The sequence below is a fragment of the Rana temporaria genome, chromosome 4 (genome assembly GCF_905171775.1).
Source record: "Rana temporaria chromosome 4, aRanTem1.1, whole genome shotgun sequence".
NCBI classification, from domain to species: Eukaryota; Metazoa; Chordata; class Amphibia; order Anura; family Ranidae; genus Rana; species Rana temporaria.
Genome location: NC_053492.1, coordinates 230,778,659 through 231,067,016, shown reverse-complemented (window position 1 = coordinate 231,067,016; position 288,358 = coordinate 230,778,659). Strand labels below are relative to the sequence as shown.

At 44.2% G+C, this 288,358-nt stretch overlaps 2 protein-coding genes across 13 annotated transcripts in view; both read right to left on the bottom strand.

Moving 5' to 3' along the window:
- Positions 1 to 37,579, bottom strand: part of MYO6 (myosin VI) — a 344,822-nt gene extending 307,243 nt beyond the window's left edge. For 5 of the 8 annotated variants that reach the window (XM_040349985.1, XM_040349987.1, XM_040349982.1 and 2 more), the window contains exon 1: positions 37,424 to 37,578. The gene's annotated coding sequence lies outside the window, so the exon portion shown is untranslated. Of the gene's footprint in view, positions 1 to 37,423 lie in introns of all 8 variants that reach the window. The other 3 variants (XM_040349981.1, XM_040349983.1, XM_040349984.1) reach the window with 1 other exon arrangement.
- Positions 37,580 to 105,675: 68,096 nt separating this feature from the next.
- Positions 105,676 to 253,459, bottom strand: SENP6 (SUMO specific peptidase 6). 5 transcript variants are annotated; one of them, XM_040349975.1, is made up of 24 exons: positions 253,256 to 253,459; positions 231,777 to 231,867; positions 225,015 to 225,078; positions 219,231 to 219,373; positions 216,645 to 216,749; positions 209,800 to 209,820; positions 209,529 to 209,593; positions 202,567 to 202,703; positions 197,537 to 197,909; positions 191,670 to 191,890; positions 188,898 to 189,065; positions 186,625 to 186,658; positions 169,663 to 169,860; positions 163,029 to 163,255; positions 162,752 to 162,864; positions 152,815 to 152,931; positions 143,723 to 143,842; positions 138,197 to 138,289; positions 130,021 to 130,442; positions 119,771 to 119,871; positions 115,497 to 115,585; positions 108,843 to 108,911; positions 108,598 to 108,748; positions 105,676 to 106,842 (listed from the first exon to the last, which is right to left on the bottom strand). In XM_040349975.1, the coding sequence occupies exons 1-24, from the start codon at positions 253,287 to 253,289 to the stop codon at positions 106,648 to 106,650; spliced, it is 3,351 nt and encodes a 1,116-aa protein (XP_040205909.1). In that variant the 5' UTR covers positions 253,290 to 253,459; the 3' UTR covers positions 105,676 to 106,647. The 5 variants fall into 5 exon arrangements, with proteins under 5 accessions (XP_040205909.1, XP_040205911.1, XP_040205910.1 ...); XM_040349977.1 differs by having other exon boundaries at positions 169,663 to 169,857; XM_040349976.1 differs by having other exon boundaries at positions 209,800 to 209,817.
- Positions 253,460 to 288,358: the final 34,899 nt, after the last annotated feature.

The following is a 288,358-nucleotide window of genomic DNA, read 5'->3' as shown; positions in this document are numbered from 1 at the left end:
CAAACAGCAGAAGAGCAAAACAAATGTCTTGTTTACTGTAATGTACTGTTTAAAGGCTACAAACTGTGAATCATAATACCTGCATAAAGTTGAGTTATTAGTACTAACAATAGGAACAGTCACACCCAAGCAAGACAACAATTAAAAACAAGGTGTAACCAGCATTTCAAAACCGGTCATATTATAGCATTTCCCAAAGTGACTTCCTAGTACTTTGCTATGCAAGCTAAAACTTTTACCCACCCACCTCTAACCTATCCTACTATGCATGTTTTCCTCCTTCCTTTGCGAAGCCAGAAATGCTCACCTAAAAGTCCCCTCCCAGCCACTGGTTATTAGTGGGGGGGACTGCCCTTTCCGAGATCGCCGGTCCCCTGCGATGACATGTTCTTCTAGGTCCCAAGAACCCCACTGCTGGACAGCCAATATGAGGTGTCAATGCAGGCACTGACATCATAGACACCTGAAGGACCAAGCCAGAAGTTATATGATTGCACCCAAGGGTCCTTTCACACGGAGCGGACCGTTTGTGTCCGCTCCGTGTGTCAGCCAAAGCTCAGCGGGGATCCTCCGTCATCCCCGCTGAGCTGTCGGCGGATACGGCGGTCCCCGCACACAGTGCAGAGACCGCCCTGTCTCTGCTCCGCTCTCCCCTATGGGGAACCTGATGCAGACGGACCGTCTGTCCGTCTGCATCCGATCCGTTCCGCCGAACGGAAGAAAAATAGGGTTTCTTCCGTTCGCAAAAGCGGATCCCGACGGACGCGGACGTTAGCGGATGCTCCATCCGCTAACGGACGCGATCCCATAGGGATTCATTACCAGTCCGTTAACGGACTGGTAATGAACGGACGAACGGTCCGCTAGTGTGAAAGGACCCTTAAAAAGGCAAAAGTTCACCTTTATGAAAAACAAATAAATGCACATGTTATCCACAGGAGCCTTGCATCCACTATCAGCTTGGTTGTGGGTACAATGTTAGGCTTCTGAAGACTATTTCTGTGGGTGGCTCCTGACCATATGGTCGTGATCTTTCCCAAGCCTGGACCGGCTCTCTGACATCAGCCAACAGCGAGTTGAAGCCCGCTGTCTGCTGAAAACAGGCGACAGGAGTGCATTCCTGTGATCCGCAGGAGAAGTACAGCCAAACAAGCTTTGTACTCCTTAACAAAGGCTTACACTTGTTATGTGTTAATTAGGAGTGATCTGCTCAGTTTTTTTTGTTGCGTTTGCTTTACAATCAGAATACAGAGCAAGACTGTTATGCCTGCCCACCCCTCTGCTCAGCTGAGAGTATAAAGGACGTTGAAAAATAACAGACTTACTAGCTGGATCACCAGGGGAAGGTAAAAAAATGTATGCGACCACATCAAAAAATTGCTAAGCTGCAATAGAACACATTTTTGCTTCTGGATTTAGTACTGCTTTAAATATCAAGATTCCTGGGCTTTTACTCTCGCTAACAGAGATGCTAGCTTCTCTTTTTTATATTAATAATGAATTCTTTTGTCAGGCACATTTCAGAAACATTGTGTTACCAATAGCTCAAGTGTCTTTGTTCCTTATCCTTTTCACAGGATGCATTAACCGAAAATAGTCATTTTCTTTTCTCGTCATCTCTTTTATACAGTTCACTAAATTAGTGTTTCATTCATTCGCTAGGTACATATTAATTGCTACTCCTATTTAAAGAATAAGCCCATTATTCTTTATCAGCTTTGGGTAGAACCCAGTGGGCAATTCAACTGGCAGGTTCTTTTATCTCTATCAGAGTCTGAAGCTGCCCATATTCATACTGATAGCCTATGGGCTGAACAAGATAAATCAAATAGGTTCCTCCATGCACTACAGAAGGGATGGACAAATCTCTTGCAGCAGTTTATTGTATTCTGACAGCTGGTACTTTTGGCTGTGAGAACACCCCAACAGTGCCTGAAGGCATGCAGGTGTTCGACCGAAAATTTTCCACCCAACTTCAACAGAGCAACATATGGAGTGCAGGTGCGTGTATGGCCAGCCAGTGATACCCAAACAGGTGTTATCAACCACCGCAAACCATACGTTTACAGTGCAATCGGTTGCATGATACTGGGATTCTTCACAGGTTGTCACTCCATCCTTTAAAACAGGAGTCTCTAAAAAACTTTCCTAAAAGACCAGTGCAAATTTCCTTCAGACTTTATTGGGGGCGGACTGTGGCCATTGGGAATAGAACATGCCCAGCATCAGTGGGGATAAACAATACCTCAAGTATGAAGGTTAGTGGAAGTTAAATAAAATAAAAAAACAGAATACACAAGAATAGTTCCCCATCGTTGGCGTCACTGGAAGAAATAGTGTCCCGTTGCTGGTGTCACTGGAAGGAATGGTGCTTCTGGGCCAGATAAAAGCAATCAAAGGGCCGCCGTTTGGAGGCAACTGCTCCAATGCTGGCCATACACTATACGAAAAATCGTCCGAACGAACTTTCGAAAAACGAACGTTCGGCCGTGAGCGCAAACAGTGCCATCATGTAATGACCGATAAATCGTTCAGTGGACATAAAAATATATATATTTGTTTCGTTCTTTTTACATATACCTAGTGCAGAAAGTTCGGATGGGAAACACATTAATTTCAATTTATCGTTCGTTAGAAAATTTCCAAACTTGTCCTTAGTATTTTCGGCTCAAAAACGTCCCAACGATTAACGATTTTTTGCCCATTAACTGTTTGAAAAATGAACAAACTGTCTGAACAACCGATTTTTCATATAGTGTATGGCCATCATTAGACTTTGGTAAAGTAAAAAAACTTTACACATTTGTGTGTATGTGTTTTACAGAATGAGGTGATTCTAAAAAAATCCATTGGAGAAATATGCCCATTAGGCTCATTTAGAGAAATAAGGAGTCGGGTAGCGATTCAACCCACTGCATTCACACCCGAGTGTATCGTTTTCATGCGGAAAGGCACGCTATTTTACCGCGATTTTTGCCAAGATTTTGTACAGGTCAAAAAGGTCACCAAAGTAAAAAGCAGAAAAATTCCTGTAATCTGCCTAAAAAGAAGCTTGTATACTTTTGTGAGCTTCAGACATTTTGCTTCAGGCGTAAGAACGCTCAGATGTAAACAGGGGCCATTAAAATGAATGTGATTTTGCTTGTTGGGCATTTTAGAACTTTACGAGCTGAAAATGTTTAAAGTGTGAATACAGCTTTATTCCGCGTACACACGACCGTTTTTTTGGATGTTTTCATTAAAAACGATTGTGTGTGGGTGCCAGAGCATTCTTCGCGACATAAAAAAATGGGCATTAAAAATTTAGAACATGCTCTAAATTTTCACGTCGTTTTTAACATCGTAAAAAATGGTCGTGTGTGGGCTTTAATGATGTGAAAAAAACACGCATACTCAGAAGCAAGTTATGAGACGGGGGCGCTCATTCTGGTAAAACTAGCGCTCGTAATGGAGATAGCACATTCATCACGCTGTAACAAGCACATTCATCACGCTGTAACAAACTGAAAAGTGCGAATCGTCTTTTACCAACACAAAATCAGCAAAAGCAGCCCCCAAGGGTGGCGCCATCCGAATGGAACTTCCCCTTTAATGTGCCGTCGTACGTGGGTTTTTTTCACGATCGTGTGTAGGCAATGCCAGTTTAACAATAATCGGGTTGAAAAACACATAGTTTTTTTTCTAGACCAGGGGTCTCCAAACTACGGCCCGCGGGCCACATCCGGCCCGCCAGGCCATTTCTTCCGGCCCGCAGCGTGACTCCTTAGTCCACCTGTTAGTTGTGGAATCTGCGCTGCATATTCGCCCCAGGCAATATGCAGCGCAGGTCCCGCAATCCCTCCCGGCATCTCACTGTGTGTGTTGGCTGCTGGGACCACGGCATCCCAGCAGCCAATAAGGTGTTTAGGGCAGACCGGTTGCCGCCTCCCTGCTCCCGCCTCCCGCCTCGCTGTTAACCAGTAACGAGTGTGCAATACCAGCGGGGCGGGAGTCGGGAGATGCAGCAGGTCTGCACAGCCAGTGACGGAGAGTGGAGACGCGCTGGACACATGCAAGGAGGGGGGCTGATACACTGGAGTGGGGGTGGGTTGAATGGCGCTGATGGGGCACAAACATCTGGGGGCTGATGACTCTGATGGGGACACACGTGGAGGGGGTTTTTCAGACCGATTTGGACACAAATTTTGGGGGGCTGATGACTCTGCTGGGGACACACGTGGAGGGGGGGTTGTAGACTGATGGGGACACACATTTTGGGGGGCTTATGACTCTGATGGGGACATACATGTGGGGGGGGGGGGGGCTGATGACTGATGGGGACATAAATGTGGGGGGGGGGGGGGCTGATGACTGATGGGACATAAATATATATATATGGGGGGGGGGGTGATGACTCTGATGGGGACACAAATATCTGTGGGGTCTGATGGGGACACAAATGTGGGGAGCTGATGATTCTGATGGGGACACAAATATCTGTGGGGTTTGATGGGGACACAAATGTGGGGGTGCTGGTGGCTCTTATGGGGACACAAACATGTGAGGAGGGGGGCTGATGGCTCTAATGGTGACACAAATATGCAGGCGGGGTTGGGCTGTGATGGGGACACAAATGTGCAGGGAGACTCGGATAAATGATGGGGGGGGCTCTAATGGGGACACCAATTTGTGGGGATAGCCTGATGAGTGATGGGGACACAGAAGAATGGGGACACAGATGAATGGGGAGACTGATGGGGACACAGATGAATGGGGACACAGATGAATGGGAAGACTGATGGGGACACAGATGAATGCGGAGACTGATGGGGACACAGATGAATGGGGACACAGATGAATGGGGAGACTGATGGGGACACAGATGATGGGGAGACTGATGGGGACACAGATGAATGCGGAGACTGATGGGGACACAGATGAATGGGGACACAGATGAATGGGGAGACTGATGGGGACACAGATGAATGGGGAGACTGATGGGGACACAGATGAATGCGGAGACTGATGGGGACACAGATGAATGGGGACACAGATGAATGGGGACACAGATGAATGGGAAGACTGATGGGGACACAGATGGATGGGGACACAGATGAATGGGGACACAGATGGATGGGGACACAGATAAATGGGGACACAGATAAATGGGGACACAGATGGATGGGGACACAGATGGATGGGGACACAGATGAATAGGGACACAGATGAATGGGGACACAGATGATGGGGACACAGATGAATGGGGACGCAGGTGGATGGGGAAACTGATGGGGACACAGATGAATGGGGACACAGATGGATGGGGACACAGATGAATGGGGACACAGATGGATGGGGACACAGATGAATGGGGACACAGATGGATGGGGACACAGATAAATGGGGACACAGATGGATGGGGACACAGATAAATGGGGACACAGATAAATGGGGACACAGATGGATGGGGACACAGATGGATGGGGACACAGATGGATGGGGACACAGATGGATGGGGACACAGATGAATGGGGACACAGATGGATGGGGACACAGATAAATGGGGACACAGATAAATGGGGACACAGATGGATGGGGACACAGATGGATGGGGACACAGATGAATAGGGACACAGATGAATGGGGACACAGATGATGGGGACACAGATGAATGGGGACGCAGGTGGATGGGGAAACTGATGGGGACACAGATGAATGGGGACACAGATGGATGGGGACACAGATGGATGGGGAGACTGATGGGGACACAGATGAATGGGGAGACTGATGGGGACACAGATGGATGGGGAGACAGATGGATGGGGAGACTGATGGGGACACAGATGGATGGGGACACAAATGAATGGGAAGACTGATGGGGACACAGATGAATGGGGACACAGATGAATGGGGAGACTGATGGGGACACAGATGATGGTGACACAGATGGATGGGGAGACTGATGGGGACACAGATGATGGGGACACAGATGATGGGGACACAGGTGGATGGGGAGACTGATGGGGACACAGATGATGGGGACACAGATGATGGGGACACAGATGATGGGGACACAGGTGGATGGGGACACAGGTGGATGGGGACACTGATGGGGACACAGATGAATGGGGACACAGATGGATGGGGACACAGATGAATGGGGAGACTGATGGGGACACAGGTGGATGGGGACACAGGTGGATGGGGACACAGATGGATGGGGAGACTGATGGGGACACAGATGATGGGGACACAGATAAATGGGGACACAGATGAATGGGAAGACTGATGGGGACACAGATGATGGTGACACGGATGTAAAGCCTCATGCACGCTGGAAGTTTAGCCCCGCTGCATGATGCTCCAGCGTTTAGGTGCCAGCAAAGAATATAGGAGCACCATCCAATCCTGCTGTCAGCAGTAAGTCAAATTCTATTCTATTCTTCTTCTGTGGATTTATTTATAAATTATGTTTCCGGCCCGCGAATGTGTGTAAAATATAGAATGTGGCCCTCGAAGTAAAAAGTTTGGAGACCCCTGTTCTAGACCATTAAAAATGGTCGTGTGTACGCGGCATTAGTGTCTAGTCTACCCACAAGGATTACTACAATTATGTTCATTTCGCCTTCTGAACTAAAGCACAGCAGCTGTTTTAGTTTCCTAAAGGAACGTGGAAAAGTCTCCACCTCATGTATCCACCTTTTTCCGTAGCACCAACTCCTGTTATATCCTCTGGAGGAACCAAATATCAATCACACGTCAGGATACACTTCTCCCTAAATCGGGGACTTTTAATTGGGTTGGGTTTGATAATATGATAAATAGGTCAGCTGCTGTGTATTTGGTTATACAATCCAATAAAAACCTGCTACAATTAAAGTTGCATTGCAGACTCTTTCTGGAAATCGCAGAAAAAACACACTTGCAACAAGTTCAGCCATTCAAAAAAACAAAAATTAAACTGGAGTGAAAGCCAATTCAAACACCTTGCCAAGCAGAACAATGAGGAGCTCAATATTGGAAGTTCAAAATATAATTATGATCATATCTGACAGAAATTCATACTTTAGGATTCTTGAATGCCATCTACCAAATTAGGTATAACCTTATAAAGAAAAAGTTTGGTATTTTAAAGTCTAATTTTAGACATCATCGACCATAAGCATGCATCCAGAAAAGTCCTCGTGCTTGTTATACATCAGTGAATCACTAGGCAGCGAATCCTGCATTAGGATGAGAGCGCTGGAGCCTATCCCTTTAACTTTTCCACTGTCAGAGCTCAAGTTGTTTTTCCACTTATTTTGCAGGCATTTAAAAAATAGTTTTAGGCCTGAACAGCCCCAAAAATATTATTTTCTAAAAGGTGAGACCCTGGAGAATAAAACGGTAGTGGTTCCAACGTCACATTAGTGCACGGGTTTATAAAGCACATTGCAGTAAAAAATACACAAACGTTAATTTGAGGGCACACAAACACCATATATTAATTTTTGGGTAAAATAGGTGACTTTGCACCTAGGAAAAAGATACCAAATATATCAAGCCTAAAAATAGTATGCATCCGTGAAATGGTGACAAACTTTGGTACCCTACATTTTCCATAGGGGATGCTTAAAAAGGCCTCAACAGGTCATCAGTTTAGTTAAAATTATTGCATTCACTTCAGTGTGCGCTGCGATATGCAATATGAGTTTTGTGTGTATCCGTGGAGAGGACTTTTATAAGTGTTTGGCTGTACCTGTTTTTTTACACCAAACCTTTTTATCACATAGGTCATAGGGGACACGAAGTCCCCTATATGATATCATTTTAGTTCTTTTTATTAATGAGATAACAACCGTTTTTTAGACCCCTCGTGTCTCCCCCTGTCCTCCATTGAATCTAATTTACCACAGATTACGCTCCAATAGCCTCTTACCTGGTCACAACGACTAGGGAATGTGACAGTTAAAACCAGAAGGGACATTTTACATGTTCACTGGTTTCTCTACTCTCTACGCAGTGGCACCCAGTGGCAGGGAGGCTCACTGCAAGGCAGGACTTGAAGGCCCTTTGCACACTGCCACAATGTTTTTAGGCTTTTTTTTTTTTTTGTACTGTAAATAAAGACCAATATTTTTATTGTGCCTATACACACACAAACATGTGCTGCATATAGATCAGTAAAAAAAAAAATATAATAATATATACACCGTATATACTCGAGTAAAAGCCGAGTTTTTCAGCACATTTTTTTGTGCTGAAAATGCCCCCCTAGGCTTATTCTCGATTAACCTTTTTGCGCCTGATCTCCCGGACTTTGGGGACCCGGTTTAGGCCGGCTGTAGGTCCCCTGGACCCCAAACTTGGCACACACGTAGCCCCACTCTCTCTCTCTAAAAGTGTGCAAAGTTTGTTGTCCGGGGGACCTACGGCCGGGGAGCACCGGGCACCCCTTCCATAGACTCCCATGTTAAACATCAGTCTAGTCATGGACAAACTGAGGCATGGGCACAGTGAGGCATGCAGATGGACACCCCAGGCTTATACTCAAGTCAATACGTTTTCCCATTTTTTTGTGGTAAAATTAGGTGCCTCAGCTTATACTTGAGTATATACGGTGCAATATAATAAATAGAGAGAGTATATATATATATATATATATATATATATATATATATATATATATATATATATATATATATATATATATATATATATATATATATATATATATATATATATACACATACACATATATATACACATATATACACACATACATACACACACACACACACACACACACAAACACAAACACACACACACAGAAATCTGAGCTGCTAGTCAGTATTTTTGCGTTTTATATATTCAAATACACACACATGTGCACAAATAACGTGTATAGGCCACACCTATTTATAGCTACAAGAATTGTTATGCCTGTAAGTACATAATCGCAAATAAGCGCAAAAGATATTCAGCTCAATATCAAGTTTTTCCTGCCAGGAATGATGCTCATACATCAGTACAGCGTGCAAGAGGCCTTCGTGTTCCCAGAGTTGAGCTTTAAAACAATTTTAATTATATTTAGATTAGATCGTTTTTTCAGAATGAAATCTGGGTGTCACTATAAAATCTTAAACAGCAGGGATGCACTTGCTCTGACATCTCCAAGTGGCACTAGGCCTACTAGAATTCTATAGGCTTTGCTTGCTAGACTTGTAGAGATGAACAAAACACTGCACCATGTGACAATGAGCCTGACAGGATTTGTGTGTGTGTGGGGGGGGGGGGGGGGGGGGGGCTTGAAATCAATGCAAATTGCAAACAAAGTCTCTCCAGCGACAGAAAAACAGGGCTGAGTGGGGAGTGTGTCTGGGCCTAGCATTCTGTACATTCCTACATTCAGGAAAATATCAGCACATCATTTCACAGTCTAAAAGAACAAGAAGGCTGCTACTACAGAGCAAAAAAGTTGACAGTTACGTTTATGGTGCAGAATTGTATTCAGATTATATCCGTTTACTAGAGGATTTGTTTCTAGCCTCACTTATAATGCTTACTACTTCCAATAACTGGTAATATATCAAGTGACAGGCAAAAGTCTATGCAACTTGCTTTCTCTGGGTTGTACAAACACATACAAAAAAAATAAAAAAATTATAGAAAAAAAAGAAAAGAAAAATGTAAAAAAGTTTTCATACTCTTTTCCAAGGTAGGGTGACCTAGCTCATTCCCACCACAACACATTCATGCATGCATGTTCCGATGTGTTGCATTTTTTTTGTAATGTGTTGGCGTGCCTTTTACATGTATTTGTTTTTTTGGCAGGTTTTTTGCCTCGAATTGCCTTGCAGTGCATTGTGTTTATGCGCATTTGTGCCTGTTTGCATGCATTTTCACTGCATTGCGCTGCACAGAAACAAAGTAGTGCATTCTGGATTTTTTTCAGCACTGGGCAAATGCAATACGCTGGTGGAAACTGCATTCTTAGGGAACCATTATTTTTTGGTTGCCATGCGTTAGAAATGCGCTCACAAACCCTAAACCGGTTTTAAAAACAGGAATTAAATTTGACAGGCTCACAGGGCCGGATTTTCCACAAGGCACATTAGACACATGCCTAAGGGGGCCTTCCTTTTTTTTTTTTTTTTTTTTTTTTTCTTTTCCTTGAAGGTCAGTATGAGTGTTTTTTTTTTTTGTTTTTTTTAACCACCCTTTTATTTACCTTTTTGCTGCCATGTTCATACGTCATGTGCACCTAACACCAGGTGTTTCCCACACAATCCAATGGCTGCAGCCACCGGGATTGTGTGTAAAACGGACAGGCAGACTCCCGTCTGTCAGGTGGAAGCATTCAAGCTGCTCTGTTGCCCGATTGCCTCCACACACACCCAGTACTGGCACCCTGCATGTCTCATTAAAGAGAACCTGTCACTTAAAAATCATTACATAGGACAGTGGTCATCAACCCTGTCCTCAGGGCCCACTAACAGGCCAGGTTTGATTGCGATACACTTTACATATCGCCATGCACGCCAGAATGACAGCAATGATTCTAGCACAAGACCTCCTCCGTAACACTAAACCGATGACCTATAGGGGGCTTTTAAAGTAATGCCTATAGAAGATTTAGGGTGCTAAAGTAGAGTATGTTGCCCAGGGGTCGTCAAACTACGGCCCTCCAGGTGTTCAGGAACTACAATTCCTATCATGCCTAGTCATGTCTGCGAATGTCAGAGTTTTACAGTTCTATGTGTAGTTCCGCAACAGCTGGAGGGCCGTAGTTTGAGGATCCCTGATGTTGCCATTTCACGGATGTACACAAAATTAAGGTTTAACATGTTAGGTATCCATTTACTCAGTGCAACCTTGTCTATTATATTTTTCCCAAAAAGTAGGTAGTTTATTGTGTTTGGTTGCTCTAAAATTTACTTTAGTGTATTCTTTACTGAAATGTTGCATTTCCTAGACATTTGCGGCAATTTATCAAGAAAAACATTGATCTTACTGGGGAGGGGTGTGCTTCAGAATTCTCTGCCTATGGGCTCCTGAGATGTAAATCTGGCCCTGCAGGTGCACACCTCTTAAAACAAGATGTGTGACTGTGCCATTCCAGCCACCGCTTCACCTTTCAGGTTACTACAGCCACATAAACAAATGGCACATTCGCATTTTATGGGCTTCAGCAACCATGTGAATGAGGCCCACAAGCGAATAAGGCTTTAAGGTTGTTTCTAAACCCAATCCTTAACCACTTCCCATCCCGCCCAGTGTCAAATGACATCGGCAGAAGGGCTCTCCCATCCTGGGTGGTCATCATATGACATCCTGGGCTTCCCCGCTGTCTAGGTGGAGCACACGCCGCGTCGCTCAGGAGCCGATGCGCATTGCCCAGTTCAGATTGAACTTAAACTCATGCACAGTTGCAACTATAGTATATAAAATATGGTTTTGCATATTAGTTGGGTAAAGATTTAGTATGACTTTTTTTTTTTTTTTTAACCAGGCCTATGCTGTCCTTCCACTATACAAAATGTTTAAAAAGAATGTTTCCTTAGATGACTGGCAAGCGCCATCACTGCCGATTCCTCTACAGACCCTAGGTGTGCGCAGCCTATTGCATTAAAGTGTGCACCCCAAAGATCAAACACGTCACCAATCAATCACGATGAAAGGGAAGGGGCCGTTAAGTTGCATATTTACCGCCCCCTTTTCCCACTTAACCTAAAACATCCCCACAGCAACATCTGGAGGGAGAGGAAAGTAGGGAAGCCGTAAGCACTGCGGGGGGAAGGAGGGAGGAACCAGGGCAGTAGGGGGGAATCTGTGTTGCACAAGGTGATTACGGTGTGCCTGGGCACACCTGGCACACCCTGTGTGCACGCCTATGGTACAGACGTTTATATGGAGAAAAGTCTTCTAGCCTAAAAGTCTTCAATGCTTTCCCACACCCAGGTAGATGTAGATGGGCACATACATCCATCAATACAAATAAAAGCCTGTAAAAGGCCATACTCTTATGAAAACGTAGATCCCTTCTGCACGTACAGAGATTTTCCCCACATGCACCACGTTTCCCTCCCAAGAGCCGCATATAGTCACCAATACAAGCGAATTGCAATACATGGCACCTGCATGTGGCCCAATAGGCATAGGCTTTAGTTAGGTATAGAAAAGGATCCACAACAGAGACAGGTTGATATAGGTTAAATATGAGACAGCACTAAAAATCATTAAAAATAGAAACTTAAATACTACTTGGTACTTACTGTACATGCAACTTAGAGGGGGTTGAACAGGAGTAGCATGAGGACAAGTCGATGTCAGGATGAGTTGAGGGTCAATGTATAGTATAGGTGGGCAGGAAAAGCAGGTTGGGGGGTTTGCAGGAAGGAAGACCCCCACCCCACAGTATAGTATTACCGATATACGCTAATAAGCGAATACTGCTCCTGAATGTTGAGGGACAAAAAAAAAAGGAGGAAACTACAGAGAATGGCCATGATTACTCACAGCGAAAATTGAAAACCATTACAATTCAGGCAGTAACAAACACGTTTACTTCCTATACATTTCCCAGATAACAATAAACCTCTTTTAGCTGCTTGTAATTACAGTCTTAACTGCTTGGCTTTGGCCAACAGTGCTGTGTTTTACTGTCATTGCCACTCACTCTGTAATTACAAGACAAGTAAAAAGCTTTGCGGAGATTGGAAATGTACTTGAGAAAAAAAATTACAGGGGAAGCTTTGTATCTGCATGCGTGTATCTGCAGAGCGCCCTTCTTATACTGTCCTCTGGTGTAGGCTACACACCCAGACAGCCATTTATCAAAGGGTATGTAAACCCTCACAATAAAACTTCTTATTCACTCCCTTTTGCTCTAATATTAATTGCACGTGATTGTTTTTTTTAGATCTGTTTGACAAGTGCAAAATATAAACTGTTGCTTATGTCAGAAATGCAGAGCTGCCCTGTGTCCTCTGCACACTGCCTGTGCTTATTAACCCTCCTGATTATTATCTTGGACTATAGAATGATCCATCATTTTTTTTTTGGAGATCTGAGAGTGGGAGTGGTGGTGTAGTACAGCAAAAAAACTGAGGGCTGACAAAGCGCAGTGCGCAAACATGCTGTGTTGTCAGCCCACAAAAAGGCTTGAGAGCCGAGTACATTTCCTGCAGATTGACAGAGGCAAGTTTCTGTACTTGTAGGGTCTTTTTAGCAATACAAAACAGAAAATGTAATTTCTTGCAAAGGTGTATCGCATTTTTGTTTTTGTTATTATTATTTAGTATTGACATATACTTTAAAAGACTATCCCTGACTATTAAGAACACCTTTGGCACATGAGAGGCCATCTAGCTTAATTGCACACAAAAAGGACAGGTGCAACATCCAGCCCCGCTATACAAAGCCTTTCAGTCTATGGCACGCTATGACTGGACAGAGTTGAACGCTGTACCAAGAGGTACCCGTGTTTAGAACCCTGTGCATACGGGACGAGGTTCAGGAACATACAATTCCTGCACTTGTCCCTCCCAGGTGCGCCAAAATGCCTGGAGGGACACACTGCAGCTGGATGGCCCTGTGTTCAAGGGGGCCGAAAATGCTGCAGGTTTATATGCAAGTCCACTCACACTGATAAGGCATAAAAAAAAAAAAAAAAAAAAAAATCTAAACATTTTAAAAGTTTGCTTTTTAATTCATATGCTTACTGTTTTCATCAGGTAGATTCTGAAATATGAAAATAATGTAAAATATATATATATATATATATATATATATATATATATATATATATATATATATATATATATATATATATATATATATATATATATATATATATATATATATATAATTTAAAAGGGCAAATCCAAGTAGCATGTAAAACCTATGTTAGACTTACTGGTAACGGTATTTCTACGAATCTTCCAGGACGGCACGCCTGAGAGATGAGGGCTCCTCCCCATAGGAAACACAATCAATTGACAGTTTGTTATAAGTCCCCACCCTTCCCCTTGATCCCCAGTTTGTAATAAAGTATTCCTGACTGAACTGATTCACAAGGAGCATCACTCCACATAGGTACTTACCACCTAGCATTGGTAACGTGGGAAGTAGGCCTGCCGTCCTGGAAGGTTCGTAGAAATACCATTACCGGCAAGTCTAACACAGGTTATCTCCTATCACCTTCCAGGACTGCACACCTGAGAGGATAATAAAGGAACCACAGGCCTTCTTTAAGGTGGGACCCCTGCCTGCAAGGCCTTTCTGCTAAATGCCATATTTTGACTTGAATTTTTTACCTCCACTCCCTAGTGCGTGATGAAGGTATCCTAGCTGGATCATGTAACTGACTGACCTGCAGGTCTGCTCCACCTATGTCCCTGCCTCTGCTCCATGACACTCTCAACGCTGTCTCCCGGCATTTCCAGCACTTCCAGGTTGCGCTGCACCTCCGGCGCAGCCCACTTCCTGTGATAGGGCCGTGTCCAGAACGAGGCTTGGCTTGGAGTGCAGTGCTTCCTGCAATAGGAATAACAGAAGTGAAGAGAGCGGCTGGCGGCGGTGGTTCATGCAATACAGCGATGGCGCACACTCCCTGTGGCCAGAGCGCTGCTGCCAACTTCGGGGCGACCTGTGAGAAGGACAAGCCTACAGGTTAGTTCAGCCCTCCCTAGAACCTGTCTCAACAGGGGTACCATCAGACCCTCCCCGATCATTTGGTCTTTAAACAAAACAAACATGTCGCTGTGTTCGGGAGAAACACAATCAATACTGGGGATCAAGGAGAAGGGTGGGGACTTAGAATACGCTGTCAATTGATTGCGTTTCCTGTAGGGAGGAGCCCTCATCTTTCAGGTGTGCCATCCTGGAAGGCAATAGGAGAAAGTCTATTAACGTCTAATGTGATCCATAAAAAATGTGCTTAAATGGCCAGTTCATCAAGAATTATTGGGTTGTTTTTGACCTCTCACATCTCTCAGGGACTACCGTAGCGACATCTTTCCACTCCCATTCCTGGCTCTGTTCTCATTCATTCCTGTGTATTCCAGCTATTCCTATTGCATTCTCCAGACTATAAATGAAAATCCATCACAGACAGATGGAGCACTTTGTAATGGTTGCAGCAGACCTGAAAACTCGAGCACTGAAATTTCACTACCAGAGACCCCGAGAGCTATATGCAACAGATAAATGGATTAACTTTCTAGCTACCAACAAATTGCAATATCTAATTGTTGTGACTGTTGAACGTAGAAAAAAAAAATCTTCCAAGTCAACAGAGAACAGCAGAGCTGATGAAGAAACACAAGTCCCGCGGGCCAAATCCAGCCCTCCAGGCGATTTCATGTGGAACTCGCACCTCTCCTGCAGCTACGGCACCCCGCCTCGTCTCTGTCCCCATCTTGTCTCAGCAGTCAGCAGCAGAGAGGACGACAGAACTCTTCTGCCAGATTATCGGCTTCTCTGAGCAGCCGTAGAGAGGATCCTCTATGCCCCCAGTCTCAAATGACGTCCTTGGGCGGGAAGTGGTTAATGTTGCCAATGTCACTGTTGTGACACATTTTCTCGACTCGATGATGACCGTCTTCACCGTGTTCCTTGGTATATCTAATGCTTTGGAAATTCTTTTGTACCCTTCACCTGACCGATACCTTTTAACAATAAGATCCCTCTGATGCTTTGGAAGCTCTCTGCGGACCATGGCTTTTGCTGCATGATGTGACTATAGCCCCATACACACTATAGGATTTTCTGCTGATTTTTGTCTTCAAATTTACCAAAACCATATAATATGAGGACAGACAGGCCCTTGCACTACATCATTTTGGTAAATCTGAAGACAAAAATCAGCAGAAAATCCTACAGTGTGTATGGGGCTTAAGAAAATGTTAGGAAAGACCTAATAGAACAGCTGAACTTTATTTGTGGTTAAATCAGTTACTTTAACCACTTGCATACCATGTCTATTCTGGCACTTCTCTCCTTCATGCAAACATCATAATCTTTTTGTCTAGAAAATTACTCAGAACCCCCCAATCATTATATTTATTTTTTAGCAGATACCCTAGGGAATAAATTGGCTGTCATTGCAACTTATTATCTCGCACAGTATTTGCGAAATCATTTGGGGGAAAAAATGGTTTAATGAATTAAAAAATAACAAAACAGTAAAGTTGGCCCAATTTTTTTTTATAATGTGAAGATGATGTTACGCCGAGTAAATAGATACCCAACTTGTCACGCTTTAAAATTGCACACACACATGGAATGGTGCCAAACTTTGGTACTAAATATCTCCATAGGTGATGCTTTAAAAAGGTTTTACAGGTTACCACTTTAGAGTTACAGACGAGGTCTAGTGCTTGAATTATTGCTCTTGCTCTAACGCACGCGGTGATACCTCACATTTGGGTTTGAATGGCGTTTACATATGCGAGCATTACTTATGTGTGCGTTTGCGTCTGAGTGCGAGCTACTGGGGACAGGGGCGTTTAAATTTCTTAACATATATTTTATGTAATTTTTTTTTTTTATAATAATAATTTTGATCACTTTTATTTCTATTACAAGGAATGTAAACCTCCCTTGTAATAGGAATAGTGTGTGGTGGGTCCTCTTTATGGAGAGATGCGGGGTCAATAAGACCTCACATCTCTCCTCTAGGCTGGAAAGCATGAGATCGGGGAAAAAAATAATTCACTGATCTCATGCTTTCAGCCGCAATTGCAGCTTTGTTTACTTCTGGGTACCCGACAGTCATAGAGCTAACCAGAAATCTCTATGCTCTTCATTCGGCTGCTGCCAATTCGTTCTCCGGGCCTCCGATGGCACAGGAGAGCCCGGAGGAGCACCGGATGGCGGGGGGTGTCCCCTCCTGCCGCCTATAACGATCAAGCGGCGGAACCGCCGCTATGATCATTCTTATGGTGCGCAGAATCGCCGCCTGAAAAGGATATCTGAATGATGCCTGTAGCTGCATCATTCAGATATCCCCCACTAAAGTCCAGGACGTCATATGACATCCTACGGTACGAAGTGGTTAAATTATGGCAGGTGTGTACGGACTCCTGTTTAACATGAGTTTGAATGTGATTGCTTAAAGCAGGGGTTCACCCAAAAAAATAAATTTAACATTACATACAGCAGAGTTGTCAGAATGACAATCGGCTGTTTTTTTTGTTTATTTCATCCCCGTACATACCGTATTTTCACCACCAGCTTCCGGGTATGTCTTCTGCGGGACTAGGCGTTCCTAATTAATCGATAGGCTTCCGACCGTCGCATACAGCGCATCACGAGTTGCCGAAAGAAGCCGGACTGCGAGTCGGCTCTATACGGCGCCTGCGCACCGACGTTCGGCTTCTTTCGGCAAATCGTTGCGCGCAGTATGCGACGGTCTGAAGCCTGTCAATCAATTAGGAACTCCCAGTCCCGCAGAAGACATACCCGTGAAGCAGCGGTGAAAATACAGTATGTACGGGGATAAAATGAAAAAAAATAAAAACAGGCGATTGTCATTCTGACAACTCGGCTGAATGTAATGTTAAAAATGTATTTTTTGGGTGAACCTCCGCTTTAATTCTGAACACAGCTATATCCCCGGCAAACACATTTTTTTTGTTATTATTATTTATTTATTGAGTTGTACTGTTTATAGGTAACATTAAAAAGTTGGAAAAAGTTCTGAAATTATTTATCTTACTTTCATTTTTTTTTACATCACAATAACCTGACATTTTCTCAGGGGTGTGTTGACTTTTTATACCCACTGTAAAAGGCATGCAGTTATAAAGTTTTTGACAAACTAAAACCAGTATGATTCCTGTTGCACTCAGTGAAATACAATAGCAAAGAAAAAATAAGAAAGCAAACACAATTTATGGAAATAATGAATGCCTTTCAATGGACACTGTAAAAGTTTTTTCAGTAACAGTACTTCACTACCCTCCTCTGATCTAGTTTGACCTTTGTGTATTTGTTCTCTGTGCTGGTCTCCTTCAGTTTACAGAAGTGATTTTCAAAATGATTGTTTTAGAAATAAGACCAAAATTGTATAAGCCTTGAGGGCAGAATGGCATTGCTCTTCCTAAAAACAAAGAAGGGTCTGTAGTACAATGAGGCTGCACACTTTGGGATGTGTAATAAGCAATCCCATGCAGAGAAAACTCTCTAACGTAAGAATTACATAGATCGTTTGTCTGCCTCGTGCAATACACACGAGAACATCATCGCCCACATGACATTGCAAATGAACCTGCCAGATTACATGTTCTCATAACCACACAGTTACCAAAATTACCAGGAGCTGCATGAAAAACACTCACTTATGGCTAAAAATAGCTACAAACATCTGAAACGTGTTATATCGGAGAAACATTGCATCATTTCGTAGGCCTGCAAAATGACTAGACACTAGATTACCAAGCATGATTTGATTTGTATGCAAAGCTTATGGGACAATTACATCTACCATAAAAAATATGAACACAAAATATTTACAGCTGCCCGTCACTGTAGCAAAGCTGTTCCCTCTATAATCTCTATTACAAGACACTGCATTTGAAGGCTACTTAGAACATTAAAGTGGAGTTCCACCCTAAAAATGTACTTTCTATTAACAGCTTGCGTTCAATGTAAAAAAAAAAGAAAATGTTTTACTCACTTCTATCTGGCTTTTACTAGGCAGATTTCTTATTCTGCCTAGTTCCTGGCTCTAGGTGGTTCAACTTCCTGTCCTAAGATCCCAGTGCCTCCTGGGAAATGAGGACACTCATTTCCCAGGAGTCTCTGGGCATTACTGTGCCAAAAATCGCCCAGCATGTACCTCTCCCTGAAAACCAGGAAGAAAAAGGAACTGGGCTTCACATGCCCACACATATGATGGATACGGCCACAACATGAGCTGGAGGATATAAGCCAAGTGTTTGCAATGATTTCTGGAACGATTGGGGAGCTATTATGTTTTAGGGACTATTTAATGTTATTAATTTTAGCTTTCAGCGCTATCGCACTTTGAATGACAATTGCACAGTCATGCTACACTGTACCCAACATTTTTTTTATCATCATTTTGTTCCCACAAATAGAGATTTCTTTTGGTGGTATTTGATCACCTCTGCGATTTTTATTTTTTGCGCAACAACTAAAAAAAAAGACAGAAAATTTAGAAAAAAATAAAGTTTTTATTTTTGTTGTTATTTTTTTTGTGAATAAGTAAGTTTTCTGCTTCGATTACGGGCACTGATGGGCACCGGTGAGGCGGCACTGATGGACACTGATAGGCGGCGCTGGTATGCGGCACTGACGGGCACTCATAGGCGGCACTGACGGGCACTCATAGGCGGGCACTGGGCATGGATGGGCACTGATGGACACTGAGGGGTGGCACTGATGGCATTGCTGGGCATCACTTATGCCCATGTTGCCAGTCAGTGCCCATTTGTGGGCACTGATTGTCATCTTTCACATTTATTTTTATTTTTTCCTGCCCCTTCCCTGGTGGTCCAGTGTGGGCATCCGAGGGGGGGCTGCACTGATAAACAATCAGCGCGAACCCCCCCTGTCAGGAGAGCCGCCGATCGGCTCGCGTCTGTCAGACGCAAGTGAGGAAGAGCCATCAACGGCTCTTCAGGTTTACATTTTGATCAGCCGTGATTGGACACGGCTGATCACGTGGTAAAGAGCCTTCACCAGAGGCTCTTTACCAAGATCGGAGATGCAGAGCATCAGACTGACAACCTGCATCACCGATCGCCGCGCTGCGCGCCCCCACGGCATGAAATCCTGCATGACGTCAATAGACGTCCAGTCAGGATTTCACAACCACTTTCCGGACGTCAATTGTATATTGACCGGGCGGGAAGTGGTTAAAGTCAGATCAAAGTCGCACTTGAAATTGTGTGACTTCGGAGACGTGTTAATGTAAAAGGAGCCCAAGACAATTTTTCTGTGTAATGAATGACTGCAAAAAAAAAAAAAAAAACACAAACACACACACACACACACACACACACACACACACACACACACACACACACAGTGCTAAGATATAGCACAAATACATTTTGCTGGACCTGCTCATCCCACAATGAAGAATAATAATAATATCCGATTCAGAGTCTGTCTTTCGCCTTGAGTCAGACATGAAGAGATCACAGGAGTGTTTATGCTAGGTATGTTAACATGATCCCCAATTCTTCACGACACACAGGGCAGGTGAGGGATTGAATTGCAGGGGATGTGTTGGGTTTCAATCTTTTGTTAAGTGACATTTCAGGAAGTACATTACAAAAAACACACAATACCACGAGTACTACAACAATTGCAGTACCATCTGCTTAGAACAAAATGGATGAATGTATTCAGAGGGCTGTGTGGATACTGACTCCATACAAACAATGGAAGCTTTCTATGTTGGCTATATACTGGAGTAGCTTTTACCTTAAATGAGTAATCAAACAAAAACTATTGGTTCCTGCATGCAATCCTATTACTAGACGGGTCATAAAGCAGCGGGTTGCCCTACCACACAGAATCATAGATAAGTATCTTGACATGGCCAGAACAATAGAATCTACCTAACTTTGTGATAAAAGCTCCTTAAGCCTGCCCTTTGCACAGTGGAATGTATTATGTATAGACAACCATATGGGTGTGCCACAAGATTCTTCTGAAGAAGCAAATAATGAAAAAGGCATTTTTCATATTTAACTGGTTCCTGACCAAGAAACCATGGACATCCTCCCACATGCCTGCCTCCCACGCGCTCTGTGACCGCTGTGTCCTTTTGGTCAAAGGGCCAATCACAGAAGCCCTTTACCAAGGAGAGACGATAACCGGCAAATCTGACAGGGCACAGTGAGAATATTGTTTACAATAATAATCAAGGCACTTATCAGGGCAGACCTATTAATGCCCACCAGTGTATCAACTCCTGAAATTTGCGGTAAAATTTGCTGTAAATTCGCACCTCACACAGGACAAAAAAACTGAACAAATTCACAGCACAGCAGTGTGAACTGAGCCTTATGCCGCGTACACACGATCGGTCAATCCGATGAGAACAGTCTGGTGGACCGTTTTCATTAGACCAAACCGATCGTGTGTGGGCCCCATCGGTTATTTATCCATCGGTTAAAAAATTTGAAACTTGTTATAATGGATACCTAACCAATAGAAAAAAAAACGATCGTTTGTAGGCACGTCCATCGGTTAAAAATCCATGCATGCTCAGAATCAAATCGACGCATGCTCGGAAGCATTGAACTTCGTTTTTTTCAGCACGTCATTGTGTTTAACGTCACCACGTTCTGACACGATCGTTTTTTTAACTGATGGTGTGTAGGCACGACTGACCATCAGTCAGCTTCATCGGTTAACTGATGGAAAAATCCATCAGACCGTTCTCATCGGATTGACCGATCGTGTGTACAGGGCATTAGAGCGTTTTTACAGCTGAAAAACATCTTTCAGAACCCAATAGTTTTGGGGTTTTTTTACTGCTCAAAAACGCCACTGCCCAAAACTGCTGATAACAGTCTATGTGTGCATGGACACATAGGATAACATGATGGAGGGTTTAATGACTGTAGAAAAAAAAACATATACTGCCAAAAACAGCTGCCTGTAAAAATGTCAAAAAATGTCCAGTGTGCATGAGGCCTAAAAAGTTTTTTTTTGCCCTGCTCCCACTCCCCCTAATGCTCTCATACCTGTAACAGTGGGCGGGGTTCTTCACACACACACACACACACACACACACACACAGCTGCCTCATTCATTCATTCACAGAATGAATAAACTACAAGTACCATCTTCCACCGCAGCAGAAAGCCTTGCAATTTCACTGGGCTGCGGGGGTGCTGAGCCTTGCAATTTCACTGGGCTGCGGGGGTGCTGATGAGTGCCGTTGTAGTCCACTGGCATGTTCTCCGGCTTTCAAACAGAAAGCCTGTACAGAAGTACAGACTGAAGGCTGGAGGACATGTCTGCAAAAGCCCACATTGCTCCCCTTATATACTGATCAAGGGTACAATGCGTTGCAGGTTCCTACAGGGAAAAATAATAAATGCATGTTTTTTTCTGCAAAAAAATGTGCAATTATAATTGTTTTCTGTTAGGTCCCTTTCACACAAGCGGACCGATGGGTTTCACCTGTCAGTTTTTTTAGGCAGACCTGATCGGACCCTCCATTATCCTCTATGGAGCAGCAGGTGTCTGCGGACATATGTCCGTTTACAACCCCCCCCCCCCCCCCCCGAACCTTGGATCCCATAAAACCAGAAGTCTATTGGATCAGAGGACAGTCGAGTGTAAACAGACATAGCGGTCAGTTTATGTCCAACCAGAAGAGAGCGGGCTGTGTCTGCTCTGCATAACCATGGACCAGTCACCTGCCTGCTCAGTGGGGATCAGCAGATAGAGACGACTCCACCAGCTCTGAGGTAATCTATGTGGAAGGGGCCTAAGGATGAACCAAGCCCTTAAAACCTCATTACTATATATATATATATATATATATATATATATATATATATATATATATATATATATATATATATATATATATATATATATATATATATATATATATATATATATATATATATATATATAGTAATGAGGTTTTAAGGGCTTGGTTCATCCTTAGGCCCCTTCCACATAGATTACCTCAGAGCTGGTGGAGTATATATATATATATCTTTGTAAATGCAAGTAGTTTAGACAGAGAAATTAGTTTGGTATGGAGACTTTTGAGTGGAAAAAAAAAAACACACACACACACTACAAAAAGAGAAAGATCAGGTCCCGTCCTCTGCCAGATAGCACTGTGTTGTATGGCAAAGCTGTATAAATCTCTGAACTGCAAGGAGAGAAATTAAAATATTTAGCCAAGTAAACGTTTCTTTTTGTATTTCAACGGTTTATTTAGCGGTTGGCCTAAAGTTCAGGAAAGTTGAGGAAATGTTACTCAACTAATTATTATATTATAATATACAGTGTATGCTGTACAGATCATCATATATACTAAAACGATCACTATTATCCTGCTTGAACTTTGATTATCTGGATACATCCGACTTCTGCCCAGACATTTATAAATGTCGTAGTAGTTTAGTCATGTGTCTCATAAAGATCATTGCTTTTCATATTATTAATCATCAAGACACAATGCACACGTTCAAGAAAATCCTGGCCCCAGATAGCAGTGGTCCGTCCATACGGGGCTCAGGGGCGCCACATCCTAATCCATGCACCCGGCCCCTAATTTATATGCAGGGCACTGGACGCATTGATTCCAACGGGAAGTTTTTATAGAAGCAAATGATTAGGGCCGGATTGGCTTTAAAAAAGGGTGGGCTTGGGTGCAGAGCACTGCGCCCCGAGCCCACCCAGTTGTGTGACAATAGTGAATCAATATTCACTATGGTCTTCCTGATCCTCCTCCTGGCAAATCCCACCTCAGGAAGAGTGTCCTGTGACCCAATTGGCCAAGAGGACTCGAAGTGATTCTATTGGCCGCCATAAAGCAGAGGAAGGAGGAGATGCAGGGTAAAGCCGCCGCCCACCACCACCAGGAGGAAGCCCGAGACCTAGATGGGGTAAGTGCGGGGACCGAATCACTGTGCAATCGCCACTGGTTCCAGACATTATCATTACTGTTCTTGGGTTGTATGCTGTAGAATTACTTTTATACTGTATGCCGAAAGTCAACTTGCATAAATTTTAGGCAGGAATATTACGGGTATGTTATATTCAGTAAGTCCCCTACATATGACCGCTGAGAGAACGTTCATAAGTCCAATTTGTTTGCAAGTACAAGCCTTGCTAGGCTAGGTACCCAACCAACACAATCAGCCCAATAAATTACTGTATTAGGTTTAATTTTACATTTCACACAAATACATGGAAAAAATGGTTGAAATATAGACACAGTACTGTATACAGCACAATAAGTACAGAGAACCACAACCACCAGAAATGTGAATTAACTCACACAATTGAACGTGTAACGTATGTTCGTATATATAGAATGTTCACAACTCAAAGGTTCGTATGTAGGGGACCAACTGTATGAAGAGTTTTCTTACCAGGCCCTTTACTTCTCCCAAGTCACCAACCAACACAATACTTAACAAGCTGCAAAATTTGATTGGCCTTGCAAATTCCCAAGGTGAAATTCACTTTTAAACAAATACTGAATGATGTGTGCAGAAGTGTCATTCTTTAGAATATATATATATATATATATATATATATATATATATATATATATATATATATATATATATATATATATATATATATATATATATATATATATTACACACTAGTATAAACACTGTCACACATATGAAAAATTGGAGTATTTGTAAAATAAATGAATACAAAATGGTATATACGGGATGGTCTGGTTTGTAACCTGGTCATGATCTTTGTCCTTCAACTAGAGAGAGACACAGAGGGGGTACATTTGATGGACGGGACTTTAAGCTAGCTTATCAACAATGTTTGTGCCCTCAATGAAAGTGAACCAAGTTTGTTGTCTTCCTTCTGACAGCCTCAATACTTTGGGTCATTGTCCTAGAGCAGAGCTCTCCAAATTTCCATATAAAAAGGGCCAGTTTATGATACTTCAGGCTTTATAGGGGCCAGACTGTGCCCAGTGGGTGTAGAAATTGCCCCGGTGACAGTGGGAGTAGACAATGCATCAGGCTTAGTGGTCATTGAGACTAAAGAAACTACACAGCACAGTAGGAAGACTTGTGCCCCATCCTCATTGGCGTCAGTGAGAGGACTTGTGCCCCATCCTCACTGGCGTCAGTGAGAGGACTTGTGCCCCATCCTCACTGGCGTCAGTGAGAGGACTTGTGCCCCATCCTCACTGGCGTCAGTGAGAGGACTTGTGCCCCATCCTCACTGGCGTCAGTGAGAGGACTTGTGCCCCATCCTCACTGGCGTCAGTGAGAGGACTTGTGCCCCATCCTCACTGGCGTCAGTGAGAGGACTTGTGCCCCATCCTCACTGGCGTCAGTGAGAGGACTTGTGCCCCATCAAACAGGCATAGATTAAAACGCCAGTATTTTTTCCTTTTTTTTTTGCGGTTTCCCAGTTAGGTAAAATTCCCCCCCCCCCTCCTTCTTGTCTCAGTAACCATTAACATATAGCCAAAAAGTGATAGGAAATCCCAATATTTTAGAATCGTCACCAGAACCGATGATCTTCCACTCAGGACACCCAATACGTTAACAACGCTCACTTTGAGATTTTCTTCTCACATTCCATTGAATCTCTAAGGGAATCTCCCCAATGGGCAAATATAGCAACTTTCGTATTTTCTCACTACAGAGTTGTACTCTCCTTTGGGCTCCATTTGAATTAGCGTTTTACTACGCTGCACATCCCAGCCACAGAAATCTGATCCCTGAAGAAGTTCAGCCAAAAACTAAATCTACTCACAGCCACATTCTATACCTGTAAAGCAAAAATCGTTATACCTACCTCTTCTGAAGTCGATCCGGTGTCCAGCGGTGGACGCCGTGTGCAGGAGACAGCCGACAACGGCTGGGAAATGCCAGGAAAGCAACGTCACCCATAGAGTTACGATGGGGCTTCTGTTGCTGGCTGACTCTCCTGCACACGTCTACACAGAGAAGTCACCGCTGACAGCTCAGCATGGGACCGTGCATACCAATTTTTTCTTTACAGGGCTAGATAGATTTGTTTCAGAGTGTGGCTGCCAGTAGATTTAGTGTCATTTTTTTTTGGCTGAACTTCTACTTTAATGAAAGACTAATCTGAATTTCAGTGAAACCCTGTAATAAGAAAATACATAAAACTTATAAAGGGGGGAAAAAAAAAAAAGCAAACAAATGCAACCACCACATTTAAGGATCAGTAAATGCAAAAGTAATGCATGAACATTATCTGCTCAAGAATGTAGGAGGGAAGACAGTAGAGGACATCAATAAAGTTAATGACATCCAGATGGATGACACTGCAGCAAACAGAAAATAACTGGTGGGCAACTTAACGGCATGAAGCTTATGCGAGCCAACATATTGGATTACATCTCAGAAACACATTTCCATTGATCACTTCTCCATATGTACTGTCCAAGTGTAGAACGATCCAGATCCCCCGGTAATACGGAAGGCAGCACAAACTGTTTGAATTTGTCCAACAATTCGTACACTAGTTCTATAAAGGACACCAAGTACTGTGAGCACTAATGCAAGCCATCTGGATCCCCAAGGAGAAACATCTCCCTTTCCTTAAATGTTCCCATGCCTATGAAGTATCTAAACAAAGTAAAGTGACCAATGACCTTCTGGAATATTACTAACACACAGTATTGGTCTTCACTGGCTACGTCTCCAAGTATTCTTCACAATGCTGGATGTGGTCCCATGCCATGGCGTACTGTAGTCTGTATTAGGTTTCCCTTTGGTTTACTGAAGACAGGAAGCAATTCTCATCATTTTTCAAAGCAGGAAATGTTAAAGGAAAAGAAAAAGTATTTGCTAATCCCGGGGACGAGCAGGAAACTAGAAAATAAACAAAATAAACTGTCCATTCAATGCTGCCCAAAACCAGATACGCCAACAAGAGCAGACACACCATTGGGAGCAGATTAGTCTGTAAATGTATCATAAGACGATCTAAACAACATAGGCGGTTATGCCAAATGCAAGAACAATAGCAAAGGTAATAAATATCATGACTTTAGCATATTCACTAAAATACAGATATTAGGTTTCAGTAAAACCTTTGGCCCCAACCCATATTATGACACGCGACGGTAGGCGTCACACATTTGCACATTTGATCGTTCTGCTTGTTGTCATGCTACATGAACAGGGCGCCCATTCCTTTCAAGGTGCTGCCCCACCTGTGTAGCTCATGTAGCTTTCTCAGCATTGAGCTTCATGGGATTTTTTATCATGACCCATTTTTCGGAATGAAAAAAAAATGATGTGCGTCTGCTTGCCATATTTGAGGTACCATAAACAATGAATGGCATCACAAGTGTGACGCACATTTTTTTGTGCACAAAATTTTGCAATTGTTTTTGCATGCTTCCAAAAAAACATAGTGTAAGTGCCACCTCTCACTTTCAGCTGGTTTCCTTATACCCTACTACGCTCAACAATAAAAACCCCCACTCCTGATCACATTTGTATGCTCAGCCACCCTACGCTCTATGCCTGAAGCTCAAAAATACATTTTTAGCGTAGTCAGGCGTTTTTGGCACCATAGACGTCCATGGAATGCTTTTACCCATTTCTGTACCTGAAAGCTTCCTCTCCTCCCCTAGTCCAGCACAGGAAACAAATACCTGCAGCTTGATACAAGTGCAAAGGTAAAAAAAAAAAAAAAAAAAACACCACACACGCTTCAAAAACCACCAGGAATACGCTCTGCTCAGGTGTGAATGCAAGCTTGTGTGTTTAAATGCATTCTTGGTTTACAAATAAATCAACAGGTTTATTCATGCATTTAAACCAAAGAAAACTTTAACTACGTAGACGGCCTTTGCATATTTCAGATCTCCGGGAGGTAAGGCTGAGCTAACACTGCCAAGCTAAGGACACAAAATAGCACTAGAAAAGTGAGTTTGACATTTCAAAATACAATGAGATTTTCTGGACCAAATTTAGAAAGGTTACAACTTGAGTTCTGCATGAATGCAACATGATTGCTATTTTCTTAGATAAAAGAAATACTTCACTTGCTGAGCTTTTAGCTAATAGACTGAAGGCTCTTAGGGCCACTCAGCTCCAGTGGACCCCTCTTCTACTACCGTTCACCTGCAGAAGCACTAAACCTTTCCATTTTATAGAATTTGTACAACACTACACTATATAAAGAAGTTGTAAAGGCCATAACTTTTTTTTTTTTTTTTAAACCTTAATGCATTGCCTGCATTAAGGGGTTACTAAACCCATAACAGTAAAAATAGTCTACGCAGAAAAGCATGCACGTTATACTCACTGTGGAACCTAAGGGGATAATCCTCTGCATTGTGTACAAAGGTTGTTTGATCCTATCTCCTCTGATCCTCCCCTTCTTCCACAATCCCCAATCCATCCCCTGATAGAACAGTGCCTTGGGGGCAATCTGCACATGCTCAGTTTGGTGTGTATTGCTAGAGTGTTTATTTTTTTCTTGGGAGGGTGCATGTGATCAGCACAGGGCCAATCAACACTATCCAGACAGAGGGTCAGGGGTCCTGCAGTCTCAAAGGACAGTCAGAGTAGAAGGAAATCGCCACCTACAAGCTTTAACAAGATACTGATAGAAGTCACAAGACTGCTGATGAGAAAGGATACTTAGCAGTTTATATTTACTAAAATAATTGCATTTTCATGTACTGTGCAAGACCCGATATAGTGAATGCAGGGTCCTAGTTTTAGTAACACTTTAAGGTAAATAATGTTACAGCATTTATATTCACCCCCCCCCCCCCCCCCAATCAATCCAGCATTGTGCCCATCTGTATTTGTTCTCTCCTCTCTCCCCTTGCATTTTCAGGACAAAAGCAGCAGTATACCTGCTGCTGTCAATTAAACACTGTAAGAAGGAAGCAGGGGCAGGGCCGAGACTGTGGACTCGCTGGCTTAGGAGCGAGTCCACATGTGTGCCACCATAGGAATCCGCTTCCTATGGTGGAAAGGAAAAAAGGAGGGTCTGAGAGCACCAGAAGAGGCGGTTCAGGGCCACTCTGTGCAACACCATTGAACTAAGCAGGTAGGTGCCACGTTTATTTATTTTTATTTGACTTTAAAACCCCTTTAATGTTCAAGTATAGAAATGTGACCTTTGCACAGGGAAGTAAAAGAAGTGCAACAAGACATACTGATTTACTAACGCAAACTGCCTGCGTCCAGGGGGGAAAAAACAACCATCCCTGTATGCAAGCAAATGCTCTGATGTGTGGTCATTAGTGTACAGCTGGTCATAAATTTGTACAGGCGACTGTACACAAACACATGTCACTTTGGGCGCACAGTGTGAACGAGCCCATAATTAAAAGCAGAGGGATCCAAATGCGTAGTCAAAAATTAACGTAACCTGAAAAACACCAATTACTGAATCATCATGCGATTGCAAAATTTGTACCGAGAGAAGTTTCATCCAGTAGCTTAAGGCTGGATTCTCTCTGTTCCATGTGAACTGTATTGCATGTGATGATGCATACTCGTTGGTGTGAATGGGCCTGTATAGTTTCCATTTTCCACAATGCACATCATATCAGCATTATGGTGTGAACATAGAAAACAATTGCTTTCTATGTGCCTTAGCAGTGACCTGTGCTTATCCAAAGCAGGAAAACGCAAATCACTGTACATAGTGTAAACAAAGCCTTACACTAAACTGCATAGAATAGATAAGAATCACCCACATAGGAAAGAATAGGGTTTCTACTTATTATGCATTCTTCTAAATAGCAGAAGGTTGAATAGGCACTAAATATTTTTTGAATCAAACATTGCTTGTCCACATACTTGTTCTTTTTTGGGTAATGACGCAGCCAAGCAGATAGTGTTTCTAGGCGATCATCCAAGGCAGCCTCCATATTTCTCTTAGCAAAGAATTGAATGTGACCCTATCAGTACATACAATTATAGTAAATTAAGCCTATTTAAAAATACTTACCTATTTGATGGTCCCTGTTTTAAAAAACTCAGTTGTATTGGTGATCTCAAGCCTCCTTCGGACAGCCGACACTTTTGCCCATGGCAAAAAATGTGCTCATCCAACAAGAACTAGAGATCTAGTATGAACCGAGATCTAGCGATTTAGGACTTGGGCCACCATAAGGCCTCATACACACGATAGGTTAACCAGAGGACAACGGTCTGAAGGACCGTTGTCATAGGTTAACCTATGAAGCTAACTGATGGTCCGTCGTGCCTACACACCATCAGTTAAAAAAACAATCGTGTCAGAACGTGGTGACGTAAAACACAACGACGTGCTGAAAAAAACGAAGTTCAATGCTCCCAAGCATGCGTAGACTTGATTCTGAGAATGTGTGGATTTTTAACCGATGGACGTGCCTACTAACGATCATTTTTTTCCCCCAACGGTTAGGATTCCATAGGTCAGGGGTGTCAAAACTTTTTTCAAAGAGGGCCAGATTTGATTAAGTGAACATGCGCGAGGGCCGACTATTTTGCCCGACATTCTTTGAACCATTAAAATTCTGTCCAAAATTCTGTGTTCGTCTGAGCACTAATACATGGCCCAACAAGAATTCTCTTGCCTTTGTGGCTGTGTGTGGTGAAAAGATGAGCTTGGGCGTGTTATTTGGATAAACTATATACATTTTATTTGTGGCCCCAACGAATCCCAGAGCGCTGCTTAGGACTAAGGATGAGCTTGGGCGTGTTATTTGAATATACCGTATTTATTGGCGTATAACACACACAGGCTTACCATTGCCATGAATGCAGCTTTGCCATTAATGCAGCCTCACATGTGCCATAAATGCAGCCTCACATGTGCCATAAATACAGCCTCACATGTGCCATAAATGCAGCCTTACCATTGCCATCAGTGCAGCCTGAACGATGCCCATCTGCAGCCTCGGAGGGCAGAGGGAGGGGGCGGGACGAGTGCAGACAGATTACAAACAGGAGAATGTCTTGGTTGCCTTGTGGCCTCTTTAATACAAAGTCCTGCCTCTTATGATAGACAGAACAGTCCTCCAATGGCATCCCAGGAGACGGGACCTCCAATAGAGACGCTGCTGAGTAAACAGGAGATTCTCTTCATGTAATCTGGTGGCGCTCGTCCTGCCCCCTCTCTGTCCCCTCCAAGGCAGTGCCGATAAATATGGTATATATATTTTGTGGCCCTGAGGGCCATAAACAATATATATATTTAAATTCCCAAAGGGGGCATATTAAATCAACAGGGGGCCGCATTTGGCCCGCGGGCCAGACTTTGGACATGCCTGCCATAGGTTAATTTTAAAGCAAGTTGGCTTTTTTTTAACCTAAGGTTAAATAACCTATGGGGCCTACACACGATCGGTTTGGACCGATGAAAACGGTCCATCAGACCGTTGTCCTCTGTTTAACTTATCATGTGTACGAGGCCTAATGGCATAACATTACTATGCTTGTATGCCTACAAAGGGTTGCTTTAACAAAAAGGCTACAATTTTAGGAGGTGTGCTCAGCATACCTACTAGACTCACCCATCAAGTACAATCTAACAAAAAGACAAAGATTGATATCACACACACTGAGAATAATGAGCAGACACTTTAATGCTTTGTTACAGGCTTACTCCCGTATACTTCCTTGGAGAAGATAGACACGTTTATTTATGTTATTAAGGAGAGGTCACTAGGCGTGCTGAATCAGATGACCACGTTTCTAATTTTAAATTAGCCGTGAACCTAAAATACAGGTCTAGAAACTGGGTTTGGTTCTAATTTGCCTGTACAATAAGTAGAAAAGAATTCACTAGTCAGGTGTAGAGCTCACCTTAGAATGAGGGATCCAGCACAATGACAGGTGTGCCTTACCCACAGAACAGAAGAACGCTGCTGCAAAGTCAATGGCTCCTGCAGCACTTTGCATACTGAAAACACAGGTGACTTCAAGGTTCTAACACTTCCCGACATGCACTTCATTCAGGAAAATTTCACACAAGTTGACACAAAGGGGTTAGAATGGCTATTAAAAAAGGTAACCATCCTCACCAGTCACCTGTGATCCATTTGCTTGTAATTGGTGTGTGTGTGTGGGTCAGGCTGGGTTCACACTGGTCCGACAAACGCTCCGAGATTGACTGCTCATGACGTGTGAAAATCAATGTTTCCCTATGAGAGCGTCTTGTAGCGTCCTACACAAGTCGGTCCGACTTTGAAAATGCTCCCTGTACTACTTTGGTCCGACTTTGATCCTACTTCAGCCCATTAAATATCATTGAAGTCGGATCAAAGTAGGATCCTTGTCCTAACCATCCGTCTTGTGACATCCGACAAAGTGATTACAGCAGCAGTAAAAGGAATTTATATCACTCTGGGATTGTTTTGATTGGTCAAAGGACAAGTCAGACTATCACAAAGTTGGATCAAAGTAGTATCCTGTTCATGAAAGTCGGACTAATGTAGGACCGATGTAGGACCGATGTCGCAAAGCAAAGTAGGATGAAAGTCGGATGACCGTCGTGTCGTATCAGTGTGAACCCAGCCTAAAAGGTCAGTGAGTTTCTGGATTCCTTACAGACCCTTGCACCTTTCATCCAGTGCTGCACTGACGTTTCTGGATTCTGAGTCATGGGGAAAGGATCTGCAGGAAAAGGTAGTTGGACTGTAAAAAAAACAGGAAAGAGATATAAAAAGATATCCTAGGAATGGTAATGCCAATCAGCAGTGTTCAAAATCTACTCAAGAAGTGGAAAATGAGGGGTTCTGTTAAAACCAAACCACGGTCAGGTAGACCAACTAAAATTTCAGCCAAAACTGCTAGGAAAATTGTTTGGGATGCAAAGAAAAACCCACAAATAACTTCAGGTGAAATACAGGACTATGAAAACATGTGGTGTGGCTGTTTCAAGACAAAGAAAGATGGGCTGCATGGTAGAGTCACCAGAAGAAAGCCATTACTATACAAATGCCACAAAGTATCCCGCTTTGAGATAAGACAAGCCTCAAACCTTCTGTCACAAATTAATTTGGAGTGATGAGGCCAAAATTGTGCTTTTTGGTCACAACCATAAACTTTTCATTTGGAGAAGATTCAGCAAGGCCTATGATGAAAGGTACACTATTCCTACTGTGAAACACGGAGGTGGATCACTGATGTTTTGGGGATGTGTGAGCTACAAAGGCACAGGCAACAATTTGGTCAAAATTAATGGCAAGGTGAATGCAGCATGTTATCAAAAAATACTGGAGGAACATTTGCATTCATCAGCCAGGAAGCTGCGCATGAGACATTCCAAGATGATCCAAAACACAAGGCCATGTCAACCTGTCGTTGGCTACAGCAGAATAAAGTGAAGGCTTTATTGCCAAGAGGAATGGGCAGTTTTACCATCTGAGAAGATACAAAGCCTCATCTACAAATATACACAAAAGACTTCAAGCTGTCATTGATGTTAAAGGGGGCAATACACGGTATGAAGTACTGGGGTATGTAAACTTTTGATCAGGATCATTTGGGTAGTTTCTGTTGTCATTATGATTTAAAAAGAGTAAACACAGTTGATTGATAATAAATGGCTTGTAATACGTTCTCAACTGAAAGAAATGAAAATATATCAATGCATGCATTAAGCCACATATAATCTACTATTCATGCGTTTGACGCAGAAACAAAGCGCACTGGACTGCATGTGGTATGAACCGGTCCTTAGCCTGGGTTCACACTGCCCGTGACTACAGACTCAGACCCCAGTGCGGCTTTTTGCACAACTTTCATGCGACTTCTTTAACAGAAGTCAATGCAAGTCGGACCAAAAGTCATACTAATTAGAACGGGGTCCGTCCAATTAGTACGGTTCATACTAATTAGAATGGGGTCCGACTTCTGATGCGACAAGTGCTCCTATTTAAGAGTGATTGTCGCATCAGTGTGAACCGGGCCTGAAATGTGACCACACACACGCATGTATATGATCATTCATGCAATCATCTGATGAGACTTAAATAACTAAATAAAAATCATAAACCATAGTGCCTTCATTCAAAAGTAATTTGCCTTGAGCCCTATGTGTTCAGTTCACTGTAAAAAGTAGAATTTTCAGTTTTTTGGTGCAGCATGTTGTGACACAATCCAAGTGCTGAGGTGAATAAAGATGATTGAAATGGGACATTCTAATAAAGTTATACAAAGAAAAAGGTAAACAGTGTGATGAGGTGTAATCAGTGCACCACCCTAATCCCTTCACAGTGCACACCAGCGGCTGCATGTTGTAACACACTGCTGGTATGAAGGCCCCTTTCACACCTGTGCAACTTGTTCTGCAAATTGGGACTGCAAAGTCGCATGACAAGTCATACTCCACGATTTCCAATGACAACCATTCATATCTGTACGACTTCAAGTCGCACAGACTTCAAAGTAGTCCCGTACTACTTTGGTCCGACTTTGATGAGAGTTGAAGTCCAAAGACCTCAAGTTTACACAGGCATTCCCTGAAATTGTGTCAACAAAAACAATTGCCTCACAATCGCGGCTGCGTCAAAATTGCGCGACTTTCAAGTTGCGGAAGTATGAAAGGGGCCTTAGCAAGCTTTCACTTGGTTTTGGTGCTGGCGAATCAATCAGTTGTGGTGGAATTTTATTGATAATTTCTGATCAATCGAATATCTGGATGTCAGGTAAACAGACTGAAATTACAATTTACCAGAAAGAACGGACACTGTATATATTACATCACTCGATGATGAATTATTTACTTACAATAGCTCGTACCTAGACTAATCACCAATCAATACGTGTATGACCACCTTTAGGGGCCCCAATATACTAGATGTGTGGAAAGGCAATGGGACCCCTTTCCACTGTCACACTTTTATTTGCTTTACTTGGCTAGTAGTTGAATGAGGGGCCAAAATCGGCCCATGAGGATGACCAACGTTGTCCGTTGCTGACATTTATAAAAGATCCACTCCAATGCATTTATGATAATTTAGTAAAATAGCTGGGGGTAGAAATCAATGTCTGGACGGGGTATACACCAATAAACACGTGCATGCAGACAGACGTACAATCCTAGATGGAAACAGCCATTGATTGTTATGGGCAGCAGTACGGGACACTCAAATGGGGAAATAAACCTGAATTTCTCATTGTACAACCGCAGGCAGCCATGTGCAGGAAGTTATTACTTCCCAGATCACTTTTCCTGTGTTTAGGACAATATTCACACAATAGACCTCAATTACCCAACAGTGCGCAGACAGAGATGCTTTTCACATAATTGGAGTGAATGTTTATACAGTTTATGGGAACATACTCAACTCTTTTAGGCCTCTTTCACACAGGTGGTTAGAGGGGAAGTAAAAATCGGGTGGCTGAGCCGCATTTTTACTGCCACCCCCATCTAAAATACAGCGGGGAGGAGACTGTTTACATTTAAGGGCTCATTCAGATGGGCACTGAGACCTGTTCCCAGAGTCGCTGTGTGTGAATACTCCTCGGAGCTGAGTGGTGGCAGTCCAAAGCAATGGATGCAGATAATGCGGCTGTGTAGACAGTCATGTGCATGGATCTGAATGCAGACACTGTATACCCACTCCAGCACGCATGTATCTAAGTGTGTCTGCTTCTATGGGCTCAGAGGTGGATCACACACAGCAGACGGTGGCTTAGAACAGAGATAAAGTCTCATCGCCTGTATCAATGAGCCCTAAGGCAGTATCTCACAAGGTGGCACAGTGGGGTTGACTTACTAAAACTGGACAGTGTAAAATCTGGTGCAGCACTGCATAGAAACCAATCAGCTTCCAAGTTGTTGTTTTGTTTTTTTGTGTCAAAACTTAACTTTTTAGCGTTGTCGCCTCCCGGCCCTTTAAGAGGTTTATGACAGCGGGAGGTGGGGCTTAAGCACACGTGACCACCGTAATTGGCTGCCACAGTGGTCATGTGATCTGAAACCTCCTGATCGCAAGGAGCGATTGGAAGCTTTCGTTGGACGGTGTTGACCGTGCCAGGAGCATGCGCGCTCTCTGAGCGATCCTCGCGCAGAGAGGCCATATATTTGGGTATGCCAAGGGGTTAATTGAACAAGCTGAGGTTAGAAGCTGATTGGCTACCATGCACAGCTGCACCAGATTTTGCACGCTCCAGTTTAAGTTAGGCTGAGTTCACACCAATGCGAATTGGATGTGGAATTCTCTGCATCCAATTCGCGTAGCAGGAGCATTTGACCGGCTCTCTATGGAGCTGGTTCACACATCTCTGGGGTGGCTGCAGAGCGCACTGCACAGAAACGCGGTGTCTCTTTAGCTCCATTTCAGGGCCAAATGCAGGCAAAGATCCTGTCCTGAATTGGAGAATCACAGCGTTCCTGTGTGATCCGCAGCAGGTTCCAGTGTGGACCGAGCCTCGATCAACCCCTATCTGTCAAATTCAGCCATTTAAAGCGGAACTAAAATGTTGATGTCTTTCACTACAACCAGGTAGGATTTCCTTGCAGAAGAGACAGACAATATCTCTTTTTCAATAAAATTCACCTACCTTACAGTGGACGGTCTGATCTCTGCATTCCCAGGATGATTGCCTACTATGCGTGCACAGGAGTAACCTCATCCAAATGCCAGCCAATGAAGGTGGCTGAAAACTGGCACAAAGAAGAAGATGCTTGCACCAGTAAGAGAGACAGGGACTGTTGACAGAAAGGTGAGTATAGGGTATCTTTAGGCTAGGTTCGCACTATATGCGGATGCAGGACTGCGTATAACCGCACCCTCTCCTGCATCGCCATCAAAAACACGCTGGGAACTGCATAGCACTATGCACTTTGCCTGCGGTTGCAATTTTGGAAAAGGGGAGCGCATAAGCGCAAGCAGCCTGCTGCTTTGGGGTGCGCGCAGCCTGCCGCTTTGGGGTGCGCGCAGCCTGCCGCTTTGGGGTGAGCGCAGCCTGCCGCTTTGGGGTGAGCGCAGCCTGCCGCTTCGGGGTGCGCGCAGCCTGCTGCTTTGGGGTGCGCACCTCAAAGCTCAAACACGGTACTGATCTCTCACTGTGTTTGTTCATAAAGGGAAGGGGTGGGTAAGTGACATTACCCTATTCCCCCACTCATCCTAAAATATCATCTGTGTGCACCCACATTAGTAGCCAATGGGAGGGAAGAGCGTGGGAGAGGGTAGCAGGGGAAATCTCCACTGCAGGGGGCGATTATGGTGTGCCCGGGCACATGCCTATGGGTGAGAGGACCTTTGACCTAGCATTGTGTAAACCTAGACTTAATCAATGGGGTATCACTGCAGCCAGGAGCCAAGGCTTGCTTACAATACCATTATAAATTGCTGTTTGTCAAACAAAAAGTTTAGGAAGTATCAGGATCCCACTGTGGGTCCAGAGCAGATCACTTGTCAGAGTGATCAGAGACTTGGTAAAGCCTGGGATAGGGCACAGGGAGTGAGATCAGGAAGAGGTAAGTAGCTGATCAGTCATTGGTAGTAGATGACATGAGCTGTCACCCTTGTCCCCTGTGTAGTCAATCATCATGTTCCCATGTTTCTCTATGGAGATGAGGGAAGTTGTAGGATGTGATCACGTTGTAATCACACACAAGGACACAAGTTACCATACAAACTTCCAGCACACACACAGACAATGAATGATCTTCCAGGAGGAGTCCATAGCCAGGGATCAGGAAGAGGGATCCATCCGGGATCAGGGGAGGAGGAGAAGAGCGACCCCCTCTGTACGAGGGGTAGAGAACAGATCACACACACAGGCCGATCACTTACCGGATCCGGAGGGGTCTCGTCCACTCTCTGACCCCCACAATACAGTGCTCCGATCTGCCTCTCCTCCGGAGCACAGCCACCGCTGACGTCAGCAGCCAATGGCCGGGAGAGGAGGGCGGAGCACGTGGACAGCTCCCTGACCTCACCCAGCGTGTGTCACACCTTACCTCGTCTATGGAGACTCCCTCCTTTCCTCCCTCCCACACTGCAATGACATGGCACCTGTCTGCTGAGGGACCACTTACCTGTCTCACCTATTCTTCCAGGTACAGCTCTGTGCTCATTTCTACCCAACTTCTCATGTTATGTGGGGGTTCCCTCACACTCCTCAGTGTCTATTCACACCAATGTGTCTCTTGGACATTAGGGTCGTAACCTTTATTGGTTGTTTCTGTAAAACTTTCAATAAATGTATCTTTAAATAATAAATAATAATAAAAAAAAAAAAAGTTGCACATTGGTGTCGCATTAGGACGGGGCTTGACAAATAGGAACTAGCTAAAAAAGTTAGGCGCCCATTTGTACGTGTGCGTGGCGATATGTAACATGTGCATCAAATCATGCATAGAGCCCCAATACATATGTTAACGTTTGTATGTGGAGATGGAGGGGGCCCCAACATTTCATTGGTGGGGGGGATTTTATGAGCTTGGATGTACCTTTTAAAATAAAAAACGTATATATTTTATGTGCAACTTATGCGCCGTACACACAATCCGAAAATCGGACGAAAAATACAACTTTCGACCGATAATCGGATCGTTAGTACAGAGCTTTCGAGAGCCGATCACGACAATTCATCCGATTTTATTAGATCGGAAAGGCATGATAATTTTCCTCGTACGATACCAGATCGTTCGATTTACTTTAACCGCTGCACGACGATATACGTCGGCAGATTGGCATGGCTGCGCAAAGAGACATACCTGTACGTACTAATCGCGGCATAGGGGGGATATTTATTATAGCAAAAAGTTTTTTCAAAATTGGCACTTTTTTGTTTGTTTATAGCGCAAAAAATAAAAAACGCAGAGGTGATGAAATACCACCAAAATAAAACTCTATTTGTGGAAAAAAAAGGTCGTCGATTTTGTTTGGGTGCCACGTCGCACGGGCGCGCAATTGATAGTTAAATCGACACAGTGCCGAATCGCAAAAAGTGGCCCGGTCATTGGGCAGCCAAATCTTCCGGGGGTGAAGTGGTTAAATTCAGTATAGTTGCCGTGCGAAAATACAATACAAATACATTACAACACATGACATCACTTCTGATTGTATTTTTTTTTCTGACGGACGAGAATTTTCGTGACGGAATTTATTCAATTTCTACTTGCGACTATTCGTGTGTACGGCCCATAAGTTGCAGCGATTGGTCTGACGCTCATGCTACTCGAGGGCCATAGACTTCAATGTTAACCCTCAAAATGTTATACAATGCAACAGTTGTCCATTATCACTGGTCAAAGATAAAGTCGTATCCAAAGTCATGTCAAATCTGCACCAAAGGCAGCGCACCTTTTGGAGTCGTACAAGTGTGAATGAAGCCCTGGGCCCCTTTCACACTTGTGCGACTTTTCCTGCGACTTTGGACATTGGAGTCACATGACAAGTCGTACCCCATGATAACCATTCATATCTGTGCGACTTCAAAGTAGTCTCTGTACTACTTTGGTCTGACTTTGATGCGATAGACCTCAAGTTTATAGAGGCATTTCCTAAAATTGAGGCAAAATTGCGTGACTTTCAAGTCGCAGCAGTGTGAAAGGGGCTTTAAAGAGGAAGTAAACCCAGGTATAAAAAAAAAATAAAAAAAACACCACCTGCAAGACAAAGGCATAATTTGCATAGCATACTAGCTCATTATGTAATACTCGCCCCCGCTGCCGTCCTCTTCCAACGCTCGGGCACCTAACATCTTGACCTGGGGTTACTTCTGGGTATCAGTGCTCTGATTGGCCGGAGCTGCGATGACGTCACTGGGAGTCGCCAGTGACGGCACGGCCTCAATCAGGAACAGCACGCTACAGTGCGCCTGCGCCGCTGACATCGGCGCCCGTGATTCTTGTAAATATCTTCTAAACCGTGTAGGTCTGGGAGATATTTCAAGCACCTATAGGTAAGCCATAATCTAGGCTTACCTGTAGGTTAAAGTGGTCTGTAAGGGTTTACTACCACTTTAAGATCACATGACAATGAAAATCACATTGGCCCAGATTCAAGAAGCTATTGCGCCCGCGCAACCTTAGGTTGCGCGGCGCAATAGCTGTTTTGCTCCCGCGTAGCGAATGCCCCTGATTCAGGAACATCGCTACGCGGACTGCAGCCTAGGATATGACAGACATAAGCCTCCTTATGCCTTCATATCTCAGGCTGCATTCTTGCGTTGGCCGCTAGGGGGCGCGGCCATTGTGATCGGCGTATAGTATGCAAATTGCATACTACCACCGATTCACAAAAGTTGCGCGGGCCCTGCGCACGCAAGGTACGGAGTTTCCGTACGGCGACTTTAGCGCAAGGCTGCTCCTGCTAATAGTAGGAGCAGCCAATGCTAAAGTATAGCCGCCCTTCCCGCTCGTGAAATTTAAATTTCACGTCGTTTACGTAAGTGATTCGTGAATGGCGCTGGACGCCATTCACGTTCACTTAGAAGCAAATGACGTCCTTGCGACGTCATTTTCCGCAATGCACGTCGGGAAAGTTTCCCGACGGAGCATGCGCTGTTCGCTCGGCGCGGGAGCGCGCCTAATTTAAATGATTCCCGCCCCCGGCGGGATCATTTACATTAGGCGCCCTTACGCCGGGCTAATTAGCTCCGTGAATCGCGGGCAAATCGAAATATTTGCGTGGGCGCAGAGCAAAAATCGTTGCCCTTTGCCCACGCAAATATCGCGCGGATCTACCTGAATCTGGGCCATTGTTTTCAACGGTGCCCATTCTCATCAATGCCATGCTTTGCTGTACGATTTTGGAAAAAATGTGATACTTTGGTGCAATTTGGACCCATAGAATATACAAAATCCAACCAAAGTCGCATGACGTAATCGGATTGTAGATCACATCAAAATTATATTACAGTTACGTGAACCAAGCCTAATGCCTAGTACACACAATGAGAAAATCTGATGGAAAATACGCTTTCCGAAGCGATCGTACGAGAACCTGATTCTTAGCACACAACTTTTGAAAGCCGATCACGACAGTTCATGCAAAATTATCCAAAGGGACAACTATGAAAAATGTTCTCGTACGTTACCAGATTGTATGATTTTTGTTTAATCAGTACAGTATGCATCTGTAAAAAATCAAGTTGACGAGACCAAGCATGCGTGGAAATGAAAGAATACATTACACGTCATCATCGGGGAAGTTGTATTCTGTCTTCCGATTTTTTTGTTTTTGTAATTCTAGTAACCTATTCATTTTCGAAATAAGACTAACATGGAAAAAAAAAAAAAAAACTCACGATCATTCGTCCGATATTCTCATTGTGTGTACCAGGCATAAGGCTCAGTTCACACTGCTGCAACCTCATTGTCGTGCAATTTTAGTGCGACATTAGAGTCCATGGCACTTTAAGCCACATTGAAGTTGTATCAAAGTAGTGTAGGAACCTTTTTTTGAAGTCACTGGGACTTGCGTCGCATTGATTGCAAAAGCTGCAATTGAAATAAATGTTTTTTGACTTGTCATGCAACTTTATGCATCACAAGTCGCATGGCAAGTTGCAGCAGTGTGAACAAGGGCTTAATCCTGCCTTAAACCTACCTCCTGTTTTAGGATGACAACTGTACTGCTCAGTGTTGTCACCCCAGGACAGGGAGCAGATTAAGACTACATAACTCCTCCCTTCTCTATAACAGCAGATAGCAGATAACGAAGCTGACTGATAAGTTCCCGTGTTCTCCGCCTCTGGACTGTTATCAGCTCACAAGGGGCCGGATTCAGATACAATGGCGTATTTGTCCGGCCGGCGTAACGTATCTCCGATACGTTACGCCGCTCTAACTTTGGGCGCGAGTTCTTTATTCAGAAAGAACTTGCGCCCTTAGTTACGGCGGCGTAACCTATGTGTTGCAGCGTAAGGCCGCGTAATTCAAATGGGGATGTGTTTTATTCAAATTTGTGTTGATCCCGCGTTTTTTACGTTTTATTTGAACGGCGCATGCGCCGTTCCGTAAAATATCCCAGTGTGCATTGCTCTAAATGATGTCGCAAGGACGTCATTGCTTTCGACGCGAATGTAAATTACGTCCAGCCGTATTCGCGAACGACTTATGCAAACAACGTAAAATTTCAAAACTCGGCGCGGGAACGGCGGCCAAACTTAACATTATCTACCCCTCATATAGCAGGGGTAACTATACGCCGGAAAAAGTCGAACGCAAACGACGTAAAAAAAAAGCGCCGGGCGGTCGTTCGTTTCTGAAATCCTAATTTGCATATTCCTCACGTAAAATACTCCTCACGTAACTTACACCTGTCGGATCTTAGGGATATCTATGCGTAACTGATTCTCTGAATCAGTAGCATAGATTCGACCGGCGGAACTCAGAGATACGACGGCGTATCAGGAGATACGCCGTTGTATCTCTTTCTGAATCCGGCCCACGATGTCTGGCTGGATGAACCAATAATATTTGGGGACTTGTTGAAAATAATTAAAAAAATAAGATGTGTTTCCCACACCGTATTTAAACACTATGTCCTTGCGATCTGCATGCAGGTGCCAATAGATTGTTAACATAACGCAGATCACAAACATAGTGCATTTGCAGGCACCAAATCACATACAGCAGCACTATGCAATGTGGCGCAGTAAATTTTTTAAAGAAGTGCAAGCACTAGGTTTGTGTGGTCCACTGCATTTTGCAGCCTGTTCAAGTGAATGGGCTGTCAAAACACACTGTGCAGGAATCGCACAGGGACACGTTGCCCAGAGAGCATGTGAACCAGCCCTCAAGCTTTGTACAATCAACTTTAGATTTACCAAAACTATGTAATGTGAGGACCTTCCTCAACTATCCAATCACTTTGTATCTGCTTAGGCAGGCCCTTGCACCAAACAGTTGACAGATCTAATAAGGCTTCTTTCACATGGACGGCCTTGCAGCAATGAAGGTCCAGATTCTGCCAGGACACTACTTGCAGGGAGTTTGCATGCTCTCCCTATGCCTGCCTGGGGGTTTGCTAGTTTCCTCCCACACTCCAAAGGTATGCTGGTAGGTTAATTGACTCCTGTCTAAAGTGGCCTTAGTATGTGTGTGTGAGATACTTAGATTGTAAGCTCCTTTTCTGTAAATTGCAAGAAGAATTTTGTGAACACCCCCCCAGTGACAGCTGATGATGTGATGTAGCACAAGTTTAGGGATTATGCACACGGGCCAGGTGTACCATTTACTGCATTCATATCTGTGATTTATACAAATCTGAGCAGCAGTATTGTATGCTATGGACCCACTCACACTGCTCCATAGACCAAAGCTAGAAAAGTCAAAATTCTTCGCCCATGGTCACTTCCTGTCCCAGAGACTCAAAGAAATGTCTTAAAGGAGAAGTACAGCCAAAGCTTGTTTCCCTGTATTTCTACTGTGGCTCACAGGAGTAAAGTTTGTTCTGCACTCCTGTGACCTGTTTTCAGCAGACAGTGGGCTGAAGCAAGCCGTCGGCTGACATCACCGACCCAGTCCATATGGTCGGGATCCACCCAGATGCCTGGCCCGGCACCCAGCTCAGCCTCTCAACGAGCCTCTGAGAGCCTGAACCAGCTACTCCCACTCCCACCCCCTCCACAGCTCAGCGCTCCAGTGAGTGCGGGGGGCCTGGGTCAGAGCAGAGAGAGGAAGACTGACACTCACTAGCTCTCTGCTCACGGAGCTGTGATAACCGAGCGATCAGCGTTTTTTGATTGCTCAGTTCTCAGTCTAATGCCACGTACACACAATCGGAAATTCCGACAAGAAAGCTGTGGATTTTTTTCTGACGGAATGTTGGCTCAAACTTGTGGTGTTACACACATGGTCACACAAAATTCCGACCGTTAAGAACGTAATGACGTACAACAATACAACGAACCAAGAAAAATTAAGTCAAATTGATTCTGAGCATGCATGTTTTTTTTGCGCGTCGGAATTGCATACAGGCGATTGGAATTTTCAACAAGAATTTTCCTTGTCGGAAAAATTGAGAACCAGCTCTCAAATTTTTGCTGTTTGAAATTCCAACAGAAAAAGTCAGATGGAGCCTACACACGGTCAGAATTTTCGGACCAAAAGCTCACATCAAACTTTTCTTGTCGGAATTTCCGATCGTGTGTATGCGGCATTAGAGCCGGTGGGGGACAGATACAGCATTGGATCGATGCTGCATCCACCTAGGTAAGTATGACTTCTAAAAAAAAACAAAACTTAAACTTATTTTTTAAAAGCGAAATCCCCTTTAGTTTGTTGTCCTTGGAACAGGTGTCCCCATTAGAAGATTTCCCCTCACCTCTGTGCAGTGCTGAATTTATAAGGGGGCAAGGGGGAAAACTGCCATGGGCCCCCTTGACAGAAGGGGCCCCCCTCTATACAAAAACAATATAAAAAATATACAAATAAATCATCAAATATATAATAATAAAAAATGACTTTCTTAATAAATGGTAGCCATGCACAGCTGCACCAGACTTTGCCATCTCCAGTTTTAGTAAATCGACCCCACAGTTCTTACATAGGTGTCAGTTTATGAAGCAGTGGAAAATCATCCACAGCTGAGTTCTCCGGCATTCACAGAGGAGATCGTTCTCCTCTGAGGCCCCGTACACACGTCCGAGGAACTCGACGTGCCAAACACATCGAGTTCCTCGTCGAGTTCTGTGTTGAAGCCGCAGAGGATCTTGGCGAGCCAACTTTCCTCATTGAACAACGAGGAAATAGAGAACATGTTCTCTATTTGGCCCGACGAGTTCCTCGTTGGCTTCCTCGGTGAAAAGTGTACACACGACCGTGTTTCTCGGCAGAATCCAGCTCCGATCGAGTTTCTGGCTAAATTCTGTCGTGTGTACGGGGCCTCAGTGTCTGTTTATGAAGCGGTGTAGATCCCTTCTCCTTTTGAGGAGTGAAGCAATCTACAAACGCTTCGAACAGTGGAGAATGATGCCGGTTACTGTAATCTTGTGAGACATAATGACATTACAGTACCAGAAATTCACTAAAAAACTTGGCTCAATACACAGACATTCTCAGAGGAGGCCGCCCACCTCATGGTAATAAAATTATAACTCCCCTACACAAAAAAATATACATATATTTTATCCTCAAAAGCCCTAGGAGATAGAGAGTAAACTCTTGTTTGTATTGCTATTACAATGCTAATGTTCTAAAATTAAAGTGTATGCAGTGACCTAAAACTCCTTTAAGCACATTTTGACAGTAAAAAAAAACACACACACACACACACACTAAAGTTGTATTTTCAAAAATTCCATAGTTCTGTCGCTTAGAAAAGGATAGGAGACTTTCCTGCTTCCATGCCCATGCTAGTAGATTATGTTGTGAGAGGTAGCAATAGTAGTTATACAAACAATGATACTTATGGCAACACTGTTGCAATATGAAACTAGAAATGTTTCCCCTGGAAAGAAGTGGCAATATAGTACAGTGCCCAGAGAATCCTCTTCATCCTACATACTTTTGGTTGTGTTGGATCGTTCTTCTGGCCCCTATGTCACTGCAGGACACAGAAGCAACACAGAGGCCATGAAGGAAGGAATCACAAGTCATGTTTTTTTATTTTACAGGGGAATTTTTTTCTCCTATATTTTAATTTAGCAACAGTGTTGATTTAGGCCTCATGCACACTGGAGCTCAAAGAAGCTGCTTCTTTGAGCGTTGAGCCGCTTTGAGCATACATACATTTATATACACATTTCATTTTATATATATATATATATATATATATACAGTACAGACCAAAAGTTTGGACACACCTTCTCATTCAAAGAGTTTTCTTTATTTTCATGACTATGAAAATTGTAGATTCACACTGAAGGCATCAAAACTATGAATTAACACATGTGGAATTATACATAACAAAAAAGTGTGAAACAACTGAAAATATATTTCATATTCTAGGTTCTTCAAAGTAGCCACCTTTTTCAGCAGACACATCTCTAGAACTGTTAAGGAGACTGTGTGAATCAGGCCTTCATGGTAGAATATCTGCTAGGAAACCACTGCTAAGAGAGAGAGAGAGAGAGACTTGTAAAGCGCAACACATGCAAACTGAATCGCCTCTGGGCGCTGTATCCATTTCATGGGTAAGGAACCCCTTGACCTCAGAAGAGATGGGTTTTCATCTTTCTCCTGAAGGCCAAGTGGTCCGACTCCAGTCGGATGGTGGTTGGTAGTGCATTCCACAGGCGAGGTCCCTGGACTGCAAATCTTCGATCTCCTTTGGACTTGTATCTGGCCTTGGGTATCTGGAGGAGGTTTTGATTGGTGGATCGCAGAATGCGATTGGGGTTATGGGCTTTTATTTTTTCGCATTGATATTGGGGGGCGTTGCCTTGAATACACTTATGTATTAGGCAGAGTGCCTTGAAAGTGATTCTGTCTTTTACTGGCAACCAATGAAGGGATCTCAGTGAAGGTGAGATTGATTCCCATGGTTTTTTCCCAGTCACTAGTCGAGCGGCCGTATTTTGAACGACTTGCAGACGAGTGATTTGGTATTTGGGGAGTCCTAGATAGAGGGCATTTGCGTAGTCGAGTCTGGAATTGATGATTGTTCCCACCACGACTGCAATGTCCTCTTTCGGGATAAAGGGAGTGAGTCTGCGTAGTAGGCGCAGCAGATGGTGGGATCCGCTGACTACTGACCCTATTTGTGCATCCATTGTCATGTAGGTATCGAAAATGACTCCGAGACTTTTGACTCTGGTGCTAGGGGTGATAGTTTTACCCAGAATGGGTGGGGGAGTCCATGTTGACGCGGGGTGATTTTTCCGGTTAGTGTGAAACAGGAGAAGTTCTGTTTTCGAACCATTGAGTTTAAGATAACTGTTTGTCATCCAGTTATCTATTAGAGTGAGGCATTTCTCTAGTCCAAGAGAATGATCCTTTTTGTTGCAGATGCGGAAATACAGTTGTGTGTCGTCTGCATAGGAGTGGTAAAGTAACTTCTGGTTACTGATGATTTCAAAGAGAGGGCGAAGATAGATATTAAACAATACGGGCGATAAGGGAGATCCCTGAGGGACTCCGCATGACACCGTACGTTTTTCAGAAGTGAAAGACCCCAGTTTCACTATTTGTGATCGGTTTTCCAAGAAGGAGGAGAACCAGGGTAAAACACATTCAGCGACTCCGGCTACTTCAGCTAGCCTAGCCAGTAGTAGTCCGTGGTCTACAGTGTCAAAAGCCGCGCTTAGGTCCAGCAGTATCAGGAGATAAGATTCTCCTTTGTCTGCAGCCTCTAGAGCATCATCCCATATTTTGAGCAGCGCCGTTTCTGTTCCGTGACCCGGACGGAAGCCTGATTGAAACGGATCGAGTAATTTATGGGTGTCTAAATGCAGTTGCAGCAGTTGTGCAACTACGTTCTCCATTACCTTGGAGAAGACATTTAGAGCTGTTATGGGCCTCCGGTTGTTTGGGTCTTTGGGGTCGAGGGTAGTTTTTTTGGCCGTGAAGATTTCTTTGTGATATTTCTTTGTTATTATCGTGTAAATGGTGTGGTTTTTATCTGAAGAGCACCTTTTCCACGCAGCTTCTGCTCTTCTACGCTCTTGCTTTAGCAACGTCAGCTGGTCATTAAACCAGCTGGAGTTGTTTTTCCGGATGCAAGTTTTGCGTTTTGGTGCTACTAAGTCAGCTGACTGTAGTAGCGCCTTGTTGATGGCGTCAAGTGTTTCTGTGGCTGTTTGTTTTTGTTGGGTTGTTTTTATTTTGTTCCCTAGTGTTGTTTTGAAGAGTTCCGAGTGGAGCTTCTTCTGAGATCTAGTCCAGTGAGTTGTCACCGGTTTTGTCGTTTTTTTTTGGGCTGGCATTTTTGGTGATTGTGAATTTGATGGCATGGTGATCGGTCCATGGTTGCGGCTCATTTCCCAGGACGTCAATTTCCAAATCTTGTTTGAAAATGAGATTGAGCGTATGGCCTGAGGCATGAGTGGGGCATTGTATTAGTTGCTGCAGACCTAATCCTTCCAGATGGTCGATGCAGGCGTCGGCTACGGGGTCCAGCGAGGAGTTGGCCCAGAGGTTGAAATCCCCAAGCACCAAAAGGTGTTTGATGTTTAGGGTATATGTGGAGATGAATTCCGTCAATGACGTGAGAAGGTGCGTTTTTGGGCCTGGTGGTCTATAGCAAAGTAGCATATGGACCGTATCTTGGGGATTTGTTTGCAGCTGCAGAGTGAGGGTTTCCATAAATGGAAGCGAGTTTTGAAGGACTGGTTTGGTGATCGAGAGGTGAGTCTTGTGGATCACCGCCAGGCCCCCCTCTTTGCCCCACTCTGTTTTGCATTTGAATGCGATAATTTGCTGGCACCAATTCTGTTAGAATGGTGTTGCAGTCGGCTGTCAGCCAGCTTTCTGTGATGAAGAGGCAGTCTAGATCGTGTTGAAGGATGAAATCATAGATTTCTTGTCGGTGTTTTACTGCCGATCTTGTGTTGACCAAAGCGCATATTATGCGCTTGGGCTGGGGTACCTGCGCGTAGTTTTTGACTGTTGATCTTTGATTGATTCTCAACAGTCGCTCATTCCTTAGAGCTTTTTTGGTGACAACTGGGAGTATAGAGGCAAATGGTTTTAGTTCCCGGATGGTTTCTGCAGAGTATTTTAGGTAACCCATGGTCGCAGAAAAAAACGCAGGGAAGTAATGTTGATTGGGGGGGTCTTATATGGTGATGGGTGGAAGACTGTCCAAGTGAGCTGTCACTCGTTGAGTCTTCTCTCCCCGATTGGTCCAGAGGAAGGCGAAAAACTCCAGGCGTGCTGTGCCAATCTGCAGCGATCGGGGAAAAAAATTCCTTCCTGACCCCTTAACGGGCGATCGGTGCAACCCTGGATCAATTGCCTAGGGGGGTGTGGGGGGGTGGGAGTCCTGTTTTTTTGTGCTGTGTCTGCAGCAGCCGAGAGCTGGGAGGACCCTGCCTGGCTGCACTATCCCTGGGGAGAGCCGACTCGTTTGAGAGCATCCTGCTCTCACTATCCCTGGGGTGAGCAGACTAAGGTGAGAGCGTCTGCTGCACCGCTGAATCTATATATCAAGTGTTCCAACTTTATTAGCTGCAAGCTTGTTCTGGATCAGTGATTGAAAAAAAATAAAATAATGAAGACTCCTGTCTTACCCCCTGTTTCAAACTCCTGGTTTTTAACTCAGGCACTTTTGGTCAAAGAATGCTAAAGAAAGGCAACAAGCAGAAGAGACTTGTTTGGGCTAAAGAACACAAGGAATGGACATTAGATCAGTGGAAATCTGTGCTTTGGTCTGATGAGTCCAAACTTGAGATCTTTGATTCCAACCCCCGTGTCTTTGTGCGACGCAGAAAAGGTGAACGGATGGACTCTACATGCCTGGTGTGTGTGTGTGTGTATAGAAGGTCAATGAGTTTCTGGAATCCTGACAGAGCCTTGCATATTTCATCCAGTGCTGCACTGACGTTTCTGGATTCTGAGTCATGGGGAAAGCAAAAGAATTGTCAAAGGATCTATGGGAAAAGGTAGTTGAACTGTATAAAACAGGAAAGGGATATAAACACGGTCAGGTAGACCAACTAAAATTTCAGCCACAACTGCCAGGAAAATTGTTCGGGATGTAAAGAAAAACCCACAAATAACTTCAGCTGAAATACAGGACTCTGAAAACATGTGGTGTGTCTGTTTCAAGATGCACAATAAGGAGGCACTTGAAGAAAGATGGGCTGCATGGTTGAGTCACCAGAAAAAAGTCATTACTACGCAAATGCCCCAAAGTATCCTGCTTCCAATACGCCAAACTGCACAGAGACAAGGCACAAAGTCTTTTGGAGTGATGAGACCAAAATTTAGCTTTTTGGCCTTAAGCATAAACGCTACATTTAAAGAGGAGTCAACAAGGTCTATGATGAAAGGTACACCATTCCTACTGTGAAACGCGAAGGTGGATCGCTGATGTTTTGGGGATGTGTGAGCTACAAAGGCACAGGAAATTTGGGCAAAACTGGCAAGATAAATGCAGTATGTTATCAAAAAATACTGGAGGAACATTTGCATTCATCAGCCAGGAAGCTGCTCATAGGACGTACTTTGAGATTCCAACATGACAATTATCCAAAACACAAGGCCAAGTCAACCTGTCATTGGCTACAGCAGAATAAACTGAAGGTTCTGGAGTGGCCATCTCAGTCTCCTGACCTCAATATCATTGAGCCACTCTGAGGAGATCTCAAACGTGCCGTTCATGCAAGACAGCCCAAGAATTTACAGCAACTGGAGGCTTTTTTCCAAGAAGAATAGGCAGCTTTACCATCTGAGAAGATAAAGAACCTCATCGACAAATATACACAAAAGACTTCAAGCTCTCATTGATGTTAAAGGGGGCAATACACGGTATTAAGAACTGGGGTATGTAAACGTTTTATCAGGGTCATTATGGTAGTTTCTGTTGTGATTATGATTTAAAAAGAGTAAATACAGTTGATTGATAATAAATGGCTTCAGCAAAACACTAACCATGAGTGCAAGAAAAGTTTTTGTGTTATCATTTATATTCTCTGAAAAATGGCCAAGAAATCATAAATTCTGCCAAGGTATGTAAACTTATGAACACAACTGTATATACAGTATCTCACAAAAGTGAGTACACCCCTCACATTTTTGTAAATAATTAATTATATCTTTTCATGTGACAACATTGAAGGAATTACACTAAGTGAGTGTACAGCTTGTATAACAGTGTAAATTTGCTGTTCCCTCAAAATAACTCAACACACACCCATTAATGTCTAAACCTCTGGAAAAAAAGTGAGTACACCCCTAAGTGAAAATGTCCAAATTGGGCCCAAAGTGACAATATTTTGTGTGGTCACCATTATTTTCCAGAACTGCCTTAACCCTCTTGGGCATGGAGTTCACCAGAACTTCACAGGTTGCCACTGGAGTCCTTTTCCACTACTCCATGACTACATCACTGAGCTGGCGGATGTTGGAGACCTTGTGCTCCTCCACTTTTTGTTTGAGGATGCCCCACAGATTCTCAATAGGGTTTAGGTCTGGAGACATGCTTGGCTAGTCTATCACCTTTACCCTCAGCTTCCTTAGCAAGGCAATGGACATCTAGGAGTTGTGTTTGGGGTCATTATCATGTTGGAATACTGCCCTGCGGCCCAGTCTCCGAAGGGAGGGGATCATGCTCTGCTTCAGTATGTCACAGTACATATTGGCATTTATGGTTCCCTCAATGAACTGTAACTCCCCAGTGCCAGCAGCACTCATGCAGCCCCAGGCCATGACACTTCATGCTTGACTGTAGGCAAGACACACTTGTCCTTGTACTCCTCACCTGGTTGCCCCAACACACGCTTGATACCATCTGAACCAAATAAGTTTATCTTGGTCTCATCAGACCACAGGACATGGTTCCAGTAATCCATGTCCCTAGTCTGCTTGTCTTCAACAAACTGTTTGCGGGCTTTCTTGTGCATCATCTTTAAAAGAGACTTCCTTCTCAGACGACAAAGACTTCAAGCTGTCATTGATGTTAAAGGGGGCAATACACGGTATGAAGAACTGGGGTATGTAAACTTTTGATCAGGATTATTTGGGTAGTTTCTGTTGTCATTATGATTTAAAAAGAGTAAACACAGTTGATTGATAATAAATGGCCTGTAATACGTTCTAAACTGTTCCCACAAAGTTGGGAGCATGAAATTGTCCAAAATGTCTTGGCATGCTAACGTCTTATGAGTTCACTTCACTGGAACAAAGGGGCCAAGCCCAACCTCTGAAGAACAACCCCACATCATAATCCCCCCTCCACTAAATGATTTGGAGCAGTGCACAAAGCAGGGTCCATAAAGACATGGAAGAGAGAGTTTGAGGTGGAGGAACTTGACTGACCTGCCGATAGAACACCTTTGGACAGCCTTCCCAGAAGAGGGATGCCATTAAAGTTCATGTGCGTGTAAAGGCAGGTGTCCCAATACTTGTAATATAGTGTATGAATGTGTGTGTGTGTGTGTATGCATATGTATTTGGGAGTGAAAAATGAGCCGAGGGGTGATTATAAACACTAACGCTCATGAACGCGTGATACAAATGTTTAGTTTGAGTTTCTTCAAGCTTTTATTTCTGGCATTTTTAGGTTTCATAGTGTCCTTCCAGTGATTTGTTTACGAATCAAGAATTACCTAGTAGAAAATACTCTTTGAGATGATCATCTCTGCTTCATCACCAGGAGAAAGTCAATGTGAAATGTTCCTACAAGATGAGCGGGCTGTCCAAGATCTTACAACCCTGAGCTCATTCTCTTTCCTTGGAGACCAAAGTTTGGTATAGAAAGGCTGAGGTAAGATTTTTATGGCATACTATACGTATTTTGTATGTAAAATTAAGACTATACAAAGATTTATACATTTATCTAAATGAATCCTAAATTATGCTAGTCAGAATCACTAGTGATGAAAAGATCCAGTCTCTTTACCTGTATTCTTGAATATTTGGCCTAACTTGGTGACAGTGGACTGAGACTTATTGGGTGTGGAGATAGCTACTCATTGTTTGTAATGTAAGGACCTTCTACAGTTAATCATGCATCTCGCCTAATGAACTGGACCTGTGCCGAATGGATTTTCGATGCCATTGTACTGGTCACACAGAGAAGTATTGCATAGGTCACATAGTGATTTTCCAATTAGTTAGAAGAGCTCTATGAGCAAACAAGCATCCCTGACAGAAAAACTCATTATTGTCTCTTAGGAGTAAGCCTAGGTGACCCAGTTCTTGTTAAAGCACCATACCAGACATGGATAACCTAAAGGGCTTTGAAACCCAGATCCCGCTTTGAAATCAGCTGTGAAAGGATCAACAAAGGACACACCATAAAATAAGTTTGATCAAGTCTGTAGAGCATTTTGCTTTCATAGCCCTGAATATGTAAACATCATGTGATTGCCATAGCAGAAACATGTCTAAAATACATAATTTAATGTAGTCAATTAAATATTCCCTAAGGCCCCTTTCACACAGGCTTTTTCAGACCTGTCATCTACCTGCTCAGCGGGGATCGATGGAGCGATCCCTGCTGAGCAAAACAGAGCCCGTACACGGACACGTCCGTGTGAAAGGACCCTAAGAGTTTTAAGAGCAACTTTAGAAATGTCAGTTTTCAGGGCAATTCCAGTGTCTGAATTCCTTTGCTGTTGAGTAGGTGTCATGGATCTGCCACTTAAGGGTTAATGGTGCAGACTGAGTTCAGTGATTGACAACAGGCTGTCCTATTTAAACACTTCAGCAGCACAGTGTCTTCGCTGCCTGATCTGCAGTTCATACCTGTTCCCGTGACTTTCTGTGATCTGATCTGTTTCCTGTGTTTGACCCAGCTTGTTTGACTAAGATTAATCTCTGTTATCCTGATCCCGGCCTGCCTTGTGACCACGCTCAGCTCCACTCTGCTATCCTGTTGCCAAACTTTGCCTGTATCCTGACCATTCTCTGCCTGTCGTTTATACCTACATCTGATCGTCTGTTACCAAATCTGGCTTGTCTGACTACGTATTCAGTGTCTTTTTAGCCCTGCATCTACCATCCTGTTTCCTGCTGCACCAGCTGGACTGACAAGATCAAAGACAAACCAGGCACCCATACACCGCCAGGCTTTTGCGGCCACTGTTGCAACATCGGTGGCCCTTGAGACGGGGTTGTACGAGAAGGCCTTCCCACTGCACGTCAGGCTCATCCGGCAGGTACGCAACAGAAGGGTACCCAATACCCTAACCATACGGCCCTGATTTTCCACTTTAAAAAGAACCTCCAATGCCATGAAACATTCTATGAAGCTTTGACAGAAAGCAGCAAAGGTAGATGTCGCTATGATGCCAGATCTTGCCCACTACCAATAATCTCTTACTATGGACAGGACCACCATTTAACTAGTATAGGCATTACATCTGTAGGGGGCCTGAGCATACAGTATATTGGTCAGGATGCAAGCCATCCATCCAAAAATGTTATCACTTGTCAGACTGAGAAAGAGCTACTGATAAAACAAACTAGGAAAGTTTTCAGGCAGCAAATAGTGGGTCTTAGAATCACAATTTTATTAAGAAGTCTAAACTTCAAGAAATCTTTTAACTCAAAAAGAAGGTTTAACTTTTCACCGCTAAGAATCTTGTACCCAGGCATGAACTGGCCATCTGGACTACCAAGAGTTTCCTGGGGGGCTGATGGCTAAGTGGGCGGGTTTTAGTGACGGCATGTTAAAGTAATGGCCGGCTGGTATTGCAGAGACCTGTCATCCATACTGCCCATCACCTCACTTCATAGTGCGCAACCTGGCTCAGCCTCAGCGCCGCTGCATTGCTGAAGGGCAGCCAATGGCTGTGCAGCAATGCTGCTTTCTAAAATACCAGCCAATGAGGCTGTAGCAATGTTCCTGAATGACATTAGCCCTCCACTTCACGCAGTGATGTGAGAAGGAGGAGAAAAATACAGAGGAGAATAAGTGAAATTATAAAAGAGGTGGCAAAGTCGACTTGTACCTTTAGCAGAGAAACAGCCCCAAAGCATAATGTTTCAACCTCGGTGCTTGACTGTAAGGATGGTGCTCTTAAGGTCATAGTCAGCATTTTTCTACCTCCTAGCACAACGAGGACAAGGTGCTTTGGGGTGGGGGCGCAGGGCCCCCCCCTGCTCCAAAGCGCCTACCTCCCTATGTTGAGGGCATTCGGCCTGGTACGGTTCAGGAGGGGGGGGCGCTCGCTTGTCCCCACCCCCTTTCCTAACCGGCTTGGCTGCATGCTCAGATAAGGGCCTGGTATGGATTTTGGGTGGACCCCCATGCCGAAACAAATTTTTTTTCGGCATGGGGTTCCCCTTAAAATCTATACCAGACCGAAGGGGGGAACCCCATGCCAATTTTTTTGGGTGGGGTTCCCCTTTATCCTCAGCACAAGGTGCAACTTCGATTCAAATCAATGGGCTCCCATAGGTCGTTAACCCTCATTTAACACTTTTATCCGGCATTTGGCGTTTCCAGGACTGCTCTTGAACGAATTTTATGGCGTTCAGAAAACAGCCTATAAACTCCACTGCTGATAAACGTCCAAAAACTTCCATGTGTGTATAGGATAAAATAGAGTGGAGTTTATGGGGCTTTTAAAAAAAAAAACCAAACTCCAAAAACTGCCGTTTATGAGCTCCAGTATGCATGGAACCTTAGTGTCTTTTCTTGTTGTTTATGTAAAGGAGCTTACAGATAAAAGAAATTGACCCTGAGTTTTGTATGTCAAAATGCGTTTTGGGGTAGATTCAGCATAGCAGTCAGGCATATAGAAGTTTCCAAGGTCATAAATAGTAGTCTCCACATTTCTCTAATGATGGGTTCCCTTTAAGCTAGGTATTATTATTGCTAGCTATTTGAGTGATATTTTTCAACCTTAGGGGCTGATTTGCAATGCAGATACCTCACTCTACAGGTCATCACAATGATTACTCCACACTGCACCTGCATTCCATGTTTCATTCATAAAATATAGAGCACAATGTGGAGCCTGTGGTTTTCGAGGTGATCTCTTCATAACTCAGCAGAGAATACTCCAGGATAAGTGGAGAATCCTCCTGGCACTTTTCTTGATACAATAATGAGAATATAGCTAGTCCTGCTTCAGGGTGCTGAAGAAAGTAGACTGGAAAGTGCATTTGTAACGCACAACACTGTGCTTTATAAAAGCACCATAGTATTTTTGAAAGCAGTGGCATGGTCATGGTTAGGCCATATGGCAGCTATATACAATAGAAATGAAGCTTAGTGTGGCTCATATACACTTCTTATCTGCTAGAAAAGGGCTGATAAGGGCTAGGGACCTTTTAAGCAAAACATTTAGTATATGACATCTGCCTTTCTCTAAAATGATGTGAAGACCCATATACCGCATGTTAACTTTGTTTTCTGGTAGTAGCAGGAGGTTACCTGTGAAGATTCTATTTCCCACCACTGTGTAAATTCAAATTCCCCTTCAGGCAATGGGGAGCAGGTGCTTTCTTGAATAGACCAAGAAAATATACTACCTGTCATTACCATGAAGGTGCAGTTAAAATCTCCTGCAGTTGTATTATAAAACATTATATTTAGCGTCAGAAAAAAACAGTAGTAAGTGACTGTTTTAATTAGAAAATATTTTTGCACTATAAATAATTATCATGCTTAGAGAAAGATATAAAAGCTTATTGCTAGCCTCTGCTTCTGAAAATGCTAGTTGCCTGGTTGTCATGATTGTTTTAATGCTCTGTCACAGACTCAGAACAACTATGCACAACAAGAGTTCTGACCTTAGAAATGTACTACAGCCTCCTGTTATCGGCAGAGTCTGCAAAATATATTGCCCAAGCAACCCTTCTATTCATTGTCATAATGCAAAATAATTTTCACTTGTTGGTTTCATTCTCCTCTGTGTCCCTAGTTTTGGGTTTCCAAACACACTTTTAGGCCAGCCATAAACAGCAGGTTCTCCCATGCAGAATGAAAGGAGATGTACAGTCACAACATTTATTTTAATTTTATAACATCAGTATCGTAATAACGATACAAACAATAGTTGTTTTCGACATACCAATATACAGTACTGTAAAAAAGTATTTGCCCCCTTCCTGTTTTTTTATGCATATTTGTTACAATTAAATAGTTCAAATCATCAAAAAAATTTAAAAAAAAGTAAATACAAAATCCAGTTTTTAAATAATGATTTAATTTATTAAGGGAAAAAAGCTGTCCAAACCTGCCTGGCCCTATGTGAAAAAGTAATTGCCCCCTAAACCTAATAACTGGTTGTGCCACCCATGGCGGCATCAACTGCAATCAAATGTTTGCAATATCTGCCAATGAGTCTTTCACATTGCTATGGAAGAATTATGGTCCACTCTTCTTTGCTGGATTGTTTTAGCCACATTGGAGACTTTTCCAGCATGAACAGCCCATTTAGGGTCATGCCACAGCATATCAATCGGATTTAAGTCCAAAGTTTCCCTAGGCCACTCCAAAACTATAATTTTTGTTTTTTATGTTTTTTTGAGCCATTCAAAGGTGGACTTGCTGGTGTGTTTCAGATAATTGTCCTGCTGCATAACCCAAGTGCTCCTTGAGCTTGAGGCCACAAATTGATGGCCGCACATTCTCCTTCAGGATTGTTTGGTATTTCGAGTGCGTGTGTAGGTGTGGTGGTTTTTGTGGGAGGGGGGTGGGCGAGGTAAGCCTGCGCTTAGTATGCCCACCCTCCCCCACAAAAACCACCACACCTACACACGCACTCGGAATTGGGTTAACATGCACGCACTTTGACCACGCGGTCTCTAAAAGAGAGGCGAAGGACTAACAGGGCTGGTTGAGCGGGCTAATCCTCTCACTCACTTATAGGGAGTCCCTCTGCCCCGTTGGGCTTCAAAGCAGAGCAGGTAGGGCGGTCTGTGTGGGAGGACCCCCCAAAAAAATGAAATGCTGTGTTATTTTTACACCAGATGTAATGGGACGCACACCTTTCAAAAAGTTCAGCTTGTGTCTCATCAGTCCACATAATATTTGCCCAAAATTGTTGGGGATAATTGAGATGTTTTTTTGGCAAATGTGAGATGAGCCTTTGTGTTCTTATTGGTCAGCAATGGCTTTGGCCTTGGAGTTCTCCCATGGATGCCATTTTTGTTATTATTGTTGAATCATGAACACTGACCTTAAAGGGTTTGTAAAGGATTTTTTTTTATCTTAATAGCTTCCTCTACCTTAATGCAGTGCTGTTTTCATGTGCTCATTTGTTTTTGCTCTCAAGTTGCTGTAATTCTTCTCTGCTCTGGCCACTTCCTGGTTGTCTGTTTCCTGATAACCACAGTACTGGGAGCTTTCTCCCTGTGGTCACTAATCAAGAAGGTGTGATTACTGTGTCTAAAACCCCTCAGCACCAATCAGTTTCGTTTTCCAAACCATCACTGCCCTGTATTGGCTCTGTGCAGCAGAGAAGCAGGAAACATGCAAAAACGAAACTAGAAACTGCAGGTACATTATATGATTGATGTTTTTATCTATTTTTAATAGTTTTTAAAAAGAATCAGTTAACCATTATGTCTCTATACCCTGTAAACAGTAATTTCAGCAAAAAAAGTTTTTTATTTACAACTCCTTTAACTGAGGCAGTTCTTTAAATGTTTTCTGGGTTCTATTATGACCTCCTGGATGAGTCATCATTGTACTCTTGGAGTCATTTTGTAGACCTGCCATGCTTGGGAAGGTTCACCACTGTTCCAAGTTTTCTCCATTTGTGGATAATGGCGTCCCAAAGCCTTAGAAATGGCTTTATAGCCATTCTCAGACTAATACATGTACATCACTTTGTTGCTTCTTTGTCCTTGAATTTCCTTAAATCATGGCATTATGTATGGCTTTTTGAAATCTTTTAGTGTGCTTCACTTTGTCAGACAGCTTCTATTTAAGTGATTCCTTGACTCTAATAGTAATCAGGCCTGGGTGTGGCAAGTGGAATTTAACCCAGCTTTCCAAATAATTTGGTCAATCACAATTCATAATTAAAGCGGAGCTCCACCCTATTTAAAGACTTTAGCTTAATCAAAAAACAGACAAGAATGCAGAACGGAACGGAACTTTTTTTTTTTTTCTGTGACAGTACCTTTGTTAGCAGCAGCTGTCACTCGGCTTCCTGTCTCTTCTTTGCGGGTTTTCTTCGGGGCAGAACGTCATATCCTGCAGAGGTTTCCTCTGAGTTATCGTGGGATATTCCTAAAGCGCAAAACTGGCTCGTCACATCAGGCTCCCCATCACAGATTGACCTGGAAGTGACATTCCGTCGCCGCCATCTTGCTACTCCCCACACTCATGCACAGTAATGATAGAGTGAGAAGGGTCAAGCGGTGTAGCAAGATGGCGACGACGGGACGTCACTTGCAGAGCAATCTGTGATAGGAGAGCCGAATGTGACGCCCGTTTCGATGGAAACCCGGAAGTCGACGTGCTTGTGGGCTTCACATTGCCCAAAAGCAAAATGGAAACGGCGCTGCAATAATAATATAACTTGTCATTTCAAACAAAATCGGATAGCGGACGACTTTAAACAGCAGAAGCGTGAGTCCTCTGTTTATACGCCATACATAATTTAATGCCCCCCCCCCCAAAAAAAAAAAACGAATGGCCGCGGGAGATCTGCTTTAAGCAAGGGGGAAGGGAATTATTTTTTCACATAGGGCCAGGCAGGTTTGGACATCTTTTTTCCCTTAAGTGAAATCATTTTAAAAACAACATTTTGTATTTACTCAGGTTATTTTTGTGTAATATTAAAATGTGTTTGATAATCTGGATCATTTAAAGCGGGGGTTCACCCAAAAAAAAAAATTTTAACATTACATTCAGGCGAGTTGTTAGAATCACAATCAGGTGTGTTTTTTTTAAATCGTTGCCGTACATACCGTTTTATAGATATATGTTCACCGCGGCTTCCGGGTATAATCTGCGGGACTGGGCATTCCTAATTGATTGAAATGCTTCCAACCGTCGCATACACCGCGTCACGAGTTGCTGAAAGAAGCCAAACGTCAGTGCGCAGGCGCCTTATAGAGCCGACTCGCAGTCCGGCTTCTTTCGGCAACTCGTGACGCACTGTATGCACCGGTCGGAAGCATGTCAATCAATTAGGAACGCCCAGTCCCGCAGATTATACCCGGAAGCCGCGGTGAACATATATCTATAAAACTGTATGTACGGCAACGATTTAAAAAAAACACACGATTGTGATTCTAACAACTCGCCTGAATGTAATGTTAAAACATTTTTTTTTGGGTGAACCCCCGCTTTAAGTGTGACAAATATGCCAAAAAATAAACAAATTCAGGAAGGGGCAAATATTTTTTCACAGCACTGTAAGAATATGTGACAAATCTCTGTCCATGTTAGACAGTGCTACCTGTCTCTTAACTGTCTCTTTCCACCATTCTCCACAGACTTTCCGCCTCTCTGCTACTCATTCATTTGGTTTACTTTTAATTTGTATGGATTATATATCCCATAGTACTTTGTTGCCTACAAGCAGTGATTCCTTTACTAATACCTCCTAAAACGTCTCCTCTCAGCACCTCTGTAATTAGAAGGCAGGCTCTGCAAATTCTGCAACACAGGTAAGCCTACTCGCAGGGCATAGTGATTAGGTGTCACAGAATTTAAGGAAGTATATGTTTGCGAATCTTCAACTCAAGTCAAGTACAGAAGAATTAGTTGGCAAAAAAACTAAAAACAAGAGAACATTGACAGAAGACTATTGTTATTAACAATGGTCTCAATATAGTTTTGGCTACCTGTCCTTTTTATAGTAGAAAGCCATGCAAACAACTAAATGCACAGTTTAAATACATACATGTTTACTGTTCTGCATAACAAAAGGTTTGCATGATGAAGTGTTTGTGATATACACACCTTTGCTATTACTGCTTCCACTGACAATTCTGCTGTTTGGTATGTAAGCTCACTAGACAGATGTCCTGTAAAGGTTTTTGTTTTTTTGGAGGTTTTTTTACTGCCTGTGTCTCTTTGGGCTGATTTTTCATTCCCTCTCAAAAACACACTAGTAAATGAAAGGACATCTCTCGAAAGTAAAGAAATTCCTCTTCTAAACATAAACACCCAAAAAGTGTCTTTATTGGAAAAGATTTGTCTGTTTTTTTCTTTTTTGGTGACAACTTAATCACTTTAACTCCAGAACATTTACCCCCTTCATGACCAGGCCATTTTTTGCTATACGGCATTGCTATAATTTTACAGGCAATTGCGTGGTCATGCAACCCTGTACCCAAATATAATTTATGTCCTTTTTTCCCCTCACAAATAGCCTTATTTTGGTGGTATTTGATCACCTCTGTGTTTTTTTTTTGCTATGAACAAAAAAAGACTGTCAATTTAAAAAAAAAAAAAAAATGTTTTACTTTCTGTTATAAAACATATCTAATATTTTTTTAAAAAAAGGCCAATATGTATTCTGCTTCATATTTTTGCCCATAAGAAATCCCAATAAGAGTATATTAATTTGTTCGCATAAAAGTTACCGCATCTACAAATTATGGGATATTTCATATTAAATTTTTATTTATTTTTACTAGTAATGGTAGCAATCAGCAACTTATAGCAGAGCTTCGATATTGTGGAGAACATTCGGACACTGACACTTTTGGCTTTTTTTGGAGACCAGTGACACTAATACAGTGATCAGTGCTAAAAAATAGGCACTGTCATTGTACTAATGACGCTAGCTGGGAAGGGGTTAACATCAGGGGCAATCAAAGGGTTAACTGTGTGTCTAGCCTGTGTTTTATTACAGTGTGGGAGCTTCTTTTACTAGGGGAAAATGTGGATCCTAGTCCCTGCTTTGCAAAGACACAGGATCCATGTCTTCCCTCCTGTCAGAACAGCGATTTGCCTTGCTTACATAGGCAGACCGCTGTTCTGTCTCTCTGCAGGAGGATCTGCAGTTGCCGGTGGACATTGAGGGCCGGATTCAGATACTTTGGAGTATCTTTAGGCGGGGCATAACGTATCTCAGATACGTTACCCCGCCGTAAATTAGGGCGCAAGTTCCGTATTCAGAAAGAACTTGCGCCCTTAGTTATGGCGGCGTAGCGTATGTTGTCCGGCGTGAGCCCGCCTAATTCAAATGGGGATGATGTGGGCGTGTCTTATTTAAATGAATGGTGACCCGCGTATTTTACGAACGGAGCATGCGCCGCTCGTGAAAAAATCCCAGTGCGCATGCTCGAAATTACGCCGCAAATCGTCATTGCTTTAGATGTGAATGTAACTTACGTACAGCCCTATTCGCGAACGACTTACGCAAACAACGTAAAATTTTCAAAACTCGACGCGGGAACGACGTCCATACTTAACATAGGATACGTCTCATATAGCAGGGGTAACTTTACGCCGGAAAAAGCCTAACGTAAAAAAATGCGCCGGGCGGATGTACGTTTCTGAATCGGCGTATCTACCTAATTAGCATATTCCTCGTGTAAATATACGGAAGCGCCACCTAGCGACCAGCGTAAATATGCCAGCGTAAATATGCAGCCTAAGATACAACAGTGTAAGACTTACGCCGGTCGGATCTTAGGGAAATCTATGCGTAATTGATTCTATGAATCAGTCGCATAGATACAACGCCGCACATTTAGAGATACGACGGCGTATCTCCTTTCTGAATCTAGCCCTGAGAATGCAGTACCCACTGATCAGCTCCCGCTGTGCATAGTCACAGTGGGAGCGAGCTGCAGCCTACACGCATTCGCGTCCGCTACCAAAAAGTGCAGGATCACGTATATATACATGATCCTGCAGCAGTCAAACTGCTATAGGTTGGTCAGCAAGTGGTTAAGACAGCCATAGGTAGTGTGATTTTTATTTTCTGCAACACGTGGAAAATCAGGAGTCGGTGTTGATGGGGCAATCCCTCCCATGGAGAAATAGAAATAGTCGCTGGCAATAATCACATAAAAAAATCGGACAGGTTGGTTGTACCCATGTTGATCGATTGATCAACTCGGTGCAATCAGCCTGCCCATACACGGTTCAAATCTCGGCTGGTCCCTGCTGAACAGGTCGAGATTCAAACTGTCAATGGCCATCTTCAGCTTCAATATTTTGTACTTTTCACTACTTTCAGTCCCAGTGACAATGGTCAGCAGGACAAATACAGAGGGTAAACCTCTTTAACAGAGACAGAGGCAGCAATAAAATATGACAGTAATTCTAACCCTTCTCTACTTTATCCAAAACAGATTTTTTTTCTACCTTTGATACACTTTAAGATTGCAAAGTGTATGGTTAGCTTTACTTCTAAAGCAAACTATCTGGGGTAAAAAAAAAACAGTCTTTCTGACGAAGATTGCAGTGAACAATTAAGGATTAAGGCCCTGTTCACACTGCTGCAAATTCTATTGCAAATTTGAGCCGTTGCGATTTCTCAAATTCGCAAGTCATTAAAATAACATTGTTTTCCATTAGTGCAGTTCACATCAGTGTGGTGCGAATCTAAGCTGCGGGGAAAAAGGGTCCTGTGCGAGTTTGATCTGTGTGTGATAGACTATAGACTGGCATTCCCGGAAATCACGGCAAATTCGCGGCCGCAAAATCGCGCAATTTGGAATTCGCAGCAGTGTGAACCTAGCCTAAGTCCTAAATTTTCTAGAACATTCAGTGTATGCCCCTCTGCACTCCAAGATAACCTGACTTAACACAACCATGTAGGACCTAGCAAACACTTAATGCTGAATATTTTTTTTTTTACTGTAACTAGTGATGTCTGTCATTCTGATTATTTTAATGGTATTTATACTGTAAGTGCATTATAGCAGACGTATAATGAATTACTCTATACTCTTATGCATGTTAGTATGTTATTTTTAACGGATAGTGTCAGAATGGATAATTTTTGAGCCAAAGTTCAATATTACGGTACGTCTCCTCCTTCAGAATGTGAAAATGACTTAGGAAAGACCCAAGCATTAAATCCTTCCCAGCCTTGCATGTATCTATTTTAGTTTTTCTCTAATAAACATATGACGTCATGTACTGTGTTGTGAAAAAATATCTACAAAAGAACACGCGGCCAGTGAAAAGTCTCAAGAGGATTCTTAAATGTCACTTCTGCTTCTGAAGCCACTCTGCAAATGTTGACCAGAGATGCATACATTTTTTATGCAGAGTAATCTAAAACTTTTTTTTTACAAGAATTACTAACGGTTATTCTATCCTGCTGTGAAAGCCAATACAACAGCAACATCTAATTAGCCAGCTACTTGATAGCCTTGCCTGTGCACAAAGGCATGCATCTTCAAGAAGCTCTAGTCACATGTACAAGTGATAGCCTTTGAGAAAGAAACTGTTATGACTATTGTCTTTATTTGCATTCAATTTAGCAGTGCAAATGCCTAGATAATGCTTGTTAAATTCACTAAGGAACAAAAGGACAAAGAAAAGTCGAAACTGGTAGAAACTCATCTGAACTAAATTAAAACATTTAACTGCACAACTTATCCTAAAGATGTAGACTCCCAAATTTCTTAAAATGTTCTGTAAAAAAAGTTATTGGCAGGATATTTAGTATAGTAATGTTATAATCCTTTTCAAGGATGCATAGTGTACAGCAAGTTACCATCAGTCTTGAGGGGAAACATTTATCCACCATGATGGTGTGAAAAAGTTCCTTGACTCAATGCGATGGATGTTTGAGAAGAGTGGCTGACAACAGAATTGCTAGTCCTTCTTGGTTGAAAGCAACGTGAAACAAGTGAGTGATGATGATGTGGGAAGAGATGGCCTTGAGATAATAAGTTGAAGTAGGCTGAACATATAAACTTCAGCGTCTCTTCAGAGACCCAAGATTTGGAAAAGCATCACTTCTAAGAGAAGGGGGTTGGTGTGAGACCCTACACTAATGAACCAATATGCCACAGAGCTGTCATTTTGAAAACGCAGCCTTTGAAGGGTTACAGTTCATATCTTGTATTATCTTGTAGTGTATTCCAAAGTATGGAATTTACAGATAAGTCAAAAATCCTCTTATTTTTATAGTTCAGTACAGGACACAGAAATTCATAGACCATGGGGCATTCCCACCCAGCCAAAACAGCAGCAACAGGCCCATAGGGAAAAACAAGAAGGATTAACTGACCTGAACTGAACATACAGTCAACAGTAGTGGCACCTTGCAGCTGAAGCAAAAAACAGCAGAGGCTCAAATAGCCAACTGGCAAACAAGCAGATAGAGTGAATAGAATTTAATGTGAACAGGTGGTGACTATGCACATGTTAGAAGGATGGATAATCTGGGTCCTGGGTTGTGGAACCAACATTCCCCCAAGTAGGGCTGTGCAGAATTTCTCAGAAGTAAAATGTATGAGATCAGGCACAAAAAGTGTAATCATTTTATGGTTGTTTCCCCCTGATTAAGGATGATATTTCAATGGTTCTCTTAAACTGCATTAAGCACAGTTGTTCTCCCATCTGGAAGCAAATGCATACGACTGTTAGCAAAGACTAACCAAGACTGGTGTCATAATGTAGGGATATTAGGTAACCGGTTGTAAGGACCTTTTTAGAGGGGAAATAAACTCTGGCATATATTCTTGTTTATATATGTTTTTTATTATTTTCATTGTTTCAAGTCTTATTAACCATTAACCAAGTCTGTGTCCTGCCTATATACTGTATATTGCATAGTCATTACACACTGAAACTGTCTTACAGAGTACATAGTTGGAAGGCATTTAAATGAAATATAAGTATAAAACTGTTGTCTACAGGGTACCCAGGTGGGTCCAACAGTAAGGAGTGATTTAGTCTAGGGACCCCATCTTTTATCAAATCGTTTTTGTAGAACCCCTAGTAGTATAGGTAACTTTTTATAGTCAAAGAGCAGTGTTGATTAGATTTTTCAATGCTGAGATGGTCGGCAGGATGTATCTCCCCCAGATGACCAGAATAATTTTATTTGCATAGAAATATAATATGTGTAGCAGTTTATTGTTATGAGAACCCACAATAGATCCTCCACCAACCCTAATAGGCAAATATTAGGACATTGGACATTCTGGAGACCTAAGGCCATTTCAAGAAATTCACATACTTGTGACCAAAACGATTGTATCTGAGAACATGCCACAGGGCATGGTAGAAATCTGCCTCTTGGCCACAGAGTCGAAAACAGAGTGAAGTCTAAGATTAAGTTTAGTGTATAATAGGTTTGAAGGTACAATTTAACCACTTGCCAACCGACCCACGTACATATACCGCGGGGCACATGCCTGTACGTGTTTTCGATTTTCCCGGGTCTGCCAAATCAGCACCCTCTGATCCTTCCCGAGAGAGGCAGAACAGCGGTCTGCCTATTTAAACAAGGCAGATCACCGTTCTGTGACAATGGAAGATGGAGATCTCGTGTTTCCGCTAAGTGGAAACATGGATCTCTGTCTTCCCACAGTTAAAGCATCCCCCACACAGTTAGAAAGCACTCCCTAGGGACACATTTAACCCTTTGATCTCCACTGATGTTAACCCCTTCCCTGCTGTCATTAGTACAGTGACCGTGCATATTTTTTTTAGCACTGATCACTGTGTCACTGGTCCCTCAAAAATTATCACTTAGTGTCCGATTAGTAGAAAATAAATAAATAAACATTTTACAAAAATATCCCTATAGTTTGTAGACTATAACTTTTGCGCAAACCATCAATATATACTTATTGTTTTTGTTTTTTTACCAATAATTTGTAGTAGAACACATATTGGACTAAATTGATGAAAAACATGTTTTTTTATTGTTTTACAATTTTCTAATGTGTTTTACAGAATTGTCAGTCTTTTTTTGTTTATGGCACACAAAAAAAAGCAGAGGTGATCAAATACCACCAAAATAAAGCTCTATGTGTGGCAAAAAGGACATCAATTTTATTTGCATACAGCGTTGCAAAACCACGCAATTGTTAGTTAAAGGAACGCAGTGCCGTATCGCAAAAAAATTCCTGGTCATGAAAGGGGGGTAAACCTTCCGGAAGTGGTTAAGTTGTACAAGATTATCTTTGGATGATATGACTGAGGCAATATAGGTTTTCTACACATCTTCCCAAGCTTCCTCCGATAAATGGGGCTTCATTTCATGCCACTTGGATCTATCTTAGAAGGGGCATGTTAAAGTATAACTAAAGGCATTTTTTTTTTTTAGTTTTGGATAGAGTGGAGGTGGATTATAACTCCTGACAGTTTTTATTGCTGCCTGTGTCCCCGTTAAGGAGATTCACCCTTTCTATTTGTCCTGTTTATCATTGACCCTTGAGAGTGAAAGTAAAAGAAAGTCACACATTTTGGGCTGTCCCTAGAAAAGTAATAGTGGGCAAATCTTCCAAGAGGGACACTAGTTCTGGTGACCTGGGGATTCCCAAGGAATTCCCTTAATTTTCAGGGATTTCTTCTCACTTCCTGTTTGGGTATGGAACAGGATGTGCAAGGAAATCTCTGCAATGGGACACAGATGGCAAAAAAAAAATCTGATTATAACACTCCCTTGCTATCCAGAATGAAAAAAAGTTTTGCCTATAGTTCTACTTTCATTTAATACTAAGAAGTTCTGAATAATAGCAGGAGATTGATTTGGTCTCATCAGAGGATAATGTTTTTTTTTTTTTTTTCCAGTGGCGTTTGGTGGAGCTTGACCATAAGGGATTAAAATTGAGCATTAACCGCATGACACAGCTGAAGGTAAAAAAAAAAAAAGTATTTTGGAGAAACCCCAAACACCTCCTGTATTATAACAAAATCCTTCATTTTGCCCTCATAGAACATTAAGAAACTATTGGAGAAGGGAATTTCCCCATATAGGACAGTGCTACAAAGTAACAATGCAAGCAGTTGCATTGCTAAGGTTGCCACCGGAGTCTTCTTCCACTCCTTCATGACAACATCACAGAGCTGGTGGATGTTAGAGACCTTGTGCTCCTCCACCCTTCGTTTGAGATGCCCCACAGATGCTCAATAGGGTTTAGGTCTGGAGACATGCTTGGCCAGTCCAACGCCTTTACCCTCAGCTTCTTTAGCAAGGCAGTGGTCGTCTTGGAGGTGTGTTTGGGGTCTTTATCATGTTGGAATACTGCGCTGAGGCCCAATCTCCAAAAGCAGGGGATCATTCTTTGCTTCAGTATGTCACAGTACATGTTGGCATTCATTGTTCCCTCAATGAACTGTAGCTCCCCAGTGCCGGAAGCCCTAGACCATGACACTCCCTCCACCATGCTTGACTTTAGGCAAGACACATTTGTCTTTGTACTCCTTATCTGGTTGCTGCCACACACGCTTGACTCCATTTGAACCAAATAAGTTTATCTTGGTTTATCCCCCCCTTCAACCTCTGCAGCAATGCTGGTAGCACTCATATGTCTATTTCCCAAAGCAAGCCACTGGATATGATGCTGAGCACATGCATCAACTTCTTTGGTCAACCATGGCAAAGCCTGTTCTGAGTGGAACCTGTCCTGTTAAACCGCTGTATGATCTTGGCCACCGTGCTGCAGCTCAGTTTCAGGGTCTTGGTAATTTTCTTATAGCCTAGGACATCATTATGTAGAGCAACAATTCTCCTTTTCAGATCCTTAGAGAGTTATTTTGCCATGTTGAACTTCCAGAGATCAATGTGAGAGCGATAACACCAAATTTAACTAACCTGCTCCCCATTCAGACCTGAACCTTATAACACTTATGAGTCACATGACACCAGGGAGGGGAAATGGCTAATTGGGCCCAATTTGGAAATTTTCACTTAGGGGTGTACTCAATTTTGTTGCCAGCAGTGTAGACATTAATGGCTGTGTGTTAAGTTATTTAGAGGGGACAGCTAATTTACACTGTTATACAAGCTGTACACTCACTACTTTACATTGTAGCAAAGTGTCATTTCTTTAATGTTGTCACATGAAAAGATATAATAAAATATTTACAAAAACCGTAAGGGGTGTACTTAATTTTGTGAGATACTGTATATTTGTGTATATGATTAATAGTTATTGTATTTTATTAATATTATTTTGATCACTGATGAACTTTATATACTATATTAATCTATGCACTTACTGTATTGAAGAAGAGTATTGCACCCTAGTTCAAACGGAATTGCACATTATAGAAAAATACACATATGCATATATATATAATATGCATACACAAACACACACAGTGAAAACAATGATGATGAAAAGACAAATCAAATCCAACTTATGAACAATAAACAAGCAAACTGTATCTGCATACAAAAACAAGAAAAAATGTACAGGAACACTTTCACCATAACTCTCTTAAAACTCAGTACTCTTGTAAATATTAATGTGAAACAAAACTAGTGTCCAATAAAACAAATGATTGCAGTGAGTCCAATTCTGTGTGTGCTTCTATATTCTCCACAAAACACAGCCAGCTTTAAAAAATAACCACTTCCACTTGTGACTAATAGTTGGATGCTGCCCCTCACATATTGACCTCTTAGATTCCAGGAGATCACAAACAGCAAATATAGGATAGCCTCTGCCTGGGCTATTAAATCACTGCAGTGGATAATGTTGGGAACATATCCTCCTCCAGGTCCAGAACACCCAAGTCTCACTGACAATACCCACACAAGGAGGTTCAAGCCCTATAGTCCCATACATGCAAAAAGAAAGCCAACTAGTCCTTGTGTAATAATACTTATTAAATATGGTAAAAATCCACTCACATGTACCATATAAAACATATGCTTTAGGTCCAGATCAATTGGCATCCACTTTCCTGGCCCTGTGTGTAGGTCTCCTGACGGGATGTGCACAACTTTGGCAACCAGCGTGATGACTTCTGAGAATCCACCCACTTTACGTGTTACGTCCTGATGGACTTCCTCAGAAGCTTCATTAGTGGAGGTGGTAAATTCTGAAGACAGTGGTGTTTTGTGGTCAAGATAAAAGCACACACAGAATTGGAGTCTCTGCAATCATTTGTTTTATTGGACACTAGTTTTGATTCACAATATTCACAAAAGCATACTGAGTTTTAAGAGATTTATGGTGAAAGTGTTCATGTACAATGTTTTTGTGTGCAGATACGATTTTGCTTTTTATTGTTCATACAATGATACGAGGATTTGATTTGTCTTTTCAGAATTTTCACCACTCTGTGTGTGTGTATATATTGTACAGGACGCCAGGGTTGGGTCCTGGACGGACGCTATGTTGCGCCAATATTTGGAGTGTGGTCCCTTTAAGGCAATGGGATAGTGTTCAGGAAGTCACCCAGAGGGGGTGAGAAGTTCCGGGCAATAAAAGTTGATCCAGAGAGGACGGGTCTACAGTCCTCTCTGTCCTTGTTAGTGTCATTTGGGGCCCAGATTTTCGGAGGTTCTAAAGTGAGGTTCGGGAGGGAAAGAGCCTTCTCTCCTGACCACTGGCAGTCAAGCACACAGGGGGTTAAGAACTTCCATGATAGAGGGTGTGGAGTAAGGATGAGCTCTGGCGTGTTCGCACAGTACACGTGCAGAGCCCGCCAGGAAGTTGGCACCCGCGCTGCGCTAATCACAGCCAGGCAGACATTTCCCGATCTCTGCAGCCGAGCATCAGACCATGTCTCCCTGGCTGTGATTAGCGCAGCGCGGGTCCTGACTTCCTGGCGGGCTCTGCACGTGTACTGTGCAAACACGCCAGAGCTCATCCTTAGTGTGGAGGAGTATGGGAGAGCACCTGTCTGAATAAGCTGTGTACCTATGAGAAGCTGACAGAGGGTCAGTAAGGACTGGAAGTTCTGGGAAAGACCTGCCTAAAACCATATGTGCCTTTGCTTTTGATTTACTGCTGTGCTGAAGAAAAACAGACTTTTTGTTTATGCTGGAAACAAGCGGACGTTTACTTTTATGTTTTTCCCCCGTGTGCTGAATAAAAGCGCTGTTTTTGGTTTGATCACAAAAAAAAATATTTTTTGTTCAAAATTAACAGTTTACGCACTTAATCCAGCAGAGTTAAACAACCCCCAAAGTTCACAATATATATATATATATATATATATATATATATATATATATATATATATATATATATATATATATATATATTGTGAGGGATTAGCTCGTGGGGATCACCTTTTCTGAAAATCACAGTCTGTAAGCAGGCACTTTCTTTTAAGTCTGGCGGATGCCAGATTTTATTTATAAACGGTTTGCAGATTAAAATAAACAAAACAGTAAATTAAATCCTTGCCGTCCGGCGCTAAACTAAACAAACAGGATCTCCTCTCTATACAGTGTGGGCTAGTCCCTGACACCCACAAAACATGCAGTAAAGCAAACCTTTTCAGTCCAGCACTCAGCGCTCCCCTCACTCAGGTCCCTTCCTGAGTTTCAAGCCAGAGCCCTGTTGTGCTCTCTTCCTGGACATTTAAAGTCCAGCTGATTGTGGACTCCAGTGGACCCAAACATCCGGACCGGAATCCTAGCCAGGCCCAGAGACTGTAAAACCCGGAATGGATTCCGGTTCAGTCTCTCATGATAGAACGTATGCGAGGTGAAATGTACCTATGATCATGTATCGCACCTCGCATAGCGTCACATATCCTCCCCCTCTGCTCAAGCCCCTGCGGCTGAGCACTTGACCCAACCATACAGTGCACACGGGAGAGGGCATCTGCATTATTTTGGAGCTTCCCTGGCCTGTGCTCCACCGCAAATTTAAAAGGCTGTAGAGCCAGGAACCACCTTGTCACACGAGCATTTTTCTCCCTGTTATCACACATCCACTTCAGGGGAGCATGGTCTGTGACCAGCTTAAATGACCTCCCCAGTAGGTAATACCTCAGGGAGTCTAAGGCCCACTTAATGGCGAGACACTCCTTTTCTACGATGGCATAATTTTTCTCGTGCTTGTTCAGCTTCCTGCTCAGGTATACCACTGGGTGCTCCTCACCATCCCTGATCTGTGACAGTACGGCCCCTAGTCCCACCTCAGAGGCATCCGTCTGTATAACAAACTCCTGGCTAAAATCCGGGGTTACTAGTACGGGTACCATACAAAGAGCCTGTTTTAACTTCTGAAATGCCCCCTCGGCTTCGGGGTTCCATTTGACCATGACCGACCCCTTACCCTTCGTTAGATCGGTCAAGGGGGCGGCAATGGTGGCAAAATTGGGTATAAAACGCCTGTAATACCCCGTAATGCCCAGGAAGGCCCTCACTTGTTTTTTATTGACTGGTTGGGGCCATTTTTGAATTGCCTCAATCTTATTGGTCTGCGGCTTGACCATCCCCCGGCCAATAACGTACCCAAGGTATTTGGCCTCCTCCAGGCCTATGGCACATTTCTTTGGATTGGCCGTGAGCCGTGCTTCCCTAAGGGAATCTACGACGGCTTGTACACGGAGCAGGTGCGATTCCCAATCTGGGCTGTGGATGACCACATCGTCCAAGTACGCCGCTGCATACGAGCGATGTGGTCTCAAAATTTTGTCCATCATTCGCTGGAATGATGCAGGGGCTCCGTGCAGACCAAACGGCATCCGCTTATACTGAAACGTGCCCTCAGGAGTGGAAAAGGCAGTCTTCTCCTTGGCCGATTCAGTAAGCGGTATCTGCCAATAACCTTTCGTTAGGTCTAGGGTCGTTATGTAGCGAGCCTGTCCCAACCTGTCCACAAGTTCGTCGACCCGGGGCATCGGGTAGGCGTCAAATTTGGACACACTGTTAAGTTTTCTAAAATCATTACAAAACCTAATACTGCCATCAGGTTTTGGGACCAGCACTATGGGACTTGACCACTCACTGTGAGACTCCTCGATCACATCCAACTCTAACATATTTTTTATTTCTTCCGCAACTGCCTCTCGCCGGGCCTCTGGAATTCTATATGGTTTTACATTTACCCGAACCCCTGGTTCCGTCACTATGTCATGTTGGATCGTGTTGGTCAGTCCGGGTAAGGGGGAGAAAAAGTCTCTATTTTTCTGCACGAATGCCCTAACGTCACTTTGCTGTGCTACGGACAGGGAATCCGTGATGGGAACGTCAGGTATCACGGGTATCCGGTCTGTTGGAGGCAGGGACGTGGCCAGTAAAGTCTCTCGGTCCTTCCAGGGCTTTAAGAGATTTACATGGTAAATTTGGTGTGGTTTCCTTTTCCCTGGCTGGTAGACTTTGTAGTTTACCTCCCCCACCCTTTGGACAACCTCAAAGGGCCCCTGCCACTTGGCTAAAAACTTACTTTCTACCGTAGGAACCAGTACCAACACTCTGTCCCCCGGGTTGAAAGTACGGACCTTGGCACCCCGGTTATAGACCCTCCTTTGGGCCTCCTGGGCTCGCTCCATATGTTCCCGTACTAGGGGCAGAACGGCTGCGATTCGGTCCTGCATCAAGGAGACATGCTCTATGATGCTCCTATATGGGCTGACCTCTCCTTCCCACGTTTCTTTAGCAATATCTAGCAGGCCCCTGGGATGCCTACCATACAAGAGCTCAAAGGGGGAATAGCCTGTGGAGGCCTGTGGAACCTCTCGTATGGCAAACATGAGATATGGTAGCAAAAAATCCCAGTCTCTCCCATCCTTGTCGACCACCTTTTTCAACATACTCTTCAATGTTTTATTAAACCTTTCGACCAGACCATCTGTCTGGGGGTGGTAGACAGAAGTACGGAGATGGGAGATTTTGTACAATCTACACAATTCCTTGGTAACCCTTGACATAAAAGGGGTGCCTTGATCGGTCAAGATCTCTTTTGGGATCCCCACTCGACTAAACACCTGGACTAATTCCTTGGCAATAACCTTGGCGGAGGTGTTACGCAAGGGTATGGCCTCAGGATAGCGAGTCGCATAGTCCAGGATCACCAGAATATGCTGGTGACCTCGGGCAGATTTCACGACCGGCCCCACCAGGTCCATGCCAATCCTTTCAAAGGGGACCTCAATTATTGGTAGAGGAACAAGGGGGCTGCGAAAATGGGGCGATGGTGCTGACATTTGGCACTCGGGGCACGATTCGCAGTACTCCTTGACCTCTGCATGCAAACCGGGCCAGAAGAATCTTTGGGTGATTCTCTCCCTGGTTTTTTCGACGCCGAGATGTCCCCCCATTACGTGACCATGAGCCAGGTCTAGCACCATCCTGCGAAAGGGTTTGGGAACCAGTAGCTGTTCTACCTCTTCCTCTCCATGTTTTATCACTCGATATAACAAATTGTTTTTAATTGCCATGTAGGGAAAGGACACCACCCAATTAGGATCCACCGGTTCCCCATCCAACACCTTAACATTTTCCCTGGCATTCATGAGGGTGGGCTCTCGCAGCTGCTCGGTACAGAAATCCTCCCTCCTGACCTCCAAGTCGGGTACCACATTTTGGCTACTCTCCATGTCAGGGTCAGGCGAGGTTTCCTGTTCGTTACCCTCAGGCTGGGTGCTAGCTTCTAAGTCCTCCGGTTCCCCAGCCATGGCAGGGAATGGTGGAGGATCTCCGGCCTCCTCGATCCCACCAACAGCATGCCCTTCCCTTTGGCAAAACGGGTCTGGTGAGAGTTCTCGAGTTTCCCCAGTAGGGGGAGCGCTATCTACGGGCCTCCCTTCACTCTCCCATAACTTCCAAAAATGAGGAAAGTCCCTCCCCACTAAGGCTTCATGGAGCAGTGAAGGTACCACCCCCACTGAATGTGTTACACAGCCCCAGGGGGTATCAACCTCAACCACCGCTGTCTGGTAGTCCCGAGTGTCCCCATGGATGCATATTACCCCAATACAACTGGGGTGTAGTTTTGCGGGGTCTACACACGCACTCCTGACTAAGGTCACCACACTACCAGAGTCTAGCAGGGCTGTAAGAGGCTTGCCATCTATTGAAATAACGCACATTTGTTTTTCAAGGCGACTCTGACTTGTCGCAACACATGCGACCTGTGCAAACAGAGAAATGCGTCTTACCCTATCAACATAATCACATTGCATAGGTTCATCATTTAGAGGGCAATCTGCAGCAATATGGCCTAATGCATGGCAACGAAAACACCGTATTTGCCCTACCCCCAGTCCTTTTAACGGTCCCAAAAACCTTCCTGGCTTCTTTGGCCAGTCTCTAGGTCTAGGACCTACAGTCTCATCTGCTGTAACAACAGTCTTATCCACTCTCCCCAAACTCTTGAACCCCGGAACAGTCTTACCCGAACCGTTGGGAGATCTTGCACCCCGAGACACACCGAAGTGGGGCGTAGGTGGGTTTATCAAGTCCTCAGTAGCACTGTACCTCTCCACTAGGTCCACCATTTGGGCTGCAGTGTTGGGGTCCCCCTGTCCGACCCACTTTCTCAGGGTAGCAGGGAGCGCACGCAGGTACCGGTCCATTACCACACGCTCCACAATCTGAGGGCTGGTCAGAGTCTCTGGCTGCAACCACTTCCTGGTGAGGTGGACCAGGTCAAACATTTGTGACCGGGGTGGCTTGTTGCTGGAATAGGACCACTGATGCACGCGCTGGGCCCGAACTGCCATGGTGACACCCAAGCGTGCGAGTATTTCTGCCTTTAGAGTCTCATAGTCCTGGGCCTTATCTGGTTCTAGGTCAAAATAGGCCTTTTGGGGTTCTCCTGTTAGGAATGGGGCCAATAGTCCCGCCCACTGCTCTTTTGGCCATCCTTCGCGGTCAGCGACTCTCTCGAAAGTCGCCATGTACGCCTCAACATCATCCGCCGGTGTCATCTTTTGCAGGTGGTAGGAAGCACGTACAATCTTTGGTTCCGCTAACACCGGAGGTGCGGACCCCTTTTTCAGTTCCACCAGAGCTTCGGTGAACTGTCGGTTCATCTCCTGCTGGGCAGCGTGTTGTGCTGCAACGGCCTCTGCGACTTGGCGGTGTTGTGCTGCAACGGCCTCTGCGACTTGGCGGTGTTGTGCTGCAGCGGCCTCTGCGACTTGGCGGTTTATCTCCTGCTGGGCAGCCTGTTGTGCTGCAGCGGCCTCTCGTTGTGCTGCAGCGGCCTCTGCGACTTGGCGGTTGGTTTCCCGCTGGGCTGCATTGGCCTGTAGCAGGGCCTTTAACATTTCTTCCATTTTCAGAAAAGTGCCCGCTGAATCCACCACGTGTGAGGGATTAGCTTGTGGGGATCACCTTTTCTGAAAATCACAGTCTGTAAGCAGGCACTTTCTTTTAAGTCTGGCGGATGCCAGATTTTATTTATAAACGGTTTGCAGATTAAAATAAACAAAACAGTAAATTAAATCCTTGCCGTCCGGCGCTAAACTAAACAAACAGGATCTCCTCTCTATACAGTGTGGGCTAGTCCCTGACACCCACAAAACATGCAGTAAAGCAAACCTTTTCAGTCCAGCACTCAGCGCTCCCCTCACTCAGGTCCCTTCCTGAGTTTCAAGCCAGAGCCCTGTTGTGCTCTCTTCCTGGACATTTAAAGTCCAGCTGATTGTGGACTCCAGTGGACCCAAACATCCGGACCGGAATCCTAGCCAGGCCCAGAGACTGTAAAACCCGGAATGGATTCCGGTTCAGTCTCTCATGATAGAACGTATGCGAGGTGAAATGTACCTATGATCATGTATCGCACCTCGCATAGCGTCACAATATATATATATATATATATATATATATATATATATATATATATATATATATATCTTGGAGCACTGCACATTTTGATTCATTACTTAATATTTTATGTGTGAAGCATATATTGGTGCTTTCTGGCTCTAATAAAATTGATAGTTGGAAAGGATTTTTCACTGACACATTTCTCACAGTCAGTTTGTAAACTATTGTCACTCAGTTCTTTGGTTTAAAAAGGGCATAGAGGTTTTTCACTGTGTGGTGACATATTTCATATATTCAGTTTAGCCATCCAGCTGCAGGGCATCCCTCCCAGCGTTTAAGTTCACCCAGGAGGAACAGGTTCAGAGTCCAGCCCTGCTACAACAGACTGTCAAAATCTATGGCAGGCTGCAGCTGAACAGGGCTGAACACTTTACGGAGTAACCTGTACAATTGATCTGGTACAGCCTCCCACCTTGTGACTTACTACAAAGTTGCAGTCTGACAACTGGGTGAGGCGAAACCGAGAAAATGCTTGCATCTGGCCTGCAGCAGACTGCTAATGTCATCTCAGTTTAGGCCGTTGACCAGAGTTTTCTTTGTAGAAGGTACAGTTTTCTTTTTCTAAATTATACTACAACTGTGTATATTGTGGCATGTCAGAAAGATATTCATATAGATGTGTAAAATTACCAAAAAGTAAATTTTAACAGTCTGAACAAAGCATCCACATACAAAACTAAGACACAGGTGGGAAATATCAATGAAAAGTGGCGCTGATTGTTGTCCATAGCTGCAAAACAGGTTTCATCGTTGTGAAAAACAGGTTTTCAGTGGGCATGTTTGTATTCATCAGATTTTTGGGCAGAAATATAGTGGATAGTCATGTCTGCTTCTAACTCCTGAACGTTTGATGATGAAATAACACCGTGACATAAAATCCAACAGTATACCCCCAACCCCAGCAGATTCCATTGATCAGATTTCTTAGGTTCTGTTTAGGGTTCCCCAACATATAATAGGTTGTACTACTTACATTGAGTAAAAAAAAAACACCTAATCTTCTGTATGCTTACTGGTAATGTTATGACTGCATTTCTCTTTCAGTGAAAGAACTACAGCTCATATAAAAGAGTATATGGTTTTAAAATGAGAACTGGTTAAAGCCACTTAATGACCTCTTCTATTAAGAATCCTTGTAATGTCAGCACAGTGAAAAATAAGTAACTGTCACATGCGTATGGTATATTTCCGTGCACATTTATAAAGCAGTGAGTTTCACTGAAGGTGATCATTTGTAGTCATTTAAAGCATGTGCAAGTGGAAGTTTTGAACTGCAGTGAATGTTTGCTAAATACCAGATTCACTCTTTGTTTTTGCACACAGGTAAAGACTGACCAAGCAGAGAATCATCTGGTAGGCCCTGAGTATGTGGCCAAAAAGTTAATGAAACTGTACCTTCAGTAGGTGTGATTTTTACCTGTTGTTCCTGTCAATGTCTAGTCTGCTTCTCTGAGCCATTCTACCCCTGCACTCTCAGCTATGATTAATGGCTGCTGCCTGGCAACTCACATCTTTTCAATGTGCATGTATTGCTAGGCAGCAACATACGAAGTAAGGACTGATATTGAACGTCTGTCCTTCTTCTCCCCTTTAGCACACCCCGCTACCAGAATAAAAATCAGCCCTTGCAGACGCACCTTGTGAACTGCAGGGAACTACACTGCTGTGCTGAGCTGGCTGTGCAGTCCAAGCTTTCAGGAAAGAACTGGAAGAGACACATATAGCTAGATTCACAGAGAGCGCCGCAAATTTAAGGCGGCGTAGCGTATTTATGCTACGCCGCCTTAAGTCAGAGAGGCGAGTACTGTATTCACAAAGTACTTGCCTCCTAACTTACGGCGGCGTAGCGTTAATAGGGCCAGCGTAAGTGCGCCTAATTCAAATTAGGATGAGGGGCGTGTTTTATGTTAATGGGGGGTGACCTGACGTGATTGGCGTTTTTTAAGAACGGCGCATGCGCCGTCCGTGTACATATCACAGTGTGCATTGCGCCAAAGTACGCCGCAAGGACGTATTGGTTTCGACGTGAACGTAAATTACGTCCAGCCCTATTCACGGACGACTTACGCAAACAAACAATGTAAAATTTTGACGCGGGAACGACGGCCATACTTAACATTGACTAGTCCAGCTATTTGATGGAATAATTTTACGCCTGAAAACGCCTTACGTAAACGGCGTATCTTTACTGCGACGGGCGCACGTACGTTCATGAATAGGCGTATCTAGTCATTTACATATTCTACGCCGAACTCAACGGAAGCGCCACCTAGCGGCCAGCCTAAATATTGCACCCTAAGATACGACGGCGCAGGCTGTCATATCTTAGCTAGGTTTAAGTGTATCTCAGTTTGAGAAAACACTTAAAATTAGGACGGCGCAGATTCCGAGTTAGGTCGGCGTTCGTACTGATACGCCGGCCTAACTCTCTCTGAATTTAGCTAATAATTTACACATGTGGCAGACTCGTGGATGGCTGTTTTTTTCAATACATGAAACAAGAAAAGCCTGATATAATCTAAATAACTGACAAAAATGTAAAAATATATATCCTGGGGCACAGTAAGAATGGTAGAATTTATTTTGAGATCAGCTACCCATTTTTGGACTATAATTTTTAGCATATGAACCTGAAAAGCCTTAAATAATGGTTATTATTCACAGACTAAAAATGTAAATCATTTTTTGCAGGTCTCTTACTCCTGGGCTGCTAATGCTGGTATTTGGGTGGCCATCTTTGTGAAGTCATCTCAATATTTAACAATTAAAAAACAATATCCTGGTGCACAGAAAGAATGGTGTTCATTTGGGGGTCATTCCCCTTAAACTCAGGACGGGTAATGCTGGGATTTGGGTACGCAACTTCTTTGGTAAGTGAAACAATAAAGCCCAAAGTAACCTGTAGTACAGTGAGGCCAAAAATCTGCTTCATGCTTGGATACAATATGAAGTCTTGCTCATCTCATTCCTGTTTATGCAAATCTTTGATATTACTATTTCAGTATCAGAGTATCTGCAGACATGTGCACTAGATATTTTACAGGTATGGTGAAAACAATAACTTATTATGCTTAGGGATTCATTTTCAAACCTAACCACAGTGGTAGAATCATTTGTCACAAAGGCGGACACTACCCTTCTGGGGCATTTTGTTATTGCTTTAAGTGAAAGTAACGGACCTCAGAAAAGGATCTACATGAAAAAAAAAGGTTTGGGAAATGTCACAGGATGAACCCCTTTGAATGGTTTCAATATATGTTTTTATGTGCAAATAGTCTGAAAGAAAAATAAAACGTTGATTCATATGTCCTATATCAGTGATGGCAAACCTTGGCACCCCATATGTTTTGGAACTGCATTTCCCATGATGCTCATGCACTCTGCAGTGTAGTTGAGCATCATGGAAAAATGTAGTTCCAAAACATCTGGGGTGCCAAGGTTTGCCATCACTGTCCTATATAGATCTCAAATTGTTTAGTCAGATCAAGCAAAACATCTTAACCACTTAAGACCCAGACCAAAATGCAGCTAAAGGACCCGGCCAGGTTTTGCGATTCGGCACTGCGTCGCTTTAACAGACAATTGCGCGGTCGTGCGACGTGGCTCCCAAACAAAATTGGCGTCGGTTTTTTTCCACAAATAGAGCTTTCTTTTGGTGGTATTTGATCACCTCTGCGTTTTTATTTTTTTGCGCTATAAACAAAAATAGAGTGACAATTTTGAAAAAAATGCAATTTTTTTTTACTTTTTGCTATAATATCCCCCAAAAATATATAAATATATCCTGTCAATGTCTAGTCTGCTTCTCTGAGCCATTCTACCCCCGCACTCTCAGCTATGATTAATGGCTGCTGCCTGGCAACTCACATCTTTTCAATGTGCATGTATTGCTAGGCAGCAACATACATGGCATAAGAAGTAAGGACTGATATTGAACGTCTGTCCTTCTTCTCCCCTTTAGCACACCCCGCTACCAGAATAAAAATCAGCCCTTGCAGACGCACCTTGTGAACTGCAGGGAACTACACTGCTGTGCTGAGCTGGCTGTGCAGTCCAAGCTTTCAGGAAAGAACTGGAAGAGACACATATAGCTAGATTCACAGAGAGCGCCGCAAATTTAAGGCTGCGTAGCGTATTTATGCTACGCCGCCTTAAGTCAGAGAGGCGAGTACTGTATTCACAAAGTACTTGCCTCCTAACTTACGGCGGCGTAGCGTTAATAGGGCCGGCGTAAGTGCGCCTAATTCAAATTAGGATGAGGGGCGTGTTTTATGTTAATGGAGGGTGACCTGAGCATGTTTGTCACTTAAAAAAAGCCTTTAGAATAACTTTTTTTTTTTACAATAATGCATGTGACAGAACCCACTGTCACTGTGTGTTTTGGATAGGGACTGTGGTCGGTCCTCTTACCCATAGATTATGGCCCAGAAGAGACTAGAGACCTGGGGACAAGCTGGCATTGAGATAATGTAATGCTACATCCCTTTTCCCCCACCCCCCCCTCTTGTTGCTGTGTCGAATTGTGTTGGTTCATGACACATAGACAATGGTCTGGACTGAAGATATCTCTCCGCAGGGGAAGTGTATTGAGAGGCTGCCTGCTTACCATAATCCCTTTATGTTTATCTGTAGTTTCTGTTTCAATGTACAAGTGTTCAGTTCCCATTGGTTGTTCCTTGTTCCCTACCCCCTCCCCTCTATGACAAGGCTAAGGGGAGTGTCCCTAACTGTGTGTAAAAGTGTATGTCTTGTATTTAATAAACAGTTTATGCTCTGCATGTTTAACCCTCAACTCCTGTGTGGATTGTCTCGTGATTGAGGGGTTAAGGGCTGGTTATGGCGAATCTGCAGGCGCGTTTGGAGGACAGGAGACACAGGTCTGGCGTATGTGCCCACCTGAGGTATTCGAGATACATCACAATGCATTCTCTGCATTAAGGTAAAAAAAAAAAAAAAAGCTTCCACTAGCTTTATTGCAGGAAAGAAAATTGCTCGATTCCCCCATCAACAATCAGTGTTTATGGGAGAATTTCTCCCACTAAGCTATTGTGTTCTCCCGCCGGGGACCCGTCCCAGCTGGGAGCACAAACAGTGATTGCGACATTCACAAGAGTCATTAAAACTTAATTTCGCAAGATCCCTATGTGATGCAGTCATTCTCAAATTCGATTTGTGCTTATTTCGCAGGGGGCTATCATAATCACCAAATGTATTTCAGGAAGCAAAACTTTAGAAAAAATGTGCTGTCCTGTGAGGATCAGACAGAATCTCAACAGTTGATGGTTTAAAAGCCACCAAAGCAGCAGGTAAAATCGGATAAAGAATTTGTAGGCGAAGGATGAGGAGAGTATTTGTGGCTCTTGTGTCAGATTCAGCAAATTACTGGGTGATTTGGACCATAAAGTCATGTATGACTGTAGTGGAAACTATAGTTATAAGGGCAGAGGTACCACCCACACACAGAAAAGTTAAAGCGGTTGTAAACCGCATAAACTTTCCCCCCCCCCCCCCCCAAACCTGCAATGCAAAAGGCATAATAGGCTAGTATGCACCGCATACTAGCCTATTATGAAATACTTACCTCGGAACGAGGTGTGTACCACTTACCTGGTCCACGCCGAGCAGGATGTCATCTTGCTCCGGCGTGTCTTCCGGGTATCGCCGCTCCAGCGCTGTGATTGGCTGGAGCGGCGATGACGTCACTCCCGCGCGTGCGCGCGGGAGATTTAAAATCGGCAGGGTCCGGCGATGCCGGTCCTTCAGCCGTGGAGTCCCCCCTGCGCATGCGCCGCCCGCATTGCGGGGGTAATATCTCCTAAACCGTGCAGGTTTAGGAGATATTCTCCTTACCTACAGGTAAGCCTTGTTGTAGGCTTACCTGTAGGTAAAAGTCCAAATAGTGGGTTTACAACCACTTTAAATAGGACTATGATGACAAAATATGCTCTAACTGCAGAAGACAACAGGAATCTAGGCTGCATATGCTGGCACCATCAGTCCATTCACTGCAAACAGCCTTGGAACACGTTAGCAGGGGGCAGCTGAACTGTACCCCCATGTCTAAAATTAGACATATTGTGATTGCATGATGGTAAAGCAACCTCATAAAACCCACACAGTTTGTAGCGCATGCAGTTCGGATGGTGGAAATTGACCAAAGTCACTGAAAGCAGACAGCAGGAATGCGTTGAAGTTCCAGGTGGAGCATGAGCAACACTTTACCCAGCTGATGTCAGCCCTCAGTTCCAATGTTAACCTGTCTGCAACAAAACCACCAGTCACTCAGTGAGTTAGCTCCTAGTACTTCTCCTGGCCTATTTAGTCTCAAAGCAGAACTAAGTGCTTGATGGACAATTACAGGCTATCACTGCAACATCCAGTCAATTGGGGTCTGCAAGCTGCACTCCAAAAATCAAGCTGAGAATGGCTGCACCAGATAGCGGCAATGGACAAGGTAAGTTCAAGCTGCGATGTAGATTAGAGTCCTGATTGAAAAACAACAACACTTGGAGTGAAAAGCAAGAGATTTAGCCTTTTACTTTTATATCTTGGAATCCAGTACAGGATATAGGTTGATATTCATAGACCCTGGGTTAAAGGCTGGTACCTTCAGGTGATTAAAGACTGGCATCTCTTTGGTGGACACACTTCGTGAGGCCTCAGTTTAAAAAAAAAAAAATGCAGAGGGGGGTGTGTGACCTCTGTCCTGTACTATACTCCAAAATATTGAACTTGCAGAGAAATCAAAATATATTCCATCTTATTTGTACTCTACAGGACAGAACACAGGATGGATATTTATAAGACCCTGGGATATCCCCAATAAATAATTAAGAAGGGTGGGCAACAGCAAGGCAAACAGACCTAAATCAGAGTGCTGCTGCAAGAACCTTGCAGTCACAGAAACTTGGGACATCCACCTGATAACATTTGAAGAAGGTATGAACTGAAGACCAGGTGGCGGCCTTGCAAAGCTGAGCAACACAGGCTTGGTGTTGGACTGGTATGTCCAAGACATACCATTCTGGTGGGGTGAGCAAGTGTTGGGGTTGTCTTTTTAAAGAAAGTGATTGTTATTTTTAAAGGAAAAAAAAAACTTTACAAACATGTTATACTTACCTGCACTGTGCAGTGGATTTGCACAGAGCAGCCTGGATCCCACTCTTCTTGGGTCCCTCCCTCCTGTTGCGCGCATTCACAGCAAGCAGATTGTTATGGTGGCACCCAAACTGAGCTGAAGCTCTGTGTGTCCATTTAGACATGGATCTGTGGTCTGGCCCCGCCCCCTCTCTTTCCTGATCGGCTAACTGACTGACAGCAGTGGGAGCCAATGGCACCGCTGCTGTGTCTCAGCCAATTAGGGGGAGAGTCCTGGACAGCTAAGACTCATGAACATCGCTGGACAGAGATGGGGCTCAGGGTAAGTATTAGAGGTGCCAAGGGGGACTGCTGCACACAGAATTAATGCATAAAGATAAAAAAACATTCTGACTTTACAACCCCTTTAATTGTAAACTCTTGAGAGGAGTTGTCTTGCACAACTGGCAATAGAGGAATTTGAAGCAGGATGTTCTATGCAAGGCCTTGATGACTAGACAAAGAATGTTTCCTGACGCATTCATGGCAGCACACACTGGGTTGCGACTCCGCCCCCACAACCTGACAGGATTGGTTAGCTATAAATCTGAAGAGGAAACACCCCAAAACATTCTCTTTTTTATGCTCACCTGACAAGACCGGACGTCAAGCTTGCCTCCTACCGCAATCACCCCAGCAGGTTCAAGCCTCTCCTGTACAGTCTCTAATAGAGCTTTATGGTGGGAACCCCGCTCTGGTGGTCTCAGGGGTTTGTTCAGGTCTCATCCTGGCAGTTTATCCTGGCATTTCTACAAGCTTTAAAGAAGCTTAATTTAGGCAGTGGCTCCTCTTTTGCACCCTCCAGCACTTCTCCCGTTTTGCTGACCCTTCTATTCTCTCCCATTTCTCTTTATTTTTACTATTTAGCCCAGTAGGCTTGCTGGGCTTTGCTGTCCCCTGTCAGCCGCCGCGTCCTCTGGCCGCTCTGCGCATGCACGCAGCGGAATGATGACGCCAGCGGTGTCCTTCGCCCTCATCCAAGATGGCGTCGGGAGGTGCGGGACGCTATTGCGCATGCGTGCGTCATCAGCTCTGCGACGGCAGCCCCAATTTTATAAAGGCAGAATGTTCCTTTCTCCTCCCTAGGGCTGCTGCTCTGCCAAAAAGTTCCTAAAAAACTTCTCCAGGTAACATGGCTTCTTCCCTCTCTCCAGGCCCTTCTGCCCTTACCAGCTCTCTCTTTTTATCACCTCTCTGTGCTTCCTTTCAGCTACCACACCTGCTGCTGTCTCTGCACATTTCATGGAGCCCACTGCCCTCGCAGACCACCACCAGAAAACAAGGTAAGGAGGCCGTCCAAGGTAGGTAAGTAGTGAAGAGACAAAAGAGAGCCGGCCACTAACACTGCATTTTTTTTGCAGTCCCATCAGGCCTAGAGACGCAAGCCCATGGCATAGAGGGAGATCCAGCCATGCATCAAGCAAGAGGTCCTGCAGAAGTCGGTCAGGATCACCCTCCCGCTACCATCGGTCGAGGCATAGCCGATCACGCCGCAGCCACTCCCGTCATAGCCGGTCTCACCGCAGACGGTCACCCTCATTTCACCGCGAACATTATCATACCCGTCCTGCAGCAAACGCTTGCTGGGTGTGCAGTGCTCCTGCATTGCCAGGGAAGCTAGCTTGTCACACCTGATTTAACGAAGCGACCAGAGAAAAAGAGGCGGACACCAGAGTGGCTACAGAACTCATAAGGGAGTCAATCTTGGAGACCTCGGCCCCTCTGCCTAATGATCCTATCCCGGGAAAGAATTCAGGAGAGATTGGAAGTCTACTCGTCCTTCTTTTATGAGGGTTCAGAAGTCCAAGGCCATCACCGCTGGGGACCAGCAGAAGTCCTTTTGAAGGTTCGCCTGCCCACCCAGCTCAGGTGGGTGCCAGGCTCAGGAGTTTTGCACGGATTTGGTCAGAGCACATAAAAGACCCATGGACACTCTCCACGGTGAGATACAGCCACAAATGGAACTTTATGGGGGCATTGCCAAGGAATGTCTTCCAACCTACCAAAATACCATCTTCCCCAGACAAGAGGAAGCTACTTCTTCAGTATGTCTCAGAGTTAATTCAAAAGGGAGCAGTCATAGAAGTTCCTTCGCACCAAAGGGGCAGGGGATTTTATTCCCCTTTATTCTTGGTGCGAAAGAAGTCAGGGGACCTATGGCCCGTTCTGGACCTGAAACGGCTCAACAGAAGAATCAGAATAGAGGCTTTCAAAATGAAAAGCCTCCAATCCATTCTTCTGGCAGTGAACCTGGGAGACTGGATGCTGTCAGTAGATTTATCGGACGCCTATTTTCACGTTCCGATTCATCCCGCCTTCCAGAAGTTTCTCCGCTTTTCCATCAACCAATGTCACTTCCAGTTCTGATGCCTACCATTCGGCATCTCTTCGGCACCCAGGACGTTCACAAAGGTTCTCCTACCTCTCATAGCACTCCTCAGGGAGAGGGGGTTGCGGGTGCATCACTACCTGGACGATATCCTGCTCTTAGCAGAAGATCGGGAGACTCTGCTCCTCAAGCGGGAGATTCTAATCTCGACCCTCCAGAACTTTGGCTGGTTAATCAACTGGCGGAAAAGCAACCTTCAACCTACGCAGGTTATATTTCTGGGGGCGGAATTAGATACCAAACGGAACAGGGTACAGCTGCCCTTAGAGAAGGTAAAGCCTTTAGTGCGGAAGGTACGGAATCTATTGTCCTCCAGACGTCTGTCGGCCAGAACCTGCCTCAGCGTGCTGGGCTCCATGTCATCAACCATACCCATGGTGCAGTGGTCCCAGTGGCACATGAGAATTTTGCAGAACGCCTTTCTCAAGCAGTGGGACGAAGCCTCAATGCTCCAGTCCATCCGTATCCCCAACTGGATAAAGCACTTGCTTTGGTGGTGGACTCACCCTCCCAACCTCAGAAGGTTCAGGCCTATAGCTCCTCCAAATCCAGAGATAGTAAAATCAGACGCCAGCCAGAGGGGTTGGGGGGCACATTACCTGGACCAGGCAGCCCAGGGACAGTGGCACTTCCCAGCTCAGGGCATAGTCTCGAATGTATTGGAGCTCCAAGCAGCCTTTCAAGCCCTCTTAGCTTTCACACCTCTGCTACAGGGGAAGAGTGTCCTTATCCGGATAAACAACAAGGTTGCGGTAGCCTATATTCAGAGACAGGGTGGTACCCGAAGTCACACGCTGTTGGAAGAGGTTCGCCCCATAATGGAGTGGGCCCAAGTACACCTATTGGACCTGAAAGAGGGATATGTCCCGGCGGCGCAGAACATGTTGGCCGACTATCTGAGCCGAGAGTCACTCTCAAACGAGTGGTCTCTGAGCCACCGAGCATTCTCCCTTCTGACAGAGGCATGGGGAGTCCTAGAGATCGACTTAGCGGCAACACCAACAAATACCAAATGCCCGAGGTTCTTCTCCAGAGCACCTTTTCTGTCGGCCGAGGGGACAGACTGCTTAGTTCACCCTTGGGACTTCGAACTGGGGTACATCTTTCCCCCAACTCCTCTGATAGCGAGGTTCCTAGCCAGACTCCGGAGGTCCTCAGTCACAGTAATAACGGTGGTACCATTCCGGCTGAGAAGCCCATGGTTCACGACCCTCTTACAGCTCAACACCCGGCCTCCAATCCACCTGCCAGTATCAGCGGACCTCCTTTATCAAGGTCAATTCCCCCACCCGGCTCCAGACAGGCTGCACCTGACAGCATGGAGGTTGAGAGGATTAGGCTGAGAACAAGGTTGCTCCCAAGAAGTTATAGCGACTCTAATGCAAGCCAGGAAGAACTCCACCTACACTAGAGTCTGGGAAAGATTCATTCTGATGGCACAACTTAAAGGCTGGGATCCCATCTCTCCAGATCCATCCCAAATTCTGGCGTTCCTGCAGTCGGGCATTGATAAAGGGCTAAATTCAAGTCCCCTTAAGGTACAAATATCCGCCCTGTCTGCTAAAACAGGCACTAGATGGGCTATGCACCCTTTGGTTATCCAATTCACGAAAGCCTGCATGAAGATCAGGCCTCCCAGAAAGACATCCTTTCCTGCATGGGATCTTTCGGTGGTTCTAGAGGCCCTTTCCATCCCACCCTTTTTTCCATTTGATTAAATTTCCCTGTGGGACCTGACTCTAAAGTTGACTTTCCTCATCGCTATTGCTTCAGCCAAAAGGGTGTCGGAGATCCAAGCTCTTATGTCTAAGGAGCCCTATTTAGTTTTCCTGCCCGACAGAGTGGTACTGAGGCCTTCAGATCGTTTCTTACCAAAGGTAGCCTCGTCCTTCCACTACAACCAGGACATCGTCCTTCCATACCTTACTGATGGGAATGGCGAACCTCACGCTCTGGACATTAAATCCACTATCTCTAACTATCTTTCAGCTACTACCCACCTTCGGAAGACGGATGCCGACTTTGGTAGATCCATCATCAGGACCAATTCTTCTGCTCTATAGGGAATAAATACTATTTGCATTGAACCCTCCCAACTGACGAGTTATTTCCCAGTGTGTGCTGCCATGAATGCGTCAGAAAAACTGAAAATTGTATACTCACCTTTCCGTAATTTTTCTATCCTGACGCATCTTCATGGCAGCACACAGATGCCCACCCTGCTGTTCAATGATGATATATACAGAGAATGGTGGGGGGTGTTCCCTCTTCAGATTCATAGCTAACCAATCCTGTCAGGTTGTGGGGGCGGAGTCACAACCCAGTGTGTGCTGCCATGAAGATGCGTCAGGAAAGGAAAATTACGGAAAGGTGAGTATACAATTTTCCGTTATCTTTCCTATAGAAGCTGTGGCTTTTAGATCTACTTTAGATAAATGCAGATTGCTCTTCATTGTCTGGACATTGTCAGAGCTATTTCTTTGGAGCAGGACACAGAGGAAATGACTAGGTCTTCGCTAAGAGGCGTTTCACACTGAGGCGCTTTTACGCTAAAAACAGCGCCTAAAAAGCTCACGAAAACCTATTTCCATTAAAAACAATGAATGCTTTCACACTGGGGCAGTGTGCTGGCAGGGCTGTGAAAAACTCCTTTTCATTGAAATGAATGGAACGCTCTTCAAAAGCGCTCAGTGTTTTTACTGGCAGTTTAGAAGCGCCTCAGTGTGAAAGTGGAAGTTAGAGAATAGAAAGGTAGGTCTTGCTAACACAGCTACTTGTTTTTGTGAAAGATCAGGAACGGCTCCTTATAAGAGAGACACTAGTTCAGAGACATGGCTGACAGACCTGATAGCCACTTTGCAGAAAAGATCATCCAAAGAAAATTTCCTTATGGCAGTGATTCTCAACTCCTGTCCTCAGGACCCACTAACAGGCCAGGTTTGCAAGATAACTGAAATACATCACAGGTGATATCATTTTCTGCTTAGTGATTGCAGTATTCTAGTCTCCATATCCACAAGGTAATACTTAAATTCTGGCCTGTAAGTGGGTCCTGAAAACAGGAGTTGAGAACCACTGCCTTATGGGTTCAAATGATATTTCAGTGAGGCAAAAAGAACCAAATTAAGATACCAAGGAAGCACAGGGTACTGTAAGGGTGGTCTTATCTGAGAAGTACCTTTTAATACAAGTTTTTACAAAGCAAAATGAAGCTAGAGGTTTTTGAAATAAAAAAGATCAGCTGAAACTTGTCCCTTAAGAGTACTTAAGGCTGAATGCCTGTGTGCATACCATACAAAGGATTACCAGGTATAATGATATATTTTTCTGGAAGTGGCTTTTTTTGGAAGGTAGGAATGACAGCCCCAGACACCCCTCTGTCTCTTAAGACCTTGGCTTCAATGGGCATGCCATTAAAGCCAGTGATTGAGAAGAAAGCTGAAATAGAGGTCCTGGAGACAGCAGGTTTGGCCTGTCACAGAGGTCAGGGGTCATATCCATGTACCAGGTTCGTCTGGACCAGTCTGTTGTAAAATGACAAAAGGCATATATGTTGGAATGCGGTCTATGGAAATTATCAGAACATCTGATGCCAGTGCTAGGGAATTCTTGGTCCTGGCAAAAATAATAGGGTTACTTTGTTGTTGTAAAGTGCAAACATGCAAAAGTAATTTCAACTGACCACCAACATAATAGTATGATTGATAATATGTGTATAAAAAGTCCAAACAAAATAAGTTCAGTAGAGCAAACAGTGAATATTCAAACAATGTATCAAAGTCTTCAGATAGTGGACACAATCTTCAACTTCCTGCTGGACAGTAGGTAAATTTAACAGAAATTTCTTCCACCACCATCAGCTGTCACACATCCTACTCACCAGACTTCCATGACCCCTATTACAGGTAGTCATAAAGCACATATGGGTATATCCAGCAGGAGTTTTGCACAATCCCAGTGTTGATCCCAGCGTTTAACCGACCTCCAGGACACTCGCACCAAAGTGAATCCAGATCGTTTGAGCACGTTCCCAGGAAAAAACAAAGGAAGTTGTCCAATGGTTAGTGGGAAAAATTAAAAAGAAAAGGGATTCCATAGTGAAGTATGTCAGTTTTATTCCAAAAAAAAAACAAGATAAAAACAGCAAAATGCAGCTTAAAAATCCATGTGCATGGAAACGCTGTGGTGCGTTCCAGCTGTGCTTCAAAAACGGCAGAAATGACATATCATAATCGAACACCCTACAAGTTTCGTTGATGCACACCAACGTCTTCAGGGTTCATGTGATCATGAACGTCAGGTCTGCTTTTATACAACTCCGCCTGTTAGGGGATGTCCAATCCGGAAGAATCCTTCCATACTACTCAAAAGTATTGGCCCCCTCCCGCCACCCTCCAATGCTTCTACCGACTCACCACTACGATCGAAGCCAGAATCTTTTTTTTTTTTTTTTTTCAGGCTTCCCAGCCTAGAGGTGAGATCTTATTGACCCCATATCTCACTGTAAAGAGGACCTGTCATGCCATAATCATATTACAAGGGATGTTTACATTCCTTGCAATAGGAATAAAAGTGATCAAAAAATGTATTGTGGGGGGGGGAACGTGTCACACTAAAATAAAACGAACAACAGAAGCAAAGTCCCTCCCACATTTGAAAACAGTGTTCAAACCACACATGTGAGGTGTCGCTGCGAACGTTGGAGCGAGAGCAATAATTTTAGCCCTAGACCTCCTCTGTAACTAAAAACATGTAACCAGTAAAAATATTTAAAGCATCGTCTTATGGGGATTTTTAAGTAGCGAAGTTTGGCGCCATTCCACGAGCGTTTGCAATTTTGAAGGGTGACATGTTAGGTATCTATTTACTCTGCGTAACTTCATCTTTCACATTATGCAAAAACATTGGGCTAACTTTTTCCCCAAAAAAACGCATTTGAAAAATTGCTGCGCAAATACAGTGCAAGATAAAAAGTTTCAACGACCGCCATTGTATTTTCTAGGGTCTTTGCTAAAATTATATATATATATATATATATATATATATATATATATGTTTTGGGGTTCTATGTAATTTTCTAGCAAATAAATTATGATTTTTACATGTAGGAGAGAAATGTCAGAATTGGTCTGGGTGCTCCAGAACAAATGATGTTGGGCCTCTGTATGTGGCCACACTGTGTAAAAGTCTCACACATTTGGTATCGCTATACTCAGGAGTAATAGCAGAATGTGTTTTGGAGTGTAATTTGTGGTATTGCATATGCTGTGTGTGAGAAATAACCTGCTAATATGACAATATTGGGAAAAAGAATTGTGGGAAAAAATTACAACTTCAAAAAACTCACCATGCCTCGTTCTAAATACCTTGGAATGTCTTATTTTCCAAAAAGGGGTCATTTGGAGGTATTTGTACTTTTCTGGCATGTTAGGGTCTCAAGAAATGATAGGCCGTCAGTACTTAAATGTGTGATCAATTTTCAGATATTGGCACCATAAGCTTGTGGACTCTAACTTTCACAAAGACCTAATGATATACACCAAGTTGTACTTATTTTTACCAAAGATAGTATACATTTTGGCCAAAATTTATGAAGAAAAATTACAAATTTGCTAAATTTTATAACAGAAACAAAGAAAAATTCATTTTTTTTTACAGAATTTTCAGTCTTTTTCTTTTATAGCCACAAAAAATTCAACAGTGATTAAATACCACCAAAAGAAAGCTCTATTTGTGTGGAAAAAAGGTCAACAATTTCATGAGTACAGTGTTGTATGACTAATTGTCATTCAAAATGTGAGAGCACCGAAAGCTGAAAATTAGTCTGGTTATTAAGGGGGTTTAAGTGCCCAGTGGTCAAGTGGTTAAAGTAAAAAATATGGAGTTACTTACCGGTAACGTCCTTTTCGGGAAGTCTTTCAGGACAGCCACCTTAGAGAGATCCCAGCTCCTCCCCTCTCAGGAAACACCACCTTCAATCAGATTTTTAAGTCTCATCCTCCCACTGGCCCTTCAGTTTATCACGAGCACCTCCGGCCAACTGGGGAGACACAAGAACACGTCATACAACACAAACATTACAGTCTTACCTGACGGTCTTATGTAATGAGTCCTCAGACGTCCAGTACCTGGGTGGGTACCGGTGCTGTCCTGAAAGACTCCCGGAAAAGGACGTTACCGGTAAGTAACTCCATATTTCCCTGGATCGTCTTTCAGGACAGCCACCTTAGAGAGGATAAGCGAGCACCTTACCTTAGGGTGGGACTACTGCTTGCAGAACTTTACGACCAAAGGCTTGGTCCTTTGCTGACAGCAGATCCAATCTGTAGTGCTTGACAAACGTGTTGAAGCTGGACCACGTTGCAGCCTTACAAATTTGCTCAGGAGAAGCACCAGCCCATTCCGCCTGTGAAGCTGCAGCAGCTCTAGTGGAATGTGCCCTGATCCCGTCTGGGGGGTCTGACCCTCCTAACTCATAAGCTTGAACAATAGCCGATTTAAGCCATCTGGCGGCCCTGGATCCTTTCTTGGATCCTGAAAATAATACAAAAAGGGACTCTGACTTTCCAAATTGTCTAGTGCATTCTAAATATTGGAGAACGCACCTCCTAACATCTAAATTATGGAATAAACGTTACTGTTCCCTCACAGGATTAGAACAAAAAGTGGGTAAGATGATTTCTTGGCTTCTATGAAATCTTGAAGCCACCTTTGGCAAGAAGGCCGGATCGGTTTTAAAAAATAACCCTATCCGGAAAAATTTGAAAATAAGGGGCCCTAATGGAAAGGGCTTCGAGTTCGCTGACTCGTCTTGCCATGGCAATTGCCACCAAAAACGCCGTCTTGAGGGTAATTAGTTTCAATGAACAGGATTCTAATGGTTCAAAAGGTTCTTTTGTAAGAGCCTGTAAAACCAAAGAGAGGTTCCAAACTGGAAGAGAAGAGGTTCTAACTGGCCTCTGTCTACTTAGACCCTTAAAGAACCTTGCTATCCAAGGGTCTAACGCTAGTTGTTTCTCTAGAAAAACGCTCAATGCAGAAACTTGTCCTTTCAATGTGCTAAGTGCTAAACCTTTGTCTGCACCTGACTGTAGGAATTCTAGCACTGCCACTGAACTATGAACGTCAAAGGAGCCTTCTGAGCACCAGCTATTAAAACATCTCCACACCTTACAATAGATGTTTTGAGTTTCTACTTTCCTACAATTTAGGAGAGTCTTAGACGCTCAGAAAAGCCCCTGCCCCTCAACAATGACTCCTCAGAAGCCAAGCCGCCAGGTTCCACCTGTCCACCTGAGGGCAGCAGATTGGACCCCGAGTGAGAAGGTTGGTCTGGGTCGGAAGAATCCAGGGAGATTCTATTGCCAGGCTTTTTAGAATAGAGAACCACGGTCTCCTGGGCCAATAAGGAGCGATCAAAATGAGGATCGTATTCTCCCCTTGCAACTTCCTCAATACTGCCGGAATCAGGACCGGAGGGGGGAAGGCATAGCACTTTGAAAATGCCCATGTCTGAGCGAGTGCGTCTATTCCCAGCGCTCCGTCCCATCTGTTTAGGGAGAAGAAAAGACCTGTCTTGGTATTGTGTTTCGAGGCAAAGAGGTCTATGCATGGTATTCCCCATGAACTGAACGATCGTGTTGAACACCTCCTGGTTTAAGATCCAATCGCCTTCCCTCAGAGTTGTTCTGCTGAGGAAGTCCGCTGTCTGGTTCTGATCCCCCTTCAAGTGGGTTGCCGACAGGGACAATACATTGAGTTCGGCCCACCTCAGGATGGCTTCTGCCAGAAGCCATAGGGAGCAACTTTTTGTACCCCCCTGCCTGTTGATGTAGGCTACTGTTGGGGAATTGTCCGAACGGATTCGCACGTGTTGCCCCTGAAAGGATCTGAGTGCTAGTTCTACTGCTCTCAGCTCCCTCCAATTGGAGGATCTTTGGGCGTCCTCTTTCCTCCAGGTACCTTGTACCCACTTGGGACCCAAGTGCGCTCCCCAACCTGAACCGCTGGCATGGCCACTGGCAGAATCCACTCGAGACCCTGGGACAGATTTGCTCCCTTTCTCCACCACCAGAGTGACCTTTTGACCTGATTTGGGATGGAGATTAAGGCATCCAAAGAGGTCTGACTGTGGTCCCAAACCTTCAGAATAAATAACTGAAGAGGACGAAAGTGCAGTCCTGCCCAATGTACTGCTGGAAGAGTGGATGTTAGTAATCCCAATCCTGACATGGCCTCCCTGACTGAAACCTGACTGTTGCTCTGCAACCGTAACATGGTCTTGTCCACCTTTAGGACCTTCTCTGAGGGAAGAAAGACCCTTTGGCTCGTTGAGTCCACCACATAACCCAGGAAGGTGACTCTGGGCTGGGACTAAACTGGACTTTTCTAGGTTCAAAAGCCATCCTAATTTTTCCAAGATGTCTCTTGCTACCTGAAGATCCTGAACCAATTGTTCCGCTGAGGGTGCAAAAAGGAGAAGATCGTCTAGATATGCGACTATTGAAAGACCTCTGAGACGCAGAAAAGCCAGGACTTCTACCATCACCTTTGTGAAGATTCGGGGGGAAGATGATAGCCCGAAGGGGAGAGCTTTGAACTGCCAATGCAGTACCCGTTTCCCAGTCCTTAGTGCTAGCCTCAGATATTTTTGATGATCCTCGGCTATGGGAATATGTAGATACGCATCCTTTAGATCGATCGATGCCATGAAGCAGTTTGGCGGGAGTAGCGCTCTGACCGAATAGATCAAATCCATTCTGAATCTCCTGTACTTGACGGAGACATTCAGAGGCTTCAAATTCAGGATGAGCCTGAATTTTCCCGACGGCTTGCGGACCACAAAAATGTGGGAGTAAAAGCCTCTGCTTGTCTCCGGACCTGGCACCTGGACAATCACCTCCTGCTCTTCCAATTCCTGTAAAGAGGACAGTAGAGCGGAGGCTTTTTCCGCACAGCCTGGTAGGTTGGTAATCAAAAACCTGAGTGGTGGGGGATTTGAGAACTCCAACCTGTAGCCCCGTCTGATGATCCCCAAAACAAATTGGTTTGAGGTGATCACCTCCCACTGTGGGAGGAAGGCCCCCAACCTTCCTCCCACTGTTACCGTGTCACTGGGTCTTTTTGGGCTGTTCAGGAGGGCGAAAAATTGCCGCTCCACGCCCTTTCCCCTTTTGTCCCCAAACCTTCTTTTGGTGACCTGTTTTAGGGGTCTCAGATTTCTTGGGAAACTGAAATTTCCTTTTCGCCTGTTGCCCAAACTTCCTTTTGATGGGAAAGGCTTTCTTTTTGTCAGCCGTCCTATCCAGGACGGCTTCCAGACCAGGTCCAAATAATAAATCTCCGGTAAGAGGTATGCCACAGAGCTTTATCTTAGAGGCACTGTCCCCCTGCCACGTCTTAAGCCACAAGGCTCTCCTTGCTGAATTGGTCAGGGCTGAAGATCTAGCGGACATGCGTACTGATTCGGCCGAGGCGTCTGCCAGATAGGCCACCCCTTTGAAAAGCGTGGGAAAAGAAGCAAGGATAATATCTTTTGCTGTATTGGCTTCGATATGCGCCTTGATTTGAGTGAGCCAGAACTCCATATTGCGGGCCACCACTGTGGCTGCCATGGCGGGTTTGAGATTTGTCTGTGAGGACTCCCAGGATTTTTTCAAAAGGGAATCCATCCTTTTATCCATGGGGTCAGAGAGTACCCCCATATCCTCAAAGGCCAGATCTGTATTTCTGGACACCTGAGAAAATGCTGCGTCTAGTTTTGGAGTTTTATTCCAAACGAAACTATCTTCACCTGCAAAAGGAAACCTCCTTTTTAGTGCATTAGAGAAAAAAGGTTTCCTCTCTGGATCTTGCCATTCTTTCTTAATAGCATTGACCAACACGTCATGTACTGGAAAAACGTTCTTTTTCTGTTCCTCCAGACCCCTATACATTTGGTCATGTAATGACAGAACTTTCTTTTCCTCCTGGATACCTAGAGTGGTGTGGATGGCATCTAGGAGCTCCTCCACCTCTTCCAGAGAAAGTTTGTACCTTGAGGCTTTGGAGGACTCCCCGTCCAGCCCCTCTGTATCCGATTCTTCCTGGGAATCAGAAATGGCGCTACCCGCTTCTTCCTCAACGTCCTCCGCTAGACCCTCCGGTTTCTCACCACTACTAGGGAGAAAAACCGTGGGATTAGGTGAAACAACCTGCTGTGCTGGTGGGGCACTGCTTTGGGGCTGGGGCAGATGAAGAGGAAAAAAGAGCTTGAAAGGACTGAAAGGTACTAGAAAGCTCCTTAACTGACGCCGCCAGCTCTGCCCCCTGTTCTGCTGTCTGTTCTCTTAAAACATCCCCAATACAACGCTTACAGAGCATTTTCAACCAGGATTCCCCTAGTGTTGATCTGCACACAGGGCACTTCCTCTTAGAGCCATGGGCTGATTTGCTTGAGGCTTTCTGAAAAGAGAAGCAAACAAAAGACAGCAGCACATTAGCTGGAGCCCACCAGCGATATACACAGGGAACACCAGGAGTGCCCCCCCAGGACCAACCACCACCAGGGTCCCAGAAACTCCTATCCCCACCGACCACCAGGAAGGGAAAACACCCGTGGAGCTAACAGGGTACAGGCAGGTGAACACCACCCCAGGGTTCCCTTACCTGCGGCTGGCTGGTGCTTTCCTCGGATGGAGCTGTCCTCGAGACCTCTGTCTCCGACATTGCTGCTCAGCGGAGCGGTGGTCCGTTGTCTCCCTGTTGCTGACACCTCAGACTGGAGAGACTGCACCAGCCAGAGTGCATGGTCCGTTTTCCTAGGCCGCGTCCGGAACCGGAAGACGCGGCCTCGTGTAGCTGTCCCGCCCCCAACTGGAACCGACGTCGCCCATCCTCCGGACCAGCGAGCTCCAAGCTGGCTGAAACGAAGCAGGGGGGCCTGAGACAGCCCACAGCGCCACCCTAGGCAGAGAAAAAGACGGACCTCCCAGCTTACACTTTCCCCAAAGAGACGCTGAGATGCACACGCGGCGCTGCAGGCAACGACTCACTAGCCGGCCTGAGCGCCAAATTCAAAAGTATAACTTTTTCGGCAGAAGATCCCAACCTTCTAAAAAATGCCAAATAAAGCCTCAGCTTCCCCAGCCATCGGCTCCTGGTTCCACAGCGGTGTCTCCCCACCGGAGGAAACACCATAACTGAAGGGCCAGTGGGAGGATGAGACTTAAATATCTGATTGAAGGCGGTGTTTCCTGAGAGGGGAGGAGCCGGGATCTCTCTAAGGTGGCTGTCCTGAAAGACGATCCAGGGAAAGATACTCGCTGAATTATTAAGAATTTCAGAAGCATATCAACACTGTTGAGCTCTTGCACAGGCTGTCAAGGCTAGATTATAAATCCACCAAGCTAGGGAATTCCTTGCTTGACTGGAGAAGCACATAGGTAGGTCAACAGGAGTGTGCTTGTTCTAATCCAGGCTGACAAGATGTTGAGTTGGAGATGTCTTGAATGGAATTGAGCAAAGGGATAGCCTCGAATGAGGGTACCATGCATACTCTGTTACCTGAATGCCCAGTACCTTTGTTAATACTCTGGGTGCAAAGGATAGGCTAAATGGCAGTGTGACAAATTGGAAGTGTCATCTACTGAAAAGTGCAGATAAGGTGGGTAAATGGGAATACGTAGATGAGCATATTGGATGATCTGCTGATCGCGGGTGCAATGCTCTGCAGCCTCCTTAGGAAAAAAAAAAAAAAAAGATTCACATTTTTGTTTTGTTTTTTTACATGCAGCACCTCTCTCCTGTAACAATTAGGTCCCTTTGAAAAAAAAAAAAAAAAACAATGCAGAAAAATTAGCACAAAGATGCACAGGAGCGGAATTGAAATCCTTCCAGCCCTCACAGAAGTGACCCCATTCTGTTAAAATCAAGCTAAATACCTGTGGGAGGTTCTACAGATTTTTATACAGTGCAATACCGACAATGATCTGGCTCTGGAGTCAGGATCCACCCACTTTCCTGTCATCTATCTTGATTGGTGTCCTCTCTCTCTGCTTGCTCCCGAGACTTCACAATGTAGCAGCTTTCCCCTCCCTTCTCCTCTGCAGCATGTTCCCATCCTCAGATGAATCCAGCAGAGTACTTCAGTCAGTGACTAAGGTAGGAGAAGTCACTGATCGTAATATGTAGAAGAGATTTACATACACACAGCACTATCTACCAAAGTGAAAACAATATATTTTTAAAGCACAATACACATGGATGTGACAGCACACAGGCTATCCATGCATTACTAGTATAGTAAAATGAAATAAAATCAGCGCTAACATTGTGAATGAATCCTTTTTATTGACGATCTGGATTTTTATACAAGACAATGAAACCTTCCTTTCACATCTACTTGTATTTTCATACTGAAGCACAGAACTCCTCAGACATGCACAGAGCTTTGCTCCCCCATAACTGGTGTATTACCTAGTACCCCTATAGCAATAATGTTTCCTTCATTGTATATAGAGTATTACAGGATTACATGTTGTACAGCGTAATCACATGTTGTACAGGGGCACAGTGGCTGCAAATGATTTTTTTTTTCAGTTTGTTTGCACCCCCCCAAATATTTTGAGCACCAGCTGCCACCACATGCCATACGGGGATGGGTATGACAGGACTGTATAGGAGTACAGGGGATGGGATGATGGGACTGTATATCACTGCATTGTATAAAAAAGAACCGTTCGAGGCAGATTCTGCACTCTTCAAAAGACTATTCTGCAAAATCTAAAGGACTGGGGAAAGAAAATAAAAAAATGGTATGAGGGTAGCATGTACTACTATTTGTGCATTCCTATACTACGCCTTTAATGGAAAAACCTTAACCGCTTCAATACTGGGCACTTCCTGCCCAGGCCAATTTCTGCTTTCAGTGCTGTCGCACATTACATGACAATTTTGTGGTCATGCAACACTGTACCGAAATCAGATTTGTTATTAAAAAAATAAATAACAATCACACAAATAGAGCTTTCGTTTGGTGGTAGGTATTATGCTGTTTTTTTTTAGCAAAAAAAAATAAAAAAAGACCAAAAAAATATACATTTGTCAGAAAACTTTGGAAATATGTAATTTTTCTGTTTCACTGATGTGCGCTGATAAGCAGGCACCAATATACCGCATTGATGGGCAGCAGTGAAAGGCAGCGCTGATTGGTGGCACAGACTGGCATCACTTGCTGGGCACTGATCAGTGCCCCGATTTCCTGTACAGTCTCCCCTGCGAGGTAATGGCGCTGATCGGCTCTCTTTGCTTTACACTGTCAGTGTGACAGTCGATCAACATGGGTAAAGAGTGACGTCATTGGCTCTTTACCTCTCTGCGGGCGTGCAAGAACGGTGATACTCTGGTGACATCATAGGCCGTCGCCCCAGAACAAGAGGGGATCTCCCCGTCATTTCCCTATACGGTGGGTGGGAGGAGGTTAAACCGTTCTGTACAGCGCCAATGTCAAGTTAACGCACAGCTATATTTGGTCTTGACATCTACACATCACTTAGAAGACAGTGTGGCTCACAGCACATCATGCATTCCTTCAAGCTTCTTTATTAAGCAATAATGTTTTAGAGCTCTTAATGCAGCCCTTGTATGTCACTCTTGCCTATCAGACGGGCTGTGTATTAAAAGTTCAGAAATTTTGATCCATGCTTTCATCTACGACTTTGCAATGGCAACATTCAAATATTGAAGGTCTGACGTTGTTCCCCATGTAATGTTGTTCCTCTTCTTTAATTAGCTCTACTCATATTATAATGAAAAACAATGTGCCATCAATGAACCCAGGATTTCAATTGAAAAATATAATTCATGTGATTTTTTATTTTTTTTGCAAGGTTTCTCTTTATTTCAAAAATAATAAATATGTTATTTAGAGAATTAACCTATTACAGGGCTAACAACTGCAATAGATTTAACACTACTTTGTTTGAAAGATTATGCACTTCAACAATCTGTATACATTTATAAAATACATGTTTCCTCATCCAAAAGATAAGACAAATGCGAACGAACGACCATCCTTATCAGTGATGAAAACTCACTATTAAACTGCTTGCTTTCAGAGAACAGATTCTGTCAAGGAAAGAAATGGACCCAAAAGGGGGTGTGCAAAATGGTCTAACAAGGAGTAATAAAGGATTGCAGACTAAAAGCAAAATTTGTGACATGGCAGTCAAATTTCATCCAGCATAAAGGTATGAGATACATTTACTCTGACCAAAGCATTATGCAGGTCAGTAGCCAAGAAATACTCAGTCTATACCCATCAATTGACAATTATGTTGAGTTTGTGGCCTAACCTTTCACAATCACAATGGGCAAAACAAAACCACTTACAATACATGTCAGGCTATACAGTACTTTCATTACAAATTACCAGTCTATACTGGGGAGTGAGCAAACTCGATACAAATAAAAAATTGACTTTTCAGCACTTGCATCTTGTATGTCATATAGTTGTTCTGATGGCATTCAACGACTGAACAGTGGATGCAAGGCACTAACATATTATTCTAAAAAAATAAATAAAACAGAATCATCATTAAAAACACTTGCTTTCATGTTAGTTGTACTACAACATGACAATACAAATTTACAGTTAAAAACACATATGTTATTGCAGACAGTTTTGTTCGTTCTGAGGTACAAAATTAGGTTCTTTTTCAGGTGGCTGTATGGGGCTTTTTATAACTCTCGAGGTCTCTGGTGACTAGTTATCAGGTCACATCAAGGTAACATGGTAGATTTTAGGTGAAGGAAGTCCTTAAAAAGCCAATATTCTAAAATAAATGTTAAAAAAAAAGGGGCGTGCTCTAAAGGCACCTATCGACATGCATGTGTAGGTACCCAGTAGGGCTTATTATTAAGTCATGTTGCTAGTTTAGAAACGCTGAGCAACGATGGGTGCGTAAAGGAAGCCACAGGAAATCCATACTACAGAAATACCATATAGCTTGGCTAAATGATGTACTGAGCCACATTTATTCACACCAAAACATTTCTATGTTTACTTCTAGTAAACACTAATCTTTCCATCTCGTTATTAGTGAACAAAGTCTGCAATGATCTGTAGGGACCTGAGATGACATAAAATGCAGCCTTTTCAAATAAGGGACTATCTTCATTATATTAGAAAAGTAGGGAGCTACATTCAAATAGAATAAAAATGATGTGCCCCACTGTTAGAGCCTGTTCTTGTGTGTGGCAGCCCTTGAATTGCTTTTCAGAGGGCAGTTAACAGGCACTATGTCACCTCTTCGCCATCTGTTTTAAGTATCAAGGACCAAAATTTAAGTGGGTGCTTACGCCGTGGCCCCAATAACTGTAATGTGTTGGGTTTGGCAGTGGTTATGCCCACCAAGTGCAACAGGGGGCTTAATTTTTGCCACGTCATGTGAGCAGCCCTAAGCGGCTGCATGTCCCAATTCAGGTGGGAGTTTGGGGTGGGCAGCAACCTGCAGCTCTACTGCCTGCTTTTGCGCCCCCACCACCCCACCCATGCGTCTAAACAAGCCCTTAGGAGGTATGTTGATTATTACTCAAGCATGGACTGGGAAATGTTTATTTTTCTACAGGCATTCCCCAACCCATATGCCGACCAATCTGAGCCAACTGGCAGAAAGATCATTCAAGATAGATTTTTCAAAGCAAACTGTTAAATTGGCCGTACACTAGTAGATTTTTGAATAAACGTTCATCTGAGAAATCTCATCAGTGCATTAGAGGACATGACAAATGTCGTTTGAATTTTCTCATCACTGCAGTAATTAAAGATGGTCAATTTACCCCACTAAAAAAAAAATCAAACGTATGACTGCAAAGGCAATTTTCACGTGAAATTCTACTAGTGTATGGCCAGTTTTACTGTTCCCCTAGAAAAAGTCTATGAGGGAGGTTTCCCAACATGGCATAAACATGCATTCTCAACAGGTGTGGTTTCTGTGCGTGTACACCATAATTGTATTGCATCTTACGTCTGCCTTGTCTATATACAGTATATTGCAGAAAGAAAAGGGCAGCTGCTGTTCTCAAGTTTCGTGGACATTTTATATCTATATATAGATCTCTATAGAGAAAATTATATATATATATATATATATATATATATATATATATATATATATAGTGTTTAGTGAAAATTACCTTTAAAGGGAATTAAAAAATATCTCTTTAAGATAATCTTAAAAATGTAGTATGAGGAGATTATATATATATATATATATATATATATATATATATATATATATATATATATATATATATATATATATATATATATATATATATATATATATATTATATATATATATATATATATATATATATATATATCAAATGTGAAAAAAACAGCTAAAAATACAGTCCACTTAATCCCAAAGAAAAAGGGGCAGAAGAAATCTTGCTGCGGGAATAGATGTCACACATGCTCAAAGAAACTGAGGGGGTTGTGCAGATAGAAGCCCCCTCTCGTCTAAACTCTTACCCCAGAAATAAAAATTGCTGGCAAGTAAATGTATACAAGACGATCCCCGGCAGGTGTCTCCAATCACTCCCAAATGTTCACATTGATCCCTCAAAGTTTCGCTATGTGAACTTTGAGGGATCAATGTGAACATTTGGGAGTGATTGGAGACACCTGCCGGGGATCGTCTTGTATACATTTACTTGCCAGCAATTTTTATTTCTGGGGTAAGAGTTTAGACGAGAGGGGGCTTCTATCTGCACAACCCCCTCAGTTTCTTTGAGCATGTGTGCTGAGGTGACATCTATTCCCGCAGCAAGATTTCTTCTGCCCCTTTTTCTTTGGGATTAAGTGGACTGTATTTTTAGCTGTTTTTCCATCAATTACAGCTCTCAATATTGTGTTCTCACAGTATGGACTTTTCAAATATCAAATTAAGTTTTTATATATACATGCTAAAGCGCTGCCTGGTCTATATTAATATCCATATATGTCTATTTATATTGACCTGCATACTATTGTTCTTAGACTTGTAGATAAACCTGTGTTTAAGGCAGCAGCTATTTAGTAATGGTTGCATATCATTAGATCTGGTGCAGTACTCCATGAGCGCTTGTTTTTGAGATTAGGCGCCATTCTCAGATTCAATTTATTTTGAATCTTAAAAATGTACTGATCAATGGAGTTAGATGAAATAAGCTTGCTTTTCAAAAACTGCATTTATATGGAAAAGTCAGTTGGACTGACAACACTACATCATAAATCAGACAGCTAGATACAAAAGAGAATATTGCAGTGTTACTGTAAAAAACACTGAGAGAAAACAAGGAAAGGCATGTAAATCTGTATTTTATCACCATTTCTTTTTTAAATGCACCAATATCCCTTTATCACTTATTGCCATTAACCTACTTTGGTCCTAGCTGTATAAAAACCTTCATACACTAGCAAGAAATACACTAATTTATCTATTCAAAGGATTCAGTAAGGTTGAAGAACTAAAAGAAGAAAAAAATATTTTGGGCATGGCCAAACTGGGCAAGTGAGCAGACGCAACTCACAGAGCGCTCGCCACTGATCCAAATATCTTTTTCTCCAGGCTTTTTCGGAGCACTGACCCATGGTCACCACTGCCTACAATTTACTGAATTTTGTACTAGCTTTTCATATCCTTAGTTCAGCACCATGACTTGTTGCAAAAAAGAGTATTGCGAATCCTCAAACAAGATAATGCCTCAGTCGGAACAAGTCCCTGTCCTCTTAACCACGGCACGAGGATATACGTCAACAGAATGGCATGGCTGTGCAAATGGGCGTACATATACACGTCCCCTTTAATTTGCAAGGTGTGTGGTCGCGTGCATGACCCTGTCGTGAGCTGCAGGACCCGCGGACTTTATGTCTGCTGGTGTCCCGTGATCAGGTCACAGGGCTGAAGAACAGGGAGATGTCAATGTAAACACAACATCTCCCTGTCCTTCCCCTGACATGTCACTGATCGTCTGTTACCAGTCAACAGGAACAGCGATCAGTGACGTGCCACGCCCCCTAACAGTTAGAAGCACTCCCTAGGTCACACTTGACCCCCCTTCAGCGCCCCCTACAGGTTAACCCCTTCACTTCCAGTGTCATTTTTTACAGTAATCAGTGCATTTTTATAGCACCGATCGCTGTAAAAATGACAATGGTGTCAAAAGTGTCCGAGGAGTCCGCTATAACCAATCACTAAACGCTTATTGCGATTTTTTTACTGAAAATATGTAGAAGAATACATATTGGGGATATTTATAAGTAAAAAATATTGCATTTTTTTTTTCAAAATTGTCAACTCTATTTTTGTTCATAGCGCAAAAAATGAAACAACGTCAGAGGTGCTCAAATGCCACCAAAAAAAAAGCTCTATTTGTAGGGGGGGGGGGGGGGAAGGGGAATTACATTTTGTTTGGGAGCCACGTCACACGACCACGCAATTGTCAGTTAAAGCGACGCAGTGCCCAATCACAAAAAGTGGTCTGGTCTTTGGCCATCAAAATGGTCCGGGGCTTAAGTAGTTAAACAATTTGAGTGGGCTGAAGATACAGCTGCAAACCTGGTATTCCAAGATTGGCTAAGTAAACACCTTCATATTCAACCACTCTGTGGCACTCTGACACACTGCTACAAGGAGGATGGCATAAACAGGAACAAGCACTGCCTGTGGTAGGTCCTCTGCTACTACAAATGCCTGTTACGCTTGCGGGTACCCAAGCTTCCTTACCATTTCACAATCCTCTAATCCTGATAAACCAAATGTAAAGAGATTCTGCTTGCTTTATATAAATGCAATGCTTCCATGGAGAAATTAAAAGATTATATTCTAGTCAAAGTTGTGTTCACTTCACATTCCCCATCATGTGCTAAACATAGAACATTTGGGTGAATGAAGTGAACACAGCTTGACTGGTATAAACAAAATTGCCATTTCTTAATGAGTTATACCCCATAAGTGAAAATATAAATGTTAATTATACAACTACATGTTGGCATGTATATAAGAGTTTGAAATTATAGTTTGGTTAACTATGTAAAATGTTTCAGGGGCTCAGCAAAGCTACAGAAATATAACTATCAGGTAATACAGTGGCAATACTTTCCTATACATGGGCGACTTTCTGCCCAGTATATTCAGAGAACACCACATCCAACTCCTATGAATCAAAATGTATTCCAAAACGGCATCATTGAACAATTACCTACACAATAAATTGCATTGCAATGGCTGTTATTTAATGTTGTGAATCTTAGCAGTAGCAATAGTTTCAAGTTGGCTGGCACTAGGTTTGCTTTTGTAGGACACTACAAAAGGGCACTTTAGGATACTTGTGTTTATAAAGTTCAGCTAGAGATTTGTGACCCGATTAATATCCAACAGAATGTCTACCCCCAGTGTCAGAACTACCATCATACTGGCGCTAAAGAGCCCCAGGGTAGAGCGGGGGACCCATGAGGGTGAGCAATCACTTGGGTTCCTTCTTCTGCCCAATAGTTACATGTGGTGTGGCCGACGGTGCTTACCTCCTCTCCTGCTAAATTGTTTGTTCAGTCTTACTAATCGGTAGGCAGTGGTCAAGGAGAGTGGTGAATGTCGGTTATTGGGTGTAGGGTTGGGGTAAGAGCTTGGTAGGGGAAAATTTTATTTTGCCCAGGGAGGTTTATGGCTTGAATACCAGCACCCTTTGTCAAAAAGATACTCTTGCCCCCACAGGAAAGGTGACATTGTCTCTGCTAATAAGCCTTTGCCAACCCCCTAGACTGGACCACCTCCTACTCCACAGCTGGAACTAAATTGCTGGTGTTAGCATCTGACAGTTCTTGACCCAAGCCATTGGGTGCTCGATCTGAGCACTGTCACAGGAAAGGAGGTCACATATGCTCCTTTCATACCCATTATTGTTGGGTATTTTGGATGGCCAAGAAGGAAAGAGCAGCACAGAATCACTGGTAAAGTGAGTGTAAGGGGACTGGGGAGGAAGGGGCTTTGCAGAAACACTTGCACTGCGTGGTGACAGTGTGTCTTGCGTTGCATGTATGGAAACCGCAATGTATGTTACATACCCGTGCACACTATGTTATACTGCAAAAGCATTGTCCTGACCAAGAATGTCATGATCTCAGTAGTCATTTGTTGCCAAGTAGTCTATTTTAAATTTTTTTTTTTTAAAAGGTAGCCTCAAAGTATTGTATTGGGGTTCCACAGACATTGAATGGTAGTGCAACCAACATTAGTTGCTGTGTGCTGCTAAAACACCATCTCAACGTGCAGGTTCAAAGTGCAATATTATAGTATGACGCCCTAGAATGTTGCTTCCCCACTGCTCTTAAATTTGATGCATGCATTTTTTTTTTTTATGGTTAAAAATAATGATTCTGTAGCTCGGGCCCTGGGCCACATTCACTGTAGTAACTAGGGTGTTACTCGTGACTTCTTTTTTTCTGTTTGATGAGGAAGCGCCATAAATTTTTGCTATGGTCTCTGTGATCTTCAGTTATGTTCCTCTTTAGCAACTCACTCAAAGCCAGTCACACTAACAATTCTTACAGAAGGCATCACCTAGATTTTCACAATCAATGGTTCACAAAAAGCACTGCCCTTCTCTACAACACAGAATAAGTATATGCCTAAAAATATGAGAATGCATACAGAATAGTCAGACATGAAATACAAATAAATATTAAATCAGGGACAAAATGTACTAACAATGGCATAAAATGCAGCTGAAATGTCTACACCTCCTTTAGCATGTCTGCACAGCTTTTAAGCACCTAAACTTGAGCAAGTGTTTTGATTACCATAAGTAACACATTTAACACTGCTCTTATGTTTATTCTGCAAAAACGAAACCTAACTGAAATATTTTCTATAAATAATGTGAAAGTTGGATAAACGCAGAATTCCAAACTGGACGGATTATGTGTATATTATGTGTATTATTGCTCTTATGAGACAGAAATGCACACAGTGGGTCGCCAAACTGAATACACATTGAAATGTGAGCCTATAAATATTCTGTTTTATTTGGAAGTGTACTTCAGATTTGTTTTAGTCACTGTTAAGAATACATAAACACGTCTAAAGAATGCAAAGAGAAAATCATTTTATAAATACTGAAAAGAAAAATGGTCTCATTGTCTTATGTACAGATGTGTAACTGTTCATACAATTGTTGGGGGACCTGTATTCTGAATGACAGTGACACGGCACTCAACTTTATGAAGAGAGTGAATGTTCCATTCCAGGGTTACAAACCTCAAAGGAAGTTTTTCTAAAGGCAGAGTAGCATGCCACAGATGAAATGCTCAAAGCAAAATCATTGATGATCTGCTGTTCCCTCTGGTGGAGTGGGCTGTGTTGTGCTAAGGTCCCTCTGTCCTTTCTTTTCTTTACTTTGAAGCTCCTGCAGAGTAAGAATAAGATTCCGGATTTCTTCGCGCTTTGTCTTCATTCTTTGTTCAGGAAACCAGTCGGTCAAATTCATTGGCAGATCAAAACTTTGAATGGGGTTCTGGAAAAAGTGTCAAGCAAAACGATTATGTCTGCAATTCATTCAGTCAGGATAATGTTCGATATCAAAATAAAAAGTATTACATAACCACTTGACCCCTGGAAGATTTACCCCCTTTCATGACCAGGCCATTTTTTGGTATTCAGCACCGTGCTACTTTAATTGGCAATTGCGCGGTCATGCAACATTGTAAGCAAATTCAATTTATATCATTTTTCATACAAATGGAGTTTCTTTTAAGGGCTCTTTCACACGTCCGTTCAGTTTTTCAGATCAGTTTTTTTTTCATCAGTTGATCCGTTTTTTCCATCAGTTTTTTGTCAGTTTTTCGTCAGTTTTTGCATCAGTTTTTGCATCAGTTTTTTCATCCGTTTTTTTTTTTTTTTTTTTAGGGGGCTTTTTACATAGAAAAAACGGATGTAAGGCTGGGTTCACACTACGATTTTCCCGTCCGTCAGCCGCATACGATTTCAGTATTGAAAACGTACGGGCTCGGACGGGAAAACGTATAGATAGACAATGCATTGCAAATCGTATGCACTCAGATGCATCCGGGTGCGTACGATTTGCTGGCAAAACGTTTTTTAAACGTACGCAAAACCGTGTTCAACCACGGTTTTGCGGCAGTTTTTAAAACAGTATGGCAAACGCATACGTTTTTCTTTAACATTAACGTCAATGGAAAACGCACATATGTGCGGTTCCATACGTTCCCGTCCGTTTCAGCCGCATACGGTTTTTCATATAAATCGTATGCGGCTGACGGACGGGAAAATCGTAGTGTGAACCCAGCCTTAGCGGAACGGATGATCCGTTAACGTCCGTTTTTCGTCCGTTCCGTTTTTTAGACGGAAGAAAAATAGGGTTTTCTTCCGTCCAAAAAAACGGAACTGAACGCAGACGGATGCTAACGGACGTTAGCGGATGCTCATCCGCTAACGGACGCTAGCCCATAGGGAAGCATTGCGGTCCGTTAACGGACGTCCAAAAAACGGACGAACGGAACGGACGTGTGAAAGAGCCCTAATGCTATTTGATCACCACTGGGTTTTTCATTTTTTTGCAATATAAACCAAAAATGCTGAACATAAAACATTTTCTACTTTTGGTCATAAAATATATCCGATAAAATAATATGTTGTCATAAATCTAGGTCAAAATGTATTCTGCTACATGTTTTTGATAGGAATTTCACAGTAAGTGTATAATAATTGGTTTGTGCCAAAGTTATAGTGTCTACAAACTATTTTGTATATGTATCTGAAAAATTGATCAGCTCTGATGTACCGACCATCTCTCATTTATTGAGACCCTAAAATATCAGGACAGTGGTGACAGTATATTAAATAAAAACAAAGAAAAAAACATACAAGCTGAAGTGGTAAAAGGATTGCCCAGCACAGGCTGGAATATAGCATTACTAAACAAAATTTAGAGTGTGACAGGATATTAAAACAAGATTATTAGAATCAAAACAAGCAATCCACTGTGGATTTATTCAGGCTACATCGTTTGGGAAGTTTATATACAGCTCTCAAAAAATAAATAAAATAGGTGCCCATATATTTGTCAGCTGTACTGAACATTTACAATCAGTTTAAAAACTCCATTGCTTTGCCAAGATCCTGGCCTTAGAACTGATATGAGGAGCTATCAGTATAAATTCCTCCTATTCTACCCATATGATTTCCTAATAAGCTTACTACATAGGCTTGATATATACATTAAATAAAAACGCCATACTGATACACTCACCTCGAAAAAGCTTTCCACATACTGGAGTACATATACACCACAGTCACTGAAATTGTTTTGCTGAGGCACTCTGGGATTGGAACCTTTCGTAACCTCTTTGGAAAAACTTCTTTTAGTTCCTTTCTTAACTTCCCATTCTACTTCTAGGTATCTAGGAAAGAAGGTTTTAGGAAGGTAATTGTAGTCCAAGAAAGAAATGGCTCCAAAAAAGGTAAAAGAAGAAGATATAAATGTATACAACTTACTCTCGTAATGTTTTTACTACTGTAGATCGAGAAGGACCTCTCAGTGAATCCATAAGTAGAATGCATGGTCTGAAAGGAAGCATAAGTATCATGAACAATATAAACTAACAAGAAAACAAATCTTTAGTAGTAAGCCTGCTATCACACCATAATAAACTTTAGAATGAAATTCATAACATTAATGGTTAGTATGCACCGACATTTGTGTTTGGTTTGATATATGTTGCCATTAACATACAGTGTTAAAATAAATTAGAACATATAAAAAGGTTGGTGCTAACTTACATATGCTTATAACTGAATATAGTGCATACATATAACCACACAAAAATAAAATACAATGAATAGTCCTCCTGTAGTGGAATAAATACACCATATAGTGACAGGTACTCTTATTAGCCAAACTGCTCCACCTTCACTTGTGTGAGAAAATTGCAGACTCACTGAATGTAACAATGGGATACTTCGTAAGCTTAAGTCCTTTTGGAGGGCAATATTTGTGTTCACAAGGCTATATGACTCGGTGTAAACAGAAATAATCACACAGCGCAATATGTTTAAACCGAGTCATAAAGCCTTGTGAACACAAATATTGCCCTCCAAAATGACATGAGCTTATGAAGTATCCCATTGTTACATTCAGTGAGTCTGCACTCTTCTCACACGAGTGAAGGTGGATCACAGTTTGGCTAATTAAGAGTACCTGTCACCAGTGGCGGCTGGTGCTCAAAATGTTTTGGGGGGGGGGGGGCCCAAACAAACGGAAAAAAAAACAATTGCAGCCTCACTGTGCCCATCAAACGCAGCTACTGTGCCCATCACATGCAGCCACTGTGCCCATCAATAAAAAAACAAGGTGAAGGTGTCCAATGTTGTAAGAAAAAATACCTTAGTCCTACCACATCCCTAAATATAGACCATATATGTACACCCCGCAGAGTGCGTTTCCTCGGTGGGACTTTAAATTGTGAAGACTAGGTTACTATGTGACAAAATGGGTCGCAAGGTATATAGAAAAATATAAATTTATTTGCAAAAAATTACATCAATAACGCTACGGCCAAACTCATCTCTTGGATGCGTTTCCATTGATGAGTTTGGCCGTAGCATTATTTATGTAATTCTTTGCAAATAAATTTATATTTATCAATTGTCACCACTGTGCCATGTCATCAATTGTCACCACTGTGCCATGTCATCAATTGTCACCACTGTGCCATGCCATCAATTGTCACCACTGTGCCATGCCATCAATTGTCACCACTGTGCCATGCCATCAATTGTCACCACTGTGCCATGCCATCAATTGTCACCACTGTGCCATGCCATCAATTGTCACCATTGTGCCATGCCATCAATTGTCACCATGTGCCATGCCATCAATTGTCGCCACTGTGCCCAGCAATATTGTAGCCTGTAATCATCAGAAGCATCAACAGCGCAGCAATAGAGTGGACTGCTTTTCAGGTACGTCTGCCATAATATGCCAATATGCTGTGGAAATTATCACATTATGGCTAAAAGCTCCTGGGGCACAATAAAAAATATGGGTGGAGGGTAAATTTTCAGCCTTAAATACAATTATATTCAAGTTGGTTTCTGTTGGAGGGTGGCTATGTGTTTTCTCCATGGTGTCACTGTATGTAGAAAATGGTAGTCTCTCTTGCTCATTGCCAAGATGGACTATGGAATGTGTAGTGTGCATAGAGCAATTGCATGACTACAATTAGTGAGTGCTACTTGTTCCAAACAGAAGCGAGGAGGAAAATAAATAAATGAATAAAACGATGTTTGGGAGCTCACAGAGAGCTTCAAGGAAAATGTTTTCTGAAAAATAGATCACAGGACCATTAAATTGTGAATATGTTCAGATTATTTTTGGAGGATATTGATTAATGTCACTTTAAAAAAAAAAAAAAAAAAAAGAAGAAGGACATGAAATTTTTATAATATGAGGTCTTAACGAAATATTCAAAGTTCACTAATTATACAATATTCAGAATCAAACTCAGGGACAAGCACAATTGTTATTACAGTATACAGGATTTATATAGCGCCAACAGTTTACAATTACACTACAATTTAATACAGGAAGAATTAGAGGGCCCTGATTGTTAGTGATTACAATTTAAGGCTGCATTCACACCTGAGCATTTGACTTTCAGGCAGAAAGTCACACGTTTTTACAGCGATTTTGGAGCATTTTTTTGTCATCTGCCAAAAAAGAAGCTCATGTATATTTTTGAGCTTCAGGCATTTTCATTCAGGTGACAAACGCTCAAATGTGAACAGGTGTCATTGAAATTATTAGGATTTTGCTTGTTGGATGTTTATCGGGCATTTTTTCCTGGTGTATTACGAGCTGAAAACGTTTAGGTGTGAATGCAGCCTAAGAGGGAAGGTCACAATTTTTCTTTTCGGAATGCAATATTACAATTTTTGTTAGGTTTCTTTCACACTGAGGCACTTTACAGGCGCTATATTGCTAAAAATAGGGGGGGAGGGCTTTCACACTGGAGTGGTGTGCTTGCGGGACGTTAAAAACTAAAAAAATAAATAAAAAAAGCAGCATCTTTGCATTGCTTAAGGAGCGGTTATACACCCCCCCCCCCCCCCAAAAAGGGTGCTTTTAAAACTTTATTTGGTGTGCCTCTAAAACGACGGTAAAACTAGCGGCACTTGGTCCCATCTCACCAACTGAATTAACATTTTTAGAATAATAAAGATAGGACACACCCTAGTATTACCTCACCGATTTTCACATGGAAAAATTAAGGTCTCTGGCAAATAACAGAGACAAATATTTACAGGTACATGTTCCCACCTGGTTTCTTCCATTCAGCAAGCTTTCCTGCCTCCTAATTATTAATAAACACCAGCTGGTAGCACCAAGCTTTTCTACATGACAGCTGCCATACCCTATGGAATTGTGTCCTCTCCGGGGAAACATAGCAAAACACTTCAGAGGCTTGTTGTGGAAGAACACCAGCAAAGGGGAAGGGATTACAGATTTTTTCATCATGTTATAAAATAAACACAGTTACAGCATTTATAGGAAGTTAAAGCTGTACATATGATCAGTGACCTTCTTTACAAGGGAGTGCCAATATACATGCAATGTCTTTGTCCTATAGAACAGAAGAGCGCTTACTTCCACATTTCGGGAAACAGCTTTACACTCTCTGGACAGTTTTACACGCAACTCCTAAACGGCTCTACTCTTCAGCTTCCATTCTCATCCTTAATATTGTGCTCCAGTTTTTCACTGTGCAGAGCTTCCTACTTTTCCCACTTCTTAAAGCGGGAGTTCACCCATTTGTAGTTTTTTTCTCTTTTCCCGTTAGATGGATGCTCGTTTTGTCTAGGGGAATCGGCTATTTGTTTTAAAATATGATCCGTACTTACCCGTTTTCGAGATGCATCTTCTCCGTCGCTTCCGGGTATGGGTCTTCGGGAGCGGGCGTTCCTTCTTGATTGACAGTCTTCCGAGAGGCTTCTGACGGTCGCATCCATCGCGTCACTCGTAGCCGAAAGAAGCCGAACGTCGGTGCGGCTCTATACTGCGCCTGCGCACCGACGTTCGGCTTCTTTCGGAAAATCGTGACGCGATGGATGCGACCGTCGGAAGCCTCTCGGAAGACTGTCAATCAAGAAGAAACGCCCAGTCCCGCAGCCCATACCCGGAAGCGGCGGAGAAGATGCATCTCGTAAACGGGTAAGTACGGATCATATTTTAAAACAAATAGCCGATTCCCCTAGACAAAACGAGCATGAAGCGAAGGGGAAAATATGTTCGCTGTGGGTGAACCTCCGCTTTAATCTCCCCTTTACAAGTTGCTTCCTTCCTCTCCTGAACGCCAATCCCTCTTACATAAAAGGCTCCTCCTTGTTACACCAGTTTCCTCCATCCCACACACACTACTTTCCTCCTCTCCCAGACACCAATCTTGTCACTAGCTCATAAAGAGCAGATTCTATTTTTTTCTGAATCAGTATGACCAGTAGAATATCTAGCACTGCCATGCAGAGGTGCTCATTCCAGACAAGTGCTTTATCAGAGGAGTCCCAGGTATAGAATTTATTTTGTCTTGACTTTATTTACCTAAACTATAAGGTTTGTTATATCTGTATATATCGGGATCACTTAAAGGGTTAGTGCATCTTTAGGGGCCATTTTCCAAAAAATCCCCTCTGCAATCCAACATCACTAGCACAATACATACAGCTCCTTTACTGTTAAAATAGTTTCTCCTGCCCCCCTACAAACATGTGGGCTGTACGCAGCCTTTTGGTAAAAACCCGTTAGTAGCTGACCCCACACTGTCCTGTCTTAATGGTAAAACGAGCCAGATGACAGAACTGCAACCCTAGCAGCTGATGCTCTGGCTCATTCAAACAGTGCGCTCCCGCTGTAGCAGCAGGGGCATAGCTCAGATTCTGAGAGCAGGTGAGAGTGCATAGTTCATGGTGTTTGAACAACCCAGAATGGCCACTGGGGGTGCACTGCTAGCATCTAGCCAGTACTAACTTTAAAAGGAGTTGTAAACCCCCATGGTTTTTCACCTTAATGCATTAAGGTAAAAAACCTTCGGTGCTGCAGCTGCCCCCTTTTTTCTTACCTGAACCCAATCGTTCCAATGATGGGGCAGCAGGAGCCACTGGCCCTCACTGCTGTTAATCAAATCCAGCATCACCGGATCCGAGCCCTGCTGTCTGTGTCAACGTACGCAGCAGGAGGACTCAGGAGCGTGCCCACACGAGTGCCCCCATGGAAAGCGGCTCTTCGTGAGGGCACTTGATGAAGGGGAGGAGCCAGGAGCACAGCCAGGGGACCCCAAAAATAGGAGAATCAGGCCTGCTTTGTGCAAAACCCTTGCACAGAGCAGGCAAGTATGACTTTTTTTTTTTATAACAGACAAACCTTTACAAACACTTTAAGGCAGGATAGAAGGGTGTCAGCTACAAAGGATTTTTTTCTGACAGCCTGTGCTGTGCATGGCCTACATGTATGGAGGGGAACAGGGGCAACTATTTAAGCAGAAGAGTTGTATGTAATGTGTTTGGGAAGCTACAGTGAAGAAAAATAAGTATTTGATCCCCTGCTGATTTTGTAAGGGGACAGGACAATTTTACCGCATCAAAACGGGATGATGGACGGGGCCATGTAGCATCAAATCTTGGGTGAGAACCTCCTTCCCTCAGCCAGGGAATTGAAAATGGGTCGTGGATGGGTATTCCAGCATGACAATGACCCAAAACACACGGCCAAGGCAACAAAGGAGTGGCTCAAGAAGAAGCACATTAAGATCCTGGAGTGCTCTTAAAGCAAGTGCTCCTAATCTCAGCTTATTATCTGTATAAAAGACACTTGTCCACAGAAGCAATCAATGAGATTACAATCTCTCCACCATCGCCAAGACCAAAGAGCTGTCCAAGGATGTCAGGGACAAGATTGTAGACCTAGCTGAAATGGGCTACAAGACCATCGCCAAGCAGCTTGGTGAGAGGGTGAGAACAGTTGGTGCGATTACTCGCAAATAAAAAACACAAAAAAATGTCAATGTCAATCTCCCTCGGTCTGGGGCTCCATGCAAGATTTCATTTTGTGGAGTTTCAATGATCATGAGAACGGTGTGGAATCAGCCCAGAACTACATGGAAGAATCTGGTCAATGATCTCAAGGCAGCTGGGATCATAGTCACCAAAAAAACAATTGGTAACACACAATGTCGTGAAGGACCGAAATCCTGCAGCACCCACAAGGTCCCCCTGCTCAAGAAAGCACATATACAGGCCCGTCTTAAGTTTGCTCATGAACATCTGAATGATTCAGAGGAAAGTGTTGTGGTCAAATGAGACCAAAATCTAGTTCTTTTGGCATTAACTCAACTTGCCATGTTTGGAGAAGGAGGAATGCGGCCTATGACCCCAAGAACACCATTCTCCACCGTCAAACTTGGAGGTGGAAACATTAGGGGTGTATTTCTGCTAAGGGGACAGGACAATTTTACGGCATTAAAGGAATGATGGACGGGGCCCATCTACCATCAAATCTTGGGCGAGAACCTTCTCTCAGCCAGGCAATTGAAAATGGGTCATGGATGGGTATTTCAGCATGACAATGACCCAAAACACAAGGCCAAGGCAACAAAGGAGTGGCTCAAGAAGAAACTTAATCCCATAGAAAACATGTGGAGGGAGATGAAGGTTCGAGTTACCAACCGTCAGCCTTGAAACCATGACGACTTGGAGAGGTTTTACAAAGATGAGTGGGACAAAATCCTTCCTGAGATGTGTGCAAACCTGGTGGCCAAGAAACGCCCGACCTCCAATTGTCAACTAGGGTTTTGCCACCAAGTACCAAGTCATCTTTTGCGAAGGGGTCAAATACTTATTTCACGCATTAAAATGCAAATCAATTTAGAACTTTTTTTAAAATGCATTTTTCTGTATTTTTTTTTTGTTATTCTGTCTCACTGTTAAAACAACCCTACCATTACAATTATAGACTGATCATTTCTTTGTCAGTTGGAAAACGTACAAGATCAGCAGGGGATCAAATACTTTTTTCCCTCACTGTAAAATACACGATGGATGATTTGGGAAAATGGTAATTAAAAGGTGAACAACTCTTTAAACTCAGTGTGTACTTACTGCTTGCAGAATGTAGGCTTCAGATGCCATTTTCCTGCTTCTGAAGTGAAATTGTCATCAGCAAGCCCACCATCATCACTGCTTTCATCCTACAAAAAGAGGAATTATGATTACACATTGCAAACCCTCTATACTAAAGAAAGACATATCATTGGGACAGCCAATATCTACTTTTGGAGTATGTATGTATGTATGTATGTATGTATGTATGTATGTATGTATGTATGTATGTATGTGTATATATATATATATATATATATATATATATATATATATATATATATATATATATATATATATATATATATATTATATTTATTGGGCCCTGTGAACCCAGATAGTGTTGAACGGCTATTCTGTGCCACAGAGCTGTGTCTTTCAGTCCGAAGGCATGCCCAAAAAAAAAATCAGGCCTTGCAAGTGTAACAACCTTAGGTGCTGCAAGGAAGGTTCACACAGGTTCAGTAGCACTGGTATAGGTACATTCCTCCCTGGATAAGAGGAGGACTCCATTCCAGCAGGGGTTTAAGGGGGACTCACATTAGCCCTGTAGAATGCATTTAGGAGTTCTCCCAATAAAGGTCAAAAGGCCCTGACTTACTGTGCTTGGTGAGGTCCCAGTTTACATAGGATAACACAAATACTACACAAGGTCTTCTTGCTGAGGTCTTCAGGAAGAAACCATGAAGTGTGAACAGTCCTGGACCTGTAGAGCACACTGCAGCACTTGATTTGCATGTCTGAAACCCAGTATCCAGTGCACAAAGGCAGGTGACAGGCCGACCCCACAGCATCTTTTCGTTTGGATCTCAGCAAAAATTACTCGTAAGGTCTGAGCAGTTGTGAAAAAAACCTGCTTGAAGTAAGGCAGGCCATAAGGTTTTTTTTTGTTAAACCAGCAGGTTGAATGAAAAAAAAAAAAAAAGTCCAATCTCCTGAAAGGAGCAGCATAACTCTACAGTCATGACTACCATCCTGTACTGTGCGATAACAAAACATTTTTCTCTTCGTCCATGGACACATCTTCTTAAATCCTGACTTGTGGGTTATGTTCCCATTCTATAGGAGAGGACTAGGCAGAACATGTTAGATATTTAAATACATGTTACTTTAAACAGAGTTGAACAGCCCCGCAAAGGGGCGGTCCCTCCAGACATAACTCTCTGCCCTGCAGTCAGCAGCTCAGTTTTTTTCTGCCTACTTGACGACGACGACCTGGCTCCCTTTGGTCTCAGGGTCCTGAGGCAATTTTTTATTTTTTTATTTATTTTTATGATTTTATTTTGAAGAATTTTCTATTAACTGCCGGCTGGGTGACAGGTTGGATAATATAGATCCTTGTAGTCCCCCCAGTCCGGCCATCGAGCGTGAGCAGGCCTTAGCTACGCACTGGGTCGGCCACAACATACCCCATGGCTCCTGCGGTGGCCGGTGAGCTATATGCTTCAGGGTTCACATATGACCGGACTGCTTGCAGTCTCAGTCACGGTGGACCAGGCAGACAGCTACTCCGTACTACTCAGTTGAAGGTCTGTCAGGAAAGCACCAGCAGGCCCTCGCAGGGACGGGCAAGTACAGTTCCTCCTGCCTTGGCAACTGGGAACTGCACCTGCAGTTCCCATGGATACCCTGGATATGCTGTCGGCAGTCCTGGAGTCATTAGTTGCCAGGGTGGAAGCGGTGTGTGAGCGTAAGGGGGGTAAAAAGCACCCCCGCCATCTTCTGGGGAATGCTCTGACTCGGATTTGGGCCTCGCTGCAGCACAGGACCCCGGTTCTGGACTGTCAGAGGATGCGGACCAGGACCTTCCAGGTGAGGAGGATCCCTCGTCCGGGTCAGAGCAAGACAGGGCACTGCGTTTCATACCTTAGACTGGTACGTGCCCTATGGGTGTACCCTGTCTGCTACGGCTCCGTTCCGGAGGTCTGACTCGCTGTTTGCGTCAGTGTCTGGTCCACAAAAGGGCCTGGTGGTCTCGTCGCCACCATTTCTTGGTGGATCAGACAGACCTTCATCCAGGCCTATGCCCTTAAGGGGCGGGTGCCTCCCTTTCGACCAGGGCTATTGGTGCCTCCTGGGCACAAGCTTGGTGTGAGTGCATCTTGAGATGCTTCCTTCGGCCGCAAGGTTTTGCAGGCAGCTGTTTAAAGTTGCAACTCCTCCGTTGAGGAGCTCTGTTTGTTTGGGGTGAAGTTAGTTTTTTGATTGCTGTTCCCACCCCTCGTTTTTTGTCACTGCTTGGGGACGTCCCACAAGTCAAGATTTAAGGATCTGTGTTCGTCCATGGACGAAAAGAGAAAATAGGATTTTTTTTTTGTACTCACCGTAAAATCCTTTTCTCTGTCGTCCATGGATGGACACAGCACCCACCCCTCCTTTTTAAGTTTGTACTGCATTTTACGAACTGAGCTGCTGACTGCAGGGCGGAGGGTTATGTCTGGAGAGACCTCCCCCTGGGCGGGGCTGTTCAACTGTTTAAAGTAACATGTATTTAAATATCTAACATGTTCTGCCTAGTCCTCTCCTATAGAACGGGAACATAACCCGCAAGTCAGGATTTAAAGGAGCCGTGTCCGTCAATGGACGATAGAGAAAAGGATTTTACGGTGAGTACAAAAAATCCTATTTCTATTGGTTTGTGCGCTCTTCTGTCCCAGAGAAGATCACACCCTATATTCCTTGCACAAACATCACATGGACAAAAAGTGAGGGAAAATCTCCTTAATAGCATAATGCAAAAAAAAAAAGTTAACTCTTCCCTATGCCATCTAAAAACTTTAAATCATGTCTGGAGTTCAACTTTAACCACTTCCCGACGGCCGATCGACTTTGTACGGCCGCAGGGTGGCTCTATATCTCCGAGCTGCCGTCTTTTTACGGCCTCGGCTCCTCCTGGCCACTGGGGGCGCGCGCGCCCACCGCATTACCGAGATGCCGGTGCGCGTGCCTGGTGGCCGCGATGTCCGCCAGGCACCCGCAATCGGCGGTTACAGAGACAAGGACATGGATCTGTGTGTGTAAACACACAGATCCATGTCCTGTCAGGGAGAGAGGAGACCGATCGGTGTCCCTTGTACATAAGGACACAGATCGGTCACCTCCCCCAGTCAGTCCCCCTCCACACACAGTTAGAACACTATGCAGGGTACACATTTAACCCCTCCCTCACCCCCTAGTGTTAACCCCTTCAATGCCAGTCACATTTATACAGTAAACAGTGCATATTTATAGCACTGATCGCAGTATAAATGTGAATGGTGCCAAAAATGTGTCAAAAGTGTCCGATGTATCCGCCATATTGTCGCAGTCCCAATAAAAATAGCAGATCGCCGCCATTACTAGTAAAAAATAATAATAATTCTGTCCCCTATTTTGTAGGCGTTATAACTTTTGCGCAAACCAGTCGCTTATTGAGATTTTTTTTGTTTTACCAAACATATGTAGAATACATATCGGCCTAGACTGAGAATTTTTTTTTTTAAAAAATTGGCTATTTATTATAGCAACAAGTAGAAAATATTTTTTTCAAAATTGTCGCTTTTTTTATTTATAGCGCAAAAAATAAAAACCGCAGGTGATCAAATACCACCAAAAGAAAGCTCTATTTGGGGGAAAAACCGGACGTCAATTTTGTTTTGGAGCCACGTCGCACGACCGTGCAATTGTCAGTTAAAGTGACGCAGTGCCGGAAGCTGAAATTTCACCTGGGCAGGAAGGGGGTATATGTGCCCAGTAAGCTAGTGGTTAAAGGGAATTCCGCAGCAGTTGTATAATATACAAAACATTTTGCAAATATTTCTGCTCCATCTACCTGCATGCTATTAACGGTCTAGTTCCAAATGAAAACCTCTACGTGCTCACACAATCAGCATCAGAATTGTAACAATGAGATAATTAGTGGAAAAATCCTTGGAGCCAATTACATGAGCAAGCAATGTAAAGGATGGTCATGTCATAGTGGTGTCATGGTTACAGAAATTAGATATATACATTTTTTTGTCCAATTTTAGAAAATGTTTGCAGCTGCAGAAATATAAAAATACTACTTTTGACAACTTTAAAATTACAAAATGACTTATTTTGCATATGGACATTCAATGTTTTAATAAACAGGCTTTTCTGTATGAATATGATGCATGCAGCATTGTCAAACAAAATTCACAGATGTGCAAATCATAACTTTACATTCACATTAGATATTTGTTCTAGCATCCCATTTCACCGCTCAAATGTGCTGCAAAAAAAATATATGAAACTTTAGTTATTTCACATACCAGATTATCTTGGTCATCTGAAAAATCTATGAACTCCTCTTCATTCTTTTTCAAGTCATCTGGTGAATCAGTATAGCTTATTTGTATTCTGTGCAAACCATCTGCGTGGGATAAAACACAATTTAAGTAGGTCACATGGACTGGATTTGGAGGGAATACTAGATGAAACAGAAAGCACATTTGCACAATTCTCTTGCTGCAGTTTAACATCTGTAAAGAAAATGTGACAATTTAAAATTCACTACACGGGAGAAGGTATAGGTAAGCTGGCTTCTTTAAGACGCAATGATATCTTGCCTTTTAACATGATCTCAGATTAGTTTAAAAGGCGGCTAAAGGGGCAAACGTCATATCAGTTGTGACCACGACTGTAACAAATTACGTGATTACTGTCATTAAACAGAAAAAAAAATCTATTTATGTCTCTCTCTCTTTAAAAGTATATCTAATACCTGTATAAAGAAACTCGCCAACAAAAGTTTTTCCTTATTAATACCTGGTTGATCCTACCTTTCCCATACACTTCCATACTGTTATGCCACGTACACACGGTGGAATTTCCAACAACAAATGTTCGATGTGAGCTTGTTGTCAGAAATTCCGACCATGTGTAGGCTCCATCGGACATTTGCTGTCGGAATTTCCGACAACAAAAATTTGAGAGCTGGTTCTCAAAATGTTTCCGACAAAAAAAGTTGTTGAAAATTCCAAAACGTGTGTACACAATACCGACGCACAAAATTCCACACATGCTCGGAATCGAGCAGAAGAGCCGCACTGGCTATTGAATTTCATTTTTTCTTGGCTCGTTGTACATTTTGTACGTGACCGTGTTCTTGACGTTCGCAATTTCCGGCAACATTTGTGACTGTGTATATGCAAGACAAGTTTGAGCCAACATTCCGTCAGAAAAAAATCAACGGTTTTGTTGTCTGAATGTCCGATCGTCTGTACGTGGCATTCGTGGCAAAGTCAGTAGCTGATCCTTCGGCTCCTATGTGACCACTGTCATTGCGCATGCTCCTCAGGCTTCCCCATTCGCTTTCTTCCCTCCTCTGGAAGCTGTCTCACGTGACTTTTTGTGGACTTGAAGGGTGACTTCAGCAGGTCGATTAAAAGGGGCCTGCTCCAATGCTGCCCATCTTTGTCCCTTTCTCAGTCCAAAACTCAGCCACTTTCACCCCAGCCTGCCTCTTCCAGTAGCCGCTGCTCAAATACCAGTTTCTCTTACAGGTGCCCTTCCTTCTATCTGCATGCCAGTTGCTTCTGAGAAGTGGGCACAGGAGGGACACTGGGCAAATTGCTTAGGAGCCCATTTTAGGCACCTTTCATTTATATCTGTTCCCTCTTCCCTGCTCTCTGCCCTTGTTTTCTAGGTTTCCTTTGCTGTGCAAACAATGTACACTATTCACCCAACAGCAGTTTTATTATTTATTTTCATGCAAGCTACATGCCCTTACTTTCATTGTTAGATTTAATTGCTAACTTGTGTAATGATGTTAAAGCTAGCCACAGACATGAGACAGTCAGAAGAAACTAAGTTATTAAAAGACCTTTTCATACACATGAATGCTTCGCTCAGACATGCACGATTGTCTGCTAAAAATCGATTTCACACCATCAGTTCCCCTCTTCTCCAATATCAGTTAGCCATGGGGGGTGGAAACAAGCATCTTTATATAGAAAGCATTCATCATATTGGTGCCAACTTCCAACTGAGAAGTCATTTCTACACTGAAAAGTTAGCGTTAAAGCCGTATTAAAGCCAAAACCAACTATGTAATATATTGCCGCTCACCAATCATTAGATCTGATGGCTGCATCACTTTTCTTTGTCCCCCCCCCCCCCCCGTTTTCACCTGGTAGTCTGGTCAGTAACACCACCTGTTTTAGCGCACCCCCACCCTGGATGAATACGTAAAGGAGGGACAGCAGCATTGTCAGTTTGGAGGGAGGTGAGTGTAAGATGTACTAGCAGATTTAGATTCACTAACAAATTGAAGCTGAGCTCCAGCTCTCACTTTCTAAGCAGCTACAGCAATATTTTTTTTCCTTTTGGGATAAAAGTTTTACATAAAAGCTGATCATTGTAAGCACCTCTGTCAGTGGTAAATTGTTTGTCTCATCCATGTGACTAATATAGCTGCAAGAGAGTGTTTTTTTGAAAAACAACAAACTTACTGGCCAGATCACCAGACGAAAATAGAAGCCTAAAGAAAACTCAAATACAAGTCCATGCAGGAAATCACACAGAGCTCTCACTGCATTTCACCCAGAGTTCTCTAGTTGCATATGATGACGCAGGTAACATGCATTGAGCTTATTTATAAAAACTGAAGAGTTTGCCAACAAGAAGCAATCACTTTCTCAGCAAGTCTTCTGTAAAATCAAAGTAACTATTGGCAAGGTCTCCATTTCACATGGACTGTTCTTTAGTTCAGTTCTATACTACCCCCGTATGGAATTTCTGTTTTTTGGAAAGAAAATTACTTTTCAAGAGGAAATAAAGCATTGCAATGATTTTAACACCTTTCAAAGAATATTTAGGTTTGAAAATTTACACTGATGTTCAATATTGTAAAATTTTCATATGCAATAAAAACCCTCAAAAAAGGAGAAAATCTAAAGCCCACAGTTTTACACCCTACCCACCCAACCACCTTCCTTCGATAGAATTTGTACCTATAGGTAAGCCTAGAATAAGGCTTACCCAAAAGTAAATAATTGTAAATATCTGCTAAACGTGCGCCGCCCGTGCTGTTCCTTCAGAAGCGTGTGCCGTGTGATTTGGCTCCGGCCATTCACACAGCCGGAGTCTATGGCCACGGAAGGAAGATGGGCAAAGATGGATGCAGCCTCCAGCTGGAAGGACATGGGCTACGTTTGCGGGTAAATGTCACAATGTGCTAGTATGCCTTTGCAGAAAAAAAAACAGCTGACGTATATAGTCATGCAGCGGTCCAGAAGTGGTTAAGATACAACAGCAGCTGTATGAGGTGGGATACATGCCGCGGATGAAGCAAAATTGATATCCCACCATGTTTATGCTGCAAGTGCAAATGAATCTAAAGATTCTGTTTATGACTGCAAAGGAGTAATTTGAATTTTTCTAAACCCTGTGAAGGTTAAAAACTTGTTTAGAAGGGAGAGGATTAAGAATGGGTTTTTTTTCTCCAAGAATCATACATACATAGGTGGATGCAGCATCAGTCTGATGCTGCATCTGTCCCCCGCTGGCTCCAAGACTGAGAACCAAGCGATCCAACACCCTGAACATTCGGTGCTCAGAGCTCGCTGACAGGCCAGGTCCAGGTCTGTGGGCAGATCCCAGCCATAATGTCGCAATTTTGCCCCAGCCTGGACTGGCTCCATGATGTATATTGCTTTTAAGCAAATACATTTTGTAGTTAACTCTTTAGGGGGTGTACGTAGCTTTCTATTTTTTGTTTTGTCTTGGTCTTTAATAGAACAAAGACAGTGGTGTCATGCGCCTTCCTGTGAGTGCAACAGAGTTGTGCAAAGTTCAGGACTGGATGGATAAATACAATTCTATTGACAAATAAAACAAGCCGGTCCCTTAAATGTATTTCATGTGTGCATTTAGAGATTTGCCCAAGTAAGAGCCCATTCACACCTAGGCGTTTTGTCGCCTATAGTGTGACGCCCGCTGCCGCCCCGACACGCCAGAGGGATGATGCAACATTGCCCTCTATGGAGATGGTTCACATCTCCACGCCTGCCGCCTGAAAAAAAAGTCCCGGACCTTTTTTTCCAGGCGTCTTTCGGCATAGGAGATGTGAACCATCTCCATAGAGGGGGTGAGGCTGCATTCACAATCGCGGCGTTTGGTCGCCGCGAATCGCGGTACAAAACGCCGCTATTTGTCGCCGCAATTCGCGGGACAAAACACCGCGATTTAGTACGCCGAGGTGTGAATGCAGCCTTAAAGTGTTACTAAACCCAGTAATATGAAAATAGTTAATCCACTCCCCCCCACAGTTCCCACAGCTTAGAAATCTTTTTTACATTAAAATATTGCCATTATATAGCTTTTTGGATGATCTGTATACCACAGTTCTCATAAACTGCAGTTTCTTCAGTGCTGAGAGTTCAGGAAGGTGGAGATTTTCAGTGCAGCCTGTATACACACACCTGATGTCATATCCTGTGACCTGGTTATCTCTCAAGAAAATGTTCTCTCCAGCATAAAAAAAGACAACTGAGCATGTGCGGGTTGGCTATTGCCTGTGTGTTAGCTGGCTTTCCCCAGATAGACATTGCAGGGAGGGAATGTTCTGTGAATACAGGCTAAAACAGCTTTTTACACAATGCAGAGGATTAACCCCTTAAGTTCCACAGTTAATCTAACAAGAATGCTATGCTGCATATACAGACTGATTTTACTGTTGTGGGTTTAGTAACACTAAGCTTTAATTGCAAAGGTGTTCACCTGCTATTTTGCTGAGACTGCATTCCAGTTACTCCCTATCTCCTTAGTGCTTAGTAGGCAGAATGTCTGCTATAATCACATGAATGTTCCTAGTGTTGTAATAAGTGAAAATATACTGCAAAAAAGAAGTGGGCCAATCACACGTACAGGAAATCTATTATTTCTGTGGGTGACACTGACTAAATGCTTAAGTACTGGTCAAATAGTCCCTGTCATCCGTTTTTAGGAAAGTGACGTTTACCAACAGCTAAGCAAACAGCAATGCTGCCTGAACAGTGACCCTTCCCTTTTTGTTAGAAAACAAAAACCCTAGCATTTACATTGCCGACACTAGAAGAAGCCTGCAGCACCGCTCAAGGCTGAATTCACACCTCCGCGACAAGTAACGCCGCGTACGCGGCGTATTTTGCCGCGATTCGTGTAACTTTTTTTTAACAAATCTTTCCCATTGCTTTCTATGGCCGAACGCCAATGCCGCCTGAAAAAAAGGGTCCGGGACTTGTGTTCAGGCGGCAGGCGTACGGCGTCTATGAGACGTGAACCATCTCATAGACAGCAATGGGAATTCTCCCCTCCAGCGGCAAGAGCGTCCGGCGTCGGGCGTTTTGTCGCGGAGGTGTGAATGCAGACTTAAGGAGATATTTCTGTAGTATTGTTTATTTTTTTTATACCATTTACTATCTGGAATTGAAGATCAGGGGAGCATTTAAGAGTAAAAGTCTAATATTCGATAGAGAGATTACATACATACATTTTATAAATAGATATATTCTATCTATATATATCTATATTTATATCAATACATCCATCTAAAGAAGAACTTCACTCTTAATCAACATTTTCTATTTTTAAGATAAAGAGATGGATTACTCCGACCCTCCCATAGATCTTCTACATTATGGGAAGAGCACACTCTGGCCACCCATAGCATCGCTAATAATGGTGTCAAGAGCAGATCTGTACAGACCATGCCAAGCAAAGGCTGACCGAATCAGATGATTGCCAGACATCTCACCAGTCCTCCAAGCATGCAGCCAGAGTGCCCTACACAGACCTCAGACCATCACACCCTAAGCAAAAGACACCAGACATTTACTCCAACCACTCTATAAAAATGGGCCTAAGCCCACAATGGAGGGATGTCCTCTAAGATTTACCCAATCTGACATGGTTTGGTAGATCAAGGTTACAGTTGGCACAGAATAGAGGGCCAAGCCGGTTTATTCAAACTTGAATCTAAGGAGGGAACTCAACTGAACTCAAAAGATTTGCAGCTGTAACTGCAGTGAAAAGTGGTTCTACAAAGCAATGACTCAGGGGGGGCGAATACAAATGCACGCCACGCTTTTCAGATCTTTGTAAAAAAATTTGGAAAACCATTTATCATTTTCCTTCCATTTCCAAATTATGTGCCACTTTGTGTTGGCCCATCACATAAAATCCCAATAAAACACATTTACGTTTTTAGTTGCAACATTACAAAATGTGGAACATTTTAAGGGGTGTGAATACTTTAAGGCACCGTAGCAGAAAGCTGTACAGCTAAGGCCGCTTTCACACTGGAGGCGCTTTGCAAGGGCTATAATGCTAAAAATAGTGCCTGCAAAGAACCTTGAAAGAGCCTCTCTCCTTTAACTCCACTGCGCTTGCTGGACGGTAAAAAAAAAAGTCCTGCAAGCCGCATCTTTGCAGCGCTGTAGTAGCGGTGCATACACCACTTTTAAAACGCCCCTGCCCATTAAAATCAATGGGCAGCGTGCCACCGAAACGCCGGCAAACCCCTTTGAGGCCACTAGTGGGGGTTAAAAGTGCCCCGCTAGCGGCCGAAAGCATCCGCAAAAATGTCAGTAAACCACCGCTAAAAATAGCAGCGCTTTACCGCCGCTTCAGTGTGAAAACGGCTTAATAATGCAAGACGTGGAACAGGAGGCTGATTCTCCAGATGCAGGGTAGTACACACTATTAATAAGGTTGAAAGAAACCCCCGGTATATCTTGGTCAACTGCAAGAGGCTGTGGTGACCCAAAAACTGCCTCTCCCGAAACAAATGGTGGGGAGTCAGAAATGACAACAGAGGTTACAGGCCCATTTTGTAGATGCTGTAGCGTAGTTCAAGCCTCTGCAGGCTGATTGTTTCAGCAACTGGGTATAAACAGATAGAAAGTCTAAAAGTAGACATGGCGATGGCCTCGGTCCTGCCCGAATATGCTAAAGGAGACCCGAATTATGACGACTCTATACTAATAGAGGTCTCAGGTTCCAGATAATGGGTGTGTGGTTCATTTGGGGATACTGAGAAAATGCCCCCTGAACCAGGTAACAGGTGAGGTCCGCCATGGGAGCAGGGCTGTCCTTGAAGACAGGCTGTGCCTCATATTGTTAAGCAAATAGGTGCAATGTCAGGCAAGGCCTCAATACTCACAAACCCGGGCAGCTGATGTTGAGGGTTTCAGGAGGCGGGAGATGACAACTCACTGTAGGCGGGTAATGGATCAAAGTTGTGCTTTAACCCCTTCCATACCTATATGCAGCCCCACGGAAGCAGGTTTTTCTGTGGGGCCGCATATACAGGGCATCCAGAAAGTATTCACAGTGCTTCACTTTTTCCACATTTGGTTATGTTACGGGCTTATTCCAAAATTGACTTTACTTTGTCGAGGCACCTTGGGCACCAATTACAGCTTCAAGTAATTTTTTTCGCCCTGGTCTGAAGTCCAGACCGGTCTGGAGCAGGTTTTCATCAAGGATGTCTCTGTACATTGCTACATTCATCTTTCCATTAGTCTCCCGGTTCTTTCCGCTGAAAAACATCCTCACAGCATGATGCTTTCATCATCATGCTTCACTGGGGGAATGGTATTGGCCAGATGATGAGTGATACTTGGTTTCCTCTAGACATGACACTTGCCATTCAGGCCAAAGAGTTCAATCTTGTTTCATCAGACCAGAGAATTTGGTTTCTCATGGCCTGAGAATCCTTCAGCTGCCTTTTGGCAAACTCCAGGTGGGCCATCATGTGCCTTTTACCGAGAACTGGCTTCTGCCTGGCCACTCTACTATACAGGCCTGATTGGTGGAGTGCAGCAGAGATGATAATTATTCTGGAAGATTCTCCTCTCTCCACAGAGAAATGCTGGAGCTCTGACAGAGTGACCATCAGGTTCTTTCTTGGTCACCTCTCTAAGGCGCTTCTCCTCCAATCGCTCAATGTGGCTGGGCGGCCCGTTCCAAGAAGAGTCCTGGTGGTTCCAAACCTCTTCCATTTACAGATGGAGGCCACTGTGCTCATTGGGACCTTCAATGCTGCAGACATTTTTCTGTACCCTTCCCCAGATCTGTGCCTCGATAAAATCTTGTAACTGTAGATCCTTATATAGACAGGTGTGCCTGTGGTAAATTCAGTTGATTGGACATGATTTGGTAAGGCGGATTGCAATCAAGTTGTAGTCCTTCACGGCGCAGTGTTACCAATTGTTTTCTTGGCGACTATGGTCCCAGCTGCCTTAAGATCGAGAAGATACTCTCGTGTAGTTCTGGGCCAATTCCTCATCGTTCTCATGATCATTGAAACTCCATGAGGCGAGATCTTGCACGAAGCCCCAGACCAAGGGAGATCGACCGTTATTTTTCGTTTCTTCCATTTGCAAAATAGACGCACCAACTATTGTCACCCTCTCACCAAGCACCTTGGCGATGGTCTTTTAGCTCATTCCAGCCTTGTGTAGGTCTACAATCTTGTCCCTGACATCCTTGGACAGCTCTTTGGTCTTGGCCATAGTGGAGAGATTGGCATCTGATCGATTGCTTCTCTGTACAAGTGTCTTTTATACAGGTAACAAGCTGAGATTAAGAGCACTCCCTTTAAGGGAGTGCTCCCAATCTCAGCTCGTTATCTGTATAGACACTTGGGAGCCACAAATATTGCTGATTGATGGGGGATCAAATACTTATTTCACTCATTAAAATGCAAATCAATTTATAACTTTTTCAAAATGCATTTTTCTGGATTGTTTTTCTACTCTGTCTCTCAAACATACAAAATCAGCAGTGGATCAAATACTTTTTCTCTTGCTGTATTTTGGGATGTTCTGTGGTGGTAATAGCAAGAAATATACAGCAACTTTTTATATATATATATATATATATATATATATATATATATATATATATATATATATATATATATATATATATATATATATATATATATATATATATATATATATATATATATATTTTTTACACTATTTTGGGCCATTTTTCCTTTGATGGAAAAATATATTTAAAAATAAATAATAATAATAATAATAATAATATCAGCAGATATCCATTACCATTTACCACCTAAAGAAAGCCCAACTCGTCCTGAAAAAACAAAAAGGTATGATACACCTGGATACACAAAACAGTTGTGATGATATTTACAGTTTTATTAACACATCTCAAAGTTGTAAAATTGTGACCGTTTTTGAATTCCTGGGTTCCTCAATGGATGAGGAAAAAAAACTGTTAACTACTTTCATTGTCTATACAGAAATACTGAAGGGAATCTTTAAAATAAAAAGAAACCTGAAATAGAAGCTTCCCCTTCTTACTCTCCAATTAACAAACATGCTCGAGCAAAAGGTGCATCAGTCAAAGTAAAGGGTTAGCTTTACTGTCCCAAAGAATTGTTTGTGATCTAATAGACCAGGGCTCAACAAATCCTAGGCGCCAGGTCGACTAGAAATTGCGTTGTGGCATCTGGGCTTTAGTCAGTGACAGGTTCCTCAGCTGAAATTACAGGGTAGGCTGCGGGCTGGTCTTGGCTGGACAGGTGGAGTAGGCCCTCCGGTCACAACAAAGCACTGGTAAATTATGGGGAACTCCATTAGCGGCGGCAGCAGGGATGAAGACAACCCAGGATGGGGTAGGAAGACAGCAGCGCGGCAGCCACTGACATGGCAGGAGGAGTGAGCAGCCAGCAGAGTGCAGTCCTCATCTGCCCCGCTGCTACCCTCCCCAGGGTTTAGCTGGAGCAGGCCCCAGCTGGGGGAGGTGGCGGATCGGGTCGGACATGGGGGCTCCAGAGTAAGTGGTTACCCGACACCAGAGCTCCCTGCTCCACTGGCTGGAGAAGAGGCTGAGCCAGGGATAGGAGGTGCTGAGCTGGGAGCAGTTCATAGAGACACTGGAAAGCCGGGCCAGCTATCAAGAGGAGTGCGAGAAGGTAATTCCCTGCCTGCCGGCATGTCTGGCCCGGACGCACACTGGACACAGCCAGCCTGTTCACGTAGCAACAATTTCACTCAACTTCCACTACAGGAAGCCTGCTGTACGGAAACATGGAGGCTGCAATTACCGCTTTGCTCATTCAGGGTGATCCCCGGGAGCCAGACTGCCTTCTTCACTCTGTGTTCAGGGCACAAGAAGCCAGCGGCTGGAGTGCCACATCATCATCTCTCCTGGATTCAGATGTTGCAGGTTTGCGGTGCACTATCTACACCGTTGTCATGGCATTGAGCTGGGCACCGTAGAAACTGTAGAGAATGTATTCATGGTATTTGAATCAGAAAGACTGCACTCTAGTAATGGCATAGGCGAGTATCCTGTGTTGTCCATCTGTAAAGATACACATCAGGGCTACACATAAGAGAAGGTGTTTTGTCATTGAAAATAAAGCTGTGTTAGTTTAAGCTCCCAACTTTTTTTAACCTGGCTTCTAGATTCAAAGCAAATTTGTCAAGCCCTGACCCAATAGACAAGTCCACTTTCCATTTGAGTATTCTCACAACAGTACCCTGCATCATAGTATACTTACCAATATGCTTTAATGGTGTTTTACATTCATGTGTTGTTCCATTTACAATTTTAGGAGTTGAGTCTGTTTGTGGAAAGAGAGATTTAAGAGTTGCAGTTGTCTCCATTTGTTCTTGATCATTCCTTCTAAGGGCGTGCCTTCCAACATAATGACCTTGTCTTGTCCCAGATGAGTCACTTTCAACAGTCCCAGAGCTTGTGTCAATTGAAGCAAGGTTTTGTTTCTTGTTGGATAATTTCTTTGCCGTTGACTTGGAAGAACCACCTTGCAGGCAAGCCTGTGAATCGCCTGGGATGGCAGAGGTTCTGCTGTCATCTGCCTGCGATGCATGTTGCAAAGTCCCAGCTTGGTAGAAAGGGTTTGGATAACACACAGGTTCTTCTAGACCAGGAAAACATATGACAGCTAAAAACCAGTGGGCACTAGAAAACAAAAGATAAATCTCATTAAAAGAGGTCATTTTTACACAGGTTCAATAGTCTATGATTGATTGTGTAATAGCGATTATGCTTTTAAAGCGGAATTCCACCCAAAAGTGAAACTTCTGCTTATATGCTTGTAGCTGCTGATTAAAAAAAAAAAAAAAAAAAAAAAAAAGAAAGCATTTCACCAAATATCTCTCAACTTTTATACTTCTACTGCTGATACAGCAAAATACTGACCTGCATCGTTCTCCTTTAGTCTCAGTAGCCTAACAATTTTGAGACAGCCAATTAAAAAACAAAATATATATATAATAATAAATACATTCAGAACCAGCTGCAAACACAACTAAATGGGGAGGGAAAAAAAATAAACGGAATTCAAAAACAATATGTTTTAGTACAACTTTACAGTGCAGTAGTCGCAGCGCTTTACTTTTTCACATTTTGTTACGTTACAGCCTTATTCCAAAATGGATTCAATTCATTATTTTCCGCAAAATTCTACAAGCAATACCCCATAATTACAACATGAAAAAAGTGTTTTAAATCTTTGCAAATTTATTAAACATAAAAAAAAGAAGTACATGTACAGAAGTATTCACAGCCTTTGCTTAGTACTTTGTTGACGCACCTTTGGCACCAATTACAGCCTTAAAGGGATTGTAAAGGTAAAAAAAATGTTTTTCTTAAATAGCTTCCTTTACCTTAGTGCAGTCGTCCTTCACTTACCTCATCCGTCCATTTTGCTTGTAAATGTCCTTATTGCTTCTGAGAAATCCTCACTTCCTGTTCTTCTGTCTAACTACACACAGTAATGCAAGGCTTTCTCCCTGGTGTGGAGTGTCGTGCTCGCCCCCTCCCTTGGACTACAGGAGAGTCAAGACGCCCACTAACACACAGCTCCTTTATCTGCAACGTAGAGAGCATCCTGACTCTCCTGCTCGCCCCCTCAAGAGGGGGCGAGCACAACACTCCACACCAGGGAGAAAGCCTTGCATTACTGTGTGGAGTTACAGATAGAAGAACAGGAAGTGAGGATTTCTCAGAAGAAATAAGGACATTTAAAAGCAAAATTGAAGGGTGAGGTAAGTGAAGGAGGACTGCACTAAGGTAAAGGAAGCCATTTAGGGAATTGTTTTTTTACCTTTACAACTGAGTATGATGCTACAAGCTTGGAACACCTATTTTTGGGCAGTTTCTCCCATTCATTTTTGCAGGATCTTTCAAGCTCTATCAGGTTGGATAGGGTGTGCCCAGCCATTTTCAGATCTCTCCAGAGACGTTCAACTGGGTTCAAGTCTGGGCCACTCAAGGACATTCACAGAGTTGTCACGTAGCCACTCCTTTGTTATCTTGGCTGTGGTGCTTAAAGTCATTGTCCTGTTGGAATATGAAACTTCGCCCCAGTCTGAGGTCAACTGGGCTCTGGAGCTTGTTTTCATCAAGGAAGTCTCTGTACATTGCTGCATTCATCTTCCCTCGATCCTGACTAGTCACCCAGTTCCTGCTGCTGAAAAACATGGCATGATGCTGCCACCACCATGCTTTACTGTAGGGATAGTATTGGCCAGGTGATAAACGTTGCCCGATTTCCACCAGAAATTACACTTGCCATTCAGGCCAAAGAGTTCAATCGTTGTTTCATCAGACCAGAGAAAATTTGTTTCTCATAGTCCGAGAGCCCTTCAGATGCCTTTTGGCAAACTCCAGACGGGCCGGCATGCGACTTTTACTGAGAAGTGGCTTCCATCTAGTCCTTCTACCATACAGGCCCGATTGGTGGAGTGCCACAGAGATGGTTGTTCTCTCTCCACAAAAGCTGGAGCGTTATCAGAGTCACCATGGGGTTCTCCCTAAGGCCCTTCTCCCCCGATTGCTGTTTGGCTGGGGGGGGGAATCGCTCTAGGGAGTCCTGGTGGTTCCAAACATCTTCCATTTAGGGATGATGGAGGCCACTGTGCTCATTGGGCCCTTCAATGCTGCAGATATTTTTCTGTACCCTCCCCAGATCTGTGCCTCGATACAAACCTGTCACGGAGGTCTACAGACATTTCCTTGAACTTCATGGCTTGATTTGTGCCAATATGTAATGTTAATTGTACAGGCGTGTGCCTTTCCAAATCATGTCCAATCAACAGATTTTATCACAGGACTCCAAGTTGTAGAAACATCTTAAGGATGGTCAGTGGAAACTAATGCACCCGAGCTCAATTTTGAGTGTTATGGGAAAGGCTGTGAGTACTTATGTACAAGTGTTTTTCCTTTTTTTATTTTAAATACATTTGCAAAGATTTTAAACAAGCTTTTTTAACATTATCATTATGGAGTATTGTTTATAGAATTTGGAGGAAATAATGAATGTAATTTTGGAATATGGCTGTAACCTAACAAAATGTGGAAAAAGAAGGTCTGTGAATACCTTTTCCGATGCACTGTATTATTCATAAAACACTTTTCAAAATTGCCTGAAAACACATATCACCTGTGTGCAAGTACCATTGCGCAGACACTTTGCTGACTGAGCCAGAGCGACATTTATTTTTAAATATACGGCTTAATCAACTGCTGAATTTTAAATCAAGGGCTGTAGGAAAGGCAAGGGTTTAGTATGTTTACAGTGTGAGGGGTTCAGCCCAGAAGTAGCACTTTTTATGAATTTCAGTCCAGCCAATGAAGAACATTTTAGGGCCTTCTTTGCCCAATTTTATTGAGCACTGAGCTGTGTTCTAGTAGGGGGATTATATGAAATGCATAATTTCTTCACCACAAATTTAAAAAACGGCAATCTGACCATCTTTGTCATGGTTTGGTTAAAGAGGAAGTAAACTCCCCCACTCTGATGCTTCTTTTCATTTAGTCCATTACATTAAGTAATTATCAAGCTATAGCCACTGTAATCCAGCCCAAATCGCATATTACTTACTGTTTAAAGAAACAAAAAAAAAAAAAAAAAAAAAAAATTGTTCCCAGGGGTAAGACCGCGCCATCTTAACTACTTGCCCACCGCCTCATAGTCAAAATACGTCCTGTTTTTAAAGATGGATATCTAGGTAACGGCAGCAGCTGCTGCCACAACCGACATATCCATCTCTTCAGTGGGCGGTTCTGTTAATGATAACGGCGGTCTCTGCGGCGGATTCGCCGCAAGATCGCCGTTATCGGTGGCGGGAGAGGGCCGCCCCCTCCCGCCGCTTACCAGAGCCGTCGGTAGCGGCGGAGGCGATCGGGTCTGTTCAGCAGCTGTGTGGAGATGCGAGTGAGGGAAAAAAATCGCCCCCACCCGTCCCCATAGCTCTGCTGGGTGGAAGTGACGTCAAAACGTCAGTCCCGCCCAGCGTCTTAAAGAAACATTTTTTTTTCTTTTTTTGCATTGAAGTCTAAATATGAGATTTGAGGTCTTTTTGACCCCAGATCTCATATTTAAGAGGACTTGTCATGCTTTTTTCTATTACAAGGGATGTTTACATTCCTTGTAATAGGAATAAAAGTGACCAATTTTTTTATTTTTTTTTATTTCAGTGTAAAAAAATCTAAACTAAATAAAAATAAAAAAAGACAACAAAAAATTTTTTTTTGAAGCGCCCCGTCCCGACGAGCTCGCGCACAGAAGCGAACGCATACGCGAGTAGCGTCCGCATATGAAAACTGTGTTCAAACCACACAAGTGAGGTATCGCCGCGATCGTTGGAGCGAGAGCAATAATTCTAGCCCTAGACCTCCTCTAACTCAAAAAATGCAACCTGTAAAAATTTTTAAACGTCGCCTATCGAGATTTTTAAGGGTAAAAGTTTGACGCCATGCCACGAGCGGGCGCAATTTTTAAGCGTGACATGTTGGGTATCATTTTACTCGGCGTAACATTATCTTTCACAATATATAAAAAAATTGGGCAAAATTTATTGTCTTATTTAATTAAAAAAAGTGATTTTTTTCCAAAAAAAAAAGTGTGCTTGTAAGACCGCTGCACAAATACGGTGTGACAAAAAGTATTGCAATGACTGCCATTTTATTCCCTAGGATGTCTGCTAAAAAATTATATATAATGTTTGGGGGTTACGATTAATTTTCTAGCAAAAAAAATGTGATTTTTACATGAAGGAGAGAAGTGCCAGAATAGGCCAGGTGGGCAAGTGGTTAAAGTGGTTGTAAACCCTTATTTGTCACTTTTGCCTACAGGTGAGCCTATAATACGGCTCACCTGTAGGTATCAAGAATATCTCCTAAACCTGTATGGTTTAGGAGATATTCCCCCGCAATGCGCCACTGCAGGGGGGATGCGGCGCATGTGCAGGGGGGATCCTCGGCTAAAGGACCGGCATCCGCCGGACCTTGCCGAATTTAAATCTCCCGCGCGCGCGGGAGTGACGTCATCGCCTCTCCAGCCAATCACAGCGCTGGAGAGGCGATACCCGGAAGACACGCTGGAGCAAGATGACATCTCGCTCGGCGTGAACCAGGTAAGTGTTCCTCACCTCGTTCCGAGGTAAGTATTTCATAATCAGCCAGTATGCGGTGCATACTGGCTGATTATGCCTTTTGCCTTGCAGGTTTAAAAAAAAAAAAAAAAAAGTTTATGCGGTTTACAACCGCTTTAAGTATTGTTTTCCGAGTCCAAAGTAGAGTGTATTTCCACCCTTACATTGAGCACTTCCTGTACCGTTAACCAAGCCTCCTCAATCCAACATTTCTATGGCAACCCTGCTTCCGCTGCTCTTATCCGACTTGTTTCATTTCATAGTATTTACTTGTGCCAATTATCTAGTGTTTGCCTATGCCAGTCTCATCAGCTTCAGCTGATAAAACTGCAGTAATGCAGTCCGATGCCAAGGTTTACATTCCATGTGATGTCACATGGTCACATGGGGTGTAGAAGGAAGCTCTGAGTGATTATATGCAGTATTGAGGGATTTCATTATTGTGTGGTAGGAAGTCCTGATAGACAGACAAGCAAACAGAGTGTGTCATAAATCAGGGGAGATATGGGCATGCTCCAGTGACATCATTCATATCTACAAGCAGTGTTCATTAGGGTTTTTTATGCCGATTTACATGGGATAAAGTAGTGGGGGAGAGTTTACAACAACTTTAAATGAGGGTAGTACTGTATTCAGTACAGTGCCTTGAAAAGTACCTTGATATTTTCCAAATTTTTTCATGTTACAATCAAAATTGTAAATGTATTTTATTAGGATTTTGTGCGATAGACCAACACAAAGTGGCACATAATAGTGAAGTGGAAGGAAAATGATAAAAAAAAAGTGTGGAAAGTGTGGTGTGCATTTGTATTTAGCCCCCAGGTTAATAATTTGCAGACCCACCTTTTGGTGCAATTACACCTGCAAGTCTTTTTGGGGATGTCTCTACCAGCTTTGCACATCTAGAGAGTGAAATTTTTCCCATTCTTCTTTACAAAATAGCTCAAGCTCTGTCAGATTGGATGGAGAGCATCTGTGGACAACAATTTTTAAATCTTGCAACAGATTTTCAATTGGATTTAGGTCTGGACTTTTGACTGGGCCATTCTAACACATGAATATGCTTTGATTTAAACCATTCCATTGTAGCTCTGGCTGTATGTTTAGGGTCGTTGTCCTGCTGGAAGTAAACATCCACCCCGGTCGTTGTCCTGCTGGAAGTAAACATCCACTCCAGTCTCATGTCCTTTGCAATCCAACAGGTTTTCTTCCAAGATTGCCCTGTATTTGGCTCCATCCATCTTCCCATCAACTCTGACCAGCTTCCCTGTCCCTGCTGAAGAAAAGCATCCCCACAACATGCTACTGTCATCACCATGTTTCACGGTGGGGATGGTGTGTTCAGAGGGATGTGCAGTGTTAGTTTTCCACAACACATTTTGGTCTCATTTGACCAGAGCACCTTCTTCCACATATTTGCTGTGTCCCACATGTGACTTCTCGCAAACTGCAAATGGAACTTCTTAGGCCCCTTTCAGACTGGGGCGGGAGCTGCGGTGGCGGTATAACGCCGCTAAAAATAGCGGTGCTATACCGCCGGAATTGCCGCGGGTATCAGCCGCTAGCGGTGCGGTATTAACCCCCGCTAGCGGCCGATAAAGAGTTAATACCGCCCGCAATGCGCCTCTATAGAGGCGCATTGCGGGCGGTATTGCCGCGGTTTCCCATTGTTTTCAATGGGAAGGAGCGGTGAAGGAGCGGTATACATGCCGCTCCTCTCACCGCTCCAAAGATGCTGCTGACAGGAGATTTTTTTGTCTCCCGCCAGCGCATCGCCTCAGTGTGAAAGCCCTCGGGCTTTCACATTGAGTCTGCAGTGAAGGAGTTTTTCAGGCGCGATAGCAGCGCTATTTTTAGCGCTGTACCGCCTGAAAAACTCCTCAATGTGAAAGGGGCCTTAGTCTTTCAACAATGGCTTTCGTCTTGGAATTTTTCCATGAAGGCCAGATTTGTGGAGTGCATGACTAATAGTTGTCCTGTGGACAGATTCTCCCACCTGAGCTGTGGATCTCTGCAGCTCCTCCAGAGTTACAATTCTCTCCTTGCCTGGCCTGTCAGTTTAGGTGTACAACCACATCTTGGTAGGTTTACAGCTATGCCATACTCTTAATTTTTCCATGATGGATTAAAGAGTGCTCCGTGAGTTGTTTAAAGCTTGCAGGTATTTTTTTTTTATAACCTAACCTTGCTTTTAACTTCTCCACAACTTTATCCCTGACCTGTCTGGTGTGTTCCTTGGCCTTCATGATTAAAGCCAATTTTATAATTTTCCTTTACTTTACAATTATGTGCCACTTTGTGTTGGTCTAGCACATAAAAACCTAATGAAATATATTTAGGGTTTTTGGTTGCAACAATGTGGAAAATGTCAAGGGGTATGAATACTTTTTCAAGGCACTTTACATCTTTCCTATCCTCCCCATGCAGCTTGGGGTTCGTCAGACACCACACCACAGTTCCTTTAACAATCACAGATTACAGTACCCTTTAAGATTTATTACAGGAAGTTTATTCATACTCAGATGTGATTGCAGAGGTTTACATTTATGAATCTAAAGCAAGCTGCTACTTATCTTGTGCAGATTTCTGCAGTGCAAACATACTGTATGTTATTCCTTTTATTATTTATTAACAATCAGATTATATTAGAATGCACATTTGTTTACTAAGTGGAGTTTTCCATTTGCCACAAATAATAACTGCAAAAAATCCCACAACTAGCCTTTTCAGTCCCTCCCATGCGGTAATGATATTTGAGGTTTAGTGCTGTCCAGTTAGTTTAACCTAGCTGGGAAAAAGGTTTCCAGGCTTGTTACCCCACTTTTAGGAAAGTTTTAGGAACGTTTAAAAAAAAACGAAGGCGGTTACCCTTGCAGTGGTTTCCACCTTCACTTTAAACATGAAAGTAAAATAACATTAAGCCTCCTTCCTCTTGCAGTATCACTCCTCGAACCTAAAGCCTAGGCCTTTTGTTTGGTCACCCAGACCTTTTATAGTACCCTTGTGCTCATGTAGAACCACTGTACTTCTCGCTCAGCACTCTGGGCATGGAACTTCCCATCTCCCAGGCAGAGCCCGGAGCTACTGCTATGCCATTGATAACCAGTGTCCACACCTGCACACTCCGTCTGCTGGTCTCCAGTTAGACCTGGACACAGGGGTATACCACAAGGTTGCTTTATGACCCCAAGATTTGGTATTCATGTAGCAACAGTTCGTTATATTTAAACAAGTAAGCCAAGTAGTTAGCGATTTACATTTCAAGATTCTACATACGCTTCATTCAGTGGAACAAAAATGAAGTCTTTCTGAAAGAGGTCCACATGCCGAGTCCAGGTTTTAACTCTTCCATGCCTCCTTTGCTGCAGCCTGGGGAAGTGAAATAAAAAATTACTCAAGCTTCGCTTGATTTTTTTTCCTGAACAATAAGCAAAACACATCTAGCCATTAACAAATACAAAACTATTTATTCCAGAAACTTGTGAAACAGAACGCTATTGCATCAAGGAGGAAAAAAATTAGAATGTGAAACACACGATGATCTCAGAGCAATTATTAATGCAAGCATCTCAAGGAGCCCTCTTTATTTTTTTGCTTGTAGTTGACCTGGCATTCTAAAATATAAATTCTTACAATTTTGGCATTATTTATATGCGAAAACTAAAATTTGCTTTAGAGAGTTTATTCACAAATTTTCCTCACTGTGGGGTAGAACTCCCACGGCCTGTGCTGTAATGACCAACAGGACCCGCAACCACCATACCCAGCACTTATCAGCCAAGTTATAGGGCTACAACTGCTAGGCTTCATATGATGTGATTCAAACTAACTTGGAAAACACATTTTCTTCAAAAGTAACTGAAAAGTTGCATATCTGCAGTGTGAGACATAGGACACTGTTTCTTCCGACTGCTCAACTCACAAGATCTGGAGAGATCACTACCTCGCTCTTTAATGTTCTCGTTGCTGGAGGCTCCGAAATGGGGAAGTAAACCCTGACTCGTCCAAGATGGCTGCCTCCACAGAGTGCTGCACAAGGCACAGTAAGTCAGTAGGGTATCAGCTGACCACAGGCAATTACGATGACTAGTATGTTAGCCTCTGCTTCGCCCTCTGCCTTTTTTGGGCCATAGCTTCCTCAGTCCAGAACCTCTTTAATGGGTTTTTGTGCCCAGACTGCATAATTCTGGATGCACCTTTGAAGCTCAGTAATACCAACTATATCACCATTAGTCGTAATGCAAGCAATGTAGGGATTATATACTCTATAGAAACTAGGTGGATTAACTAAACTAAAAGCGAGTACACCCTTTAGTTTTTTGTATTTGATTATGTTTTCATGCAACACTGAAGAAATTACACTTTGCTACAATGTAAAATAGTGAGTGTACAGCTTGTATAACAGTGTAAATTTGCTGTCCCCTCAAAATAACACACAGCCATTAATGTCTAAACCGCTGGCAACAAAAGTGAGTACACCGCTAAGTGAAAATGTCCAAATTGGGTGCAAAGTGTCCATATTTTGTGTGGCCACCATTATTTTCCAGCACTGGCCCAATTAGCCATTTTCCCTTCCTGGTGTCATGTGACTCATTGGTGTTACAAAGTCTCAGGTGTGTTAAAATTGTTAATCGCTCTCACACTCTCATATTAATCACTGAAAGTTCAATATGGCACTTCATGGCAAAGAACTCTGAGGATCTGAAAAAAGAAAAAAAAGAATGGTTGCTCTACATAAAGATTGCCTAGGCTATAAGAAGATTGCCAAGACCCTGAAATTGAGCTGCAGCATGGTGGCCAAGACCATACCAGGACAGGTTCCACTCAGAACAGGCCTCGCCATGGTCGATCAAAGAAGTCGAGTGCACATGCTCAGCGTCATATGCAGAGTTCGTCTTTGGGAAAAAGACGTATGAGTGCTGCCAGCATTGCTGCAGAGGTTAAATGGGGTGGGGGTCAGTCTTTCAGTGCTAGGACCATACGCCGCACACTGCATCACATTGGTCTGCATGGCTGTCGTCCCAGAAGGAAGTCTCTTCTAAAGATAATGCAAAAGAAAGCCCTCAAACAGTTTGCTGAAGACAAGCAGACTAAGGACATGGATTACTGGACCCATGTCCTGTGGTCTGATGAGACCAAGATAAACATATTTTGTTCAGATGGCGTCAAGCTTGTGTGGTGACAACCAGGTGAGGAGTACAAAGACAAGTGTGTCTTACCTACAGTCAAGCATGGTGGTGGGAGTGTCATGGTCTGGGGCTGTATGAGTGCTGCCGGCACTGGGAAGCTACAGTTCATCGAGGGAACCATGAATGCCAACATGTACTGTGACATATTGAAGCAGAGCCTGATCCCCCCCCCCCCTCCCTTCTGAGACTGGGCCGCGGTGCAGTATTCCAACATAACGACCCCAAAACCACCTCCAAGATGACCACTGCCTTGTTAAAGAAGCTGAGGTTAAAGGTGATGGACTGGCCAAGCATGTCTCCAGACCTAAACCCTATTAAGCATCTGTGGGACATCCTCAAACAGAAGGTGGAGGAGCGCAAGGTCTCTAACATCCACCAGTTATGTGATGTCGCCATGAAGGAGTGGAAGAGGACTCCAGTGGCAACCTGTGAAGCTCTAGTGAATTCCAGATAGCAGCGGCAAGGAAACAAGGAAAGAAAAACAGAAAGCACTTCAGAAATGGCAAGAATGTTTCACTGCAGCCGCATGTAAACGCTGCTAATAGCAATGTACAACTGCAAGTGATTGCTGCGCCTGGAGTCTTGGAATTTCAAAACATGCTTTTAACAGTGGCAGAACAGCCGCCCGTGTGAAAGAGGCCTTATATAAGCTGTACACTCACTACTTTATATTGTAGCAAAGTGTAATTTCTTCAAGGTTGTCACATGGAGAGATATAATAAAATGTTTTACAAAAATGTGAGGGGTGTACTCACTTTTGTGAGAGTGTGTGTAAAAAACAAATTACACAAAAGAAAAATTCTGCGTTAATGTTAGTGTTTTTTTTAAAAACCTTTACACAAACAAACGTGTTAAAGCGGAGTTCCAGAGGAGTGTTTTTTTTTATAGAACATTCCACAAGCGTTTACAATGTTATTATAACACTCATGTCTCCTATTAAAATTGTCCCCCCGATGTCCAGTTTCATCTTTAAAAAAAAAAAAAAAAAAACTTTGATGACTGTTCTCTGGCCGTTGTCATTTTTGCTTGTGGGCATGTGAAGCCCATAAGCATTTAGTTCCGGGATACGGAGCCCCGTTCTGGCGCATGCGCAGTAATGCCACGTAAAGTATACAGGTTGCCATAACAACGGGTGGCGGAAGTGTCCGCCCCGTTGTTATGGCAACCTAGCCTTTGGCGCTGCCCACTGACTCCTGGGAAATTATGACACACATCTCCCAGGAGCAGTAGCAAGCGGAGGCGCCGAGGGAAGTGATGAAAGGAGCCTTGGCGATGAAGGGGGAAGATTTTGAGGGACCGCATAACAACAGCCATTAAAAGGGGAGTAAAGAAAAAAAAAATCTCTAAATGTTTTTTTTTATTATTATTTATTTTATGCATGTAGCGCCTGTGTATTTTTCAGTACAGGTGCTAGACTAAATTTAGTTGGGGGATGAGAGTTACCTTGCTCTCATCCATGTTGTTTTACTAAATTGGGTTCTGTCAGTTCTGGGCTGTCCTGTGGGTCGTCCTGTGTCCTGGAGGTGTAGTTGCGCCTCTGGGTGACAGGTGGTGCCAGAGGGGTCCGGGCGGAGCCGCTTCTTCCCAGCAGCCAATTAGAGGAGTGTTTCCCTCGCGGGGCATGCTGGGGAGGGGTATTTCTGTGGCAGACGCCATTTTCCGGGGTTCTTCGCGGGTTCCTGGTTCCGGGTGTGGCACCCACCTTTAGGGTGTGCGCACATCACGGGCCCCTGTGCTCTCTTGTCCCGGAGCATCCAATGCTATAAAGGGGCCCCAGTGACTTACTGGGTCCCGCAACTTTATTGAGAAGATCCCAAGCGAGTTGTGCTGTTCGATGGGGAGTTGGTCTGAGGTGAGCCCAGAGGCAGGCGATCCAACCGGGCTGGAACGAACCATCGGGGATCTGGGTGACTGGACACGGACAGGTTGTATATGGCAAACTGTTGGTCGGTGACCCCAAAAGTATATACTGGGAGGATTCGCTCTACTATTTGAACTTTCAAGCACTAGGCCTGTGGCAGAGGTCTCATCTTTAAACCTTAATCCTAATAGAGCCAAGTCTGTGGCAGAGACTTGTCCCTTCCCAAAAGTTTAAGTGGCGCTCTGGCTGGCAGGCCTGTGAGAGAGGTCTGTCCAGGGGCACTTTACCCACTCTGGCTGGAGTGGCGACGTGAAAAGTAACTATTGGAGGCAGGACTGCTTTCTTTATCCAAGGCCTGAATCTGTGAAGTTTGTTCTTCTTTCACCAACCTATACTGTCTACCTCAAGTTGACGGTTGGTCATGTTGACCAGAAATAATAAAAGCATTGAAAACGTCAGTCAACTGTCTGGACATTCCGTCCCTGCTCTCGTTGCCATCATCACCCCTAGACACATCACAGAGGTAACTTAAATACGCCGATCCCAAATCTAATCAGTAGATCCTCCGGAGGAATAGCGATACATGCACATCAATTACTTTTTTTGGGTGAAACTCCACTTTGAACTTACCTGCTCTGTGCAAGGGTTTTGCACAGAGCAGCCCCGATTCTCCTCTTCTGGGGTGCCCTCCTGGCTCCTCTTCTTCATCGGATGACCGCACGGAGACCCGCATTCCCTGGGGGCACTCATGCGGGCACCCTCACGAGTCCCGCTGTTACGTCCATTGCCGCAGGCAGCAGGACTCGACCCCGCCCCCGTGTCACTGTATTTAAAATCGACAGTAGCGGGAGCCAATGGCTCCTATCAATCTATCCAATGAGGACGGAGACAGCGGCAGGAATGATTGGTGGGTTCACGTAAGAAAAAGGGGGGTTCTGGGGGCAGCTGCAGCACAGAAGGTTTTTCACCTTAATGCATAGAATGCATTAAAGGGGTTATAAGGATTCATGCTTTTTCACCTTAATGCATTAAGGTGAAAACACCTGGCTGTCACGGGCTCCCCAACCCCCCCCTCGTTTTACTTACCTGAGCCCGTTCATCTGCTCTGCAAGTCCCCTGGCGTCCTCTTCTCCACGGAGTCTCGGCGCCGATTGGATAGATTGATTGATTTGATAGATTGATAGCAGCGCAGCCATTGGCTCCCGCTGCAGTCAATCAAATCCAATGATGCAGGCCAGCTGTCTATGGACGCCGACTGTATGACACTGGAGCACACCCGCAAGGTAACCCCCCCCCCCCCCCGGGAGAGAGATTCCCAGAGGGAACAGCAGGATCAGGCCACTCTGTGCAAAATTAACTGCACAGTGAAGGCAAGTATAACATGTTTGTTATTTAAAAAAAATAAACCTTTACAACCCCTTTTAGGTGAAAAACCTTGAAAATGTACAACCCCTTTAAATAAAACTGCAGACTGCCTTTTTCTAACAGTTAATAATGTAATCATCCAAGTAAAAGACAATCAAAATACAGCAATTTAACCAGGGTAAAATGAAACATGATATACCATTAAAAGGAAAATAATTGCAGTAACAAATCAAATTCCAGCTTACATCAGTTTTGTGCAGTGATGTCAATGAAAGCTGCTATATGCTACTGGCTTTTTAAAACAGAAACAAAAAACCTAAATAATCTGCGTGGCATATGGGACAAGAAAAGGCAACAAGAACAAAATCAGCTAAACAGCAAACTTACGTCAAGTTAGCGGTATCCTGCAAGTTCCTCCTTTCTCTCTGATTGAGGCGTTTATAGAAAAAAGAACTAAAAATATGGATCCTGTCTGCATGTTCTCTTAATTTCTCAAGAACTAAATACCTGTTTGAAAAAAAAAAAAAAAAAGGCTATAATGATAAATGACAAAAGGTTTACTGCATGCATTCGCTTCACTTATGTTAAAACGACATAACCTAACAAAACCCTTACATGTGACTCTGTGCATGATTTAGTTCACCGTTAAAGACACAATTTGTATATAAACTAATCCCAGCATGGTGCCCTGTGCTGGGGAATATGTATACAAATGTCCCATTTGAAAACCAGAAGCCAACACTTTGCAGAGCTCTAAAGTCTGGCTATAACCGACAGATGGGGTCCCCAGAGCTGTCAGTGGAAACCAGAATGACATCTATGACATAACGTTCACTTGCAGTCTAAAAGCTTTTAAAAAAAGTTTGAAATGTTTTTTGTTTTTGTTAGCCAATAAAAAAAAAGGGGGGGGGGCAGTGTTTATATGAAAACATTGAGATTTCCATTTGTGTACTTGGCTATCACCACAATAAAAATAAAATACTCTAACACATAAAAAAGTATCACACATATACAAGTGCTTCAGTGCTTTGTGCAAAAAAAAAAAAAAAAAAAAAAAAACACAGTAAACACCACAATTTACTGGTGTGTAATACACAAGTGCATATAAATGTGCAGCAAAGCATTCATGCAAAGTCTCTTAATAAAGTGCTTTCATATTTAACACACACTGTGCTTTTTCATGCTCTGTGTCTCCACATCCCTTTTTTCTTCCTGTGTCCCCAGCAACGTCCTCTGATGTACACACCAACATCTTTATCCAGAAAAAAAAAAAAAAAGGTGGGGGACCATTATGTTTCTAATAGAAGCTAAAAAATGTCATTGCTAGGACCTGCTGACGGACGCTCCCACGATAACGAAAAAGATTGCTGAACATATACGCATACAACACCCTTAACCACTTCCATACAGGGCACGTATACACCTTCCCGCCCAAGCCAATTTTCAGCTTTCAGCACTGTCGCACTTTGAATGGCAATTGCGCGGTCATGCTACACTGTACCCAAACAAAATTGGCGTCCTTTTTTACCCACAAATAGAGCTTTCTTTTGGTGGTATTTGATCACCTCTGCGATTTTTTTTTTTGCGCAACAACTAAAAAAAGACCGAAAATTTAGAAAAAAATTACGTTATTTTTTTCTGTAATTTTTTTGTAAATAAGTAAGTTTTCTCTTTCAATTACGGGCACTGATATGGTGGCACTGATGGGCACAGATGAGATGGCACTGATGGACATCGACGAGGTAGTACTGACGGGCACAGATGAGGTGGCACTGATTGGCGGCGCTGGCATGCGGCACTGATGGGCACACATAGGCGGCACTCATGGGCACACATAGGCGGCACTCATGGGCACACATAGGCGGCACTCATGGGCGGCACTGATGGGCACTCATGGGCGGCACTGATGGGCACAGATGGGCACTCATGGGCGGCACAGATGGGCACTCATGGGCGGCACAGATGGGCACTCATGGGCGGCACAGATGGGCACTCATGGGCGGCACAGATGGGCACTCATGGGCGGCACAGATGGGCACTCATGGGCGGCACAGATGGGCACTCATGGGCGGCACAGATGGGCACTCATGGGCGGCACAGATGGGCACTCATGGGCGGCACAGATGGGCACTCATGGGCGGCACAGATGGGCACTCATGGGCGGCACAGATGGGCACTCATGGGCGGCACAGATGGGCACTCATGGGCGGCACAGATGGGCACTCATGGGCGGCACAGATGGACACTGTGGGGTGGCACTGATGGACACTGTGGGGTGGCACTGATGGACACTGTGGGGCGGCACTGATGGACACTGTGGGGCGGCACTGATGGACACTGTGGGGCGGCACTGATGGACACTGTGGGGCGGCACTGATGGACACTGTGGGGCGGCACGGATTTACTTGTTGCCAGTCAGTGCCCATTTGTGGGCACTGATTGGCATCTTTTTTTTTTTACTTTTTTTTGTGTTTTGCCCTTCCCTGGTGGGCATCCCTGGTGGTCCATGTGGCGATCCGAGGGGGGGCTGCGCTGATAAACAATCAGCGCGAACCCCCCGTCAGGAGAGCCGCTGATCGGCTCTCCTCTACTCGCGTCTGTCAGACGCGAGTGAGGAAGAGCCATCGACGGCTCTTTCTGTTTACATCGTAATCAGCCGTGGTTGGACACGGCTGATCACGTGGTAAAGAGTCTCCGTGAGAGACTCTTTACCGAGATCGGTGTTGCGTGGTGTCAGACTGACACCCCGCAACAACAATCGCCGCGATGCGCGCCCCCGGGGGCGCGCAGCGGCTCAGAATCCTGAGGACGTCATTTGACGTCCGGTCAGGATTCTACAACCACTTTGCCGACGCCAATCTGTCATTGGCAGGCGGCAAGTGGTTAATAGCTGGTAGGAAATCACCATGACACATTTTTCTACATACATGGTCATCTGGGGTATCTGGATATTCTTTTCAGACTCTCCTTGTTTTTCTTTTACCATTTTCTCTTAAACGCAATATCTTCTGGCCACGTCTCTCCCATTCTTGCAACCCCCTCTCTTCCCTCCCTTTACCTTACCTGCTGCTTCCTTTTCTGCCTTACTTCATCATCAGGTCCATTACCCAGCTAATACAACTCTGGTCTAAGACCTCGGCAGCACACCCATGCAGACAGCTCTGGACCTCCTATCCACTTACACTCATCATAAGGTGTGGATTGTGCTTTAATGTCAATCAATATCCTATTATTCTAATGAATTTTAGTTATACCCCATGTAAGTTGCTTTGTTTCCACGGTCTGATGTCTATGTGAAATGACTATGTCTCTTGAATTTTTATATCCGAGATGACATATGGGAACACCATGATGAAAGCTGTCATCTTCTTTCAATGTCTGTACTTTTATATTTGAAAACCGAATAAAACCTTATTCTTCAAAAAAGGAAAAAAAAATAGAAACATGTATATACAGTATTATATACAGGCATACCCCGCTTTAAGTACACTCACTTTACATACACTCGCGAGTAAGGACATACCTGTGAGTGTATGTAATGTGCCTTACAAGCACTGTACAGACATTTTGCAGCCACGGTAGAAGGAGCTGAAGCTCAGAGAGCATAGCCCACCCTGTTCCAGTGTGCCCCTGTCACCCCCACTACAGCCCCTGAGACCTTAACTACAGCTCCTAACACCCCCACTACACCCCCTGACCCTCCACTACACCCTATAAGTGTAAAAAGGTATTGTTTCACTCTAAGTACATTTTCGTTTTACATACATGCTCTGGTCCCATTGTGTACTTAAAAGTGGGGTATGCCTGTATACACACCTGTTCTAGCTTTGTAGACTGCATAGCTTTTTAAGTCCACCAGATGGCAGATCGGAGCACATTTAATCTTTTAAGCGACACTAAACTCTGGTTGAAAAAATAAAAATTCTATTCAAGACTGTATTCTTAAGACCCCTTTCAGACAGACAGAGCAGAATCTGTCAAGCGGATCCGCCTGCTCAGCGAGGGATCTCTCCACTGATCAGGCAGATGACAGGTCCATGTCTGCTCTGCTGTAGACAAAGACCGCTGTTCTCTATGGGACGGTTGGATGGAAACGGACTGTCCATTTCCATCCGACTGTCATGCGATCCCCTGGATGGATGGGGAACGGATCGCCACCTGTTTTTAGCAGATCGGATGCAAGTAGGTGTTAGCAAAACATCTGCCAACATCCACTGCTCCATAGAGAACAATGAATCGTCTTGATCAGGCCTGCCTGAAAGATGGACCCGATAGATCAGCTGGTGTGAATGGGGCCTAAAATCATATTACACACAAAAAAACTTTTCCATTAATTTCACTTGGTGATACTGCCAGTAAGACTGTTTCTCCCCCCAACAGAACAAGCTGTACTGCAGATGGAGCAATTTAAAGGGGTGGGACAAACCATTTACCACCGACAGGGGTGCTTATAATGAGCTTTTATATAAAACCTTTAGCCAAAAGGAACAAAACTGTTGCTGGAACTGCTTAAAAAGTGTTTAGGTGGCATTTGATTTCAATTTGTTATTGCATCTAAATCTGTTGGTATATCCAACATTCCTCTCCCCAGATTAACAAAAAGGTGTCTCCGTTGCGCTTTCATCCATAGTGTAGGCTCTAATATATGCGCAACGAGCCAGATCAGATTAAAACAAAGGGGGAAAAAATATATATTTTGCCATCAAGGGTATCATTTTTTTAAAGCCTTATCCAAAATCGATTCCATTTTAAAGCAGAGTGCCACCCAAAGGTGCCACCCCCCCCCCCCCCACCCCCTCCAGAGCCACATTTGGCCCCTTTCGGGGGGGAGCAGATATCTGGTTTTGACTACAGGTAGCCGCTTCCACTTCCGGGTTGGCGAGTTCCCCCTCCTTCCCCCAACGCTGGGCCATTCACAGGGGGTACAGCACTTTGCACATGCGCAGTATGGAACTGGCTGTGAAGCCACAAGGCTTCACTGCCCGTTTCCCCTACAAGCAATGGCGGCAGCAGTACTTGAGAGCCGATTGAAAAATTGGCTGGGGTGAAGACACCGTGGGATCCCTGGATGGTAAGTGTCCTAATATTAAAATTCAGCAGCTACAGTATTTGTAGCTGCTGCCTTAATTTTTTATTGAAGTCGCCTGGAGCCCCTCTTTAAGCTGGCCATACATTTTACAAATGTTCCTATTCAATTTCCTTTAGCTTTACCATCAACTATGTAGTGCATGGGCCTGTCTGACTGCAGACAAATTGAAAGGATTTCGGTATGACCTCATATTATATCGTTTAGGTAAATGTAAAGGGAAATTGTACAAGAAAGATGTATAATGTATGGCCAGCTTTAGTCTGTACAGCAGCCATAGAGTTCATGTTAACAGGACAGTAAAGCCTGGTACACACCACTAGTGTCCCCCCCCCCATTAAGTCAGCAGGCTGAACGAAAAAAAAAAAAAAAAAACCTGAGCGCCCAGGAGGAGCCGCTGAACTATGCAAAGTTAGTACAGCAATCTCCCCAGCCCCGATGTCGACCAATATTTGGCTTGTGTGTACTACACTTAAAGCGGGGGATCACCCTAAAAACAATTTTCTAACATTACATCCAGGATACTAACAACATTTACAGTATGCAGGCCTTTTTTTTTTTTATTGCCGTACATACCGTTGTATTGAGATTTTCTCCCTGGCTTCTGATTCCCGCTGGACTGGGCATTCCTATCCCTGGGTTAGATGGTTGACTTCTGCTGAAACAGTTCCCATGTCGCACAAGGCGCGTCACCAGATTTCCGTAAATAGCCGAGCTACGAGTCGGCGCCTGCGCCCGCCGTGTAGAGCTGACTGCGCAGGCGCAGCTCGACTATTTACGGAAATTTGGTGACGCGCCTTGTGCGACATGGGAACGGTTTCACCAGACGTCAATCATCTAACTCAGGGATAGGAACACCCAGTCCCGCAGCAATCAGAAGCCGGGGAGAAAATCACAATATAACGGTATGTGCGGCGATAAAAAAAAAAGACCTGCATACTGTAAATGTTGTTAGTATCCTGGATGTAATGTTAGAAAATTGTTTTTAGGGTGGACCCCCGCTTTAAGTAGAAAAATCTGCCAACTGTCTAATCGAGCATGTACCTAAAAAATAGAAGAGGTGGTGACCGAGAACAGAATAAACTTTTTGGATTATAATAATTTTGGATTATCATTGCAACCCTCATGGTTTGAAGAAGTGCTAAACCCAAAAATGAAAAACTGAATATATTGCAGCTCATCTATCATTAGATGTGATGGCTGCATTTGTTTAAATTATTTGGGCTTTTTTTCCGTCACCAGGTAATCTAGCCAGAAATACATTTAACCCTTTGTTCGCCCCTGGTGTTAATCCCTTCCCTACAAGTGTCAGTACAGTGACAGTGCATTTTTTTTTTTTTTTTTTTTTTTTTAACACTGATCACTGTATTTGTCACTGGTCCTCAAAAAGTGTAAAAAGTGTCAGATAGTGTCACGACCGTCCACCGCAATATCACAGTCCCGCTATAAGTCGCTGATCGCCACCATTACTAGTAAAGAAAAAAAAAATTCCCATAATTTGTAGACTCTATAACATGGGTGCTCTCTCCAGCTGTTGCGGAACTACAAGTCCCATCATGCCTCTGCCTTCGAGAGTCATGCTTTTAACTGTCAGCGGCTTCCAATGCCTCATGGGAATTGTAGTTCTGCAACAGCTGGAGAGCCACAGGTTGAGCACCCATGCTCTATAACTTGAGAAAACCAATCAATTTATGCTTATTTGGATTCTTTTACCAAAAATATGTAGCAGAATACATATTGGCCTAAATTGATGAAGAAATCAGATTTACGTTTTTATTTAATTGGATATGTTTTATAGCAGAAACAAATAAAAAAATTGTCCCTTTTTTTGCTTATATCACAAAAACTAAAAACCAAAGAGGTGATCGAATACCACAAAAAAAAAGCTATTTGGTGAAAAAAACATCAAAATTTGTGTTTAGGTAGTGTTGCATTACCGCGCAATTGTCAGTTAAAGTAACGCAGGGCTGTATCGCAAAAAATGGTCTGGTCATGAAGGGGGGTAAACTTTCCGGAGCTGAAGTGGTTAATAGGATGTGTGACAGACAGAAGGTCTATTGATATAATTTGGTTTATTTTATTTTTGTTTTGATATAAAAATGTAGGTTTCTTTGGAATAAACAATATTTGGCTGCATTGACTAACCTGGGTAAAAAAAAAGATGTGTATAATTAACTATTTTCAGCCAACTCCAGTCCCGTCACATGATCTGGTTCCCCAGTGTCAGCTAGCTGTAGCTGCAATGGAGTGGAGGAAGCAACAACAGAGGCTGGCACATGGGAGTATATGGTTGGCGTTACAGTTTCTGGAACTTCCAGAGCAGGCAGAAAATAGGCAAGTACTGTATATGCATCTCTTCTACATAGGTTAGCCAACATAGGTGTTAGAAGAGACATTTTTAAAGACTAGGTTTGGAATTCTACCTTAACTGAATCTGAAGATAGGATCTGATTGATTGATATGCACAGCTGCTCCAGATTCTGTCTGCTCCTTTTATGATAAATTTCCCTCATAGTGTTCCCCATATGTATTGCCAAATGAGTTTTAAGATTTCCAAGGGGAAAAATCCAGTGGAGCAGAGTTAGATCCCTTGCTAAAACTTTACAGCCTCTCTTTTAACCATAGGACAGCATCACCTACTCCGGTACATATATGAACTCCCTTTAGCTGGTGATGCTGGGATTCACTAAAGCTAAACCCAGTGTGTGGCAGCTGAGTAGACTCAAGGGGAGATTTCCCAGCAGAGGTCTTGGAGGGCTGTAAAATATTGAGGTGGCATGAAGCATAAGTCAATCTCTTGCTCAAATATCCTGAATAGAGTTTTTATTGGCGTATAACACTCACTTATTTACCCTGAAAATAAAGGGTAAACTGTGCGTGCGTGTTATACGCAGGGGGGTGTGGAAAGTTTTTTTTCCTGATTTTTTTTTCCGATTCAGTTCGCGGTCCTTTATCAGTGCTGCATTGTTGCATCCACCTTTGGGAACATTCGTAAGTGCTCATATACCCAGCGACTGGAGGACTTTTTATAACAGAGGCACCTTTGAGCTATCATACCGCACTCTTTGACGTTATTTGGATTTGTGACGGTTCCATTAAGGGATTTATGTTTGCCGAAGTTCTGACTTTAACCCTTCTTTCCTTGGACTCTGCAGTGGTATTGTTCCAAAACTTTTATACTTCATTATCCAGCTGTATGCTTTTATGATTTTAGGCATTACAATGGATTGTATTTTATTGTTTATATAGCCACATTGTTTCTTATTCAGTGCAATATCAATTTTTATTTATTACAATACTATAAAAGTTGTATACTAGTTCCATTGAGCGCTGCAGTTTTGTGTTTTTTTGTTTAGCTGTTCATTTTCCAGTGGTTGGCGGCTGCACTGGTTATTATTTTTGCATACTTCCAAGTAACATACATCACGTCTAATACTGGTAGTTTGTAGCGCTACCAGGATTTTTTTGTTGATGTATTCATTTCAATGGCACCTGTTGACATCTGAGCGTTTTGTCACCGGAAACAAAATGCCTGAAAAACACCCTGAGCTCAAGAAAAGAACATGAGCTTCTTTGGGGCAGATTACAGGCGTTTTTCTGCCTTTAACATTGGTGACCTGAACAAAATCACGGTAAAAACGCTGTAAAAACCACGACAAATCACGGTAAAAACTTCCAACTTTGAAACGCTCAGGTGTGCATGCAGCCTTAAGCTGGTGCCATTTATTTTGATTCACGTTATTTGTTGCAAAATAAAGTATACCTAAAGCCAAATTATTTTTATTTACTTTACGAGTGGTTAAAAAAAATTCTTCTGTATGCCACGATGGATGCCATTTATTTTCTGTCCTGTTGAAACAAGTGGAAGTGAGAAAAAAAAAATCTTGCCAAAGCATGGGGAAATGCTCCCAGTCAAATGTCACCAGAATAAGGCTGGGTTCACACTATATGCAGAGCAGCTCGCCGCAGGGTGTCCCGGTGCGTCCCTGTTCACGGTTTTAGGGGGGCGAATCAGGTCCGAACTTTTGCCTGAATTCTGACCTGAAAACGGAACCAAAGATGCACAAGACCCTTCTGCATAAGCGTGAACCCAGCCTGTTACCTTTGGAAAACATCCCCTCCATTACTGTTCAACTCAAAAATTTATGAATTTCACCAAGACAAATAAATGGGAAACATACAGCAATTAAGCAGTCAGCGGTTTTAACCCAAGAGTATACCAGCACAAATTTAACAGGCACGCTAGGTTTATCCATAAAATGGATGATTCTCACATAAGACATGTATTCAATTTCACACGGCATGGTTTGCAAACCAGAGAATTCCAACTTATAAGTGTCCCTTTAAAATAAAATTGAAATTTGAATGCAATAAAAGCAAATAGGTAACTTACTTTAGGTAGAAATCAATAATTACATCATTTAAAAATTCTCCTTCATTTAGGCAATGGAGATCCTCGTTTGTAACAGAGATTCCACCTTTTGCAGGAGGAGGAGGATATACAATCAGTCTAAAAAGGAACAAAAAAAATATAAAAAATGTGTACACAGCAGTATAAAAGTTCACCTTAAAACTTTTAGCAAAGGGACGTGTGAAACTGGGAACAGAGTACTATAGAATATGCCACTATCTTCTACTCTAGAGCTCAAGGCCCACTTAATAGATCAGGTGTGTTCCAACTCTTCTGGTACATTAGGTTTTTTTTTTTTTCAACCAAAGACACACGTTCATCTAGTTCAACCAAAAACAGATATAGATATATTTTACCCATGAGTCTGAGATGATTTGAAAAACTAAATGTGACTAGTATTCCCTTATTGGGATAGATACTTTAACCACTTCTCACCCAGGCCAATTCTGACATTTCTCTCCTATATGGAAAAATTTCTATTTTTCCGTCATACTTGCCTGTAAAATTACTTTCTTGGAGTACATCACGGGACACAAATGAACCATAATAATGATTATACGCCACCTACTGGTGGATGGACACTGGCAGATAATTAAATAAGGAAGTCCACCCCTATACATCCCCTCCTACACAGGGCCATCTTTTCCATTGGGCACGCTGGGCAGTTGCCCGGGGGCCCCGCTTACCTGGGGGCCCCACCAGCTGCCCAGCAAGTAAAAAATTGTGGAGAGTGATGGGTTAGAACTGTCCATGCCCAGTTTGCAGAAATCACAGAGAAGATCTGATCCTCCACGAGTGCGGGGGGTTGCTGATGTAAGGGGGGAGTGAATGCAAAAATGTAAGGGGGCACTGATATAAAGGTTCCCCCTCCTATATTAGTGACCCCCTTACCTTAGTGTATTTACTCTAAGGAAGGTGGTCTCTGGTCACCAGAGTGCCCCCCACATCAGAGTTCCCCTTTACATCAGAGTCTGCAGGATTCCCCCTTACAATGCAAGGGGGAACTCAGTCTGCGGACCCTGATGTAAGTGGGAAAGAGAAAGCAGTGGACTCTTATATAAGGTGGTTTCTGGTCACCAGAGCCCCCCTCCACATCAGAGTTCCCTCCTTAGATCATGATCTGCAGCATTCCCCTTTACATAAGAGTTCCCTTTCACTGTAAGGGGGAATCCTGCAGACTCTGATGTAAGAGGAAACTCTGTGCTGGCTGGGTTATAGTAACCTGACCTTCATGTCAATGAAGACATTTTTTTTTCTTTTTTTTACTTTTGTTTAACTTAACCACTTAAGCCCCGGACCAATATGCAGCCTAAAGACCCAAGGTGTTTTTACAGTTCGGGACTGCGTCGCTTTAACAGACAATTGCGCGGTCGTGCGACGTGACTCCCAAACAAAATTGGCGTCCTTTTTTCCCCACAAATAGAGCTTTCTTTTGGTGGTATTTGATCACATCTGCGGTTTTTAGTTTTTGCGCTATAAACAAAAATAGAGCGACAATTTTGAAAAAAAAGCAATATTTTTTACTTTTTGCTGTAATAAATATCCCCCAAAAACATATATAAAAACATTTTTTTTCCTCAGTTTAGGCCGATACGTATTCTTCTACCTATTTTTAGTAAAAAAAATCGCAATAAGCGTTTATCGATTGGTTTGCGCAAAATTTATAGTGTTTACAAAATAGGGGATAGTTTTATTGCATTTTTATTTTTTATTTTTTTTTTACTACTAATGGCGGCGATCAGCAATTTTTTTCGTGACTGCGACATTATGGCGGACACTTCGGACAATTTTGACACATTTTTGGGACCATTGTCATTTTCACAGCAAAAAATGCATTTAAATTGCATTCTTTATTGTGAAAATGACAGTTGCAGTTTGGGAGTTAACCACAGGTGGCGCTGTAGGAGTTAGGGTGCACCTAGTATGCGTTTACAACTGTTTGGGGGTGTGGCTGTAGGAATGACGTCATCGATCGTGTCTTCCCTATAAAGGGAATGACGCGATCGATGCGCCGCCATAGTGAAGGACGGGGAAGCCGTGTTTACACACGGCTCTCCTCGTTCTTCAGCTCCGGGGAGCGATCGCGACGGAGCGGCTATAAACAAATAGCCGCGCCGTGGTCCCGGATCGCTCCCCGAGCGGACCCGACCTCCGCATGTAGCGGGGGGGGTCCCGATCGGACCCCCCACCCGCTAATAGGCGAGGACGTACCTATACGCCCATGTGCCTGTACGTGCCATATTGTGGACGTATATGTACATGGGGTGGTCCTTAAGTGGTTAAACACATTGCTAATAGCACTAGCTACTGTATATGTTTATAGTTTAAATACTGACATTTGCATTGCTCGGCACTGAAAACTGTAATTTTAGGTACTTTTTTTGCACTGGCAGTAAGACGTGGTTCTGCCAGTAAATTTTATGATTTTTGTCAGTAAATTCTCGTGCGTGATTGTGTAGACAGGGCCCCAGTGCACTGTATTGCCCGGGGGCCTATAATGCTCTTAAGATGACACTGCTCCTACACAGGAAGGACCTCAGTTTTGTAGCAAAGCAATATATGTCCCAAAAAAGATGGGAGGGACCTCTGTGTGTCCTGTGATATATGGCAAGAAGAGGATTTTACAGGTATGATGGAAAAATCCCAATTTCTTTATTGTACATCACAGGACACAGAGCAACCATAATACTGACTATATGGGATGTCGTAAAGCAATGCCCTTGAGGGAAGGGAGACAATCACAGAAACTGCCACCTAAAAATTACTCCTGCCACCCAAACCATCCTGTGGCCAAAGCAGTATCCTCTGTGGCTTTGATAACTTATCTGGTAAAATTCTGTGAATATATGAACTAAAGACCATGTAATTAATGGCCTTAAATCCTGAGCCACTGACACCTGATGGCGGATGGCCCAAGATGCCCCCACACATCTGGTAGTGAGAACTTACCAAAAAAGGGGTGGGGGACCTTGTCCTTTTAAGCCAGAGGCTTGAATAATTCACTGGAAAATCCAATGAAAATAGTTAACTTGGATGCCTCCTGGGCTCTACTGGCAGCACAAACCAGGATCCCTGACCTGTACCTACAAATCAAGTAATTCTGACTGCCAGAACTACCTCCAGAGTATGCAGTGATCGAACTCCTGCCAACTGAGGCTCAGAAAGAAGGCAAGACATTGTCTTAAAGTGGATGCAAACCCAATTCATGAAATTTGAGCTGGGCACTTATCTGCAGTATTTATTTTTTTTTGCTCTTTTCAATAAGCCAAGTCTTCTAGCTCTCTTCTGAACGGTTCCTCTGTTATCAGCCTGAGAACTCCTGACATTTTTTTACTTTTTAGACAAAAGCAGCCAGAATCTTTTGTCAAAGGAGGTTGCTAAAATAGAGTAGCAGAGAGCAGCTCCCATTACAAAACAGCGCGGAGAGTCTCTGCCTATGAGGAGAGGGGGGGTGTGCCTTTCCCCCCAACCAGCAATGTTAACTATCTTGGCTGTATGCCCAGACATCACACTCTGTGTTAACCAGGAAGAGAAAATCTAACACGGTGTTAACCTTCTAAAAACAGTATATAAACGCGAGAGAGAGAGCAGAAATACATATAATACCTATGTAGGAAGATTTGGTTAATCTCTGTGTATCATCTGAGGCTGTTCACTTCACTGGGTGTATGGAGGGTTTACATCCACTTTAAATTTAAGTGAAAACTATAAACCATTCTAGTCAAAAAATGGATTAGGATGCAACATCACCTTGATGCGAGACCAAGAACAAAAGACTCCTTGCATGAAAGAACTGCCAACTCTGACACTCCACTTAGTGAAGTGATAGCCACCAAAGACGCCACTTTCTGAGATAAAGGAACAGAATCACCCAATTTGGTTAAAAAAATGGCTTCTGCAAGGACAGTCAAGATTAAATTCAAGTCCCAAAGACACAAGAATGGCCTGACAGGCGAGACTGTCTACGTTACACGCTGTATGAAGTATGAATCAAGGAGTGGCAAAGAACGGCCTGTTCAGGAGATAGGGACGAACCCTGACCCTTAACCGTACCTAATAAAAAATAAAAAATCTCCCACTCACATTTCTGCAGGTGCCACTTTCCTGCCTTCACCCTAGGCAAAAAATAAATAAAAAATACCAATAATAATTCGGCTAACATTATCATCAGTGTTACCACCTCCCGGATTCTTCGCAAAAGATGTGGGAGAAGTTAAAACAGAGGGAAGCGTCAAATAAGGGAGAACTGGTACCTAAGGTGTTACCAGTGGGACCCTCGTCCCGGACACAACCTGTGTTGTAGAACATGGAATCCAGTAGAGTTCCTTTTGCCACTATTCTATACCTGGAATAAGCACGGACGATAGAGACAGTCCTTGTGCTTTCCCAGACAGAATATGGCTCACCTTCCTAAGCCATATGACTCCTGGTGCCGCCCTGGTGGTTGATATATATGCCCCTGCAGAGGGTTTCCTGGATAGAACCTACAACCGATTTGTACTATAATCCAGAGCAAGGCGTTTTGGCCAAAAACTCCAAGATATTTATGGGCAGTATACCCTTCTGTGGAGACCAAGTCCACTGAACTGTATGCAGAGAAAGGAATATATGGACAGCCGCACTGCAAAGTCTTAAAAAGACGTGCCCTTTATTGGGTAAAAAGAAAAATGCACTACAGGAACCAGCATACAGTGGGAAAAACAGCTGACGCGTTTCGCATTGAACCTCAATGCTTAGTCATAGCTGAACAGTAGCCACCCTCAAACCAAATTGAGAAACTGGCATTCGTGGTTATCTCCCAATACCTGAAAGGAAGAATTCAACCTTTCTAGATTCCGAACCATCAACCATCAATATTTAGCTGTGCAACACCCAGGAACAGAGCCCTCCGGCAATCCAATGCCTGGTTTCTCAAGTTCCAGACAGAAAGAATGATCCTCTCCAAGACCTGGAATAGTACTGTATATAATGAATGGGCGTCGACCTAAATACAGCTTCCTATTGCAAAATGTATCAAAAGAAAATCTAGACCAACTGCTTCTTGAGCAAAGGTTATTGAGGTATACTGTCTATTGAGGTATAAGTCCAGCACCGGAGCTAGGAGCTTTGTGAACCTCAGAAGCTGTGGCCAGCCCAAAAGGCTGGTCACAAAAAAGAAAAACACATGAAGCTGTGTGTTTTTTGATGATTATGGCCCCCGCAATTTATCTTGCAGAGAGGTCTTCACTGAACAGACTGAGCCTATCTGAAACAGAAGGATGCCCAACGGGATTGAGATCTAAAGATAGACCTCATGTCCCGATCAAGTTTTGAAGCTGCTACCATTTAATTGTTCAATAATGAGCCCATAACTTTTGCTCCAAGACCCAACGCAAGGCAAAGACTGACCCGGCTAAGGAAGGAGCAACCACCCTAAAGACTGCTCAAAAATCTTATGGTCCGAGACACTCTCGAACACAGCAACCTCAGATGCCTCCCTCACTTAGGAGGGAAACCTGGGAAGTCTCCCATCCAAGTACTAAACCAGGCTTGATCCGAAATCAGGCGCCACAGTGGCTCAGATCACCCTGATGCCATTGGTCCAACAGGAGACATGAACATTGCCAGACCACTGAACCTGAGGACGGTGTCTGCCTCACCCTTCTAAGTCATTTAGCTAGTCTAACAGATACATAAAGTGACTGTTTTTAGACAAAGTAATACGCAGTTCCACAAGGATGCAGGCCTAGACCATGTTGGTCTACTGCTATATAACCTGTAGGAATGCAGATACCAAGGTATCCAAACATGCAAGTATACAAGTATTCTTGCCATTCGTGCATCCATGTATGCAGCTCAAGGCAATAAGCACATATGTATACAGATTAATGCAACTAAGCACATATGTATACAGATTAATGCAACCAAGCACATATGTATACAGGTTAATGCAACTAGGCACATACATGTATGTATACAGATTAATGCAACTAAGCACATATGTGGACAGTTTAACCCCTTGCCAACCAGCGCACAACGATATATGTCGGAAAAGTGGCACGGTTGGGCAAATGGGCGTACCTGTACTTCCCCTTTAAATCGTGGCTTAGTGGGAGCGCCGCTGGCGGGGCGTGGAGTGAAACCGAGGGGCAGAACGGGGAGATGCCTATGTAAACAAGGCATTTCCCTGTTCTGCCTAGCAACATGACAGGGGGAGCAGTGATCTGTCATGTTGTTGTGAGACCATCCCCCATACAGTTAGAATCACTCCCTAGGAAACACAAGCCCTTGATCACCCCCCTACTGTTTAACACTTTCTCTACCACTGTCATTTACACAGTAATCAGTGCATTTTTATAGCACCGATTGCTATATAAATGACAATGGTGCCAAAACTGTCCGATGTGTCTGCCGCAATGTCGCAGTCATGATAAAAATTGCAGATCACCACCATTACATAATATATATATATATATCATGAATAATAGAAAATGCCATAAATCTATCCCCTATTTTGTAGATGCTATAACTTTTGCGTAACCCAATCAATATATGCTTATTGCAATTTTTTTGACCAAAAATATATAAAAGAATACATATCGGCCTAAAACGGAGAAAAATATATATTTTTTTTATATAATTTTTGGGGATATTATAGCAAAAAAAATTAGCTTTTTTTCAAAATGGTTGCTCTTTTTTTGTTTATAGCGCAAAAAAAATAAACTGCAGAGGTGATCAAATACCACCAAAAGAAAGCTCCATTTGTGTGTGTGTGTGTGGGGGGGGGGGGGGGATGTCAAGTTTGGGTGCAATGTCACAAGACCGCACAATTGTCAGTTAAAGCGACGCAGTGCCATATCACGACACATGCTCCGGTCAGGAAGGGGGTAAACCCTTTCGGGGCTGAGGTGGTTAATGTCACCAAGCACATATGTATACAGTTTAATGTAAATAAGCATGTATACCAGTTTAAAAACCAAGCATATGTATGCAGTATAAGTAAAAACATGCCAGCATGCGTTTAAGCAATATGCATTTATGGAGGCATGCGTTTATGGAAGCATGTAGGTATTTGCTTAAAGTGTAAGTAAACCCACCTATCAATTTCAGGCAAGGAAGCTGCCATCTTGGCCTATGTTTAATCTTCAACTGCCATGATGCTGCACATGTGATCAGTTATGGCACCAGCCATTGGATGGTTTGACAGTTTGGTTGAGAGCAACCAATGTGACAGTTAGCAATCCCGGCATGCCGTAAATGTACTGTATTTATTGGCATATAACACCCACTTTTTTACCTTGAAAATAGAGGGTAAACTATGCCTGCGTGTTATACGCAGGGGGCTGTGGAAAGATTTTTTCCTGAAACTTCCCTCTTAAAGTTAGGGTGCGTGTTATACGCCGATAAATACGGTAACTGCTTTTTGAAACTGTTAGATCGATGGGTTTACTTCCGCTTTAAGCAAATATGTGTCTAGGCAAAACAGAAAAGAGTGTCTAAGCAAACATGCACTTACACAATGCCTATGGAGACATGCATTTACGGAATAAGCAAGCATGCGTTTATGCAACATGTTTATGCAACACGCATCTATGAACCATGTGTTTATGTAAACATGCATATCTATATGCAACGTGCATACACACTTATGCCCACATGTCTATACAAACACATGCTTATAAAAACCTGCGTTTACGCAACATGCAACATGGCCAGCATTGGGGGGCTGCATGCTGGGCGCTGCATACTTGTCTAAGGCCTCTCCCACACATATGCGACCCATCCTGCAAAGTCGCCTGATAAGTCGCACCTTTACATCCGTGTGCCTTTAAGTTGCAGCAACCCCAAAGCAGCCCCTGCACCACTCCGGTCTGACCTTGGTGCGACTTGAGGTCCATAGGTCTTAAGATTACACAGGCACAGTTTCACATTGCTGTAAAATTGCATTAAAGTTGCAGCAAAAAAAAAAAATGCGTGACTTTCAAGTGTGAAAAGGGAGCCCAAAACTAAAGTTACTGCAGAGCCAATGCATGCTATTCTGGAGACAACTCCTTCAAGTGCACCGATGCCCATGGTTTTTCAAACATGTGCTTATGCCGTATGTATGCAACATCTATGCAAAACATGTGTTTATTGAAGCATGCGTTCAAGCAATAAGCTTGTAAGCTATGCTGCACTTGGCCCCATACTAGTTTTTACTAGTTTAGCACGAATGCATGCCACACAGCAATTTCCTGCTTCAGCCTAAAAGCAAGCTCCTGCAGACAAAATGCACATTATTCTCAACTTTGCAAGTATGCACCTGTTCAACTGCACCAGGCCCAATACAATTTTTTTGTGCCGAATGAACAGTATTCTGGAGACCCACCACTTTAAAGTAGGGATGTATCGACGTACAGTTGTACAGGCACCCTGGATTAGGTAGTAAATATGCAGTATATAATCATGACTTGTCTGGCCACACAATTCTCCCATAGTAGGTACCCACTTCACTAGTATCCATGGACTGCTGTTATGTCTCGAGAGGTCTTGCTAAACCTGTCACCACATGGCTTTCTTAACATAGCCGCCCTTCCACTTCCCCGCCTATATAAAAATAGGCCATACTGAGTGAGCCTACACCCTCTAGTGGATGGAGGAGAAACAGCAGCCCACAGGACTAAGAAGTATACAGCATGATTAAACAGCACACTGCCCCCAGTGGCCACACTGGGGGAACAGACAGTCCGATCTCTTTTTTTTTTTTTTTAAAGAGAAACTGAAAAAATGCAGACTTATCATTCCTGCTGCAGGACTCTGAACATAACAGGAGTTCAATCTTCACCCATTACGGTGAGCTTTGTCATACAAGACCTTCAGGGACTGGGTCTCCCTTAATGTGGGGTCCACTCCCCACCTCTATAGCACCATACAGAAAAGCACCTTGGTCAGAACAAGCACTGCACATGGTTCCATTACGCAGGGTCCAGCGCCGTAAGGCTGCATTATAGGCAAAACCTATAGGAAACTTCTCTCCTTCCAATGAGGCTCGGGTACCATCCATTTAGGCCGACAGCTTTTTCGAATGGATCCGAATGAAGTCTATGATTCTAAATAGAACCGTCCAGACCTCCAAGTGCACATTTATCACATCAGCGACAATTCCACCTTACAAACACTGGCGAAAAAAACTGAGGTCCTTCCTGTGTAGGAGGGGTTATATAGGGGTGGACTTCTTAATTGATTATCTGCCAGTGTCCATCCACCAGTAGGTGGCATATAACCCGTATAGTCATCATTATGGTTGATCTGTGTCCCGTGATGTACGATAAAGAAATAAAAAAAAAAAAAATTGATAGAAAAACTCAGAAACCCCAAACATATACATACACAATGTCGCAATTTTTTTACATGGTATTTGTGCAGCGATTTTTTAAACACATTTTTTTTTAGGGAAAAAAATACATTTGTAATGTACACTTGAATTTTATTGCAACCAAACACGATGAATAGCCCATTTTTGGTAAACTATAAAAGACGAAGTTATGCTGAGTAAATAGATGCCCAACATGTCACGCTTTAAAATTGAACACACTATGGTACTAAAATCTCCATAGGTAAAGCTTTTTACAGGTTACCCGCTTAAAGTTATAGATGAGGTCTAGAACTAGAATTATTGCTCTCGCTATAACGTTTGCGGTGATACCGCATGTTTGGTCCAAACACTGCTTACATATACGGGCACGACCACATTGCTTTACTGTAAGAAATGTATTGACTGATTCTTCTTGGAGAATTTATCATACTACATCATAGACATTTATGGCTTCTGCCAAGCATAGTTAACTACAGTCATAAGCTTGACATGTTTTTTTCTCTATAACTATACACACACATTCCATATAATTCTATAAGCCAACTGCTAGGAATCACCAATTCTTACTGGTCAACAAGTACATACTTTTCAATGGGACCAACAAAGACGCTGTGTGTGTCGCCAGCTTCATCTTCATCATCAAAAAACTTCAACTGTGCCGTAGAATTGCGCAGCTTCATTCGCGTTTCTGAGTTCACCTGTGTTTCAAATAGAAAACTCTCAGTGGTCTGCTAAAAATTGTTTTCATAGCAATTTAATGTATGGTTAAATGTTGGTTTTACATTTTAATAAACTGCCTATGCACAAAGTGGTAATGCACAGCTTGAATATACCAGGAAAAAGCACAATAATAAACATTTACATTTCTTGCTGCGTAGTCCGTTGGTGTTGAATTGCAAGAAGGAGTTTCTTCCAAGTGTTTTGTAAAGGCTACGAGTCTTCGGTTAGCTTCATCAAACCCAATTTTTGAGAAAAATTTGGGGATTGAATTTTTTACTCCAATTTCATGTAATAATTTTTCGAAAATAGCATTTTCTACAATGCTTAGGGTCTGTTCAAGGATTAAGACAATACATTGTTCTTCCACATCTAGGAAAGAAAAAAAAAAGTGGGTGAAAAACACCTGGTCAGAAAAGGAAAGCTCAAAACTGAACCCAAACAGCTGGATAAGCAGTGTAAATAAGAGGAATTTCGACTTACCTGTAAACTCCATATATTGAAGTACAAGACACAGGCAAGTTATACATACACCATGGGATATAAAGAAATAAAAATTCAGCACTTTCTATTAACAGAAAAGTGCTCCAAAATGTGTCCATATATGTCCAATGCATAAAAGGCACCTTCAGTGTAAAGCAATGTTTCTCGTATAAGGGATGAAAAGATCCACCAACACCACAGCACACTGGACCTCTTACCCTTAGGCCCCGTACACACGACCGAGTTTCTCGGCAGAATTCAGCCAGAAACTCGATGGGAGCCATATTCTGCCGAGAAACCCGGTCGCGTGTACACTTTTGGCCGAGGAAACCGACGAGGATCTCGTCGGGCCAAATAGAGAACATGTTCTCTATTTCCTCGTTAGCCAATGAGGAAACTTGGCTCGCCGAGATCCTCGGCAGCTTCACAAGGAACTCGATGAGCAAAACAATGTGTTTTGCTCATCGAGTTTCTCGGACGTGTGTACGGGGGCTTAGACATAGACCATCAAATTATAAGCGGTCTAACAATGCTCAATTATCCATCACACAATCTGGCTTCCAAAAAACTTCAGAGATTAGGAATCAATCTTGATCTCCCTTCTAGGATCATCCCTCACAAGGTCAGATCACCATACATGTGTCAAAAGGAGAACAAAAACCACCTCATGCTGTGGTATATAAAAAGGTAAAAAAAATGCGCTAAAATTCCAAAGTGCTAAATTGTGGAGTCAAAGAAAGAGACTATTTGGAAAAAAGACTTCAATATTTATTAAAAAAGAGATTCCAAAATACAGTACTCACAAGAGTATAAAGGTAAATTTACGCATATTCTTAAAGAGACAGTAAACCCTGCTGGGTTTTACTTCCTCTTTATTTCCCTGCAAAGTAAAAGCATAATGGGCTAGTATGCATCGTTCACTAGCCTATTATGTGGCACTTGCCTACAAACGAAGCCCACGATGTCCCCACTGGTGGAAGCATCCATCTTCTCCCCTCTTCCTTCCGGGGCCACGGACTCCAGCTCTGTGACTGGCCAGAGCCGTGTGATGTCACTCCCACGCATGCACGTGGGAGCCGCCAGTCACGGCACACACTTAGGAAGAAACAGCACGGAGGGCTGTTTCTTCACTGTGCATGCGCCAATGACAATCTACATGCACACGCACACTTAGGAGATATTATCAGTACATATAGGTAAGCCTTACCTATATGTAAAAATGTCTCAGGGAGGTTTACAACCAACAAGATGGCCGTGGCCCCTTTGTGCAGTGACGTCATGGCTCAAGATTGACTTCTAATCTCAGTGAAGTCTATAGGAAGCAAGATCGTGTCTGATGGATGATTGCGCATGTTAGACCGCTTATAATTTGGTTGTCTATGTCCAAGAGTATGACGCCCAGTGTGCTGTTGTGTTGGTGGATCTTTTCACCCCTTATAAGAAACACAGATTTACACCAGGAGGTGCCTATTAGGCCTTGGACATACAGCCCTGGCGGAAAGTTTTGAGAATGACACAAGTATTAATTTTCAAAGTCTGCTGCTTTAGTGTTTTTAGATATTTTTTTTGTAAGATGTTACTATGCTATACTGAAGTATAATTACAAGCATTTCATAAGTGTCAAATGCTTTTGACAATTCCATTAACCACTTCAGCCCCGGAAGATTTGGCTGTCCAATGACCGGGCATTTTTTGTGATTCAGCACTGCGTCACTTTGACAATTGCACGGTCGTGCGACGTTGCAACCAAACTTTTTTTCCCCCCACAAATAGAGCTTTCTTTTGGTGGCATTTGATCACCTCTTCGGTTTTTATTGTTTGTGCTATCTACAAAATAGGGGATAGATGTATGGCATTTTTTTTATGAATTTTTTTTTTTTTTTATTAGAAATGGCTGCGATCTGAGATTTTTATCATGACTGCGACATTATGGCAGACACATCGGACACTTGACGCTATTTTGGGACCATTGTCATTTACACAGTGATCAGTGCTATAAAAATGCACTGATTACTGTGTAAATGACACTGGCAGTGAAGGGGTTAACCACTAGAGGGCGAGGAAGGGGTTAAGTGTGTCCTAGAAAGTGATTCTAACTGTGTGGGGGCTGGGCTACGAGTGACATGAGAGTGATGACTGCTCCCGACGACAGGGAAATGCCTTGTTCTGCAGCTCCGTGACTAGATCGCGTGACACCGGCGAACATAGAGTCTACGGGCAAAGTTGTGGCAGGGGTGCGCGCCCACACGGCGGCAAATTCAAAGCAGCGTACAGGTACATTGCTTTGCACAGCCGAGCAGTGCAACGCTGCAGACATATCAGTACAGGAGGCGGTCGGCAAGCGGTTAAGTTTGCGCAAAGATTCAATATGTACACTGTTGGCCCTTCTTTTTCAAGACCTCTGCAATTGGCCCCTGGAGTGCTGTCAATCAACTTCTGAGCCACATCCCGACTGATGGCAGCCCATTCATATTAAATGTTTGGAGTTTGTCAGAAAATGTGTGGGTTTTTTTTGTTTGTTTTTTCAGTCTCTCGAGGATTGACCACAGGTTATCAATGGGATTGAGGTCTGGAGAGTTTCCTAGTCATGGACCCCAAATTTCGATGTTTTGTTCCCCAAGCCATTTAGTTATCACTTTAGCCTTAAAGGGGTTGTAAAGGTTGTTTTTTTATTTTCTAAATAGGTTCCTTTAAGCCAATACATTGTTGGTTCACTTACCTTTTCCTTAGATTTCCCTTCTTAATGTTTTTTTTTCTTTGTCTGAATTTCTCACTTCATGTTTCTCCTCAGTAAGCTTGCCCCAATCATCTGATCCGTTCTGGCTGGGGGTTTAGTCAGCGTGCTCGCCCCCTGCCTTGGGACTACATCCCTGCGGGGAGACACAGCGTCTCCCCGCAGGGATGTAGTCCCAAGGTAGGGGGGCGAGCACGCTGACAAACCCCCAGCCAGAACGGCTTGGATGATGGGGGCAAGCTTACCGAGGAGAAACAGGAAGTGAGAAATTCAAAGAAAAAAAAAAAACATTTAAAAAGGGAAATCGAAGGAAAAAAGGTAAGTGAACCAACAATGCACTAGCTTAAAGTAACCCATTTAGAAAAAAAAAAAAACTTTACAACCCCTTTAAGGCAAGGTGCTCCATCATGCTGCAAAAGTCATTGTTCATTACTAAACTATTCTTGGATAGTTGGGAGAAGTTGCTCTCAACTTATACCATTCTTTATTCATGGTTGTGTTCTCAGGCAAAATGGGAAGTGAGCCCATTCCCTTGGCGGAGAAGCAACCCCACGCATTAATGGTCCCAGGATTCTTTACTGCTGGCATGACACAGGACTGATGGTAGCGTTCACATGAAAACACTTTGAATAAAAAGGAAAAGCTATATGCCTTTGGAAAAGGATGAATAAAGCCAAAACTTCTTTTAGGGTGTCGAGAGTTTGATTCTGGAAAATATCCATTTAAAGAAAAGCCAGAACAAAGTAATCTCTGGAATTTAATTCACAGTGTTTACATTGGTCAAAGTAAGATTTCTGGGTACGATAAGAAATCTTCCTGAATTTGACTTTTTCTGCCTTCAGAAAGGTAGGAATGAAAGATTCAGACACCCCCTCTATCCTTTAGAGTCAAATATATTTTTATTGCATCTAACAGAATAAAATAACAGAGATAACATTTTGTCTATTAGAAAGGGTAATACAATGAAAGTCACGCTTTCAGTACAGTGCAGGAACCATTCCTATGGTGGTATTGGTTATGACAGAAAAGGTTCTACTGAGGCAGATTCATCATCCTGAATTATTATTACATCATCGACAAAGCAGCAGAAAAAGATAAACTGCTCAGAGAAGGGGATTTGTTTCCAGATATAGTGTCCTTCTCAATACCCCATGGTGAGGTTGGCATAGCTAGGTGCATAATTAGCGCCTATAGCTGTACCCTGTATGTGTAAAAAGTAGTCAACAAGAAACTGGAAGTAGTTATGTTGTAAACTGAACCTGTAAATGCACAAAGTACGAATTTTGAAATCTTGTAATCTACAGATTGAACTCACAGGTCTGGGATGTCTGTGGTCCAGAGAGATGCAAACTGCAACAAATAACCCCCCACTTTTATTAGCGAGGTTGCCCCCTTCATTTTGAGTCAAGCCTTGTGCTGAAAGTAATAATTGAATTTAAGCTCTAAAGTTGAAATCTGAGTAGAGTGTTGAGGTTCCCTGTGTTAGGGCCTGTTCACACTTATGCAGGTTGCATTTTGCAGTTTTCAATACATGTTTTTAATACATTGAAGGCTATGAATCAAAAAAACCTGAAAAAAAAGTCCCTGGCCCTTTCCATAAAATGCACAGATGTGAACATGACTCATGTGAAACCATGTTAAATTGACTGTAGTGTGGTGTGGTGTGGTTCCTAAAAAAGAAAAAGACACAAAAAAATGCATAGGTGTTAACCAGGCCTTAGAGCATGGGTCTTCAAACTACGGCCCTCCAGTTGTTCAGGAACTACAATTCCCATCATGCCTAGTCATGTCTGTGAAGGTCAGTTTGTTACAATGCCTCATGGGGTGTGTAGTTCTATAACAGCTGGAGGGCCGAAGTTTGAGGATCCCTGCCTTAGAGGAACTAGGAGGACCTGAAGGAGGAGGGTTTGTTACCTTTCACTGAGGCCAATTTTGAGATTTCTCATATACATGTTAAAACCAGCCATTTTTTGCTAGAAAATTACTTCAAACCCACCTAACATTATATATTTTCTGAAAGCAGAGGCTCTGGAGAAAGCAGAGGCTCTGGTGGTTGCTGCAATTTGATTTGATCAGTTAACGTTTGCAAAAAAAAAAGCTTTTAATGCAGGTAAAGGGTTATTTGTAGTTAAAAACAAACTTGGCAGCTCTGACCAACTTTGCATAATGCCTTTGGTAAACATGTAGGCCATTTACATGCCTCTTGAAGTCTGACTGAAATATTTCAAGGACGTTGCTAAAACATAGCCAAGTGAGGCATAGTCATTAATGCTCACCTTCAACATCACAAGAGTGAGCTTTGTCTCAGATGCAAACACCCTCACATGCATTTTGTCTCCCCTGATGCAGTAGCTCTGAGCTTAAAGGGGTTGTAAAAGGTAAATGTTTTTTTTCACCTTAATGCATCCTATGCATTAAGGTGAAAAAACATCCGACGGTACCGGACCCCCGTTTTACTTACCTCACCCCTCGAAAGTCCCACGCGTGTCCCCGTGATCCTCTTCGGTTCACAGCCTGGCCGTTGATTGGCTAGGCTGGGCGGATTTATAGCAGCGCAGCCATTGGCTGGCGCTGCTGTCAATCACATCCGATGACGCGGCACACTGGGGGGCGGGGCCGAGTGATACAGTCGGCGGCTATGCCCGCCGCTGTATCACGGGAGCGCGCCCGCAAAAGCTTTCCACCATGTGAGCTTGCTCGCATGAAGGTGGAAAGCTCTTGCGAGGAGGAGCCGAGACAGCCGCCGAGGGACCCCAGAAGACAGAGTTCGGGGCCACTCTGTGCAAAACTAGCTGCACTGTGGAAGTATAACATGTTTGTTATTTTACAAAAAAATCCTTTAAAAGCTCTTCTGTGATGGTGCAGGCGAGTAGTAACAGGGCCTCACTTCACAATGTCCTAGAAACATCTTGGGTGTATTCTGGTCAGGCTTTAGGAGGTACGTAAATGGCCTATACCTCCAGCAAGGGAATTATTCAACTTTATGCCTGGTACATATGATCAGATTTTCTTTCATTCAACCAAGCAATCTGAAGGGGGGGGAACCACTGAAGTGCTCGATGGAGCTGTTGTACCAACTATTTGATGATAGTACAGCGATCGTCCCTGCTGAGCTATTGTGTTTTGACAGGAGGACTGCCCCCCTGGCAGAACACACCAGTCAGCGCTTACAGCCATTGCCTGTAAACGCTGATCGGATGCCGATCAACAGATGTTTTTCTGGCATGCCGCTCCGAAAGAAGCTGGACGTTCAGCTGGCTTTTGTCAGGACAGGCTGCCATACACACAGGCCGAATGTTGGCCAGTTTCTGTTGAACTGTCTGATACCGGCCAATATTTGGCCTGTGTGTACCAGGCTTGTCAGAGCTGCAAAGTTTGTTTTTATCTAGATGCCCCTTATATGCACGGGAAAATGTTCAGTTTTTTCGTTGAACCCTTTAACAGCAGTCACTACTCTACGGCAGACGGCAATAAACATTTTGACATTTTAGCTACAGTGCTACTCATTTACAGCTAGCCAACTGTCATTTTATACCCCAATTTTAGACTTGCAGAAACTTACTTGAAGAATTGGAATCATACCATCCTAAAACATTCTGTCTGCTCATCTTAAACTGTGACCGAAGTTTCTGGCAATGGGAGGCTTTACTCTGGAAAAACACCACTGAAAGTTTTCGTGCACTGCACCATTCACACTTAATTAGCTCTGATGTACTCAATAATAACTCCAGATGACCATCTTCTGAATCTTCAGGTGCTGCTAGAAGTAAAAACCATGTATTATTTTCATGACCATTAAAATTAAAAGCTTATTTTTGAAAAATGAAGCTGCACAGTTACACACATCAAATAGGAACAACAAAAAAATCAAGGAGAATGCATTTTATATAAATGGCACTGGGTAACACTGTGATCATCATAAATTTACACCCCTCTGCTCCAAAAGATATTATAGATCCATTCCTTTCTATATACCCGAGAAATGTTTGTTAAAGCGGTTTTAAACCCCAAACCAAAAATTGTATACATTGCTGCTTACCAATCATTAGATGTGGTGGCTGTATTAATTTTTTTGTCCACTTTTTTCTCTCTATTTAGCTGATGATCTGACCAATAACACACCTCCTATATTAGAGTGTCCCCACTCTGGATGAAGGGGCACAGGGAGCACCTTTGGATAGCAGCACTGTCAGTCTGGGGAGGATAGTTTTAATGTCCTTGCAGATTTAAATACACTAAATACTGTACAAGCAGTTACAGCAAAACATGTTCTTCCCTTTGGGATAAAAGTTTTACATTAATGAAAGCGGTAAATGGTTTGTCTGAACACTCTTAAATCATACATTTGCAGGAAAGCTTATTCTGTTGAAAAACAGACTGGCCAGATCAATTATCTCAAAATAATTATTATTTGAAAATAAAAGTAAGCCTAAAAAAGAAAACAAATGCAGCCATCACATCTAAGATTTGGTAAGCTGCAATACTTGACAAGATTGTAGCCGTATTAGTGCAATAGTGACAGAGAAAACCGAGTACTGTCCGTGAAACTTTTTTTATTTGCACATACAATTTTTCAGGACAAGCTTTCGGGGTGTTTGCCCTTCAAGGTCCAAGCAGTACCGAATCACAATTTGTTTGGCAGAATGTTAAAACAAAACAAGAAGAAGAAAAAATCTCAGGGGGAAAGAAAGAAAAAAAAAAAAAAAGAAGAACACATACAAATCAATGGTAATAAAGATAGCAACAGAGTTATGCCTTGTTTCCACTGAACGGAACGGTTCGGGTCAGTATGTTTGGAACGGTTTTGAACGGACCGGTCTATTCTCGTGAGTGTTTCCACTGCAAATCGGAATGTCGGGACATACAGGATTTAGAAAAAATGCCTAGCGCGTCCACCAATCAGTGAGATGTATTTGTAGGTCCGCCCTAATGGAACCGTTCCATTTCTATGGCCCCACATCTGAAGCAGGACCCAGAATAGTCCGGTACGGTTCGCTTTCATGGCACGCTTTCATAATGGAAACACCCAAAATAGCGTACCGAACCGATCCGCTCAGTGGAAACGAGGCATTGGTGAGATGAGACAGAGGGAGAGCTATAGACTTGAGGGGGGATGCTAGTCACAGAGGGGGTCATAAAACTGTAGTATAATGGGTAAGGAAACCAATATCTAAATTTAGGCCATTGTCAAAAAGAATTATCACTCTTAGTTCAAACGTTTTCCTTTCCTGGATAGTTCTGAAATTCCCTTTAAGAATTAAAACATTGAGGTCTTCTATAGTGTGGTCTGCAATATAATAAATGTTTGCTTTTGGGTATAATAATGCTTTAAGGCTAAATAATTGCGTTTTGGTCATTTTAACCATCTTGAACTTTAAGCACATTACACCTGAAAAACCTTATCTAAATTTTTTGGGTATGTGTGGTGTACCCTGCTCCTCTCCCACAACTCTCTGGCTGCATTTACTGCCATTACTTGTTGAGTAAAGTTAATTCACATGGCAATGCAGCCAAGGTCTGTACAGAGCAATGCAGGTTTAACGCAAGGGCACATAGAAAACAATTGTCCTCTATGTGCTCTGAGCACACCATAACATTGCATTGAGGTACATTAAGGTGTGTTGCATAAAAATGCAGACATGCTGCATTGTTAAAGCGGTATTCAAACCAAGAACCAATATAGTAATATATAGTAGTTTAGCAATTATTAGATGTGATGGCTGCATTAGGGGCAACGGGGGACATGTTTGAACAGCAGCATTGTTAGTATGGGGGGAGGAGAGTGTTAGATGGACTAGCAGATTTAAAAACACTAACAAATTGAAGCCAAGCTCCATCTAACACTGTATAAGCAGTTAAAGCAAAATAGTTGTTTTTCCCCCCTTTTGGGATAAAGGTTTTGCATACATGAAAGCTGACCATTAAAAGTACGCCTTTTCAGTAGTAAATGGTTTGTCTCATCCCTCTCACTGCAGGAGAGCTAGCTCTGCTAAAGACATCAGATATACTGGCTGAATCACCAAATAAAAAAAAAGGAAATAAAGCCTAAAAAAGAAAACTAATGCAGCTATCACATCTAAAAACTTTAATACATGTTTACTTCTGAATTTCTGCTTTTAGCATGCATGTTGGTGTAATTGAGTCGCAACACAGAAGCAGATCTTGCGGCTTCTGTGTAAACTAACATTGATAGAACAGCATCTGCAGTGTCAGAAAGGGCTCGTTCACACTAAAGTGCAGAGACCTGGGGTTTTCTACATCTGTAAATTACAAGTCTCTACAAGGGAAATCGTTTACCATGTGGCCCATTCAAACCACAGCAATGGTGCGACATGGTGTGAAAAAATAGACAATTATGCATTTTTTTTTTTTTACAGTGCACTGGATGGCATCATAGGTCACCCCACACTGCTGTGTGGAGCCCTGAATGGCGTGTACACTTTGTAAAAAAAAACAACAGTAGACATAGCCTCGCTCCCTCTCTACCCAGCACAACCGAGAGCACCAAAAGTTAAAAATGTAATAATGTGTATTTGCTACATTGTAAACACTTTGTTTAATTCTCATCAGATCAAAATAAGTTGTCTTTCATATGCTGTCAATTAAAACAAAATCCCATAGAAACTCCATCCTGCTCTTCCTCTTTTTTGCGATGCATTAATACATGAAAGATGAAAAATAATAAGAAAAAAAGTATTTTGACTTTGCCATGCTTTGTAAGAGAAATGTAAGTTTAGCGTGGCCCTAAACTGAACATATGATACAGTAAAATATGTACTTTTTGGCTAAAGCAACACTAGTTTTAAATTTAGTGCCGGTTCACACTACAGCAACTTGGGATCCGACTTGTGTTGCCCCAAGTCGCGCGACATGAGAAATTCCATTGACGTGAATGATCGCTGTCTTAATTTACACTACTGAAGTTTCTCCAACTTCAAAAAAGGTTTCTGTACTACTTCAAGGCAACTTGTACTCATTGATTTCAATGCAAGACGCCTCCAAAGTCGAATCTCTGTCTTAACTGAAGCAACTTTACAGGAAGAGAAAATTGTTTTCTCAGGCAAACCCCTCCCTCCCACAGAGCTGATTGTTTGATTGGCCACTCACAAAGTCGCCTGTCCTGGAGGCAACTTCAAGTCACGTAAGTTGCTCCAAGTCGTGCTGAAGTTGCTTTGCAAAGGTCGCGCTGTAAGTCGGGTTGCCCCTGTGTGAACCAGCAATAAATTGGGTATAAAAAAAAAAAAAAAATCTCTTTTGTTTATAGACTGCATAGAAAGTAAACAATTTTGCATGACAAAACTCCCAGGGGTAAGGCAAAAAATTGTACATGTTTTACTTTGCCATCTTAAAGCCAAAAGGGAAAGTTCTGCTTATTTGTTGTCTCTCACTTCCGGCTGACTTCGCCACGTCAAACTCATCCGGAAGTTCGGCTCCCCTCCCTCCCCTGCTGCCAGGCTTTACACATGCGCATTAGAGAACTGCGGCTTCACAGACAGTTTCCTTTATCCGAGAAGACGGCAGCAGCACCCGAGCACCAATTAAAAAAATTGACTTGAGGGAAGACACTGGTGGATTCGTGGAAAGGTAAGTGTCCTAATATTAAAAGTCAGCAGCTACAGTATTTTTTTTATTTTTTTCTGAAGATGCCTGGAGCTCTGCTTTGAGTGATGATACAGTTACTGCCAAACCAACAGGCCCATGCAGTTTGGATCAACTGGCTCTATAGAAGCCATTTTCAAACAGGTTTTCTCCAAAGGCTGGTAAGGGTTCCTTGAGATGCAGCCGAATGACCTCCTAAGTCAGTCTGCATAGTTCCAGGACCACTGCCTCTTTGTAAAGCCAGCAGCATGACATGAATTATTTCAACAGTCTGTAAGGGTGGCATTCTTCTTACTCACCACCACTGTAAGTGACATTTTCCAATTGACCACCAATGAACTGGTTTTAAATAAATAAATGAGTCCCCCAAGACACAGACATTATCTGAAGGGGCTCCTCTGTGACAAAAAGGCAGAGAAAGGCTGCTCATTAGTGTTCAGCTATCTCTGCATCTGGCTAATGGGGCATAAGGTAATGATTTGCATGCTCTCCCCACTGTCCAGAAATAAGGAATTATTCTCTTTTTTTTGGTATTTTTTTATGTGATAGAACGAGACAAATGAATAATTTCTTTTTTAAGAAGGCTTTACTGTGCTAGACAAAGCAACAAAAACGTGCATCAGAAACAGCAACATGTTTTTTGCGGCAATATTCACCTTCAATTCCAGTTTTTTTTTCTGCCACTAGATGTCCTCAGTCCTAGCATCATTTCAAGTAAAGAACTGAAAGGTAAAAAACTTTTTCTCTCTCATTTTGGACAAAGTAAGGAAAGGTTATAACGGTGACGGGAGTCACTTTGGTTGGGGGGCTCATGGAACCCAGAATTCCTTGGAGAGGTTGGGAACCCCTTGTTTCAGCTCCCCATGCACCTCCTATGAGTTATCCTGTGTCTATTAGGGGCACAGGGTAACTAAGAAAATGAAGGAACATTGTAAGAGTTTTGTAGACCGTCGCCATGCAATCTGGAATCCCTGATTAATCAAAGCATTGCTTAGATATGGATTTCATGACCTTCAATGTAGGAGCCGGTCTTTTTTACATTGGTAAAACCAAAACGCCCGTTTGCCAGGCGTATACAAGACCATCTACATTATTTAGATGCTGGACTTCTGTACACCCCCATTTGTAAACATATTGGTTTACAGCACAGCTATGACCCCTCCTATGTGTCCTTCTTTGTACTTGAGGTTATACCCGAACAGGAAAGAGTTAATTTTGACAAGACAGTCCTCCAGCAAGAGGCAAGGTGGATATTCAAAGGGCCACCTATTCACCAGGGCTTAATACGGCCCCATCATTTAAACCTTTTCTGTAGCTCTGATCATCACGAGTGGGTGTTTATCATGCAGAAATAGGCTTATATTTTACCTGTGGGTCAATACAATGCTTCTGTAACTGTTAAAACCAATGTGACACACCATTGCCATCTAGAGGTTACTTCTATGTTCAATTATGGATAATGTTTAATTTAATTTTAAATTTTTTATATTTTCATATGCTAAATCATGGAATTGATACTGACATTTGAATAATGTTTTTGATATATGCTGAACAAAGTTTGTTACGTCTATTATACTGATAATGCCGTCTACGGTGATCCTGTCTGGGGAGGGTATGGCGCCGTGGGTTTGTTCCCCCTCAATACTGGATGTACTCTGAGGACATGTCGCTAGATGGAGCGGTTTGCGTGTTCCTACAGGTAAGAAGGGAATTTCCTTTTCTAGCCTGATCCGCAATTAGTATGCGGGATGCGAGGGACACCCGCACCGAAAGTGATGTCAGGGGTCAACAGTGACCCTTCACTTCCGGGGGGACCTGGCTTTATAGGATGCCAATGCCGACATATGGTCGACATATGTGTCCGGCGGGATAAACGAAAACAGGCACTAGCAGGAAGGAACCAACAGGGATACTCGGCAACAACTTTTATTATATCAGGTAATGGCGGCTAGCGGTATTGGCTATAAGATTAATGCTCTGCCCACGGCATAGTAGCCTATTAAATATATCCATGCTTAATTAATAATAATTTGTCTGCACTGCATAGAATACTACCCCCTAATGAGGGGCGTTGCATGTAGCAGTATTATTATCGTTATACTACAATCTGTCTGGCCATTCCCTGACAACTATTGTATTATCATTACCTTTCTAGCGCCAGTATAGTGGAATACCTATTGATTGCATTCTCCTGTTTGCCTGAAGCCCCATGCTCATATGCGGACATTATCCATGTGGGATCATAGTTACTAAAATAGCAGGTACTTTTGCATTTAATATCTATTTGAGTTTTCCTGTCTTATATTACCGTATTTATCGGGGTATAGCGCGCACCCCTAAAGTTGCCCGAATTCCTGTGGAAAAAAGATGTTTTGTACTTGCAGTTTTGTTGTCTTGCGCGGCATCCATCGGCGACCTCGTCGGGTCCGGCGTCCGCCTGCGGCTTCGGGTGTCCTTAGTCGGGTCCGGCGTCCTTCTGCGGCGTCTCTGCTCGTTTCCCGCGCCGAGTTTGAATACTGCGCCGACATATACCGAGCGCAGTACACTCGTGTATCTTCAGGCAGTCTCGGCTCTGACGTCCTGTACGCTCAGGACGTCAGCGCGAGAGGCGCCGAGACTGCCTGAAGATACACGAGTGTACTGCGCTCGGTATATGCCGGCGCAGTATTCAAACTCGGCTCGGGAAAGCGGGTATTGGCGTATACCGCGCACCCACGATTTTGCCCTGATTTTCAGGGCAAAATAGTGCGCGGTATACGCCGATAAATACGGTATTTTATAGACTGCCATATAAACCATTAAATTTAATCCTTGTAGATTCTGACCCCACATGCTCTATGAGCTTCAGCACGGTCCAATAGCCCCACAGTAATCCGATGGGTCCGACTCCCACCGGGTGCATGATATCCGATGACTAGTCAGTGTCGGTGGGTACTTTTTCGGCGGTATATGCGGTCTCCAAAAGGTCCCATTTATTCTGAATAAGCAATTGCATGCTCAGTTTGTTTACTTTCTCCATTTTAATATTTCAAGGACTGGAGTACTGTGTCTATTCTGGAAATTGTCCAACTACATCCATTCAAGTAGGAGCTGTCTTCTACTGGGGGCTCCTGCTATTGTGTGAAGGTGTTCTGTGTTTATACTTATGATAGTGTGCATTTTGTCTTCTAAGCTAGAAGATGGCAAATCTGACCAACAAGATCAGACCTCAGAGTCACCTAGGCTGGGTAATTGACTAGTTAATTAGCTCATTTTAATTTACATTTCTGGTTACAGTTTGAATTGTTAGGGTAATATGATCAGGAGGGAGGAACCTCCTTCTCAAGTTTATGAAAGCCTGAATACTTGTTCAAATAAACAGTTCCAGCTTTGCAGCCAAACAAGTCCTACCTAGTTTTGGCTGTAATATGTGGCTATAATTTTTTTAGTATTTATATTCAGACTGGAGGAAGTGGTATATGACGGATGCACTTAAGCAGAGTGTGGGACGTTCCGTTACAATAACCCTGTCCCTTTCTTTTGCCCTCTGTGTCCTAGCGTGGAGATTTTTCTTTACTTCCTGTCCCATACCAAAACAGGAAGTGAGAGGAAAACCATTAGAAAATCTCCCCTGAATTACTGTTCCAAAAATGTGAGATTTGCATTCACGTTCACCATTAATAAAAAAAGGTGAACATGACAAACGGGGAGGTGAATCTTCCTAAAAAGGGCACAAACAGCAATATAAAACTTACAGGTGTTCTCCACTCTATCCAAATCACAAAAAATAAGGATTTTTTTCTAAAGCTTACCTGTAAAATGCTTTTCTTGTAGTACATCATGGGACACAAAGCAGCCATAATAACTAACTGGGTTATACGCCTCCTACTGGTGAATGGACACTGGTAAATCAAACCAAACTAAAAGTCCTCCCCTGTACAGCCCCTCCTACACAGGAAGTACCTCAGTATTGTAGCAAACAAAAAAACTTTCCAGACAGGGTTTATCTCTGTGTCCCGTGATGTACTCCAAGAAAAGTATTTTACAAGTAAGTTGTAGAAAACATACTTATTTCTTTATTGTACATCATGGGACACAGAGCAGTCAAAATAACTAAATTGGGACGTCCCCAAGCAATGCTTCTGAGGGGAGGGAACCCACTATGACCAAAGAAACACCACTAGAACAACAAAATCTATATTGCTGTCTGCAGTACACTGCATCCAAATGCAACATCCTCCTGAGTCCCAACATTCACTTAGTAAAACCTAGTGAATGTATGCACAGAAGACCAAGTAGCAGCCTTACAAATCTCAGCCAGCAATGCTTGATGAACTGCCCATGAAGCACTCACTCTTCTGGTAGAGTGTGCCCTTACTGGAAAAGGTGGGGCCTTACCCCTTAATCCATACACCTGAACAATCACTTGGCGAAATAGTCAACTTAAATGCTGCCTGTCCCTTCTTGGGACCTTCTGGAAATACAAGCAGAACATCAAGCCTTCTGGATCATTGATAAACTGGCAAATCCACTGCTAAACAATCAACCTGGGTGCCACCTGCCCTTCATGGGCTCTTCTGGCTGCACAAATCAGGATTCCTAACCTGTGCCGACAACTCAAGTAGACCCTGAGCATCTGAACTACCCCTAGAGTAGGTAAAAAAATCTATCTCCTGCGTACTGTAGATTATAAGAAAAATATAAAAAGCAAGACACTGTCCTGATTCAAGCAAAAACTAGAAACCTGGGAGTGTTCAAGGAGCGAAAACATGCCAGCATGCGATTAAGCAATATGCAATTAGAGACATGCGTTTATGAAAGAATGTAGGTATGTGCTTAAGCAAATATGCGTTTAGGCAACACATGAAAGCGTGTGTCCAAGCAAACATGCCCGTACACAATAAGTGTCCATGGAGACATGTTTTCATAAACGAATGCTTGCTTATTCCGAAAATGCATGTTTATGCAACATACATTCTGCAACACGCATCTAGGCAAACATGTGTCTATGCACCATGTGTTTATGCAAACATGCATCCACGTATATCTATGCAAAATGCATACACACTTATGCCCACACATCTATACAAACATATGCATGTAAAAACCTGTATTTATGCAACATATGTCCACGCAGAAGCGCCGTAGCAGCCAGCCTGGAGGGCTGCATGCTTGGCGCCGCCCACTTGTCGGGTGCTGGGGCCACTGGGCGGGACCCTCTGCGAACATGTACCTATGCAGGCTTGTGTTCTATGCAAGTAAACAAGAGTGTATACTAAGCTGCACAAGATCAACCTCACCTGGGCCCATACAAGCCTTAGTCAGGATTAGCCAAGTACATAGGCATCCAATGCCCTCTTTCATACCTGCGTGACCCGTCCTGTGACTGCAAGATCCCTTCACATGCAAGTCGCAGCGACCTCAAAGCAGCTCCTGCACCACTCCAGACCAACCTTTGCGCGACTTGAGGTCTATAGACCTCAAGATTACACAGGTAGTGCTTCACGTCACTGCAAAAATCACATTAAGGTTGCGACCAAAATGCTTGACTTTCAAATTGCACAAGTGCGAAAAGAGCCCAAAACTAGGCTCCTGCAGACCCAATGCATGCTTTTCTGGAGACAACTCCAAGTGCACTGATGCCCATGGTCTTCCAAACATTTGCTTATTCCACATGTATGTATGTATGTATGTATGTATGTATGTATGTATGTATGTATGTATGTATGTATGTATGTATGTATGCAAAACATCTATGCAAAACATCTATGCAAAACATCTATGCAAAACATGTGTTTATGCAAGAACGCGTTTAGGCAACAAACTTGCAAGCATGTATGTATACATGCCACGCAGCCTTTCCTGCTTCAGCCTTAAAGTAAGCTCCTGCAGACCAAATGCACATTATTCTGAACTTTGCAAGTATGCACCTGTTCAACTGCACCAGATCCCATACCATTTTTGTGCCAAATGCACAGTATTCTGGGAGACCCAATACTTTAAAATGCACTGCTAGGGGTGTATCAACTTACAGTTGTACAGGCCCCCCAGTTTAAGCAGTAAGTAGTATATAATCATGACTTGTCTGGCCACACAGATCTCCCATAGTAAGTACTCACATTTCACTAGTATCCATGAGCTGGTGTTATGTCTCAAGAGGCCATGCTGTTGTGGACCTCGTGGTTTTCTTAACATGGCCGCCCTCCCACTTCCTGCCTATATAGCCTAGTGGCTGGAGGAGAAACAGCAGCCCACATGAGTAGAAAGTACATAGCATGATTAGCACAGCACACTGCTCCCAGTGGCCACGAGAGAACAGACACTCAGATCTTTTTTTTAAGAGAAACTACAAAAATGCAGACTTGCCATTCCTGATGCAGGGCTCTGAACATAACAGGAGTCCAGCTTCACCCATTACGGCAAGCTTTGTCATAAAAGACCTTCAGAAACTCCCCCCCCCCCCCTCTTTAATCTTGGGGCCCACTCCACTAGACCTGTATAGCACCCTACAGGAAAGCACCTTGGTCAGAACAAACACTGCACAGAGTTACATTACAGTGTCCAGCGCCTTAAGGCTACATTACTGGCAAAACCTCAAAGAATGGGTACCATCCATTTTGGCCGATGGCTTTTTCGAATTGATCCGATTTAAATCCATGATTCTTAATAGAACCGTCCAGACCTCCAAGTGTGCTCCAAAAAGCACACATCACATTAGTGACCATCCACCAAACAGACACGGCAAAAAAACTGAGGTACTTCCTGTGTAGGAGGGGTTATATAGGGGAGGACTTCTGTTTGATTGATTTACCAAAAGGACGCGTATAACCCAGTAATTATGGCTGCTCTGTGTCCCGTAATGTACGATAAAGATAAAGTGTTGTCTTTAGTTATATTTATGCCATTTCCTCTGCCCAGGTTGTCCTGAACCTGCCCCAGTCTGTGACTGGAGAGTAAAAGAAAAACCAGCAGTGATGAGCTCATCTCTCTGTTATCATCTTTATCTTTCCATCAGCATATGTCTTGTTGAAGCATTAACTGATTGGCTCATTGTACTGCTTCTTCCAATCTAGCCCTGCTTTACATGGGCCACAGTAGGGTAATACAAGGGAAAAATCAGGTGCTTACATGGGTTGCCCTTAAAATGTAATGTTGAATCCAAGTAGAAAATCTTCTAAAACCTTCCTCTCCAAGCATAAAAAAGATGTTAGCACATACATGAATGATCTCCATAAAGAAGTCAAGTTCCGTTCCATATCATCACACTGCTCTCTTCCAAATCTAGCAGCAGAAGCGAGTGGAAGGAGTCAGCAGGGCATCTAAATGTCTGTTAGATTGGCCCTGCCAGATTACTGCTATAACATTTGAGGGAGGTGCCCTGTTATCACTGTAGTCCTGTCAATTGTCTCAAATCTTGTGCTTCTCCAGTCAGACTTCAGTACATTTAAAAAAAGTTTCCCCCACTCAGTTCACAGTAGGTCTGGCTAACCTTTTCTCCACAAAACCAACTCTCTAATGAGATTTTTCTGAGAGTTCACATTATGCAAAAAGATAATAAATGCAAACATATTGAATAAAGAAAATAAGTACATTTAGGCTGCATTCACACCTTGGCGTACAAAATCGCGGCGTTTTGTCCCGCAAATTGCGGCGTTTTGTACCGCGATTTGCGGCGACAAAACGCCGCGATTGTGAATGCAGCCTTTACCCCCTCTATGGAGATGTTTCACATCTCCTATGCCGAATGCCGAAAGCCGCCTGAAAAAAAGGTCCGGGACTTTTTTTCAGGCGGCAGGCGTACGGCGTTCGGCGTGGAGATGTGAACCATCTCCATAGAGGGCAATGTAAAATCATCCCTCTGGCGTCTCGGGGCTGCATCGGCGTCGCACTACAGGCGTATATATGCCTAGGTGTGAACCGGGGCTTAGGCCTCATGTACACTGCTGCTGGTTGCTGGTAAACGGACGTTTAGGAGCAGTTTGGCATTTTTTTCCCCCAACTGCTCCTGAACTTTCCTCTATGTTATCTTATCAGTACAGGTACGCAGTTGTTTATAGTAGTTTCTAGGCAGTTGTGTTAAGAGGCTTTTCTGGAAAGCAAAAAAATTAGTTCAGACGCTGAGTTTAGAGGTATTTCAAGCGTCAAACACGTAAACGCGGCTTGCAAAAACGACGTGTTAAAATGTGGGTTACTATCTGTCAAGTTAAATCGTTCAGGAGAGGTTGTAAAAATGTCCCGTGTACATTAAGCATAATATAAGAAGCTCAGAACTCAGTCTAAGGCAGTGAAGTAATGATCTGGCAAATATCAAAGTCTGCCTCTCTACATCTTTGGATTTTAAATGCAGAGTGGCAGAAGAAAGACAGACATTGATTTTTGCCAGATTGCTATTCAGCTCCCTTGGACGGAGCTGCCAGCTTCCATGCTGATATGTAGCACCCAGCTAAAAACACTGCACACGCTGTCAGAGCAGCAAAGTAGCAATCTGACAGAAAATAGAATTTTAATCTGAAAAATCAGTCTTCCTTTGTCCCCCTGCTCAACTGCCACCCCTCCACCCTCAAAGCAATGGAGAGATAAATGCAAAGGGCACAGTTGTGATATGTGAGCAATGCAGACTTCTGCTACAGAAGGGCAGAGATGCGAACTCGATGACTTTTCATAGAAACAGGCTGCAGTGACTGGTTGTCTCAAGAGGAAATGGGTGCCTTTCAAAAAAAAAAAAAAAAAAAAAAAGAAAAAAGAAAGAAGAGCTTGTTTTATTTAATGGAGCACATGAGCTAAAGCCGAAAAGATGACTTGATCTGCAACAGGAATCCAATATCACAAAAGACTACTACTTTTCTTCTACCTGGAGTGTAATTTAAAAACCCTTTTGCTGCCAGGCCGTACATCATATGGACCTGACACCGGGGGCTTCACACACAAGCCGGTGGCTGCAGCCATGGGGATTGTGTGTGTAAAACGGACAGGAATGCTCCTGCCTGTCAGGTGGATGCATTCAGGCAGCTGCGCTGTCGCCCGATTGCTTCCACACAACCCCGGTACTGGTGCCCCACCCCCCCGGCACCTACGCGTCAAAACAGATTTTCGATACGCGTTACATATCGCCATGCATGCCGGAGTAAGTGCAAGAATTCTAGCACAAGATCTCCTCTGTAACACTTAACTTATGACCTATAGCGCTTTTGAAGCGTCGCCTATAGCAGATATAGGCTACCAAAGTTTGTCGCCATTTCACAGGTGTACGCAAATTTAAAGTTTGACAAGTTGTCGATCCATTTACTATGTGCCAGCTCGTCTTTTATATTTTACTAAATAATTTGGTCGTTTGTGTTTGTTTGCCCTAAAATTCACTTGTGTGTTTATTACTGAAATTCTGCATTTCCTAGACCTTTGCGATACCAAAATACATTTTTTATATAGTGCCATTCAGTTACTGAAACACCCCACGTGACTTACAAGGTTACATGGGGTAAACATTGGTCACAAGGTGTAAACATTGGCACATTGCACAGCACCCCAGGGCAAGGAGATCGGCTGCATCACATAGTGGGTGGCATCTTACAGCGTTAAAAAAAACAACACACAACACGATCATTAAATCTATTAAAATGCTTGCCAACCTGTCTGTGCCCCAATATGTTGGATATGACTGCTATAGCAATCGTGAATAAAAACGAGGCTTGGCTACAACATTACTGAGCATGTGCGAGATTACAGTAGAGACAAAGGGCAGAAGTAAACTGCGCCGCAGACTGGGAGGACAGTATATAAGATGGCACTGGCTGCTGCTGGGAAGCAAGCAAGAATAATGCAGAATGTTATGGAAAGCTTCATCAGGCTGGATTAATAAGGAGCATTTGAAGGGCTGCGTTAACTACCTCTTTAAGTACCCCAAGGCCCCCCCTTTCACACAGAGGTGCTTCTAAACTGCCAGTAAAATACTGAGCACTTTTGAAAAGCTTTCCATTCATTTCAATGAAGAGGGGTGTTTTTTCACCGACATACCCCGGTGTGAAAGCATTCATTGATATTACAATATAGAAAAGCCGCGACAAAAATTAAAACAAATTATTTTGTAACATTTAAAAAAGTCTATAAAAGATGAGAGGAGTAATGAATTCCGAGCAGCATCAGACAAATAATTCAGGTGAAAGGATCCAAGGCTGATTTGCATGCAGGGACAATAGCTGGTCAAATTTTCAATGCATCAGGTGACATGCATAAAGTCTGTGTTATCCCACCACCAGAGACATATAGCAGCTTACCAGATGGCAAGCCTTTGATGCAATTGGCTATAGCCCAGCCACAGCCTTTCAATCCCCTGGACTAGGACACTCCGAGGTTACCAACCAGATCACAGCCTCAAATGGAAAATGATGAGTGATTGCGGTTTAAGACGCAAACACAACCCGTCAGCAGAGCAGCGGCAATTAAGCGGTCCAAATTGCATGTATCGGGAAACAGAGAGGGACGCAATAGCGTGATACCGTAAGGTATAACAAATTTATTAAAACGATAGTGTACTTACACTTAGATAGATAAAAAACAGCATGTAGCAAACAGATAAAAGCCGGCCGGCTTGAGGAGCCCTCCTCCTAGGCGTGGAGGCAGCATCAGTGACGGCCGGCTTTTATCTGTTTGCTACATGCTGTTTTTTATCTAAGTGTAAGTACACTATCGTTTTAATAAATTTGTTATACCTTACAGTATCACGCTATTGCGTCCCTCTCTGTTTCCCGATGCATGCAATTTGGACCGCTTAATTGCCGCTGCTCTGCTGACGGGTTGTGTTTGCGTCTCAAACCGCAATCACTCATCATTTTCCATTTGAGGCTGTGATCTGGTTGATATCCTCGGAGTGTCCTAGTCCAGGGGATTGAAAGGCTGTGGCTGGGCTATAGCCAATTGCATCAAAGGCTTGCCATCTGGTAAGCTGCTATATGTCTCTGGTGGTGGGATAACACAGACTGCATGCATGTCACCTGATGCATTGAAAATTTGACCAGCTATTGTCCCTGCATGCAAATCAGCCTTGGATCCTTTCACCTGAATTATTTGTCTGATGCTGCTCGGAATTCATTACTCCTCTCATCTTTTATAGACTTTTTTAAATGTTACAAAATAATTTGTTTTAATTTTTGGCGCGGCTTTTCTATATTGTAATCTTTTCTGTTATCACACGCTAGCCGCTGCCTGAGGACTGTGTTGTGGCAGCGCGTTTTTTTTGTTTTATTTATTCATTGATATTAATGGAAATACATTTTTTTGATCTTTGCATGCGTTTTTTTTTTTTTTTAGCATGAAAGCGCCACCATGTTAAAAAAGGGTCTAAAAGTTGTTTAAAAGGAATCCTGGCTATTATTAACGAGTTGGTAGACTCACTTTGCATACTAGGATTATTAGGATATTGGCTTGCACAGGAAACTTTTTTTCCCCCAAGTTTACTACTGCTTTAAGGAAAAAATAAAAATCAACTTCCACATCTGCTCCAGAAAATCAGGATAACAATCAAAACAACAATATACAATTTCAATGGGCTGCCCTACTATATAAAGCTCATTGGGATTATACTTAAAAGGGAAGTGTCACCCAAAACTGGAACTTCCGCTTTAAGCACTCCTCACCCTCTAACATGCCACATTTGGCATGTAAATTATTTTGGCGGGGGAGTAGGGGCTTAGGTAGGAGTGGGACTTCCTGTCCCACTTTCTACTTCCACCTAGGGACTGCCTAGGCCACTCCCCCTCTGCCCCTAGGCGGCCCCTCCCTCTAGGCCAGTGGTTCTCAACCTGGGGGTCAAATGACGATTTGCCAGGGGTCACCGAATCCTGGGCTGTTCCTGAAGCCCGCAGCACTCACAGTCTTTTTGCAGCCGCCCAGCAAGGCAGTCCCTGGAGCCTGTGGCATGGCTGTGGGGCAGAGACTAGAGCTGACTGGTGAGAAATGTGAAGTGGGAGGGGCTGGAGGAGACCCTATCTTCTGATTTCGGCATAGGTGTCACTGCTGCAAGACACCACAGAGCTGGAGAATACATGGAAGGGAGGGGAAAAGAGGGTGAGAAAGAACAGGAAAGATGGCTAGAGAGGGATATTTAAAAAAAAAAAAACACAATAACTTAAGCTAGAGATAAAGGGGAAAGCAAGGAGAACATATAGAGAGTGGTACATCCTAAAAAGGTACCACAAGGGGTTTTAATACTGTACGAGTGGAAGGGACTCAGGGAGCCCTGAATGTCCGTGGGTTAGGGGCGCAAATTACTTGGGTGCTGACAACCCATGCTTTGGAAATTCTACTGTTAGTGGTCCCCACAACTTAGGAACTTTTATCAAGGGGTAACCGCACTAGGCAGGTTGAGAACCACTGCTCTAGGCGAACTCCTGGGACATGCGACAGGTTCCAGGAGATCGCCTGTTCATTCCGGGAGCGCAGCGCAACTCGCGCAGGTGCAGTGCATGCCCGGCCGTGAAGCAGAAAGCTGTCGCGGCTGGGTGCCCAGAATGTGACTGGAGGCGCCGAGGAGCGGAGCGACGCTCCGTGTGGTCGCATCGCTAGACCGTGGAACAGATAAGTGTGTTTATTAAAAGTCAGCAGCTATACTTTTTGTAGCTGCTGACTTTTAATAAACATTAAAAGGCTAGAAATCTGCTTTAACTGTAAAGGATGACATACATACCAAAACACCACAGAATTATGCATTTAATACCTTCAGGCTGGTTAATATTGTTAAAAGGGAAATATAGTAACCGGTATTTTACCTGCACTCCAGCGCTGCAAAGTCTGGCAGCTCCCTCGCCATTGCCGACATTTTTATCTGCTCTTCTTCTGGGTTAGGCATTTTTAGCCAACATAACTGGCCTAGGATAATGGTAACCCCATGCACGTAAAGGGAGACTTCTCTATTACACCAAGTAAGTACCAGAAGTATAAAATAAATCCTTACCTTCCAGCTGTACCTTTATGATGTCTAAACAAAACTGTAGAGAGAAAAAAAAAAGTTACCCAGTTAATAAGTAAACCTCTCTGCAATGGCATAAAACTCATCTGGTTTAGGAAAAAAAAAAAGTCAAGTCATATTTATTAGACAGATTTACATTTTCCAACTGGTACATTAGACCTACAATATCAGTTCTAGAAACAGATTTGTATCACCAGAAAAATCGTATTTTTGCACCCATGTTTTTTTTATGCCCACTGAGGGACAAAAGAAGTCTTAAAACTTTGGGTATAAAAATTTCCTCAGGTTTAGGCCGATACGTATTATTCTACTTATTTTTGGTGAAAAAAATTGCAATAAGCATTTATTGATTGGTTTGAGCAAAAGTTATAGCGTTTACAACATAGGAGATAGTTTTATGGCATTTTTATTAATAATATATCAGGGAACAGACGATTAGTGTGACTGCCACACAGAACGGGGAAGGTGTGTTTACACTCACCTCTCCCCGTTCTTCAGCTCCTGTGACCGATGGCTGGGCTCTTAAAGGTGACGTACAGGTACGTGCCTGTGCCCAGCCGTGCCATTATGCTGATGTATATGTGCAGGAGGCGGTCTTTAAGTGGTTAAGAAAAAAGAAAAGCTACAAAAAAAAAAAAAAAGGCTATATGAAGCTATTTAAACCAGCTCCCCCCCACACTCACCATTAGGCAAAAGGCGCCAGATGACGGCCACAAGCACTTCCTGCTCTTCTCCACTTTGGGAAGGAGATGGGCGGGCAGAATATACAGGCAGAAATCCCCATTAGTATTGCTGGTTGTTGCTTGTCATACCAGCGGCGACCACAAGATGACACCAGACTACAGTAGGAATTATAGGCCTGCAGTAGACCGCAAAGCCGCGGTCTCAATTACCAGCCGGAGCGGCACGGAGAATGGTGGCGCAGGATACCCCAGCGATCTGGCGCCCGGGAATTGTCGAACTCTGCACTAGCATAACTGCACCCGATCTCTTCCCCATCACAAGAGCCGACGATCGCAGCTACAACAAAGATAACCAATGTTTCCCATTGTTTACAAGGTGTGGGGGCACAGTTCCTCCCCTCAGTGCAGGTGCGGCATGGGGAACTGTGAGATTGTAATGCATTAGTGTCTCACTGACACTTCCCTGTGCTTTTGGGGAGTGAGTCGAGTTATGGCAAAAGAGGCTTTGCGTGCCGATTGCGGCACCATTGCCGGGGGTTGCCTACCCGATTTAGATTGTATACCTAGGCGTGGTGGGTGTTTAACACTATTTTATAATGCTTGGGGGTTCTAAGTAATTTTCTTGCAAAAAATACAAATTTTAACTCGTAAACAAAAAGTTACAGAAAAGGCCTGGGTCAGCAAGTGGTTAAAAAAATGTGAATGTACCCATGTACTCTATGAAGAGGTATGTAATGTGTCCAAACTATATAAACAATAGAAATACATCAGTCTGACATAAACCTTCAAATTTGAATAGTTTACTGCAAGGATCCTTCGTCAAAACAAGACATGTTAAAGGATAAAGGTTTGTTAAAAACAAAACAAAAAAAAACAAACACACCACACAATAAACATGTAATTCTTGCCTCTTCTGTGCAGTTGGTTTTGGCTCCTCCTCTTCTCGAGTGCCCCGTTGGAGAGCCACTCTCCCTCAGGGCACTCGTGCAGGCACGCTCCCATATCCTGCTGCTGAGTCCATTGACACAAACAGGACTCGGCCACGCCCCCCAGCTCCTGCTTCATTGGATTTAATTGGCAGAAGTGGGAGCCAATGGCTGTGCTGCTATCAATCTATCCAAACAGTATCTGAGACACTGGCTGGAGCTGGTGTGCTCGTCCCAGTCATTGGAAAGACCAAGTTCAGGTAAGTAAAAGGGGGGCTCTGAGTGGGTTGCTGCATCACAGGAGGGTTTATACCTTAATGCATACAATGTATTAAGGTGAAACACCTTGAGGCTTTACAACACCTTTAACTTCAAAACCCTTTGTACAAAATTCTAGGGTTGCAATAAACAGCCCACTCCTACTGAACAATATTCTAACTGGGCTCTTCAGAATAACTAGCAAGTAGCAATAAGGAGCTACTTTTAGCAAGTACCATTTGCCTTTTCACAATGCAGTAAAGTCTCTGGAGTCTCTGCAATGTCTTGTTGGCAGAGTTCAGGCAAGAATCATAGCAGGACACAGCGGTGCAGAACTCTAAGAAAGCCTGTATATTGCCCTCTTGGAAAAACAATGTTTTTATATACTTACCACAACAGGCTCTACTATTGCTCTATACAGGGTTCCCACACGTATATTTCGACAATGCACAATGATACTTTCACAGGTTGCAAAACCCACTGGTAAAGGCTCACTCGGACCATCTGACTGGGCAACCTTTCGGCGCTTAACGGGCGTATTCGTTACAGAATTGCCAAACTGTGGGAAAAAAATAAAATTAGTACCACAGCTGCCACAATACACCATAATTTTGTCTTACTAGGCAATGAAATAGAGAACAAACTGATGCTGTAGCTTTACAAAATTGTCAGGAATTTCAGTTAAATTCTAAACAAGCCTAAACCTACTACCACCCCTAAGTCTATACTATCTACCCTGTAAAGGAAAATATGTCTATACCTACTTATTCTGAAGCCATTCTGGTACGGTCACATGATCAGGTCCGAGCGCCAACTTCAGTGTAGAAGAGAGGCAGAGACAATGGCTGCAGAGCCTGGGCAATAACGTTACCCATAGGCTTACTATGGAGCATCTGTTGTCAGCTGTCTATGCTGAAGCCTGCACTGGGAGCCGATCACGTGACCGGACCAGGGCAGCCAAGTAGACATCTTTTCTTTTGCACAGTAAAATAGTCTTGGAACTGGGGTGGGAAAAGGTTTAGGCTTAGTTAGAATTTGACTGCAATTCCAATTTAAAATCCAATGCCATGCAAAACATTTAAAGAATAAGTAAAAGGCAAAACCTTTTTTTTTTTTAGTTTTGGATAGAGTTAAGATACCAATAGAAACTGACAGGTGTTCTAATCTGTCTATGCCTCCGCCGTTAGGGTGATTTACTCCCTCTATCTGTCCGTGTTACCATTATCATTGAAAGTAAAAGAAAATCCCAAATCTTAGGTTGTCCTCACTTCCCCGTTTGGCTATGGAACATGAAGTGAAGGGAAATCGCCACAATTGGACTCTATCCAAAAAATGGAAAAAAAGTTTTTCCTATAGTCCTACTTTAAATGGTGCATTGTGCATCAATTACCTAACTCCACAGGTTTAATTCCAAACACTTCTTTCCAAGCCATCTTGCTGTGTGATGAATCAAGAACACACTTTCCTCTATGATCCTAGCTAATTTCCTGCCCTGGAGCCCCTCCTTTTATGCGCACCAGTTCCCTTACTGGCCCAGGAGTTTCACCTGCCTCTGGAGTCTATCAGAGAGGACCCGGATGCTGCAAGGGATAATGCCACACAAAAAAAAAAAGGGAGGCGTCCACAATTTGCAGGCAGTGATGAGAACACCAGAAGAAAGACCCCAGAGGTAAGTAGAAGATGAGGATAGTCACGTGACCCTGACTTCAGGTAATTAAATGGACAACCAATCAAAGCCAAACTCCAGCTTACACTTTAAAATTAGTTAAAGCAAAAAATACACACACCCCCCCCGAGATTAAGATTTCACATAACTAAAAGCTGATCATTGTATACGCCCATCAGTAATAAATGGCTTGTCTCATCTCTGTAAACAGATTCATCTGGAAGAGATTTTTTTTCTTTTAAAACATCACCAAATATAAGTAAAAGAAAGAAAGTCTTAAAAAGAAAACAAATGCAGACATCACATCTAAGAATTGGTAAACTGGATTAAAATAAAAATGTTTGCTTTTGGGTTTAATACCAAATTAACTTTGCCACAAATGCAATGTCTTTGTGACTTATGAGCTTGAAAGAAAGTACATCTTTTTCTGTATACCACCAATAATGTAATGGATTTGAACAAAGGCAGAATTGTTGGGTGACTAGACTATAAAAAATGAAGGCGTTTGCTGTACTATGTGATGTAAGCACAGCAATCTCCCCGCTGAGCTTTTGTGTTCTGCGGGGGGGCCCCGGCACTGGCTGCCAGCGCTGATCAGATGTTGACGGGCTGCTAGTTTCCAGCATGCCCGTTCGACAAAAGCCAGACGTTATGCCGGCTTCTGCTGGACAGGCTGCAGCTTCTGTTGAACCGGCCGATATTGAGCTAGTGTGTACCGGCCTTAATTCAAAGGATTTCCTGTAAAAATAAAAACACGCATAAAAAGCCTTTAAGAAAACTAATGCAGTCACTACATCTAAGGACTGGTAGGCTGCAGTATATATTACATTTTTCATTTTTAGCAAGAATGCACTTTAAATCCTAAACTGTATGTCTGCACTTGCCTTTTACCAGTCTCTTCACTACACTCTGCAGAACTTGCCTTTTACCAGTCTCTTCACTACACTCTGCAGAACAGACAACTTTGTTTGAGAAATAAACGGTCTACACAGTATAAATGGTGTATATAGGGTAAACTGACCAACACAGTTACCATTTTTTTTTTTTTAGCACTACTAATAAAGGTCTTATGTACAACACTGGACATTTGTCCTGCTCTTCTAAACGCAAGGAGAAAAGCAGTGGCAAAAACTCCTTGGAAACACATTTTGGTGTGTTTAAGCGCTTCATGTGCGTGAGTGTTCATTCAATTTGATGGCCTGAAGATTAACTTATTCTGGCCATTGAAACGAATGAATGTTTAAATGCTAGAGCATTTTTGCCAAAACGCTGCTGCTCCTGAATGCACGGGCAGTATTTTTTTCTGCCTCCAAGCGCCTGTAAATGCTTAGATGTGCATGGACCCATAGCCTAATTAATTTAGGGGTGTTTAAAAGGCAAAAAAAACATCCTGTGTGCTTGAGACCTAAAAACATACAAACTAGAAGAAAAAGATATATAAATTAAATCGGTAGAGAAAGCCAAGATGAATACAAATATTTTAATTAAAAATACTACCTGATCCTTCATTCTTGCTTTCCTGGGAATTGTGATGTCAGCCTCTGCTGGGTTACTAAACTTGATATCTATAAAACTATTTTCTCGCAGTGCTGCTTCAACTTTTCCAGACGATGGAACGGGAGAAGAACAAGCGGAATCAGCAGGTCGTGGAGAGATGCTTTCTATTCTACTTGTACTTCCAGTGCTAGCATTGTCTTCATCATCACTGGATAGGATTACTGGAAGTACAAAATACATTTTCAAGTAAGCAACTATAAATAATGCATAGTGTTATCAAAGAAATCAATCTATTCAGATCACAAAAAAGAGGCAAACAAGATGCATTTGAAACACAGTGTGCCCAATACCTTAAAACTGGTGAAAATTAGGTGAACAGCAAGAGGTAAATAGCATTCTAATAGAATTTCTTTTACGCTAAATAAATACCGTATTTATCGCGGTATAACGCGCTCCTGCGTATACCGCGCACCCCTAATTTTGCCCCCGAAATTCCTGTAAAAAAAAAAAAAGTTAAATGATTTTATTACTTACAGTTTTGGTGTCTTCCCAGCGTCCATCGTCCGGTCTCCGTCTGCGGCCTCGATGGTGTCGTCCCGGCTTCTCCAGCGCGCGCCTCACGTCGAGTCCCCGCTTCCCGCGCTCAGTTCGAACGCCTCCGCCGACATATACCGAGTGCAGTACACTCGGGTACATTCGGCAAGGCTCGGCTTAGCTCACGCTCTGTGACGTTTATGCGTGAGCACGAGCGAAGCCGAGCCTGGCCGAATGTACCCGAGTGTACTGCACTCGGTATATGTCGGCACAGGATTTTTAACTGAGCGCGGGAAGCGGCCATCGGCGTATATCGCGCACCCACGATTTTCCCCTTATTTTAAGGGGAAAATAGTGCGCGATATACGCCGATAAATACGGTACATAAACTGTTGGAGGTATTCTCTACCCATGACCCAAACTTATCTCCAAACCTCAATCTTCTCCTCTAAAACATTATACCAGAATTGTTTTCTTTACTTTGTGCATGTGCAGAGAAATCATTTTGGATACACCCTGTGATGTCATCACAAGCCTTGCAAACTATGGCAATTGCTGGAAGAACAGATCAGTAATCCATCTCCAATGAGCCCTTTTGCTGCACACACACACACACACACACACACACACACACACACACACACACACAATGTGTAGACAGGCTCAAAGACATCACAGCAGTAACACTGTTGGCTGGGAAAATACATAGTAGGTGACATTATGCAGACCAGCTGGGGAGAACTAAAGGGAAGGCTGGCAACACCGTTTTGGATTTCTGGGCAGGAGAGACAGCGCTGTTAGCATGCAAAAGGCAGTCAAGAGCGCAATGGATTTTTGAAAAGATTATCAGTATTTTTGGAATTTGCAGTATTTAAAAAAAGGGATAAAAACGGACAGAGATGCACTGCATATGCGTCCAAAAATACACTTTTGCGTAAAATGACATTCTTGATCTCCTATTCTCAGAGGTAGTTTGTTAGAAATTCATTTGTTCCACACAACAGACTGAACAGAAAATCAGCCAAAACAGTATTTTAGAAAACAGAAGCAGCTGGATCAAACTGTGGCTCTGTAAATCTGTTTAAAAGAATGGAGATATCTGCTCCACCCAGGGGACAGCTACAGAACGAGTAAAATATGCTTTAATAAACACCAGGAAATTCACTACCTGCTGGTTCTTCAGTTAAATTACCAGCTAGTTTGACCCAGCGACCAATAATAATATTTAGAGACACCCCCCCCCCCCCTTAACCACAGGCATACATCGGTGGCAGCATTTGCAGGAGCAATGTAAGACATGGAGTTTACTGCCACGGAACAAAGATTGGAAATCACTGACCCTGGGGCACAACACCAAGGGTTCCATTCGGACCGCTGACAAAAGGGGGCCTTTTTTACTGCACCAACCACCAATACCGGGGCATTTATTTTTCTCCCACTGACCACCAATGCCCAAAAACGAAGTGAAGAACAATGAAGTGGCCCTTTTTTATTTTTAACAAGTTTGGAGATACCAGATTTAACCTTTTGAGTGTGGGTTTACAGTAACCAAAGTGCGACCTTATACCAGGAAGGGGGGGTCTCTTGCCCTCCCCCTCCCTATCTTGGGACCTTGCACCCTAGCCGCACATACCTGGGATTCTACAGGATGCCACAAGATTTCCTGTAAGCTTTGTTCTATATAAAAGAGAGGCATGGTTCACTAGTGCAATACATCACACATGGATGAGGGGTTCTTTAAGACCCCTGTGCTTCAAACATCAGAAGTGAAGTGCCAACAACATGGAGGAATGCCTATCCAAGTCTGCAGTCCAGAAAACATCTTGAGATCTTTTTAGCTGGACTCGGAGGAGAAGGAAATGTGGTAATAAGAAAATGAATTGAACAAATTGAATCCAACCTAGGGCCCTGAAGAACAGGAGGACGACATTGTTACACAAACTACTTAGGGGGTGCAAATACCTTGTTCAGGTGTGCCCAGTCCTTGCACAGGTCCTCTTCAGTATGGGGATACAAAAAAAAAAAAAAGAACTTGGTTTGGGTCCTTTCCATGACAACAACCCAAGATACTGGAACCTTCAGTGTCTAAAGTAACAACAGTACTAATTTCTAACAGACCACCTCTACGAGCACACCCACTGCAGACCGCTGAGTTGAAGAAACATTAGTGGCCTTGGAGTCTTCATGAAAGCATTCATCCGCTTCACAGGAATCCACTTTCTTGGAGCTTGCCTCCTCCACTTCCATTTCATCCAACCCAAGAATAGGTTGTAGTGAAAAATCACAAGGTAGGTTCTACGGGGACAGAGATCTAGACCTCTCAGTCATCTCTCCATAAATGCTTATTGTAACGGAATGACCCGGGACACCCAGAGACTTTATAAGGAGGTGGTGTACTCCTGTACCGGCTTCACCAAGGAGTCTTATGTCTAGGGTCACCTTATGTCTGATAGGGCCATAGGGTGACTGAGAAATTATGTCCTAAATTACAGGACAGGGGACATCACCGATAGTTCATATTGCAGGATTTTGAGATACTGCAAGATGTTGGTTAATTGTGACCCAACCAGTCAATAGTGACTCATTCTATGATTAGCCCTGACTAGTGACATGCTAATTGAGTCAGGCTCCCGGAAGACCCTTTCATTGTGTGATAACACTGCTTTAAGCCTATTGATGCTCAGAGGTGTGAATACCTTTCGGTCAAGCTGTATGCAAAGACAGAACGTCTATCTAGGGATGTGGATTGAAGAGATCATTGTGTGTGATGGTGTTTTGTTTGTTATGCTGTTAATGAAGGAATGTGCAGTGATTAGAGCATGATAATTATAGGCCGGCGCCGACATGTCTAGAATGTTTAGTAATTAGCTCAAAGAATGTGATTGAAGCCCCCCATGGTGTGATGTGTGGGTGGGGAGTTTGATTGTTCATGTGCCTTGAAAACTGTATAAAATCTAAGAGTGAACCATTAAAGTTGTCTGACATTTGAAACCAGTACCAGAGCTGTGTGAGTCTCGGTTATTCTGGCAAATGAGATGGATCGGGTCCTGTTGGTTGGAGTGTCGATAAGCTGTCTTGGATGGGATGGAAGGTCGTAAACGGTGGTGACCGTTACACTTATGTATATCTGCCAACTGTTCCATCACAGTGGAATAGGTAGCACAGAATTCCACTTTGAAAAGAAGGTCCCCAAGGATGAAGCCCCTGAAGGAGCTAGCTAGAACCTGGATGTTGCCTAAGAGCCAGATCCGGTTTGCTGCCCTTTAAATAAATTTGTAGGTCAAAGACAATCAGACATAAGGGAGCTTGGATTCCCAATCCCTCCAATGGGGTCATATTGCACCAAAAGGAAGCATAATTTACAAATCCTGCATACTTGCACCGATAAGGGGTGAGGGGTAACCTCCCAGTGTCCCACCACCCGGAGGCTTTGAGGTTGGCAGTTGTGCTGCATCCTGTGCTGTTGGAGCTGTACAGTAAAACAAATCAGCTGATGTTTTGTTCCAAAAAGGCTTGAATGAATGAATGAAAAAACTTATATAGCGCGGCACATGCGAACTGAATCGCCTCTGGGCGCTTGATGTTTCGTGTCTCATGACATCAAAAGAGCAGAGTTTTAATCCGTCTTCTGAAAGTCAGGTGGTTTTCCTCCAACCGAACGCTGGTTTTTAAAGCGTTCCATAGTCTTGGACCTTGAAAAGCAAACCTTCTTTCTCCTTTGGACTTGTATTTGGTTTTTGGCACCTTGACCAGATTTTGGTCAGTGGATCGCAGAACGCGATTAGAATTGTGAGGTTCTATCTTGTCGCAAAGATATTGCGGCGCCTTCCCATGGATGCACTTATGTGTCAGGCAGAGTGCTTTAAATACAATTCTGTCTTTTACTGGCAACCAGTGAAGGGTTCTCAGTGAAGGCGAGATTGATTCCCATGTCCTTTTCCCAGTCACCAGTCTGGCGGCCGTATTCTGTACGACTTGCAGACGAGCGATTTGGTACTTTGGGAGCCCGAGGTAAAGGGCATTTGCATAGTCCAGTCTGGAATTCACGATTGTTCCCACCACGACTGCTACGTCTTCTTTGGGGATAAATGGAATAAGTCTGCATAGTAGGCGCAACAAATGGTGCGATCCGCTGACTACTGACCCTATTTGTGCATCCATTGTCATGAAGGCGTCGAAAATGACTCCTAGACTTTTGACTTTGGAGCTAGGGGTGATGCTTTGGCCCAGAATGGGCGGCGGTGTCCAGGTGGTTGCCAGTTGACTCTTCCAGAATGGCACCCACACATGCCTACCAAGTTCTCATGGCCTCAAATGTGAAATAGCACAGGCAGGGAGGCAATACCTGCGCAGCCAGGCCGCACTTGTGCAATAGGCAGCCAGCCATGCCTGCTCATTAGACTGGAGGAGGAATCGGCAACCAAATGGGATGGCACGTGCGCACCCAGTACTGACCAAAGTCCACAGAGCTCTCTATAGGCGTATAACAGACTGAACCTGCAGCTCACAGGTGAAACAGGGAAACTGTCCCCTGCATGCAAGTCCCATTAATCACCCAGTGGCAGGGGACAGCATAAGGGGAACCCCCAACATAACAGGGATACTTACTGTACACACAGTCAAAAATTTGTTAAACTTTCACCTAATCCTGGGCAGATATACCCCGCAGGGTCTTCAGGGACTGGGGACTGCCATAGCATATCACAGCTCTAGACCTGTAACAACCCACCAGCTAACTCACAGGTGCAATTGCCTGTCAAAATGAGTGCCACACGTGGGAATATTGTGCCAATGCAGATCACATATCTGTTTCTCCACAGGTGTCCTGGTACTGTACCCTTTGGATACAAGCATCTTTAGGGACTGATCCAAAAAACAGCACTGAGACACAAAGGCAGTTCAAGTACAAATCTATGCATTTAAGCAGAAAAAGCTCATCAGCAGAGAGAAACGGGTCCATCACCTACTGAAACTAGCAAAAAGCTGAGGCAATGCTGACTGAGTGAGAGGATTTATACTGTGCTGTGTCAAGCTTTGCCATTGTCCAGTCACCTGGAGCATAACCCATTAGTGTAAGAATGAACTCTGTTGTATTCTGTGATGTACGATCAAGAAAATTCAACTTCCCCCTTCTCTTCTTTGGGTTTTTTGTAAACCATAACCGCTCTTATTTCTTTGTGCCACAAGACCTGTCTTAAACACATCTTAGTTTACCAAAATTATTTTTTGAGAGACATTATGAAATGCGGACATCTACTCTACTTCTGAAGCATGTGAAAAAAACAAAATCGCTGTAGTGTATAAAAATGGAAAGAAAAACAATTGTTACTTACTTGTGTCATTTGGTTCTGATCTAGTGCTCCTAATTCTTGCAATTTTTGTAACCTTGCTTTCAGCAGAAAGTCCAATTCTTCCATTTGGTGTATTTGTTTTCCACCTTAACGTTTCTTTTTTTGAAATGGAATCCATAGGAACCTTAGTATAAGGAGAGCCATAAAAGTTCTTAGCACTTATTTTGTTGACAGGAGTTTCTACAGTTTCGTTTTGATGAATTGAAGGCCGAGCTAGGAAAGCAGGTGATTCAGACATGGAGGCGTTTTGTCTGTAAAGTTTTTGTGTACATCCACAACTTTGGCATTTTGTCTTAATCCTATTGTCTTTACCACAAGATGCGCAACATTGAAAAGGTTCATTTTGCTCCATGCTCTGTCAGAGAGAAAAAAAAAAAAATATAAAAAATAAAATAGTACAGTAATTTAAATAACTGATGGATTAGGGTGTGAGAAGTGAAATTTAGCCAACAGTGATTGGTTTCTTCCCTATCACAAGACCTACTTTTAACACTGTTGCTTGCTATAAGAAAAAACGATCACACTTTAGAAAAGAAATATCAAGCAGGACTACATACAGTACATACAAAATGAGTGAACGCAAGTCATAACATAACTGAAAAATAGGATTTTTTATTACAGCTTACCTGCAAAATCCTTTTCTTTGAGTACATCATGGGACACAGAGTCTTTATTCATTACTATGTGGGTTATATGCTGGACACGGGTTTAATCAATTAGAACAGGAAGTTCCCTCCCTATATAACCCCTCCCATACTGGGAGCACATCAGTTTTTGTCGCAAAGCAATAAGTGTCCCAATATGCCCAAACAAGAGGGGTGGGAACTCTGTGTCCCGTGATGTACTCAAAGAAAAGGATTTTACAGGTAAGCTGTAATAAAAAATCCTATTTTCTTTATCGTACATCACGGGACACAGAGTCTTAATCATTACTATGTGGGATGTCCAAAAGCAATGCCTACTGAGGGGAGGGAGACACCAACAACGCAGACTGCCATCAGACATGAGGACCTCCAACGCTGCCTGCAGCATATTGTGCCAAAAAAAGGCTGCATCCTCCTGCCGTCTTATGTTCACTCGATTGTGCTTACGGTCACTAAATCCTAACGACCAAGTTGCGGCCTGGCAAATCTGAGTCATAAAGGCTTGGTAATGCACCCCGCATGAAGTGCTTACTATCCTGGTAGGGTGCACCCCAACAGAAACAGAGGGAAGCCCTCTCTTTAACCATAAGCCTGAATAATAACCTGATGAATCAACATTTGACAATAGTTGATTTAGACGCTGCCTGCCCCTTGCTGGGGCCTCCTGGTAGCGCAACAACATCAGTCTTCTGTATCCGAGCAGCCGCTTCAGATAGGTCTTGACCTCTCTTACTCTACGAGAGAGCGTGTAGCCATTTTAATAGCTAATCTGAACACTGCCTGCCCACATCTAGGGTTTTCTGGCAGCAAAACAAAACGTTAGGTTTCTATATCTGAAAACCTTCAGATAGATCTTTAACTGCTCTCATCTCTAGAGAGAAAAGCAATAACCTTCCTTCCGCGGACCAAGGAAAAAAGGAAGGCAAGAATATCTTGGATTCAAAAGAACACTAGATCCTTCTAGTAAATAAGGTTGGGTGAGGATTTAACATCACCCTTCTTGTGAAAATAATCAAGTATGGCTCTATACAAAGAACATTGCAAATACTTTCTTGCAGATGCAACCAAGAACACCAATTCCCTCTTTAGAAGAATGAAGGGAGTATGGTGCATCAGCCCAAGGTGCTGACCCTGTAAGCCGAGACAACTAGATCCAATCTTCCGAGCCTAGGGGCGACCTAACTGGCGGACTTATACACGTCACCCCTTGTATAGCGGCCCGGATCAAGAGTGTGACACAAGCGACCCTTGAAAATTTTTACAAGCCTGAGATCGGATCCTTGATGGAACTTAAGGCTAGCTCCATCTCCTTTCCAATGTAGGAAGGCAATAATCTTTCCTAAGACATACTACCAAGGATGCCACCCCTTGGTTTCACACCAGGAACATGGGCCTTCCAGATCCTAGGATATCTGGTCCTGGAGGCCAGCTCTCCTGTATGAATCAAGGTAATTGCCGCCGATTCTGAAAGCCCCGATCCTCAAGAATGCGGGCTATAACAGCCAGACCATTAATACCCCTGTATGCATGACAGGATGTAACCCTGCGAAGCAGGCCTGGACAAGCCGTAAGGAGCCCTGGTTCCTCTACGATCACCTCTGCTGTCCCTGCACAGTCAGGTCGTATGGGCTATGCCGGAGCAATTGGGTCAGCTTCCGTTCTTCTGATGTAGCATGGAAGCCACGAAAGTTGAGGCCCTGGGGGGAGAAAACACATAAACCAGCGACGACTGGTCCCCCAGGATCACCAACACATCTGTTCCGCATGCGGGTGGATCCTTTGTCCTTGACATAAAGTTGTTCAATTTCTTGTTGAACCTGGACGTCAACACCCCTTATGTACAGGGTACCGTTTCTGTGACATTTGGTCAGAAACAAGTTGGGGTGTAGAGGTTAATCCCCTGGACATAATTGTAGACGGCTCTAGCGAATCGCCTGCCAATCTAGTATTCCATGAAATGACGATTGTCAATAGGCAAGGCACAAGCTCCTCCCTGGTAAACAAAGCAAACCACCAGAGAGGCATTGTCAGATTGTATTCAGACAGAGCAATCCTGTAACTTAAACGTTCAGGCCCTTAAGCCAGATGCTCCATCCGTAGCTCTAGAAGGCTGACAGATAAGGCTCCCTTGGAGCTTGACCACCTTCCCTGTGCCGTGGTCTCTTCCAGGCCTTGATTCTATCCCTAGAGGCCATCCTTCGCAACCTGCTCCCAGGTAAAGGGTATGAAGGATCTTCCCTTCTGTCAATCATTCAGTCAAGAACCATCAACTGAAATTCCAGCATATCCCTGGGACCAGACTCCTAGGATAATGCTAGGTTAGGATCTACTTGTTCCAGGCCGACCGAACAATGTTTATATCAGCTTTGAATAAAACTGAGCATAGGGAACTGTCTCTGAATGAAGCCAGCATATTCCCACTAGACTGGGATCCTAAGCCAGGAGTTCCAGATATTTAACCATGCTGGACTCCCCTAGGCCCAGCCATGCTACTGACTGATCTGTCAGCAGGAGTTTGCTTCGGTATGCCATTACTGCTATACCCTGGGCCTTTAGCTAGAGGCGGGTCCTAGCAGCCTCGTAAATAAACACACCTGCAAATAGCTCCCCATATGTGCATGTGGCAAGCTTTTAAAGCCATATTCCTCTATGGAAGCATGTGTTCATGGAAGCATGTGTACATGGAAACATGAAATCATACAAATATGTTTTCAGCAAAAAAAATAAAAGGGGGTGTGCTGTATACACGCATACATATAGCATGTGAGCTATGAATAAGCATCTTGCAAACAAGTATGTGCTATGAAGGTGTTATGCAGCATTGTGCAACCCGTACCCCTGCAGACACGTATTCCTATGCAAGGCCAAGGAATAATTAAGGTAACCTAATTATCATGCCTCATAACGCAAAATTTAAGCAAACATGCATCCTTATGCGATTCAGCAATTTTCATGCAAACCAACATCTATGCATCTTACGCACTCCTGTGTTGACAAGTACCCTTGTGTGACCAAGGATTCTTGTATGATCGAGCGCCCCTGTGCGATCCAGCATTTTTATGCAATTAAGCATTTTAATGCGATTTTTAGCATTTCTGCGGCTCTCTGTGTGACCAAACATGCCTGAGTAATCCAGGGCTCGGGTGATCAGATAACCATGTGCGATCCCGCATCTTTATGCACTCCAGCATCTTTATGCACTCCAGCATCTTTATGCAATTTCAGGCATTCCTGTGTAAACAAGCCTCTCTGTGTGACCAAATATCCTTGGGTAATCAAGGACTCGGGTTATCAGGTAACCATGTGTGATCCCGCATCTTTATGCACTCCCGCGTCTTTATGCAATCTTAGGCATTCCTGTGGAAACAAGCCTCTCTGTGTGACCAAATATCCTTGGGTAATCAAGGACTCGGGTTATCAGGTAACCATGTGAGATCCCGCATCTTTATGCACTTTAAGCATTTTATGCGATTTTAGGCACTTTGCTGTGATTAAACACCCTTATGTGACCATGTAATATCATACAAACAAAAAAAACATGTATATTTATGTGATCAACAATAAAACATGCTTTGTTACCTGTTTTTACCCCACATGCATTTTGAACATTCCAAACTCATGTATTTCATGCAAACATGCGGACTGGTAAAGAGGCAGTTGTGCTCTGCAGATGTGCGACTCCGCAAACGTGCAACGTTAGCCATATGCACAGCAGCAACTGTGCACCCCCCAGTTGTGCATTCGGTTAGCCTGAAGCCAACACCAGGATGAGGACCTTCTAGAGACAGAGGCTCTGGCCGTCTAGGCTGAGGGAAGTTATATGCTGCTTGAATCTCTGAAAAGACTGCATCTGCAACCAGAGCTTGTGGGGCTTCTGATAGCTTTCCCCTCATTAGGCTGACACCTGTTATATGTTCTCTGACAGTGAACCTTCATCTTCAGGTCTTTCAATCCCTTGGTTTGAGGATTTAGAGCAGGGAAAGGGACACACCCTGTTTTCTGCTTGTGAGGCTGTGAATATAGCAGTTAACCTCTTACAGACCCATAGATGCAATCGAAGGGGCCGCCCTGCGTCTGCCACATTGCCCCCCCCTGCCCACACTGGCAAAAAAAACTGATGTGCTCCCAGTATGGGAGGGGTATATATATGGAGGGAACTTCCTGTTCTAATTGATTACACCAGTGTCCAGCACCTGAAGGTGGAATATAACCCACAAAGTAATGATTAAAGACTCTGTGTCCAGTGATGTACGATAAAGAAAATTATATATATCCATCTCTAGCTATATACACACACACACACACACACATATATATATATAAAACAAACAAGCAACCACGTAAGAATGAAAGTGCTCTAAAACAGACCTCTGTCTGTGTTACACGCAGCTGAACAGGGGTCACTGGCAAATTGTATTCATTTAAGTTGTTACGCCGTTCCTGAACCCTTCTTCTAAGTTGAGGATCTAACTCTCCATCATCACGCAACCTTGCATCCTGAATGCCTTCAACGACAAAACAAAAACGCCATTACTTTAATCTTCAGTAAAAACTTTACATTTTAAGATCTTATTTCATATTATACTTGTGATGGTCAATTTATAATATATGGGGCCCAACTTTAAAAAACTTTGTTCTATGCATTTTTCCTAGACTAAAAAGGGAGGAGATCCTTGCATTTATAAAGTTGTCCTGGTAAACAAATTGTGCCTCATCAGTCAAGTATTTCTCTTGCTGCGCTAAGAGGAAAGAACTTCATAACACCACAGTCTACATTATGAACAGCTCTAAAAAGCAAACCATGGAGTATCAGATAGCGATAGTCGATCTCCATTATAAGCAGGGCCCTAAGACTACATTCACACCAGCGATAAAGATCAGTACGCATAATAGTAGCAATTCCTGTTGCATCTAGGTGCGGCTGCTGTCCCTGTTCACTACAAATGACAGGTCACTGACCGCCACAGGTATTTGCAGCTGTCTGCACAGCTAGCGATTACCTGTGGTGATTACTGCTGAATTTTTTCATGTACAGCAGTAGTACTACCTGTTCTGTAATAAGAGCTTGTAAAGAAGCGTATGTTGATAAACTAATTTTCTTGGCTACAATACACTATTATAGCCACTGGAATGAACATAAATACTGTTAACGCATGTTTATGTATGAATATGTTAACGCACGTGTAGCGCCTGTGTACTTCCAAGTACCGGTGCTATTAAAAGTTAAGGGATAATCAGAGTGTAGTTGACTCTGATTCGGATTGCAATTCTACAAAGGGTCTCTGTTTCAGCTGGGCTGTGGGTCCATTCTGTTGTTCCTGGGGTGCCATACCACCCCGGGGAGACAGGTGGCGCCAGTGGAGTTCGGGCTGGGGTGCCTCATGACGGCAGCCAATCGGGAGGGAGTTTCTCTCGTGTGGCATGCTGGGGGAGGGTACTTCTGGAGAAGACGCCATTAAGGTGGGGTTCTTTTCCTGAGGTGGCACCCACCTTTAGGATGACCATACATCACGGCCCCTGGCGAGATGGCCTACCAGGCCGGGGTGCGCGTGCCACGCAGTGTTCCTGGTTTCCGGGACCATGTTGGCCCCGGAACACTTAAAGCTGTGGCGGGGCCCCAGTATCCGACTGGGCCCCCAATTCTGAAAGGATCCCAAGCAAGATAGCTGTTCGGTGGGGAATCTGCCTGAGGAGAGCCAAGAGAGGCTGGCGATCCAACAGGGCCTAGACAATCCATCGGGGTTTAAGGTAACCGGACACTGAAAGGTTGGATGTCAGCAACCTGTCAGTCGGTAACCCGATTTAAAAAATACTACCTGAAGGCGATTCAAACACAAATTCTACCAAGGAGGATTGTCTCCATGATCTAAGTTCTAGGGAGGTGCTGTGGCAGAGATCTTTTCCCTCAAAGTTCCGAGTGATACTCTGGCTGCCAGGTCGGTGTGAGAGGCCTGTCCAGGTACACTATACCCACTCCGGCTGGAGTAGCGACGAAAGTAAAGTATCGTTGGAAGCAGGACTGTTTCCATATCGTTAAGCTTGAATCTGCTATTCCTTCTCCTCATCCATCTTTGCCATCTAAGTTTTACTGTTTACCATGTTGGGTAAAATAAAAGCACAAGAAGACACCTGCTGTGGACATTCCATTGCTTTGGCTCTCATCAACTACCCTAGACGGCAGAGTCACAGAGGTAACATGCCACCCAATCTTTAACCAGCGGCTCTTTCGGGGGTGAGCGCTACACACGTTCATGCGCACAAGTCCATAAATTATCCGTGAGACACAACAGGGTTTACCCCATTATATATCAACCACTCATTTGTCTCCCCCCCCCCTCAGGTGCCACATTTGGTACCTTTCGGGGGGGGGGGGGGGGTGTTGGGCGTCAGATACCCGTCTATCACCACTTCTAGGAGACCAGCTGTGGTTCATTACGTCAACAGCTCGGCTGCCTCCTCCTTCCCCCGCAGCAGTGCTTCACTGCCAGGTTTCCTTACTGGCAATGGTGGAGACGGCACCCGACAGCTAATGGAATACAGGCAAGTGTTATATTAAAAGTCAGCAGCTGCAGTATTTGTAGCTGCTGACTTTTAATTTTTGAAAGGGGTGGGCAGACCTCCACTTTAAGAGCAGCAAAAGTTTGGTTCTGCAAAGTAACATTCAGTAATGGGAACATTCTTCTACCTACATTTTCTGGGTTAAATCCAACATATTGTACCTAAAGTTCACATTATCACAGCAAATAAGGCTGAAATAGCCACAATATTATGTCATCATTAAATGGTACTGTTTGTGAAGAGGATACGCTCTGCTCCAAGTTGTGTGAGGATCAGAGTGTACAAATACTGAAGGTGGTGAAAGACAAATTGGACAACCCAGCAGCATTCCTACATGGCTAGCTTTAGACACACTTTTAACAATGCCTGATGGGGAAACTGTACATTTTATATCTGCTTAATAATGTGGCTCACTAATGCATTTTAAGCCTCCAAATCCTGTTCAAGGAGCCAAACAAGGTCATATGTATTGTTTTACCTTACTGATGTAAAGCTTGAGGAATGCAGGATGCCCAGGAACACTATCCCCCTTAACCACTTGGTAACCGCCCCATAGACAATATACGTCTACAGGGCGGGTGGTTAACTCTAGGAGGGCGTCAATGTACGTCCTCCCAGAGTCCGTCTCCCGCGCGTCCCCTGGGGCGCGTACACGGGAACATCCGTGACCGCCGGGTCCAGAGGACCCGGCCGATCACGAGTCGCGGTAAACGGCCGCTGATAGTGGCCGTTTACCACGTGATCGCTCCGTCCAATGACGGAGCGATCACATGTAAACAAACCGGCGTCTTTTGATGACACCGGTTCCTCCCTCTCCTCTCTGTACCGAGCGGTACAGTGTGAGAGGGGGGAGCGCGGGTGTCAGCAGCGCTGTGGATGGATCTGTGACTATTGCAGTCACAGATCCATCCATCCCTGCTCAGCCATCCCTGAAACCCCCTACAATACTGTGCAATACCCCCCTACAATACTGTGCAATACCCCCGCTGCGCAATACTCTGCATACCCCCCCTGCGCAATACTCTGCATACCCCCCCTGCGCAATACTCTGCATACCCCCCCTGCGCAATACTCTGCATACCCCCCCTGCGCAATACTCTGCATACCCCCCCCCCCGCACCAATACTCTGCATACCCCCCCCGCACCAATACTCTGCATACCCCCCCCCGCACCAATACTCTGCATACACCCCCCCGCACCAATACTCTGCATACCCCCCCCCGCACCAATACTCTGCATACCCCCCCCCGCACCAATACTCTGCATACCCCCCCCCGCACCAATACTCTGCATACCCCCCCCCCCGCACCAATACTCTGCATACCCCCCCCCCCGCACCAATACTCTGCATACCCCCCCCCCCCCGCACCAATACTCTGCATACCCCCCCCGCACCAATACTCTGCATACCCCCCCCCGCACCAATACTCTGCATACCCCCCCCCCCGCACCAATACTCTGCATACCCCCCCCCCCCGCACCAATACTCTGCATACCCCCCCCCGCACCAATACTCTGCATACCCCCCCCCCCCGCACCAATACTCTGCATACCCCCCCCCCGCACCAATACTCTGCATACCCTCCCCGCACCAATACTCTGCATACCCTCCCCGCACCAATACTCTGCATACCCTCCCCGCACCAATACTCTGCATTACTCCCCCGCACCAATACTCTGCATTACTCCCCCGCACCAATACTCTGCATTACTCCCCCGCACCAATACTCTGCATTACTCCCCCGCACCAATACTCTGCATTACTCCCCCGCACCAATACTCTGCATTACTCCCCCGCACCAATACTCTGCATTACTCCCCGCACCAATACTCTGCATTACTCCCCGCACCAATACTCTGCATTACTCCCCGCACCAATACTCTGCATTACTCCCCGCACCAATACTCTGCATTACTCCCCGCACCAATACTCTGCATTACTCCCCGCACCAATACTCTGCATTACTCCCCGCACCAATACTCTGCATTACTCCCCGCACCAATACTCTGCATTACTCCCCGCACCAATACTCTGCATTACTCCCCGCACCAATACTCTGCATTACTCCCCGCACCAATACTCTGCATTACTCCCCGCACCAATACTCTGCATTACTCCCCGCACCAATACTCTGCATTACTCCCCGCACCAATACTCTGCATTACTCCCCGCACCAATACTCTGCATTACTCCCCGCACCAATACTCTGCATTACTCCCCGCACCAATACTCTGCATTACTCCCCGCACCAATACTCTGCATTACTCCCCGCACCAATACTCTGCATTACTCCCCGCACCAATACTCTGCATTACTCCCCGCACCAATACTCTGCATTACTCCCCGCACCAATACTCTGCAATACCCCCGCACCAATACTCTGCAATACCCCCGCACCAATACTCTGCAATACCCCGGCTAATACTCTGCAGTACCCAGAAAATACTCTGGGGAAAAAATGCGTTTTAACCACTTCCCGCCCGCCGGCCGTCATGACGTCCTTGACTTTGTGCAGGGATATCTGAATGATGCCTGCAGCTACAGGCATCATTCAGATATCATTTTTCAGCCGGCGATTCCCTACACCATAAGAACAATCATGTCGGCTGTTCCACCTCTTGATTGTTCTTACGGGAGGCGAAAGGGGACGTCTCCCCTCCCTTCTCCCTCCGGTGCCTCTTCCGACTCACCGCTACGATCGAAACCAGGATCGTTTTATTTTTTTTTATTTTTTTTCAGGCTTCCCAGCCTAGAGGTGAGATGTGGGGTCTTATTGACCCCACATCTCACTGTAAAGAGGACCTGTCATGCTATATTCCTATTACAAGGGATGTTTACATTCCTTGTAATAGGAATAAAAGTGATCAAAACATTTATTTTTGGGGAAAAACGTATCAAACTAAAATAAATAAAGTGAAATGAACAATAAAAATAATTTTTTTTTTTAAAACCCCGTGTTCCTGCGTGCTCGTATACAGAAGCGACCGCACACGTAAGTCCCGCCCACATATGAAAACGGTGTTCAAACCACACATGTGAGGTATCGCTGCGAACGTTGGAGCAAGAGCAATACTTTTGGCCCTAGAGCTCTTCTCCAACTAAAAAGATGTAACCAGTAAAAATATTTAAAGCGTCGCCTATGGGGATTTTTAAGTAGCGAAGTTTGGCGCCATTCCACAAGCGTGTGCAATTTTGAAGGGTGACATGTTGGGTATCTATTGACTCGGCGTAACTTCATCTTTCATATTATGCAAAAACATTGGGCTAACTTTAATGTTCTTTTTTTTTTAAAGGCACAAAACCGTTTTATTTCCAAAAAAACACATTCGAACAATTGCTGCGAAAATAACGTGCGCAATAAAAAGTTGCAACGACCGCCATTGTATTCTCTAGGGTTTTTGCTAAAAAAGCATATATAATGTTTTGGGGTTCTATGTAATTTTCTAGCAAATAAATGATGATTTTCCATGTAGGAGAGGAATGTCAGAATTGGTCTGGGTGTTCCAGAACGCCTGATGGTGCTCCCTGCATGTCGGGCCTCTGTATGTGGCCACGCTGTGTAAAAGTCTCACACATTTGGTATCGGCATACTCGGGAGGAATAGCAGAATGTGTTTTGGGGTGTAATTAGTGTTATGCATATGCTGTGTGTGAGAAATAACCGGCGAATATGAACATTTTGTGAAAAATAAATAAAAAAAAAATAAAAATAAAAAAAATCTTGATTTTGCAAAGAATTGTGGGAAAAAATTACAACTTCTAAAAACTCACCATGCCTCTTTCTAAATACCTTGGAATGTCTTATTTCCAAAAAGGGGTCATTTGGGGGGTATTTGTACTTTTCTGGCATGTTAGGGTCTCAAGAAATGAGAGGCTGTCAGTACATCAGATGTGATCAAATTGATCAATTTTCAGTAATTGGTACCATAGCTTGTAGACCCTATAACTTTCACCCAGACTAAATAATAACCCATTTTTTTTTTTTTTTTTTTACCAAAGATATGTAGCAGTATACATTTTAGGCCAAATTTATGAAAAAAAAACACTTTTTTGCAAAATGTTATAATAGAAATGAAGAAAAATTCATTTTTTTACAAAATTTTCTTTCTTTTTTCATTTATAGCGGAAAAAATAAAAACCGCAGAGGTGATCAAATACCACCAAAATAAAGCTCTATTTGTGGGAAAAAAAGGACAAAAATTTCATTAGGTTACAGTGTTGTATGACTGAGTTATTGTCATTCAAAATGTGAGAGCACCGAAAGCTGAAAATTGGTCTGGTTATTAAGGGTGTTTAAGTGCCCAGTTGTCAAGTGGTTAAAGGGTGATATCACTGTCCAACCAACTTTGATTGGTCATTTACTCACATACCAGCCTGTATCTACCACAGCCCAAACTGGAATAAGTTAGTCTCATCCAGAGCTTGTTCATGTAACATGCAAACGTCTGTGGTCACCTGTGCTATGCCAACTATAATTGGAGGGACCCATGGCGAAAACAGCATCTTTAGTGGAGTTTTCTTGTTATGTTTTCTTTATCTGTATTTGTCATCACTATTAATAAAGGTTATACTATTTGTGAGATCTCTCTTTGCACATATTGAACACCTGTGCCAAAAAACAATGCCTTTTCTAAGAAAAAAAAGCAATAAGTCCTAAAGCAATTGGTGAATTTGAAGAAAAATTTGTAGCAGGATTTGCAGGCAACAAGACAATGTACAAAGGACTACCAGCGGTGAGCCATGTTGTTGCAATTAACACAGATGAACTTACCCGGCTTTTGAGGCACACAATTAACATCAACTTCTACTTTCTGGACATGAGGTGGATATTCTTTCCTTTGTAGCAAAACAAATACATACAGTAAAGCATAGAAAAAAAAATTTTTTATTTCAACAAATACATTTTCATGGTAAAAACTAAAGCGATTCCAGATATGCTGCAGAGTACAAGCCATACAGTTTGAAATACAAAACACTAAGCTTGGCTCAGCAATTTAGGGGAAATGGTGTTTCATGCGTTTGTTTTAAAACTATAAACTTACCTCTCTCTTCTTTCCAGACTGCTTAAATGTGAAAAAGAAAAACAATATAAGATTCAAAACCCTACGTTAAAAGCCCTGCTCTTGTAACGTTAGAAATTAAAATGAACTTTGACTACTTTTGAGTTACAGAACATATTTAAAAAATATTCTGGCATACGCCATCTCTTACAATTTGTAACCATTATACACCAGGGGTGTCCAACCTGCACAAAATCCTAAACTTACTTAAAAATGTAGATTTTTTTGTAACAAAATGCTTTAACACTTCCCAAACATGCGGCGGAAGAAAAATTTGCCAAAATTAGATTTGTCACTTTACTGGGCTTTAACCACTTAAGGACCGCCTCCTGTAGATATACGTCGGCAGAATGGCACAAGCACGTACCTGTATGTCCTCTTTAAGTGCCCAGCCGTGGGTCCGAAGCTCTGTGGCCTCGGGACCCGCAGACCCAATCGCCGCCGGAGTCCCGCGATCGGTCCCCGGAGCTTTTGCAGGGCGTCCAATGTGTCCCTTTGCTTTTAAGGAGTGTGCTCTCTCCAGGCAAACATGCCCTAAATTTATCCACTGCTATACTTGGACTCTCAAAACAAGGATTAGGTTCACAGTATACAGTGGAGCCTTGGCGTAGGCACTGTGGCCTCCACATATTTGCAAATGTGTGCAATTAAAGCGGAGTTCCACCCTATTTTTCAACCTGTTTGCATTTTAATTAACACTGCCCCCTTAAATAGAACTGGCATGTTTTTTTTTTTTTGTTTGACAAACTCACGGTTTTATTCCTGCGAGTTTGTCTTCCCGTTGCGGCGGATGGCTTCTCCGCCGCATCCAGCGCTGCTATGCCTCCTGGGTGATGTGTGTCATCAATCCCAGGAGGCTGGGCTGAACGAGCGCCGCCGTACAGTAGTTGAATCTCGGGGGGGCGGGAGGGAGGACAGTGCCGCCCATAGAGGTGGTGTCCTCTTCCTCCTCTCCAACTCCCCCCTGCTAGCACCGCCCCCCCGCCTCCACCACCCGCCCGCCTTCTGTCTCCGGTTTGCGGAGATACAGATCATCAGGATGACAGAGCGCATCTCTGATAGATCTGTATGTGAGAACACCGCTCGCTCGTAGTACTGCCCCGCCTCCCTGTACATAGAAACAGCGCGCTCTGCACTGTGTGTTACAATTCTAGTGCAGGGAGGCGGGGCTGTACTACGAGCGGGTGTTCTCACATACAGATCTATCAGAGATCATCCTGATGATCTGTAACTCTCCCCACTCTGCACTGGTGTCACAGAGTTAGTGGGAGAGCGAGCTTGCCATCCACTGTGCCCGTAACTGTACCCAATGCTGCCCTTACTGTGCCCCTCACTGTGCCCAACACTGTGCCCGTAACTGTGCCCAACGCTGCCCTCACTGTGCCCAACACTGTGCCCTCACTGTGCCCAACACTGTGCCCAACACTGTGCCCAACACTGTGCCCGTAACTGTGCCCAACACTGTGCCCGTAACTGTGCCCAACACTGTGCCCGTAACTGTGCCCTGTGCCATAACTGTGCCCAATGCTGCCCTCACTGTGCCCAACACTGTGCCCGTAACTGTGCCCAACACTGTGCCCAATGCTGCCTCAATGTGCCCGTAACTGTGCCCTCATTGTGCCCAACACTGTGCCCAACGCTGCCTCACTGTGCCCTCACTGTGCCCGTAACTGTGCCCTCACTGTGCCCTCACTGTGCCCGTAACTGTGCCCAACGCTGTCGTAACTGTGCCCGTAACTGTGCCCAACGCTGCCTCACTGTGCCCTCACTGCACCCGTAACTGTGCCCTCACTGTACCAATGCGGGGTGCTATGCCGGGGCCGATGCGGGGTACATGGGCCCATGCGGGGTACATGGGCCCATGCGGGGTGCTGGGCCAGGGCCGATGCGGGGTGCCGAGGCCAATGCGGGGTACAGGGGCCGATGCGGGGTGCCGGGGCCGATGCGGGGTGCCGGGGCCGATGCGGGGTGCCGGGGCCGATGCGGGGTGCCGGGGCCGATGCGGGGTGCCGGGGCCGATGCGGGGTGCCGGGGCCGATGCGGGAGGCCGATGCGGGGTACCGGGGCCGATGCGGGAGGCCGAGGCGGGGTGCCGAGGTCGATGCGGGGTGCCGAGGCCGATGCGGGGTGCCGAGGCCGATGCGGGGTGCCGAGGCCGATGCGGGGTGCTGTGCCGGAGACAATGCGGTGGGCAATGTTATGGTGGCAATGTGCTGTGCTGGGGGAAGAAGGAAGCAGGAGGAACTCGGCACAAGGATGGTGGGAACTCCTCATAATGGGCACAGCGGGTGTACAGACCCGGGAACTCAGCACAGGGATGGTGAGAACCCCTCATAATGGGCACAGCGGGTGTACAGACCCGGGAACTCAGCACAGGGATGGTGAGAACCCCTCATAATGGGGCACAGCGGGTGTACAGACCTGGGAACTCAGCACAGGGATGGTGGGAACCCCTCATAATGGGGCACAGTGGGTGTACAGACCCGGGAACTCAGCACAGGGATGGTGGGAACTCCTCATAATGGGGCACAGCGGGGGGTACAGACCTGGGAACTCAGCACAGGGATGGTGGGAACCCCTCATAATGGGGCACAGCGGGTGTACAGACCCGGGAACTCAGCACAGGGATGGTGGGAACCCCTCATAATGGGGCACAGCGGGGGGTACAGACCCGGGAACTCAGCACAGGGATGGTGGGAACCCCTCATAATGGGGCACAGCGGGTGTACAGACCCAGGAACTCAGCACAGGGATGGTGGGAATCCCTCATGAAGGGTTCCCACCATCCCTGTTCTGTGCTGTACTCCTGCTGTGCTCATTATGAGCGTACGAATCCGAATTGAGTTTCGGGCACAAAATACGAAATAACGGCTAATGCGAAACGGAACTAAACAAAATGAATTTATTGACAGTGCACATGTCTGGTATATGTATACACACCACATATATAACAAGAGATATATATCATCTTGTTATGTAGATATATCTGCACAGGAACAAATTATTTCTTATATTTACTGATTCCTGGAAGGAGGAGGGGAGGAGAGGTTTGCATAGATAAGGGGCGGTAACTTCCTCTGGCACTCCCATTGCTATTGAAACCTGATCTGAAACCATTACACTGCTTGTACAGCACTGAGCATGTGCGAGGCTGAAATCCAGGAAGTCATACAGTCTGGCTTCATGATGCCCACACTTAAGATGGCCCCAGTCAATTTCTGTTTTATAAAGTGTCTAAATGCTGTAAAAACCTAACAAAATGGACCTTAGTTTACAGACTAACTGTAGTAGAATACATTAAGTTTGTGTATTACAGGGGTATTCATATTTAAAAAGTTTATATTTTTAAAATTGTGGCCGGAACTCCGCTTTAAGCAGTTTTTACATGAATTGTTAGACATAGTCAATTTGTTTTTTGCAGTCTAGCTAGGAAATTTTTGTCCATTTACGTGCACCTTACTGCAAAAGTGCATTGTCCTTCCATGTGCACCTTACTGCAAAGGCTAGCTATAAACTGGGGTGGTTGCAATCCTTTCGTATAGCTTGTGTGTGAGACTCTCTAGGATGTGATCACCGTTTCAAGAAATGGTTTCTGCAGAACAGAGAGAACCAAGTTGAGAACCCAAGGAAACAAAGTGCATGTAAACCCTCACATATACCCAGCGAAGTGAACAGCCTCAGATAATATACAGGAATTTAACAAATCTCCCTACATCAGTTTTACATGTATAGCTGCTGTCTTCAGCTTAAATATACTGTTTAGAAAGTTCAGATTGTGTTAGGAGATTTTCTCTTTCTGGTTAGCACTGCAGTGAAGCCTGGGCATACAGCAAAGACAGACGATTGGAGAAAAGGTACACGCCCCCTCTCCTCATAGGTAGAGACTTTCGGCTCTGTTCCTTGAATTGTTTAGGGCTCTCAGAGCTGTTCTGTGATCAGTTTAGCTCTGTGCTAATCTATTTATAGCAACCTTCCCTACACAAATTTTAGGCTGTTTTTATCTCCTGTGACTGAACTTGTCAAGAGTTATCATGCTGACAACAGAAGAACTGAGCAGGAGAAAGCCACTGCCTTAGTGCTTTAAAGAAAGATAACAAAACACTGCAGATATATGTGCCCAGCTCAAATTTCATTAAATCTGGTTTACATCCACTTTAGGTGCTGAAAGAGGGGACCAATATAAGATACAGATTTATAAAAAGTCCATGCAAGGTAGAATGAAGCCCAGTGCCTTTGAAAAAGAATAGATAAGGCCAAGACCTGACCTTTGAGAATAATTAAGGCCAAGTTATGGTCAAAGCCTGTTTGTAGAAAGGCCAAAATGCAAGGTACAAGGTACAGAATAATCACTGTGACTGAAGTGCCTGTTTTCACACCAGGCAAAAAAATGAGGTAGGATGCACATTGGAGGGAAGGCATCTATTACCCTGGAACCAAGGTAATTATCAAGGCACCTAAGGTTAAAAGATAGAGGATCCCTGGTTCTGGAAAAAGAAGGTTGTTTGCTGAATCTGGAGGCTAGGATATTCCATCCAGACTACTCAATTTTTGGCATATCAGTTTGAAAACATTTGTATGAAAGACCCATTCCCTATGGCCCAGGCAATGGTGGCTGAGGCAATCTGCTTTCCAGGTGTCCACTCCTGAGATGTAGACTACAGTTATTGCTAGCGAGTGAGTTTCTGTTCACGAGAGACAGCGTAGCTCGCTTCTTTCAGGGCAGCCAGACTCCTGGACAGGGTTTGAAACACTCCTCCCCAGCATAACAGACTTGCTTCTGTTGTGATAACTTCCAGCAAGGAAGGACTTTCCTCACTGCTAGGACTAGGGTGGTGACCAACCAAGATAGGGAATTATTTGCTTGAATGGACAGGAACTCGAGTAAAATCAAGAGAAGGAGCCTGCTTCTTCCAGGTCGACAAAAGATATAGTTAGAGAGCTTGTGAATGGAATTGGGGAAAATGGTACCTGTCTCAATAGAGGCTACCAATGGGCCTTGAAACTCACAGAGAATATCAGTGTGGGATGTCTCTTGGATCTCAATTCTCGAGCATGTGCTCCTAGAGAAAGAACTTGCTTTTCTGGGAAAAATCTGAATCTTTTCTGGGACTTACTGGAAGTGGTTGTCTGCCAAAGGAAAGAGCAGAGCGTGCTGATAATGCATCTTGAATGTCCACTCATGCAATGTATTCTGCCTTTCTCAGAGAAGCAAGTACTGATCTTCAGGATTCCATGAGAAATCCTGGTATTTGAAGGCATTTGTTGAGGGATTTTGAGTTCCATATAGGAAGAATACACCACATTGCACTTTGGCACTAAAAACAGGTTTGAGAGGAACCTTTTAAAACTATCCTGTGGCAGTACTGTCACAACTACTCCCTGGAATAAGAGGTGGTTTAGTGCAATCCGCAAATGTAACTGTCGATTTGAAAAAAGGAAGTGGCAAGGGGGTAGATTTAACTCTATTTTGTACCTCTTTGAAATAACCAATGGACCTACAGGTCTGGGATATCTGTAAACAGATGTCTCCCACTCTTAGGGGTAAGGGTGCCCCTTCCGTGTGAAAAAGGCTTTGGTGGCCTTTGTGGGCCAAGCCTTGTGCTGAAAGGAAGGACTGAACTTAGGTTTCGCAGCCTGATTAGAGAAGGCAGATGCTCTGCATTCAGAGGAAGCTCAGGGCTCCTTGAGGGTAGTTTTGGGATCATCCACTGTGGAAATAAAACCTTCCCATCTATGAGCTCATTGACAAATTGGTTATGTGCCTCATCAAACAGATGTCTTTCTTGGAAAGGCATACAGATGAGGCACCCTTTGTAGGCAGCTCCAGCTATCTGAGCCATAAGCCATAAGAATCTGCTCAACCGAATGGAGACAACAGCCTTTTTGGAAATTTGACTCATGACTCATTCTGGGGCATCTACACAGGAAATCAGTGCATTAGGCAACTATTGTAATTGCTCTGTAACAGCATGATCCTGAAACACAGGGTCTGGTTGGCTCACAAAAGGAATATCCTCATTGGAACAGTGATACAACTTCTTTGCAAACTCTTTTTCCACTGGAGAGTTCAGCAAAGATTTTGAGGTGTGGGGAGTAAATAAAAAATCCTTTCAGTAGTGACCCAATTGTCATGGAACGCACATTCTATCTGTTCATAAACAGGAAATGTTTTGAGGTCTCCGTGTACACAAAATGGGTATTGCAAGATGGAGGAGAGTCAGGTTGCACTATGCCAAGGCTTTCTGTTTGCAGAATTGAAAGCTAAAATAAACTAGTTAAGCCAAGGGTGATTTTCTCAGTAATAGTGAAAGGTCCATCACATTCAGATACTAACACAAAATCAAGTACTCATGGAGTGGGGTAAAGTTATAGGGGTGGCGCCCAAGAGGCATATACTCTAAAGCTTTTTCAGTATTCAATCACATGAAGGTACACACCTATAACCCATGGTGTAGGAATTGGGCCCAAATTAGCATTTTGTGAGGGATGGATGGATAGATAGATAGAACCTGTTTTTAAACCACACTGGAGACTTGAGCGGCAAAATAATTTAGGTGGTATTACACAAACATACTGTATGTCATGGCATTTGCCCCTCATATTACCACACAGCCAAGAACTGTTGGAATTGTTAAAATAAAATGTCTGCTGCCTTTAAGGCATGTTAAATCCATGCAGAATAGTATCCATGGAGAAAGGGGTGTCATCGGACTATAACAGAGAAGGGGCAGTATGCTGTTATAACAACTATATTCATCATTATTATTGTTCCAAAAACAGACTACAAAAGAATGGGTAATTAAATGAGCAAAAAAAAAAATACCTACCTTTGTGCAGCAGTTTTGACGACTGTTCGAGTGATATTAGTGTGATGGAATAGTCTTCCCTGAACAAATGTTCCAGATGCTGGTGCAATGCTTTGGACACCGTCCCTGTTATTGACAAGAGGAAACCTTTTACTTCAACGTTTTGCACAATCTAAAACCACAAGTTAAAATAATTCCTTTACCTTTCCTGAATGAGCCATATTCCTCCATCTTTCTCTCATGCAAATAGCAACCAGATTCCTTGCTTTGATCCCGTTGAATAAGGGAGGAAACCAGATTGGTGGCTATAGGCAGCAAAAGGTCCATCAAGGGATTGATAGCACAGTTTAAATCTTTTGCTGCAAACGTTTTTTTTATTTTTTGCAAGTGTAGAAAAAAAAATTGTGGATTTTAATTTCTTTTTATGTCACACACTATAAGCAATTTCTAATTTTTCTTTGTCAACTTTATCATTATCACAAGGAGACTGGCAAACACCCTATGTGATGGCACTTTGAGTACAGGTGCCTTTTTAGGAGACATCAGGGGTCTTCTGGACCCCAGTTGCCTCCACTGCACTCGTGCAACACCGAGTAGGAAACCTTTTCCTTGATCAGCTGCTTCACCTGGCTTTTCCAGCCGGAAAATGTCAGCTATGAACTATGGCCTTTATTATTCTTAATTTTATATTAGGATTATTATATTGGAAATACCACGGTCTTCCAGTGAAGGGGGTGTTGCACAATGATCCGCTCGGAGTGTCAAAAATTATAGGCATGCTGCAATCTTTTATTTAATTAAAAACCGACTACGAACTTCCTTATGATGCTAATGCACCATGAGCTCTGGAGAATAATTTTGAGCTGTGGTTCCCTAGACCTGAAGTTTATTTCAACAATTCCTCCAGGATAAAAAGGTTTTTAAAGAATTGTCCTGTGCTCCATTAAAACCACCTTGTTGTGCCGTCTTCTCCATCCTTCTGCATTCCCTTCATGCATTTCCCCTTGACTGGCAGACCCCTTTTCTCTGTGCTGACGATTGCTCTATAGAAGGGTGGCCTGGCCAATTGTGCCTGCATGCTCCCCCTCCTCCGCTCTACCTTATGAGGATGCCCAGAGAGTGGACAAAGAAGGCTAGGGCAAATATCAAAATATGCTTCGATTGATCTATGGCATCCATACCCTGGGCACTGGATGACCTTGTCCTGGCACTGGTGTTGATGCAGATAACCACAACCCTGCAACAATATTTTATCCCACTGTGTCAAAAGCAGGCACAACCTACATGAGAGTGGACACTGTTCTGAATTTATAAGCACTGCAGCACCACACCATCCCATAATAGCAGTAAGCTACTTTAAGTGGATTCCCTGGGACCATGCCGGGGGAATAAAGTACAACTTATTTTGATGAAAAACCGTATACGGTAGTAGGGCTGCAACTAACGATTATTTTCATAATCGATTAGTTGGCAGATTATTGTTTTGATTAATCGGATAAAAGCCTAAAAAAAAAAAAATTTAATAAAATTAGCATTTAAAAAAAAAATTGGGCCAATTTGTTGTTGGGCAGATTACAAAACACAAATTGCCTCAAAAACACATTACATGTTTTTCTGCAGCTTCTCCATTGAAGTATATTGAACCAAAAACAAAAAAAAATAGCACCATTTTGCGTTAAAAAGTCCTTGCCCTTTCCAAATACGCAGCAGCTGAAAAAAATCATGGATGTGAACGTATCCCATAGTAAATGAACTGTAGTGTGTTTCTGCAAAAAGCATCAAAGGTGTGAGCCCAGGCCCGAGATGTTTAGCAACATAATTGAGGTTAAAAAAACAAAAAGGAATACAAAAAGAGCAAATAATCGCTACTGTAATGGGTTCATTTTTTTACTGTGGGACAGTGAAAGTAATATTTACAGTAGCGATTTGCTTTTTTGTACTATAAAGGGCTCATTTTAGTTGTTTTAACCCCATTATGTTACTGGCCGATTAATTGATTATGAAAATTGTAATCGATTAATTTTATAATTGATTAGTTGTCAATCGATTAGTTGTTTCGGCCCTATACGATAGTTCTACTTTAGATGCACACTATACATTTTAACAGAACAGAGGCTTCAGTAATTCCTGATCTATCCCTTTGAAGTCAGCAGCAACAGTTTATTTAAATCCAAAAGCACATTTTCAATTTAAAATCCATTATCCAATAGGAGCACATATTTACACGTTGAATTATGTATCTTACAAAAGACAAATTTTGTCAGTTTTTTTTCCTGTGTGTGACCCACTGAAGGGATTTTGATTCCCCAACTTACTGCCCCTATGACAACCACACGTGAAACAGGAAAAGAGGGGGGGGGGACCACTACTACTACTACTACTACACTTAATAGAGACAAAGATGGCAACAAAACCCTGACAGATGCTCAAGCTCTTACCTGTTCTAATACAAATAAAATGGTTTAGCTGTAGCTGGGATCACTTTCAAATGTTTAAAAATTATCAAATAAGTAAACTTTTTTTAAATACATGTTCTAAAATAAACAATGCATGGTGGTGGATGATTTTTGGGAGGACCTGGATATATTTAGAGGAGTACACATTTACCCCAATTTCTTGCTTCCTCCCAACATGTTCAGTCCAGTCGCATTGCCTCTCACAGGCCTCAAGTGTAGGTGTTTGACTTTTCTCTCATAAGTCCTAATTATGTCCCCAGTAGTTCTCCCTGTTCCAGGTCTAAATTGTCTGGGCTGCAAGAAATAAGAAAATTATCAAAACACACGTAAAAAAAAAAATACTTGGATAATAAAAAAAAAATGTGTTTGTATAAAAGAAAGCAAAAAGGATTGTTTAAGGTGCTAGCACAAACTCTAGTGCAGGTCATCTGTAGTAGTTGATGAATGCATAGTGGATGTAAAAGCCCTTGCATAAACCCAGTGAAGTGACTGGCCTCAGGTGATACACAGATATAAATTCTCCTAGTTAAAGGGGTTGTAAAGGGAAAAAAATGTTTTTCCCTAAATAGCTTCCTTTACCTTAGTGCAGTCCTCCTTCACTTACCTCATCCTTCCATTTTGCTTTTAAATGTCCTTATTTCTTCTGAGAAATCCTCACTTCCTGTTCTTCTGTCTGTAACTACACACCGTAATGCAGGGCTTTCTCCCTGGTGTGGAGGAAGCCTCTTGAGGGGGGAGGGGGCGAGCAGGAGTGTCAGGACGCTCACTAAACACACAGCTCCTTTTTCTATCTGCAAAGTAGAGAGAGTGTCCTGACTTGCCTGCTCTCCCCTCCCCCTCAAGAGGCTTTCTCCACACCAGGGAGAAAGCCTTGCATTACTGTGTGTAGTTACAGATAGAACAGGAAGTGAGGATTTCTCAGAAGAAATAAGGACATTTAAAAGCAAAATGGAAGGATGAGGTAAGTGAAGGAGGACTGCACTAAGGTAAAGAAAGCTATTTAGGGGGAAAACAAATTCCTTTACAATCCCTTTAAGTTATACATGTTTATCTGCAGTTTTCTATTCTCTACATCCGTTCAAAGTCCAGAATTTATAGATTGTCTGAGCCGTTAGAAAACAGGTGGCAGAGAGCTTGAGTTACACTCCGCAGAGCTCATTGAGAAGAACTTTGAGTTTGGAAGGAAGGAAAGAAATGACCCCCCCCATACAGCACACAGCAACATAGTCACGGCTGTCAATCAGCTGGAGGTCCCTCCCCTGTCCCGTGTTTTTTTTGTTGGTAACTGAAAAAGTAATGTATAAACTACTTCTGCAGCATGTATCCTGCTGAAAGAAAATCATTTACCAAGGGGCATATGCAATACCATAAGTCTGAAATCCCACTCTGCTATAGTGATTTAGCATACTAACTTTACATTGATCATTGTAAAGATACTGATCTGCATAGATACTATACTAGTAATGCGTAACTGAGTAATGAGTTACTATAGAGTAACTGACAGTGTGGCAGGCAACTTGGCGCTAACTGACAATGTCTGGGAACACCGATGTTGCTAGTGACACCAATACAGTGCTCAGTGATAATACTGTACATTGTACTAATGACACGGCTGTGCAGGGATCAGGAAGGCAACCAAAGGGTTAACTGTGTGGCTAACAAGTTCATGCTTTTACTCCCTAATCATCTCAATGGGTCTTCCCTTGTTTTCAGTTCTGAGTGGCAACAGAAAGCAGGGTAAAATCAAGCCAGATCTGTTTACCAAATGCTGTGATTGGCCACAGCTGATCAGCATATAAACAGCCAAAATGATTGTCTGTAACCTGCTGACAAACTTGTGCCGTGTCCGATCACAGCATAGGTCAGCAGGGGGAATGTGCATAAGCGCCTCTAAACCAGGATGTACGGGTAAACATGGCAGTGGCTGAGGTTAAATGTACCATTTTAGGAAAAAATTAAGGTAATTTTGAAATGTATTATAGCAACAGGTCTCAAAAAATGTTGGGACAGGGCAACAAAGAACTGGCAAAGTGAATGGTACCAACAAGTAGCAGCTGGAAGAACATGTTGCAACTAATTAGGTTAACTTTCAACAGGTCAGTAACACGATTGGGTATAAGGCTAGGTTCACATTGCTGGATTTCAAAATCGCGCAATTTTACCGCGATTTCGCGGAATGCCAGTCTATAGAGCTGAATTTGCATCGCACACGGATCAAACTCGCACAGGACCCTTTTTTCCCGCAGCTTAGATTCGCACCGCACTGATGTGAACTGCACTAACGGAAAACAATGTTATTTTAAATGACTTGTGAATTGTGGATTAAAAAAAAAAATGACTTGTGAATTTGAGAAATCGCAACGTCTCAAATTCGCAATAGAATTTGCAGCAGTGTGAACCGGGCCTAAAAGAGAATCACAAAGAGCCAGAATGTCTCAAAAGTAAAGATGGGCAGAGGTTCACCAATGTGTGAAAAGCAAAGTTTAAAAACTGCTAGAAAATGTCAGAAGAATGTTCAACATATAATTGCAAATATATCATCATCTACGGTTCATACAGTGGGTATAGAAAAGAATCGCCCCCTTTAAAATAATCACATTTTTGCAGCCTAAAATGAAGACAGACACAGTGTTTGCTTTATCCAGCTGTATTTACTCCATTTACTGTTGATATAATATCAACATGTCAGAAATCTAAAACAGAATCACAGAGTTGGAAAAAGGATCACCCTCGACTTGTAAACTCAAATCTGGTGGAGCCAATCACCTTCTTAATGTGACACAAAGCCAATTGACTCTCAACTGTGATTAATGGTGGCTCAGCAGTAAGAGAGCTTTCCTGGAGCATTTCAGTCTCTGGTAGTGCAACTAAAGCAAACAATCAACTATGGATGGCAGAGCACTATCACTGGGATCTGCGGGATAAAGCTGTGGACAGGTAAAAGATAGGAGATGGAGATATATATATATATATATATATATATATATATATATATATATATATACATACATATACATACACATATACACACACACATTATATATATATATATATACATACATACACACACACACACACACACACACACACACACACACATACTTGAGTATAAGCAGAGTTTTTCAGCCTTTTTTTTAGGGCTGAAAATACCCCCCTCGGCTTATACTCGATTCAGTGTACCTGAAGGGCTGCGATCGTCCATTGTTTAAAAGTCGCGGCTTCCCCCTGGTCCCTTCCGTGATAGGCGTTTTCCAGCAGACACGTGTTCAGTGCTCCGCCAATCACAGACGTCTTTTCATCCTCGGACAAGAAAACGTCTGTGATTGGCGGAAAACTGAACACAGTGTCTGCTGGGAAAAAAAGTCAGAGGATAAGAAGACGTCCGTGATAGGCTTCTGGGAAACGCCTATCATGGAAGGGGACCAGGAAGAGACTGCAACTTTTAAACAATGAAGGGACGCCCGCAGCCTGTAAAAATTTCAGGTACACTGACTAGGGCACAGGGAGACTGCAATGGGCACAGTGGCAATAGGCACAGTGAGGTGGCAATGGGCACAGTGAGGTAGAAGCACAATGAAGTCCTAAGAATTGGAAGGTAATTGATACAACACAGACCTCCCTGGATCTGGACGTCACTACAAACTGGAAGAGCCAGGAGGAAACTAGTCATAGAGGCTACCAAGAGGCTTACAGAAACTCAGAAGCAGTTGCAGCAATTTATGTGGTAAATGTGTATAAATTCTCCACAAATGTGGCTTGTATTGGAGGGTTGCAAGAAAAAAGCCACTCCTCAAAAAAGGCAACATGCAGTCACAACAGAGCTTTGCCAAAAATGCACTTAGAAGATTCTGAGGCCGTGTGAAAAAGGGTGTTATGGTCAGATGAGACTAAAATTTTTATTTATTTGGCCTCAACACAATTATATATATATATATATATATATATATATATATATATATATATATATATATATATATATATATATATATATATATATATATATACATATACATATACATATACATATACATACACATACATATATACACATACATATATATACACACACACACACACACACATATATTCTGGCAGAAATCCAATACAGCTCACCATCCAAATAACACCATTCCTACAGTAAAGCATGGAGGTGGCAATATTCTGTTATGGGCGTGTTTCTCTGAACAAGGGACTGGAACACTTGTCAGGATAAAAGGAAAAATGGATGGGACAAAACACCATCAAATTCTTGGGGAAAATCTGCTGCCCTCTGCCAGAAAGTTGTCAATGGGAAGAAGGTTTACCTTCCAACATGAGAATGACCCAAAGCACACAGCAAAAATGACCACAAAGCAGTTAAAGAAGAAAAAGGTGAATGTCCTTGCATGGCCTAGTCAGAGCCCAGACTGAAAATCTGTGGAATGACTTGAAGGCTGCAGTCCACAAACGGTCACCATCAAATTTAACTGAACTTAATCAGTTCTGCAAAGAAGAATGGGAAAATATTGCAAAGTCTCGATGTGTAAAGTTAGTCATATCCCAACAGAATAAAAGGCTGTAACTAAAGCAAAAGGTGGTTCAACAAAATACTGACACACATGGGTGATCTTTCTTTCCAACTCAGTAATTCTGTTTTTGATAATTTTTTCTCTGATATGACGGCGTTATGTCTTTCACTTGGATGTTATAAGTTGCACTTAGTATATATATATATAAAAAATAAAATAAACATGCACCATTTAGTAGAGATTTACTGTACATGCAGCCAGTGCCACCCAGGCCGTTCCTACAGAGTCTTGTGCCGTAAAGAACAGCTCATGTGTGCATGGGTGGGAATGATGTAATCGTGGCTCTGGCCAGACACACAGCTGGAGTCTGCAAACCCGGTAGGAAGACCAGGTGAAGATGGGATGCATACTAGCACATTACATTACCTTGCAGGGTACAACAAAACAAATGCCCAGCAGTTTGCTACCACTTTAATTCTGAATGCTGCAGCCGTTTGTCTTATTTTAAGATAATTATTTTTTTAGGGTGAGAGCAAAGTTTTTGTTTATATAATGGAGTTTACAGGTATGCTTAACCTGCCTGCAGTCCATTCCAGACCAGACAATTGAAAATATTTGATGCATCAATTGAAATGAAAAATATGACAAAAGACAAAATGACAAATATGACAAAAGATAACAGGAGGACTGTTGAGCAGTTGGAATCCTATATCAGGCAAGAATGGGAAAAGATTCCAACTGATCTCCTCAGTTCCCAGACATGGACCTGTCCCAAATTTGTTGAGCAATATTGCTGCAATCAATTGCAAAAATTACCTTTTTTTTCTTATAATTTGTTCAATTTCTCAGTTTAAGGCTGCATTCACACCTGAGCGTTGTGTCGCCTGAAGCGCGACGTCCCAAAACGCTAGAGGGGAAAAAATACATTATTCTCTATGGAGATGGTTCACATCTCCACTACAAAACGCATGACGCCGAACGCCTGAAGCCCAAACAAGTTCTGGACCCTTTTTTGTCGCTCAAATTTGGGCATTTAACATCGATGACCCTAGACCTGTAAAAAATCACGGTAAAAAACGCTGCGATTTGTCGCGGCAAATAACGCTGCGTTTTGTCGCGGCAAATAACGCTGCGTTTTGTCGCGGCAAATAACGCTGCGTTTTGTCGCGGCAAAAGATGCCGCAAAACGCTACGCTCAGGTGTGAATGCAGCCTAAACGTGTTATGTTTTCTATTGTGAATTGTTGGTTTATGAAATTTGCAAATCATTGCATTCTGTTTTCATGTAGATTTTTTAGAATTGGTGTTATATGATCTTTTTGTAGGAAAAAATAAATAAAACAATTATGCTTTCTTTTTAAAACTAAATTCAAAACTGTCCAAGTGAGCTGAAGAAAAAGAGTTATCAAAAAAACATTATCAACTTGCCTTGTGTTCTCTAAGCTCAGAGATGGGTCCATCATTTTCTTCAAGGCTAAGCAAGTTTACATCACTATGAATAAGAATAAAAAGTAATGTGTATACACATTTTACATGGCTCGTTCTCATTTATATTTATAATAATATGTCAGACAGTAATAAATGTTACTTAGTATAAAGGTTTCTGTTCTATTAAATTACTGTTGATTTCAGCCCTAAATGCACAGTATGCATGAATGCAAAAAAAAATTAAAATGATGTGCTAATCAGTCCTGGCTAAATCATGAGATTGTTGGGAAATAAACTGAAACATTTCTGCATCCGCCATTGGTTTTATTGAGATCAGTGATTTTCCCTTTGAATAACTGTACAGTACAGACTCATATACACCTGCAATATAGCCACCAAACACCTAAAAATAATTGAGCATTTAACGTGTGTGAATATCAGTGTCTACAGATACACATTGTGTGCTTGGGTTTATACTGTGTCAGTCAGTGGAAAGTGCCGATAGCGCTGACGAATACAACTACCGCTTACATCAGAAGTGACTGTGCTGTGTTATCTGTGCCTTCATGCTTGGAGTAAAACTACATGCATTACTGCTGTAAATACTCTTTCTACTACTGCCTCTCCGGTAATAAACGTTACCTGGTTATAAAGTCAGTACGTAGGATTCCCTCTGAAGAAAAGCGAGAAAAGCCTTTCATTGTAATACATGGTCAATGTGTAATAAAGCCACCAAAAGGACTATAAGGTGTCTGACATTTGTGAACTGGGCCTTTAGGGTGCCAAGTGTTTAAGCTGCTGGTTGCATAGTAGCCCATTATGCTTTACCTTTGCAGGGAAACAAAGTGGAAGTAAAACCTATCAGGGGTTTTCATCCTCTAAGATGTCTTTGTTGTCATAGACTAGGCCACATAGCGAAAGAGAGTGTCATGCTGCAAAGATTGCCCAGCAGCAGGCTAGTTTTTCCAGGACAGCATGGAGAGAGATTCAGATTTGTTATTGTCATGCAAAGTCAAAGCTTTCCAGTGAAAATATTACCTGGCAACAGTGAGCACCACACAAAGATTTTGCAACACGAAATTGACAAATGAAGAGATAACTGTGTGCAGCAAGCAGTGTGTTGGAAGGAACACTTTTTTTTCCCCGAATACAGACTCTCCAAGCTAGTGAGAAATGCTTGGTAGAATTGTATCTGCGTTTGTATTGTATAAATAAGTAGCTAGTTCCTGGTCGATGATTTTCCTAGAATATCCCATTTCAAAAAATTCTAAATAAAGTATTATCCTACAAAAAAAAAGAAAAAAAAAAGAGAAAGAAAAAAGGGAGGTAGAATGTGTTGCTATAGCCATTTTAGAATGTGTTGCTATAGCCATTTTTTTACATTTTTAGAGCAAATAAATATAATTTTTAGCTACCCAGTTGGCAGGTGAATGAGTCCCAGTCAGTAGCTGGGCTTTTGCTATTTAACCAACTATTTTTAGTTCAAAGGGGCCGATTCAACAGGAAGTAAAGTTTGCAGGAAATGGAGGGAGGCAGGGAGTGAGGGCACATATAGTCATATGCTTGGGAAGACGATACAGAGCTGCAGAATACAAGGCCTGATCAAGCAACTCCATCTTGCCCATCTTGAAGCTTGCATCAGCTATCAGAACTGACTGAAGTGCCGTCTAATTGATTGGCGCTCAGGGAACAGAACAGCTTTCATTTGAATAGCTGTGTGTTCCCCGCCGGGCGTCGTCATATATAGCCCCCCCCCCCCTTGTCCGGACACTTTGATAGACAGATCACCCATCCCAGTATTGGACGGGTGATCGGTCTATCAAAGTGTCCGGACAAGGGGGAGGGGCTATATATGATGACCCGCGGCGGGGAATACACAGATATTCAAATGAAAGCTGTTATGTTCCCTGAGCGCCGATCAACTAGACGGCTGGGGGGGGGGGGGGGGGGGGTCTTTCTCTTTGCCACTGGAGACCAACACAAGGCCGAATATGGGGAACTGGCTGCAATTGGGGACACAAATCTGCATTTTTAAAAAAATTATCGGTAATCGGTATCGGCGAGTACATGAAAAAAAAATTAGCGCTACTTGTACTTGGTCCTAAAAAAGTGGTATCGGGACAACCCTAATTGCAACACTTGTATGATGGAGCTGTGTTGCCCAAGTGCATTGTGGTGCTATTGAAAATGAATGACGTCACAACACACATACTGTGTTAACACTCATTACTGCAACACACCAGATCACAAAAGTGTTTGGGCCCTGAACGGATGGTGGAAACAGGGTATGTGCATGTTTTCATGCTATTATACACTGGAACGAATATTATGCGTTTCACAAATCAGTCGGCACAATCAGTGCAGTTACATCACAACACACATGCAACAGGCTGATAATACTGTGTATGCAAAATAATTAGTTTTTTAGATGTTCATAACTTTTATTTCAACTAGAAATCTTATATTGCCACAGAGATGGTGGGATTACTGTGCTGCTTCAGAGGGTAGAGCAACACTCGCATGCACCAGTGTCCTTTGTGTGTATTTCCTCTGGAGCGTCCTCCCCTGAGAAGAGTTACCATTGCTACAATGTAATTATTCATTTACAGTAGAGTAGGTAAAAAAATAATAAATATTGTTCGTAGCCAAATATTTTTTTTACAGATTAATAAGTTTACCTCCAATTGCCAATGGAAGGTTCCTATGTCTACACTGCTTAAAGGCCATGTTCCCCCTAAGGCCTCGTACACACGACTGAACATGTCCGCGGACCAGTTTCAGCAGACATGTTCGGTCGTCTGTACGGCCGACCGGACAATTTCCCGGCGGATCGGACAGGTTTCCAGCGGACGAATGTTTCTTAGCATGCCAAGAATCATGTCCGCTGGAAGCCTGTCCGTCGGACATGTTCGGTCGTCTGTACGACTTACCGGACATGTCCGCTCGGCCGAAAGCCCTCGCATGCGTCAAAGTGATTTGACGCATGCGTGGAAGCATTGACCTTCCAGGGTCGCGCACGTCACCGCGTATCCTGTCCGCACGGATTTCGGTTTGATGGTGTGTACAACCATCAGACCGAAATCTCCGAGCGGACATGTCCGATGAAAACGGTCCGCAGACCGTTTTCATCGGACATGTCCCCTCGTGTGTACGAGGCCTAAAGGGACAATTATGCATTTATTATTTTTTCCCCTACAGAAGCCTGCAAGCCTTGCACCCCCGATCTGTGGATCATGGGGGAAAGGTCAGGCTCCTGCAGACATTTCCTCCAGCTTTCTGCCCATACCTCTGAATGGACTTTCGTTTAGAAATGTGAATGGACTAATGTCCCGTACACATGATCTGAAAATCGGATGACAGATCGTCTTTTTTTGCATGCTAGTCGCATATCGATAATGGAGAGGTTACTAAAATTCTTGTACAACAAAATAAAAAATGTGATGTCCTGTTTTGTAGCGTATTTCTATTGTACGGATTAAACAAAAAAAGCGTACAATCTGGTATCATACGAGAAAAATGTTCACGTTTGTCCGATCAGATAATAATCGGATGAACCGTCGTGATCGGCTCTCGAAAGCTCTATACCAGTGATATGCAATTAGCGGACCTCCAGCTGTTGCAAAACTACAAGTCCCATCAAGCCTCTGCCTCTGGGTGTCATGCTTGTGGCTGTCAGAGTCTTGCTATGCCTCATGGGATTTGTAGTTCTGAAACAGCTGGAGGTCCGCTAATTGCATATCCCTGCTCTATACCAACAATCCGTACGATCGCGGTAGCGTTTTTTTCCGTACAATTTTCAGTAATCGGCATGCTCGAAATTCATTAAGAACTACAAGTCGTCTGCCATGGTGGCAGAAGGGACTTGTAGTTTATTCATACACAGATTGCGGTGAATAAATGATGGGCGAGTGTGCAGAGCCCCGCACAGCCACATATATTTTAAAATGCGACAGTGGCTGCCAGGGAGAGGAACCCCTGTCTGCTGACACATAGAAGAGGGGCACTGAAGCATGTTACACCCTTAATACAGGGGGTAACATGCAATGTGTTCCAATGGTGAATTTCTTTTCTGCAGGGAATATCCGATTGCCAGGAACGATTTTTTTTTTTACCCCAGTAGAGTAAATTGGATCATGCTTTATTGATTATTTTTTTGCCTTCCTCTGGATCAACTGTGGGTATAGGATAGTGTATATCAGGGATCCTCAAACTACGGCCCTCCAGCTGTTGCAGAACTACACATCCCATGAGGCTTTGTAAAACACTGACATTCACAGACATTCACAGACATTACTAAGCATGATGGGAATTGTAGTTCCTGAACAACTGGAGGGCCATAGTTTGAAGACCCATGGTGTATATGGAGGTTTTAGATTTGTGTGTTGGTTGAACTAGATGGACTTGTGTCTTTTTTCAACCAGAATAACTATGTACTGTGTAAACATTAGATGTCCCTACATAGATGCTCCTTAAGGTGTCACTCTCCCAATCATCGTTTGTAATCCTTATGCTGCTAGCCTTAGTAAATAGACAGGAAAGCACATCATATTTACTTTAAACTTTTTTCAGTTACTTCCTGGTTTCCATGCATAGGCAAATGATGTCATACATCCCAGGAGTCTTCAGAGGAGCAGGAGGTTTTTTTTCAAGCTAAGCTCACCTTCCTGGCTGCATGCCAGAGCTCAGGGCAGATGGATTCCACGTAGCAAATACTAGAATCATCTGCCCTTACTCAAGAGGGTCACAGGCAGAAATGCTAGAGGGGTGTTTTTCAAAGTGATTTCTCAGAAAAATAAAGCATGAAGACATGGATGGGGAAGTTTGCTTTGAATTAGGATTCCACCGATACCAGTTACTAGACATTTTCACGAGTATCGGTACTTGTGAAAATGCTCCGATAACCTAACCCGATACTGGAAGTGATGTGAACTGGACACATCAGTAGCAGCTACATCTATGCTAGGATCGGGGCTTTGTGATGGCTTGTCCCCCTGTGTGCAGTGCAGTGACAAGAGAGTTGTCGGCGTCCCAGCTAGTATGGTCAGGAGCGGTAGGGGGGCCTCGGAAGGTATTCTGCACTTTCTCTGACCTGACCCTGGATGACGACGTCCCTGAATGATCTGGCTGCAGAGAGGAAGCGCATGCAGTGGGGGATGTCTGGGCTAGAGCCGGCCAGGTACTTTACATTTGTACAATGGTAAGGCATGTGCACGAGGTAGCATTTAAGGGGGGGGGGTGAAGGCAGTAGAGGAAGTGTGAGCACGAGTCAGAGCTGAGGAGGGGTTGATGGGGGATCATGTGGAAAGGAGTGGTGGAGGAAAACTGAACCCTGCACGTCAAACCCCCTGTACTGTGCCCTCCCTGTGTTGCATCCTCATTCCCTCCACCAGCTGCCACCTCTGTTCCCATGTCTCCCAATGACCCTCCCATCCCCATCATCTTCCCTTAGTGATCACAGCCTTTTCCATCCCAACTCTCCCACCCCACAATCCCTATTTCACTCAACTACCTGCACTCACTAACCCCCACCTTCCCTCACCCAACTCTCCAACAGCCTTACCGCTCCCAAACCACCCCCTACTCTTCCTAGGCGATGGGTATCGGTGAGATCTTGGGGAAAAAAAAAAGTATCGGTACTCAAAAAAGTGGTATCAGGTGCATCTCTAATTTTTTTTATCAATAAAGTAGCATTTTTGATTTGTGGTGCCCAGATGCAGTTCAGTTCCATTTTAAAGCAAGCCTATCACAAGCCTGGACAATACAAACAAAAGCATATGAAAAAAAAAAAAAAAATGCAAACAAATGGAAGTTACCTTCAGTGAAACCAAAAAAATAAATAAAAATAAATAGTAAAAAGTCTAGTTTTGCGGCGCTTTCAAAACACTTTTCAGGCGCTTTGGAAGCACTGCACATTCATTGCAATGGACAGGGCAGTTTGGGAGCGCCATTTACAGCGTTCCCAAACCGCCCCAAAGATGCCGCTTGCAGGATTTTTTCATAACGTCCCGCAAGTGCACCGCCCCAGTGTGATGAATGGGAGGTGGTTTTCAGACGCTTTTCCAAGGCCATTTCTAGTGCCAACGTGCCCGAAAACCGCCTTGGTGTGAAAGTAGCCTAAAAGACAAGATTGGTCCAGACCCTACTGCCGCCAAAGCTTCCTACTGGCGTTATAGTATTGATATGGATGACCTCACTGTTTACTAGGGGTTGAAATTGGATTTATCCAGGTCTTCAATTTCCAGTAAAAGTCAATATGGGCATGTTACCTTAGCTTCCTATATCACTAAACTATTGGGTGCTTTGACAATTTAAGTTTTCACAAGGTAGCCTATTGTACATTATGAATTAGTTTGAACTGCCCATGTTTTTGAATTAATTTAATGCCAGCCTTAGCTCAACACTGAAAATGCAAATTCTTGTATGCATACAGCCTACATTTTAATATGCATACCACCGGCACTCAAAATTTCTAAGTGCAGAATTTGATGCACAATTGCACATGCAACAGGTTAGCGCAGCAGAGCACACTGTGCAAGCCAACATGAATTCCGTGAATGCTAAAATAAGCAAACATTCTCACTGGAAAGAAAAATACAGGACTAGGGACATGGATTACTAGTACTTGGAAGTTTGGGAGCAGCAGCTTGTAACAAATACACCAAGAATAGATGGAAAAATAGCAAAGAAAAATTAAATTATAAACGCTACTTTTTTCCAATGTGCCATCAAAATGGAATGCATAGACCACAGAACTGTACTTACTCTTTTTCAACATCACCATCACTTTCGTCCGTGCTTTCAACATTCCAATTTTTAAAACCTGAGCCTTTCTTGGACTCTGATCTGCCCAAAGCTAAAACAAAGCAGAGCCAGTCCATATATCAGACAATGCAAGTACAGTTCTAATTGACAACAAACTAAGTAAACCATTTAATTGCTAATTGATACCACTTCCACATGTTTTCAAGATCTCAAGGCAACAGTAAAACCTTACTTTTAGTAGATTATCTGAAAGATATTTTTAAATTATGACAAGTTTAGTACTTTATCTATACTAAACAAGCAGGTTCATTTTACAGTAACACTTTATAGAATTTAATTACATCCAATTCTCTTCCTCGATCAACTGTTGTAGAACTACACATCCCATGAGGCATTGTAAAACTCTGACATTCACAGACATGACTAGGCATGATGGGAATTGTAGTTTCTGAACAGCTGGAGGGCCATAGTTTGAAGACACATGGCCTTGGAGGTCCGAGTGAAAGTTCGTCCTCCTCTCTCCCTGCATTTTTTTGGGGATGAATCACAGGTCCCAGAAGGCGCAGCTCACATGTATAGGGCGGCTGTGTAGCTGAAAGTAGTCACAGCCGGCTTCCCACAATTAACATGCCAGCGCCAGGACCCCAAGACGGACAAGGGAGCGGTTCAGGCAAGGATGGCACTGGACCCATGGACAGGCAAATGTCCTTTTATTAAAAGGCACCAGCTACAGTATTTGTATTTTAAGAATTTATGGATTGGTTTACACAAAAGTTATAGGGGCAGATTCACGTAGAGCCACGTAAAATTGTGCGGGCATAACGTATCCGATTTACGTTACGCCTCCGAAACTTACACGGGCAAGTGCTGTATTCTCAAAGCACTTGCTCCGTAGGTTGCGGCGGCAAAGCGTAAATCGGCCGGCGTAAGCCCGCCTAATTCAAATTTGGATCAGGGGGGCGTGTTTTATGCAAAACTACTGTGACCCGACGTGATTGACGTTTTTTCGGAACGGCGCATGCGCCGTCCGTGGAATTTCCCAGTGTGCATTGCTCCCAAGTACGCCGCAAGGACGTCATTGGTTTCGACGTGAACGTAAATGACGTCCAGCTCCATTCACGGATGACTTACGCAAATGACGTCATTTTTTCAAATTTCGACGCAGGAACGACGGCCATACTTAACGTTGGCTGCGCCTCATATAGCAGGGGCAACTTTACGCCGAGAAAAGCCCAACGTAAACGTTGTAACTTTACTGCGTCGGCCGCACGTACGTTCAGGAATTCGCGTATCTAGCTAATTTGCATACTCGACGCGGAATTCGACGGAATCGCCACCTATCGGTCAAAAAAAATGCAGTTAAGATCCGACGGCGTAAGAGACTTATGCCTGTCGGATCTAATGGATATCTATGTGTAACTGATTCTAAGAATCAGCCGCATAAATACGACGGCGCAACTCAGAGATACGACGGCGTATCTGGAGATACGCCGTTGTGAATCTGGGCCATAGCGTCTACAAAATAGGGGATAGATTTATGGCATTTTTACTAGTAGTGGCGATCTGCAATTTTTAGCGGGACTGCGACATTGCGGCTGACAGATCAGACACTTTTTTTAGGACCATTGACATTTATACAGCACTCAGAGCTAAAAATAGCCATTATTGTATACATGTCACTGGCAAGAAAGGGGCCAACACTAGGGGGCGATCAAGGGGTTAAGTGTTCACTAGAGAGGTATTTCTAACTGTGAGAGCAGTGTAGTGACTAGAGGAGGCGAGAGGTCGCTGTTCCTGATTACTAGGAAAAGCAGATTTCCCTCTACTTCCCTGACAGATCCCTGGGGAACCGTGAAAAGGTTTGAGTAGGAACCGCAAAACATTAGTCCAGAAGACTTAACCACTTGCTTACTAGGCACACATACCCCCTCCCTGCCCAGGCGAAATTTTAGCTTTCGGCACTGCGTCGCTTTAACTGACAATTGCGCGGTCGTGCGACGTGGCTCCTTTGCGATATAAACAAAGAGCGAGCGACAATGAACGAGTCGTCAATAGACGTCCTCCCGGCATTGTAGAGCCATCTTGTGGCCGTCAATGTACAATGGCCGGGGCTCCAAGTAGTTAAAGAACATTTGAACAAAAGCAGAAAATATATGAAGGAGACCCCTGCACAGTGTACAAAGCATATGGAGATTATAGTATGCTCTAGGGGTGAGCAGCAGGTTTGTTCATTGTTTGGGAGGTTCAGCTACACTGGGAAGAGAAACATTTAGCAATGTTATTACTACCACTGATAAATGTGATCGTTTCCTGTTCAGCCTGCTGATTGTTAAGCTAGTTTGCACCCCTTTTCACACAAGCTTTCCAATCAGGTACGTCTGTCAGTTTTTCAGGCTGACCTGATTGGACGCTCCATTCAATCCTATGGAGTGGTGGATGTCAGCGTTGACATGTCCACTGACGATCGCTGCCATCAGATCTGATCCTGTCCGTGAAATCCAGACAGATGGTGACCCCATTTTCCATCCGTCTGGTGGATCGGATGATAACAGACAGGGGGTCTGTTTTCATCTTATCTCCCCATAAAGGAGAGCGGAGCTCTTACAGGTTTGTCTCTGTACAGTGAGCAGAGACGGACCTGTCATCCACCTGCTCAGCGGAGTGATCCACCACTGAGCAAAGCGGAGTACGTCAGGCGGATGGCCCATGTGAAAGGAGCCTAAAGCCTCGTACACACGCTCGGTTTTCTCGGCAAGAACCAGCAAGAAAACTGCTGGCAGAGCTTTCTTGCCCGAGTAAACCGAGTGTGTGTGTACGAGGCTTTCAGGTTTCTCGTCTGGAAATCTGGCCAGAACCTCTACAAGAAAAATTGAGATTCTACTCTATTTTCTCGTCGAGATTCTTGTCTGCCTGTTTCCCGACGAGAAACCAAAGAGTGTGTATACTAACCTGTCGCCGTGGAAACCCGCGCATGCTCGAAATGACTTTGATGCATGCGCGGTAGATTCCACGGCATAGGTAGGGTGACAGCATCGAATGCGACAAGCGCATGTTCGTCGTACGCGATGACGTTACCACGTTCTTGCCTTTCAAGAGAACCGCGGTTATTTTGAAAGGACTGTGTGTACACTCAGGCGGCAAGAGATTATTTTTCCTGACGAGATTCTGGCCCGTGTGTACGAGGCCTTAGGCTATTTCCGCCATTGGTCAAATGTTCTTTCAACTTTTCTGGTCGAATGTGCATAAGGCTATATTTCCTCTTAGGATCAAATGTTAAGGAATGTTACATTTATTCTGTGAAAGGCAACAAATTAAAATTGCATATGTTATATACATCACTATATAGGTCACTATCTATATACACACACACATTATAGCCCAGTGATTTAGAAAGTACAGAAAGTATCACAGCAAGAGCCTGAAAGCCAAGCAACTAGCTTTTTTTCTTCAAAATGATTAGAAATGGCAGCCTGCATGTATCTCTCATAACAGGTTTCCTTTATAGGATCAGCAGAGTCCAGTCGGATATTTACATTTTTGGTGTAAGCCGATTGGCTGCATCACTCACCAGCCTCGTACAGCAAGTAGTAAATTCTCAACAGCTGAAATGTCAGCAACAATGTGACAGTGGGAAGTCTTGCATTTGCTGATGAAATACAACAAAAGAAAAGGTGAATTTGCTGATAAATGACACAAATTGTGCATCTAGTCTCTTCAATCCGCAGGACCGACAGTGCCGATAAATGTATAAGATTATTATATGCTGGTTATGAAATGGGAATCAAAGCAGTAAATATACTGCATTTAAATTCCAGTTCTGGATGGCACACTGAATAATGTCCAATGAGAAAACATTAGCTCTGAGATCTTTTCATTTTCTTTTAAGCCCTGGTTCACACTGGGTACGATTTGGAACGATTTGAGATGCGATTTGACATGTCAAATCGCATCTCAAATCGGCGGCAATTGTCGGCAATGGCACTGTCCTAATCAGTGCGACGCCGCATCTGTGATTTCAAAAAGTAGTTCCTGTACTACTTTTTGCAATTTCGGGCCGCGATTTACATTAAATTGCGGCCGAAATCGCGGCAAAATCGCAGCCGCGAAATCGCGGTAAAAGCGCGCATTTTACCGCGATTTTGAATTCGCAGCAGTGTGAACCTAGGCTAAATGTGCACTAACAATTTAAGGTAAATTCGGCTAGTTCAGCTGTGACCAGCCCAATTTTGATCAATGTGTGCCCATCAGTTGCTGATCAGTGAATTCTAATAGTTGTAGGTGCCAAACAAAAAAATACTAACAGTGTACGGTGAGTTTTAGTCCCTGGATAACAAGGTTCATTTATTAAAGGAGTAAATGCTTTTTATTCAAAAAGGTGAGACTTTTGAGATTTTCAAATCATTGCGATTTTAATTAGATTTTTCACACACCCCCAACCTTTTTTGGAAATGGAGTTCCAATTTCCTTTATGTGTGGATAGGTATTTAAAGTGAACACACCTATGTACATGAACAGCCTATAAAAAAAAAAAAAAAAAATCTTGCAAATAATTGATTTCCTTCCTCCCCACTTGCATATTTTAGCCAACATTCACCTTTAACCACTTAATGCCCGCACTATAGCCATACATGGACATCCTCCCGTGCGGCGTGCTCTGTGATCACCGATCCCGGCACCTTACCACGTGAGCAGCTGTCAGCCAATGACAGCTGATCACACGATGTAAACAGAAGATGGCAATCGCGATATCGGTCCCACACACTGACAGCTACTGCTGCTAAGCAGTGCCCACCAGTGCCACCTACCAGTGCCCATCAGTACTAAGCAGTACCCATCAGTGCTGCCAAACACTGCCCACCAGTGCAGCCCACCAATGGAGAAAAATTACCCGTTTATAACAAACTATGAAATTGTTTTTGTTTTTTCCAAATTTTCAGTCATCTTTTGTTTGTTTAGCGCAAAAAAAAAAAACACCCCTATTAGTGATTAAATACCACCAAAAAGAAAGCTTGATTATTGTGAAAAAAATTATAAAAATTTCATATGGGTACAGTGCAGCATGACCGCGCAATTGCCTTTCCAAGTGCGACAGCGATGAAAGCTGAAAATTGGCCTGGGCAGGAAGGGGTATAAGTGCCCTGTAAGTAAGTGGTTAAAAACTGTGGGACAACATAGCAGGAACTAGCAGCTACATCCTTCCCGTTTCCTGCTCCATCAGGCTACAATTCCCATAATGCAATGGAAACTAATGTACACTATGGGTGTTCATTTGGGTGGGACTGTGGCAGAGCTGCACAATTAATCGTTAAAAAAAAATTGTGACCTCGATTCAACCCCCCTGACAATCTCCAATGCAGAGTTTGCCGATTCTTTCATACAAGCGGAGAGACTTATCTGCTCACTCAGCTGTCAAAAGAAAATATCTGGGCAGTCTGCCAAGTTTTTAACAACATGAAACATTGTAACTAATGCTACTTTCTTAGATCAAAAGGGATACACTTCTGTGTGTAAATGCAGGAAGTTTAACCACTTAAAGTCTAAGGGCCAGATCCACATACACTACGCCGCCGTACCTTACCTGGCGCATTTTCGAATCCTCAGCGATTTTGCGCCGTAAGTTACGGCGGCGTAGTGTATTTCTGGCGGTGGATTTGAAATTGGGCGGGTTTCATTTAAATGAAGCGCGTCCCCGCGCCGAATGAACTGCGCATGCGTCGTCACGAAATTTCCCGCCGTGCATTGCGCTAAATGACGTCGCTAGGACGTAATTTTTTTAACTTAGACGTGAGTTACGTCCATCCCTATTCACGGACGCCTTACGCAAAAAAAAAAAAAAAAAATTCAAATTTAGACGCGGGAACGACGGCCATACTTAACATGGCAATTCTATGTATACGCCGCAAAATACCAGCTTTAACTATACGCCGGAAAAAGCTGACTACAGACGGTGTTAGAAAATGCGCCGGCCGCGCGTACGTTCGTGGATCGTCGTAAATCGCTAATTTGCATACCCAACACGGAAAACGCCACCCAGCGGACGGCGAAGTATTGCATCTTCGATCCGAAGGCGTACGAAGACGTACACCTGTCGCATCTAACCCAGAAGCCGTCGTATCTTGTTTTGAGGATTCAAAACAAAGATACGACGTGGGAATTTTGAAATTACTTGGCGTATCAATAGATACGCCGGCGTAATTTCTTTGTGAATCTGGCCCTAAATCTTTTTCTGACACTTGTTTAAGTGTCAATATTTTTGCTAGAAAATTACTTGGAACCCCCCAAACATATATATTTTAGCAGAGACCCTAGGGAATAAGATGGCAATTGCTGCAATATTTTATGTTGCACTGTATTTGCCCAACGGTCTTACTTGCTAGGTTCACACTGCTGCGAATTCAAAATCGCGGTAAAATAGCTGCCCGCGATTTCGCCTGCGATTTAAGAGACATCTGTGCAGGGTTCAATGTAAATCGTGGCCCGAAATCGCAAAAAGTAGTACAGGAACTTCTTTTTGAAATCGGTGCAGCGCCGCAGATGCGGCGTCGCACCGATTAGGATGGTGCCATTGCCGACAATTGCCAGCAAATGCCGCCGATTTGAGATGCAATTTGACATGTGAAATCGCATCTCAAATCGTACCCAGTGTAAACCTGGGCTCAAACGCAATTTTTGGGGGAAAAAAACACACTTCAATGAAAAAAAAAAAAAGAGAACGAAACAGTAAAGTTAGCCCAATTTTTTTTTTTTGCCAGAATCGTGCAGCTCTGGACATTTGTGGCAGATCAGAAGTGTGCCTTTCAAGACTCTGACTCCGCCCACATCACTGCAAACTGCTCTGCCGCCCCAGGTTTGACAATAGCTTTATAATGCCACACTAAAAAATGGACACTTGCACAGCCTGTAAATCAGGAAGGGCGGTCAGTCACTGTGTGAGGTCATGGTAGGCGAGACAGGCCAGGAGTCTCTAGGCCTGTCACTCATTTAAAAATGCAATGTGAGGAGCTGGCTAGAATGAGAGAGTCTGAGATGCCAAGGTTTGACCACTACAGCAAGTGGCAGCATAATTACATTACCATTTATTTACAGAAGAATAAACTATAGGGGACACCCAGCATGGGTTTTTGTGTGGGAGGATAACAGTGTATAAAAATAAAAATACATTTAATAAGGGAAATAAGGACAAAAATGCTAAAATAGTTCTACCTGGAGTGAACCCTAAAACAGTATTTTTATCTGTGGCCCATTGGGGATATTTTCCATCACTTAGCGTCCCAGTGACGCCTCACTATCATCACTTTCTGTACCTGAGACAGTGGTCACCAAGACCAACAGAGAGGGTGAATCTTCCCAGCAGGCACAATGACAATACCAAAAAAAAACAAAAAAAACCCTACACCTTTAGGCCTCTTACGCATAATACTCCCGTTTGGGCATCTACTTTTTCAGAAATTGTTTTTGGGCATATATGCGTTTGCGCAAATTCATACAGATTTTCTTGTTCTGTACAATATGTAAATCGACATTTGCGCGCACTTACACATTTTTCTATTTACATTTTTTTACTGAACAATGTACGCTTATTTGCGTTCCTGTGTGCATAGGCACATTACAATTATTGGGCTGTATTTAAGCTCAGAAAAAAGAAAAGTCGTACTGAGCTTTTTTAAGCTGCAAGAGGCCTATAAGTGGTTCTAACGTTCTTTTTTTACATTCTGGCCGACAGAAATCCCAGAAAAGAAGGTAAAAGGACCGCTCTGTGCAATACTATTTCACAGACAAGAAAAGTGGAACATATTTCTTATTTTAGGAAAAAAATATAACATTTAAAGCCACGTTAAAATCTGACCTTTTTGTTATAGTAAAGCTTAAAGTGAAGGTAAACGCCACTTTAGACCACTTTCACACCATAGCGTCAGCGGTAAAACGCCGCTATTTTTACAGCCGACGATATGGGCGGACTTGCTGCACATTTTGGCCGCTAGCGGGGGCACATTTAACCCCCGCTAGCGGCAAAGAAAGGGTTGAAGTCGCCCGCAATGCGCTGCTGAAGCAGCGCATTGTGGGCGGTATAGCTGCGCTGTCCCATTGATTTCAATGGGCAGCAGCGGTGGAGGAGCGGTATACACACCGCTCCAAAGATGCGGCTAGCAGGACTTTTTTTACTGTTCTGCTAGCGCAATGCTCCAGTGTGAAAGCCCTCGGCTTTCACACTGGAGACAATGGAGCAGCTTTTTAAGGGCGGATTGCAGGCGCTATTTTTAACTATTAGCGCCTGCAATACGCCCTCAGTGTATAGGGGTCTTATTATAGGCTTACCTGTAGGTACAGTGAATATCTCCTAAATTTGCACTGCTTAGGAGATACTCACAAGGGATGCTGCCGGTAACGTCACCGGCGCATGCGCTCTGAAGGGTCGGTGTACCCACGCCATCTATTCAGAGCTCTGTGACATCACTGCAGCCCCAGCCATTAAGATAGCAGTGCTGGGAATCCGTTTTACAGGTAAGTCTGTCATAATGTGCTACATACTAGTACATTATGACTTAACCCTGCAGGGGGCCCACTTCTTTTTTATTTATGTGGCGGTTTAATATCACTTTAAATAAGAAGTCTTGCCAACGCCAAGTGCATGCCGGTGACCCACATTCAGCCAACAGCAGGCTAAAGCCCGCTTCCTACTGACGTCACACAGCCAGTCCAGACTGCAGGAATTCTGACGTCAGGATCTGCCCAGATGCCTGGCTGGCAGCTGGCCCAGAATCTCAGTACACTGCTGAGAGCCTGAGCCAGCTTCTCCCGCCCCATCCACAGTGATGAGGGATCAGCGGTCTTTGATCAGCTAGTTCTTGACGCAGAGGGCACAGATGCAGCATTGGATTCATGTAGAGAAAGCCGGTAAGGAAACTAAATATTGGTTGGGGGAGAGCCCTTTTCAGAGACACCGTTACCTTGCCCGCCATGTTGGTGAAACAAGCAACAATGACATTTTTTATTTTAACATAGCCAAGCATTTTACCATGCTCAGTAACAGAATAAAATGCATGACAGCAAGGCCATTGAGAAGTATCTCAAACTTTTACTCCAACTGGAATTTTTAGCACAGACTGACATCTGATTGGTAGCCGTGAGGCATTCAATACAGATCTTATTCATGTGATAGAAGAGCGAAACAAAGCAAGTGTTTTCTCTGCACCAACTTATCAATAAAACAGTAGAGAGCAGGTAAAAAACAAAGCAGTGCAATCGTGATCCTGTTTTCGCTTCTGCACCAACTTGTTACACTCGGTTTACACTTCTCTACAGAAAATGGCATGAGATTAAGGCCAAGTTAACATTATTGCAGGAAGGCGTGTAATCGCACACATTTCCAAAGCTGCATCAAACTTTTATCATTTAGCAGACACGTGGGCGCGTTATTACCTTCGATGGTAATCCAATACACTGAAATGCAGGTTACGGTTTTCCAAACACTAAAATGCATGGTGCCAAAGCATGATGCGATTTCCCTGCGGCCACATTTTTATTTTATTTTTTTTAAAGGTGCAGAGAATTTTTTTCTGCTTGGCCACAGGGAAACGGGAAATTAAGGGGTACATTTATCAAACGGTGATAATTTTTTAATTTCAGTTCTCAGCAGTACTCAGAGAAAAATCTTCTCCTCTGGCACCCTGTTTATGAAGCGGAGAACATTTGTTCTCAGAAGGAGAATAGATGAGAAGTTTTTCCTCTGAGAACACCTGAGGTCTGAGTAGAAGAGGGAGGGGCTGCCTGTGATCTCCTCATACACCTGTGTGATTACAGAGCAGCTGAGTTTTAAAAGTGAAACCAAAGTTAAAGCGGATGTGCCACAGGAACAAAATATTAAAAGTCAGCAGCTACAAATACTGCAGCTGCTGACTTTTAATATTAGGACACTTACCTGTCCTGGAGTCCAGCGCCGATCGCAGCAGAGCTCGAGCGATCGCTCGTCACTCTGCTGCTCCCCCCGCCATCCACGCTGAGGGAACCAGGAAGTGAAGCGCTGCGGCTTCACTGCCCGGTTCCCTACGGCGCATGCGCGAGTCGCGCTGCGCCCGCCGATTGGCTCACACGCTGTGTGCTGGGAGCCGAGTGTTCCCAGCACACAACGGGCGACAGACGGGATGTGACGGAATGCCCGTCTTTCGCCCGTATCGTGTGGCCGGAAGTGGGTGCAAATACCTGTCTTTAGACAGGTGTCTGCACCCCCCTCCCCCCTGAAAGGTGTCAAAAGTGACACCGGAGGGGGGGAGGGTTCCGATCAGCGGGACTCCACTTTAGGGTGGAGGACCGCTTTAAGGCTGGGTTCACACTACTTTGATCCTACTTTGCTCTGTGTTCAATGTTTCCCTATGAGCGCGTCTTGTAGCGTCCTACACAAGTCGGTCCGACTTTGAAAATGCTCCCTGTACTACTTTTGGTCCTACATTGATCCTACTTCAGGCCCATTGAATATCATTGAAGTCGGACCAAAGTAGTATCCTGTTCATGAAAGTAGGATGGATGTAGGACCAATGTAGGATAAATGTAGGACCAATGTAGCAGAGCAAAGTAGGATGAAAGTAGTGTAGTAGTGTGACCCCAGCCTAAAAAGACTGTTATTACATGAAAATAATAAGCGCTTTTTTTAACTCAGTTTTTTTACACACATTTTGGCACATTGTTTAAATGTGTGTTTTTAATTGCTAATTATATATCAGACAGGAGGCTCATATCTTATGCATTATCTCTCTTTAATAATGCTCACAGCAGAAAGTGTATTTAAAACATTCAGTGTAAAAAACTTAAAACAAAAACCACCACCCCCCGCAGTCCATATAGTCACTAACCACGCCCCAACGGGGACTCCATAAAAGGGGGCTGCTTGTGGTGGATCCTCCTCTTTCTTTCTGCTCACAGGATCAGATAAGTATTCACTAGATTGTTATTATCAGACTAATATATAGATTTATATATATATATATACATATGGATGTTGGCTAGGGATATACACTCCTGTGTTTCCCCCCTGGCTTTTTCTCATCATTGTTCCCAATTTATGTTGATTCATATAATTTTATATGCCTATATAGTTTATTTTATGGATTAACTCCCCATTTCCAGTCCCTGACTAAAATTCTCGTGTTCCTGTGCCTATCGCACGGTTTCTCTGGCGCTCAAGACCCTCTCCCCCTCGTCACATCACACACCTCTTACGCTGTCCCTTTTCAGCACACTCCGCGGCTTGTCACCATTCTGAGGGAAGCCTCGTCTCCCTTTTTCTCTGCCGCACGGAGCGCGCGTTCGGAGGGGGCGGAGCTTCGGCGCCATCCCATCATCCAATCAGCACCCAGCGGCCGTAGTCTCGCGAGACTTCGTTCCCGGGCCGCTGGGGGAGTACAGGTTCCCTTCCCCTCTGTCGCCATTCGGCGCCGACGGAGGGGAAGAGACTGGAACCTGGAACTGATAAGTTTACCCTAAAACGATTTACCCTAAAACGATTTATATACAATCGATCCATACCTCAACTAGCTTACGCCCTAAAAGTAATTATCTGGTCTGTGACATTCAACACAGGTCCAGAGATAAACACAGCACACAGCTACTGCTTACGCTGCTTGTACTCCTACCTTTATTATTTTTGATTGAGGAGTAATATACCTAAGATTACATCAGATATGTCTGAGATAAATCCCCTCAATGGAGACTCCTCTCCCACTGCTACCTCACACATGCTGAGTGCCACACAGTTACAGGACATCATACAAATGTCCATTCAAGCAGCACTGGCTTCTACAGCCTCACCCGCCTGGGCGTTGCAACCCAATGTGGTACAACCACCACCGCCGCAGAGCGGCGAGCCACCTCTAAAGAAGGGTAAAGTACTACATAAAAGGAAACACACCTTGGTGGTAATTGACTCCCCGGCAGGGGAAGAAAATAGCGTGCAACAGGCAGTCCCTAACACGGGCTACCATCCCCAGCAAATATCCGACTCTGCTCGACCCCTGGACCCCAGGGAGACACACCATAAGGGGTATAGAATTCCTAGAAGAGCCAAACCAGATTCGTACGACGATTCCTCCGCGGAGGAGTCGGCTGACTTTTCTGAAGGCTCAGAACTATCAGATGCTGAATCTGTTAATCAAGATGCTGGGGCCATGACGACCGACACAGTCGCCAATCCTGCCACGCAGGACGATGTCCTATTGGACGCTCTAGGGGAACCTTTTTTCCACCCGGACGCGATTACCCACCCGCGTTCCGGAGAGTGGACACCCCTGCCACATGTGGCACAATACGTAGAGCTTTGGGTCAGGAAGTCCCTGGACAGAACGGCCCGCAACAAGCTTAGAGCCGAATGCCCTAGACCCTCATTGCCCAAGAGAGTGGTGGCTACCCCAGAGGTAGACCCGGTCCTCACTAAGTACCTGATTAAAACAGGTAAATTCCAGAAAAAGGGCATTGAGAGGTCCTTCCGGTCAATACAAGACCGAGTTTTGGATCTTATCGGTCCACTGACCAAAATCCTCAATTTGTCCGAACAGGCAGCAACTTCAGGACAAGCAGTTGATTTACCACAACTGAGAGGGTGGGCACAAAGAGCCTTATGTCTAGCGGGCACTGCCAACACGGCATGTTCCGTAGAACGGCGCAGATCCATTCTCATGCGCCTGGATCCCCAACTCTCACACCTAGCTGAGACTGAACCCGGCCCTTCAGCCGAGGGCATGCTATTTGGGGATTCAGTCATTAAAGACATAAACAAATTCGTTGGCCTGTTTTCCAGCCTGGACAAGGCTCAGAGTTCTCTGAGACGTACTGGAACCAATAAGGTTTTCAACAGGGCTGGCAGAAGTAGAGGCCGTTCTGCCGGCCGCGCAAATTATTACAGGCCACAGGGTAGGAACAATACCCAATATCAGTACCAGGCTCCAAGCTTCTCCGCCCCGGTGGCTCAACCAGCACCGTTCTTTCCCCCCAGAGGCAGACCCTGGCGCGGACGCGGGGGACGCGGCTACCCTCGATCCAGACCCTATACCGGTGAGTATGCTTTACACCACACTCGATCTCATCCCAGTGGGGGGTCGTCTGAGATATTTTACCCACGCCTGGTCTGCGATTACGGCAGACGCGTGGATCTTAAATTCCGTAGAGGGGTTCACGATAGACATCCTCTTCCCTCCTCTACTCAATATAATCCCTCCCCCCATCCGCTTTGCAAAGAGCAGTTGCCTTCTCATAGACAGAGAGGTGAGAGATCTTTTTATCAAGCAGGCCATAGTAGAGGTAGACCCTTCTTCCCCAGGTTTCGTAAGCAACCTTTTTCTGGTTCGCAAGAAAGGGGGGGGCTACCGCCCAGTTATCAACCTCAGGGGCCTGAACCAACACGTTCATTACCGCCACTTCAAAATGGAAGGAATTCACTTCCTACGAGACCTTCTCCAACCCAGAGATTGGCTCGTAAAGGTAGACCTCAAGGACGCGTACCTGACGGTACCCATACACCCGGACTCCCAGCATCTGCTGCGTTTCCCGTGGAAAGGCAAGATGTGGCAATTTACTTGCCTCCCCTTCGGCCTATCATCCGCCCCATGGTGTTTCACAAAGATCATGAAACCCGTAGTGACAGCTTTAAGGAGCAGAGGGGTGCGTCTGATTATCTATCTAGACGACATTCTCATCATGGCATACTCAAAAGCACAAGCCCTGTTACACATGTCATGGGCCATGTCCCTTATACAGAATCTGGGATTCATAATCAATCGCGAGAAATCGATCTTAGCCCCATCCCATCAGATGGAATTCTTAGGCTTCACGGTGGACACCGTCCAATCTACCCTCAGTCTCCCCAAATCCAAACTTACACTTATTCGCAAAGAGATTCGCTCCGCACTTCGCAAGAGGTATCTCTCACTACGTACCCTGGCCCGACTGGTGGGCTTACTGGCCGCCTCTATCCAAGCCATATTCCCGGCCCCCCTACATTACAGGGCCCTTCAGAGACTCAAGATTATGCATCTGAGGCAGGGCCTCGGATATTCAGACGAGATTCCCCTATGTCAGGAGACCACAGAGGAACTGAAATGGTGGCTACACCATGCCGTCGAGTGGAACGGCAGGACTATATTCAATCCCAGTCCAGACGTGGTTATAGAGTCAGACGCCAGTCGACTAGGCTGGGGCGCACGGTGCGGCGTAGCCTCTACAGGGGGGACTTGGTCCCAATCAGAATCCTCCCTGCACATCAATGCACTGGAACTATTGGCAGCCCTGTTCGCTGTCAAGAGCTTCATGCCTCATTCTCCAGCATGCTGTATTCTTTTTCGCATGGACAACGTGGCAGCAGTGCAGTATGTCAACCGACTGGGGGGCACCAGATCCAAAACTTTGGCTTATATCGCCAGGGACTTCTGGCATTTTTGTCTGTCCCACAACATCACGCCCATAGCGGAGTACATCCCGGGAGTCCTCAATTCCGTGGCCGACTGGAACTCTCGATATCTTCGAGATTCCAGCGATTGGAGGCTGGATCGACCAATCTTTCTCCTTTTGCAGAAGCTTTGGGGTCCGCTATCTTTCGATCTATTTGCCTCTCGGCTCAATCGTCAGTTACCCCGATTCTTCAGCTGGAGACCAGATCCAGAAGCCTATGCTGTAGACGCTCTTCGCCAACCTTGGCCGAAGGGGATTCACTACGCTTTTCCCCCCTTCCAGATACTATCCAGACTCCTCCTCCGGATAACCAATCTGGGAGCAACGGTGGTTCTGATCACACCATGGTGGCCAACCCAACCTTGGTTCCCTCTGTTGTTAGCAATGTCGGTGGACTCTCCCAGACACCTCCCACAATACTCACACCTCCTCACCAACCCGAACGGGGAACCCCATCCCCTAGTTCTGGAGGGCAATCTCACGCTTCTGGCGTGGTTAGTATCGGGATCCCTACCTCTGATAGAATCCTTTCAGAGTCAGCTCGAAACCTCCTCGCCCTGGCCTGGGCCCCCGGGACTAGATCGGCATATCGATCAGCCTGGGGGCGTTGGGTTCGTTGGTGTGATCAACGGCAAGTTGATCCCGTGCGAGCCCCTGTACCCCTAGTGGTCAATTATTTAGCCGATTCCTTCGATTCCGGTAGCTCGTATAGCTCCATTAATATCTACCGTTCAGCCATTTCAGCATATCACCAACCTGTTGATTCTCTACCCATTGGCAGACACCCTTTAGTATGTCGTCTTTTGAGAGGTGCAAAATTCCAACGTCCCCCCAGGCCTAGATACCAAGCGACCTGGGATGTTTCCAAGGTGCTGGATATGTTCGCCAGTTGGGGGGACAACATTAACCTTTCACTTAAACTATTATCCATTAAACTGACGGTCCTTCTCTGTCTCCTCTCTGTCAAGAGAGTGTCTGATGTTAGAGCCCTGGACATCTCCAGACGCCAGTTTTCCCCACAGGGAGTCGAATTCTCCATTGTACGCAGGACAAAGACCGGCATCTCCTCGGTCTTTTACCCCTCTTTTCCGGACCACCCATTCCTTTGTGTCGTCCGCTGTCTTCAGACATACGAATCTCAGACTTCTGCTCTGCGCCCCGCGGGCTCTTCCCAACTTCTTCTGTCCTATGTAAAACCCCATTTTCCAGTTTCCCCCGCGTCTCTGGCGCGTTGGGTTAGGACCGCCATGGACATGGCGGGGATAGACGTCACACTGTTCGGGGCCCACTCCACCAGGGGTGCCATGGCCACGAGGGTGCTCGTCACAGGAGGCTCTCTCTACGATTTACTGAGAGCAGCGGACTGGTCCTCGGAGACCACGTTCCGCCAGTTTTACTTCAGACCTACAGATCACATATCCAGATCAGTTCTCCCTTAATGAATATCTTATGTTTTCTATGTATTAAAATTGTGATTGCTACATTAGCTTTGAACTTGCATAAGATATGAGCCTCCTGTCTGATATATAATTTGAGATTTTCCTAGCTTGTGACGGAAAATATTGATTATATGAAGACAGGAGGCGAGTATCTTCCCTCCCTACCCTCCCTATTACGGTTGTTTTTTCTCTCCTTTTTTCAGGCTACTGATCGACAATCTGCGTTCGATAGACAGACTATCCAGTCTGAAGGAAGACGGAATCCCGTCCGTTGGATGGAACACATCCAGATTTAGTTTCCCCGTTGGGATCGTTCGTTCCCGGACCGCTGTTGGGTCATGGTGAAAAGTCGTCTCTTCCCCACAGAAGACGTCCGTCGTCGACCGGCTGGTCTAGACCTCAAGATTACATTTTTTCATTCTCCGTCGATGCCGTTCTATACTCTAAGCGTCGCATCAAGAAAGAGGAGGATCCACCACAAGCAGCCCCCTTTTATGGAGTCCCCGTTGGGGCGTGGTTAGTGACTATATGGACTGCGGGGGGTGGTGGTTTTTGTTTTAAGTTTTTTACACTGAATGTTTTAAATACACTTTCTGCTGTGAGCATTATTAAAGAGAGATAATGCATAAGATACTCGCCTCCTGTCTTCATATAATCAATATTTTCCGTCACAAGCTAGGAAAATCTCAAATTTTGGCATTATTTATGCATATTTTGGCATTTTTTTTTTTTAACATGGCATTTTTTTTTAACACACATCTGGCTGTAGGTTTTTTTATTGTGCATTTTTTTTAAACACACATTTTGGTCCTTTAGCACACATTTTGGCACAGGTTATTTTAAGATGCATTTTGGTGTGGTTTGTAATGCACACTTTGGCGCTTTTTTTAGCATATAGTTTGACACCTTTTTAACATGCATTTTGGTTTGCTTTTTGGTGTCCTTTTATGAAAGTGCGGTAAAATACCGCTATTCAGTTCTCAGGAATTCTCAGGGGAGATCGCTCTCCTCTGAGTGCCTGTTTATGAAACTTTGTAGATCGGTTCTCATGTTGAGATGAGGAGCGATCTACAAGCGGCTGGAAACTCCTGAGAACTGCTTCTCTCACTGTAATCTCGCGTGATCAGGGCCAGATTTCCCACAAGGCCACCGAGGCCAGGCGACTTTTTCGGCTTTCATGGCCCCCCCGCGGGCGGCGGCACTTGTTATTTAGGCAGTGTAGCTATTTTTCGCCGCCCGCCGCCGAGTACTTCCCCCCTCTCTTTACAGTAAAATTTCACAGCACCGCTCCTGGACTCCTTTGCTCCAGCCTGTCCCTCTGGAGTGGCGCTGTGTGTGAGTGCAGCGGGGGATGGGAGCATCGAGAGGTCAGCTGACCTTCCGGCCGGCAGGGACACCAAGCACCCAGTGCTGGGGGGGGGGGGGGCGGCATTGAAAGACCCGGCATTGGGGCGGCACAGGGAGTAAATCCGGGCCTGCGCGTGATATAGCGGGATTATAGTATGAGGAAGTAAAAAATACAAAAGTTGAACACGAATCAGCACACATTATACACCACATATTAATAAAATAATAAAGTTACATTCCCACCAAACAATATACATTAACCTAATTATTAAAAAACATTGTTTTTATCAATATTTAAAGCTCATACATGTGCCTATTAAAATGTGAATGGTGTATAGTATATGAACGGAATCCCACATATGTAATGCAGCTATACACCATTCATATAAATGAAAAATACATTTATAATCATTTTTTTTTTAATAAAGTATACAAATATAAACCCTGTATAACTGTGTGTGTATATCTATCTATACATCTATCTATATATCTATATCTATACACACACACACACTATCAATTCCTAACCTGCTAATTTTGGGGTGTGTAATAGTGGGGAAGATGTGTTCTGACTGTATGGCTGCTTGTGTGTGAAGCATGGAAGTCAAAAGACTTCCTTCTTCCTCCACAATACTCAGCCAGCTTCACGCTTCTCTCTCTGAGTCTCCACCTCAGAGATGGTGAATCAGAAAGTGAGAATTCTGTCACAGATCGCCAGTGAGGTGCTGAGATCACACCTTCATAAACTGCCCGTTTCTGTGACAATCAGTTACAGATTCTCACTGTGGTGAGGTAATCAGTGGAGAACATGTTCTCAGCTGATTACCTCAGTTTCATAAACTGTTCATGACCTGAGATAAGAGGTGAGAATCGGGATCACCCGCTGATCTCACTTTCAAAAGGACACCTAAGAAACCTAAACTTCTGGGTACTTTGCACACGATACGGATGTTTGACATCAGTATTCCTGGCGGACATTTCTTGCATTTATTTTTGCACATAAAATGCGTAAAGTAAATTCTAGCTCCCAGAAAGCAATTCTAATCTATTGTAATTAACACTGTACGAACGCATAAAATACTGACTGGCAACGCATATGTTTTTTTTCTTTCCTTAATGATCTATATGCAGTGCATGTTTACATATAGCCCCAAGTGTTGAGGTACATTAAAAACAACAGTCTGCACATCAGGAAAAGGAAAAAAGCCTGGAATCCTAAAAATGATGTGTTTAGGCATAAGTGTGCAAGAGGCCTAAAGTGGATCCCCAGATTTTAGTGTAGTTAGTTTGGACCAATCTGGTACAAACAATATAACCTTCAATAAGAGATGCAGTGGTTGGTAGTGCTTCTTAAACAGTATATACCCTCCGCTACAGTATGCAGCGCTGTGTTCCGGCAGTAGTATGAGAACTTCCCATCCCCAGAACAAAATCGATTCAGCATGAGTGATGCCCAGCCATTCACAGGCAGCTTTGTATTCTATGAATGAATACAAAGCGTCTTATGACTGACTAAGGCAGAGGCGCGGGAGGATGAGGCCATGATTTCTGCCTCAGCCAACCACCAGCGGAAGCTTTGTATTCATTCTCAGAAGAATGAATGGCCAAGCAGCTCTAGGTCCACTACAACTCTTAGTGAAGATGATAGTTTGTTTAGATCAGCTTGGTCCAAACAAACCATTTAAAGTTCACTAAAAACTGGAGGAGATCGGCATTAAAGGGGTTGTAAACCTTCATGTTTTTTCACCTTAAAGGGGGTCGCAAAGGTTTATTTTTGTGTTCCAATGTTTTTATTGGTAATTTATCATAAAGAAATTATATAAACAATGTAATACAGTACATTTTGAAGGAAATAATCAACAATTAGAACAATATACACAAATTAGAAGTGTATTAAAAACATTTTAAAACAATTGCAAAGGTTTTTTTTTTAAATAACAAACATGTCATACTTACCTCCACTGTGCAGCTAGTTTTGCACAGAGTGGCCCCCGATCCTGATCTTCTAGGGTCCCTTGGCAGCTGCCTCAGCTCCTCCCTACAAGAGCTAACCCCCCCTTGGGAAGCTCTCTCTTAGCTTGCGGGTGCGCTCCCATGATCCAGTCAGCGGCCATAGCTGTCAACTCATTGAGCTCTCCAATAGCTCCTGTGGGTTTCTGTTTTTCTGCCGGGTGCATGCGCACGGTCAGTAGACCCAACTTTTAAAAAACGCTTCTGGCGAGTCACCGGAAAAATTACATAGATGGAGATTTTCATAAGTTGGCTATTTTGACAGAACACCGGTGGTGCACAGGCTCTGTCAGGCAGACAGAACCCCCTGTGGACCGCCGGCCCCTGCAGACAGAACCCCCTGTGGACCGCCGGCCCCTGCAGACAGAACCCCCTGTGGACCGCCGGCCCCTGCAGACAGAACCCCCTGTGGACCGCCGGCCCCTGCAGACAGAACCCCCTGTGGACCGCCGGCCCCTGCAGACAGAACCCCCTGTGGACCGCCGGCCCCTGCAGACAGAACCCCCTGTGGACCGCCGGCCCCTGCAGACAGAACCCCCTGTGGACCGCCGGCCCCTGCAGACAGAACCCCCTGTGGACCGCCGGCCCCTGCAGACAGAACCCCCTGTGGACCGCCGGCCCCTGCAGACAGAACCCCCTGTGGACCGCCGGCCCCTGCAGACAGAACCCCCTGTGGACCGCCGGCCCCTGCAGACAGAACCCCCTGTGGACCGCCGGCCCCTGCAGACAGAACCCCCTGTGGACCGCCGGCCCCTGGAGACAGAACCCCCTGTGGACCGCCGGCCCCTGGAGACAGAACCCCCTGTGGACCGCCAGCCCCTGCAGACAGAACCCCGAGGATCACCGACCCTTGCAGACAGACCCCCCGTGGACCACCGACCCTTGCAGACAGACCCCCCGTGGACCACCGACCCTTGCAGACAGACCCTCCGTGGACCACCGACCCTTGCAGACAGAACCCCGAGGACCGCCGACCCTTGCAGACAGAACCCCGAGGACCAGCGACCCTTGCAGACAGAACCCAGAGGATCACCGACCCTTGCAGACAGACCCCCCCGTGGACCACCGACCCTTGCAGACAGAACCCCGAGGACCGCCGACCCTTGCAGACAGAACCCCGAGGACCACCGACCCTTGCAGACAGAACCCAGAGGATCACCGACCCTTGCAGACAGACCCCCCGTGGACCACCGACCCTTGCAGACAGACCCCCCGTGGACCACCGACCCTTGCAGACAGAACCCCGAGGACCGCCGACCCTTGCAGACAGAACCCCGAGGACCGCCGACCCTTGCAGACAGAACCCCGAGGACCACCGACCCTTGCAGACAGAACCCCGAGGATCACCGACCCTTGCAGACAGACCCCCCGTGGACCACCGGCCCCTGCAGACAGAACCCCGAGGACCGCCGGCCCCTGCAGACAGAACCCCATGGACCACCGGCCCCTGCAGACAGAACCCCATGGACCACCGGCCCCTGCAGACAGAACCCTGAGGACCGCCGACCCTTGCAGACAGACCCCCCGTGGACCACCGGCCCCTGCAGACAGAACCCCGAGGACCGCCGGCCCCTGCAGACAGAACCCAGAGGACCGCCGGCCCCTGCAGACAGAACCCAGAGGACCGCCGGCCCCTGCAGACAGAACCCAGAGGACCGCCGGCCCCTGCAGACAGAACCCCGAGGACCGCCGGCCCCTGCAGACAGAACCCCGAGGACCGCCGGCCCCTGCAGACAGAACCCCGAGGACCGCCGGCCCCTGCAGACAGAACCCCGAGGATCACCGACCCTTGCAGACAGACCCCCGTGGACCGCCGACCCTTGCAGACAGACCCCCCGTGGACCACCGGCCCCTGCAGACAGAACCCCGAGGACCGCCGACCCTTGCAGACAGACCCCCCCGTGGACCGTCGGCCCCTGCAGACAGAACCCCGAGGATCACCGACCCTTGCAGACAGACCCCCTAGCCCACAATAAGCTGCCCCATGCCCTCACAGCCTGGGTCATTGCATGTACACATCTGGAGCAGTCACTGGAAGCATTGCTATGCAGCCTGCAATAACCTGGAGCACAGCATCATTGGAGCCTGTGATATAAAGCACACAGACATATGCATTAGAGAAAGGTGCAGAGCCTGACTAATCCGTGCCCCCCGCCGCCGATGTACACACAGAGGGAGCAGAGCAATGCTACACACACAATACGGAGAGCCGTTTACAGACAACACAGCCAGCCCAGGTCACACTCTCACCATCCAGAAAGTGGCTCTGCCCGCCTCCCGCCATCTTTCCGTTTACTCCATGCCAGACAAGAGGCAGAAATCCCGAAGAGCGCGGCTCCGGAGTCAGTCAGAGGGATACATGTCACACAGGCCTCAGCCGGGAGAAAATACAGGAGGCCGCAGCTAGAGTGATAGGAGGAGCCTGACACACATACACAAGCCGGGAGGAGGGGGAAGGGGGGGGGGGGTTGCTTGGTCTACAGCGGTGCCTAAACTGACAGCTGAGCGCTCCAATGGAGACAGCGCCACCTGGGCTTGGGAGGCTCACATTGCAGTCTCATCTACAACCCTCTCACTTCCTCTACATCAGCGTGCTGGACGTCCCCATCCCCAGCCAGGTCACAACATGTACCTAGCTCCAGGCGGGACGCAGGGACTGCTTTGTTTGTCCTGCCTTGCTATAGATCTGACACATTCTCTACACTCCTCGTGCTGCGTATAATAGATGAGACATGTAACAGGGCAGATCATAAAAGGGTAGACACATATCTCTAGACCAAGCCCTATATTTCAAGAGTGGGGGAGGCCTCATTCACTCTGACATTGACATACAGGACATTTGTAAACATATATAAATGAAAGTATGGTTTATTCTTACCACAAACCATACATTCAGAACACACCCAGATAGCAAGCAATTGTGCTGCTAGCCTGAGAATCACTTGCTAAGATATTGCTAGACTTGCCAGACTTCACAAGTTTGTTGCACAATTGGAGCAAGTTGGTTGGCAGCACCCTCCTACCCCGGCACTTAGCCCATCGGTTGCAGGCAAGGGCCAGGTTGCAGGCTCCTATGGATGGGTTGCAGACAGGGGCCGGTTGCGGGCTCCTATGGGCGGGTTTGAGGCAGGGGCCGGGTTGCAGGCTCCTATGGGTGGGTTGCAGGCAGGGGCCAGGTTGCGGGCTCCTATGGACGGGTTGCAGACAGGGGCCGGTTGCGGGCTCCTATGGGCGGGTTTGAGGCAGGGGCCGGGTTGCAGGCTCCTATGGGTGGGTTGCAGGCAGGGGCCGGGTTGCAGGCTCCTATGGGTGGGTTGCAGGCAGGGGCCAGGTTGCGGGCTCCTATGGACGGGTTGCAGACAGGGGCCGGTTGCGGGCTCCTATGGGCGGGTTTGAGGCAGGGGCCGGGTTGCAGGCTCCTATGGGTGGGTTGCAGGCAGGGGCCAGGTTGCGGGCTCCTATGGACGGGTTGCAGACAGGGGCCGGTTGCGGGCTCCTATGGGTGGGTTGCAGGCAGGGGCCAGGTTGCGGGCTCCTATGGGTGGGTTGCAGGCAGGGGCCAGGTTGCGGGCTCCTATGGACGGGTTGCAGACAGGTGCCGGTTGCAGGCTCCTATGGGCTCAACTTTCTTTGCAAACATTCTGTAAGTCTGCTGCAAGTTCTGGTTTAGTTATGTTGTGCAATAGTCATCCCACCACAGGCGTCACTGTGGCTGAATTGTCATGCTGTAGACTTGCAGAGCTCTTGCTGTAGACTCACCACTGCAACTTTGCTCTTGTTAGAGACTTGCCATGCAAATGTGCTACAAATTGGAAAAATTTCAACTAGAACTTGTGTTTCAAGTGCTCTGCAAGTGTACAACCTGCCAGTGAAAATGTGCAGCAAGTTAAAGCGGGGGTTCACCCAAAAATAAACTCTTTTACATTAGCTACATCCCTCCAGCATACTGCTAACATAATTTTTTGTTTTGTTTTTTGTACTTATCGTTATACGAGCCCTTGTTATCCGGCTCCGAGCGGGGGATTACTTCTGGGTATAGGCGTTCCTAAGCTGAGAGGAGTTGATTGACGGCTGCTAAAGCGCGTCACGCCTTCCGAAAATACCCAAAGTCACACTCGGGTGTTTACGGCGCCTGCGCAGTCAGCTCTACACGGCAGGCGCAGGTGCCGTAAACGCCCGAGTGTGACTTCGGTTTTTTTTGGAAAGCGTGACGCGCCTTAGCAGCCGTCAATCAACTCCTCTTCGCTTAGAAACGCCCATTCCCCGCAGGATTCCCCGCTCGGAGCCGGATAACAAGGGCTCATATAACGATAAGTACAAGAAAAAAAAAAAAAAAACAGCATACTGCAGATGTTAGCAGCATGCTACAGCTAATGTCAAAAAGTGGATTTTTGGGTGAACCTCCGCTTTAACAGACTTATATTTCAACACTGCCACAAATTTGTGGCAAATTTATCCTTGCTATCTGCATTTGTGTTTTTTTTTTCCTTCACTACAAAAATCTTTTTTTTTTGTATGCAAATCATTTTTAAGTAAAAAATAAAAATCTCAAAATAATAGAACAAAAGTCTGGTGCCAAATTCCCAGCTGCTTTTATCTCCTGTGTCAGAGAACTTGTCAGAAGTTATCATGCTGATAACAGAGGAACGGAGCAGCAGAAAGACACAGGACTTAGGGCTTCGGAGAGAGATAAGTAAACACTTCAGATATACAGTATCTCACAAAAGTGAGTACACCCCTCACATTTTTGTAAATATTTTATTATACCTTTTCATGTGACAACACTGAAGAAATTACACTTTGCTACAATATAAAGTAGTGAGTGTACAGATTGTATAACACTTGTTTAAAAAACAAAACAAACATGTAATTCTTACCTCCACTGTGCAGTTCGTTTTGCACACACAGAGCGGCCCCGATCATCCTCTTCTGGGGTCCCCAGATGGCGCTGGTAGCTCCTCCCCGTAACAGGTGTCCATGTTGGAGAAGTGCTCTCCTTGGTGGACACTTGTGCGGGTGCGCTCCAGGGACCTTCTTCTGCGTGTATTCACACAGAAAGCGGGACTCGGCCCAGACGCCAGCTTCATTGGATTTGATTGACAGCAGCAGGAGCCAATGGCTGCGTTGCTATCAATCTATCCAATCAAGAGCCTAGACAATGGGCAGAGAGAAAGAGCACGTCTCCACCAAGGGAACGAATGGGCTTGGGTGAGTAAAACAGGGATGGGGGGGGGGGGCTAAACAGTGTCAGAAGTTTTTCACCTAGAATGCATTAAGGTGAAAAAAACACTTCACCCCCGGACCATTTTGCTGGTCAATGACCGGCCTATTTTTAGCGCAATAGCGCCTGCAAACCGCCTCAGTGTGAAAAGGGCCTAAAGGGGAGCACTGGACTTTTGTTTTGTTATTATTTGGATTTTAGATATTTTTTATTTATTTTTTATTTTTTTACTCACAATTTTATTGAGTTTAATTGTAGAGACTGTAAACATTACTATTCAGATTGAGTGAGGAGCAAAAAGACTGTCGCATTGATACATGTTTGAGCGTTAATTATATGGTTGCTCTGCAGTCATTTATTTATTTTTTTTGTTTTTATTTATGAAACGTCAGCTAGGCATTGGAGGAGAGACAGTGGAGACTCGGGTATCCCAGAATGCACTGGGAAATAATAAAAAACTAGGACAGAGCAGCTCCCAGACACTTTTTGGTTGTACAGAACAGCCGTGTGGTAACACCATTCGCTTCTGTGTGTGGGCAGAAGCATCAAGCCAGCCAGCAATACTGGCAGTGCCAGGTAGGAGCAGAGGCATTGAGCATTATTGCCAGTGGAAAAGCTTTTTACGTCAGCAAAGTTGAGCTGGTGCAAGCCAAGTTGTAAGAAAAGAAATGGCTGCACATCCAGGAATTCCGATTTGCCTTTTATTGTTCAAAGCAGGCCCGGACTGGCCATAGGGCATACCGGGCATATGCCCGGTGGGCCGCGGCGGCCCGCGGGCCGGTAGCGGCCCGCGAATGGCCCTCGGCGGCCCGCATGTCACTTCTACCCAGAGGTGTACCAAGGCCCTTGGGGCGGACTGGGCTGGGTTGCAAGAATGCATTTGCCCCCTGGGCTGCTCTAATGTCCTGCAAAAAGGCCACTGAGCTGGCCGAGTGCGCCACCTGCTACAAGTTGTGGATTGTCCACTGGCCACGTCACCTGCCATGTCACCTGGCCACGTCACCTGCCACAAGTTGTGGATTGTCCACTTGCCATGTCACCTGGCCACGTCACCTGCCACGTCACCTGGCCACATCACCTGCCACGTCACCTGGCCACATCACCTGCCACAAGTTGTGGATTGTCCACTGGCCACGTCACCTGCCACGTCAACTGGCCACGTCACCTGCCACAAGTTGTGGATTGTCCACTTGCCACGTCACCTGACCACGACACCTGCCACAAGTTGTGGATTGTCCACTTGCCACGTCACCTGCCACAAGTGGATTATGCACTTGCCAAATCACCTGGCCACGTCACCTGCCACAAGTTGTGGATTGTCCACTGGCCACGTCACCTGGCCACGTCACCTGCCATGTCACCTGGCCACGTTACCTGCCACAAGTTGTGGATTGTCCACTTGCCATGTCACCTGGCCACGTCACCTGCCACGTCACCTGGCCACATCACCTGCCACGTCACCTGGCCACGTCACCTGCCACAAGTTGTGGATTGTCCACTGGCCACGTCACCTGCCACGTCAACTGGCCACGTCAATTGCCACAAGTTGTGGATTGTCCACGGGCCACGTGACCTGGCCACGTCACCTGCCACATCACCTGGCCACGTCACCTACCACAAGTTGTGGATTTTCCACTTGCCACGTCACCTGCTTTAAGTTGTGTATTGTCCACTTGCCATGTCATCTGCCATGTCACCTGGCCACGCCACCTGCCACAAGTTGTGGGTTGTCCACTGGCCACGTCACCTGGCCACGTCACCTGCCACAAGTTGTGGATTGTCCACTTGCCATGTCACCTGGCCACGTCACCTGCCACGTCACCTGTCCACGTCACCTGCCACATCACCTGGCCACGTCACCTGCCACAAGTTGTGGAATGTCCACTGGCCACGTCACCTGCCACGTCAACTGGCCACGTCACCTGCCACAAGTTGTGGATTGTCCACTTGAAACGTCACCTGCCTCAAGTTGTGTATTGTCCACTTGCTACGTCATCTGCCATGTCACCTGACCACGCCACCTGCCACAAGTTGTGGATTGTCCACTGGCCACGTCACCTGGCCACGTCACCTGCCACAAGTTGTGGATTGTCCACTTGCCATGTCACCTGGCCACGTCACCTGCCACATTACCTGGCCACGTCACCTGCCACAAGTTGTGGATTGTCCACTGGCCACGTCACCTGCCATGTCACCTGGCCACGTTACCTGCCACAAGTTGTGGATTGTCCACTTGCCATGTCACCTGGCCACGTCACCTGCCACGTCACCTGGCCACATCACCTGCCACGTCACCTGGCCACAAGTTGTGGATTGTCCACTGGCCACATCACCTGCCACGTCAACTGGCCACGTCAATTGCCACAAGTTGTGGATTGTCCACTGGCCACGTGACCTGGCCACGTCACCTGCCACATCACCTGGCCACGTCACCTACCACAAGTTGTGGGTTTTCCACTTGCCACGTCACCTGCCACGTCAACTGGCCACGTCACCTGCCACAAGTTGTGGATTGTTCACTTGCCACGTCACCTGCCTCAAGTTGTGTATTGTCCACTTGCCACGTCATCTGCCACGTCAACTGGCCATGTCACCTGCCACAAGTTGTGGATTGTACACTTGCCACGTCACCTGACCACGACACCTGCCACAAGTTGTGGATTGTCCACTTGTCACGTCACCTGCCACAAGTGGATTATCCACTTGCCAAATCACCTGGCCACGTCACCTGCCACAAGTTGTGGATTGTCCACTGGCCACGTCCCCCTCTCTGCATATTAAGTGTTATATTACAGCAGCCTGTGACAGTTTCTTGCCCTCCTAGATGTTATGATGTGGGTTCACACTGGCAAGCTGCAGTTTAGCTGCAGTTCTGGCATGTTACCCTCCAGTCCCATAGACTTCTATTAGGTTGTACATTTTTGCTGCATGTCGTCCTGAAAGTGCACAAAAAGTCCTGCATGCCGCATCTGTGGTGCAATTCCAAAAAATGCAGCAAAAACGCACAATTTCTAATTAGAAGTCTGAGGGACTGGGGCTATGGAAAACCGCCACAGTGGCGACCTGTCCATTAAGGGCACACAGGCACTGCCCCCTCCATTATGCCACCCCCATATGTAAAATGGATAGATTCATGCCTGACCGGCCACTAAGATGGGGTAAGTGTCGGTCAGACAGCGAGTGGGTGGAGGGTGTGTCACAGTGGCTGCATTTGATGGGACAAAGTGGCTGCATTTGATGGGACAAAGTGGCTGCATTTGATGGGGCACAGTGGCTGCATTTGATGGGACAAAGTGGCTGCATTTGATGGGGCACAGTGGCTGCATTTGATGGGACACAGTGGCTGCATTTGATGGGCCACAGTGGCTGCATTTGATGGGGCACAGTGGCTGCATTTGATGGGGCACAGTGGCTGCATTTGATGGGGCACAGTGGCTGCATTTGATGGGGCACAGTGGCTGCATTTGATGGGACAAAGTGGCTGCATTTGATGGGGCACAGTGGCTGCATTTGATGGGACAAAGTGGCTGCATTTGATGGGGCACAGTGGCTGCATTTGATGGGGCACAGTGGCTGCATTTGATGGGGCACAGTGGCTGCATTTGATGGGGCACAGTGGCTGCATTTGATGGGGCACAGTGGCTGCATTTGATGGGGCACAGTGGCTGCATTTGATGGGACAAAGTGGCTGCATTTGATGGGGCACAGTGGCTGCATTTGATGGGACAAAGTGACTGCATTTGATGGGGCACAGTGGCTGCATTTGATGGGACAAAGTGGCTGCATTTGATGGGACAAAGTGGCTACATTTGATGGGGCACAGTGGCTGCATTTGATGGGGCACAGTGGCTGCATTTGATGGGGCACAGTGGCTGAATTTGATGGGGCACAGTGGCTGCATTTGATGGGGCACAGTGGCTGCATTTGATGGGAAAAAGTGGCTGCATTTTATGTAGCACAGTGGCTGCATTTGATGGGGCACTGTGGCTGCATTTGATGGGGCACAACAGCTGCATTTGATGGGACAAAGTGGCTGCATTTAATGGGGCACAGTGGCTGCATTTAATGGGGCACAGTGGCTGCATATAATGGGGCACAGTGGCTGCATTTGATGGGGCACAGTGGCTGCATTTGATGGGGCACGGTGGCTGCATATAATGGGGCACAGTGGCTGCATTTGATGTTTTTGTTCAGTTTGATTCCCCCCAAAAAAATGTTGAGCACCAGTGTGAGCCAAAAGGCTTGCACTCACAGATACTCCACTGAAAAGTTATCAATTCTCATGTCACTTTTCAGAGGCATTTGACAGACAGTAAGGAGGTGATGCCTAATTTCCTCCCTGCCTGTTTTAACCTCAGCCAGTCCCTCCAGATATTTCACTTTGTACTCCACCTTATTTTCATTACTCTTTATAGGTATTAGATGTTCTCTCACCGTATTATTTGCACATCTAATACATAATGAGAGTTCTGGAAATAAGGTGGAGTTCAAAGTGAATTTCTAAACCTAAGTTGAGAACCCCTTTCAGAAGATTTGAGGATATTATTAAACTCAGAGACTGGTGGACTTAGGCCATCATAAATGGATTGAAATTCTGCCAGTTCAGCAGAAATTTCAATCTATCAAGGTGCAGACTGGTTATACAGACTCCGATCTATCAACTGACTTCAGTACAACAATGGGAAATGTCCAACGATTTCTCTCTGTTCCAGCAATGTGGAGTGATTTCTCTCTCTGTGCCACAAATGTGGAGCAGTCTCTCTCTCTGTGCGGGCATCCCATCATTAACCCCCGCCGCGTGCCCCCCCCCCCCCCGGGCTGCTCAGTCTAAAATGCCCGGGCCTATTTTTTGTCCCAGTCCGGGCCTGGTTCAAAGTGATAACACCAAAGACACAAACACAAGGTCACGTAGACGCGTTTCACACAAACATCTTGTGCTTAATCATAACCATAAAAATCATAATTGGCATAGTTGCCAACTGTCCCGTTTTTAAAGGGACAGTCCCGTCATTTGGGACCTAGTCCCGGCTAATTTAGCCTGCCGGGACTTGTCCCGGCTAGTGGGGAAAGCAGGTGCGGCTTCCAGAGTTGTAAAACAGTCAGAGGCAGAGCTGGCCTGTCTGTCGTCCGATTGGCTAATTCGGATGGCGGCCGCGGGCGGCGCTGGCGCATGCACGCGCCTGGAGTCTCCCCCCCTCCTCAGCCGGGTCACGTGACGTCGTGACGAGCTGAGCCGAGAGACGACTAGATACTGTCAGCCGCCCACCGACATCTCCCCCGCAGATAACGTGGCGGCCGCGGTCCAGTCAGCCCAAGTACGGCGGTATTAAGCAGCACAGGCACTGGTGTGCACTGCCAGGAGGTGAGCCGGCGCCTAAACTGAATTGTAGTCTAGTGCAGTGGCACTGTGGGTGAGGAGGTCAGTCTGATTGCTCGTGTTCTGCCCAAATAAGCAAATATCAAGTGATTTTTTTAAAAGTAGAAGCTCAGTGATGCTCAGAATTGTAAGTAAATCATTTGCTGTTAAAGTGCTTCTAAAGCTAACTTTTTTGTTTTAGATAGAGTTGGCAACGATTTGAACCTCCTGGAAAAATTACCTTTTACTACTTGTCCTGGTGACCATTGTCATTGTAATTGAAAATGAGGGAAATCCAAAAGCATAAGTTATCACTAGAACAGAAATAGAAGTATTTTTTTGAATGGTAGCACTTGCTCTGATGACAGCTAAGAAGGGGATTTAGTCATTTTTTTTTTTTTCTCAAAAAAGGATGTTTATTGAATAGAATAATCATGCATGGTTACAAATATTGCATCAGTTTCATTTCTCAGTCTCTGTATTACATCCATACATAAGCGTAAAATAATAAAATAACAAAAAGAACAATCCACACATAAACTTCTGGAATGCTACCTTCTCTGCCCACTAGACCAACTCATTATACATAAAAAGTAGTGTATGAGTATCATCAAGCTCCCGCATTCCTGGACCTACTCCATTATTACTCCATTGTGCTGTACCCTGCCCTCTCCCTCCCCTGCAGAGTGCCCCAGATCCAGTCTTAAGTCCTTGCCCCTGACCTCTTACATTAGTAATCTGTCCAACACCAACTCGAGTGGAGCTAAACCCGGGGAATTTAGCCAGGGGGCCCACAACTTTTCAAACCTGCCCCACCTTTTTCTGTGCTGATATATGTATTTCTCTGCCTGTAGAGTGGATCCCATCTGGGCTATCCACTCTCCCAACCCTGGAGGCTCCGCGTCCTTCCAGTGCCTTAGTATTAGTTTGCGGGCCTGGAAAAGGGCCCTACCAACTGCCTTTTTGTGGTTATCCTCCAGCGGTATGTCTTCTATAATACCCAGTATACATACTTTAGGGGTTTGGGGTATTTGAATCATGAATACCCTGTTTAGTGTTGTGAGAACCCCCGTCCAGTATAGATGCAGCTTGGGACACCGCCACATTAAATGGATGAGGTCACCATGGTCCCTAGCACATCTAGGACAGTTGTCATCCTCAGTCAGCCCCATCTTACGCAGTCTGGCCGGGGTAAAGTGTACCCGTAGAACAATGTACAGTTGTGACAAACGGTGTGCTACGTTGAGCGAGGCTCCCTGTATGGCCAATAATGCTTCTTCCCATTGTTCCTCCTCAAAAACACCCACATCTCTTTCCCAGGAGTCCACCACCCTAGAGGGAAGGGCCGGCAGTACAGCTGTCAGTAGCATGGCATATGAGCTTGAAATGAAGCCCCTGAAGCTAGCTATCCCAGTCATAAAGTGGAAGATCGGGGCAGGGGACAATGTCCAAGGGTTATTTCCAGCCTGGGCCCTGATGGCATGTCTCAACTGTAAGTAGGGAAAATACATGGTCTGGGGAAGATCAAACTTCTCTCGGAGCTCCGCAAAAGAAAGCAAGCGGCCCCCAGAGAAGATATGCACCAAGTGTGTAACCCCATACCTCCTCCACTGCTCACCACAGGTCAGAGACAGTAGTTCCTCGTAGTATCGGTTGTTCCAAATTGGACTGTGACCGGTAAACCCCTCTATGTTTTGTAGTTGGCGGGTTTTATTCCAGACTTTCTGCATTAATGCATATGTAGGGAAAAGTTTATTGGACTTAGCACATTGCAGCGACTCTAGACCAGTTACCATATTAGCCATGCCTGTCATGTGATTTACTATGTCGACCACCGGGTCTCCCCTTCCCTTACTCATAGCCCGAGCTATGTGTTGTAGTTGTGATGCCAGGTAGTATACCCAGGGGTTTGGGAGAGCAAGCCCCCCCACCTCCTTTGGCTTTTGTAGTTGTTCTAGCTTAATCCTGGGAGGTTTATTAAGCCAGAGAAACACTCTGAACAGGGAGTTAATAATTCTAAAAATCCTGAGAGGGATAACCATGGGGGTGTTGTGCAGAATATACAGCAACTGAGGCATAAATGCCATCTTCGTGAGGTTCACTCTACCAACCAGGGACATTTTTAATTTTGACCATATCTTAATTTTGTCTCTAATCCTGCCTATCAAGGGGGTGAGATTTAGGGAGACATAATCAAGCGGTTGGGGGGTGACCCAGACGCCCAAGTATTTAAATTTAGTCGCCACCGGAATGTCACGCAGCGTACGATCCTGCGGATTCGACGCATCCAAAAACATAATTGCGGACTTAGTCCAATTTATCAACAGTCCCGAAAAGGACCCGAAGGTCTGAATCACCGACATTGCCTCCCGGAGAGAACCCGACGTATCTCCCAGTAGTAGCATGGTATCGTCCGCGTAGAGCATAATTTTTTCATGTATTAATCCGTACTGAAATCCCTTGATTAGGGGGTTAGAGCGCACCAGTGCCGCCAGCGGTTCTATGGCAACCGCAAATAGCAAGGGTGACAGAGGGCACCCCTGCCGAGTCCCCCTGTGTAGTGGAAAGGGAGGAGACACTCTGCCCTCCTCCCTAATAACCGCCAGAGGGGAGTCATACAGGAGGCGCACCCATGATTGGAACACAGGCCCAAACCCGAATCTAGACAACGTCGCCCACAGGTACTGCCACTCAATGCTGTCGAATGCCTTGTAGGCATCTAGAGACAGCAATGCTCTATCCCCCCCATTATCCGCCGTCGATTGCATGTTTACAAATAGTCTCCTCAGGTTAATAGCTGTAGATCGTTCCGGTATGAACCCTGATTGGTCTGAGTGTATTATCGCCGAGATCACCTTATTCAGCCTTGTTGCTAAGACTTTTGCTAGTATTTTTATATCACTTTGTAAAAGTGAGATTGGCCTATAGGAACCAGGATCCAATGGATCCTTTCCCGGTTTAAGCAGGAGTACTATGCTTGCTTGTCTCATAGAGTCTGGAAGCCGCCGTGCCTCCCTGGCCACGTTCAAAGTTTGAAGCAGCCTCGGGAGCACAACGCTCCCATATTGCTTGTATACTTCAACTGGTATGCCATCGTCCCCTGGTGCCTTAGTATTGGGGAAAGAATTGGTTGCCTCTATCATCTCCTCAATGGTAATGGGAGTCTCAAGGGACTCCGCCTGGGACTCCGTTAAACACGGTAGCTCTATCCCCTGCAGAAAGTCCCGAGTCTCCTCTCCAGTGTGTGTTTGCTTCGATTCATATAGACTGGCATAAAATCTGGTCAGTTCCCCCATTACCAGGTCGGGGGTGTTCACCAACCTACCTCCTTCAGTTCTAAGAGCTCCAATAGATGGGGACGTCTGTTGTGATTGAACTATTTTGGCCAAGAGCTTGCCCGTTTGCTCCCCCTCCTCATAGAACGCCATTTTTGAAAAAAAAACGTTTTTTGTCAGCTCTAGAAGCGTCTAGTCTAGCCAATGCGTCCTGAGCCGCTATCCACGCCTCCCGGGAGCCCTCCCTCGAGTTAGCTATGTACTCCGCCTCCAAGCGTTTCACCATCTGTGCTACCTGGTCCCTTTGTTCGGTCGTGTTGTGTTTTATGGCGTTCACCTCAGCAATAAAAACTCCCCTCAAGTAGGCCTTAAAAGCATCCCAAGCAGTGTCTGTTGCAGGATGATCTGCATGTCTCTGCCAGTAAGCCACTATGTCCTTCTCAATTTTCTCATGAGAAGGGAAGAGGTTGAGCCAAAAGGCATTAAGCTTCCATGGTGCTCTGGGAAGAGTAGAAGGAGGCCTGACCCTCAGAAAAAGTAAAACGGGGGAATGATCCGAGACGCACCGGGGAAGGTAATGTATATCCTCAACATATTGTGTGGCAGACGCCGAGCACAAGCACAGGTCAATCCTAGACAAGGACATATGTGTCTTGGAGAAGCAAGAGAATTGCCTCTCGAGGGGGTTTTTTTTGTCTCCAGGGGTCTACCCAGCCCACCTCTTCCGTAAACTTAGCCATGGCCGTTCTAGTCGTCCCCGGGGGTCCCCTCGGGGGAGGGTGTCTGTCCAAATATGGATTCATTATCCCGTTAAAATCTCCCACTACCACTAGCGGGGTTCCAGGATGTGATAGCTGAAAGGCAAGGAGGGACCTCAGTATCTGCGGGCTGAATGGGGGAGGGACATATACTGCAGCCAGAATGAATGACAGTTGGTATACCCTACACAGCAGAAATACATATCTTCCCTCCTGATCAATCTTAGAATCCATACAGTGAAAATCCAGGGATTTGTGTATCAATACACTCACACCCCTTGAATATGAGGTGTGAGTGGAATGATAAGTCCAACCTGCCCAGGCAAATCCCAGCCACGACCTAGTGTCCGGAGTTAAATGTGTCTCCTGCAAAACGCAAATGGCCGGGAAGTGCTTCCTAAGGGAGGTGGAAACCATAGTGCGTTTAAGTGGTTCTCCCAAGCCCCTCACATTCCATGAGACTACAGCAATTCCAGACATCCTTCCTTCATTATGATATCAATACATGACACAACAATCCTCCACCCGCCTCTTAGATCACTGTGTCTTTCCCTCTCGCCCAATGGCGTCACATCACACAGTGTTTTCCAGGAAAAGCAGGTAAGCTCCCGGGAGCTCAAAATTAAAAAAGCAAAACTGAAAAAGGGAAAAAAAAAAGAAAAATGTTACTTGTGTCGGCATCTCCACATAGTCAGAGGTGGGCCATTGCAGGGTAGTAGTCCGTGTCTCCTCGCCCGGTACAGTTCCGTGGCAGGTAGCACAAGTCCGGAGTGGGAGCTCCACTGAGCGTAGGTAGTAGAGAGCGGCTTCCAGAAAAGAGGGGAGCAGAGTCAGCAGCACCAGACAAAAAAACAAACTTATCAACTTTGCGGACAAAAGCCGCCGGGCATAACCTTTGCCCTCAATATGCCACAGACGCAACAGGCAGTCCGTGGCCCTAACATTGCGCCTCAAGGGGCACTCCTCGCGTGATCCAAATCGCATGTGGAACAGGCAAAATCAGGAAATAGAATGCAAAAATAGTCAGTTCGCTCCGTTCCTGTGCAGAAAAGAATTCTGCATATATTGTTCTCCCGGTCCTTAGACCATGTGGGTAATAACAGAGATAGACCCACAGTCCAATGGTAGCTAAACGGAAAAAAAAAAGGGAAATGAACCGGCTTACCATCAAACTCTGCAGTCCATAAACTCGAAGCACATCAGTCCGCATCTGCACCTGGATCCTCTGCTTGTCGAATCTGATGCTCATTCTGGTCCAGCCATGATGAGGCCTCCGAAGCTGATTCAAAGAATTGGGCCCTGCCTCCTGCGATAATCCGGAGCTTAGCAGGGTATAACATCGCGTAGTTGGCTCGCAGGCGTTGCAACCTTCTCTTCACCTCTCCAAATTTGGCCCTGCGCCTCTGTACTTCCGCAGAGAAGTCGGGGTAGAATGACACCCTTACTCCATTATATTGGACATTGCGGCGTTCTCTGGCCATTCTCAGGATGATTTCCTTGTCCTTAAAGTTAAGCAGTTTGGCTAGCATGGTGCGTGGTGGGTTACCAGGAGGGAGAGGCCTAGGTGGTACTCTGTGTGCCCTCTCAACTGAGTAGAAGGGCGTGAAGGCATCCTTGCCAAACACCTCTTGCAGCCAGGTCTCCACAAATGCAGTGGGATCACGGCCTTCTGTCTTCTCTGGCAGGCCCACTATGCGGATATTACTCCTCCTCAAGCGGTTTTCAATATCTTCATTACGGCTTTCGTTAGCTGTCGCGACTCTAGCCGTGACCTGCAGTTCCCTAATAAGAGGGGCCATCCTGTCCTCCACCTCGCTTACACGACTTTCCACCGCAGTGGTGCGCTCTCCGATTTTTTGAAAGTCTTGTCGGATCAGTCCCACCTCCTCCTTCAGCCCCCCAAAGTGTTGCTGCAATGTCTGCACTGTGGCCGTGCACTTATTCACTGCCTGCAGTATCTGGGCCAGTGTGGGTTGCTCAGCACTCTCGTCCTCTTCCTCCTCTCCTGCGCTCTCTGCATGTGTTACTTGTGCTGAGGCCTGTGAAGTCCGGGCAGAGCAAGGCCCCGGCGCCATTGTATTAAATATATCAGGCGTGGCGTCCAACTCCTCGTCCGAGGGGCGGTCAGCCAGGCCGTTCAGTTTTTGTGCATAGTACACCATGTCCTTAGGGGCCTCTTTTCCCATGGCTTTAGGTGTCTTGGGGGGGATCTTACCGTGGTCCCGTTTGTCTCCGCGTGTCTTCCAGGCCGCCGCGGCGCCATTTTGGAAATCAGGGAGCTCATCTCCTTTGAGCTGTTTACGGGTCATCATACCGGTAATCGGGCTGGAAAGCAGGTCGCTGTGTGCACCGAGTGCTGATGTACAGCTGGGTGGTGTCCGTTTCTGGAAACGATCGGTATTTCGGCCGGGAGAAGGATCGCTGCAGTGTGCTGTTTGGGAGCTCTGTGAGACACGTCCGCTCACATGCCGCTCTTGGCCACGCCCCCGGATTTAGTCATTTTGGAAGGATTTCCTCTCAACCTGTAGGGTTCAAAGGAATGCATAGTTGCCAACAGTCACTAATTTCCTGAGACAATCCCGGATTTGGGACCCTCGTCCTGGATTGTGTTTGTCCCGCTTTTTTGTCCCGGGAAATTCTGGAATGCTTTAGGCAAAAACGGCAGCGGCTACACCAAAATGGCCACCGCCGCAACAAGTGTTGTGTCCTCTTTTACTCTTGTGGTCAGTGCAGAGGAGTGGGGCAGCCAATCGGCTTCTCTCTTTTGGCAGCCCCTCCCCACTCTCCACTGAACATACAATATGATCGTCCTCCACCCACCACTCCACCCACCCCGCCGGCTTTGAATCCCATCATCTCAAGCTGGGACTCGAGTCAGGAGCAGACAGACCAAAACTGAAACTGTGATTGGCCAAACTGAGGTGCAGAGACAGGCAGAACTGGAGCAGCTGGCACAGAAAATGGCATGACTGCCGCACTGAGCAAGGCTGGGTTCTAACTGCTAATACAGGGTCAGATTGGACTGGAGCTGCTGATATAGGTAGGCTGAACTGAGGCATTGGGCACAGGCTGAGCTGAGACTGGCTGTGCAGCAGGCACAGGTTCATTGGCATCTGACTAAAACAGTGTCAAAAGTTTTTTTGAAGATGGTCTAGCACCAGGTAAAAGATAAATGGAATTGTCATAACTGGGAAGGTGTCACCCAACACTTTAGAAAGGTACATCCAAGGAGTCCCTAAAACAAGGACATCTGTTCCACTTGGCAGGCAGCAATCTGGATAGAACACAGTATGCAGGTTTGTACACACTGATTGGACCATGCCAAGATATTGCTTGTGCTCCAATCAGTCACTGGGTTCTGACCTTGAAGCCAGGGTAGGCATCAGTGGCGGTGCATCGATAGTGGGTGCAGAAGCCCCCTCTCTCCTGCACCACCACTGAAACAATACATAGATTCATGCATTGCATGAATCTATGTATTGTCCCCGCTGCCGCCCACTGTTCAGATGGCCTGCCCCCTGGTGAGCGCTGGCCATCTGAATAGCAGCAGTTGGTTGGTTTTTGGAAGTGTCTATCAGAGGCAGCGGCTCTGATAGGCTTCCCGATTACAGCCTGTGGGCTGTAATTGGCTTCCAAATGGTTAACCAGGGGACGCAGGGGACACACATCTCAGCCAATCAGGTTCACGGGGTTTGGTTAACGGTAACCTGATTGGCTGAAGCGTTATCGAGGGCAGGAGAAGACATCGAGGGACAGTGGAGGGGGGATGGCTGACCCGAAAAAGGTAAGTGCCGGGTGGGGAGGGGGGGAGGGGGCAATCTGGCAGCATTTTACAGGGCAAACTGGCGGCAATTGATGGGCACAGTGGCTGCGTTTGGCATGGCACAGTGGTGACAATTGATGGGCACAGTCATGGGCGTCCAGGTATGTCCCCTTTAAGATGCAGAGCCATTGGTCGCGAGCGCGGCGGCATGTTCGCGACTTGGTTCGGGAGCTTAATAGCTGTGCTGCAAAGTGTCCCTGGAATTTTTTTTCAAATGTTGGCAACTATGTAATTGGTTATGATTAAGCACAAGATGTTTGTGTGAAACGCGTCTACGTGACCTTGTGTTGGTGTCTTTGGTGTTATCACTTTGAACAATAAAAGGCAAATCGAAATTCCTGGATGTGCAGCCATTTCTTTTCTTACAAGTTTCCCACGGAGACAAGCCGGGGCTGGCACTCTACGAGATATTCCACGTCAGGGTATCGGCATACACCTGGAGAAGCGGCTCTTTTTCTTTGTATATTGGTCCAAGCCAAGTATCAAAAAGATCAAAGTATATGAATCGCTACTGCAGACAATTCACAAAATGTCTGCTATCACACCACAACCTAGCCCCACTTCCAAGTATATAATTTCCTCTACATCTCTTCCTCTTTAACCAGTTGAATTCCAGAAGATTACCTTAATGACCATGCCATTTTTTGCGATATGGCACTGCGTTACTTTAGGGCCCCTTTCACACATGCAGAACGTTTCTCAGTTTTTTTTTTTTTATAAATTCTTTATTTTATCTTAATTTTCCTTTTTTTTCCAATTTAAATGGTACATACTGTCTTGATACATTTCCAAACAAATAAACAGATAATCCATTTCTAAATTCCATACATTGGTACACATAATATCACCATCCTCTTCACTGCTTCGGAATTTCTAAGTTTTACTGTACACTTAACCATTTCCTATACAAAAGTAATCCCACCCTTCCCCCCTCCCATCCCCCCCTCTCGAGGAGGATAGAGAAAAAAAAAAAAAAAAAGGAAAGACCCCTCCCTGGGCCACTCCCGCGTCCACGTCCCCTTCCCCCCATACTTCTCATAATTCCCCTTCTCTGTAATTTACATATGGACTCCATATCTGTCTATATTTTTCCTCTTGTTCTCTAATGCCCATGGTGAGCTTTTCCATTTGTTGAATTTCCGAGATTCTATTTAACCATTGCTGTTTATTTGGTGTGGTAGTACTTTTCCACAAGATTGGAATGCAGGCCCTTGCTGCAACCAGTAGATGTCTTATCAGGGAGCCTTTGAACCTGGCCATGGAGACTGGTATGTCCAACAGTAAATAAGTGGCCGGGCTACTACCCAGATCCACCTCCACGATATCTCTCACAGTGTCCGTGACCATTTTCCAAAAGTCCACTATCTTCTCACAGGACCAGAAAAGATGTAGCATGGTACCTTTTTCCTTACCGCAACGCCAACATCTGTCTGAGACTTCCGGAAATATCCGGTTCAAGACTACAGGGGTTTTATACCACCTAGTTAAAATTTTGTAGCCCCCTTCCTGGTATCTGGTAGCTAGGGAGGCTTTATGTGTAAAATTAAATATTTTTGTTATCTGCTTTTCCGAAAAAAACATCTCTAACTCCTTTTCCCAGGCTCGTATAAACGTCAGTTCCCGCGGTGTTGTTTCCTCCACCCAGAGGCCATACATCAGCGAGAGACCGTGTCTCAACTCCTCTCCCTTAAGGCACAGTTCCTCATATCCTGAGAGGTCTCTTATTGGTCTCCCTTTTGGGTTCAAAGCTCTAGTGGCCATTTTTAATTGATTTTGTCTCATTTGGTCAAGTTCCTCTCTTATTACCTCATCTCTTTCCTCGCTTCTGATCCTTGGGTTTTCTCCCTCAAAATGTATTACCCTGCTCCATCCTGCTCTTTTTACCCTCTTAAAATGTGGGTCTGATATCCCAATTTGGAATTTCGGATTACCAATAACCGGAGTGAGTGGACTTGGGGCAATCGAAAGTTTTGTTTTCCTGAATAGTTTTTTCACGACGCTCAGGGTTGCCCCTATGGTTGGATGTTTCTTAACTACCCCTGGTATATCCACTTCTTGTATCCATGCCAATCCCTCTAAGGGGATATCTGTACTTTTCTGCTCTATAAGTAACCAAGGCTTATGCTTCTCCTGCGTGCACCATTCCGCCACTCTTGACATGTGTGTTGCTATATAGTAACCTACTGGGTCTGGGAACCCCACTCCCCCTTTCTCCTTGGGTAAAGTTAGTATTTCCCTCCGAATTCTCGCCGCTTTCCCCGACCAGATGAACTTCGCAAACTTGGATTTCATATCCCTTAGATAACTCGGCGGGATTTTTACCGGTAAGGTTTGAAATAAATAGAGCAATCTTGGTAACACGTTCATTTTTAGGATGCTGATTCTCCCAAACCATGAGTACGTCTCTTTTTCCCATCTAATAAAGTCAGATTTAATTCGCCTTATCAACGGAATAAAGTTCAATTCGAGGATTCTATTTAAATTTTTGGGGATTTTTGTCCCTAAGTAGAGTATGTGAGAGTCCGTCCAATTAAAGGAAAAATTTGCTGTCAAGAGGTCCTTAATTTGTTTGTTTATTTCTAGCCCCATTGCCTCTGACTTGTTATAATTTACCTTAAAGTTAGATAGGTCACCATATGCCCTTATCTCTCTCATCAAGGGGGGAAGTGATAGTTCGGGAGCCGCTATTGAGAACAACAGATCGTCCGCAAAAGCAGCTACTTTATGTTCCGTTCCTTTAATCTGAAATCCTCTTATATCTGCGTTCGCTCTAATTGTCCTCAGTAGCGGCTCCAATGTCAAAACGAAAATAATCGGGGAGAGTGGGCATCCTTGCCTTGTCCCATTCCCAATTGGAAATGGGTCCGATAGTACCTCATTCACCTTCACCCTTGCCGACGGACATGAGTAAAGGCTAGCAATCCACTTCTGCATGCCCGCACCCAATCCTATATGTTCTAATGTAGCTTTCAAAAAGCCCCAGTCCACCCTATCGAAGGCTTTTTCCGCGTCAGTAGAAATAAGTGCTAGTGGTTTATGGTAGATTTGGGCCAGATAAATGGTATTTAACACCCTTTGTGTGTTTTCCCTACCTTCCCTTCCCGGTACAAAACCTACTTGGTCTGGGTGTATAAGTGTAGGGATATTAGGAACCAATTTGTTTGCAATTATCTTTGAAAATATTTTTAAGTCTATGTTTAGCAACGATATAGGTCGATAACTCGCGCAGACTGTGGGATCTTTCCCTTCCTTGGGGATAACGGCAATATGGGCTCCTAATGTTTCTCTTCTCATCTGATGGCCTTCTTTCAGTGAATTAAAGGCCTCTAGAAATTTTGGTATTAATTTGTCTTGAAAAGTTTTATAGTATGTTAACGTGTAGCCATCTGGCCCTGGTGATTTACCTGGTTTCATCTCACTTATCACCTCTTGACATTCCTTCACTGTGATCGGACACTCCATACTTTCTATTATTTCCTTTGGTATTTTAGGCATTTCTGACTTTATTAGATAATCTTTTATTCTCTCTTCTCTAATCTGTCTTTTCTCTACATCGAGTTGATTGTCTATTTTATATAAACCATTATAGTATTCTTTGAAAGCCTTTGCTATTAAATGTGAGGGGCTTACTAACTTATCACCTTGTATTTTTATTTTCTCTATATGTTTCCTTGATCTCGATTCCCTAAGTGCATTAGCAAGCATCTTGCTGGGTTTGTTGCCGAATTCGTAGTAAGTTCTTCTGCATCTGTTCAATTGTGCCTTAGCCCTATCCATCAATAGTAAATTTAGTTTTTCTCGCAACGCTACCAATTTCTCCTCATTGCTTGAATTTTGCACTCTCTTGTGTTCGTTTTCTGTTATTTTAATCTCTCTCAATAAAGTGTCCACCTTAGCCCCTAGTTTTCTCTTCCTGTGGGCCCCCATAGATATTAATATTCCCCTCAGATAGCACTTGTGCGCTTCCCACCTGCAGAGTGGGGAAGTCTCATCCGCAATGTTCCTTTCAAAAAATGTGTCTATTTCCTGCCCTATCAGCTCTTCATATTCTGGATCTTTAATTAAGGTTTCATTAACCCTCCAGTTCCATTCCCTGAATCCTGATACTCCCCAGTCAATAGTACAGTTAATTGGGGCATGGTCTGAGATTGTAATAGATCCAATTGAAGTATCCCTTAAATTCGTCAATATCGCTCGGTCTAGGAAAATATAATCAATTCGAGTATAAGTTTTGTGTTTATTGGAATAGAAGCTATAGTCTCTATCTTGGGGGTGTTGAATCCTCCAACTGTCTACTAGTTGCATATCGTACAGTATGTTTCTTGCTTGTCTTAGTTTAGATTTAGATATGCCATAGGATCCCTTGGAGGAGTCTATACTTGGATCTAATAACATGTTCATATCTCCTCCTAGAATTAAGACCCCCTCTTTGTTTTCATTTATTAATTCTGCAAATTTACTCAGAGCTGCTACCGGGTTTTCATTGGGGAGATAGATGTTTACAAGTGTCACCTTCTGGTCATCAATTGTCCCTTTTATCAGTATAAACCTGCCTTCTTCATCCGTGACCACTGTCGATTCTTTCCAACTTAATTTTTTTGCTAAAAGAATAGCTACCCCATTTGCTTTTGAGGATTGGGATGCCCCCATGTACATCACTGGGAATTTCTGATTCCTCCATTTTGGAATCTTATCCTGTCTAAAATGGGTTTCCTGCAAAAACACGATTTGAGTTTTTAATCTCCCTAATTCTATCATCACTTTAGTTCTTTTCTCGGGGATATTTAGGCCTTTGACGTTGTATGATGTTATGTTTAATCTATGCATTTCCGAGGTCCCTCCTATTCCCTTTGTATTACTTCGCTATCCCCTTCTCTAGGTTCCTCTAACCTTCACTCTCAAAATAGTGGATTTGCTGGACAAGGGAGGTGACCCAGGGAGAGGCCCAGAGAAAAAAAAAAAAAAAAAAAAAAAAAATCCCTACTCCCCCCCTATGACTCGAACTCAAGACTCCGTCCAACTGTCCGAGTCCAAAAAAAAAAAAAAAAAAAAACGGGGGTGATCCAACCGACCCCCCCCGCCCAATGCGTCTCCGACTTCCCTCCTATACGGAGGAGAGACGCTTTGGGGAAAGTGTGAAAGCACAGCGGAGAGTCTCCCGCGGTTCTCATTTCCCGTGCCCCTCTTCTTTATTTTACAGGTCCGTTAACCCCCACCTCCTCTGCCCTTGTTACCTCTCACTCCAAGGCCTTGGAACACCGGGCTGGTGGATCATATTATACACTTTTTACGCATATTTCCCCCCTTATGCTGGGCTTTTCCCCTGAGTGATCTCTTATGCCGCGCACACACCATCACCCCATGTGACGAAAAAAAAAAAAAAAAGAACGACGTCTTTAAAAACGTCACCCCAATTGACTGTGTGTGGGGGAAAACACCGCTTCACGTCTTCCAAAAAACGACCAAAAAAAAAAAAAAAATCGAAGCATGCCTCAACCTTATGTGTCGTCCTTCAAAAGTGCACCCTCCACTTCACAGAAATTGACCGTGTGCAGCAAAAAACGCCGCCCTCCAAGACGTCCCCTCATCCACGCATGCCCAGAAGCTAGCTTCAATGGCAAAACGTGGTGGAACGCAACCTCACCCCGCAAGATCACCGTGAGAAAACGATGGCGTGTAGGCAACCCCGTCCCTGAAAACCGAAGCTTCAAAACCATCATCCCTTACCTCACAGAAAGTGTCGCCTTCCTTCATCACACAAAGCGACGGTGCGCACGCGGCATTATTCCCTTTTTTTTCCCCTTCCCTTCCCCTCGCCCCCCTTTCTTTCCCCATTTTTCTCCTTTTTTTCCCTTCTTCCCCCTCCTCCTTCCCCTCTCTTCTCATCCTCTCTCTTCCCTTCCCCTCCTGCAGGTGTTTTCAATATTGACTTATATACTTATATGCTCACCCGGAATAAACACATGCATTGAGATAATAATAATAAATAAAAAAAGGGGGAAAAACACAACACAAAAGATACAAATTCATAATTTAACATCTATGGAGTGAGCTGTATTGAGCTTCACCCATTTAAGCCTTGCTAGTTCTGTGTCTCTTGTACGCTTAACTCTTCCGTATACTACCCCTCTTCCCCCCAATTCATTTATTCACTCTTCCCTTTCATCTCTCCCCATTCCCTCCTTCTTCCTTCACCCCCTCTCGTCCCTTATCTACTTCCCCTGGATCCCCCTCCGATTGGGGGTGGCCCCCACCATCCCTCCCAACCCCCCTTACTTCTCGTTACCCTCCTCCCGCCCCTAACCTATTCCCCCCCCCCCCCCCCACCCTCCATCAACGCCCAAAAACCCCTCCCATCCCCGTCATCATACACCCCCCCCCCAAAAAGGGGAAGAAGAAAATATTTAATGCTATATTAAACCACGCAACAAAACTATTACATCACCTCTACAATGTAACCTCTAGAGTCCCCTCCCCCCCTTAAAAAAAAAAAAAAGCAACCCCCACGTGTTATCTTCTTGTGTTCGTACTTGTGTTGGTGACTCCCAATCCCAATCCCCCCTCCCCTCCCCCCCCAAAAAAAAAAAAAAAAAAAAAAAAAAACCCCCCTTCGCAACGTGATAATTCCTACGTGATCATCCCAATTGTGTCTTTATCCTGTGCTCCCCCCCCCTACCCAACTCCCACCCCCTTGGACTTGGGGACCTCCCCAAAGATAGAGAAACAGGGCCAGTGCTAATTATATCTGTGGGGGTTCAGTATTTCCTAACAGCCAATTATAGGGATCAATAAAAGACAAAGAAAGGACTGGGAAGTAACATGACTCCCTCAAAAGGGAGTAGACCCAAGTACCAGAAACAAAAAAAAAAAAAACAAAAAAAAAAAAAAGGGGCAACCACCGTGGGACATATTACTGACTATTAGCATATAAAAGACCTCCATATCCCTATACCACTTATATACATAGTATACTTAGTACATGGTAGATGGTCCATAATTAATTCACCGGTTTGTTACTCTTGTAGTTAGGGTCTAGTATCTAGTTCGTCATTAGCCCAACCTTAAGTCTCTTTAATGAACGGGAGTCAAGGCATAGGACCCTAAAAAAACCTTCCTTTAACGTTCTCCTTATTAAATTCATCCTTTTGACACAGGGAGAAGAATTGCGCCCCAAAAATACAAAAATAGAAAATACCACTCTAGGGAGAGGGGGCGAGGGGAAAAAAAAAAAAAGAGAAGTTTCTATTCCTTTTTTCCTAGATGTGTCTTTTCCTCTGTGAGATCCTCATAAATGCCGCTTGTCATCCCCAAAATGCCCCTATGCGTTAAAAAGCGTTGAAAAGCCCTTGATGCCCCTGATGCCCACAGGATCCCAATCTTCAAAAGTCTCCGGGCAATGCCAGCCAGTTAGGCACCTCTATTGGGCCCACCCCCAAAAATTGAAAAAGTTTAGGGAGCTGGGATGGTTCACTCAGGTAGTAGCTTGTTGCCTCTTTCTTGATTATTAGCGCTAAGGGAAATCCCCAACGATAGGTGGCGCCATTTGCTCTAATATAGTCTAATAAAGGTTTTAGTAGTCTTCTTCTACTCTTGGTTTGGGGACAGAGGTCCGAGAATATGTGGATCTCCCCCTCTTCAAATATCCCAACTGTACCTTCCTTCCACGCTACCCTGAGGATTTCCTCTTTTGTCCTGTAGAAGTGGACCCTACATAGCACATCTCGGGGGGTCGCCTGGTCTTGGTACCTCCCTGTAGGGACTCTATGAACACGATCTAATTCCAGCAATGTTTCTGGGGGTTTCTTCAAGATTTTATTCAGAATGGAGGTTACCACTTCTCTCAGTTCCAGCCCTGCCAGTTTGTCTGGTATTCCCTTTATGCGCAAGTTATTCCTCCTGCTCCTATTGTCCGTTTCTTCCGCTTGTAGCTGTAGCCTAATTAGTTGATAATGTTGAGATTGCACTCTTCCCTCCAGATTACTCAGCCTAACCTCCATCAAGTCTTGTTGCTCCTCACATCTCTCGACCTTTTGCCCCATCTCTGTTACACTTGAGCGCACTTTATCAATCTCCCCCTTCATTGCAGCCGTTAGCTTGGCTACCATTTGTTCGATGTCTTCCTTAGTGGGGAGAGCCTGGATTAGCCTACTAATTTGCCTATTATCTGGGGGGGGTCCATCTCCTCCTTCCCTGTATGTTGGCGAGGCTGTAATAGGGGTACAGAGCCCCCGATTCCCCCAGCATCTGTACATGGATTGGCACGAGTTAAATCCTTGAGTCCCTGTTCCATATTGTGCGATGTTGCCCTTGTTAGTGGGTCTAGTGCTCTCACTGAGTGCTGGGGCTGTGCTATTGCAGGGAGCGTGGGTAACTGCGCTTTCGTGTCTGTATAAAGTGATTCTACTGGTGTTGAGTCTGGCTGAATGTCTGCCTGAGATGCCGCAATGTCTCTCACCTGTCTTCCTGTAGAATCCGACACCAGCGCTCCCCCCTCCAATCTCTCCTTTGATGCTGCTCTCTGTAGGACCTCTGATGTGACGGGGCTTTCCACAGCAACGGCAGCTGGCTCTGGCACTGACAGGACGGCTGCTGCTGCAGATACGAAGCTCTCTGTCAGTGAGCTCCGTCTGCTTACACCGTGATCCTCACGCTCCGATTGGGTATCTCCCCTCGCTGTCATGTACCGCGTGATGTACGAGTGTCCTCGCTGAGCAGGGGATCCCCGGCTGAACTTCCCTCCGCTTCGGCCACGTCGCGACATCCGCAGTGGGAAATGCGCGGCTTGTACTCTCCCCTATAGCGCGGGCTGGGGATGGTGGGGGTATCGACCGCTGTGGCTGCTCTCCTGGCTAGGTGCACGGGGAACCGCTGGACTCTCCTAGCACGAACGCTAGCCCGCCATGCCTCCGACTCCTCCCCCGGACGAAAACTGCTTCCGATTCTGTCTGTTCCATGGTTTCTCAGTTTTTCATCAATCCAATGACGGTTAAAAATAACGGACATCAACAGGCCCGGATTTCCCACAAGGCCCCCGAGGCCAGGCCACGGGCGGCAGGGCACCAGGGGGCGGCAGCGGCATGGGCGGTAAGTTGCTGTGTGGGAGAATTGTGTGTTGAATCCGCTCGCTCGTTAAGTGATCAAGGGGAGCACTGGCGTAACGTGGGCAGCCGATGGACCCGCGCTGTCCCTGGGTCCGATGCCTCAGTAAGCTGCAGGAGTCAGGACACTACTGACAGCGCCGCCAGTGAGGGGGGAACAATTACAGGAACCATGCCCTGTATCTGTGTCCGTCCAGCAGCTGAAAGCTCTAAGACCCACCCCCCCCTTCCCCGCTGGAGGCTGGTCGGACACAGATACAGGATGCCACAATGGTGGTTCCTAAATTGCTTCCCGCTGTCCCCGGCAGCCTTGTCTCGGTTAAAGTTTTGTGGAGGAGGACATCAATGCATCTCTATAGAAAAACGGATGTATATATATATATGAATGCTTGTCATCTAGCTTCATAGAGATTTGTCATTACATTGGAGAATTTGTTTGATAACTCCTACTTGTGATGTTTGAAAGCTCTGCATTCAAATATTTTTTTTTAAATAACACAAATGTTATACTTACCTGCTTTGTGCAATGGTTATGCACAGAGGGCCCTCAATCCTCCTTTTCTGGGGTCCCCCGGCGGTGCTTCTGGCTTCTCCTCTTTATCGGGTGCCCCCATGAAGAGTCACTTTCCATGGGGGCACTCATGCGGGCGTGCTCCCGAGTCCTGCTGCTGTGTCTATTGACACAGATAGCAGGAATCTGACCTGCCCCCCGGCTCCCTTGTCACTGGATTTGATTGACAGCAGCAGGAGCCAATGGCTCTGGGGGGCTACGGCAGCACAGAATGTTCTTCACCTTAATGCATAGAATGCATTAAAGTGAAAAACCTCAAGACTTTACAACTCCTTTAACTGTGCAGGCTCAGTAACCGGCTGATCATTACGATTATTGTTGGTTACCTCGCTTGCTATTCTCAGATTTAGGGAACTCTAAAGCCTCGTACACACGACCGAGGAACTCGACGGGCGAAACACATTGTTTTTCTCATCGAGTTCCTTGTTAGGCTGTTGAGGAACTCGACAAGGCAAGTTTCTCCATTCCCGTCAAGGAAATAGAAAACTTGCTCTCTTTTTGGCTCGTCGAGTTTCTCGACAGTTTCCTCAACGAAAATGTACACACGACCGGTTTCCTCTGCAAAAAAATATCTCCCAGCAAGTTTCTTGCTGGTTTTTGCCGAGAAACTCGGTCGTGTGTACAAGGTCCGACAGATACAACAGATTTACTAACTGTCCAAACAAATTGCTTAAAAGGTTTAAAAAAAACAAACATGCTAATTTAAATATATGTAAGCGGCAATTGGGTGGCGTTTTGTATGCTAAAGTACCTTGCACCAACAACAGCTAAGCCATGGGAGACTAGGGGTGACATCGCTTCTCCTAAAATTTGCTGCCGTTGTTGAGTGCTCCCTTACACAGAACTCCAGGATTACATGTCATGACAGGAGCAGAAGTAAAATCCGCATATACAGTATACTGATCTTCTTATACAGGTTATGCAGGATACGTAGAAGGAGGGGAGGGGACATTTTTTAAGAATAGTTAGTTTGTTTTCTTCCACTTTAACAATTGCCATATTATTTTAATGCATTAGTGTAGCTATACCATATATTCATTAGTAAATAGTGATACTTATTTTCAATGTAGCTAGTGTAAGAACCTGAATTTGATTTCATTAGGGCCAAGATGATAAAAAAATGATATAAAATAATTTAAATTATAAAATGGTATACTATACTCCTCATTGTTGGAATTGAAATAGGAAGTTGAAACCCCAAATAACGGTATGCCATTTCCCTGGTATCCCAGGTGTGCGTTCTGCAATTCTTCTAGTTCTAAAAACAATGCTTTCAAATCTGGCAATAAATGTGCTTACAAGTTCTCAATGCTTTTGCCATCTTGCTGCACGTCACTATTTACTAGCATTATAAAGTTTACTGTAATGTTTGCAAAGCATGCAAGATTGGTACATGTAGTCCTGGAAATTTTCAGTCTGAATTATTAAAGAGCAATGAAAGGCAATACATTCATTGTCAAAAAAAAGTGTGCTATTCCTTTAAATATACTTTCAAAAGTGTATAAAGTGTTGCAAAATAAACCATACAAAATAACATACAAATACAAATATATCTCATAAATTCACGTGAACAATAATATATCATAAATATACAAAGTGAATAACCATAAAATGAAAAAAATGTCTATAATCATTAAAATTATATTAATCCAAATGCTCAGTGCTCCAAATGTAATATAAAATGCTCCAGTGCATATGAAAAGTGCTCTTCCAAGTAATATAGTTGTTGGCCTCCTACCAAATAGTGGAGGTCTCAAATTATAGAGATCGAAACAGTATTTGATATGTCTCCCAAATAGCCGATGCTCTCACCGTATCTCGTAAGCCAAATGATCCGGTCAATGGCAAAAAGCTGAAGTGTTCCCACTGCTAGAATGTAGGTAAGGCATATGCTCCATGTCCACACAATAGTTAGACAAGCATTCAAACATAAAAGAGATGAAGCCGCATAGTGTAATAGAGTTAAAAGAAATCACCTTGAATTAAAAGGTTGTACTTACATGTATCCAGCAGAAAAATCGCAATGGTGTTTAAAGCACGGCCACAGGACCATCCGTCCATGACGTCACACGCTAGCTCCGCCCAATGTGTTTCCCCAAAACTGGCACCCTCTGGAGTTGGATCGCATTCCCCTGCCTGGTTCCCATTGTGATTGTACACAGCAGAAGCCTGTCAGAAGTTTCCAGTTTGATTAACAACACAGAGCTCTGAACAGAGGGAGCGATCTGTCAGTTTCTCATCTCTGCAACGCAGGGATGAGAAACTGAGAGATCATTCCTAAAAAGCAGTACATTTTACACACATTACACTTAGTTAGGCACACTATTAACCCCTTGATTGCCCTAGATGTCAACCCCTTCCCAGCCAGTGTCATTAGTACAGTAACAGTGTATAGTATTATCACTGATCACAGTGTTAGTGACACTGTCACTGGTGATGTAAATGGCAGTTAGTTCTCCCCAGCAATAGTAAGTGTCAGATTGCCCACCGCACTATCGCAGTCCCATTATAGGTCACTGATCGCCACCTTTAGTAGTATGTAAAGAAAAAAAATTCAGTCCATATACCATTGGGGTTTATTTACTTAAGGCAAATCCTCTTTGCACTACAAGTGCACTTGGAAGTGCAGTCGCTGTAGATCTGAGGGGGACATGCAAGGAAAAGCATTTTTGCATTTTTGCTTGTACACGATTGGATGATAAAATCATCAGAGCTTCCCCTCATTTCAGATCTTCCCGTCAGAGCTACAGCGACTACAATTCCAAGTGCACTTGCAGTGCGCTTGTAGTGTAAAGTGGATTTGCCTTTAAAAGATCAACCATATAGTTTGTAAGCGCTATAACTTTCACCAAACCAATCAATATACACTTTGGCCAAAAATTTTCTCTATTTGGATATGTTTTATAGCAGAAAGTAAAACAAATAGTTTGGTCCTTTTTCGTTCATATAGCAAAAAATAAAAAACTCTGTGGTGTTCAAAAACCACCAAAAGAAAGCTCTATTTGTGTGAAAATAATTATATAAATTGAATTTGGGTACAGTGTTGCATGACTGCACAATTGCCAGTTAAAGTATCGCATAGCAAAAAATAAGGGGGAAAATCTTCCGGAGCTTAATGCCCCTTTCACACTTATACGACCTTCTCCCGGGCGGTGACATTGAAAGGGGGCGGTGCCATCGAATGACATCACCTGGTGACCCCGCCCCATGCCTATATACTGTAAGTTGCTGCGTACCGCACACACAGAATTACAGCGGGACAGCGCGTTGAGTCAACATTGGAAGAAGAGCAGAGGAAAGAAGACAATAGAGAAGACCGGGCAAGAGCTAGCAAAAGGGCACGCAAAAGATCAGAAGAACCAGGCAGAAGACATGGGACAGCGGGAGAAGAACCGTAGAGCATGGAGAAGAGGCCAAAGAGAGTGGAGAAGTCGGAAGAGACCCCTGGAGCTGCATAATAAATTACTTAAAAAACCTGTGTAGTGTGTTTTATTGTTGACACTTTTTTTTCCAGGAGAATGGGTAGGGGTAAAATGTATCCCATACTCATACACATAGGGTGGGGGGCGGGGATCTGGGGGTCCCCTTATTAAAGGGGACTCCCAGATTCCGATAAGCCCCCCCGCCCGCAGACCCCGACAACCCACAGCCAGGGTTGTCGGGAAGGGGCCCTTGTCCTCATCAACATGGGGGAAAGGTGCTTTGGGGTGGGGGGGTGCAGGCCCCCCCTGCCCCAATGCACCCACTCCCATGTTGAGGGCATGCAGCCTGGTACGGTTAAGGAGGGGGCGCTCGCTCATCACCACCCCCTTTCCTGACCTGCCGGGCTGCATGCTCGCATAAGTGTCTGGTATGCATTTTGGGGGGACCCCAATGCTGTTTAAAATTTTTTTATTGGTGTGGAGTTCCTCTTAACTATAAAGGGATCAAAGTTGGGTCCCTGGTCATTGAAGTCGTACTTCAAGTCGCAGGGCAAAGTCGGATCCACAGTCGTTTGACTGTTTTGTCAAAATTGCGGCCGCAAAATCACGGCAAAATCGTGAAAGGGGCCTAAGTGGTTAAAATCTTTATTATGCTATTCAAAATTCAAAATGTTTAACTATTTTATTTAATTGTGGCCTACGACTAGTTAGCAAATCTTCTAGGTGGCCCTCGATCTGCTCCTCAAAAGGTTAAGCACCCCCTGCTTTACAACATGCTAAGATTTTCTGACGAATCACAATGTTACATTTTCAACACATTGTAGATTTAATTTACAATAAGAATGCAGTCACTGTGCCAAAAATGCCTGCAATGTAGCCTTTCCTCCTACTAGTACAAGTGACGTTTATCTGTCCCATTCACATGCCACTGCTGCACTACAAGTATGCAAAGACACAAACATTAAATCCCACTGTAGCACAATGTGGTCTTTCAGAGGATGCATATTTTCAGTCTGTCCCTACTTCATACTGTTTTTCAAAGATATCAGTCTTAAGAGGGGATTTGAATTTACAAAGCTTGAGCACAATGCCTGGAAAGTTTTGGAAGACAGTAGCGGTGGCTGTGGTAAGCAGGTATTTCATACGATATACTTGTTATAAATATATACATTTAATGGTAAATAAAGCTTCTAATGTAGCTTTTATTTTTAATGTTCATATATTAAGATTAACAAAAAAAAAAAAACACTTGTGTGAAAAAAGTCTGATGAAAGTAGCCATTGATTTGTGTATTAGTTCCAGGGCAGAGATTTCACAGTCGCTCAGTAGGTTCTGCTTCAGTGCCCTGGAAGTAGTATGTTAAACTTCTCAGACAGGTGTTGATTTGTGATATTATCTTTACTGAATTTGTTATAATCTATATTGTTTTGTCGACAACATCTATGGTGAAAAATACTCTAAAGCCGCGTACACACGATCGGAAGTTCCGATGGAAAAAGTCAGACGGACTTTTTCCATCGGAAATTCTGACGGTGTGTATGCCCCATCGGAGTAATTCCATTGGATATTCCGATGAATTCCATCTGAGTTTACATAGAGAACATGTTCTATTTTACTCCGATGGAATTCCGTCAGAATTCCGATGTGAATTTGGTCAGACAAAGGTCCGATCGTGTGTACGGGGCATAAAAGGAGACTGCTATGAGCATTGCAAACCACAAGTATTCAGCAAAGAGGAAACAATGCTGATTTCCTGCTGAACAGACTGTGTCACATTGAGAACAATTAAAAGCCTGAATAAAGACAGGGGAATACAGTTATACATATGTAATGTAAGGATAGGTTTAATATTTCTGTACATATATTAGAAAGGATTATTTTAAGGATACAAGATACTCTTCATTTTATAAAGTACGTCTCTGAATGCCCTTTGAATATTTCCTAAGTAGTCTTGTTATTTTTTCCCTAATGGTAGTTGTATATTTTTTTTACAATTTACTACCAGGGTTTTGCTAATACGTGCATTTGTATGTCCTGCATGTGGCCTGCTTCAAATTAAACAGTAAATTAAACTTTACACTGCATCTGAGCACCACAAACCAAAAACACAATTTATTTATGTTTTTATTTTATTTATTACAGGTACTTATATAGCGCCGCCAATTTACACTGCACTTTACATATGTATTGTACATTCACATCAGTCTCTACCCTCAGGTAGCTTACAATCTAAGGGCCAGATCCACAGCCCGGCGGCGCAACTTAACTTTCCCGATTTAAGTTACACCGCCGCAAATTTCCCAAGTTAGTGCCCGATCCACAAATCACTTACCTGGAAATTTGCAGCGGTGTAACTTAAATCCGTCCGGCGCAAGGCGTGCCCAATCTAATGGGGCGAGTCCCATTTAAATTAGGCGCGCTCCCGCGCCGGACGTACTGCGCGTGCTCCGTCGGGTAAATTACCCGACGTGCATTGCGCTAACTGACGTCGCACCGACGTCATTTGCTTAGACGTTAACATAAATGGCGTCCAGCGCCATTCACGGACGTCTTACGCAAACGACGTGGAGGTTTAAATTTCGACGTGGGAACGAGGGCCATACTTACCATGGCTTAGTCAAATAGGACTCAGCCCTAGTTTTACGCGACGTAACTCGACGGAAACGACGTAGATTTAGATTGACGGGCCGTTCGGGACGTTCGGGGATCGCCGTAAGTCTTCATTTGCATATTCTACGCCGGCCACAATGGCCTCGCCACCTAGCGGCCGGCCTAGAATTGCATCCTTAAGATCCGACAGTGTAATTCAATTACACCTGTCGGATCTTAGGGCTAGCTATGCGTAACTGATTCTAAGAATCAGCCGCATAGTTAGAAACAGAGATACGACGGCGTATCAGTAGATACGCCGTCGTATCTCGTTTGAGGATCTGGCCCTAAGGTCCCTAACTCACATTCATACATGCACATACTAGGGCCAATTTAGACAGGAGACAATTAACCTACAAGCATTTTTTATTCATTTTTTTAGTATTCAAAGCAAAGTCACCCATCCATCCATGTCTCTACGCTTTCTTTTGTTGAGAAATCACTTTGAAAAACACCCCCTACCATTTCTGGCTGAGGCCATCTTAAATAAGGGCGGATGATTTATATAGCATTTACTTCCTGGAATCCATTTATCCTTAGCTCAGGCATGCAGGTAAGAGGGTGTGCTTAGCTGAGAAAACTCCTCCTCCCCTCCTGAAGACTCCTGGGATGTATGACATCATTTTCCTAGGCCTGGAAACCAGGAAGCAGATAAAGAAAGGGACGTATGACATAATTTGCCCAGGATAAAGGTATTTTCTGGACAGCCGCACTCTGAAAAAACGTTGCCTTTATTTGTAAAAACAGGAAAAGCACCACAAGCGAGCTTTTCCTGTTTTTACAAATAAAGTTCTTTCAGAGTACGGCTGTCCAGAAAATACTTCATTTTGTTCTGCTATATGCATTGCCTGCACCTGTGGTTTCTGTGAGGAGGACGATCACAATCTAGATCTGCCTGGAGCGGTAATTTCCCTTTCCCTCATAATTTGCCCAGGCCTGTAAACCAGGAAGCAGATAAAGAAAGGGATGTATGACATAATTTGCCCAGGCCTGTAAACCAGGAAGCAAATAAAGAAATGCACAAAACAAGTTTAAAACCATTAAGTATAATTTTCTTTCCTATCTATATACTAATGCTAGCAGCTTAAGGATTAAAATAGTTCCGCTTTAAGAAACGTATGTAGGCCAAAGTGGCAGTGTCTTTGTAACGGGAATCCTTTGACCCCCTTATACTTACCATAAATGTTGCACTCCCATGACATATTGATTAAGGTGATGCAGGGTAGGAATTGCACAGCAAAGTCAAACAGTACAGTAATAACTAAATGCCTAAAAAAATGACATGCTCCAGCTGTTTAGGCTGACCTTATCTAGATCAAATCCAGTGTGGCATGGCTTACTGAGGAGGGTTCAATACACACTCTAGGGATATTGCCATCACATTTGTTTTTCTTTCTTTTACATTGCACTGCAGTGCCTAAGGTATTAGCACTACAGCGCCACTTTTCCCCTTTTGACAACTATTTAGAGCAGAGAGAGGTTCTTCCTTCGTTCCAATCACATGACTCAGGCAAGGGGAGGACTGCCCCTCACTGGAAAATGCCACTGCAAGTAAATTGGGGGAAATTTGTTCTGAAAGGGAGTCTATGTTGGGAATTGACTATATTGGGGAAGAGGGGAGTCAGTACTAAGGGGATAGTCTGGAGGGGGAAGCTGTACTGATGGAGGGGGCTGCACTAAGGGTTAGGCTGAAAAGGGCACTGTACTACTACTCCCTCATTCTGTGGTGACTTGTCTAAAAGAGGTCAGGCCTCTATAATGATGACATTGACGCTATCTGTCACTGTGATGACCCCTCTAGAATAGCCCAGACCTCTGTGTTGATGACATTAATGCTGGTTGTTGCGTTATTGACACCTCTAGAAGAGGTTGCGTGTCTGTAATGATGATACTGCAACTTCCTTTTTCACTTTTGTCTTGTTTACGGTTTGTTGGTGTTAGATGGGTGTTGTGTACATTAATAAACTTTATTTGTTTATAGTCGGTCTGATTCCATTTTCCCTATTGTGGATGTAAACCTGATTTATGAATTTTGAGCTGGGCACATTATTTTGCAGTGTTTGATTATCTCTCTTCAAAGCCCTACGTCCCATGGCTTTCTCCTACTCTGTTCTTCTGTTATCAGCATGATAACTTCTGACAAGTTCTCCGTCAACTGTGATAAAACCAAGCTGAATTTTGTGTCAGGGTGGGTGCTATAAATAGATTAGCAGAGAGCTGGTCAATTCACAGCACAGCTCTCCAAGTCTCTGCCTATGTGGAGTAGGGGGTGTGTGCCTTTCCTGTAATCATCACCGCTTATGGCAAGAATCCACACCCACAGGTAAATCAGGAAGAGAAAATTCTAACAGGATGTGCACTTTCTAAAAAGGATATAAAGATGAAGACTGCAGATATACAAGTATATGTAGATAGATTTGTTTCATCTCTGTGTATCATCTGAGACTGTTCACTTTACTGGGTATATGTGGGGGTTTACATCTGCTTTAAGTGTAACCCACTGATCTGGTCATTCCTACTACCGTTGACTACCAGCATTCAGTATCCCTTACATAACACTGAGACCACCAACATTCAGATCAGCCGTACTTGGGATTTGGGAAGTATCTGGTTTCAGCATTTGCTGTCTGCTAATTTAAGATGCATCCAGAAGAGGTGATCTGTGTGTTATTGGCAACAAAGGACAAAGATTTTTGCCACCAGATGTTGCAGGGTCTCGCTAGTGAAATGTACATTCAGGTGGCACATACCTTGTTCTGAATTAGCCTTGCCTGCCATATCTAATGGCCATGATGATTTCACTCCTCCATTTAATATACCTCAGGTTGAGCCTCGGGTATGATTGCTGGAAGATGACAAAGTTAACTTCCTTGAGCACCACTCATTTTTTTGCAACAGGTTTTGTTAGATAGCTGCTGTGGACTCTCTAGTCAGACAAGGTAAATGTACACTAAACTACACTATCCCCATTTCAGCCAATTCACACCAATTCAGTCCTACCTCTAGAAACCAAGAAACTCTTCCTACGTTACCCACATCTGCTACCAAGTACTTCCTATTTCCAAGTTTTTATCAGTGTCCTGCTCCCACAAGCTGCAACTTCCCTGCAATAAATTAATTGAAGTCTCCCTCTACTGCTCCATTACCCTTGGCAACCCCTCAGAAACCTTCCTCTGCAAC

Excerpts from the sequence above, each read along its gene's own strand:
- SENP6 (XM_040349975.1), bottom strand. The coding sequence starts at position 253,289 with ATGGCGGGAGGCGGGCAGAGCCACTTTCTGGATG. Across the intron at positions 216,750-219,230 it reads GGAGGAAGCAAGAAATTGGG|GGACGGTGTCCAAAGCATTG; the intron begins GTAAATGTGTAC and ends TGTCAATAACAG. Across the intron at positions 108,912-115,496 it reads AAGCCTACATTCTGCAAGCA|ACCATGCATTCTACTTATGG; the intron begins GTAAGTACACAC and ends GCTTCCTTTCAG.